Source organism: Alligator mississippiensis, chromosome 3 (assembly GCF_030867095.1).
Source record: "Alligator mississippiensis isolate rAllMis1 chromosome 3, rAllMis1, whole genome shotgun sequence".
Taxonomy (NCBI): Eukaryota; Metazoa; Chordata; order Crocodylia; family Alligatoridae; genus Alligator; species Alligator mississippiensis.
Genome location: NC_081826.1, coordinates 253,684,149 through 253,972,506, shown reverse-complemented (window position 1 = coordinate 253,972,506; position 288,358 = coordinate 253,684,149). Strand labels below are relative to the sequence as shown.

The 288,358-nt window shown below is 43.4% G+C and overlaps 5 protein-coding genes across 10 annotated transcripts; 3 read left to right on the top strand and 2 right to left on the bottom strand.

Annotated features, from left to right (window-relative positions):
- The first annotated feature begins 73,512 nt into the window (after nucleotides 1-73,512).
- FAM169A (family with sequence similarity 169 member A) lies at nucleotides 73,513-136,751 on the top strand. 3 transcript variants are annotated; one of them, XM_019482498.2, is made up of 13 exons: nucleotides 73,513-73,669; nucleotides 96,027-96,163; nucleotides 98,057-98,156; nucleotides 101,917-102,002; nucleotides 103,344-103,515; nucleotides 106,756-106,935; nucleotides 110,174-110,302; nucleotides 111,691-111,806; nucleotides 117,197-117,245; nucleotides 117,851-117,989; nucleotides 129,399-129,564; nucleotides 131,090-131,296; nucleotides 132,248-136,751. In XM_019482498.2, exons 2-13 carry the CDS (start codon nucleotides 96,029-96,031, stop codon nucleotides 132,800-132,802), a joined length of 2,034 nt encoding a protein of 677 aa, XP_019338043.1. In that variant the 5' UTR covers nucleotides 73,513-73,669; nucleotides 96,027-96,028; the 3' UTR covers nucleotides 132,803-136,751. The 3 variants fall into 3 exon arrangements, with proteins under 3 accessions (XP_019338043.1, XP_019338064.1, XP_019338071.1); XM_019482519.2 differs by having other exon boundaries at nucleotides 73,514-73,669; nucleotides 111,694-111,806; XM_019482526.2 differs by lacking the exons at nucleotides 73,513-73,669; nucleotides 96,027-96,163; nucleotides 101,917-102,002 and having other exon boundaries at nucleotides 98,069-98,156.
- A 2,537-nt stretch (nucleotides 136,752-139,288) lies between these two features.
- Nucleotides 139,289-145,598, bottom strand: NSA2 (NSA2 ribosome biogenesis factor). Its single transcript, XM_014594598.3, has 6 exons — nucleotides 145,478-145,598; nucleotides 145,168-145,355; nucleotides 143,615-143,765; nucleotides 142,896-143,075; nucleotides 141,370-141,562; nucleotides 139,289-139,581 (listed from the first exon to the last, which is right to left on the bottom strand). The coding sequence occupies exons 1-6, from the start codon at nucleotides 145,478-145,480 to the stop codon at nucleotides 139,514-139,516; spliced, it is 783 nt and encodes a 260-aa protein (XP_014450084.2). The 5' UTR covers nucleotides 145,481-145,598; the 3' UTR covers nucleotides 139,289-139,513.
- A 204-nt stretch (nucleotides 145,599-145,802) lies between these two features.
- On the top strand, nucleotides 145,803-173,945 carry GFM2 (GTP dependent ribosome recycling factor mitochondrial 2). Of its 4 annotated transcripts, none has more exons than XM_006275340.4 (21): nucleotides 145,804-145,905; nucleotides 148,249-148,340; nucleotides 149,107-149,194; nucleotides 149,480-149,525; nucleotides 150,194-150,291; nucleotides 154,258-154,383; nucleotides 155,441-155,529; nucleotides 157,706-157,794; nucleotides 158,097-158,157; nucleotides 158,275-158,460; nucleotides 161,610-161,690; nucleotides 164,508-164,656; nucleotides 165,411-165,551; nucleotides 165,631-165,730; nucleotides 166,501-166,690; nucleotides 167,412-167,488; nucleotides 168,127-168,265; nucleotides 168,429-168,611; nucleotides 170,210-170,325; nucleotides 172,903-173,085; nucleotides 173,498-173,945. In XM_006275340.4, the coding sequence occupies exons 2-21, from the start codon at nucleotides 148,278-148,280 to the stop codon at nucleotides 173,621-173,623; spliced, it is 2,331 nt and encodes a 776-aa protein (XP_006275402.1). In that variant the 5' UTR covers nucleotides 145,804-145,905; nucleotides 148,249-148,277; the 3' UTR covers nucleotides 173,624-173,945. The 4 variants fall into 4 exon arrangements, with proteins under 4 accessions (XP_014450075.1, XP_006275402.1, XP_059581079.1 ...); XM_059725096.1 differs by lacking the exon at nucleotides 145,804-145,905 and adding an exon at nucleotides 145,931-146,260; XM_014594580.3 differs by lacking the exon at nucleotides 145,804-145,905 and adding an exon at nucleotides 146,305-147,119.
- A 1,123-nt stretch (nucleotides 173,946-175,068) lies between these two features.
- HEXB (hexosaminidase subunit beta) lies at nucleotides 175,069-204,605 on the bottom strand. The gene is made up of 14 exons (XM_059725097.1): nucleotides 204,340-204,605; nucleotides 204,100-204,248; nucleotides 197,453-197,518; nucleotides 196,828-196,874; nucleotides 195,682-195,792; nucleotides 194,204-194,305; nucleotides 192,659-192,788; nucleotides 190,878-191,058; nucleotides 190,130-190,216; nucleotides 189,090-189,162; nucleotides 186,999-187,173; nucleotides 184,679-184,769; nucleotides 184,396-184,500; nucleotides 175,069-175,316 (listed from the first exon to the last, which is right to left on the bottom strand). Exons 1-14 carry the CDS (start codon nucleotides 204,588-204,590, stop codon nucleotides 175,253-175,255), a joined length of 1,632 nt encoding a protein of 543 aa, XP_059581080.1. The 5' UTR covers nucleotides 204,591-204,605; the 3' UTR covers nucleotides 175,069-175,252.
- Nucleotides 204,606-250,824: 46,219 nt separating this feature from the next.
- Nucleotides 250,825-264,126, top strand: ENC1 (ectodermal-neural cortex 1). Its single transcript, XM_006275341.4, has 3 exons — nucleotides 250,825-251,028; nucleotides 256,184-257,996; nucleotides 261,037-264,126. The coding sequence occupies exon 2, from the start codon at nucleotides 256,196-256,198 to the stop codon at nucleotides 257,963-257,965; it is 1,770 nt and encodes a 589-aa protein (XP_006275403.1). The 5' UTR covers nucleotides 250,825-251,028; nucleotides 256,184-256,195; the 3' UTR covers nucleotides 257,966-257,996; nucleotides 261,037-264,126.
- The last annotated feature ends 24,232 nt before the right edge of the window (nucleotides 264,127-288,358 follow it).

Below are 288,358 nucleotides of genomic sequence, written 5' to 3'. Positions count from 1 at the left end.
TGACCTGCTTAGAAATCCAGATAAGACAATGCAGCTCTAAATCTCAGGAAATCTGCTCATCACAGGTCTGAAGATTTACCTCAATATCTAGTCTGGGTTCTGCTACACCTGGCACAGGATCCCACTGCTTGAAAGTGAGGCAGAGAGATGTTGCAAAAGCAAAAAGCTGCAAGACAGAAGGAGTCAACAGGCTAACCCAAAAGCCTAAGCCAATTTAGATGCAATTCAGTACCAGCCCCTAGTCATTTCTGTTTAAGTTCTATGCTGTTTGAATGAAGGCTGCAGCATACATTTGATTCTCTGTCACTGACATCTGCCTCCTCCTTGCCCCCCCGGAGAGGTAGACAGGATCTCCTCCCTCTCTACCTTTGACATCTAAAGGCCATGCCTTTGGAGCACTCGCTGATCATTCTTAATCATGGTCCCAAAGGGATCCAGAAACTCTCTACTCTGTGATTCCAGGAAGAACTCTCTCTCCCGCAGGCTTCTGTCCTGGAACATGAGACGGCTGGGTCAGCATGACTGAGGCCATTGCTAATGAGAACTGATAAACAGGAAGTGGTTCTGTAACCAGCAGCTTTCGTTCTCTCCCTTGGAGACAAAATAGGTCCTCTCCACCATCTCTCTGAAAGCAGTTTCCCAGCCTAGGTTTTCCTCTGTCTCTTAGGGCTTTTCTCTGCTACAACTGAAAATATTGGCCAGGCTCCTGTTGACTTCAGTTCAAGGAGACTGGAGTGTTAAGGTACCTAAAAGCCACTAACAGAAGCAAATCCAGAGATTTTGGAGAGGGGTTTTGTGGGGAGGAGGGAGGAAGGGCAGAGTAGGTCCTCACATGCTGAACTGAGTGGTGTGCTTCTGCCCAGCACTCACTGGCAAGCAACTGTCAGGCTGAAGACCAACAAAGCCCACCGCCATCCCACTGTATCCCCTATTGGCTACCAAGACCTCTATCCAAGGTACAGGTCAGTCGCGTCATACGCGCATTTAACTTGCGCGAATTCAACTATACGCAGGGTGGGGGGGGCGGGGCTTGAGTCTGCACACAGCACTGCCGCTTATCTGGAGGCCCGGCCACCACCACGCTGCCAGTGGTGACTGCCTCTGCCTCCAAAACCTTCCACTGCTGCCATGGAGCCGTGCTCAGAGCTGTGTGGCTGGCCGCTAGGCAGCGGCGGCGTGATGGTAGCCAGGCGGCACGCAGCCATCCCCACCACCACCCCGCACTGCGCCGCTGCCTCCAGCCGCACAGCATTAAACACAGCTCCGCCGCCACCGTGGGAGGTTTTGGAGGCAGAGGCAGTCACTGCTAGTCAAATTGCTGGCACGGTAATACGCGATTTGACTATACGCGATTTTCGCCTTACGCACGGACTTCAGAACGTAACCCCCGCGTAAGATACGACTGACCTGTTTTTTAATACTAAAGGCCTGCATGGCTTTCTGTGAGATGTGCTCAGTGCTGAGATATGTTAATAATTTATGTGGCTGGCAAGCATAAGCACTGACAGCTTCATAAACACTACAGTTGCTTTCATATTAACCTGCAGTACATCTATAGTGGATACTTTTTGCTGAGCCTAATCCAATGCAAATGGCAGAAAGATTTGATGGCTAAAATATGCAGAACATTTGGAAACAAGGTTGGAAACCTGTATGTTTTAGTGCTTATGTGTTTCTTCTTTAGATGCTTACATTAGTATGGACCATATGGCACTAACAAGGCCTAAAGCTTCTCTGACTCCAGTTCTAAAAAGTAAAATAAATCCCGGAAGGTGAACAAGCAAGTCAGTTTTCAAGGTACTATATAATTGATAAGTAATTAGTATTGCAGAACTCCATTCACCTTAAACTCATGACACAGGAGATATAAACAAAATGAATCAAATTAAATTCAATAAATAATCTCACATAATTTCTCCCTTAAAGCTAATCATACTCTTCAATACAGCTGTGTAAAGTATAGGGCTATTTATTGTGATGATAGAAGTACAAAAACCTGACTAGACTGTGTACGATGCACATAATGCTCACAAAGTGCATGACAGAATCAAGTGACACAGCACTGAAATTCAGTTATATCTGGGGTAGAATACAGCAGCTAGTTAAAACCACACCTTAACATTGCATCAGTATTGGAACAGATGGAAGAGACTACCACAGAAAATATATAAATGTGTTGTTGCTGTTGTTATTTAGATTTAGTACTATAGATAGCAGGGGATATATGAGTAACTCATCCATACTGTGAAGTGTATACAATACTGTATAGCTTAACAGTCGATGACCTGCTCCATTGGGTTTGTTATATGTGAATTTCTTTGAATTTTCTGAATGCACAGTGAGCAGCATTTATGCTCTCAACTTTTTCTTGCTTTCAGTGGTGACTTTCTGAGAAACATATCCTGTGTGAATAAAGGAAACCAGTGTTTCATTAATGGGACTAACAATAGGTCCCAAATTAAAAATGTGGTTGAGAAAACTTCCAGTTGAGAAAGCACAGACGACTTCCACTTTGCCCAGTGCTGGACAAAAGCAAATGCTCAGGCTATAGTCTGTCCTACACATGCTTCTGATGGAGCACAAGACACAGTTCATGGGCCCCAACTACCCCATGAACTCTTCCCTTTACAAATGTGTAATTCTACTTCCTTAGTCAACTCCCCTCCAGTGGAGACTCCTCCATCCAGGCACAGGCCTCAGCTTCATGCTTACCCTCTTATCTCTCCACATATAAGGCAAAAACTGGAGTACTGTACTAATGAAACTAGATGGTGACTTGCCAGTTCCAGCTTTAAAAAAAGATGTGTAGCAGTCTTACCTTTCAGAGCTTGGGTTGAATCCCAGGCTTGAGATTTTGCTGTTTCGATTGGTGGAGCCCATCCACCAATCAGGGGGCAGCAAGAGAAATGAAGTCACGCCCTTTTCCTGAGGGGAGAAGAGCTTCCCCGGACCTGATTGAAGACTGCAACGCTGTCATGTCCGGAAGACTTCAGGGTCATAGACCTGGAGAGTATAAAAGGAGCTGCGTGCCCAGCATGAGGGAGATGCATTGGGGACAGAGAAGAGAGAAGAGCGGGGCTTAGAAGAGCTGAGGAGAGCTGCTCAGCAGGGCAAAGCAGTAGTCCAGGAAGAGCCCCTGAAGACTTCTATCTGCGGGGAGCTGCAGACAGCTCCAGCAACTAGGCTCTCAGTGTACAGCAGACCCTGGGAGCTGCGTGAGGTGGGTCAGGTCTGCAACCTTTGGCTTGCAGCCAGAGACACGGTGCACAGGCCCGTGCACAGAACAGGATCTTTGGAGCTGCTTGGGCTGCTCAGGTCTACAACCTCCACACGAGGCCGGGAGCTCAGTGGAGGAGGCGCTGCATGGAGGGTGAGAGACCCTGGGAGCTGCTTGAGGTGGCTCGGGTCTACAGCTGCTGGCGTGGGGCAGCACCTCAGTGCAGACAATGCTGCACAAAGGGTCTGGGAGCAGAACGAGCCCCGGTGCTGCATAAGGCTGTCCATTCCTCCAACCCCTAGCACAAGGCAAAGCACCCACTACACACAGTGGTGCATATTGCCCTAAGCTGGGCCAGCGGCAGCAGAGTCAGGTGGCAGGAAAGCCCAGTGGGGAACAGAGCTTGACCTGGAGAGTGGGGGGCAAACCTCCGGGACTGAGAAATAGTGAGTTACTCTGGAGAGAGGATCCCCACCGGAAAGGGATCCCCCAGGATTGTGAAGGGGCATCACGTGGGCCACTCCTGGGTGATAGTGGGGAGGGGGGCTTAGGAGTCTCTGGGGTCTCCCTCTCCTTTTCTTTTCCTGTAACAGTACCTTGGGAGTGGAACCCCCTACCTGGAGAGCACCCAGGTAGTCTAAGGATTGCTGGTTATATTTGTAGACTGTGCCTTATAGTTTATATGAATAAGTGCATTTCACAGGCCCCTACCTGTACTTGTACACTCCTAGGCTAGGTACAGAAATTACACATAAACCGGTATAAGTAATCAGAAACTGGTTCAAATCTGTAACACAACAGAAGCTCAGTGCACATAAACTGCTTTCAAAATGGTCAAAACTGGTTTAAGATAAACCTGGATGGATGCAGTATCAGACTTAACTGATTTAGGTTAAATCAGTGTTTTCACCTTTTGTCCCAGATCCCCTCCAGATTCAAGTGAATTCACAGTCCCCCAATATCCCAGGATGCTTTGCAGGGTAGGAGTGCTAGCCTTGGCCCAAACTCTTTGCTCCTGCCGAGCAGGAAGGCATGCTCTAGCACCCCTTGGCTTCTGACCTGGGCCACTCTATGTAGGTAGCTGCATTTCTGGAATCAAAAATGAATGTCTGTTGACTTGCTTATTGGTTCAATCTGTACAGTGAATAGACTAACCTGTGAAGATGGAATCAATTCAGGCTTTTTGGCTGTCTGTACTTAGCCCTAGAGGACAGGAGTGAAGTGTGGAACTTAGTTAATGCAGCAATAAGCACTTCTGGTGTAAGTGTGAGAAAAGGATTGGGCTCAAAGACAGGCACAGAAGCTGTATGCAGTTTGGTCCCAAATACGCACCATATTGCCAGACATTCTGAAACCCAAGTAACAACCAAAAAACACACAAAGCAAATAAAATATTCAAACTTAGCTTGTAAAGAAAAGCTGCCCTGTATGGCATATGCTTAATGCCCAGATGGAAATAAACATAAATAGAAATACAAATACTCTTTCTTTTTTATGACTTATTTCCAAATTGGTATCTCAGCTTTATTCTTGAAATCCAGAGGACCTCCCAGTGAACTAAGAATTAACATGAATAAACACTTTGAGCATTATTCAGTGAGAGTCTGTACTGTCCTTTTCAGGGGACACAGCTGCAAGCCACATGTGTGCCTCAGGCTCTGAGAGTCTGTGTGGTCTGTAATATATAGTAGAACAGTTCAAGGGTTGCTGTAATTTAAACTGTTTCAAGCAAAGAGGTTCTCTTTGTAGTAGGCTTGTACAGAACCTAGAGCAATGGGGCCCTGCTCTCTAGCAGCTACTGCTCAGATTGTAAATAATACTAGCGCAGCAATTGCTTCACAGTCCAGAACTGCTGAACCAGACAGCATAGACCCCAACCTGTTCCCCAGTAGTTCCTCCCTCTGAGGACTGTGAATGTTGTCTGTGTTCTGGAGGAAGGGCCCAGTGGCCATTTTCCTCTTACTTTTCTGACCTTTGTAGGCTGCTAAGGGCCCATTGTGGGGTGGAGGAAGGAGAGACTTTGGCCCATACCACAAAGAATTTTTCATCCAAGGATCTCAAGGTGCTCTGCAGATATTAAGGGCATTTATACACATACATTTTCATGCTCCAACATGCCAGATCTCTGAGGTTAATCAACTCGGAGATTAATTGAGTCTGCTACACATGAGCTGATGTACACTGTGCTGTGTCGCGTGCAGTTGTATAAGTGGCAAAATGCATGTCAGCATGCAGAAAATAGCAGTGATGAACTTTTGAACTAAAACACCTTCTATGTGTTTAGTTCAAAAGCACACTGCCTCCATTTTCTCAGTGCTGATGTACATTTTGTCGCTTATACAACTGCATGCGCCACAGTGCCAGGCACTTTTAAAACTGCCTGGAGCTGTGGCACAAGCATGTGTACAAATGCCTTAAAAGCTGCCCTATCAAACCAGTTTATCCAACTGGGCCTCTCTATAGTGGCATCAAATAGCAGATGCCTGTGATGCAGTTGTAAACAGGTTATATCCTTGGGCCTCATAATTTTCTGAGCTTCAGACTCATTCTCCTCCTCCTTGTGTCCTTGTTGCAACAAGGTATTTAACAGAATTCACAGATTCACTGGAATCTGACAGGACTGCACCGTAAGTGCTTCTGCTGTGGCCTTGAGCTGTCTTTGGAGATCTATGGGAAGGGGGATTCTGGAGACTGCAGCTTGCCTGGGCAAGAGTTTTACTAATGTATAGCTTGTCTCTTTGCAGCCCTGAGTGTTGGAATGCCCTCCCTTTAAATTAGAATTAGTCTCTGTTACCAATAGGATTCTTTTCACCAGAGTCCTCCAAAGATTGACACAGTCACTCGTCCAATTTGGTATCAAGTGAACTTTAAGTAACCCTAATCACTATTACAGGTTGCCTCCCTGTAATACGACCTGGCAAGTGGCTCCTTTAGACATTTTGGCAGCAACCTTTGAGGATACTAGGCATCAGGTCAACTGCTGGGTGTGTAGGATGTTTGTTTCTGGCTTTCCCACTGTTCAAGCAGAAAATCCACAGCTGTGTCTGTCTCCCCAGGTTCACATCACGGACACACCCCTTTCCTTTGTTCATTATTACTTTTGTAACTTTCTCATCCCAAATTGTCCAATCCTCAGGTACCATACCTTATCTTTGTAGATAAAACCTACTCAGTTTTTGGTTTTGTTTCCTTATAGGGAAACTGTTGTACCTGGACCACCTAGCGTACCAATCACAGCACTCATCTTTTCCTCATCCCCATGTAGTTTAGTTTGCAACATTGCTACTTGTATATTCTCCAGGTGCCTCTCTACTTTGCTACTTGTAATGTTGCCTTATAAGACACTTTGTACAGTTTTATTGCTCAGTTCCATGAAGGCCTACTCTATGTTTAAGAGCAAGGGTGGGCAATTATTTCATGTGGAGAGCCGCTTACTGTTTTGGCAAGCTGTCGAGGGCCGCATGGGTAGCCCCATCCCTTGATAGGTGCCCCAACCCATGGTCACCATCTTGGGACTGGAGTCTCACCCCCTAGCCCCGGACATTTGCCACCAGAAGTTCTTCCCCTGACCGCCAGAAATACGCCTTTCAGCAAGGGGTTTTGCCATCTCAGAACCAGAAAAATACCAAATTATAGTCTAAAAATTGAACATCTACAACATTCATTAATTTGATTTCAAACAATATTTTTATCCTGATGAACATATGTTTGTATAGTGTACTTAGAGGTGATTGCACAATAGTTTAAAATTAATAGCTGTTATAGTTGAGTTTGTTTACATCTTCAGGTAACTGAGCCCTTCAGGAGTCCCCGAGCATAGAAAAGTAAGTAATCTTGATGGATGATTGCTAAAGGATATTGCATTTGATTTGTATGTACATCTGTTTGTATGTATATGTAAACAGATATACTCTAATGCTGTAGGCTTATGAGAATGTTGAGATGATGGAATGGGGCTTTGTGCATCACTGCAGTAAAGCCTGATGTTGCCTATGTCAAAGTCAATTTTTTGTTCTATATTATGGACTAGGGTCCTTGCCTCTGAACAGCCTGATATCAGTTGGAAGAAGTTCAATGGATGGAGCAAAGGGAACAGGTGAGTATGAACACACTCGTTTTGTGTCACTATTCAAGAAGGAAGTGTCTTATCAGGAGCCATTCAAATAAGAGAGGCACGTGGAGAATATAGAACAATTTGTAGGAGGTTCTAAATTAATGTCTAAAATTACATTTCTTCAGTAGTATATTCTTAAAAAATCCTATCAGAGACAGTTGATTGGCTGGATTTTGCATAGTATTTTTGTCTGTATTAATTATATCGGTCATTATAATCCCTAATCTTTAGAATGAAAACAAAACCATAAAAACCTTATTTTTGCTTCATAACAATTGTTTGGCTGTACTGCCTTCCAAACAGAAACTGGACAGATTTCCCTGTTTATAGAATTTGGAGACAAGTCAAAGTACTCAAGATGCTAGAAAAGATTGGAGAGATCTTCTTACTGATGTTGCCTAAATTCTGAAGACTGGATATGTGGAGTGTCCAATTAAAACATAATCTGTTCCTATTCCTGTTTCTTATTTTCTGGTTATTTTTAGCATTTTAGTTAGATAGATTTCTAGGCAGAATAGTTCTTATTTATATTGTAATAGGCATTTGTGAGGGATAAATAAAGCTTTTTGTAGAACTAGAAAATCTGTGTGTGTCCCTAGACTTGTTCTTCCATTCTAATTGTGAGCAAAAAGTGGAGGCATTAGTATAACAACATATTTTTGCAAGAGTTTATTTCCAAATATAAAAGCTGTATCTAGGCCCATCAGAAGAGCTACTAGCGTAACAAATATGATAATGTCAAGTTTTATCTAAGGGGGAGATTTACAAAATCAAAGATTTAATCATAGAAATCATAGAGAAATAGGGCTGGAATCTAAATTCATGGTAAGGCCACTGTAAACTTTGAGATAACACAAAACATAACACCCTAACCTGTCACAGGTAAAGAAAGGGAACCATGGAAGCCAGTGTAAACCTCTATAAAAGGTTGTTAATGTATGCTTGGGAGATCCCAGGTAGAGGGCCATGTCATGCACTACAGAGCAAGGCAAACCCCACTTCAGTCTGTCCCAGTCTGACCATGGAGTAAAATTCCTTCCCATATATGGTGATCGGTCTGACCCTGAGCAGAAGCGCAAGATCCTCTAGCCAGGAACCTCCAGCTTTCGTCCCAGCAGGACCAGTGGCAAATCCCAGTCAAAACCCCCATCTTGGCTGCAGCCAACACCCAGTGCCATGGGCGACTGGTGCCTCCTGAGTCAGGGGGGCATTTACCCTCCCAGCAGACAGTCATCAACTGGGGGGGGGGGGGGGGGAGAGGGTCCCCATGCAGCCTATCCTGCAAACCAGGGAAGCAGGGGGGTCCCCCATAGCCGATCCTGCAGACCTGCAAGTGGTAGCAAGCCATGCCACTGTCACTTCTGGCCGCTGGCAGACCGCTTCTCCTGGCAGCCCCACTCCCCGGCCCGCACTCTCAGGGTGGACAGGAGAGCTCTTGCCAGCCTCCCTGCTTGGGAACGTTGGCTGATGGGGGGTGCACCAGCCCCCTACTCATTGCCACTGCCCAGTGCTTGAGGGAGATATAAAAGCACCCTGACACATGTAGCAGAAATGGGGGGCATTTTAAACCAGAAAAGTCCAGAAGCATTTGAAATAGCCATAGTAGAACATAGGCATAACTGTGCCTAGATCATCCCCAACCAATGGCTGTCTAGCCTCCTCCTGAACACCTCCAGTGATGGCAAGTCCACAACTTCTCTAGGCAGTCAATTGCCTCGCTAGTCCCATTTAAAAGAAGTGGGTGAACCTATATATGCATATTAAGGCAAAGCAATAAACTGGCACGTATTGAACTGGAGTTTATTGCTCCTGGGTGCTGTGTTTGCAAGTATGACTGGGACCGCAGCATGTTGAGCTGGATGGGTCAGAGCAGCCCCAGCTGCCAGTGGGGCCAGGTGTATCAACCTGCCAGCCTGGGGCTGCTCTGATCTGGCTCAATATGCTGTGGAGGGGCTGGCTGGGGCACAAGAGTGCTCCAGTATGGGGCTAGCCAGCAGGCAGCCCCAACACTGATGCACCCTCATGCCTCAACCAGCCAGGTCAGCTTCTACATGTGTGTTGCTGTGCACAAAAAAAATCTGCTGAGGCGTTTATTAGTTTACTGAGGCCTAATAGGGTTGTACATGTAGACACCGAGATATTTACTGAAGAGCTAATTAGGCAACTCTGTAGTATATACATATGTTTTCTGTAGACATGCCTGATGGGACTGAGTCCTGATCTACCCTAGAATAATGTATTATAGTATAACATTGATTAGTAATGTTCTTTTTCTTCCTTTTTTATTTTTTATATCAGACAAAGCACTTATGTAGATGCAGTTGTAGCAATAAAAACAGGCCCTTATAAGAAGTCATATGTATATTAGAAAGGCAAACATTTTAGATAAATCCTATAGCAATATCTTGAAAATTTCCCCCCTCCCCCACTTGTTTTCAGCTTGAGCTTTTGTTCCTCTGGAAGCATCAGTGATTAGTTGTTGTCACTGGGATTTAAATTACTTTTCTAAGATCAAATGCTTTGCTAAAAAGGCTGTTATGCTTTGTGTCATACACATAATGGTCATCCCTCTAATGCAATCCTTAAATGCTTTCCACAAAATCACTGGGGAAGCTGCTAGTAGAAATTGATATTCTCCACAGGATGAGTTAGACACTCCTGCTACAAGCTAAAAGGAAACTGGAGACTCCTCTCACTCAGGACTGTTAAAAAGTTAGAACAGCATGCATTTATTAGCAGGAGGCATCCCCATTACTTAACACACAACCTGAGGCAAAAGAACCTGCCAAATAACTAATAAGAGAAAGTAATTATTTAATATACAAATTATATTGCCACTTTAATTACCTATCAACATTGCTTCTACACAAAAAAAATCAGTAAGATTTTCTTTAAGTCTCATAGTGAGGCGAAATAGTACAGTTTTATTTAGACGTTAGTCATATTCTGTGTTTTTCTGAAAGCTAGCATCCTGGAGTTGTGTGGCATGTGAGAATTTATGCTGTCAACTTATAAACAAGCAAGTTTCTAGTCTTCATGTTAATGGAGTAAAACTTTAAAATATGAATACTAAAGTCTCAGCAATTGTAGGTCAAAGAATCAGAATATTTATTATTTCTGGTCTGATTTGGAAATCTTGAGTATAATCTCATGATTTAGGACACAGGGGGTTGATTATCATATTTTGAATGTGTGTGAATTAGTTTGTTCATTTCTTTTACCTGAAACATTTCAGTACTCTCACATGGATTTAAATCTCAAGGCCTTTCATGCTAGCCAGACACAAAGAAGTTATAATCACATGATATGAGAAAAAACTCCAAGATCATAATATTACTATGTGTTCATCTTGTACTACACCTCTTTCCTGGGGAGTAGATGAATGGTTAGCAAGTCTAATGGAAAACTGTAAATGCTATTGGGTTTCAAGCCAATATCTGATAACAACAGCAGCAATAGATTATTTATTGTCTGATGGTTTCAGACCATGCTCCTGCCCCTGTTTTGCTTTCAATTTGGCATTGATCTCAGCATACAGCTGCAAAACACATTAGCAAAAGGCCCTGTTGTTTAAACTTCCATTAAAGGGTAATGAAGCATTGCATCAATTAATGCAAACCTTACGCAAAGTAGGCCTTCAGAAATTCAAATGAAAACCTTTGGTACAAAAGTTGAAGCCAACTGACTCAAATGCTTACTTAGAGGAAGCATTGGAGAAGATTCAAGAGCAACAAACCCAAACTTCAGTTAATAATATCACAGCCAAGATAAAATTATGTATAATATACATGAGTTGCTCTTGTAGGTATGTGGTCTTTTTAGTTCCTTGTTCTGGCAAATAAAAATAATCAACCAAATTTGTTAAATGATCAGAAATTTCTACCAGAAAATTATTACCCCTAGGTCCTACCATTAACAGCAACATGGAATTCAATTGAAAATGTCCTGAAAATAGTTGTTTAGGATGATATTTTGTCTGCAGAAACCACCTAAAAATTACATTTGAAATTGCTTGCAAGTTTTAACAGCATGCTTTTAAATCTTTACTCTATTGGGTAAATTCAGCTCTGGTTGTAAATTCCATAATTATACCACAAATGTGTTTTCAAAAGTTCATGCCACACAAAGTAGGTTTTCTTTCCATGAATCAAATTAAACATTGGTTCACAGCTTTGCAAAGACCTTTACCATATCCCATTGTATTTTTCATTGCAATACTATAACTAATTCTTATTTATGCCATCTGATTAACTAAATCTGATGGGTAGCTCCCCAGTGTAAACTGAAAGGCCTCTTATTTTTTAGGTAGATATGACCATACATTTACTTTTGACATTTATTAGCTACATTATAGCTGATTATTATTTATTATACCTCATAATAGTAGGATACTTGCTGTCCCCTGGTGGATAGTTTATTTTGAAAGTTCAGTGTATCCATTATGGTTTCTATCACGCTAACATAAATTATAGACTGGCTTGCATTAAGATTTACATTGGGCAGCCAAAATGAAAATCCCAGATAAACTATTCTCCAGCACAATGAGTAGGAACATGATAAAAGACATACACTCAATAATTATTGTAACTCTATTGCTTTAACTAAGCAGGAGAATTTCAGAGATGGTATTATGGCTTTCAACAATAGTTTATAGTAAATGATATACACAATAAAACCAGTAATTAGGTAGAGGGAGTGAGGCTTTCACTTTATTTTATTTTTTAAAGCAAGAACAGTTGTTCTCAACCGTTTTGATTCAAGGAACCCCTTGTTAGACTCAAGGCATCCCTCAGAAAATGGCAGCTCTTATTTTTCATTCTTTTTTGACTATGGAAAAATAATACAGAAATTTTTCTGTTACAAACAAATCAGAAAGACCACAACAGATCAGAATATTTTTAATACTATGGATTCTTATTTGAAATCATTGGGTTCTTCTTGTGAATCATGTTTGCACACCTAATATTGCAAACACTGCATGGCATCCTGAAGTACCCCTAAAACAATCTGAAGACATCCCAGGGTGCCATTTCACCCTAGTTGAGCATCACTGCTTAGGACAGAATACTGAATTTGCTTAATTTGGTGTTACAGAGAGGACGTGAAACCGTGTCTGAAAGGGCAGAAATGGCATGTAGCAGCTTCTGTACGCCAGTGTTCTGATACCAAATGGCTTTGATCACCAGCTCCAACACCTGCACTCCTCATAGAAATACATGCAGTATGGCTGAACAAATGGCAGGATTGCTCAGCATTCTGCTAAAATACCATAATTTCATGAGTTGGGATTAAAACTATTTTTACATAAAATCTCTTAAACCATATATCACTGTTTCCACAACATAGGGGCTGCTCCTGTATCAAAACTCTTGCTGACTTCCAACAGAACTGAGATTCTGCCCACTGTTTGCTTAGTCTGTGTAGGGTTTTGGTGGAAATCTACAAGATCATTCCATCTGCCTTGGTGTGATGTCAGCAGGAGAGACTGTTGGAGTAAGACAGACTCCTTATTCATTTGCTGCCACTGACAGCAATGTATCATTTAAAATGGTATTTTCTACCTCCAAAACACATCTGGTTTTGCAATCATTATGCTTTTCACTCTCAACAATATCAAAGGTAGTTCCACATTTTCAAAGTAAATAACTTCCTGTGTTTGAAAAAAGACTTGAAGTGTAAGTAGTTTCAACAGCCCTATTTAATACAGCAATCAAATACAAATAAATCACTTGGTTTTGATCTACATTAACTTTTCAGGCTGGCAAATGTATGTAAGCAAAGTAAAAACTACTCATGTATTACAACTTGTTGGAGGCTGCCTGCATATAGAACGAACAACTTTATTTCTCTAAACAGTGTTAGAGTAAGTAGTTGCTTAGGGTTATACCTTCTTGTCTCAAAAAGTTTATTTCCTTAAATAAATTACAAGGATAGAATATATTCCACTGTATAAGCCTTGTTAATTTCTTCTCATCCTATGCAAGAATTCATGAGTCCTTGAAAACGTACCAGGAGTTCAAGGCTTTCAGAGTTTCTGTATCATTCTGTTTATACTATTCTGTTTATACCAGGAATAGTTTACATGGGTTAAAAATGTGTGTGCAGGCACTTCAGTGAATAGCAGAAGTGTTCAGTTTGGATGGCTTTCAAGAACAGGATGCTGAGCTGCAAAAGGGGCCCCTCCCCACCTCTTCTCTGAGGCCTTGTCTATGCTTATCTGCTTCTGCCAGCAGAAGCTGTGCTGGCAGACAGCATCCACTACTGCCCAGCTGACAGACTGTATGTACATCCACACATTTCTTGCATACACACACACACACACATACACATACACACACACACACATTCATACGTACATACATTCATATGTACGTACTAGGGGTGTGCGAAGCAGACAATTTGATTTGGATTTGGCCCGATTTGGGGGGACAGTGATTTGATTTGCTGATTCAGATTACTGTCCTGATTCAATTCAGCCAAATCTGAAGATTCAATTCTGATTTGGAGAATCAGTGATTCTGCCATGGACACAGCTTTATGTTTTTTCTACATACCTCGAGGTACCAGGCATGGATCGTGAATACTGAAATGGTGGGGCAAATGGAGAGTCCCACAAGACTTCTGGTCCACTTCCGAGTCTGCTGCTGAGTGTGCAGGGGACTCCCCACGCTCCTGTGGAACACTCTATCCGCCCCACCATCTCAGCATTCACAAGCCATGCCTAGTACCTAAAGGTACATAGAAAAAAACATAAAGCTGTGTCTATGGCTGAATCATCAAATCTCTCCAAATCAATTCAGAGGCTTCCGATTCTATTCGGGCAGATCAATGGGTCTCCTGATTTGATTCAGATTTGGAGATTCGGCTGCTGAATCGGGCCGAATCTTCTCCAAATCGAATCAGCGACCGAAGCTTTGCACATCCCTAGTATGTATACATTCATATGTACATACATTCTTGCATACATACTGCCCTCTGGCTGCTTTACTACTCCATCCAGGAAGAGCACAGACCAACTGCAGACACTTCCTCAGCCTGATAAAGGGTGCTTGTGCCTGAAAGCTTGCTAAGAACTATCTGAGTTGGTCTAATAAAAAATATTGGATTTACCCTAAGAACCTTGTCCGCACACTTCTGGTACTTCTATAAGGCTCCAATCTAGCAGCTGTGCCACCAGAGCATGAAATGCATTCTGGGAAGGGACCCACTACTAAAAACTTTCCACACAGCAGAAGACAAGGGAGGTTATATATACACCCCTTTTACCAGCTGCTCAGCAGCCTTATGCCAGCAGAAAGGTGGAGTTTACCTCAGAAGAGGGACTTTTGCATATGGATGCACTTTGTAGCATAGACGAGGATAGAGAGATGGATACAGCTGAGGAATGAGAGCATTTTATTGCTGTTCTCACAATATATGGTTATTTTTTTTAAATAAAGCCTCAGCTGCCAGCAGCTTGTTGTTAGTTTGTGAGAATCTCAGGGTTATTTGTTTTTTAATTAAATTTAGCCATTAGAGCTGCAGCTCAAAAATGTGACTCAATTGAATTTTAGATATTCAAAAGCAAAAGGCAAATAAAAACAGCCCCCAACATACTGGTATTATTATTTTTTAACTATCACAATTTTTTATCTGTTCTCATGAATTTGTGGGTACTGTCTTTTTTTTTAACATTTAGGGGTTGGCAATAGTGACACTTCTTCAGGCAGTTTTGATAAGGAGTGATGTATGATGGTTTTGCTTTTTTTTCCCCTCATTAGCCGCTTCAACCAGAGAAAGTTTGAATGCTTTCAGGTGTGGGTGGGGAAAAAGGAGGGAGGGAGTTTGTGATATATAACAACTGTGAAGGAATTTGATTGTCAGCTAGACATAGGGGCCAGTGAGGGAGAGGGTTTTTATATGGAAAATGAGGAGGGGGGAAGAAACATTAATTTTTGCCATGAGTTATCTGTTGTTCTTATCTGCTCACCTTGGCATTTGGACTGGCAGCAATTCAGGGCAGGACTTGTTTTCTAGTATAGGTACCTACCCTACACTGGGGAATTTCAGAGAGAACACAGTTGCTAATGCAAGACTAATTTAGACCAAGGCATCAGAAAGTTTAGACTGTTTTATTCTGGGAGGAGGGGGGCGGGGTGGAAGGGGGGGGGCAGAAGACACTTGCCTTCTGGGAATGATGATATAAGCAGTTATACCCAAAATGATGAAGTTGAATAAAGAGTTATTACTTAACGGCCACATCTACACGTGATATTAGCACAACACAATGTTCAGTGCTAGGGACTTCAGTGTTACAGTGGGCCTTTTTTTGCAGTGCTCATCCTGATGCAGTCAATACAAACTTAATGAAATTTTATGATCTTTTATCATGACCCCAGTGGCTCATATGTAGAGCTTAATGCAATTTTCTAATAGCTGAAAAATGTAATTGACAGAGTAGTCTCCTTAGTCTAAAATTACACTGATGCTCTAATTTGCTGTTTAAAGCTTCTTACAGAGGAGATAGTTTGTTCAGACATACAAAATAAGCCAGTTAAAAGACCAGGTTTAGGAACATTAGTCATCTCTAATCAGTAAAGTGTTTAATTCTAACTTTTATAGGACATAAGTATCATTCCTGAATACAGAGGGTTTTTGTCTTGAATCAGGGCCAGCAAAGACTGTCATAGGAGTTGTCTTCATGGGGATACTGTAGTACACAAGTCTCGAAAAGGTATGAAGTCCATGCAGTTGAAGTATGTCAAATTCACATGCTGATGCTCTCATTCAGTGGCTACATTCTCTGTATCATAAGCTTCCCTTATATCTGTGTCCCTATATAAACATAACCCAAGTCCTCTGTAACAGTTTTTACAATGTGTGATTACAGTAGCGGGAGTTAGGCACCTAACTCTTCTGTGCTGTTTTGAAACTCCCACCTCAAGAATGTAAGATAAGGGATCTTTTCTATCTGCAAAGTATTGCATGGATAACAGAAAAAAAATACAAAAACCCCACAGCAAACAAATATCTATATTCAGGCAATGTACCAGTTGCAAGGTTGAGTTGAGTTGTTACAAAAAAAATCAGACAGGTGGGAGTAAATGCTCATGAGTTCAGCAGGCCAAATACAAATTTCTGTTCTAAGGGCGAGAGTTTTTGAAATATGGCAAAATAATTTTCTACTAAATTGTAACAAAGAGCTGAAGGCTCCTGTTACTTTAAGGGTGAAGGAGCAGCAGAGAGAGCCTCAAGCAGGGAAAGCTATCTACCAAGGGTTGCCAGGGAACAGGTACTGGGGGGTGTTGGCCGATGTAGGCACTTAGCACTCCGTACTCGGGGAAGAGGGGTTTAATCCCCCTCCCTAGCCGCAGGCCCCAGACCCCAGCTGGGGGAGGTGGGGGATGCAGTCCCTGCCTCCCCATCCCTTAACCCTTCTCTGCTGGAGCAGACTGCCCAGCCCAGGGCTGGAAAGCATGCTGGGGGCTCTGATTTAACTTAAACCAGGAAGGGGTCTGGGACAGAAGTTTCATAAACCAGGTTAACTCAAATCAGTTAAATTTGATACTACATTCAACCAGGTTTATCTTAAACCAGTTTCAGACATTTTGAAACGTGTTTATGTACACTGAACTTCTGTTCTGCTACAGGCTTTAAACCAGTTTCTGATCACTTAAACTAGTTTATGTGTAACTTCTGTCCCTAGCCTACATACTAAAGCCTCAGGCAATCCATAATATTTCTTTTGACTTCACTCAGCCTCTCATAGGAGCTCAGTAGGATCAGGCTGTTTAGGCAAAGATAGTTCCCAAGCTTGATGGTTAGAAAAACAATCATTTTTACCATCCTAATTAAAATGTATAAAAAAATTGAAATGATAAGGTCTGTATGGAAAGGAAAGGCAGACAGAGCATTATTGCCATTCACAACTGACTTTCAAAAAGCTACAAAAGGTTTTAAAACAGCACCATCTAGAGGAATGACAGAATTATTTCTCTCTAATACAGCTTCTGTGTAAAAGCCATATCCCTACACATCATATATATTGGTCCTTTTCTTTCCTGGTCCTCCTCCCATAGATATTAATGGTAAAGGAGACAAATCTCTTAGAATTTTTTTTTCCTAATAATGCTGTCAGACATCCCTTGATAAACACCCTGCTACTTTAAAGTACATATTTAAAGCACATATTCAGCAAGAAGCTGAATCCTGACATTCACTACATGCATTCTTCCATGAAGTTAGTCCTGCATTACATTTTAACCTTTAAGCAAGTTTGTGCTTTTTATAGCAATATCCCCTTGCTAGGTAATCATTCTTTTTTAAAGCAATATCTTTATTTTCAAACTTCAAAACATTAATTCTAGCCACATCTAAAAATCTCACTTGCTACCATATGGTTCACATTCTGCTTCACCTCATTGCCTCAGTGGTGAAGGGCTCCAAACACACATGCTGTTTCCATCAGAGAAGTACTTTCTAATTGTACAAGGGCCAATCAACCGAAGCCCAGGGAAGGGGTGAACATCTTCTGTATGGGCTCTGTGCCCTCTGCTACTCAGGAAAGTCTTGCAAAGTGAGAGCAGCTCAGGGAAGGGGGGAGTGGATCTCTCTCAATACAGTTCTAATGGTCCTTACTGCTACCCCAGCAAAGAGGACCACAATAAGGGCAATAGATGCTCCATCCCAGAAACTGCACGATCAGCCAGAAAATATCTCTGCTTCACCTCTACAGCAAGGAGAATGTGCTAGAATCCCAATATCTTCACCTTCTGACCTCTACAGACTTTTCAAAATGCTTACTTGGGCTCTGTATAAATGACACAGTTTACTCATGTATAAAAAGAAACAACCACCATTTCCAGTGCTGTCAATCCAGAAGTGTATGTACTTAATTCTCTTAAAATACAGAAAAGGGTGGAAGCAGCAGTGTTTGTATTCCGCTTTCATTTGTAAAATACTTTCTTCTTCCCTCACTTGTCCCATCTAAATGGGATCACTGTTGTGGATCCTGACTCTCCACCAGCTTTGGTCATACGTATCTTCTTCCAACTCCTTCTCTCTCATGTCCCTCTCCACTGTATCTCTCCATCTCATCTTCAGTCTTTCTCTTCCTCTTCTCCCTAGTAGGGCCATTCTGGTAACTTCTTTTATCCCATATTCTTCTGGACTCCTTTGAACAAGCTCATACCATGCCAGTCTTCTCCCTTGTACCTTCTTGGATGCCTCCACTACCTTCACCGATCCTCTGATGTAAGTATCATTCACTTTATCCATCTTCATCACTCCACACATCCATTGGAGCATTCTCATCCTTGTCATATTCACTCTCCTTTCTTGAGCTTTTTTCAGGGGCCATGTCTCTGCTTCATACAGTAGCGCTGGATGCACACATCTTGTAGACTTCCCCCTTCAGCTTCATTGACACTCTCCAGTCACATAATATTCCTGTTGGCAATTTCCAGTTTGTCCACCCTGCTGTTATTTGATGGTTTATTTGTGAAATCCCTCTTTGTAAAAGTCTTCAAGCAGAAGATGGTAGTGGACTTGTACAATGAAGATGAGTATTCTCTTGAAGTTAGTTCGGATCTTAGGCTGGGCCTTAAGTTAGATCTACACTTGACTGCTGCTGCCAGAAGTTCTTGTGGCAGAGAACAGCCTCCACTGCCAAACTGACAAAGTACCAGCACATCTGCTCACTGCTGGCCACTATCCACAGCTCTGCAATACCAACTGTCCCTCCAGAGCAGAAAGTGGATGCCAGGAAGTAAATCTTTTCTGAATGGACTGTGACTAGTTAAAGATGGGAGAGTGTCTTATGCCTTCTGTTGACTGCTGGGTGCTGCCAGAAGCCTTATGCTGCTCAGCAAAGATAAATATTGCCAGCAGAGGAGAGGCTTCTGTCACCAGCAAAGGGCTTTGAGAGACTCTTATTAGACTTTCCAGTAGAACCAAAGTCCTGCCAGCAAACTTTGTAGTGTCTACTATGCCCTAGATTTTATTGAAAAACATGATCAGAAAACTGACTTATCTTACACAAAAAAAGCCCAGAACAATTAGCATTTAGTATCGCCCAGGGGTGTCAAACATATGGCCCGCAGGCTGGATCTGGCCTGTGGAGCCATCCAACCCCCAGTGCTGCTTTTACATCTAAGCAGACCCACATGTGGCATGGCTCAGGGCCAGTTCATGAGTCTGATTAGGTCCACAGACCCCCTCCCTTCCCCCCTTCCCACAGCATACCAGATCCAATAACTGGCTGCTTCAGCCAGTCTGGGGCCCATGCTGCACGCAATGTGGATCTGAGCGGCTGGAATGGATGCCACATGCAGTGCTGTTCAGCTAGGGGTATGTAGCATGGATCCTACAATATGGGTCCCAGACCGGCTGGAGCAGCTGCTGGATCTAATATGCTGGGGGAGGGACTAGGGGAAGGGGTTCATGGGCCCAGTTCAGCCCATGATCTGGCCCCATGTTGTGGGCCAGATGATTTTGGTCTTGGGTATAGCCCAAGACAGAGCTCTCAGGACTCCGTGCATAAGGAGAACTACATTGTACTTTTACCTATTAAAAGTGGGTCATCTTAAAATACATGCAGTTCTGTAGCTCAGCCTTGCAAAGACAAACCCATCAGCACTCAGATTGTGTACCACTTGATATTTCATTCAGCTACCATCATTCATTGTCATTTATAGAAACAGGTTTGATTTAAGAAAATTACATTATTGCAATAATCATTTTCTATGATTCTAAGATATGAAGATGACTTTAAAGGAATGCTTTTTCCCTCTGCAAACTGCACAGGCTTTGTGGATCTTGAAAGATTCTTTGCTGCCCATAAGGTGGAAGGTTTGAGATGTTACTCACCTAAGTCCTTAAGCATAAGACTTCTGTGGTAATACTTAGTCTCTGTCCATTTGTAGCCCCTGGTACAAGACAAAGCAGCTAACTAGAGACATAGGAGAAGATCATATCCAACATGTGGCTTGATTCAGTTTTTCTTCCCCTGGACAGGTTTCATGTACTAGTTCTCTCTCTCTGGGTTTTCTCCTTGACTTAGTAGTGACTGGTACCCTCTGCCCTACTTTCAAAGAATAGAGAGGACATTCTTAAACCTCAGGGTAATTCTACCTGTCACTAAAGTACTGAAAGCCAGCCCTCTGTTTCTGCCAAAGAGGAGATGAGAAGCACATTTAACTTTAAGCCTAAGGTTTCTTACTAAATAATTATTTGTGGCTGTTGAATCTGGATCTGTTACTTTTAGTCTCACGCACTTACATTCTATTCTCTTTCTTCTTCTCTAGCTCCTTTTACATGAGCTTCCTTCCTCTCTCTGCCTCAGCTCTCTGAGGTCACTTCTACTCTCCCCCAAAACATTACATTATTCACAACAGATAAGGGTCTTTTAACAAGACCCCTTTGTTTTCTTGCAGAACAGGGCAAATGGCCTTGTTTTACTAGAAGGTCATTCCAGTCAGTGTACTTCTTATCCCCCCCTCCCTCTCCTCCCCTCCTGAGACATGGTCATATTCTCTGTCTTTGTTAAATCTGGTTCAGACTAAACCCAGGGTTAAACCAATTTAGCTAGCATTTTTTCTACCAGTGCCAGGCTTGTGTGTTATACTTGCTTCTACTAGTGTGCAATGAAAAGTGGATTGTTAAATAACACAATATCCTTCACATCCCTACAGTGTCTGAAAATGATATATTGCATATAACAGTGTACCACACATTGCTGGATGTACACAAAGGCACCATGTGACAAAATCTGGAAGATCTGAGCTTAATGTAGCTACAAGTATGAATAGCAGAAACACTTTGAAGGGACTGTGCCATGTTGTTTAGAATGAGCGGAAGCATCTATATGTGCATATTAAGGTGAAACAATAACTCTGGTGCATATTGTGATGAAGGTTATTGCTCCTGGGTGCCACGTTTAAACATGTGCCTCAGACCTAGGGTGCCCCTTGGTTCTGTTTTATACCAGGCTATCCTGTTTTTAAGCATTTTGTTCCCTGTCCTTTCCCAATGAGGACCAGACTGCAAAAAGTCCTGTTTTTCAGTTCATTGGTGAATATACTTGTCAACCACTTGTCCTCATGATTCTATTGGCTGTGCCTGGACGTAGGGTGGTGCACAGGCAGGAGGAACATGGTTCCCAGCCAGCAAAGGAAAAGAGTGAGGAAGGGGGTCTTTTTGTGGTGGCCTCACCCCTCGCTGGTGATTGGCTGAGGGGGCCTGTCCCTCACCAAGGGGATGTCTTGTATTCTGAGGATGCATCAATCAACACCCTACTGGTACCACAGTGCACTGAGCCGAGTCGGAGCAGCCCTGGCCAGCAGGGAGCCCTGTGGGGTGCTCTGACCCAGCTCAGTGTGCTGCAGAGGGGTTGGCTGGGGCACGGGGGTGTTCCAGTGCGGGCCTAGCCAGCAGGCAGCCCCCACATTGAAGCACCCTGGTGCCGCAGTCAGCTGGGTCAGCATCTACATATGTGTTGCTGCACACAACAAAAACTGCAGGAGGACAGTACTTGTATTTACAAACACTAGCCTGCTGTGGAGTTTATTAGTTTCCTGTGGGCTAATAGGGCCACATGTATAGACAATGAGATGGTTATTGTGGAGGTAATTAGTGTACCCCACAGTAAACATCTCGTGTAGATGCACCCAGTAAGCCGGGAGTCAAAAGGGACCTTATGGATGTGTCTACACATCGCCATATGGTGACGTTGCTATGGCTTCATGCTTTAGTATCTCCTTTTGGAAGTACTAAAGTACGCTCCCCCAGTGTAGCACACCACTACAGCAATGAAGAGTTGTGGTGCTGTAGTGGTACGCTATACTGGGGGAGCGTGTTGCTATGGTACCATAGCTGGCAATCACATGTAGACCCACATGATCACTACGTTTCCACAGTGGACCTTATAGCAATGTAGCGCATCACTACGTCTCCATAGGGTGACATGTAGACATGCCTTATAAGGAGCAATTAGTTCAACCTCCTAAACAGATGAGGGATTCATTGTTTCTAAGATATTCCAGATAAATACTTATTGAGTCTCCTCTTGAAAATTTCTGCAGATTTCCTAAGCAGTTTGATCCATTGTGTTTAGTTCAGGAAGTTCTTCTTGAAACATGAACTACATTTGCTTTGTGGTGCTTTAAACCTACTGTCATATGCTGCCCTCTGGCAAGGGAGAACAGTTCTTGTCTATTTTCCATAGGCCTAAAGTTTGATCTATAAATTACTAGATTTTGCTGTAGAGTCTAAAGCTGTAATTTGGTAAACCCCGCTGCTCTGTTACTGATTTTTTAAAAATAATCCCATTCTTCTGCTGTTAGCTGTTACAAGCATCAAGCCTTTCTATTCCATTTATTCCATTTGATTACTGCATTTGCCAGATACTGCTATCTGAGCATCTTCCATGATTGCTTTGTTGATCACTGGGCCTAGGGAAGTCCTGAGGGTAACACTACTCAGTCACAACCCAGATTTCATTCAGGAAGCTAGAGTACTACAGGGTCTTGCCTTTGCTCAGATGCCTCACCCATAATCCATTTGATAGTTGAGACTTGTCTCTTCTTAATTAGGCAGTCTTTAGTATGAATGATGATGGGGAGGAAACATGCATCAAATTCAAGATTCTTTAAAGTGGAGAAATACCATAAGTAACACTGAGCACTGGGGAGTAAAGATCATACAGGGTAACAGATGCCTCTTCTGAAATCACCTTGCAGGAAGTGATCAGCATTTCAAAAGCTCCACTGTTCTTCATGAGAGGAAGAAGAATGGAGCTGCCTCTTCCAAAAGACCCTTTTACCTGCTTAGAAGTAATCCAACAGCATGGGCAGGATTTTGAACACCATGGGCAGATGGTAATCCAACACCATGGGTAGATGGTGTGGTGCATTATCACATATAACACAACGCACTTTTCTCCAGTTAAAAAGAATCTAGAACCTTTACTAACACACTAGGGGCCTAGGCTGCATTATTCAGTTGAGACTGAAAAAAACAAATACAACTTTATTGGAATGTGCATTAATTTGCTGTATCATATAGTATGCATAAAACACAACAAACTAGGCAAAAAATAGAATGTTTCTTTAGTCCTGCATTCATTAGGATTAAATGTATATTTCCTTTTCAGATTCATAGAACAAAATTTAGCCTTCTTGGTGGATTTCAGTTGGTGAGTGGTAGAGTGGTTACTTTTGACATCACTGAAAATAGAATTGAGCCCATAGTACTGGGCACCTTAGGCCACGTCCACACAAGTGCGGACATTTGTTTCCCCAGGGACAAAAAGCAGCGACACATCTTGGGCTGCTCATACTTGTCTCAGGGGAACACCCATGCCACACGCACTCTGGTGCACTGCAGGTTACCCCAGGTGGGGTAGGGGAGGCAGGGACCAGCAACTGTGCTGGCTCCAGCAGCCTTACCTGGGGTCCTGCAGGCCTCCTGGAGCTGCAGCTGTGATGCTTCTGCACCTGAGAGTCTGGCTGGCATCTGGAGCATGGCTCCAGCAGGCCAGGCTCCAGTTTTGGGAGGTGCACACTGCCTCCACGTGCACCACCCCGCTTTTTTAAGGCGTGGGGTTTTTTTCGACTCTGGGATCTCCCAGAGTCAGCCCCCCCTCCCCCCATGCTGCAAGGTATAAATGTGGGGAATGCCTGCATGACAGATGTGTGGCACCACAGACGGGTCTGCAACTCCACATATTGCACATCTGCACTCATCTGGATGCAGCCTTATTGAGCAAATCAGAGGCTGTATTTTGGGAGTCAAGACAGTCTAGAATTAAGAAAAACTCAGGTTGGTATTATGGTGAGGATGGCAGCATAAAAACCTGTATCGAATAGTCTTCAAACCAAATACTGAGGAGCAGCAAGATCACCAGTAGCTGTGTTTGAGATGTCTTTCTAAACAGAAGAGTGTCTCTGTTAGCTGCAGACCAACAGGCAAGAAGTGATCAGAAGAATCTATGAAGCAGTTTCCTCTTTTACAGGTTAGTTTTAATTTCTCTCTCCTTTGCTATTTTTATTATGTATAATGTAACTGATGTACTTTGTACAGAACATGTCATAAAAAATTAATCTATATGGTGTTGTAAAGGGCCATAAAGGGTCATTATCTTCTTTTCAACAGACTGATAATGCCTGCCATTTTGCACACAGGCAGGTAATACTTAGGGACAACTGAATCCTTGCCTCTCAGCTAACCTGAGGGCTTTTTCAGTGGATTCAGAGTAGAAGGAGGCAAGAGAAAGAGAGCAGGAAAGTGTAAAGAAGACCTGACTGAGGGTAGAAAATGAGATTGGAAGAGTCAAGGCTATGAGACTAGATGCCTGGCTTAAGTTGAAAAGAGAGAACCGTACAGTAAGTTCCCAGGAAAAGCCACCTGACTAGAAATCCATCTATGGGGAATCTACTCAGCTAGGAAATAGGCTAGGATTCAGGGTTTGTACCAGTTCAAGCTTCAGTCCAGGAACTGTAGCAGGCACTAGTCTGGAGTTTCAGTTTACAGCAGATGCATCCACTCCCTGCCAGCAGATTGGCACAGTATGAAAAATCCTTCCAAGCTGAGGTTGCCTTTACACTGGAGTTTTCTAACCTCTCTGCCTGCATCAAATGCCTTTCAAGAAACAGACCTGGTGTTGCTTTAAATTCCAGCATAATTCAAGGTTTATTTTAATCTGTGCTCCTTGTATTTGAAATTATGTTTCTGTTCAAATTCTTTACTTTGCATAAAGAATATTTACTCTGTCTTGATGTTCAGTTGCTGTTTGTGTTCAGGTATTGGAAATAACAGAATAATTCTGAATTATTCTGTCAATTTTTAAGGAGAACCATCTTATTTGGTTGTTACCTGCTATATGGACAGCAGTATTTTACTGGATGCAGATTATCATCCTTTATTTTCAATCATATGTTTTCTTTCAAGACAGATTTTGTAGGCTATGTTTTTCTTTAGGACACTTATTAAAGTAGCATGAAAAATGTTTTTGTCAGATTCATTTTGTATGGTGCCTGGACACTGCTGTAAACAAACAAGCAAACAAAAAACCCCTCAACCAAACCCATCTTATTTGGAGTTCCCTCTTGGGAGTAATGTAGATCCTGTGGCTTGAGCATCCCAGGAAAGACACCTTTTCTGAAATAAACAACTAAAAAGCAGCAGTGAAGAGGGTGTCAAGAAAAAAGAAACCTGAGGTTCCTTTTTTTTGACAAGAGCCTTCCTGAACTGTTTCCATTAAATGCCTACCGCATTTTATCATCTTCTGTTTTGCTTTTAGCCACCTGGCTCTAGAAAATAATGTGAAGGCAAATGTACGGTATTATGTTGAATACACAATTTGTATATCTGTTTTTAAGTACTTTATATGACTCCCATTAATAGTATCTCAGTTCTTCTTATAACTGTATTGTATATCCACAACACCTCTATGAAACAAAGAAGAGCCATTATCCTCATTTTACAGATGGAGAACCGAGATGGAAGAAAATGCGGCCATGTCTACAAAGTGAACTTACTGTATCTAGCAGTGGCACCAGCTTGTTGTCTGGTTCCTGTGGGCTGTTTCCTATACTGGAATCAGTGTAGCCTTTTCTGTGCAGTGTAGCATAAGGAACAGTTAGTTTTAAATGGGATAACTAGCCCTATCACTCATTAACTTGCCCAAGGTGCCATGCAAGTAGAGCTCTGGCTGGGAGGCAGGCATTATGGACCAATGTGCTGTGCTTGAAGCAGCAGCTGCCTGGCATGGTAAGTTTACTTTGTAGATGAGGCTTGAATGACCTGCCCAAAGTCATACATGATATTTATGGGGAGGAGAGGTAGCGTCATAATCATGGGGCCATTTTTTCTCTTAGTGCAAATGGTTATTTCCACAGACAAATGTGTATCAGTAGCCTGAAATACTGGGACAGCGAAGGAGACAGTGCAACTGGGACAGAGCTGCACAGCTGGGGAGAGGGGGATGGGAGCCTGTGTTGGGATGGGGGTGGGGGGGAAGTCAGGGCCAACAGTAGGTCAGGCTGGAGGATGGGCTGGGCTGGGGTGGGCTGGGCTGGCTGGGGGCAGTACAATGTGACGTGTAGTCAGGGGTATGGGGGTCAGTAGTGGACCCCTGGGGTGGGGGAAGCACAATGTAAAACCATTGCTGCAGTTCTTGATGCAACCCTGCTGTCGCAGGGCACCTTAGTGCCTGCTCCTAGAGAGGAGAAACTGCCAGGGAGAGAACCCTGGCAGAGCCAATGGAGCACAGCTGCGGGTTGCTGGAGCAACTAAGGGGAGCCAGCTGGCCAGGAGGGGGCAGGGCCTAGCCTTTATAAAGCCCAGGGCCGAAGCCAGGCTAGCAGTTCTCTGCCAGCAGCCTGGGAGGCAGGAGCTCTGGGAGTGAGGATGTGGAAAGGAGCAGGACGTGCAAGTACAGCTCATGATAGCCCTGAGAGGATGGGCACTAGAGTTTAGCCATGCGGCTTGTGGTTATGTTACAGCCTAGGGGCTTGTGGTTTTGCTTTGTGTTTGTGTTATTACACCCGGAAGCTTGGGTGAGGCTGTAGGGGTTGGAGGAGGCCTCAATTATAGGGACCCCAGAGAGTGTGGGGTGCCCTAGCGCCAAGAGGGCGCATTATTTTCATAGCGCCAGGGAAGGCGCAGCTTGCACGCCAGTGTGTGAACAACTGGCGGCGAGGAGCGCGGCCAGTGGGTCGCGGGCGCAACCCGTAGGTTGCGGACGGGGACCTAGACCCCGGATTGCGTGTGGGGGAACATAGACCCCGGCCCCAGGAAAGGGGCGGTATTATTGAGTAGCCCAGAGTGGGCACGGTGAGCCCCAAAGAGGGGGAACGCCATTGTATGTTATTGAGTAGCCCAGTGTGGGCATGGCGAGCCCCAGAGAGGGGGAGCACCATACTGAGCAGCCCTAGAGAGCGGGGCCATATCGAGGAGCCCAAGACGGGCATAGCGAGCCCGGCCACAGGCTAGTGCGGTAACACCCCTCAGACCGAGGCAGGTGCTGCGGTTGCCCCGAGAAGACAGGGAGTAGCAGCGCGGTGAGCCGGGGTCAGAGAGGGTATCCGTGCGGTTGGCCAGGGAAGGGCCGGGGCCCGCTAGGGAGTCCCTGAGCGGGACCGTACCATCAGGGGAGGCCCAGCGGGAGGCTGGGCACGAGAGAGACAGACCCAACAATGTCTATTACATCTGCGAGGCTTGGGGCGTGGTATCAGGGGAGGCAGGAGCCACGCATAGCCCACAAGGCTAGGGTGTCTGGGGAACACCCACCATATCGGGAGACCCCCAGGGGGTCCGGAAGAACCGCGGGGACAGAGGTCCCGAGTAGCCGTGCCCAGGGAAAACACAAGGCAGCCTCCCATCCTTATGTTTTCCATCAAAGACGTGGTGGGCGAGAATTAGAGGGTGTCTTGGGCCGGCCTGACACGGAGCGAGGGACCTCAAGGAGATCACGGCCCTCCGCGAGGACCCCGCCGTGACACCTGCTTATGTTAGAATCATAGAAGATTAGGGTTGGAAGGAACCTCAGGAGGTCATCTAGTTCAATCCCCTGCTCGAAGCAGGACCACCCTCTACAAAATCATTCCAGGCAGGGCTTTGTTGAGCTGGGCCTTAAAAACCTCCAAGGATGGAGATTCCACCACCTCTCTGACTTGTTACAGTGCTTCACCACCCCCTAATGAGAAAGTTCTTCCTAATATCCAACCTAAACTTCCCTTGCTGCAACTTGAGACCATTGCTCCTTGTTCTGTCATCTGCCACCACTGAGAACAGTCCAGCTCCGTCCTCTTTGGAACCACCCTTCAGGTAGTTAGGGACTGCTATCAAATCCCCATTCAGTCTTCTGTTCTGCAGTCTGAAGCAGCCCAGTTCGCTCAGCCTCTCCTCATAAGTCATGAGCCCAAGCCCCCTAACCATTTTCATTGCCCTCTGCTCGACTCTCTCCAATTTGTCCACATCCTTTCTGTAGTGGGGGGCCCAAAACTGGACACAATACTCCAGACATGGCCTCATCAGTGCCGAATAGTGGGGAAGAATCACTTCCTTCAATCTGCTGGCAATATTCCTAATAATGAAGCCCAGTATGCTGTTAACCTTCTTGGCAACAAGGGCAGCTCCCTGCCTAGGCAGCAGTGCTTCTTTGCTGCCTTCCTTGTTGTGGCTACCCTCTATTCAGCTGTTTGGGCTCTATCTGATTCCATTTCTCTCCTTAAAGTAATGGGAGCCCAAGGCTCCCTGTTACAACAATATCTTGGGAAACTAAATTGTCCTTAACAAAGCCAGCTAATTCTAAAAGCAGAGATGAGAACCTGTACTTGGACTTGTTAACAATGTTTTTAAAAGTTCTTTTCAGATCTTTTAAATAGATCTTTTATTTAGATCTTTAAAATATTTTTTAAATATTTGAAAACTCATGGTGCTCAGGTGAAGTACCTGAAGACTGGAAGAAGGCCAATGTAATACCCATCTTCAAGAAACGGTGGAAAGTAGATCCCAGGAATTACAGGCCAATCAGCTTGACCTCAGTCCCCGATAATTTTCTGGAGAAAATTTTCAAAGAGATCCTACTGGATAAGCTGGCTGAGGGCAAGATCCTGAGGGATAGCTAGCACGGGTTTGTCATGGGTAGGTCTTGCCTGACCAATCTCATCTTCTATGATCATGTGACATACCACCTGGACAAGGGAGAAGAGATTGACGTCATATATCTGGACTTCAAAAAAGCCTTCGATCTGGTGTGTCATGACCTCTTCATGGAAAAATTGGCCAATTGTGGCCTCGGCTAAACCACAGTCCGATGGCTGGGAAATTGGCTCTGAGGTCGGACCCAAAGAGTAGTGGTTGATGGTAGCAAATCATTATGGCGCTCCATGACCAGTGGCATCCCCCAAGGCTCTGTCCTTGGACCAGTTCTCTTTAACATCTTTATCAACGATGTGGACATTGGTGTCAGAAGCGCACTGGCCAAGTTCGCTGATGACACTAAACTTTGGGGCATAGCATCCACACCTGAGGACAGGTTAGTGATCCAGGCTGACTTGGGTAAACTTAGTAAGTGGGCAGATACAAACCTGATGATGTTCAATATCAATAAATGTAAGGTACTCCACCTTGGAGAAAAAAAACCCACAGAAAAAAACCCGCAGCATACTTATAGGGTTGGCAGTGCTACGCTTGTTAGCACCATTGCTGAAAGAGACTTGGGGGTCATGATTGACCACAAGATGAACATGAGCCACCAATGCAATGTCGCAGCTGGTAAAGCAAACAAAACTCTGGCTTGCATCCATAGACGCTTCTCGTGTAAATCTCAGGATGTCATCCTCCCACTGTACTCAGCCTTGGTGAGGCCGCAGCTGGAGTACTGCATCCAATTCTGGGCTCCACAATTGAAGAAGGATGTGGAGAAGCTTGAGAGAGTCCAGAGGAGAGCCACGTGCATGATCAGAGGGCAAAAGAATAGTCCTTATGAAGAGAGACTGAGAGCCATGGGACTTTTCAGCCTGGAAAAGCACAAGCTCATGGGGGACCTGGTGGCTGCTTATAAGTTCATAAGGGGTGTACATCAGGACCTGGGAGAATGTCTGTTGGCTGGACTTGATGATCTTCGAGGTCCCTTCCAGCCCTAATGTCTATGAAATCTATGATCTCATGATCTTTTCCAAAAAAGTATAATTGTTTTATCCTGGTAGCCTGATTTAATTTCAGTTTGTATAACTATAGTCTGCCTAGCTATATTCTCTCTGCAACTGTATTTGAATATGATATGGTTTACTTCCTGTCCCAAATTGGTGTGTGTGTTGAGGATAGCCTGTTCTGGCCAGTTCTGGGGTTTGAGTACCCTAGATTCCGTTGTGTTTCAATGCACATGCAATTCAATAGAAATATAGCATCACAACAAAAGGAACTACGCTCCAAATTTATTTTAGTTACACAGCGGGATTTTGTAGGAAGGGAAATTGCAGCTGAGACTAATGAGCAGAGTCTTAATTACACTGAAATTGGGACAGCATTTCAGCTGGAGTATAATTGGAGGGGGCAAAATGAGGATAGTCCTCCAGATCAACCTGGGAACTTTAGAATGTTCAGCTACTCGAATGATGAATACACCATAAGTGCACATATAGCCCTGAGTATACAGTTAGAGCTATGATTATGCCACTGCTCTTCTATGAACTAAGAAAAAAAGCACAAACGGTTGCAAAAGTTCTCTTGTTTTGTCTACCCTTCTCCACTTGTGTGAAGTGCTCAGAAGCAGAATGAATCAGAAAAAGGAATTTCCATTCCATATGTTTTGCCTTCCCCACCGCCCCCTTACCTAAATTGAAATAAAAAGCCAATTATTTCTCACAGAATGAAAATTTGTGGGGGAAGAAGAAGTTTTTGAAACATTGTTTCAAAGTGTTTTGTTTCTATAACATAAAAATATCTTGTTTCTATAAAGTAGAAACAATATAAAATACACCTTCAATAAATATGTATGTGGAAGGCTTGCTGACAGCAGCCCGGCTCACTGGCTTTAGAAGAGCTCAGAGTGATTGGTGAGGCATTTCCCACTCCCCATCAATCAGGTAAGGGAAGGGGAGCAGGAAGCAAAAAGGGGAAGCGGCGAGGCGAAAAGGTGGACCAGAGGGGGAATTAACCTCGCCTCTTTCTGATTGGGCCATTGTCAATTTGGGGGCAGACCCTTCAGAGAGGATAAAAAGTCGGCGTGCCCAGCACATGGGCAGCTTCGATGAGGGATGGTGAAGAGGGCTGTGAAGAGCTGGTTGAGCTGACTAGTAGGGTGGAGCAGTTCCCCCAGAAGCGCCCAGAAGATGCCTTGCCAGACGGAGTGGCAAATGGCTGTGTTCCCAGCCCTGCCATGAAGGGTTTGTGGCAACAGTGCACAGGTTGGTGCACAAAAGGTCTGGGAGCAGACGGGACCTCAGGTGCTGCACCGGGCATTTTCGGTCTCCAACCCCCTGCACAAGGCAGGAATGATGATGCACAAAGGGTCTGGGAGTGGACAGGACCTCAGGCACTGCACTGGGCAGCGCGGATCTCCAATCCTGCACAATACCAGAACAGGGCCATCAGTACACAGTATACAGGGCCATAGATCTGCAGGGACCCAGTGGTTGCACGAGCAGCATGGGTCTCCAATCTTGCACGAGGCAGGAACAGGGCCACTGGTACACAGGATAGTGCACAGGGTCATAGAGCTGCAGGGACCCAGTGGCTGCATAAGCAGTGCAGGTCTCCAATTCTGCACAAGGTAGGGACAGGGCTGTTGGTGCACAGGACAGTGCACAGGGCCAAGAGTGGGCTGACAGGCCAGGAGAGGCAGCTGAGGGCCCCCTGCAGAGGGAGGAGACACCTTGTCTCTGGAGACAAATGCAGCCTCTGTGAGTCCTAGGGAGCTGTGAGTTGCCCAGGAAGGGGATTCCCACAGAGGAGGAGGGCCCTCCCCTCTGTGGTGGGCAGTGGAGGGGAAGCCTCTGGTAGAAAGTGGGGTCCTGAGTTGAAACCCAGCCAGCTGTGTAATTTAAGCAGGGTTAAAGGGTGCCCTTTGGAGTATCAGGGTATTCTTTTTCTCCCTCTCCTGGGGGGTCATTTCTTCCTGTGATGCAGCAATTGCACCACTGCTGTAGGCTGTTCCTTTTCCTTCCTCTATGATTCCATATTTTAAACCCTGCACCTTATCGTTTGTAAACCCTGAATCTTATTATTTGTAAACCCTGTGCCATATTATTGAGTACATTGTGTTTGATGAAACTCCTGTTATGAATATTTAATCACCGTCTTACTACTTCCAGCCCGATTATTATCAGTCCCTAAACCAACTCCTGTGTTATACTTGAGGGCCCACAGAGTGGGAAGGCAGGGCCTGCAGTCCAGTCCAAGAGGGCCCCAGGGGGACCGGCCTAAGCATGGGGTCAGGGGCTAGTAGAATGTATTTGAATATACATACTGTAAATATTTTTATTGCATATGTATATATAAGTTAATTTTGTAAACTCCTGTATCATATTCAAGTGTATGGCTCACCGAGTCTCCTGGCTCTGCTCTGTAGGGAGAGGAGAGGAGCTGCACACAGCCAGGCAGCTACACCTCTGCCAGTGCACCTGTACCCGCTTACATCCCTTTATTTGAAGAGGGGACCTATCCGAGTCCCACCCGGGTTACACATATTACAAATAAACTAAGTCAAAGCAAAATGAATTGAAATAAAAAAGTCATTTAAATGGTTTAACATCATCGAAACTAAATGTTAGTTACATTTTGATATGATAGGGACATTTCAATGACATGTTGATGAGAAAATTCAAAATGAATTAATTGAAATGATTTATGTTGACTTTTATCATCAACATTTCATCAATATTAAAATGCTTATGCAAGTTGTTTCAGTTTTAACAAAACTGCATTTTTCAGTGGAAATCTTTTGTATTGGAGATTTTCCAATCAGTTTTACAAAGCAGTATTTTTTTTTTAACTTTGGATTTAATCTGGCCTATATATACAGAAGAAGTGAAGTATTTCTGAAGTAACTTTTACTGAGCATTTTTGGAATACCATATAAATTCTTTCCTTTATCCATTCTCTCATCCCTGGCTAGAAATGAAAAATAAATCATATTTTATTGTTCTTGTGAAAGATATAGACTGTGTCACCTAGATTCAAATTTAAAAGCAATGCACTGTTGCTACATGCAGAAATACTATTGGGCAGCCTTAGGGCTAAGCTAAAGGCTTGCCTAGAGCAACCTGATTCCTCACTGGGTCCAGCTATGTGTGTTTGTCTTTCTGGCTGCAGGCCACTGAGCTTCAAGATGTAAGCCCAGTACTTTCAGCAGAAAGTTATGTTGCTTAAAGCTCCACAAGGCTGTAGCTATGCTTGGGTTTTGTCTGCCTTTTTATCTTTCTCTTCTTGTTTAAGTTTTGGTTCTTGTCCTGGTTTTTGCTTCAAGTCCTTACTCGGTTTCTGCCTTGGTCGTCATGGCAGAACCTGCTGCAACCCTGTTCTACAGCTTCTGTCCTGGTGCTTGCTTTGACTTGGCTCCCACTTCTGCCCTAGGTTGTCTCTAGTTCTTCATTCCCTTAAATAAAGGGATGCTAACCTTTGGTAGCTCAGCCATCAGTGATAGAGAGGGTAAATTACCATAGTTAAGCTTCTACTTACTGTAAGCTAAGTGTGTGCGTATGTGTGGTTACTATGAAACAACTGATGTATAGTAGATCTGCTCCCTTTTCTCCTGTACCAAGTTGCTTGTATGTCTGTAACTCCAAAGAAAATGTAAGGGAACTAGCCAAATCAGTGTTTAGCAGTCACAGCTGAGTTCTTGTGGAGGGTGGTAGGATCCCTGAGGAAAGCACTTATCTTTGAAAAGAAGGACTCTGAGGAGTTGTGGACCAGTCCCTCTGACTTTTTGAGACGTAGGAATATACTGGAACATGCTGTTAAACAATGTGTTTATAAGCAACTGAAACATAAGGTGATTTTAAAAAAAAAGCAATCCTCCCTGATTTATCAAGGACAAATCACATCAACCCACTCTAATTTCATCTTTTGGTAAGGTGTTTGGCCTACTGGATATGGGGAAAGCAGCCAATGTGAATTATTGTGATGTTAGTAAGCCTTTTAACACTGTTCCAAATTATGTTCTTTCTAAACAACTTGGGAACACACGGCTTAGACAAAATCAACCTAAGATGGGGCCACCACCAGTTAAAAAAACTACTTAAATAGTCATTATGACCATGTGGGTACCTTGGCCTAACAAATATGCTGTTATTTCAGGGCTTCTCTATACCATTGCAGCAGCATGTCTGGTGCTGAGGGGCTTGAGCATACCCTGCCTTCACCCCATCCACCTAAAGCAGCAGCCATGGTAGAAACTGGGAAGTTTGCCCATAAGGCTTGTCCCCAGCCCTGAACACCAGGAAGACTGAGGACTTGAAAATGCACAGAGTGGGATGAGCCTGAAGCAGCATCAGGGGCAAGCATGGATGTGGCACAAGCAGGGTATGGTCTCAGCACCAGTGGTCTTAACTCTCTGATGCAATCGTGTAGACAGGTTTGCAGTGGCCAAGAATGGCTATGACCCTGGTGTCACCTGCATGCTCCCTTTGGCATGTCAGATTCAGGCCTACATAAAGATCCTCATTTGTTGTAGGGTGCTTGAGGGTGGTGGGGTAGGGGAGTTCTTTGTAGATTCTAGTGTCTGAGAGGGGCCAGAATGGATTTTGTTGGACTTGTTTTTTGGATTAAACTTATATCATATGGCTACCTGCAATTGTAGGGGACTGGACTGCTAAAGCAACCTGAGTGCTGCCAGATCTTTTGAAGGGTGGAGGTGTGAGGAGATAAGTGAGGTGTTAGAAGATAAATAAACTAGGTGGATAAGGGAGAAATCAGGCTTGAACAGGCCTAGATGATGCCCCATTCCCACTATCAGGTTCCTCTGCAAGGAGATAAGCACTGTAATTGCTTTTATAACAGCAGTTCTCAACTGGGGGTCTGTGGCCCCCTGGAGGTCATGAGCAGGTTTCAGGGGGTCCACCCAACCTGGCATGGGGAGGAGCCACCTCAGGGCTGAGGCGAGTCCCAAGGAAGGCGGCAGGGGTGGGCCTGCCTCACCCAGCCCCGCAGCCTCCATCTTGCAGGCGGTGCTTGGTGGGCAAAGCTCTGTACTGCAGCTGCTCAGGTGAATGGGGCCCCAGGACTCCCTACTGCTGAGCCCTGTCTTTTGCACCTAGGGCCATACAGGTGGGCTGGGGAGCCAGACCAGTCCTCTCCCATGCAAGGAGCATGCTGGGGGCAGGGGGAGGGAACCTCAGGAAGAAAAAGGTTGAGAACCCCCATTCTAAAATACTGTGGCTTGGGTCTTCTCCCAGCAACGTGGAAGGGGGACTTATCCCCAAAATACTGTTTTGGAGAGTGGACTCCAAACACACCATTGTGGGAATCCTCACCTTGCAAAAATAGCCTTAATAAATGTTCCCGTATTTGATCTCCACAATACTATTACTGGAGATTCCCCTGTTCCCAAAATGCTATTGTAGTGAGTCTTTTCTACTTCCCACAAATGCTGTTGCCCTTTCCCCATGCCCAATTCTATTTACCTTTGATGGATAGCAGTGAAAACTTCATTTCTTATTGCTTTACATCTCTAACACATTGGAACTGCTGCTTTCCATATGCAACCCCTTCCTGTGGAGTGAGTGGGAGAAAGTGTGTATGGTTTCCAAAGTGGTGAATCAACATTCACTGCTGTCACCATGCTGGTGCATGTCATCAGCAAGTCCCATGATGTGTCAACATAACTTCTTAATATGCATGGGAATTAACATATGAAAAAATAGCAGAACTGGAGTTACCCATCAGATTTACAAGCACATTTCACTCTGAGGTTTCTTAGTAACAAACTGGAGAGAGAATTTTATTTGTGAAGGTATGATTTTCAAATCAGTATCCTCCCTTTGATCAACCCTGCCCCTCCCAAACAAATAAAGTCATCAAACCTCTTCAGGATAATTCCTGAAAACCTGATTTATAATAATAAGTAAATACAAATTTTTGGAAGTAAATGTACCTCTTAAACTAGAGAAATGTTGGGCATTTAACAAAAATCCTACTGGGGACACTTTCTTTTTATGCCACATATGGAATTTATCTCCACAAAGCATACATCTGCTGGGATGAGCAACTTTCTGGTTGCCTGCAAAGTTAATGGTGTCCTCTTTTGAATGTGGATGAAGACAGGATGAATTTTTGGCCCTGTTGTTGTCAGTGGGAATGTTGTCACTAATTGCTGTGGAGTCAGGTTTCAATCCTGGTCTTCAGTTATATGATGAACATGGAAGCAAAGTGTCTAAGACATGTTACTAGAGCTGCAGAGACAAGCATTCAAGTCTTGCTTTGGATTTACTTGGAGAAGAGCAGAGAAATTTAAAAAAGGACCCAAAAGGCCAATACTTGCTCAGGATGGTGGCTGTGATGTGGTTTCATTCCATTTTTCAGGAATCTGGTTCATAACTGAAAAGATTTGCCAATAGTTTTTTGTTTATTTCTAGTATTTTAAAACTGACAGACTTTCAGTTGGCTGGAGGTTACTTGCTTATAGTTGTCAAATCTTAGAGGTTGTGTGTTGCACTCCTCCTGCCTCTTCCAGTATACCAGGGGAGTGGAGGAAATGCAAGCCTGAATATAAGACGCTCCCCCACCCCCCCAATAATTTAATTCTGTATATGGAAAAGTTATAACTTTGTTATAATTTTCCAGTTATAGAATCTAAGTATCAGAGGGTTGTTTTGCACCTCGCCGCTGCTACAGTAGGAAAAACAGTGGCTAGTAGGGGGTCAGGTGGCTTCCTTGCCCTCTGCCCCACCCACTTCTTTGCCTTGCAGCCTTCCTGCTCCTCTGCCACCTGCACTCCAACTCCAGCTTCTCCCAGTCTCTGCTTCTTTCTCCCTCAACTCCCCCAGTCTCTGCCTCTTCTTGTTCCCCTTCCCCACCTCCCTTACTGTCAGATGCTTCTTGGGATGCTCCATCCCAAAGCATGGCACATGGAAGCTCAGCCCTTATCCAACCATGCAGCAGTATTGGCATTGCTGATTGGCACACCAGGGGAAGGAGTTTCCATGTGCTCTGTACCTGGGAGAGGCCCCAGCCCAAGCCAGATTGACCTACACCTGACAGTAAGAGGGGGAGAAAGTATGGGCAGTTGAGGTGTGGCAGAAGCTGCAGAGGGGAAGTGGAAGGGGGGAAGGGGGCTGCTGTGAGTCTGGCTCTGGCCCCAGCCCGGGTGCCACAGCAGCCACCTGCTTCAGTCTCTACTTTGTATGCAAGTATAAGATGAGGGGCTTTTTCCCCATGCTGATTTTGGGGGACCTCATCTTGTATTTGAATAAATATGGTAATCAGGTGTAAAAATGACTGACAGTGACATATTAGAGGCACTGTCAAGATGCACAAGAAGGTTAGATTTAGTGTTATGAATCTGAATAAGAGACTTACATTTACCTATAATGACCACAGGACTAGTGACACAATATTTTTTTACTTTTTTGCCTAGTTTGTTGTGCTTTTTATAACTTTATATTTACTGTAGCAAATTAGTGCACATTCCAAAAGTTTTTTTTCTTTCACCTTAAACTGAATAATATAGTGCTAGCCCTCTACCATATTAGAAAAGATTCTAGTTTCTCTTTAACTAGAGAAAAATGTTATGTTATATGTGATGATGTGCCACACAATCTGCATCCCTCCCTTTTCAGAATCCTAGATTTGCCCATGAGCCTATGTACCTCATATTACCATTTATCCTATATCAGCTGAGCCCAAGCTTATATATAAATAGAGACTGAGGACAGTTATGAGAGGTACATCATGATGCAAAAGCTTATTGCAATATAAAATGCTTGTGTTAGTAAGAGCATCCCTAATCACTCAGCCATGAACTGCCTGTACAGGGGATTCCTGGTACTCAATGTTATGTTACCTGGCATGGCACTTCAGACGAGCAAACTTGCATGGAAGTGGCCTAATTAGCACTGTTAGACAAATTTAATTAGCTCACCCAACTCACTGCATGATTGTGGCTACACTCCTACCAGTCCAGGAAGTAGTTTGGGTGTAGAGCAACACATATGAAATCACTTGTGTCTGGCACAGTAAGGCTTTAGAGTCCTGCAGTGAGTTAGATTGCATCTCACTTACAGCAGGGATGCAGGAGAACATTACTCATTTGTCTCACAGGGTTTTTATGGAGGTTGCTAATGCTTATACTGTACTCTGAAGCCTCAAAGTGTTATGCAAAGTCTAGTTATTATTGCCTACTGTTTCTTTAGGCTTTCTATTTATTAAATCTGTATTAGGCATCTGTTTCTCACAATTACAGTTATTTGTCTATAAAATAATGCACAAGCTACTCTGTATGGAGTAGCAAGTGTTTATATACTGTGGGTGTGCTTTGTTAAAAGTAACTTTTAAACAAATTGCAGTGCCTGTCTAGGCATTTGCTGGTGTGGGGGTGTTTTCCATGGGTTTGAAAGTAAGCTAGATAGCAATATATTAAGACCTGGGCATTCTTCAAAAGCCCCTATCAGGGGAGGGTAGTGGTTGGCATTCAAACCATTTTAACCCTACTTGTGGCTTTATGGTCAACAGTACTTCCAGTCTGATATTAGACAACTGAAACATTATTTCAGGGTTACTTCACTTGGTAATAGGCTACAAAAATGTTAGCATCATTAGTAGTTATGAAGAGGGAAAGCAGTTATTTTGGTTACAAATTATTTAATAATCTCATGTTGCTCTTGATCTATGCCCAGAAAAAGGAGCTTTCTTCAACACTAGTTTGTCTGATCCTATGTTTACTCTCTTGTCTGCAGGCCTATGTAATTATACTCAGCTTTTCAACTCCATTTTTATAAATACAAAGGGGAAACAAATAGAGAGGTTTTAGGAATGACGTTGTGCATAAATTGGCCAGGTACAGAGGTTTCACTTATTGTGCAGAAAGTGCTTTACAGCCATAACCAAACATAGGGCAGACATAGATCATGGGACCAGACATAGGTCAGGGCACATAAGAGTGCTGTATAAATGGTGGATCCTGCTCTAAGATAACCCAGGATGGATGTGGTATCAGACTTCAGTGTTGTAGGTTAGTGTGTCGTAATGAACATCTGTACCAGATCCCATCGCGACTCATGTTAGGTCACATTCCACCGGCAACCCATTGGGCTTTGTGGCACCCTGCTAACCCTCCCCTCTCAGGGTGTCGCTCCAGCCCTGGCCAGAACTCATGTGGTCTGCCCAAGTGCCAGGCTGGCCCTGCCCCCAGGCTGTCACTGGTAAGAGTCAGAGAAGATACTGGTTCCAGGCCCGCCCACATCCTCCCTCCAGTTAGCATAGATCCATCCACATAAAGAAAGCTGCTTACTGCTAAATTTCTCTTATTGCATATTGTCATGAGTACAACTGAGCAAGTGCTGAATGTGGGTCTGCTGCTATGTTGCCTCTACTCATGGTTAACCTATCTTAAGAACTGATGTATCTGCACTGATTTCTGTCAATGGACAAGTTCCTTAATGGATGTAAGACTTTTGACATAAAATTGTGTTTCCGTCCTGGCTATTTAACATGGTTCAAAATGGCAACAAGATATATCTGATGATGAAAATGCCCTCTAAATCCAGCCTTTACGGAGGTACTTAGTTCTGTAACACTGTCAAATTGTATTGTTCTTTTCAAACGCTGATACCAAGTCCCTGGAGCTGAAAGAAACCCCAACTCCTATTACTATAAAAATATGCTTGAACATGTCCAAAATGTATGGCAGCACACTAATATTAATATGTAAAATAATACTATTTTCCAACTTGTCTGCAGAAACCAAATGTATATGTAAAAAGTAGGTGGTGAAAAGTAATTATACTGCCTGTGCTCAGTACAGGATGCAGGACCAGAAACCCATGAAGCCCCAGAAACCTTGGATGCATTCAATAGCGCATAAAGATGCAGAGAGTGTTTTTCTGTTCTCATGTCTTAAAGCCATTTTCTAATAATTCTGGTCAATTGAGTAAAAGTTTGGAACTATGTGCACTTGATAGAAAAGTGTTTCAGACAGTCTATTACAGAGTTTGAGGCACAGGCAGTGGAAGGGGGGTGCTAATGGGGCTTAGCCCTCCCAAATGCGAGGTAGCAGTAGGGCCACAAAGCATTCCAGCCAAGGCTTCTGGCAGCTGCAGTAGGGGTGGGGAGGGGCGCGCAGGCAGCGGTGAGGGAGGGAGTGGAACTGGGGTATCCTGGGCCTGGGGCAGGTGCTGCTCATCCGGGGCAGGGTACGAGACTGAGCCGCGAGTGGCTCATCTGGGAGGCACAGCTCCTGATACTATGTGCACCCTGGGAGGCATGGGGGGTGTGCCCCTGGATCTGCATGGGGCAAGGCAAGCTGCCACTGCGGGCTGGGGCCAGGGCTGCTCCAGGCTCTTTCAGGTGTGGGCTGGGCTGGGCTGTGCTCGCGGTGGGCAGCTGTGGTGCTAGGAGGAAGCTACGGGTGGAGGGAGGGGCTGCAGCTACCTCAAAATTTGCTGTAGACCCTAACCTCCCCTTCCTGCACCTCCGCCACCTGCACCAAGCACAGCGCGGCCCAGCCCCCGCCGGGAAGAGCCCAGAGCAGCCCCAGCTCCAGCCTGCAGCAGCAGCCTTCCCTGCCCCACACAGTTCCAGGGGCACATGCCCTCCCAGGGCATGTATAGCCATGGGAGCTGCCACCCCCTTCCCGTGCCCCCCAGATGACCCACAGCTCAGTCCTGTTCCTGCCCTGCCCTGGCTGTGCATGACCTGCCCCAACCCCGCTCCCCAACCTCAGCCTCCCGCTTCTCCCCTGCCCCCCATTTCTTTTTCTCCCTACACCTGTGGTTTCAGGTATGGTGCTGGGAGTCCCCCAGATTCATACATAGGGCAGCTAAGTCCAGGAATTCTGGTTTTGTCAAGCTCCCACATCATTTGTTTTATTACTTACCATTTTACAGCTGTTGCTTTTCCTGGCTATATAAACCATAATATCTAATAGTCTTGCTAGCCTTAATGTAGTGTTCCTTTCTTAGAAGTGTTCCACTCACCATTATAAAAAAAAAAGGCCCTCTGAGACACAGAGTCTATGGTGTTCCCTTTAGGAAACACCTCACATTTTTCAATGAGAAGAGAAGACACTGTTTCCCCTCCTTCCCAATCTGCTGCCTGCAAAAGAAGTAGTGATTTTATTTTCCCTTCTGAACCCAGTAGGTTTCTTAAAAACTGTACACAATTTAAGAGACAAGAGACAACTCGGGCCTCCTTCCTGAAGCCATAGTGAGTGCCAAGAGTCAGATTGCCCCATTTGCCAGCTCATGCCCCAAAAAGAATGACTGAGGATCACCAGGTTTTTTGGTACTGTGCCAATACTCCATCAGTTCTTTTTGTAATTGCTAAGTAGCTGGCACCCTAACATTAGCAGCTGGAAGGAGACATTGTGTATCTGAAGGACAGGCACTGGATACTGTGCCTGCTGTGCCAACACAATACGTTGTTTACCAAGAAATTGTTCAAAGGCTTTCAAACATTGCTTGTTTGTACTCAGGTTGGTAACACTCCCATTGTGTGTTTTCTGAAGTGGTCTAATAGTGAAGTGAACCTTGGCAGGCAGAGGTTGGTTCTTTAAAAAAAAAAGTTTCTCTCAGTCCTTCAGTCATATACAAGTTGTTGAACTGTAATTATATTTAAATCTGAAATTGAGTTTGTTGTTTTTCAAGGATTTATGGCCTGATCCTGCACTCACTGAAGTCGGGGTAATTTTCTCTTGATTTCCACTGGAGCAGGATTGGGTCTTTGTACTATACTGTTCAGTCTATAAAGTACATCTCTAGCCTGCCTTTGCTTTGTATCCTGGTAATGAATTAGAGAAATAGGCTGAGCTGGGAAAAATCCCACCCCCAGCTGACTAATCCTTAAGAGCAGTTACAGATATTTAAGAAGTCTACAGTTTGGGGGAAGGGGAGCAATGACACCAAATTCCAGGGTGAATAAAGCCAAATAAGACTTATTCGGTGAAGCTGCTGAGCTCTATACACCTATAAGGAAATAAGAAGAAAAGCCACTCTGTGTGTGTGTGTGTGTGTGTGTGTGTGTGTGTGAGTATTTCTTGTTTTGGGTATCTGTAACAGAGAGCCCTGAGCTCTCTGATAAAGGCAGCCCAGCCAGGGAGCACTGCAGAGCAGGCAGAGTGCAGCAGCTTCCAGTTGCCAGGGCAACAGGGCAAAAAGAAGCAGTTAGCGGATGCCTGGAGGTGGTCAGCTGCCCAGATGTAGGCAGGGCCCTGGGAGCATATAAGCCCAAGGTTGGGGCTGGCAGGGGAGTTTCTCCCAGGCTACCATAGGGGTAGGAGCTTGTGCCCAGCGGAGCCACCCAGGGATGCTGGGCTGTTCATTTTGCTGCCTACAGAAACAGGGAGTCTCAGGGAACTTGCAAGGCACCCTGGCAGGGAGGCACACTATATTGGGGTAAAGGTTTGCCCTCTTAAAGGGACAGAGGGCTGCTACTTCGTTAGTATTATGTTATAGCCCAGAGGCTTATGTTATGCTGTTTGGACCCGTGGTTTGGGATGAGGCTGGAAGGGGAGGTATGGAGGCTTCATTAGTGTCCAGGGGGCACTTGACTGCCTTAAGCCCTGCTAGGGGCAGGCTCAAGGCTCAAGCAGTTATTGAGCCCAGAGCAGGCAGAAAGAGAGGGCACAGCCACGCAGGGGCCTGGTGACGAAGGGACAAACAGGGCAAGAACCTTGTAGTAAAAAGACGTTAGCCCCCATAATTTTGCAGTAATGCTTGAGCAACAACCATATGATAGAAGTGTCTTCTGACCATCTTATGACCCTTTTGTGTAAAGATCAGGAGGTCTAATGTCCAAGCTGTGGTCTGTGGTACTTACTGCTTGCCTTGCATTTTGAAATCATCTCTGTCCAGTGCCTCAAGGTTACGTTAAGATAGGAAGTTACTAAAGTTTAACTAACTTTGTTGAAATTGCTCTTTTCTTCTGAGCATGCTGCAATTCTACCTTTGAGTGCACACGTACTAACCCTGATAAGTCACATTAACCAATAACTAGTTAAGTACAGCCTACAAGATAAGACGTCACAATTAGGAACTGGTACTGCAGCCAATAAACTTCTAGTACGTCAAGACTCTGTTGAATGTAAGCTGTAAAAATGTAATTCCAGGCTGGACTCATCGTCGGCCCTGATTTGAGCTCTCTGCTCCCCGGTCGAACTGTTTGCAAACAATAAACCTAAATGGACCCAGACTGTATGTGTGACTCTCTCCTTGAGGGTAATTGAACAAGCCTCCAGGGGAACGAAACTAGCCGTTTTGGCAACAATTTGGCGAGCCAGCCAGGAGCCCTCTGGACTACTTCAGGGCACGACAAGATCGGCAAAGGGGAGTCGTGAAGTGGCCACCGGACTGATCTTGGAGTCCGTCACGACCCCCGGGTCCGTGAGTCGGGCACCTGAAAGGTCAAAGGCACTCCTTTGAACGAGTCACCCAGGCTGAGTGGGTCCGAAGAGACGGCGCCAGGGGTCCAGCAGAGTGAGTATTCGCTTTCCTTGTGTCAACTGAATGGTCTCTAAGGGAATTTGGGGAGCCCTGAGGATTTAAGTGTTGGTTTTGGTATCCAGCATATTGGTCTGGATTTTGGATCCGGGGAATCCCTTTAGAAACATGAGCTGCTGACCAAGTCTGAGACTATAGCTGAGTCTAGCCGCACCGATTCTGCCCAACAAGGTAGTCAAACGCAAGGGGGCTCAGCTGGAACCTCGTGACTCAGTGGACAGGGACCTGAGTGCATTTGTATATTGGTCGACACAATGGGTTCGGGTAGCTCCCGAGAAGAAGATTCTGCTTCCCCATTAGGATGCATGCTGAGGAATTTTGGTAAATTTAAGGGAGACTATGGAATAGAAATGACAAAGGATGACTTGATTATATTTTGTCAGAAGGAATGGCCCACTTTCGGGGTTGGATGGCCGGAAGTTGGTTCTTACAATGTAAAATTTGCTAATGCAGTTTCGAATGTGATAACCCAGGACGGTCACTGGGATCAGTGGCCGTATATAGATTGTTGGATAAGTGCTATAATGAATCCTGTTCCCCCATGGGTTCAGAAGTGTAAAAAGAAAATGTGTAAGCTGTTATTGGCAAAAGGCACTGGGAGAACAGTCCAAGTCCTTCCTGATTCTGGTAGTGAGGGAGATCTGATTCAGGGACCAGGACACAGAGTTAGAACACAGTCACCTGTCAGCCCCAGTTCCAGGAGTCAGGAGTCACCATCATCATCTCAGACGGACTCTAGCCCCAGCTCCAGGAGCCAGGAATCATCACCATCATCCTCATCGTTCCGAGAGGATCCTGACTTGTTGGGCAGGGAGAGGTCAGAAAGTCCCTCAGTAGCACCCCTAACTGGCCCCGGGGTTTCAGGAGAAAAGAAGGGAAAAGACCCAGAGAATCTCCCACCAACAGCTCCCCCTTATGAGGAAATGGACAGCTTCCCAGAGGGGCTGGCTCAGCTCAAATCAGCGTTAAAGCTCGTGGAATCCTGGCATGATAAAGCCCCCCGAAGTACCCATAACAAGAACCCCAATTACACCAATTACAATTGTCCCATGAGACAAGTAGTGACTCCAGGAGAAGGGGGGAAACAACCTTCATTTACGTACCCTTTCACATGTCGGATTTGTTTAATTGGAAGAAACAAAATCCTTCTTTTAGAGAAGACCCCGATAAGATGCAAAATCTGTTTCGGTCAGTAGGGCAAACCCACCGTCCTACCTGGGCTGATGTTCAAATGATGCTGCATACCCTCCTGACCTCTGAAGAAAGGCAGATGGTACAGGGAGTAGCGGATAAGATAGCTGAGGAGCGGGTAATAGCCCCTGGAGGGGACCTGCGTGCTGTATGTCCTATTGAGAGTTCCAATTGGGATAACGACTCAGAGGAAGGGAGAGATCTGAATCATCAATATCTGGGGATTATAGTAGAAGCGCTGAGTAAGGCAGTACCATGGGTACCAAACCTCTCCAGGATATGCGAGGTCCGCCAAGGAAAGGATGAATCTCCCTCAGCCTTCCTCGAGCAGTTGTATGATGCCTTTAAGAAATTTAGTGAAATAAACCCTGAGGCTCCAGAAAATCACCGCATGGTGAATATGCTGTTTATTGGGCAGGCGGCCCCAGATATAAGGAAGAAGTTGCAAAAAGTTGAAGGAGGACCAGGGAAACCCCTTTCAGAGCTAGTGGAAATTGCGTATAAAGTCTATGGGAACCGGGATCAAATAGCAGAAAAGAAGGAGGAGAAGCGTGGACAGAAGCAAATGGCCATGCTAGCAGCCGCCTTAAGCAAGAGTACTAATGGCAATGGAGGATGGAAAGGGCAACCAGAGGGGGGGCAGAAGAAAGGAAGAGGTCGGTCGCAGCCGGATGAATGTGCATATTGCCGGGAAAAAGGACATTGGAAAAAAGATTGTCCTAAGCTACGGGATAAAAAGAGGGAAACCCAACGAGGGGATTGCCAGATGCTAGCGGAATCCTCGGGAGAAGATTCTAGCTGAAGGGTCCAGGGATTCAAGGCTACCGCCCTACGAGCAAACGCCCGGAAGGATCCCATGGTACAGATTAGGGTAGGTGGCAGAGATTATGAGGCCCTAGTGGATACTGGGGCCACCTTTTCAATGATTCCTGTGAAACCCCCTTTAGCTAAATAAAGCAGAAAGTATGTAACAGTAGAAGGGATAGAGGGAAGACGGATCAGATTGCCTGTATATAAGCCCCTCCTCACAAAGATTGGGAATAATAAGCTGGAGCATGCATTTGTAGTATCACCTGCCTGCCCAGTAGCACTATTGGGACGGGATTTGCTAACAAAACTGCAAGCGGAAATCTTCTTCCGTGAAGATCAAATCGTAGTGCAATTACCAGTAAAGCAAGGCTCAAACTACCAGATGGCTTTACGGACAGTTGAGACAAGATCAGAACCCAAAGGGATTGAGATTTAGAAAATGTGGATCCCTGTGTATGGGCAGACGGAACTCCTGCCCGAGCAAAATATATACACCCTGTAAAAATTCCCCTGAGGGAAGGAGAAGGTGCTGTGTGTGTCAAACAATATCCTCTGAAGAATGCCACTTGAATAGGTTTGAAGCCACTAATTGAAAAATTTAAGAGGTATGGGTGGTTAATAGAGGGATCATCCCCCTTTAACACCCCAATCTTGGGTGTACCCAAAGCAGATGGAATCTCTTTTAGGCTGGTACAAGACTTAAGGGCCATAAACAAAAAGATTTTAGTGGACCACCATACAGTCCCAAATCCCCACACCATCTTAACCCAGGTTCCAGCGGATGCTGAGGTATTCTCTGTGCTAGATTTAAAAGATGCTTTCTTCTCTATTCCACTACATGAAGATAGTCAGAAATTGTTTGCCTTTGAATGGGAAGATCCAGATACATACTATAAGACCCAATTGTTGTGGACGGTATTACCTCAGGGATTTGCTTCATCTCCTCATGTTTTTGGAACAGCTTTGCAAAAAGATTTGGAGCACTGGAAAGAGAGACACCACGAGGTGGCACTGTTGCAATATGTTGATGATTTATTAATAGCAAGTCTCGACTTACAGACGGGGAAAAAGGCGACAGAATCCTTACTGAGTACCCTGGGACAGAGAGGGTATAAGGTGTCTTGAGAAAAAGCTCAAATTTTCCAACCAAAGGTTACCTTTTTGGGATATGAGATTAAGAAGGGGATTCGGGCTCTGAGCAAGGATCGAATTCAAGCAATTCAGGATATGCCTGCTCCCAGGAACCCTAAAGAGCTGCGAGCTTTCTTGGGTTTAACCGGGTTTTGTAGACTGTGGATTCCTGATTATGGGGGGAAAAGCCAAACCCCTATATGAGTCCCTCACGAAGGAGGGTCTCACAAATTGGAAATGGACTAAGGAAAAACAACATGCATTTGAATTACTGAAAGCTGCCCTCTTGCGACCCCCAGCATTAATGATCCCAAATGGGCACAAGCCCTATAGACTATATGTGCATGAAAACAAAGGGGTAGCTTCAGGAGTTTTAACTCAGCCAGTTGGTCCAACTTGGAAACCAGTGGGATACTACTCCAAGGTCTTAGACCCGGTGGCAAAGGGGTGGCCTGCATGTTTGAGGGCTGTCGCCGCCACTGCTACCCTCGTGGAAGAGGCCCAAAAGATTGTTATGGGAGCTGATATGGAGATACACACTCCACATGGGGTTCCCCAGATTCTTGGAGGAGAAGGAGGGAAATTTTTGAACCCCTCCAGACAATTGAGATATGAAATCTTTCTTTTATCTAATCCAGGTCTTACCTTCAAGCACACCACTGCCTTAAATCCAGCGACTCTACTGCCAGAGCCGGGGCCTCCAGGTCATGACTGTTTAGAAGTATTGACACAGACAGTACTAATTCGCCCTGATTTGAACGATGACCCAATTGAGAACCCGGAGGAGGAATTCTTTGTAGATGGTTCGAGCAGTGTGATACAGGGTGTGCAATATACTGGATGTGCTGTGGTGACATTGACAGAAACGGTATGGAAAGAAAAGCTCCCTGCGACATGGTCAACACAGGCAGCGGAGCTCGTGGCCCTAACTCGTGCACTAGAATTGGGAAAAGATAAAAGGGTAAACATTTTTACAGACTCATGTTATGCCTTTGCCACTGTTCATGCCCATGGGTTGTTGTGGAAAGAGCGGGGATTCATCACGGCCTCTGGACAAAAGATTGCCAACGGCCCACAAATAATAATGTTATTGGAAGCCCTCCGGCTACCAAAGGAGGTGGCCGTGGTACATGTAAGAGCCCATGGCAAGGCTGCAGATGAACGCCAGAAAAGGGGAAATGCAAAGGCTGACATGGCAGCCAAAGAGGCAGCACAAACAGGAGGAGAGGCAGCGTTCCAGGGCACGGCCCATGAAGTGTCTTCCTATTTAGAAAATTGTGAAGTAAAATATGGTCCAGGGTCAGATAAGCTAGCCGCTGAACTCAAGGCTAGTAAAAATTCACAGGGATGGTGGATCGTACCGGGAGGGAAAGTGTTGATACCTCGAGTCCTGCTGGGAGAAATACTCCACCGATTGCATTCTTCCACTCACATGGGAAGCACAGCAATGGGAGATTTGTTGACTCGTCAAATGGTAGCCCCCGAACTTTATTTGGATGCCCAGAGAGTGGTCTCTCAGTGTCTGACTTGCCAGAAGGTGAATCCAAAATCTGCCAGACCACCAGCTCCCATGGGAGGAAGACCGTGGGCTCAATATCCTGGACAAGCTTGGCAGATTGATTTTGCTGAACTTCCTAGATCCGGCCGATACCATTACCTGTTGGTACTAGTTGACCAGTTAACTGGGTGGGTGGAAGCGTACCCCATGAGAACAGGTACCGCATCTACAGTAGCACGGGTGCTACTCCACGAGATAATACCCAGATTTCTGTTACCTGAGTCTATTGAGTCAGATCAAGGCAGTCATTTCGTGGGGAAAATAGTACAGGAAATGTCCAAAGCTTTAGATTTCACTTGGAAACTCCATGCTCCATGGAGACCCCAGAGTTCAGGCCAGGTGGAACGCATGAATAGGACATTGAAGGCTATGTTGACAAAAATTTGTATTGAGGCTCATTTGAAATGGCCACAGGCACTCCCACTGGCTTTAACTCATATTCGTAGTACACCACGTGGGGGAATTAAATTATCACCTTTTGAATTGATGTTTGGTATGCCTCCCAGGGTCTTGCCAGCAGGATGGAGGGAACTAGTTACTGTAGAACTTGGTAAATCTGAAATTTGGAAACACGTTATTGCCTTGCAGTCTGTTTTGTCTTCTCTACACAGGTTTGCTGCATCCTTCCAGAGCCTTCCGCTTGACGCACCAGCCCATAACTTCAAACCGGGTGAGCAGGTCCTGGTACAGAAGTGGAAAAAAGATCCTCTTGCAGAAAAGTGGGAAGGACCCTATCAGGTGTTGCTGACTACACACACGGCTGTCCGCTTATCAAACAGCAACAAGTGGACCCACTATTCAAGAGTGAAGCCTTTTCATCCAGAGGACACCAACTCCCAGGGTGTGGTCACTCCGGAAGCTGACAACACCCGGGAACAAGAAGCCGACAAGTGGACAAGTGAACCAGTAGGAGATCTGAAGTTACGTTTACACAAATGTGGAATCTAATCTATTTTTTTGGACTCATGTCCCTTTTGGGTATAGCAAACCCAAAAGGATATCACTCAGACTGTTGCAATGTCCCTTTGACATAAAGCTTAAGCCCCTAAATAAGACTAGCTATGAGGCTTCAAAGTCTACTATAATCAATGCCTCTATGCATACCCTCTCCAAATGCTGCTTGAGTCGAGAAATTATAATAACGTATGCAGTCCGTGCTGGTCCAACACCGGTATGTATAGAGCCAGAACCAGAACGCTGGTCGGCAGTCCTCAGAGACTGGCCTTCAAATCCTCCCTTCGAGGTTAAGCCCCAGGGAATCCGCATAGGAGATTACCATTATGCCATGAATAAAACTGTAAGACCTAAAGATCCACCTGCAAACCCATGGGTGGGAAATGTATAGGTGGCCTTTCTCAAGGAGTCAGCCCCTGCTCTAACTAACCACAGTTGTCTTTTGTGTGCACTTACTCCTGTTTCTAGTGATGAGGGAGTCCCTTTCCTGCCTATTCCCCTCAATAGGACAGGCATAATCTCTGACTGGGGCTTTAATCGTGATTTTAATCTCTCCTCACGATTCAGTGGTTCTGGGAGACTCCTGGTAGCGAAGATTAAAGGATCTATTTGTATTTCCCAACAGGGAGGGGGATTTAGGGTGGGACAGTCACGATGCCAAGAGACATGGATATCTAAGGAGGTTGCCCCTCGCCAAGGTGCTTGGACACATGCAAACGCCTCATATGATACGTTTGAAAGCCTCCCTTGTCTCCTGGGTGAGGAACAAATTTTAGTTTGGGGCCACAATTGCACTCATTATCAAAACGGTACGAAAAACTCTTTAAAAAGGGGTTCACTGACCTTGGCTTTAATGTTTTCCCGTTCTAGCATCATAAATGAAACCTGTGGGCTGTGGTGGATTTGCGGGCGATAGGCATATAGGCAGCTTCCCCCCAATTGGGCTGGGACCTGTTATCTAGGGGCTTTGATTCCTGGCGTTTGGCTAGTGCAGCCAACACCTCATGATACTCAAACCATCAACCCTGGGCTTTATCGTGCTAAGCGTGGTACTGATACCTCCCTTGAAAGGATAGCCGCAGGAGGGAGTCAACGGTGGGGCGATAATGAATGGCCAGCCGAAAGAATAATTCAATATTATGACCCGGCAACTTGGGAACCAGTTGTGGTTGGAAGGGAGCCCACCTATCTGACTAACCGCATTATCAGACTCCAGGCCGTAGTAGAGATAGTCACTAACAAGACTGCCGCAGCCCTCCGCCTAATTGGAAGTTAACTCACCCAGATACGCACCACGGTGCTGCAGAATCGCTTAGCTCTTGACTATTTACTTGCCAGCGAAGGAGGGGTGTGTAAAAAGTTAAACCTGTCCAATTGTTGTGTTGAAATTGATGATAATGGTGAATTGATAAAAGACCTAGCAAATGATATGGAGAAGGTAGCACATGTTCCAGTCCAGACATGGAACGGATGGAACCTTGACTGGTTCACATCCTGGCTTCCCCAGACTGGCTGGATAAAGGGAGTGTTGATGGCCTTATGCTTGTTAGTATCAACCCTTTGCTTGCTTCCCTGTATGCTACCGTGCATCATGACCCTTCTGAGACGGACTGTTCGATCAGTTGTTAACCGTGAAATGTTTGTACACTATCAGAAATTGGCTATCGCAGACACTTATTAAAAATTTAGAGTAAGAAAGCATCTGAGGGGGGAGTTGTAGTAAAAAGACGTTAGCCCCCATAATTTTGCAGTAATGCTTGAGCAACAACCATATGATAGAAGTGTCTTATGACCATCTTATGACCCTTTTGTGTAAAGATCAGGAGGTCTAATGTCCAAGCTGTGGTCTGTGGTTCTTACTGCTTGCCTTGCATTTTGAAATCATCTCTGTCCAGTGCCTTAAGGTTACGTTAAGATAGGAAGTTACTAAAGTTTAACTAACTTTGTTGAAATTGCTCTTTTCTTCTGAGCATGCTGCAATTCTACCTTTGAGTGTGCACGTACTAACCCTGATAAGTCACATTAACCAATAACTAGTTAAGTACAGCCTACAAGATAAGACATCACAATTAGGAACTGGTACTGCAGCCAATAAACTTCTAGTACGTCAAGACTCTGTTGAATGTAAGCTATAAAAATGTAATTCCAGGCCGGACTCATCGTCGGCCCTGATTTGAGCTCTCTGCTCCCCGGTCGAACTGTTTGCAAACAATAAACCTAAATGGACCCAGCCTGTATGTGTGACTCTCTCCTTGAGGGTAATTGAACAAGCCTCCAGGGGAACGAAACTAGCCATTTTGGCAACACCTCAAAGCCAGGTCTGATTTAGTAGGCCCAGCCTTGAAGGCCTAGTGAGATTAAAGGGGCAGAGGCTGAGGAGCCCAAAGCCCCACACAGGGCACAACATGGCAGTAACACCTGTGAGGCATGGGGCCATGTAAAGGGAAGGATTTGGAGCCACGCAATTAGCCCTTAAGGCTTTGGGTGCCTTGCTGGGCGCAGTAGATTAGAATGAACCCCAGTGATGGGCCTAAGGACCAGTGAAGCCCAGCAAGGGGCCTGGGTGCAGACAGAGATTGACAGGGTCCATTGGGACTGAGGCCTAGCAAAGGCTTGTGGGCAGCCTCCCTATATACTATAAATAACATCAATGCATGGCAGGAAAGACGGGAAGGCGCACTAGAGGCAGAGCATGGCACAATGATTTCAGATGCACCTGAAGCAGTAAATGGGTGCTTACTTCATCATTTCTCTATGAGGAGCACGTGTACCCTACCTTCTGCCTGTCTTCAGTCACACATGACTAAATATCTCTGTCAGAAGAATTTTGTAATGTCCCAATGCAAAGTGTGTCTTGTTCAAACCAAGTTGTGTTTGCCTGAGATTTAGGTTATATCTGAATGTTGAACCAAAATTTATCTGGTTTGCTTAGAGGAAATGCAAAACTATAGAACTCTTGGTTCAGAGAGGATAACTAAGTTGATCTAATAAAAGGTATCATCTTTGAACCAAGAGTTCTGGAGTTTTGCATTTCTTTTTATGTCAGACCAACATGGCTACCAAATACATCCCTGAAACTCTGGTTTGCCAAGTGCATTCAAAAATCACTTTCACTTAGAGAAGGGATAAAGCCTTAAATATGACATTTCAATATCGGTGAATAGGGGAGTGTTCGCATTAGAGTCTTGGATCTGAACTTGGCATATGGGTTTGGTTCCAACACTAGAATAATTCTGCTTATGTGATCTCTCCTTATCTTTGTCTCATACCTCCTTCATAATTTCCTTCTTTTTAAAATCTCATGTTTCTCCATACTATATCTGCCACTATGATTCATCCAAATTTTCTACCTTGCCCATACATATCTAGATGTGTTTGTTTATTTTTTAAATAGTAAAATGAATTTGTAATAATGCAAAACAGCCACTTCATAGTATGGTGCCTTGTGCCTTCTCACTTGCATCTATATTTATACTGAAATCTCCTCAAAACAGGGCCTATGTACATTGCCAGTTAAGGATAGGAAAAGAAAAGATGAAAGTTAAAAAATGGAATTTAATAAAATTTTGGGAAGTAGTATTTGGGTTTGAAATTCAGATAGGACATCAGGAAAAAAATCTTTACAGCGAGGGTTGCCAAAATATAGAATAAGGTTTGGTAGGCATCTCATCTGAATTTGCTCTCTTCCAGTTTGTGGCCATTATTTCTAGTTACACCGACAGGAGCCCCGGTAAACATTGTATTCCCTATTTCTTGCTGCCCCCTTCTCACCCCCCGCCCATGATTTTCTAGGCCATGAGATCACCTCTCAGTCTCCTCTTGTGGAGGCTGAAGAGGTTCAGGTCTCCCAATTGGTCCACATAGGGTATTTTCTGTAGGCCTTTAACCAGATGCGTGGCCCTCCTCTGAACCCTCTCCAGGCCATCCACATCCCTCCTGAAGTGCGGTGCCCAAAACTGGATGCAGTACTCCAGCTGTGGCTTGACAAATGCCGCATAGAGGGGAAGTATCACCTCCCTAGACCTTTTTGTGATGCACCTACTTATGCAAGAAAGGGTGCGGTTAGCTTTACTTATTACCTCATCACATTGGTGACTCATGTTCATTTTGGAGTTGACTACTACTCTGAGATCCCTTTCTGCAGCTGTGCTGCTTAGAGTAGTACCTCCCAGGCTATAGGAGTGTTGATGATTCTTCCTCCCCAGGTGCAACACATGACACTTATCTTTGTTAAACTGCATCCTGTTCTGTTCTGCCCATTTCCTTAGCCTGTCCAAATCAGCCTGGATTTGCTCCCTGCCATCTAGTTTGTGTACCTCCCCCCATAGTTTGGTGTTGTCAGCAAACTTGGACAGGGTGCTTTCTACTCCCTCGTCCAAGTCACTAATGAAGATATTGAATAGTACCGGTCCCAGGACAGAGCCTTGGGGGACTCTACTGCCTACATTTCTCCAGGTAGAAACCACTACTCTCTGGGTGCATCGTATAAGCCAATTTTCTACCCACTGGACTGTGTAATAATTTACATTGCAACTGTTTAGTTTATTTATAAGAATTGGGTGTGACACTGCGTCAAAGGCTTTTTTAAAATCTAAGTAAATAACATCTACTTCTATTCCTTCATCCAAGCATCTTGTGACCCGGTCGTAAAATGAAACCAGGTTAGTCGGGCAGGATCTGCCTGCTATGAACCTATGCTGATTGCCCCTTAGCATCATTTTACCCTCTGGTCCCCCACAAATGTGATCCTTAACAATTTTCTCAAAGGTTTTGCCAAGGACAGAGGTGAGACTAACTGGCCTATAGTTACCCAGTTCCTCCTTTCTCCCCTTCTTGAAAATAGGGACCACATTGACCCTTTTCCAATCCTCTGGGACCTGTCCCGAGTGCCACGAGTGCTCAAACAGTTGTGCCAGCAGCTCCGCTATGACTCCAGATAATTCCCTAAGTATCCTAGGATGAAGATCATCAGGACCTGTTGACTTAAATACATTCAACCCCTCCAGGTGCCCCTTTACTAGGTCAGCATGAACAGTTGGTGGGTTGGTATCTATACTGGGCTTACCTAAGGTCCCAATGGGATGCGTATTTGTATTCGTGTCAAGGAACATGGATACAAAGAAATTATTTAGAAGCTCCACTTTGGCCATCCTATCTGTTACCAGTTGCCCTAGTTCATCCTGAAGGGGCCGTAAGTTACCCTGCACCTTCTATTTGTTTCCTATGTACTTAAATAATTAATTTTTGTTATCTTCAACTTTTGCTGCCAGCCTAAGCTCCATTTCCACTTTGGCTCTCCTCACTGTTTCCCTGCAAGCTCGAGCCAAGCAGATATACCCCTCCTTGGTGGCAGCCCCCTGCTTCCACAGCCTGTAGGCCTCTTTTTTTCCTTCCAGGCTCTCCTGGATTTCCCTGCTCAACCAAGAGGGTTCCTTTGCTTTTTTTCCCCCTTTTATGTGTACTGGGATGGTCCTTTTCTCTGCCTGCAGGATTAGTCCCTTGAGAAATGCCCACTGTTCTTTGACTCCCATCTCTCCAAGGCTTTTACCAGTCAGTCCCTCCCTAACTAAACTCCTGAGCTTGTTGAATCTGGCCTTCCTGAGTCTAGCACTTCCGCCCTACTAGTTACCTTCATCACCTTTCTCCAGATAGTGAACCCTATCAATAGGTGATCACTATCCCCTAGGTTACCTTGCACCTGCAGATCCCGCACCAAGTCGTCCCCTGTGGCCAGTACCAAATCTAGTAAGGCATTTCCCCTAGTGGGAATGTGTAACTTCTGTGATAGGTGAAGGTCCTGTAAGGAGGTTAGGAACTTTCATGAATGGGCAGACCTGGCTGCCTGTTTCTTCCAGCAGATGTCTGGGAAGTTGAAGTCACCCATGATGACCAGGTCCTTTAAGCGTGCTGTCTCTGAGAGCTGTCTCAAGAACTCTAGGTCTAACTCATCCTCCTGGTGTGGGGGTCTGAAGTAGACCCCCATTACCAAGTCTCTTTCACCCCGACTCCTCTGTAACCTGACCCATAGTACCTCAATTTGCCCTTCTTCCTGGACCAAATTAACTACAGAAGATGTATATTGTTCCTTGACATAGGAAGCCTGTCTGTACAGCCTGTAGCTCTCAATGTCCACTGCCCAGTCGTGGGTAGGATCCCAGCAAGTTTCTGTTAGACCAACCAGGTCGAATTCTTTATTTGCAAGCAGGAGTGCAAATTTCTCCTGCTTGTTGCCCATGCTCCTAGCTTTAGTATAGAGGTATCTAAGCCCCCCAGTAGGTGCCCTTGCTACTTCCCCATTCTGATGCTTAGTGAGGCCGTTGGTACTTACATGGACTGTTCCAGTGCCTGGCTTGAGGTTTGTCATTCCTGGCCTCTCCCTGTCATCAGCATCCCTGTCCCCCCACAAACCTAGTTTAAAGCCCGGCGTAGGAGATCAGCCAGCCTGTAAGAGAACAGACTCTTATCTCTTGGAGAGAGATGTAGCCTGTCTTGTCCGAACAAGGCTTTATCCTAGAAGTGCAGGTCATGGTCAAGGTCATGGTGCAGACGGAATGAGAAAAATATGTTCCCTTGTCAACTCCGCTCCCCCCCCCCCCCCGGCCAATTTCCCTCCCTCCTAGTCCAGGAAAGAGATGCATGTGATGAAGGATTCCTGTGTGTCACTCCCAGTGTGGCTCCGGGGTTGTGCACCTGGACAGGGTGGCAAGCGATCTGTGAAAGGGGAAAGGAAAGCAGCCAGGGAAGAGAGAACCCAGGTGACAGCCCACCCCTGTTACTCACCTCAGTCAATGTGGGAGGACCACAGGCTCTGGCATGACACTTCTGGAGCAACCTCTCCCTCTGGACTGGAGCACAGCCAACCCAACCTGCAGGAGTACTTCCAGCTCTGAAGAGGGGCCACCAGGGAGAGTCCAAGATAGGTGAGAGAAGACATAAGAGGGATTCTCCATAGAGGATGAGCAGGCAGTTGGGGACATTGTAGCCGAACTGGCTGTGCTGTGCAGTGGTCAGCAGCCTGTACTGAATGCCATGATGAATGGCAGAGGTGCTGGAGAAGATATCTGTAAAGAGACCAGATTCAGGTCAGACATAGCCAGGGATTATGGTAGAGTGGGGAGAAGGCAGTCAACTGGGCCATGGGAACACCTGGGATGCAAATTTATATACTGGCCATGGGGACACCTGGATGCTTATCCTAACACAAGCATTTTATATTGTAATAAGCTTTGCATGATGATGCACCTCTCATAACTGTCCTCAGTCTGGTACCAGCATTGGCTCCTGTGGAGGGTACATAACCCCCCCAGGCAGGAATGGTGGGACAGGGTGCCACCCAGCCCTCCTCCCTGCCCCAGCTTAGTGAGCCCCTCTCTAGGGACTCTTTTCTGGAGGACTCCAGGATGGCAGCTGAGGGGGACCGCTCCCTACCGTGCCCTGACTGGGAGATGCTGGAGGGCTTGGGGAGTCAGGACAGGAGATGTGGCACATGGGAACCACTGACCTGTAGTCCAAGGAGACAGGAAGACATTCAGCAGGACCTGCTCCAGGGAACAGCAGTGGGTGAGTGGAGCAACTCTGGGTTGCCTGAGACCTGATGTCAGTGCCATCAGGGACACCACTCTCCTTCCAGGCCCAACTTGCTACCCTTGAGTGTTGGCAGTTGCCCAGCATGCCCTGTCTCCCCAAGTGGTTCCAGGCTAGACCTGAAGGGGCACAGGAGAACTCAGAAAGTGGGAGAGCATGGCCTCCCAGCCCAGTGGGCCAGGCAGTCACTGGGACAGCTCTTGGCAGCAGAGCCTGACAGCCCCAGTTTATTCATCTGCCAGCTGGGAGGCCCAGGGGGAGCTATTCCACATCCTGTGGCCCAACTCCTGGCTCAGGTCCCGCTGCAGAGGAGTGGGGCACCCTTGGTGAGAGCAGGCAGCCCCATGTCTTGGGTTGGCTGTCTGACATGACCCCTAGGCATTGGTGAGGCCTGCATGTCTGTGGTCCTTGAAGAGGGAGACATGAGAGGCCCGTGTGGGAGAGCCAGGAGACCTTGGCACCCACTGTGGCCGTGCTTCCTGAGATGCACCTCTCCCCTCGCAACCCTGGCCCAGCAGCCACCTCCCAGCCTGCAGTTCTCTCAGATAGACGTTGGGTCTGGGATCACACAGCTGTCCAGCTCCTACATGGAGAAATCCCTGGTCTTGACTTTAGACCCCTGAAAGCAGGGTACCAGATCAAAAGCCCTCTATCCTGTGCCTTCCCTCCAAGGTTGTATGTTTTTTGAATGCAGGGTCAGTGGCATTCTCTCTGACTCCAGACCCCATTCCAGGTTCTGTTGGCCCTTTCTCAACACCCCCTGCTCTACTTCCTCCAAAATTTTGCTGCTTTGTGTTAATTGGAAGAAGGGACCAAGCTGAGCCATGGGCAATGTTAACAGGTTTTCTTTATTAAACACCGTTAACGTTTGGCAACTGCAACCTTTTAAATCGAGGCACATCTCTTCCTTGCGTCACATGCCTCTGCACCCTGGTATGTGGCCCTAGAGGGAGAGGGGAAGAGGGATGGTGCTCTGCCACCCTGGGTTGTGGGCAGCGGTGCCCATGAGACAGGGCCAGAGGAGCCTGGAGCTCAAGACCCATGGCCCAGTGCCAGGGCAGGGACACTTAAAGCCTTCCAGGTGTACTGAGTCTGGGAGGGCTCCTGGTCCACTTGGCTAGGGCTTCATGGATCTGGACAGCCTGCCGCTTTGCAGTGCAGGGGCTACCAAACATTGGTGGGGAGGGAATACAGGCATCCAGCACACACGCAAACACATACAGAATACAGGCGTCTAAGGCACACACACAAAATACACACACACAGAATGTCTGTGACAGACCCACATATGCATGCGCACCCCTCCTCCCTCCCCCCGTGTCTGGCTTGCACGCACATGCATGCACATACAGACACACACAGAAACCAGGCATCTGGGACATGTGAACGCCACCCCCACAACATACACATACACAGAACCCAAGTGCTATGATGGCAGGGGGTTGGGAGCATGGTGGCTGGTGCCATTTGGCTCTGCTTGAGAGTCTGGCAGCTGAGAGATCCCACAAGGCATTCAGGGAGGCATGCAAGAAATCTCCGCCACCTCTTGGGCTCAACCTGTGCAGGCAGGCTCTGAGCCCCACCCACCACAAGGGCTTGCTCCCAACCTAGCCTTGGGCACTTAAAGCTCAAGAGCATTTCCACCTTGGCCCTCTTGAATGCCTGTGCTTAGCCACTGTCTCATACCTGCAAGTTGGTGTACATAGGTACATGTATTGGTAGATGAATAATGAGATGTCATGATTTTTATTTTTGTATTTTATGGAATAGTTATTATATATGTCTGCAAGTGGCTTTTTGTGTTTGTTTTTTTAATGTTGTGTTTTGATAGGTTTCTTTGCACTGGTTACATTTGCTGTTCATGTGAACCTTGTATATTTTTTGCAAACTTGGTAAAAGCTTCTCTATTAATAAACGTGTATATGCATTAACTTTTGAAAAGGATGTCTGTCAGTTTTCTCCTAGGATTGTGAGAAGTTAATTTTATCCCAGGCAGGGGCCCTATTTTCATAGACACTGTACAGACAAAGAACAAATAAATAGTCTATGTCCCAGACAGTTGTTGATCTAAAAATATGAGAGCAAGTAACAACAAACAATTAAACAATGCTACATGGTGGTCTGCGTACTATATCTACTGACACATCTTTTGGTAGGCATCTCATCAAAGAAGAGTTTGAAAGTTTTGAAGGAAGACAATGCAACATTGCAGAAGTTTATAAGAATATCCTCCCTCATATGCAAAGTTGCTTGTTTGAAATGTAATCATATGGAAGATGATGAAGGCTAAAACTGCTGACTTCTTGGAGACAGGACTGGAAGGGTCCTCTTGGGCCATTCTGTCCAGTCCCGTGCATTTATAGACAACTGTCTATAAAGGCCACAAGATCATCCACTCCAACCCCTCTTGTGCATCATAGCCACACAACACCCTATAAAAAATTGCCCATGATGTAACTCAGGTAAAAAGCAAGGGAGATGCATGTGCTGCCATATCATGTCACTGCAGTGGTAGGAAATTTGTTAGGTTAATCTATACTCAGGGAATCTTAAGAAGAGAACCATGCCCTAGACTACAAAGGAAGGGCAGGGGGTGGGCGGAACCAGAACACAGTCCTTGATTGAGTTTGAGAAAAAAAATCTTCCGGTGCCCATATTTGTAGAAACCCTTCTTGATTGAGTTTGATTCTGAGTTCCTGAGCAAGCTCCTCAGACAGATATCTGGGAGGTTTCTAAGTATCACCAGAAGTATCAGCATACCAGAGCCAAAATACCACTTCTGGCTGGAACTCGTGCCTAGTACTTCAAAGGAAGTCCATTTGCTCCAAAAGGTAACTTTCTAACTGTGAAGGTGGTCAGGCATTGGGATAGGCTATCCAGGAGGCTTGAAACTTTCACAGGTGGCTAAACAGACACTTGGCTAGGATGGTTTAGTGTGATCCTGCCTTGAGCATGGGGCTGGACTAGATGACCTTATGAAGTCCCTTAAGCCCTACTTTCCTATGAACCAAAACATTCATGGGGAAATAGGCAAGTGGCAGAAGCTCTAAAAAAAGTAGTAATTCTGGATGCCTAGTACATGGCAATAGTTTCCTTTCTGCTCCACCATGGCAATATCAGTGCTTGAATCTGTCTCTCACATTTGCTGATTAGTGCTCCATGAATGCCCCTATCCTGTCATACTAGCCCTTTCATAAACTTGTTCATCTCCATTTTGAAGTAATTCAGATTCTTTGCCCACAATTTGTTCAGAAGACCATTCTAAAACTTTATTCCCATGATCATTAGAAACCTTTTCTAATTTCTAGCCTGTAGTCATTTGATCTTCTGTTGATATTGTGCTTTTAGTTATGTAGCTCCATTCCTTTCCAGATCTTCACTCTATGAATGTATTTTAAAAAAATAATCATTAAACATTTTTTTTTTAAATAATCATCTCAATGTTCATTTTGCTAAGCTAAATAAGAAAGTTCTTTCAATCTCCTATTATAAGATAGGTTCTCCATTCTCCAAGTAGTCCTTCTTTGTATGTTTCAGTTTTTTAATTCATGCTTTTGATCAGAGGTAACCAGGACTGTACATAATATTCTAAATATACTGCATGACTCATGTTTCTTTATCTCTTTTGAAAATACCCCATCCTAGAATTATTCTTTTTCATGGCTTTATCACAGTACTAGTTCATGCCATCCATTGAGTGACCAGTACACTGAAGTCCTCCGCCTTTGCTGATAGACTGGAGGCAATTGGCAGGGTTCTTCACAGCAGGTCCTGGGTATAGAAATTTGCATTTCATACTGTTAAACTTTAGATCATTTCCATTGTTTTGCTACACAAAGTTATTTAATTCTTTCTCAGTAATAATCCAAACTTCCTCTGTATTGACAATTCCTTCTAGCTTTGTGTCTTCTGCAAATTTCATATTTAGCCCCTCTATTAAGGATGCCAATGAAAATGTTAAGCAGGATGATCCCAAGACCAGTCCCTGAAGAAACATCCCTAGTAACCACTTTTCAATTTGATAATTCCTCTTTTCAACATAACCTGTTGTATTCTTTCTTTTAGCCAGATGCTTTATCCAATTTACAAGTGTAGTATTAATTCCCATCGTCTCCATCATTTCCTGTGAAACACAGTAGGTGCATCTATATGTACACTTTAATGCACATTGGCCTATTTTAATGTGCATTAAAGCATCACAAAAAAACGCTTTTGCTAATGCACATTAAAACAGGCTAATGCACCTTCTAGTACTTCACAGTGGAGGTACTAAATGTAATGCCCATTACCAAAAGCACATTAATGAACATGTAGATGTGCTCAGTATCACCTTGCTTAAATTTGGATAGATTAGGTCCATTTAATTACCCTTATGTAAGAAATCAAAACATCACATTGGTCTGAACTGATCTTCCTTGGATAAAACCATGTTCTGTTTTGTCCTTTTTTCTGTTTACCTCCATGTCTGTGACTTCCTTCAATATCCGCTCTAAGACCTTGCATGATATTAAAATCAAGCTATTGGGCCAGAAATTACCTGGAATGCTCTTTTCCTTTTTTTTTTTAATAGAAACACTACTTTGCTATTCTCCAGCCACAAGGTACGGCTGCTGAATTGAAGGCATAGTGAAATGGATCTTTTTTGACTGTCCAAGCAGTTGCAGAATCATAGAATCATAAAAAATTAGGGTTGGAAGGGACCTCAGGAGCTCCTTTAGTCCAACCCCCTGCTCAAAGTAGGACCATCACCAACTAGGTCATCCCAGCCAAGGCTTTGTCTAGCTGGGTCTTAAAAATGTCCGAAGATGGAGATTCTACCACCTCTCTGGGTAACCTGTTCCAGTGTTTTACTACCCTCCTAGTGAGAAAATTCTTCCTAATATCTAACCTAAACTTCCCTTGCTGCAGCTTTGCTCCTTGTTCTGTCATCTGCCACCACTGAGAACAGTTTAGCTTCATCCTCCTTCGAACCTCCCTTCAGGTAGTTGAAGGCTGCTATTACATCCCTTCTCAGTCTCCTCTTCTTTCGACTAAATAAGCCCAGTTCTCTCAGCCTGTCCTTCTAAGTCATGTCCCCCAGCCCCCTAACCACTTTTGTTGCCCTCCGCTGGACTCTCTCCAATTTGTCCACATCCTTTCTGTAGTAGGGGGCCCAAAACTGAACATGGTACTCCAGATGTGGCCCACCAGTGCTGAATAGAGGGGAATAATCACTTTGCTTGACCTACTAGCAATACACCTACCAATGAAGCCCAGTATGCTGTTAGCTTTCTTGGCAACAAAGGCATACTGCTGGTTCATATTCAGCTTATTGTCCACTGTAACCCCCCAGGTCCTTTTCTGCAGATCTGCTGCCCAGCCAGTCAGCCCCCAGCTTGTACTGGTGCATGAAAATTTTCCATCCTAAATGCAGGACTTTGTACTTGTTCCTTGTTGAACCTCATGAGATTTCTTTTGGCCCAATCCTCCAATTTATCTAAGTCACTCTGAATCCTAACCCTACCCTCCAGCATATCCACTACTCCCCCGAGCTTGGTGCCATCTGCAAACTTGCTGAGGGTGCACTTTAAGCCATCTTCCAGGTCATTGATGAAGACATTGAACAAAACCAGGCCCCAGGACCAACCCCTGGAGCATTCCACTGGATACCAGCTGCCAACTAGAGATTGAGCTGCTGCCACTCCTTGAGCCCAATACTCCAGCCAGTTTTCTATCCACCTCACAGTCCATTTGTCCAGTCCATATTTCCTTAGCTTGCCTGCAAGAATGTTTTGGGAGACTGTATTGGGGCAACATGTAGGGGGTGCATGGGGGTGCACATGCACCCCCTGAGAGCTCCGGTGCACCCCCTACCAGGCTGCACTCCCTGTTTAGCTGGCGAGAAGGGGGCAGGCGGGAGCAGCAGTGCCCGCCCTGTGAGTGCTGGCCGGGGAGCAGGACCGCCAGCAAAAGCGGAAGTGGCCACAGGACTTTAGGAAGCGGTGCAGCTGCTTTCATGGTAAGTGAGATTGGCCTCAGGAAAGCCACCTCCCCCCCAGTTGCTGACTGGTGTCGGGGGGGCATATGCACCCCCTGACTCAAGAGGCACCAGACACCCATGGGCTGTATCAAAAGCCTTGCTAAAATCAAGGTACACCAAATCTACCAATCTTCCTGCATCTACAGAGCCAGACACCTCATCATAGAAGACAATTAGGTTGGTTAGACATGACTTGCCCTTGGTGAATCCATGCTGACTGTTCCTAATCATCTCTCTCCTCCAAGTGCTTAGAAATGGATTCCTTGATTTTTCTGGGGACTGAGGTGAGGCTGACTGGTCTGTAGTTCCCTGGATCCTCCTTTTTCCTTTTCTTAAATATGGGCAATAATGTTTGCCCTTTTTGAGTCATCTGGGACCTCTCCTGATCACCATGAGTTTTCAAAGATGATGCCAGTGGCTCAGCAATCACATCAGCCAACTCCCCCAGCGCCCCCGAGTGCATCCCATCCAGCCCCATAGATTTGTACATGTCCAGCTTTTCTAAATAGTCCTTACCCTGTTTTTTTTGCCACTGTTGGCTGCTCACCTCCTCCCCAAACTGCTGCCAAGTGAAGTAGTCCGGGAGCTATCCTTGCCTGTGAAGACTGAGGCAAAAAAGGCATTGAGCACTTCAGCCTTTTATGCATCCTCTGTCACAGTGCTGCCTCCCACATTCAGTAAAGGACCCACATTTTCTCTGATCATCCTCTTGCTACCAACATACTTGTAGAAACCCTTCTTGTTACCCTTCACATCCCTTGCCAGCTGCAACTCCAATTGCACTTTGGCCTTCCTGTATACCGAAGCAATGCCCTTATATTCTTTCCTAGTTATCTGTCCACGTTTCCACTCCTTATAAGCTTCCTTTTTGTGATTTAGTTTACTAAAGAGTTCCCTGCTAAGCCAAGCTGGTCTTCTGCCATATTTGCTAGTCTTCCTGCACGTTGGGATGCTTTGTTCCTGCACTCTCAGTAAGGCTTCTTTAAAGCACTGGACTCCTCTCCCCCTCAGACTGGCTTCCCAGGGGATCCTGCCCATGAATTCCCTTAGTGAGCTGAAGTCTGCTTTTCTGAAGTGTAGGGCCCTTACTTTGCTGCTCTCAATCCTTTCTTTCCTCAAGATCCTGAACTCTTATCAGCTTGTGGTCACTGCTGCCCAAGTTGCCATCCACTACTATATTCTCCACCAATTCTTCCCCGTTTGTGAGCAGCAGGTCTAGAAGAGCATAGCCCCTGGTTGGCTGCTCCAGCACTTGCACCTGGAAGTTGTCCCTGACACTCCGCAAAAACTTCCTGGATTTCCTGTGCACTGCTGTATTGCCCTCCCAGCAGAAGTCAGGGTGATTGAAGTCCCCTATGACAACCAGGGCCTGTGATTGGGAAAATTCTGCTAGCTGTTTGAAGAAAGCCTCTTCTACCACCTCCTCCTGGTCTGGTGGTCTATAGTAGACCCCCCCCCACCACCACCACCATGACATCACCCTTGTTGATCTCCCTTCTGACCTGTTGAGATTTTCAATAGGTCTATCTCCAGTTTCATACTAGAGCTCTGAGCAATCATATGGCTCTTTTACATAAAGTGCAACTCCTCCTTTTGTCCCCAGAATGATTGTAGAATGTGCCTTTGGGAGATTGAAGGGTAAATGATGGATGTTAAGTAGAAGATTTGATGCAGCCAAGAAATACTTTTCCTGAATTATATTTCTGTTATGTTCTACACTACAACCAGAGCAGGGTAGGTAGCTTCACTAAGGGTTGCCAGGCAGAGTTTCAGGACATTGTACAGCCTGTAGTACACCCCCTCCTAAATGACAGTTTCCAGGGGCATGTACTTATCAGGGGTGCTTTGGGCCTACTTTGAGGAAAGGGAGTGACTTTTTGAATATGTGTTGAGCAGTAGTGTAACTAAGGGAGAGGGCAGGTGAACAAGGTGTTAGTCATGGATGCTAACTAGGGAAGGCCCAAAAATAACACTACTGGCAGCAACCTGGTCACTGCTGCTGCCCAGGGTACAGAACTTTCCAGCTATGCTTTTGGTGCCGAGTCTTGCTGCACTGGACTATTGGGATATACCTTTATTTTGTCTTGGGAATCTTAAGGGCTGTACTGGTGCAAAAGCTACTACACATCTGGGCTGCAGGGGTCAAAACAACTTGACTCCCACAGGGAGCCATTTTTCCTGCCACACTGGAAGGAGATGCAGCAGGGTGTGCTACTGGCAGACTGCTGTTCTCATTTGGGCAAGCTAGGGTCTGTGGCTGGCTGCAGGTGAGTGTTGTTGCTGCTGAACATGCACTAGAGTGCCAGTGAGGAAGCAGGAAGGAGAGCAGCAGTGCTGATGGTTTGAACTCTCTGACAACATTTGACTGTTCACAATCTCCATCCTCTGCTTCTGCATCACTAGGTCCCTTTGAATAGTTTGTACTGTCACTGCCAGGCTCTGTTCCATCAACATGAGTCTCTTTTCTGCCACCTCTTTGTTTATTGTGATGCCTTTTCTTCCAAGAGGACTTGATTGGGCTTTGAATGAACAGGAATGGGATCCTGGGTGCTATGTCTACAGAACAACAGAGGCAGGAGCAGGGCAGGGTAGGGTGCATCAAGTCCCAGCCAGTAACACCCTGCTATTTGCTCAGCCTGCAAACTCTTGGCCATGCTCCCTAATATGATGGTTTATCTGTGCTTGAACATCAGGGCTTCTAATATCTGTGCCTCTCCCCAGATGACAAGAAGGTCCAAAACCTCAGCACAGGTCTTGCTGGAAGCACAGCCACCAGATGTTAATACAGTCTTGCAGACCTTGGATACACAGGATGATGGCAATCTTGTATCTTGATTTGTAGCTGTTATTACCAGCCCTTTGCCAGCATAAGATTTCTCCATGGGATTCAAATCTATCATAAAGTCCTCATATCTTGACAGAAGATCAATACAGCTATTGCTAAAATTCTTAGTTAAAAGTCCTTCTGGCAAAATGTTGTAACCAAGAGAACACTGGAGGATGTGGTAGGATCATCATTGTGATGTATGAATGATTTCAGTTGCATTTGAATAAAAATGGAACACTTTTTATCAGAAAACCTATTCAATCAATTGCTATTACCTGAAAAATACGAAAGGTAATTTTACAAGAATGAAATAAGAAGATGAAACATCTAGGAAAAGAATGAGTAATCAGTCTCATGAGAAATCAGCAGGGATCCTGGTTTTCTCTAATTTAAAAAAATCCCCAATTTTTAAATTAAAAAAGTAACCCAACATCCAAATTTTTCCATGATTAAAATGAAGCAACACACACACACACAATGGTGTTTCATTTTGATTATGGAAAAATGTGGATTTTGCTTACTTTTTAAATCTGAAAATTGGGGATTTTTTTAAACCAGAGAAAACCAGGATTCCTGGATATCAGTCTTGCTGGGCCACAGATTAGGAAAGACATCAAAGACACTCTAGTGATATCATGTTTATATGCGTAACAAAAGAAATCTCCCCAGCCTACCAGAGCTCCAGTAACCAACACAGTTACAACACATTTGGGGTTATATTGATAGATTTTGTATAACAGTGGTGCCCAACCTTTTGGCACTATAGGGTGGACAAGTGGTACAGGGTCAGTGCCTGGACCAGATCCTTTGTGGGGTTGGTCCAGGGGTGCAATCCAGTGTGTTGCATCCAAGTCTGTGCCAATGTGACCCACATGCCTGGATCCAGCCATGCAGCTGCATGATGTAGCCCTATTCAGCTTTCCATAGGGTCATGTCATCCAGCTAATGGGGCCCCCTCTGAGTCTGGAAATTTGGCAGCAGTGGGGTGGCAATTTAACACTGCTATCACTCCCCTGCTGCCAGATTTCCAGACCTGTGGACCAGATGATACAGCTCCATGGGCTGGATGACACAGCTCCATGGGCTTGATTTGAGCATTACTGATTCATAGCATTAGTTATAAATCACCAGGAAGTCAAGCAAGATTATGGTAGACAAGAGCTACTTTTTTCTAGAATATCCTTCTTTGAAAGGATGTATCGTGACTGAGGCGAAGACTTTGAAAATAGTTTATTCAGAAGGTTCCAGAACTGTTGCAAAACTGAGACTCTTGTATCACCCTTGGAGGCAGTGGGCAAGTCGGAAGGCTGAACTGAATTGTGGCTATATTGAAAATCTTGCCAGAAGAATGAAAGTAAAGCCAGAAAGACTCTTAAAATATGCCTAAAACTGTCTGCAAAATGACCCTGTTGGATTCTCACCTTCCCATTTATTATATGGAAGACTATCCCATATGCTTATTGAAAGCACTGATTTACTCATCAAGTCTGAATCTGTACCTGGGGACTAGAAAGAGTACACTGAGAAATGGATGCTATCAATTAAAGAAATTTGGGGTTATCAATAAAACGGGGTTCACTAAATTGAATTCCTACAAAGATCATAAAATATGTGCCTCTGCTCTCTTTGTAAGCAGCACAGGTTTCATCCAGAATCTTTCAGAGGCAACCACAACTCATCTCAGAAAAGTAAGGGAGTTCCAAATACACTGATTTATAGGCATTTAGGCCATGTCCGGATGAGCGAGCACGTGCCTGTTGCCATGTCTCAAAGCCATTTGGGATGCCGCAAGAGGCATGCTGGGAATGAAAAAATGTTCCCTGCACTGCATATTTGCAGTGCAGACTCTAATTTTGATACTGTGAAATCTTGGTATGAAAAGAAAAAACACCTTGGGAAAAAGCAGTGCAGGAGGCTGGATCCTCCAAAGCAACCAGAGGCTGGATCCTCCAAAGAGACACTCTAGAGCATTTCTATGGCTGCTGCATGTCCCTGATACTCCAGCACACTGCCTCAGCATGCTGGAGCAAATAGGAGCGGGGCAAGGCTGCAGCGTGGATTGGACCCAGGCTCTGTCCCAGGTAAGCAGGGATGTTGAGGTAGGGGGACTGTAGGGGTGGGGTGGATTTTGTGTGTGTGTGTGGGGGGGGGATTCTGGGTGGGGGGAACTGCTCAGGAGGGCTGGATCCCCCACCTGCCCGCCTCCCCACATGGCGTGCAGCCTCCCCACAGCAGCAGCAGCAGTGGGCCGTGTAGCCATGGGGCTCTGCCAGTAGCAGGCCATGAGCACCCCAATGGCTGCTGCTCCTGCTTCTGCTGCAGGGGGAGGGGGGGACCATGCCAGGGGCAGGAGGAGGACTCACCCATCCCGAGCATTCCCTACCACCCCCACACAGTCCCCCCACACCCCTAAACCCCACCCTCATACCCTTTCCCCCACACTCTGCTGCCCCCCCAAACCCTACATCCCCCCACACATCTCACATCCTCTGTGCTGAGCCACCAGACAGGATGGGACGAGACTTGCTGGCAGGAGCTGCGGCTGCAGGCACAACTGCCACATTGTAGCCCTGCCCCATGCTCACACCAGTGCTGGGACATGAGGCCCAAGCCTGGCAGGGCTTCTGGTTCCAGGAACCATTTGGCTGTGTGATGGACTGGGGGGAGGGGTGGAGGTGGCAGCAGGGGTGTGTGTGAAAGAGAGAGATGGGGGGTCAGGGTTGCGGGAGCACTTTGGGTACAAGAGGCTGCCAGAGCCAAGCTTAGAGCCCCCCTGCCCCACTAGAGCAGCCTATGCAGGGAGAGGCTGGCCTAGAAGGGACGGGGCTTGCCCAGCCCAGTCCCTGAGCCCCAGTTGAGGGCTTCCCAGGGACAGCATGGGGATTGCTGGGGCCTGGCCATAGGTGCAGGGAGCAGAACAGCAAGGGCTGGCACTCTTCAGAGACATAAACCAGTAGGTGGAACAGCTGCAGCTGGACTCCTCCTGGTGCTGGGACGGAGCTGCTGCCGGGAGGGAGCTAGTGCGGGTGGGCAGGGGCTACAGGTCAGGAGTGAGAGGCAGTGGTGGGGCTATGGGTTGGGGCATGGCACTGACATATCAGTGCTGCTCAGCACCCCACATCCTGGTGAGCAAAGGAGGCAGGGACAGCTCTGATTTTTCTATGATAAAAAAAACAAAAGCAAATGCCAAAGTGTATAGATATTTAGAATTTGTTATATTATGATGATAGAGATTCTGGTAGGCTTCCATTGTAATTATATCAATAAGCATTGCCCAACTGATGCTTCTATATATAGTGGTGTTTCTTTTCAATCTCAGAACATAGATTTGGGGCATTTTAATGAGAGAATTTAGGTTTTTTATCAGAGAATTTGCAGTTTTTAAACAGGGAATACCAGGATCTCTGGTGGTGAAGCAAATGGTGAGACTCAGGCAGAGAAGCCTGCCCAGGGCCAGCACTGGGGACTCAACTGGAGGGCAGACAAGGTGGGTGACCTGACCATTTGGGGCCAGGAGGACACTCTTTGACAGTTCAAAGTGGACCACTGCAATGAGCACATCTGGGCAATAGCTGCTTTGATGGCAGAGTGTGGGTGCCTGAAGGCATGACAGCAGTTTCACACGAAGGCCAACCGTGCAGACATGGCCCACTAGCAGCTGGCCCAGAAGTGCAGAAGGCTCTGCTGCAATGTCCATACCATAGCCCAGGTGACCGTGCTGTTTCTGTCTGCGTCTTGCAGGCACGCAGCCATGGGGCTGCAGGTCCAAAGGGGTGGATGCTGTCACAGGTGGCACCAGGTCAGAGCCAGGCAGCAGCCCCCACTGCCAGACTGCTGCAGTGGATAGAGGGTGCAGGGGCTACTCTAGATTAGGGCTGCTTCAGCAGTCCAGCTGGCACAAGGGGCTAGTGTCGCCAGATACCAACGGGCTGGGCCTCAGAAGCTCTTAAGGGCAAGTAGCCCTGAGTTGCTCGCCAGGGCAGCTTTTCGTACTGCTGGGCCCAGCACAGGTGCTGGCCCCAGCCTGTAGCTCCTCCTGGCTGAAGATCCGGGAGGAGCTGGGCAGGGTCAGTTTGCCCCAAGTGGCACAATATGCCCCACACCAAAGTGCATATTCAGGCACATGTGCTGAGGTACAAATCTTTGACACAAACTTGTGCCACTACTATTTGAGCTGCTGCAAGTGTACATGCCTGCATGTGTGGACGTATCCTTGGGGTTACTTAACTACCATTGTTTAAGTCCATCCTTTGGATGGCTAAATATACCAAGGGACTGTCAAATACTGTAGCCAGAACCTCTTTCTGCACCTTGCCGATTGGGTGATATTGATTTGTGATATGATATTGTGATATTACTCAACCATATAGTGGAGTTGCATGGGTGTGTTGTTGAACATTCAGGAACTATTATTTCAAAAGATATGGCTATGTTTTGGAATTTAAACTGTTCAGAACTAGACTGATGGATAATGAAGAAAGTCCCTTCTTAAAGTAAAATTAACCTGAATATAAATTTATAAGTTTTTATAACCTGTATCAGAATTTGTGAAAGAGGAGAAGAACAAAGACACCTTTGGGAATAACTGCTATGTGGAACTTACAAATTACTGCTAGTAAGTCCTGTGGATGGACTGAATGTTCTAGTTTGTTAACAGAAATCTTGGGATGGCGTCATAGCTATGACAGGGGAGTGTAATATTCAGGAAGGAATGCTAGGGTTTTATTTGCTGTGTCCCATTAAGGACTAAAGGTCTGTTGAAGAGCATTGTGTGCATAAGGCTTCAGCCCCCTGTGGGGAGGAGGGGAAGAACAAAACAACTGAAGATGGAAAAAAATCCGATATCTTTTATTAGGCTAACTCAAATAGTTGGAAAAATTCTTAGCAAGCTTTCAAGCATGGACATGGCTACAACCTACACCCCTGAAGATGAAAAGGCATGGAGACCTGTGGGGAGGCCAGTAGGGGGAGGTCCAGGGGTGCCTCACATACTTGGTGCAACCCCCTAGATACATGGGTGGGAAAGGAGGCCGGAGGGTAAACTGTGGTTGTGTCCTCTGAAAGAACTCAGCAGCCTGAGGGTGTGTGCAAGCTGCACGTGCTTGTTCTTTAGATACCAATATTTAAAAAGTCCAGTTTTAAGGTTATTCCTGGCCTGGACATGTAAAAGGAGTGAGCTATAATGGAAGTAGTGGATGGCTCTGACTTACATGTTGTTTGGATCCTACTGTCTCTGTTTGTGTGTTTTTATTTTTTTATCATGTATGTCGAGTAAAGAGAAAATGTTTCAACTCTGCTCCTCTTTCATGACAAACTAGTTACCATTTTCCTGTCACCATTTCCCAGATCTCAAGCACAGCTATCAAACCCTGAAACCTGCTCTTCGCTGCCATTTTCTGATGACCTGCCTATGTAGGTTCTGCTGATTTTTACAGTCACCAGAGCTTTGCCAGTGGTATATCTACCACCATCCCTCTAATTATCAGTGCCATGTAGCTCAGCTATAAACCTACTGCTGTTTCCTAACTACCAAATTTTCCATGAGTTTGTCCAGTGACAAAAAGCCAGGCTCAAAAATTATAGCATATGCTAATATGTGTGTGTCAGTGCATTAGCTATCAGTTGAACAGATTATAGGAATTCACAGAGTGGCATCGAGTGCTTGGTCTGATTACACATTAAATATACACATGTACATGTATTAGGGCTTTTAGCTCAGGGAGGGGCACTGTGGTTGAAGGGGAAGGGTTTGGCTGGCCTGATTTTCCTCAGGCAGGTGATCTGGATGACTAATAATTGTCTTTTCTTTCTTTTCATTAAAAAAAAATACTGCACAGAACACCCAGGCAGAGATAAGCACACATTAGCACAGGGATCTCACACCCACCTGAGTAAGGATCCTCCTTTTAAAGAGTTGATGCTCCAAGGGGTCTATTTAGTTAACACTTACTGTAGGGAGTCTGTAGGAAAATTAAATAGGTGAGTAATGTTTGTAGGAGGACTGAAGTGTGCTATGGGAGACCATAAATGGTATAAACAATTTACCAGCTCACTGTGTGAGTGTTTGTGATTAGTGCAAACAGCAGTCACAAACAACCGTCTAACTATTATCAAGAGTTCTGTTGATATCCCAACAGAGGTGATTTTAGGGAGAATCTGGAAGGCAGATAATCAGGCAGGTTGTGGATTTTCTTCTCAAGAAAGGAGGTCAGAATGTATTTTCCTGTCTTTAAAAGCACACCAAAATGTCAGTTTGTATATCTTTATCTTTTTTTAATCCTGAAAAACTTTATGCATGACTGTAGAACTAATAGGATCCTGACACTACATTGCACATCTGTTGGCACATGCTGAACAATTGGGAGGGAAAGGACTTTTCGTTATTCTAAAACATGTGTTTTGCTAATGTCAGTTTAACATTTACCTCCAATGGCTAATAAAGAGTTGTGATAGAGGAGGCATGGAAGATTCTCTCCTATACACCCTTCTAGCAAGGGCGTAGAAATGCTTTGCTCCAGACACCTGGTTTTCCAGAAGAATGATCCAACAAAAATGGGAAAGAAAATGCTTCCTAATTATTATAAGCACAACCAAATCTTCAAAAAGTGGGTGGGGTGGGGGAGAGGAAAGAAAATCTACCACCTTTCAGGTCATTTCCTTCATAAATCCTGTGGAAAAACAAAAAAAAGTTGGTATTTCCTGTCTCTTATGGGTATACATTCTAAAACTTATATTACACTAACTTAACTTGTCAGTGTTACTATATTTTGTGGCATGTTTTCAGCTTTTCACAGACAAATGTAACATAACATTTTATGCCATGATGCATGAGTGACAAGTGGAAGCAGTACTCTAATAAGGAATAAAAACAATAGGGAGATTGATCCCCCCCAACCTGACTCTGTAAGCAGATCTGTGTGGGTGGACCCTTACATGCACATAGGACCTTACTGGATGTGGGTTCAAGGCAATATTGATTTGCAAGATCCTGGCCGTAAGAGATTAGCAGATCACAGTAAAGCCTGGATGCAAATAGCTCTATAAGCCAGTCTCTGTAGTTAAGAAGAATTTTTCATTGGTTCTCTTGTCAGCTGATAGATTTCATTAGAGTCCTGGTACTTTGAAAATGCAAATTATATAAAACAGTAAATATTAATAAAGTGCAAGTTATTGCAAAAACCATGGGAGTGTATAAAATATTGTGATGAATGATCCCTGGGGTGGCCCCTGCCCCTTATTCTTGAGGGCTCCAGTTGAGTACCCAGGGTCTCACATCTCATGGGCATGAAGATAGGTGGTGCATCCTGCAGCTTTTCCCCACACTCATGCAAAGGTTTATACACTGAGAAAAATGTATCTGAGCCTCGCAAATAACAATACAAACATGCAACACAGCCCCCTTCAGCAGCAGCTTTTGTCCTGCTTTTTCTGTCTGAGCTGCTCTTTATTTTCCCTGCCACACAGGTGCTCACACTGATGGCCACTATCATGTTGCACTCTGGAGGACGTGCAGCCATGATTGCAGGCTAGTGCAGTGTGTGTGTGTGGATTTGAATAGGGGATGGGTCTGCTACTCCGAGGTTTTCATTCATATTCCCTCAGGAAGACAGGCTCTGCCCCCTGGCTCCTGTGTTAATTCTTGAAAGGTTTGATTCAGCCCAGGTCTCTCCCTCTCTCTTGCTCTGTAGCCATGATTGCAGGCTAGTGTGTGTGTGGATTTAAATAGGCGATGGGTCCGCTACTTCAAGGTTTTCATTCAATCCTATTCCATCAGCAAAACAGGCTCTCTTTCCCGGCTCCCGTGTTAATTCCTGAAAGGCTTAATTCAGTCCAGGTCTGTGTGTGTTGGGGAAGAGTTTTGCATGCGTGTGCCTGTGCGTGTTGGGGAGGGGAGGGGTGCGCGCGCGCGGGCGGGCGGAAGGGGGCGGTGTCGCAGGCGGAGAGAGGAGGGTGATGGTTGGGTACCACCGGCGGGGGGAGGCTGGAGGCGCAGCAGGCGGAGTGCGTCAGAGGGAGGAGGGCGAGATGCTATCAGGCGCCGGGCAGCAGCGCTGAGGAAGCAGAAGGTGAGCCGGGGGGAGCCGCGAGCCCGCCGCCCCGCGCCGCCCCGCACGGACCCGCCCGGCCGAGGTGAGCGAGCGCTGCGCGCGCGGGGGTTTGCAGCGGGGACCCTGCCGCCGCCGGGCCTGGCTCGAGGCAGCGCGGGCAGCCTGCGGAGGCGGGGGACCCGGCTGCGGTGCACGGAGCTGGGGGCAGGGATGTTGCGGGCCCGTGCGCAGCCGCCGAGGCCCGTGGGCAGGTGTGTGCCGGCATCCCCGCCCCGCCGCGCTGCGCCGCGTCCACGGGCCGCAGGGGTGTGCGGGGCCCCGGCGGTGCTGCAGGCCGGGCGACGGGCAAGGGCCGGGCCGGGCCGGGAGCCGCCCATCCCTTCCCCTAGGACCGAGGGCGCGCGGGGCGCCGGCATCTGCCCGGAACCCGGCTGCCCCTTACATTCATTGCGCGGCTGGCTGATGATCCGCGCCGTGCATGTACACAGGCCACACCTGCACAGTCATTCTTGCACGGTAAAAATGTCCGTCCAGCTCTAACGGGCCGGTCAGCTCCAGCATTGGCGCCCAAAGCCCTGTAGCTGGTTGCTTTCCAGCTTGCCCTCAAGCGCATGGTGTGGCCCTGATCCACCCGCAGCCCTTGGTGGGGCAGATGCTGGATAAAGCTTGTGGGAGTTTCCAGGGAAATGGCCGGGTTTCTAGCCCAGACTCATCTGTGTCTCGGTAAGGCCGTTGCTCCTGCAAGGCCTCTCTTCTGCCTTTGCCAGCCCTGCCTTTCAGGCTTTCCCTCCAGTGAAGGGTTTTACATTGGGATGAACTTTCCCAGTCAAAGCAGGGAGGCACGAATTCCTGTTGGCTTGGCCTTGCCCTTGGCAGGTGAAAGACCAGAGCAGGGGTGGGAAAAGTGGGGTTAGCCACAGGAGGTAGAGTTAGCAGTGGCTTTCTGAGCCTCAAGAGAGAAAGCAAGGCTAAAGATGCCAGTGGCTGCTCTGTAATCACTAGGCCTGTGTGTCTGGTCAAGCACTGATGACCTGAAGTACTGTGTCCAGTTTTGGGCCCCCCACGCTCTAAGAAGGATGTGGACAGATTGGAGAGAGTCTAGTGGAGAGCAACAAAAATGATTGGGAGCGTGGGAGGCAAGACTCATGAGGAAAGGGTAAAACAACCAGAGTTATGCAGTCTGGAGAAGAGAAGACTGAGGGGGCATTTGATAATCTTCTTCAATTACTTGAGGAAAAAGGATGGGCTCTTCTCTGTGGCGGTAGGGAACAGGACTAGGAGCAATGGCATCAAGCTGCAGCAGAGGAAATTTAAGTTGAAGATTAGGAGGAACTTTTTGATGATAAGGGTGGTCAGTCACTGGAACAGGCTACTTAGAGAAACGGTGGAATCTCTATCCCTGGAGGTTTTGAAGAGCAGGTTGTACAGAGATTTGACTGGGGGTGTTTATTCAAGAATGATCCTGCCTTGAGCAGAGGGCCAGACTAGATGACCTTGTGGGGTCCCTTCTAGGCCTATTTTCCTATGCTCCTATATTGAAAGAGTGACTTGCTGAAGAAATTAAATCAGTCTTTAGAAATAAGTGGGAAGTTGTCATTTTGACATCCTCGTGGGCTCTAGTGGTGCCCTCTCAGTCTTGAGGACTCTGGGGAAAATTGTACGTGGCAGGAAGAGCATTGCCTACGTCAGTGGTTCTCAACTTTTTTGTATCGGGATCCATTTGTAAACATCAGCGGTAGTCCCAACCCAGTACCCCTCGCTCCTGACCCACTGCCCCCAAGCCCCAGCATGTGGGGCAGAGGGTGGATGGGAGGGGGGGGCAAGTAGCCCCTTGCAGGCTGAAACTCTGCCACCCTTCCCAGTTTCCCACTTTTTTTCCTTTAAAGGAGAATTCATTTTTAAAGTGTGTTCATGACCCTTTCTTATATTTTTGCAATCCAGGTTGAGAAACGCTGGCCTAAGTGATTCTGCTTACTCTGCATTTTGTGTCTAAAATGCCCCTTCTATTTCTTACTGGTTTTCTGTTTAATAAGTAAAAGGGTTTATTTGCATCCATGTATTAGGGGACCACTTTTGACTCTCGGGTTCTGTGTCTTCACTAGATTTTAAGTGGTGATTGTTGTATGATAAAATAACATAAAATCAATGCTGTTGCACTGAAGGATTAGTAATGGGTTACTGGAGATCGGTGTAGTCAGTGTCTTCGTCCTCTCTTAGACTTCTTCCGGGAGCCTGAATCTATTTCTGGTTCCCAGTCTTGATTACTAGCACTTTACTCGTTGTTTTATCAACTACTTCAACTGTTGAGAATTTTTAGTATTAAAGGTCTTAAAGAATGTGATGAATGTGAATTTGTTTATAATCTTATTAAGTGCATGAATTAGATGAATACTATAGGGCTGAAAGAAGTGTGAACTATTCCTGTTAATTTCAGTTGCTGTAAACACTGGAACTTAATGATGATGTAGGTTTTGGTGTTTTGTTGTTGTTTATTTCAGTAGAAACTACTGTGTGGGACTTACAAACATAAGCAATGCTAGGACTTCACCTACCCACCCACATCCACCCCGACTGTTTAGGGAAAAATTTTTCTTTTAGTATATAATGTGGGGTATCTTTTAACCAGTTTACCAGCATGGGGAGAAGTTTTTATTATGTATCTTTTCCACTCAACCCTCTTAATCACTCCAGCAAATAGATAAGGTGCACAAAGGTTTCTTTTTTGAGCATGCATGACCCCTTTCTGTAGAAGTTCTGCTCCAAAGCACAATGATGTTGCTTGCAAGAATTGTATTTGCTTCCTTTAGTTAAAATGAAATATTTACTCCTCCTACTATCACTGTATTGATAAAGCTAATGTGGCATAGTTACACAGCTCTTCCCACTTGTCTATGAACAGAATTTCTTACTAAGATCCAGTTAGGCATGTGTGCTGTGCATTTAAAGTAACTGGTATTATGCAGGTGTTGCTGAATTTAGCCCACAGGGTGTTTAATTGCTGGTAATATGCAAGACAGAAGGAGCACTCCAGTGCACTGGGCTGTCACTTAAAAATATTTTTTAATATGAAAATAGATTATATTTGATCTGGAATCATGGAGAAACCAAGATGAAATTCCAGCATGGTATTCTTATAGTGTAGTTCTTTAGATTCAGCTGCTTTGTTTGCATCGTTTCTTAACAGGTTTGTGCAAAATTATGAAGACTAAAGTGTGGTCATTGCTTAAGGGTATTACTGATTACAATTACAAACTTTAAAATGTTGATAGTATAGACAATGAAAATTTGTTTTAGATCTAAAATTGTAGTGCATGCTTTACCGTATCTTGAGCTTCTTTGCACATAAATCACATACAAAAATATTTTGAGAATCTTAGTAATTTGACTGAGCTTGTGTGTGCTCGGTTTCTTCACCCTTGCATAGAGAACTGCTTCCTCATCCCTACAAAATTGTAACCCAGTCATAGAATTTTATCAGCTGGCGCATTCCAAAAGTATTAGTCATCCTATTGTGATTTGGAAAAATATAGAGTTTTTGAGCAGATAATAGTTTGCGTGCTGTCAGTATCTGGTATTTTTTGTTATCAGTGCATGATTTTTTGCTGCACTCGCATTGTAACACAAAGCTTGTGTTAGTAAACTGAAAAAAAGCCTAAACTCTTGCTTCCAAGAATTTCAATAGGAAAATAAATTACTCTTGGTTGAAAAGACCTAGATAACGTCTTCCTCTCTGTAAGTTTTAAGGGAAAAAAAATACTGAAAGGCAGGTGCAAAAAGGATAGCTGTGTCTTGATAGTTAACGTCTGGCATCCCTGGAGTTTTTTGTTTGCTTGTACTTCTGGGTTTTTTTGAATGACAAAATACAGTCAATACTTATTTTGTGACTATAAATGTGAATACATTTTATTTTAATCGGCGCTTTCAAACTGCGAATCTGAAAGTCTTGCGATTTCAGGTAGACGTTTAAATATCTCTCTAGAATGTATTTACAGAATTCTTCTCCCAAGTGACAGATTTTCAAAATCTTTCCAAAATCAGCAAGAATTAACAGGACATTTTCTTTCTGTTTTGAAAATAACTGGGAAATCTACCAATAATTCACAATATTGCTATTTTATTTTTCGAAGAACCTTCAAGCTGTGAGCAGAGCAAGTGGACTTTAGTTTGATTGTTTACAGAATTGTAATTTACTTTTTTTAATGCTAACAAATGTAGGTTTGTATCTCCTTTCTGGGTTCCGTATTTTTCAACTGAAAAATGAAACTTTAATAAGAATTAGTTCTATGGGACCAGGTCCTAAGGCTAGATCCTAAAGCTAAGCCCCTGTACTCAGACAGGTAGATTTTCCAGCTTGCAGTTCAGGTGAACAGGACTTAACCTTGCTGTTATTCTAGCTTTCATGAGGTCAGATAAAATGAAGATTGTGTTATGCTTCCTTAACACATTTTACCAAGTTTCTTTAATTCTTTCAAATCATTGGAAGGAGAGAAGGGGAGAAAAAATTACGTAGCCAGTAAAGGTGGAGCTTTCATCAGATCTTTAACTCCTGAGGCAGTTCTAAAATAATGTGCATTATTCAGAAACCCTCACATTAATATTGCTACTGCAGTAGCCTCTCTCTCTAAACTTCTACTGGTACGGAATGCTGTCCTGACCACGATTAAGCTTATACTTTACATACCAGGCTGTCAAATATGAAGTGTTTAGATTAGTAGGTATGTAACCAGAAGACAGATCTTTGTAAGGCTACACATAACACAACAAAGACCTCTAGATGCACCCTTTCTACTGTGAGTAGTGTCTCAACACTTCTGTAGATGGTTAACCAGCAAACTTCCATTTACTTGGGGACAAAAGTATTTTCTGAATTCTCTTTCTCTAATGTGTGTGTGTGTGTGTGTGTGTATGTACACACACGTGCGCGCACCCCACTTCCCTCATTTCTACTGGATATCTTCAAATACTACTTAAGTATGGGCATTGTTGTTCCTTATAGTAACATTACAACTGTTATGCTGTATCATCAGGTTTCAGAAATGTTGGGTTGTGAGTGTTTTTTTTTCCCCTTTGGGTACTGGAGCATTTAGATTTTAAGCTGTTGAGCTTTACTTTTGAAGCCATGAGGGCCAGAAACTTGCTAAAGATATTGGAAATTCTTAGTTAACAACCTGATTTCAGAAGCTGAAGATTTAAGAAAAAACACCAAGTATCACAAGACTTGTGATAAAATCCATGAGTTGACAGTACTGATACTGGAATAGATTAATAGTTTTGTGTAGTTTAATATCTTGCTTTAGAGAGTGGTCATTGCATTGTGCTTCAGAGGAAGAAATATTTGAACTTGCTGGTGAGATTGCTTTAAATCTATCCCTAAAATGTAAATAGACAACTGTAACCTTATGAAGAAAGGGCCTTGGCTTTGCTATAACTAAATTATTTGATGATTTTTGAATTTCTGAGGGTAACTTGGACTTGGGAGTCCAATCTCTAGTTGAAGTAGAACCAGGAGAGGCTAAGGCCCTGCTGCATGTTACAGTACATATATTATGCAAATAACTGATGGAATGCACAATAGATATAGACCAGCCACACTTGCAAAGTACTTATCATGATCAAAATGACTTTCCAGCTATAAAAAGAGCCAACTAACTATAAAAATTGAAAATGTTACAAAAAAATTGTTATTAAATTGAAAACAACTCTAGCTGGTTTCCATTCAGTTTTAATTTGAATGTGTAAGAGGTCCCTCTGATTCAGAAGGTTTGGGGACACTAGAAGTGGTACAAGACGCATGCTTTGAAGGCATTCACGACACCTACAGAGGACTGTGGGACTCTATTTAGATTCCAGGATGGATAATGACAAGGTAAGGGTGATATTAGAGAGGAATGTTGTAGCTGAATTCCTTTCAGCTACCAATTAAAAAAATATCACTAGCCTTTAGACTAGAGTTCTTGTCATGTTGTAACATGTTTATTTGCTTATCCATTAACATATGTTAACTAATACTTTTGTAAATACACATGCACTAGGTTTGCTAAATCTTGTCCAAACTGTTGGGTGTAGCCATTGCCTTTCATTTCAAATAGCTGTAAGTCATTAAACTCCTTTATAGAAGCAGATAGCTGAAACAATAGCAGTCTGCAAGCACAAACACTGACTTGTACCTTCCTCGAATGAAGGCAAATGCAACACTGCTTAGGAATTTGAAGATCTCAGCAGAGGGTGTTTTAGTGAGCATTGTCTTGGGTAGGGATGAGCAGGTTCAGGAAAAAGAGACAGTTCAGTTTGAGAAGCAAGGAGGGGAAAACCTGATATATCCTGAAACAGAGCAGTTGCATGGCATGGACAGAAACCTAGAAAAATGGGCTTTTGACTCCTCATGTGCTGGCTGAAAGAGCTTTTGTTGTGATTAGGGAAACTATCTTTGATTGGATTCCTCCTGTGTTTAGAAAACAGGATTTTGCCAGTCCTTCATAAAATAAATATCAATTGTGTTAAAGACATTTCCCACTCCACTAGTTTCTTCTCCTCATTGGAACAGCTTACATGAGAGCCATATCTTTGCTTGGGTACTTGAAGTAAGACTAGTAATGCTTGTGTCAAGACTGGAAATCGGATTCCTACTTCACAAGTATTTGTTCCAGGAAACGGTTCCCCCTATCTTTTTTTACTTTATTCTTCTTGAAGTGAAATGGTGTAAATAGAACAAAGGTTAGAATGCATCGTGGATGACCTACATCAGTGCTATAAAACTTTCTATAAGATTTGTCACCCTCTGTTTAAACTGAATTTTTATTTGCTTTTAGTTTGTTATTAAATATTTATTTCTTACATGATCCATTTTGACTAATTGAAACCACACTTGTCAGAATGATTTGCAGCGCTCTCTACTATTTTGGTAATGGCTTACCAGCCAACCTTACCTTCTGACTAAAGTGCAATTGTTTTGTATTCCAAGTTGTGCCATTCTCTTTGAACATTATGTTTAGTGTCTCTGGTTTCTGTCTGATCATTATTCCCTCCTATCTTCTAAATTATTTTCTCTGTCTTTAATGCACCTAGATGACTGGGCAAAGCTTTCTGTAACTCCTTGATCCTCTCTAGTTTTGATAAATCTACTTATTGTGTTGCTAACAACTTTTATCATGTTGCTCTCATTACTTTGGGCTCTGAACAGGGGCACAGGCAAACAGGAGAGGAAGGGATGATTGCCCTGAGGTGCTGTCTGCTTAGCAGATGGCTGAAGGCTTCTTCAGGGCATATCCCCATATGACTCAAGAATTTACCCCATTGCTGACAATCTCTTGACACCTTTGTATCTGCTTCATCATGATATGTATGTGTCAGGTAATTAATTTGGTGTTTTAGCATCCGTCATAGTCCATAGGGAATACCAATATTAAGCTTTATACTAGAATGTGTCAATGTAAATATTTTATTCTACAAAGAAAGCTGGATAAAAATTTAATTAAATTTTTTCCTTTCTAACATAGTAACTTACATACCTGTTGCTTTATAAAGGTGGCTACAATAATAATTTCATAGATGATTGCATAGTGATCTTTTGAAGAATGCTCAGTTACAACAAATTTCAAAACTGTATTATTTCTAATGTGTGGTGCTTATGCATGAGAGCTAAGTCTGAGAACTAAGTTACTGATGAGAACTAGCTTAGAGTTCATAGATTCATAGATGTTAGGGTTGGAAGGGACCTCAATAGATCATCGAGTCCGACCCCCTGCATAGGCAGGAAAGAGTGCTGGGTCTAGATGACCCCAGCTAGATGCCTATCTAACCTCCTCTTGAAGACCCCCAGGGTAGGAGAGAGCACCACCTCCCTTGGGAGCCCGTTCCAGACCTTGGCCACTCTAACTGTGAAGAAGTTCTTCCTAATGTCCAATCTAAATCTGGTCTCTGCTAGCTTGTGGCCATTATTTCTTGTAACCCCTGGGGGCGCCTTGGTGAATAAATCCTCACCAATTCCCTTCTGTGCCCTCGTGATGAACTTATAGGCAGCCACAAGGTTGCCTCTCAACCTTCTCTTGCGGAGGCTGAAAAGGTCCAGGTTCTCTAGTCAGGTGTGCTTACTCAATTTCATTTTTGTTTTTAAAGTAAAAATATTTAAATTCATTTATATGTTTATTCATCAGAACATACATTTTTGAAACTGAATAAAATAATCTACAGCCTTTTGCCATTTTTGCTATATTGGTTAGGAACTGAAAGGGAGATGTGTGGACATTTTTGCGCTAGTAAAAGCCCCATAAGAAAGAAATAGTACTTGTGGCAACTGTACCTCATTTGGTGTCACAGAGTGTAGGAAAAGTGCAGTTGTGCAGGTATTCACTACTTCCATGCTAGAAGTGTTTAGCTGGTATAAAATACTGATATAGTGATATCAGCAGAGCCTTCTAAGGCAGGGGCAGGCAATTATTTCAGCTGGAGGGCCACTTAACGAGTGACGAGCTGTTGAGGGCTGCAAGGATAGTCTTGCCCCCTGGTTGCCATCTTGGGAATGGAAGTCCTACCTCTAACCCCTAACCTTTGCCACCAGAAGCCCCTCCCCTTGCCCTGAAAGTAGTCCTTTTGGGAGGGTGAGTTCTGCCATCCTTAAACTGGAAAAAAAACCCAAATCGTGCAATTAAAATCAAATGTCTGTTATAACTTATTTTAATTTTATTTAAAAACATACTTTTGTCCTGATTTGTGTGTTTGCATAGTATATCTATAGTCAATTGCATAACAGCTCAAAATACAGTCCTACTCTTGTATATTGTGTGGGGGCAGGAAAGGGGGTGTATGTGGGGGTGTGGTTGGGGAGTGGGTGTATGTGTGTGTGTAGTGGGGTGGGTGTGGATGGGTGTGGGTGTCAGCTATGTGGTTAGGGTGGGAACAGTGGGAGGGTTATGATGGGTGGGGTGGGAGGATGTGTTTGGGGGAATAGTAGTAGTGTGTGTGTGGTGGGGGTGTTTGTGGGTATGGTGGGGTGGGCTATATGGGAAGGGGGTGTGTAGAACAGTGGTGGGGGAGTCCTTAGAGTATGTCAGTCCCTGGAGCTGCATGTGGTGGCAGCAAACAGGGCCAGCCCTGCCTAGCCCCATAGTGTGCAGATCCCTAGATGTGAAGCACGGTACTGAATAGTGTCAGGGTGTACACCGACTTTATGCTGAGGCTTGGCCCTTAATAGGAGATATGAAAAGGAAGCTCTTAAGAGTAGCTGTTTTCCAGGAAGTTTTGCACTTGGTTACTCTGCTCAGTTACAGATCTGCTACAGATTTAATTTGAAAACTGTTGGAACAATAATCAGCCAAAACAAACACCACCAAAGTAGGACTTTCAAAATTGTTATGTAGTGTTTCTGTCATATTTTTGGCAAAATGGTAAAACATCGATGTTGATGCTTCCTGTTAGCTGTAGTGCAGTCAAGGGGCTCAGGATAGTATTTAACTAAAAAAATCCCCTTCAGATAATCCATTTAATAAATGCATTAAAAGTGGTTAGGTCCAGAAAGGAGTTAAAAGGATGGACTCTAAAGTATTGGTATAGATTTGCATTTGTGGATGAGATTGTGCGGAGGTGTACAGAGAAGCTAATATCTGAGTGCTCTGGAATGCCCACAGACTGTTGGAGAGGGAAATGAAGAAGATCCTCTGAAGGGATGATTAGCAAGGTAGGAGGAAAAGTAAGGGAAGCCAGAATCACGGAAGCCAAGGGAAGGCAGTAAGAAGAGCATGTTTGTGTCAAAGACAGCTGGGTCAAGGAAGATGAGGATGGAGCTCTGGTTCTGAGCTTTGGCCAGAAAGAAGTCATTAGAGACTTTGAGGGTAGTTTCAGCGGTGGGGAAGTGAAATTGAGGAGGCCTAGGAAGGAATTGGAGGAGGGGAAACTGCAGACAGCAATTTTAAACAGTGCATTCATTGAGTTAAAAGGTGAAAGGGAGATGAGGCAGTAATTAGAAAGGCATCTAGAGATAAGTGTGAGATTTTTAATCTGGGAGAGATTAAGGATATTTCTAGTGTGACAATATGAGCCAAACAGGGTAGGATATTAATGAAAAAGGTAAAGGAGGGGTAAGAGTAAGCATAAAAAGAGATAAGAAAAACTGTTCAGCGAGAATATGGATTTTGGAGTAAACTTCCATTTGGTTTCATTTTCCTATCACTCACTTTGTCTTTGAAAATTAAGATCTAAGTAGTACAGGTTGTTTTTGTGAAATAATGTGTTTAACTGTCTATGACCCGTCTTTCAAATTAAATCATAGAAAAATAGGACTGGAAGGGCATCTGATCCAACCAGCCCTTGCCCAAGGCAGGATCATTCCTGTCAAAACCATCCCAAACATGCTTGTCTAAGGTGCACTTAAACTCATTCAATGACAGAGATTCCACATGGTCTCTCACTATGGTAATCTCTTCCTGTGCTAAACCACCCTTGTGGTTAGAAAGTGGCTGAAAGAATTCTAATTTAAATAGAACTCTTCAGGTTGATTTATTCATTATGCATATTTCAAAGTCTCTTTAGCACCATTTAAAAAAAAATTAATTTAGAAGATTTGGCTATATTTGAATAAAATAAATTGCCTAGGATGTTAATTGTTAAAGTTCTTAAACAGTCTGCTTTTTTTAAAAGCAAGTTATAGTCTCCATTAAAAGAAGGAATAGTTAGGAAAGAATATGTAAATGCAAGCTTTCAAATTAATTTAGTCTACCTGAATTATTACTGAGGAAACTTAAACTTTGATTAAGTAAGATTTTTAATTAAGTGCCTAACTATAACCACTTGAGTTACACATATGCTTAGAAGTAGGAACATCCTTAAGAATCTTGCTTAAGCAGAACATTAAAATTCAGTGGTAGACTATGATGTCTTAATTGTACACTTCCAAGTCAGTTTTGGAAGTATAGGTTGAAGTTCACAGTTGAGGTCCCAATCCTGCCCCAAATGTGGTAACTGATTTTTTGCCAACAGCTTCAGTAAGTAAAACTGAACCCTAATGATTTTATTCGGTATTGAGAAAACACTTAAAAATAGAGAGCTGTGGAGAAGTGATGCTATAAATTAAGTATAGTTCTTGTCTTCTGGTTTGTGTCTTTCTTTGGCTGCAATGTGAGGTAAGATAACTTTTTAATTAACAGAAAATGGTAGCATATACATTGTTACATTGTCAATATTATGTCAACAGTATCAATATTTGTTTTTAAAATTAACAAAAAATGTTTTTCAGTTGCAGTTGTATGTCACTTACTACTGTTTACTGGGTGTGTGTGTACACGTGCTCCAGGTGGGGCAGGCTTTAGTGCAGGAAGGCTTTCTGAGAGCCACTCTAATTAAAGCACCTGCAGCATCAAAGTATTCAGCGTCCCATGCTGAATACGTGGCAGTGCTCGTTGGATGAGCCCCTGCCACCATTTTGAAACATGGGTATACTGAACATGCATGACGTGGAGGCTGCTGGAGCGTGCTAGCATGCATTGGAGCAGAGGTCCATCATGTGTATAGGTGCCCATGGCATTGGTTGCCCTTGTCCATGAGAATTAAATGATGTATCCATCTTAATACTAAAAATAAACCTTTTAATCTTTTCTTGAAGCCGTCCCTCTCTACTTCAGAACACAGTAGTTTAACATAGCTATTGATAACTCCTTTGTGATTTAGAATGAAAACAAATCCTTGTTGTGTAGTAGTTTGAATGCTGAAGACTGTTTCTTACAGAGTTCACCATTTAGATTCTCATTAAAAAAGGCTAATTGAACCCAATCCTGTAGGCCTTAAAAAAATTCCACTGACCTCCACTGAAGTTCTGCGTATGCAAAGATTGGAGAATCAAATCCCGCGCATATAAAAAGATTCTGTAACTGTCATGGGAAAAATAGTAATGTTAATGAGGGCCTGTTAAATTGGTGTAGAACTAGCAGGGGTGAGAAGAAAAAGATTAAGCTTGCAATGTTCATTTTGGTTTTTTGGATGTATTCAGATTGGCAGTTCTGGTTTGTCTCGCCTGTACTAACCCAGTGCGGTGTAAACTGCTTCAAACAGATTACAAATAATATGGTTGGTGCATTAATCCCGGACACTTGATGAGTATTGACAGCATGCTCTTGGCAAGAGATTTTATTCTCTTTCATCAGGATAACTACTGGATGTACTAGGAAGTATGGGACTTGTCTTCATGTGGAATCTTGTCATAGAGTGATGAAATACATCTCTGTCTTAATTTCATGGTATTATCCTGACAGGATTATGAATCAACTTCTGTAATTAAGGAAGGCTTCTTTTTATATATAAAGATTAGGTACAGTGTGTGCATGTGTAATTTCGTGAATACAGTGAAACCTGCCTTGAAGAAACATTAAAGTTTAGTTAACTAATGGAGATTTTTCATTCTTAGTATTAATAAAATCAAAACCCTAGAAGCAAGGTTTTTGGCAGGGCCATCTCTGGTGGGGGTGGGGCTAGGGGGTGAATCGGGGTGACTGCCCTGGGCCCTGTGCTTTGGGGGGCCCTGCAGACAGTGCTGTACAGGTCCCGCTGTGGCTGCCATTTGCTGCTGGCTCCATGCTATGGCTGCTTGCCACTGTCCCCTCACCCTCTTTGCGCTCGCCACCCCCAGACCCCACATGGGCTGATATGCCCGGGCTCTGCACACCCATAAGGACGGGGCTGGTTTTTGGTGATATCTTTTATTGGAAAGTGGTCCAATAAAAGGTATCGCTAAAAACCTTGCTTCTCATGTATTTCCCAGACCATCACAGTTACAACAGCATTCCAATCCCCCTACAGATCCTTAGATATAATAAAAGCATGAGGGTGCTCCTTGATGAGGGTTTTGTGTGTTGGGTGTGTGTGTGTGTGCTCACTGTTTGTTTGACAAGTGCTCTAACACATGGGAGTATGTGGTGGTTTGTTTTACTTTATTTTGGGGCTTTTTTGTTTTCGAGGCTCCTAATCTGAGCGTATGCAATTTAGTCATGCCATTGTTTGAACTCTTTAGCAGTTGTGTTTGAGAGGACTGTACTCAGCCTAGCACAGATAATGTGCAAGAGAAGAAATAGGGAGATTTTTGTTTTGGGCATGACCACAGATCTCGTTTGTAACTTTGAGATATAAATTTCTAAATAAAACGTATAAATACATTTATCTTTGTCAATTTCCTGATATATAAAATGGATAAAGCCATGGAGTCTTTAGGGCAGTTTGCTTAATATTTGTTCTGCTTCTAGATTCTCAGCACTCATGGTAGGAATGAAAAGTAGTTGCTTCTCAGAAGACTTTGTTTTCATTTTAATTTTATTCAAAGGTAGATGATGGTCCTTTTTCATGGCTTTGTTGTTTTAACTTTTGGAACCTTTTAAAAATTATTTTGATTTCAAGTTAGCCATTTACTTTCTGCTGTTTTACATAGGAAGGAGAGCCGTGTAAAATTTCATGCTGAAAGAAATTAGTGATAAGAACAAAATAATTCACTAATAGAAAAGTAGACTGGATTGTGGATGCTTAAAAATGTAGTCTTTTATTATAAATTAAGATGCTTTGCTTTTCTGTTTAATAATTTGTGGCTTCTGCTTGCAGTCTTATGTTTTATATTTTAAAATATTTTTATTGTGTTTTAGTTTTGTGCCATAGCCTGAATGACTTCTTACCAAAGTACAGTAAAAAAAAAAATAGCCTAATGATTTTTGGTGGGGGGCGCTCAGAGGAGAAACTTATCCTGCTTGGATAGAAGTTGTGCAGCGATTCTTGAATCTTGGTATTGCAGGGAATTGAATAACCTTATTCGTTATTACCTGATGGGTAGAAAAAAACAAGAAACCCAAAATGAACTCCATTTTCTCCCCTCCTCCCCCCCCCCCCCCCAAGTCATTTTAAAACTATCTGATGCCTTAATGTACAGCCTTTCTTGTGTGACTGTGTAAAAGAATGGGAACCATTTTTCTTCAAAAAGAAATATTTGGTTTCTGTTTCTTTTGGCATGTGTATGAGTAACAACGTTGACTGATTTTAATTTACCAATTTTAATCATGATTTAATTCAGTGAGCAAGGAAACCTTGATTTAAACAACTGATTTTACTTCTGATTCATATTTATTAATTTTCCTTACAAAAATAAATCTTAATGACTAGTAATCACTAAATAATGTTTATTTACAGCTAATGTAACCTTTAACTAAATTGGGTACTTCTTTTTGCTAACAAGGAGATGCACCATGCATACATTTATTTAAGCAAGTCACTTCAAACTTACTGAGCTGCTTGATTTTTATACTTTTATTGTTAGAAAATAGTGAATTACCCATTTTTATTTACTAAATAATCATTTTAATCCTGACTTGTTTCAAGCTCCATTGGGATGGAGATTGGACTTTGATTAAAAACCAGCAATTTAACATTATTACTTAAACTACCTTCATTTGGCTGGATACATAAACTTCTTAGCAAAATATGTTACTTAAAACAAAACAAGTGACTTATTAAACAAAGGTAAGTCTTATTAATAGATGATGAATTAAACTGGTTGTTTCTGGTCCCCAAGTCTATCACGATTGTAAAACTAATGCAGCTCATGCTCTCATATTTTTATTCAATTTTTCATTCTTTTTCAGCAGCTAATCAAATTAAACTAAGAAAATTATTTTTTCTGCACCTGTAGAAAAGCCTGCACCAAAAGCTGGTTTAGCACATAAACTCTAGTTTAAGTTTGTTTAAGAGTGCTTAGCCAGTGACCATCAGTTTAGTGATTTGACTTTGGCAGCTAACATGAAGTGCTTGAAGATTATTTTTATTTCATTTATTTTATAGATTGTAGTAAATTTGGGTCTTACTATAGCAGAGTCATACTTTCATTTTTAATTTTAAAGGGTTTTATATCGTGAAAGAAATTTTATTTAAATAATTTTTAGATTTCTTTTTTCAGATTTTCTAACAAACCTGATGAGTAGCCTTTAGTAAGGGTGCACTGATATAGATTTTGGGGGCCGATACTGATCCGATTGATGATACGCAGCTCTTCAACTTGAAGAGCTTCATCCAGCTGGTAAGTTTGGTATGGTATAAAGGGTGTGTGGTGGGAGGGAGGCAGGGGGAGACTCATCAAAGCCCCTGTGGTGAGGGAGGGAATGGGGCAGGGACAGGGGCAGGTGCTGCCAAGCCAGGCTGGCACAGGACAGAACCTCAAGTGGCTCATTTGGCGGGGGCAGGGCATGTACCCCTCAGATATGCATGGGCAGGGGCGGGCATAGAACGGAGGCATGGTGTTTTGGAGGGGTGTGTGGGAAGGCTCAAGCCGCTGTGCGCAGTTCATCGGGTGCTCATCTGGCAGCTCCCACCACTGTTCCCACCTCTTGTCCGGGAGAGCATGGTGGGGTGTCCCCGGATCTGCCCAGCTGGGAAGAGCCCAGCCCACCCCATGCAGATCCGGGGGTACGGCCCCTCCCTCCCCCCACCCTCCTGGATGAGTGGCAGGAGCAGTGGTAGGAGCTGCCAGACGAGCACCAGACGAGCCATGCCTCTGTCCCACTCCCGCCCTGGCCCTGGCTGGGCAGCCCCAGCCCCATACCCTCCCTCATTGTGGGGGCCTTGATCTGTCACCCTGACGTCCCTCCCCTACCTTGTCCCCTCCCATCACACCAGACTTACCTGCTGCAGGCAGCTCTCTATGCTTCCGGCTCTGCCCCTTGCTGCCTATGTTCTGCACTGTGGCTGCACGCACACACAGGCGTTTATCAGACAAATTATTGGCGGCATCCGATACCGAAAATTTTCTTTATATCGGTGCCGATCCAATATCAGATTGATATATTGGTTCACCTCTAGTTTTTAATGTATTCATGTATTTTGAAACTATAGTTATTAGATGGTGGAGTCAAGCTCACAGTTGATATTACTAAAAGTTTTTTGGTCATTTCTGGTTTTATAATTTCAGAAGTTAATTATATATTTAAACTTTGTTATTTAAACCTCTGTCTCTGGTGCTTGGTATCGCTTCTATAATGTTTCAGTGGTTTATGATCATTAACCTATTTATTCTCTCAACATTTCTGTGGTATAGATCCATTTTAGAGATGGGGATCTGAGGCAAAGAGGCTACAAACAGAGGTCGTATTTGTCCTGGGAGAAGCCATTTTCTCCTTGGACAAAGTGTGATTATTCAGATGCCCATGTCCATTGTTCTGGGACATAGCTTAATAAAGGTTCATGGGATAAGAAGTCCTAGCAATTTGTCCCAAGACACCACAAAGTAGGTCTGTCCTGGGATTGCTTCCCTGAGTTTGTGGCAGAAAAGTGCATCAACTGCCCACTAAACTCCAGTAGGATAGGTGATGCATGTACATGCTAAGCCCAGGACTTTTCTGTTCTGGGACAAATACAGGCACAGTTTCTCAGGACAAATGCAACATCTGTTGCTACAGAGACAGAGATGGAGCAATTTATCCAAAATCCTAGAGGACGTTAACTTCCATCTGCCGAGGCCTGTGCTAGCCACCTAACCACTAGACAACATTCTCATATTTCTAACCAGGAGCCAAAAGATAATTTAAAGCCATAAATCCTGTGACACACAGCCTTAGAGTATGAAACAATATAGTTTATAGTGTAAGATTTAGTGTCCTTTATCTTTCTAAGCAAGGCACTCTGTACCTTGGGGCCTATGCTTCACTGGAACAAGTAGTGTTCTGAATTCATGGTAAGCACCAGATTTTAGGAAGAATATCCTTTATCGTTCTCTCTCTCTCACGTGTGCGCGCGTATATGTGTATGTATATATATTCGCCCTCCCCCAACCCTCTCCTTAGGCACATTATTCTCCTAGCTAGTGCATTCCCTTTTGAAAGGGCTTGAATTAGGTTTCGGCTCGGAAAAATGGGTGCTTGTACATGACCTGGGGGGCTGCTCTGGCATGTTGTAATTACAGCACATCAGAGCACACTCGATTAATCGAGTCTGCTGGAATGTGGTATTTACCATGCTCTAGCAGCCTCCGCGTCTTGTGTATCAGCATCCTCAGGCTTCAAAATGGAGGCAGGAGTGCTTTAACTAAAACTCCTTCAATGATCTTTAGGTAAAGCACCTCTGCCGCCATTCTGAAGTACAAGGATGCTGATACATAAGATGTTCTGGGTGCTTTAATTGGAGTGGCACTCAGAGCCACTCTAATTTGAAGCGCCCCCTTCCCCTTCCCACCACTGGAGCATGTGTGAAAACACCCCAATGTGTTTGCTGTGGCTTGAGAGATTCTCTTAGCAGGAAATTTAGAACTTCAGAGATCTAGGGACTATCTAATGTTTGGGGGGGGTGGGGAAATCCTTTCATATAGAAACTTAAACTTGTCTCTTGGCAGCTTATTTTTTTCTTTATCTGGGTTGTTTTGAAAATGATGGGGTGGAGGAATCTTTGTGAATGTGGTAAATAAGATTCTTCTCTTGGGACATACTTGGTGTCCCATTTACTTGGATAATATTGACCTGGAACTCTTATTCCCTGCAATGGCAGTTCCATACGAGTAGTGTTATGCTTAAAAGAGGGTTTTGTACAATCAGAATAGGGGACCTGATGCTGATAATTACTTTGTTTTCTTTATTTTGCATAGCATAAATTTTTTACAGGCTTCCCTCGCCAACCACAGTTTTGAGTATCCATGCTAAATATTCTGTATACCATTTTGTCTACTGTGGTATACAGTTTGGAGTAACCATGGTTTTCCGTGGCTGCACATCAGCCTGTCACCTGCCATTTTTCCTGTAAGCCTTTTGTCTTGCCAACCACGGGAACTGTCAGGAATTTAACCCCGGTGCCGGGCAAGGGAAACCTGTATTTTTTAGGATTAGGGACTATATTATTCAAAGGAAGGGAAATGGTTCTAAAAGAATATAGTCTTAATTCTTGGCAAAAAAGCAAATGTTTAATAATTCGGAATTTCACAATTAAGTTTTTTGAATATTATCAAAATCCAATGTAATCTCTTCATCCATTTAGTACAGGTTTCTGGTACTGTGCATCTTGGATTGTGTAGTGCATATTAGCTAATAAGCAGCCCACCCTTTGACAGTGTGACTTATAAATGCCATTATGGTCTATTTGTTTATACTAGGACATAGGACATCATACTCTCTATGGATGTATTTCCATAGCACTCCCAATTATAGCCTTTAAAAATTGTCCTATAGATATCTCCCTTTCTCATGAATTAAACTGAGACTACTAGACTTAACCTATCCTTTTCCCCCTATCATGCCTCATTTTCTACCCCTGTATAGGTGAAGAAGTGCACTACAACTTGTATACAGAAAGGGAAAACCAGCTGGTGTAGACAGTAAAAATTATCTTCTGATCATTTAGCAGTGGGAATCGTTATGGTGATTGTACATAAAATATTGGCTGGTGGATAGGGGTAGGAGATGGAGTAACACTTGTTTTGAATTGAGAATGCTGATTTCAGTTAGCATTCAAATTTATCATCTGAACTGATTTAGAAGCTTGCTGTTGCCTACTTTATTTGTTTTTTAAATAAATAAATCTGACCACTTGGTTAATGAAGGTTTTATGCCTGTAGATTAGATTATATGTGCAACGGAATACAGAACTGCTCACTTAAATGCCACCTCTAACTATTTTTATGGTTGTAGGACGTTAAAAACAACGAAGTCTGTAATTCAGCATTAAAGCAAGTGTAATTTACATGAGCTACAATTCAGCAAATCTTTTAAAGTGCAAGGTGATGCATTTACAATGAGAAAGGGAAAGTTGGCTTTTGTTTTAATGAAAACAAGAAATGACTTGTTTTCCTGATTTAAAAAAAATATTTGAACATTCTTTCTCTCTCTAATATCTGTGTTGCATGAATGGTTGTAATGAGTTAGGTTGCTTAAGGCTATATCTACTTTGCTCATTCAGCCAGAATATTGCCTAGCCAATCAGACGGCTGTCTCATGAACAGAGCACAATCCCACAATATGTGACAAGGATTTGACCTGACAGTTTTACAGTCATGCAACACACAGAGGCTTAGAGAGAGAGGGGAAAATGATAGGCTTCATGATGTTCCTAGAGCCCCTTAACCCCTGTACTCCTAAGACACTGAAAACCTGAAAGAATATGCAGTGCTTTCACCTGAAACTTGACCAGTGACTCTCATGCCAGAATTAAGCAGAACACTTTCTGGAGTCTAAAATCTTCAGGTTAATTGTTTTCCAGGGTCCTAAAGAAACTTTCAAATTTGAAATTACAGATTCCTCAGTAGTGGAATTGTAACTTGCTTATTGCTAGGCCAATCAGGTCGTTGTGCTTTCAACAGGTCATGCTATCTTTTATGAAATTTGATTACATCTTTGTCTCTGGGATTGCTTGCTGGTGACCTAGAGCAGCGTGGTCCAGCTGGTAGCCTGTGACTCCCAAAGGGTTAGCAGTTGGCTTGCAGACTGCCTGACTGCCGCTCCCCACATTGCTCCTGCCACTGCAAGGGCAGCTTGAGTCTTTGGGCCAGGACAGCCTAGCTGGAGGGGGCCTGGTAAACTTACTGCTCACATAGTGGAGGAAGGGGCCCATGTTGCTTGCATGGCTATGCCAGCAGAGGGACATAGCATGGGGACCATGCCTATGAGGGATGGGCTTATGGCAGGGGCAATGGTGGTAGGGGTGTGCTCACAGAACAGTAGTTTTGCATTGCTTGTACAGTAGTGGTGGGGGCAGGCTGGAGTCTTTCCTTTCTAAGGCATAAATGACTCTTTTAGATATGTGGAAACTGAAGAAACACAACCAGAAGAAACTTGAATTCAGCAAAACTGGTTATTGCTTTATTTTTCTGCTTTGTTGCTGCCTTATTTTTATATTCTAAAAATGCCAAGAATGATGGCCTAGGGGATATTAGCTGTGGCGTGTGGGTTGCATACCTCATTGTCGTGTAACTTGTAGTGAGCCTTCATTATCTGTTCTCATAGTTGTTCAGACACTTAGGTATTATTGAGCAGTTTTTATGCCAATCTGGGGGAAAGCAAAATCTGGGTTTCATCATTCCTTTTATGTCAGACTTTAATGGATCAGTATTCTCAACTTCACCTCTGTTCAGCAGCTGGAAGCAACCTTTGCCTGAAATAAAATACAGGGCTTTTATCCTAGGGCTTTATTTAGTCTGTAGCAGTTAATCTCATTCTAAAGCTTCATTCAGTCAGTATTTCCCAGTTACATGTAATCTCTCACTTTCTTCCTAATTTCTGCCTTTCAGAATCAACAGATTTTTTTTTTATATGGCATTTGCATGTTATGAATTTCAGCCCCTCTTTATTTCAGTGAAGACTAGCTTCTGTCCTTCTTTCTTTGTCTTGTATACAAAATAGCCCCTTTTACTTCACTCCCTAATTCTAGTAGGCAGGGAAGGGTGAAATGATACATGCAAAGAAGGGTCATTGTAGTGCTTGGCCTCAGTGTGGAAGGAATTTAGAAACTAGAAAAGGATTCAGCGTGGGAGTGGAAGATGAAATACTTGGAACAGTAAGGTGATCTTCACCAGTCTCTATGCTAGAATGAAAAGGTGAATTAAAAAAGAAGAAAGCATTGGATGACATGTTTTAAAACTAGGATAGACAGGACAACTTGTACTGTGACATAGCCCATCTCTCTTTTTGTTGTACTTACTGCCACTTTTACCCTTCCCTGCTGAGTGGTGGCAGAGAAGAGTAGACAGTGGCAGACAGCACTGAGATTTCACTTGCCTGTTGCCAGACACTCAGAAACAGCAGCATCCATAAGCATCAGGGATGAGGTGGTGACACAGGTCCAGAGTGAGGGATATAACTGAGTGGCAGGCAAATATGGAGGAATAGATGTGGGAAGATGGAGAGGGAAAGGAAAGAGAAATCTTGAAACTAAAAATAGATGAGGGGGGAAGAAAGGGACCAAGTCAGAAGACAAGTATACATTTATTTTCTCAAGTGTTCGTAGAAAATTGCACTAACAGCAGTTTAAATCTGATTAATGACTTTGCTCTGGAAAAGATAAGAAAACAACCCAATGCTTTTGGCTGAAGGTTTTTCTTCCATGTGAGCTTCTTTTTTTTTTTTAGAGTTGCAATTACTGCCTGATAGCACTGTTTGAGGGGGCTGGGATTCCAGGACCCCCTCCCTGTTGTGCAGGATTTGACACTGTTTGCTGTAAGGGCTGAACCAAAGATTCTCCCACTACTTCGAAGCTGCTATTTACAGTGCCCCAGCTGACTTGTTGCTTTCACCCTCATCATGCATTTACATCCACCTATTTTTACAGTGCTTTTAACCAGGTTTGTAACTAACTGATAACACCATTTCCTTTAAGCATCGCTTGGTCACAGCTAGGATTGAAGCACTCCTAGTGATGGTAGGCCATTGGCAAAGTACCAACTGATGCCTCAAATGGAGCTCTGACCTGCAGCAGAACTTCTGCCCCCTTTCTTCAGGGGTAGGTTTATTTCCTAAAACAAAACAGTCTAACATAGCCACATAAATCAAGTCCTCCTTCCTCCAGGTCTCTCTCTAGTAGGGATGTTTGTTTTTCCTTTATTGGAGGATCAAATGACTTGTAAGCTGTCACAAGATCCCTAGCTTTAAACTCATCACCTGGGAAGCAGATAATTAGGCTCAGGTGGGAGCTAAACCCCATTCTCTTAATCTGGCTGGCCCTTTGTGACAATAATTATGACCCAGAGCACTTGGTGGGGTATGTGTGTGGTTTTGGGGGTGTTTTTGTTTGTTTGTTTTTGTTTTTTGCTTTACATTGGCATGCATCTTGCAGGCAGGAGGTATTTGTGTGACCTGAGAAGGTGGAGGGGATTGCAGAGTTTATGGTGGGTATGGGTCAGGTGTAGGCTAAGGAAGTAGCAGTACAGGTCAAAGCACTGTATTATTCACGGATGTGTTCTTAAGTTGTGGTGGTACTTGTGTTTCAGTGGTTCTAACCTAAAAACATAAACCTTAACTATGAGGGATACCAATTGAAGGAGGCTGGATTTTACTTGTGTCTTTTGAGAAGGTTTGAGCATGAGGCCAGGAGGAATGAATCAAGTTTGAAGTCCTGTGATGTGTGGACACTGAGACAGGTGTTTCTTCTCTCATTCTTTGAGAGGCTGGAACTGCTAGGGTTGATTATCCTCCTCTTCTGATTGGGCTAGTGCTCCAAGCTTGAGACTTCAGTCTTAGTTGCACTCTGTTAGGCATAGCCTGAATACACAGGCAAAACACAATCCCTGCATTAAAGAAATGTATCAGGCTGAATACTACTCCACTACTTGTGGAGAAACCTGTATGTTAAGCCACTTGGTCTAAATCAGACTCTAAATGTGCCTCATATCAGTACTTCTAATTTAACTGAACAGCCTTCCTGAAGAGAAGAGGTGCTAGCTTATAAAGTCATTGTGGTATAATTGGTGCAAAACATGGTTTATCTGCAATAATATATACATTTCATTTTTCAAGGGATGGCATTCCCTGTGGATATGTTGGATAACTACAGTCATGAAGACTTAGAGAGTTCTGCAGAAGACTATATGTCTGACCTTCGATGTGGAGATCCAGATAATCCAGAGTTCTTGTCTGTTGTCAGTGACATCAAAGTAAGAACCAACAAATACATCGGTTCAAATTTTTCCTCTTCTTTTTTTATTTAATTTAATTGAACTTACTGTGGACTTTAAAATAAATGTCATTAGTACCTGTTGAGTTAAAAAAAATAGATTTTAGCAAAGCTTTGAATTTTATCCAGATGTCCCTATCTCTTGTTAAACTGTTTTAATTTTTAACATTAAGTAGTACATTGAGTTTTATATAAAATGAGATCTGCATATTGGCTATTTCTGTTCCTGGCTAATTGACTTATACATAACAATTTAAAAAAAACAAAACAAAAATTAAATCTCAGTCACTTGGTCAGACAAGTTTTTTCCAAAAAACTGAGTTCAGATTTTGCATTTTTGTCAGTAGTTCTAAGTGATCATAATTTGTGCTTGCATTCACTGCATCTAATGGATCTTTTATATCCTGGTTCTGCAAAATAGTATGCATTAGTGGACCTTGCTTCTCATGCCAGTCCTTTTGATTTTCCAAAGGGGTGTCTCTACACTCAAAGGAGTGTATTTTGCTGCCCTTGAAGTAGCTCTGTTAATGGAAACACTTCTAGAAACCAGTTTTTGGCATTTTGTGTTCTAGCTGCCATATTGTTTAGCCTACCCAACAGCAGTTTGTAATATGGTGGATCTATATGGTGGATCATTGTTGATCATACCTGTGGTAACAAGGATGCTTTTTTTTTTTTTTTTTTTTTTTTTTTTTTTTTTTTTTTTTTCCAAGTGGAATAGATGAAACCTATGAAATAAAAATGGAAGCAAGATGAAATCTTAGTTTAAACTGTTTTGTGGGGAAGTCAGTCTCATGTTTACCCCACAACTGATGCTTCTTTGTTGTCCAATATCACTATTAAATATTTCTAATATTTGAATTTCAAAAGGCTACTGATAATGCCATTAAATGTGTCCTGATCTCACTTTGTCACGTGTTATTACCTTAATGCCAAATGTGGATGTTCAAAACAACATTTGTATGCTGAAGTGCCTGTCGCAGCACCCAAAGTTGCGAGGTGCGGAATGCACCTGTTCTAAAGATGACGTGAGTTGCAAGGGGCGAGGGAAGAGTTGGAAATATTAGGTTTGCCTGTTATCCTTATCAAGTATTTTTTGTTTGTTTGTTTGTTTCTTGGAACTTTTCATTAGAAGATGCAACACAGTGAACTTGAAGCTTAATCAAACCATAATCAAAAGTGAGGTGTTAAATTTTTGAGATGGCAGCGCTTCCAGTTGTTTGTACAGCATTTGAGTTAACTAGGTACTAGCATAAAAATGTTCTCTTTATTAAGAGAGTGCCACTTCCCTGGACCAGGTCCTGGAGTTAGGCTGAACACAGCTCAATCTATGGTCTAGCTTGCAGGGAGGATTCTAGGGCACAGGTGCTATATTTTACATTTGTGCCTTATTGATCCCACACATTAGAGACCCCAGTGATTATCCTATCATGTCCCTGAATGTAGACTATGAAGAGCTTTACATAGTCAGAACCCCAGCTGATCACTTCAAGGCTGCTTTATTAGTGTGAAGTGTATGGCTCAATATGTATGTCATCCATCTATTAATTCTTTAGGCATTAATAAAAATCTTCCAGGAGAAAACATGGGTAGATAAAACCTAAACTTATAATGTTAAAATAAAGTAATACTAATTAAAAAAAACCCTTCTAAAATCCACCTTCCTTTTATTTGCAGAGTAGAGGTCATCTTCTGAAAGTCTGCATTTATAAAGAGTGAACAAGGGCCAGATTTTAATGTTTTTCTTTTGCAGATCATCAAAAAACACCAGGGTTTGTAAATCAGCTTGCTTGTCGTGTTGAGCATGCTTTGTATATTTTGTTAATGCTGTGTTAACCAGCATCTATTGAAGCATTGTGAACTCTTGTTTCAGATTCCTATTAGCTTGTCAACTGTAGGCTTCGTTCCTCTTTATGGTGGAGATCAGACGCACAAAGTTCTTGCTTTGTTTGCACCAGAGGATGCACTCACAGGTTTCATTTTAATTTAAATTCTAATATAAATGTTGTGTTCTGCCTCTCTGCCAAGTGCATGTAACCAGTCTTGTACTCATTCCATGCGTGTCCAGCTTTTTATTCTCAGTTTTGTCTATAGATTGTTATCCACAACTAAATTCTACCAACCAAGAAAGGACTAGTTAATTAAATTTATAGTGACAGACTGAATTAAGTGCAACACACACTTTCCTTGGATTTTCTACTCTCTGTATGCCTTGATATATGTATTACTCTCTCTAGTCTATCCACAGCGGGAGGGGTGGGGGGCAGGCCGACAATATGATTTCTGTGGAGTAACTCGCCCTGAATTTTACTCAGATAAATTAACTCTGTGATGAGAAGCACACCTAGCTGTCCCTGGCTGGCTGCCTGCAGCAGGCACTGTTACAGTGCCTGGCCATGCAGGGGAAATAGTTTTCACTGAATGAATAGCTGTGATGGGATGTGATGCAAGGGTGCTCAGTAAAGGGAGGGATGGGAATGCACCCTGCTGAATGGGGAAGTGTCAGCTATCATTGCCAAGAGCCAGTTAACCCTTTTCTGGCCCTGTGGCTGCTACTGAATTTAGGACTTTGGATCCTGACTTGCCATATAAAACTGTGGTGGTTGTGTGGGGCCAGGGAAGGGCAGCTTGGCTCTTGGTGGGGACCCGTCATCTTGTGGCAGCATCCCGTCTCAGTTTCCTCTGTGTGGCTGGAAGCTTGAGTCTCCTTGCTTCCATGCTGGTGCCCCAGGGCACAAAACTCTTATCAGGTATGCCTCAGGAGACTGGGGATAAGAGTGACACTTCCGGAGGAGGGGAAGAGTTTAGCTTGAGGCACACCTGCCAAAAAAGTTGGCCACCACTGAACTAAAGGAATAGAAATGCAAGTGGTCACCAGTTACACAGTTATTCCTCACTTTCTGAGGGGCAGCACTGGAGTGAAGTGACTTGTGTAAGATGGTGTTTGTCTGCTTCACTTGTACTATGGAGTAAAGTCAGTTAACTCCACAGTAAACAAGTTGTGTGTCTACATCCTAGGCTACTACACTCATATTCTCTTCTATCAAGCAAGACTAACTTAGGCCCACTCTGGTGTATCGTGTTAAGTTTAAACTTGTGGATGCTGTCTTGCCTACTCTGATTGAGTTATATAGATTTATTATCTCTTACTGCATTCATCCTCTGGCACTCCATTGTGGCAACAGTGCCAGCCTCTCTGCCTGTATGTCACCTTCCCCTACCTCATATGTGGTCTCTGAGGCCCTCTACACATTGGGTTTAAGGTAATTTAACCAGGTAATCACGCCTTAAGTCGTGATCCAGCTACACATTCAACCAATTAATGACATGACAAAACAAGCAATAAGTTACAAAGCTATTCCACAAAAAATGTGTCATAACTTTGTATCTTGTTCTAATCACACCATTAATTGAACATGTGGCCAAGTGTTCTCCTGTGGCTGGGAGCCCCGTCAACTGAGGGGCTTCTAGGCACAGGGGTGCATCACCTGCTGCCAGCTCCACAGCTGACAAGGCTTGCAGTGATGGCAGTGCTGTCAGCTGCCTGGCTTGCAGCAGAGAGAATGCTGCCCTGCCTGTAAGTCTCCTGAACTGCGGGGCTTGCAGTAGTGACACTGTCTTCAGCTACAGGGCTTGCATCTTTGGCTGCAAGGCTCAAAGTGAGGGCAGCAGGGAGAACGTTGACCCATCTGCAAGCCTCATGAGGTGTGGTGCTTCTTGCAGTGGCTGCAGTGTTCCCCTCATGCTGCTGCTGCGAACCCCACAGTGATGTGGGCTGCGGGGCTTGCAGTCATGGGAGCTGGTGCAGGGGGAGCCCAGGATTGTGATCCCAGGCTCCCCCTGCACTGGTGATTAGGTGTAATGGGATGTAATATGTAATCTGACAATTATGCCTTCTGCCCTGCACACATGGCATGGCAGAGCCTCAGAGACCACATACAAGGCAGGAAAAGGTGACATAGAGGTACTGAGGCTGGCATTGTTGGTACACTAGTACATATGGCATGGCAAGAGGTGCATTTGTGTGGATTGTGCATTGGATCCTGTTGCACCTTTACTTGCACGTGTAGAGAAGCCCTGAATTTGCCCCTGCCACTTCATGGGCAGAATGCTGTCTTCGTCTCTTAATTGTCCCGCTAACACTCTCCATACTTATCTCTGTTTGTTAAGATTTACCGAAAACAAAAACTTAAAATCCCAACTCTAAGTCACTTCTGTGGACTCTCATACATAAATTTATAGAGGTCTTTTTTAAAATAATTGCTTCAGAGTATGTAGTGGCTGAGTAACACCAAGCATATCGATTGTAATTAGAATTGTACTGTAATTAGCGGTAATAAACTTATTACAGCTTAGATGTCTACTTAACTTGGTAGCTATATAATTGTACAACTAATAACCACGGATCCTGGTTTTCTCTGTTTAAAAATGGCAAATTCTCTGATAAAATCACCAATTGATTTTTAAAACCCCCCAAATCCCTCACTCCCCACCCCCATGTCCACCACCACTGCATGTGCCTCTCACTTGCAACCCACAGCCCTACCAGCCATGCTGGTGCCCCTCATACCCCACTCAGTCTCCTGCTCTCCCCCCTCCCAGAGGGGCCCCCAACTGCTAGGGTTATGGGGCTAGTGACCTGGGTCCCCTGCCCCCTGCAACAATGCCTGAGCCCCAGCTGCCTTCCACAGGAGGCAGTAGCTGCTGCGGTGAAGCAGAGTGCAGAGACCAGCTCCCCCACCTCTGCAGGCAGCATGGCCAGACCAGAGCCCATCTGGCAGGGAGGGAGAGGTGGGTGTGGGCTGCCCACTGTGTGCTTGGGCTTCCCACCCTGTTGCCCCCTACCCCCACAGCCCCACTGGTGAGACCTTGAGTAGCAGGGCAGAGCAGGGTGGCTTCAAGCTCAGTGTCACCGCTGCGAGCCCCACGCTGCCATAGTGAGGTGCCCCTGCCCAGTGGCAGCAGGGGTGGCAACGCAGATGCTGCCTTTGCTGCTGCTGGGCGGGAAGGGGGTGCTTCGCCACGGTGGTGTGGGGCTTTCAGGAGTGGCATCGAGCTTCCCTGGCCCTGCTCTGACATGCTGTGCCAGGTCCTGCTTGCTGAGCCATGGAGGCCCCAGGGGGAGAGCAGTAGGGCAGGGAGGTCTGAGCCCACAGCAGGCAGCTTGTACCCACCCCCATCTCATGCACAGAACTGGGGGACATGCATCCCCCATGCCCCCCTCAGGAGTATGTGCAGTGGCAGGGAGGCAGCCTTCCTCCCTTGGATGAGCTGCCCATGACTGTTCCACGCCCCACGCATCATCCATCCCCAGCATGAGCTCTGCCCAGCTCCCTCCCTCCTCCCCCCCCCCCCAACTGTGGGGGCGTCAGTCCCCCACCGCAACTTGTGGGGAGCTGCTTTCCAAACTACTACCGGTGGCCATGTGCATGTGTATGTACGCATGTGCACATGGCGCCCACTGCCTAGCAACCTTCCTCCCACTCCCCCTAGCCCCTTGCAGGCTGCAACTCTGCCAGCTTGCAAGGGGAAATCCACTATTTCCTGCATTTTTCTCCTTTAAAGGAGAAAATCTGTGTTTTCCTCTTTAGAATGAGAAAATTCTGATTTTACCACTTTTTTCTATGGTGAGTGGAAACCCGGATCCCTGCTAATAACTTTGTAGTGGTAATTAACATATTTCCTTCAAATTACCCTGGTATACTAACCTCCTATACCTCTGTTCTCTCCAAGCTGTAGCTTTGTACCTTGCTGACCAGTGGTGGGCTATCAATGATATTGTGAAAACATCTGTTCCTTCTAGAGAAGGGCTTCAGCAGGTAAATAGTTCCAGCATTTCGCTCATAACAATTTTTATCCTGCAAGGACGATTGATAATTAACTCCATGCCATTACAAATGATCAGAGATATGTTTTGGATTTGAAAATTAATCTAATAGGTCATTTTATTTAGGGGGTGGAATCAGCTGGAGGGCAGGAGCACATGCCCCTTCCCAGTGTAAGCTGTCTCTCTATTTACCTGCTGTGAAGTTGCGTTGTTCATGTTAATACCTTTGCATGAAAAGTGTTTTGTTACTCTGACAGTTTTCAGGGCAAGTCTTCGGGCTGTGCTGTGTGGACTCCCAGCAATTAACCTCATTGTGATAGTAGTCTCTGCTGGAGAAAGTTGTTGGCCTGCCTGCCTTTAGTTTGCTATCTGTTTGGACAAGGAGTTTGGGCAGTAGCTAGAGTTGATGGCCTACGGTGTTGGGAAGAGGCATAAGGAAAAGCATGTGCTCTGACATCCATTTTGCTTGTCATCAAGCTTGCTTAACTATTGTTAAATTCCAGCTAACATTTATGTTCTTTGAGGCATCCTAGACCTAAATTTTACAGCAAGAGACCTACAGCATGGAGTCCAGAATTACTCAGTCCTGCCACCACAAGCCCTCTTCTGCTTGTCTCTACTTGAAGTAAAATAATAAATCACCACTGCTCATACTATATTTAGATATTTAAGTTAAACTTATTTGGGGCTACTCTCCACACCCAGGGGGTGCGTTAGGGAGGGGCCGCTGAATTCCTTTTTCTTGCCACAGTAAACCTTGGCGCTAACCAGCTGTCCCACTGCATCATGTCCTGATCCCTGCCACTGCATACAGCAGTGATGGAAGGGAGTATGCTGGGTGGTCCCTTCCCAGAAATGCTAATCACATGTTCTTTGTAGCAATGCAAACTCTTGTTAGTCTGGAAAGACTGAGATTTAGCTGTTATGTATTATTGTGTTTGGTAAATGTTACTTAGAGGAAAAATATATATTTTTTTAATTTTAAGTTTTAACCCCCCCTTGGAATTCTATAACCTTTAAATAATCAGGGCACGTGTAATACTGCAGATATGAGGAAAGCTCTGCCTAATCCAGAATTTTACATGGTGACTGTTACAGTGGTATCGGAGCACTTCTCCAAACCCCCCCCCCCAGAACAAACAAACAACCCCCCCTCAAAACTTGGGCCTGATTTTTAGAAGTGCTAAGTGCACATGTCTTTCCATGTCTTCAACTATACTTATTTTCAGAAGTGCCAACTACTCACAAGACCCCTAATGTCCAACCCTCAATTAAGTTGACTATGCATTGTTAAGTGATGCATGTTCTTAAATGTTCTTCTATGTTTCTATAGGTGAAGACTGTTGGAGAGAGGGTGGTTCTCTATGTTCTCAATCGAATTATTTATCGGAAACAAGAAATAGAAAAAAATGAGATCCCATTCCTTTGTCACAGCAGCAGTGACTATGCCAAGATTCTGTGGAAAAAAGGAGAAGCCATTGGGTTTTATTCTGTTAAACCTGCAGGTAAAACTTTTGTGTCTGATTTTTGGCATTAAAAAAAACCAAACTTTTATTGGGCCTTTTCAGACTGCTTTAATTTATGATTGATATATGAATCTTTTCTTGAATTCTATAGCAGGGAAGATTTTTAGATCAATCGAGAGTAAAGCCACTTTAATTATACTGATCTGAGAATAGAATTGGGTTTTTTACATGTTCTTTCCTTATACTTCCTTCTTCTGCCTTCCTAGACTTCCTGAGATGAGGATTTACAGTTACATATTCTTATTTATTTGTGAGAGAGGGAGCTGGGCCTTTTTTTTCAATGTATTGGGTATGATAGTAATGCTCCAGAACTCATCCAGGAGTGAACAACCTATGGAAATTATGATTAATATTAAGATTGTATTGCACCCATCTAGGGTCTGATCTTGCAAGGTCCCTGTGTGCAGAACTCCAGTGAATACCTCTGGGAAGCTGCAGGATCAGCTCTCATTACTACTTATGTGTACTTCAGTAGTGTTTGAAAGCCTCTGTTACAGACCCAGGATCCCATCAGCATATGTTTTCTATAAACACAAAACCAAAACACTGCTTAAATGTATCCTATATTGTTTAAATGTATCCCTATGCTTTTTATAAATTCTTGTGACACTTTTCAGTTTTGTCTGAATGAAATTGATTGATTTTATTTATAAATAATTGGAGAACTGACAGCCTTCCATAAATAACAGAACATCCAATTTTGGGCATATGGTTTGGTGTCCAAATTTTCTTACCTTCAGTAGAAGGTTTTCTGGTGACTTAATGGGGTGCAACTGTTGTGTATGCTACTTTAGTGCATTTTAGGAGATTGTTGCTTTCCCCTGGAACATCTGGCCTTGGCTACTGTTGGAAACATGATAGCATGCCAGATGGGCCATTGATCTGTTTTGGTATGGCAGTTTCTGTTGGAAGCTAATCAGCAGATGGCATGCCTTTTTGTTTCGCTCATCAGTACTGTGCCTTTGTGAATATAATCATGACACATTGCACATGTCCTCATAGAATAGTTTTCATGCTAAAAGTTAAGCTCATGCAGTGATCACAATGACTTTCTGGGTTGTATTGTTTTATGACTTTGTGCAAAGAAGGGATGTTTGTGCCAGATTATCAGACCACAGCATGGAAGGTTGGGTACTCTTGGGTTTGTAACAGGGTGGATAAACATCAATGATCTTTAAAAAATAAAAATAAAAAAAAGATTAAAAATTGATTTTTTTTAATATAAATCAGATTTTTTTATTTAATCATATTTTATATTTTTGTAAGATGCTTTTTTAAAATAAAGTTCCAATTTAAGATATGTTAAAGATCAAAGATCTCATCATGGAATAGGAATTATAATTTCAAATTATATACTATTTGAGACAATATATTCATGTAACCTTCTTAGAAAAATTTTATAAATAGGTCACAATAGGCCATGTACACACTATATTAGGGGTCCAATCTTATGGGGTTCCCAGAGGCTCCTCTATAGATTAGTAAAGATTAAAGAAAACTACTCTACCCAATGAGACTCAGTGCTAAGTCTAGAAGATCCTATTAAGCATCTCTGTGATGCTTAGTTTCAGTTCTCAAACTAGATTTGTCTCCAGAGATATCATCCTGGCTAATAGCAGTATATCGACATGAGAGATAACAGACCTTATTACCTACCCATCAGCTTTATTGTGTCTCTGCAAGTTTGTATACACAGAGTCAAGCCCTTACCTTCTCTAAAAAAGATTTTTAAGAAGTTAAATGAATAGAGGATTGTTGGTGTGGAGTAGATCTGGACAAAGAAGAGGAGTCTGGAGATAAATGCAAAGACGGAGGAGCAGTAGAAATAGAAGAGAAACATTTTGAGCAGAATTTTGTTGAAATTGCAAAATACTTCCTTCCATAAGTACCACTTTGCAACAGCTGCTTTGAAGAAAGCAGGAAGAACCAAACGAACTCTCCCACAAGATGTGCAATGAAACTCAGTAGTGGAATGTTTTGTGCGATATATTGAGAACTGGACTGATCTGATGACAATTTGTGAACAGAATTGTGACAAATAGATGGAATTGTCATAGCCAAAGTTCTCAACATTGGGCTAAAGAGAAATGTAGAACGTATGCTAACTATCCTGAAGCCTATTTCCATAGTTTTGAACAAAGGTTATATCAAATGACAAGAATGCACTTTTTGTAGAAAACAGTGGTTAAATTGATGCTTCCTGACCAGTAATTTAAATCCCGATTTAAAACATGATTTAAATCAAACCCACCCTGGTTTCTCACTTCAGCCCTGATGTGGATTCCTTGTGTGACATCAAAAAGATTTAATTTAACCTACCTGTGCTTTTCCTGCTTGGAAAAATGAGGCTAGTTATACCTTACTGTTATACCAAAACCTTTGTGAGGACTAATTGCTTAAGGTATATAAAGAATGCTTTGTAAATGCTATATAGTATGATAATCTGTATCTTACTGTTGTTTTTAGTTGGATTGCAAACTTTCTAAGGGAAAGGGACAGGTTTTCACTGTTGTATGCTGCCTAATACAATGGAGCCCAGTCTTTGATTGGAATAGCTAGGTACTACTGTAATTCAAATGAATCATGTTATTAATCTGATACCAGTGATTCCATGGTTATCATTCAGAAAATTCAGCAATTTTAAAAACTGTGTTGTCACGATGCGCTAGTTTTTTTTCATTATATATTATTGTGTTACACATGGAAAAATCCCTACTTATTAATGTCCACTTCCTGGTGGTGTCCTAAAAAATGTAAGGTGTAAGGGTTACTTGTTCACTCCTTAAATGATAGCTGACTTGCGTGCTTGTGGTTTAGTCTTATGTACATGAATAAGTATTTAAAAGAGAATGTTTGAGTTGATCATTTTTGCTTTAGCTTCATTCTCTTAATCCAATTTCCTGAAATTGTAACAGCAGGATTCCAAAGGGAGTTCCTTCCTCACAACCCTCTCAGTAGTTTGTAGCCACTACAATCTCGCAGCATCAGATCACAATACCAGACATGATTTCCCTACTATTTTGTTGCATGGTATATTTTTTGCAGTTTTACAAAGTTTGTCCAAAGAGCCAGAGTGGCTGAGACTAGTTACTGTACATAGGGTACAGCTGGATTGGGGTGAAATAAAATCCCAATCAGTTTAGACTGATCATCTAAAGCTTTACAACAAATCAATGACAAAATGTGTATCTGTGGTTCACTCTGCCCCTGTGATTTCAGGAAGCATATGTAGCTCCTATCTCACCCAAAGTTATCAGCTTCCTGTGCTGGACACAATGTTTGTGAGAAAGAAACATCGTGGGAAAGATTTTGGGCTAACGATGTTGGAGGATTTTGTGGATTCCTTTACTGAAGATGCACTTGGCCTTCGGTACCCGCTGTCATCATTCATGTATGCAGGTAAACTCTTCAATATGTCCTTCCAGCTTATCTGCATACACTTTCTTTCAATTTCCAAAGAAATATTCCCAGCTGAGTTCAACAGAGCTGAAATAATTTAATAGAAAAACCTTAAATTTAAGCTTAAAATGTGCTACTATTTGATGAAATTTAGTTATCTGAGGATCATAGAACAGTAAGGCTGAAAGGGACCTCACTAGTTGAGCTAATCCATCACCCTACTTGGGACAAGATCATCCCTGACTAAAACATCGCAGCAAAGTGTCTGTCTAACCCAGGGGTGGGCAATTATTTGGATCTGAGGGCCACATAGGGAGTTTTGGTGAGCTGTTGTGGTCTGGATTGGCACCCTTCCCATCCTAGACCTAAATTTTGCAACAAGAGACCTACAGCAGGGAGTCCAGAATTACTCAGCACTGCTACCACAAGCCTTTTCCTCCTTGTTACTACTTGCAGTGAAATAATAAATCAGCATTGCACATTTATTATTTAGATATTTAAGTTAAACTTATTTGGGGCTACCCCCCCCAGTGCAATAGCTTACCAAAACTCCCTAAATGACTGCTTTGCGCTCAGTGGGGCAGCAGAGATGGGGTGGGCCCAAGGCTGCAACAGTGTGGGGCTGGGGCTGAGGCCTGAGGCAAAGCTGTGATTCGCTGCCTGCAAGCCCCTGCCTGCAGAACTGGTGCCCATCACGGGCATGTGGGGAGCATGGATCTGCTGTCACCGCTGTGTGATCCCAGGGTCTCCATGGAGACCAGTCAAGACCCACGTAGGCAGGTTGCATGGCCAGGTGGATGGGATGGGGACATGGTTGGGGAAGCAGCTGCATCCAGGGCCAGGTATGGGATCTTGAGGCAGTGACAGCATGGGGCAAGGGCCAGGAGCAGATCCGTGATCTGTTGATCGCACACCCCTGCCCACTGAACCTGCACTCTTTGCAGGGTCACGTAGACTCTTGGCTCTGTTCCAGGCCCTTGCAGTGGGTTTGGGGCGGACAGGCTGTGGTGCCCAGGCAGCAGGGTTGTGTCCAGCTGTGGTAACTGGAAGGAGCTGCTGCCACTGAGGTTGCTTAGAAGTGAGTCTAGCTGCTTCATCGCCCCAGCCCCACTACATGCCCTGGGGGCGGCAGGACTGGCTGAATGTGCCATAACCCGGGCTACCCCCTACATCTGGGTTGAGCAGGACCAAGGGACCCGCTGCGGGCTGGACAAAATCCCTTGGCAGACCTGGATCTAACCCATGGGCCATATTTTGACCGCCCCTGGTTAACTTCCATGGATGGAGAATCTACAACTTTTCTATGCAGCCTGTTCTTATTTGGTAGGATTATGAAGTATTCATCAGTGGAATTTTTAATGGTTGGAGATGTGGCCAAGCCACTCCTGTTGGACACTCAAGACTGGCTTATAGTTCTGTAGTGGTGAGGGGCAGGGGGTATTGGGAACTCAGCACTGAGGGGTTTGAGCATGTCCTGCCAAGCTCTGCTCATCCTGAGTCCACAGGCACACTCCAGACTGGGGCTGTTCAGGGTTCATCCCCAGCATTAGTTTTCAAGCTCACTGGAGATTTGAGACTCAAGTAGGGACTGGATGAGTCCGAAGCAGCTTTATTGCCAAAGTTCTGGGTCTGGAGCATATCTGTGAGTTTGGATAGGGAGAGTGCTGTAGTGGTGTGTTTGTCGCCTCTTGTCCTGCCCCTTGCCCCTAGGTGGGACCTTCCATTGAAGTGCCATAGATTAGTTCTTAGTAACTAGTGTGAGAGGAACCAGCTGCTTGAACCCCACTGTGCTCCAGCTTTGTGCCCCTGGGCTCCATGCTCAGCTGTCAGCTTTACCCATCCCCTGCTGCATCTTAAACATACCCATTGCCACAACTCTAGTCATAGGAATGATGATGGCTACAGTAACTCTTTCAGGACCACATGAAGGGTTTGGACAGACATGCACAGAAGCAGCCTTGCACAACATTCTAAACACACCCTTGCTTTGTTTTCTCATCAGTATCACAAGAAATGCAGAACAATTTGATTGCATTAAGAATGTCTGTGTATCCATTTCCTGGAGGTCCCTCTGTGATCAGGCTGGCAAGGTCTCCCCTGACCTGTCAGGCTTCTGCAGGTAGCTCTTTACAGCTAGAGATGCTGAAAAAGGCTGAAGACTTAGGGCCAGATCCTGTTCCTCCTGTTAAATGCCTAAGTGTGATCTTATTCTACCTTGGTCAAATCCCTGAAAAACAGTTAAGGAGTGGATGGTTCTTCTGCTTGCAGCTTTTTGTAACTTACTTTCATAACTAAGATAATGGCATGTTGCTGAAGTAGGTACATTAACATGTTATCAGAGACTTGAGCAAGGTAGAATACGATGTGGCCCCCTGACTTTTGCCCTTAATTTCTTGCCCCTCTGAGACTTGTGCTTACTAACATGCCCTTCCCAACCCCAGTAAGGCACCTGTATTCTTTCTTCGGCCTTTGCAAAACTACCTCCTGTTCTAAACCCACCTCCCCGCAGACAGTCTGGCCAACTGTTGTCCCCAGTCTGGGAGGGATGTAACAGAAGTTTTGTCCGTGGAGTGGTATACACATCAACAGAAAGACATTTATGATGCAGCAGTTTCTGGCAGCTACAGAATAACTTTATGATCTCAACCAGGGTTCTTAAGTCATAAAAAGGTTCCCCAAACCATCATGTTGGGGTAACCAAGGGCATTCCAGGGGCTAGTGCTGGTTGTCTGATATAATGGTGCAGTAACTGACTCTGCAGTCCTGTGGAGTGTCACACAAGTGCCTTGGGTAACATTAATTGGTATGATCGGTGGGCTGGATACAGTATTTTTAGAGCATATCCCCAAACATTTAATTGTAGAAATCTTTAAATCTTGGTTAGATTTAAACTGCTCTTGAAACAAATAACCATATAATTAGCACACAATATCACAAGTAAGGCTGTAATACCTAAAAGTGAGGGAGGTATTTCACAAAAGACAAAAAAATAGAAATTACAGTCCCTCTTCCCTTAAATATGCAATCAACGTTTTTGAGATGCTGGAAGATGCTTAATAGTGGTTGGGGGTTGGAATCAAATGCAAAAAGATAGTTACTCAGGCTAGACAGGTTGGTTCAGCTCCATTTTAGGCATGACGTGAGAGAGTTGAGTGGCTAATTTAAAAAAATTAAATGAACACAAGTTATGGGTCAATGTACCATGTGGTAAGGCTTTTTTTTTTTAATATTTGTTCAGCTTGTAAGCAGTACTTTGAAAAGTACCCAGGTGATCATGATCTTCTATGGGAAGTCGAAGGAGCAGGACACTGGTTCCAGAGAACGCCTATTACCACTATATTGCAGAGAGAAATACTCAAGATGACAGGTAAGCATGCAGATGCATAGCATAGCAGCACAGCTCTGTGCTGGGGTGAGGCAGCACCAGCTCCTGCTGTGCAAAATGTGACAATGCAATCAGGTGCAGTAATGGCTGCTTTTGCTTTGCCTCTCCCCAAAAGGCAGTACCTGGGGCTGCTGCCCCAGTCACCTTTTTTGCCGCCTCCTCTCTGCCACCATTACACTACTGTTAGCATGCTTTGTGTAACAAGTGCTGGGCTCCAGGGGTGGCTATGATGTTCCACCCTAACTTTCTCTGGGTATACTCCCCTTCTTCCTGCCTGCCACGCCTTGATACAAATGTGTACTTTTTAAAGGGGAGGCTGCCCCTGGAACCCCAGAGTGAGCCCTCATGCAGTAAAAACTGGGCTCTTAACAGCTAGTCATCTCAAGGCCTAATTACTTGGCCTCCAACCTCCCCTGTAGCCATGTCCATGCCTTGTAGATGTTGCTGTCCAACAAATCTCCCTTGTTGGGGCCTTGGCCTTCTTGGCCTTTGCCCCTTTTTCTCTCACTGGGCTATCTAGACAAGGTCCACTGTACTGGACCTGGGTTCTAGCTCTTCCTCACTCTGCCCTGGGCTCTCCAGCCCTAGTTTCAACCCTCTTCAGCTTGAGCTACTACCCTGTCATCCTTGGGCATGCTGTTGCCTGCTTGAGTCCTGTGCACCACCCCTGGCAGGATTCCGGGCACTAAATTGCAGTGTGCCTCATGGGTGCCCCACCACAGCCTCCCCATCACCCCTTTGCTAGCTGTACCTGGTCCGCTGGTTTAAACTTAACCAGAAACTTAAACAGAAACATAGGCCCATCAGTTATAACCAAACTCTGAGCCCACTGGCTGTAATGCAACTCTAAACCTATCGGGTCTGTGAGAAAGCCCTCCTCATCCTGGGTCCCAGCCCCTTGAAAACCTTCAGCACCTTGCGTTCAACTCCCAGGTATAACAAGATCCCAGTCAGTTGTTCAGCTACAGTCCTCTCCCCTGTTGCCTGCAGGGTCAGACTGCCTGCCCTGACTCAGGCCTCGGGCTTATATGTTCCCTAAACCCAGCCTCCTTCCAGTCAGGAGACTTCTCCAGACTGGTTGCAGGTGTGCCCTTTACTGTGATGGGCCACTTGCTGCCTTTCCTCTTACGGCGAGCTCCTGTTTAGCTGCCGCGGTTCTAGCTGTTGCAGTTTCTCTCTTTATAGTAACAGAAGCTCTAATCTTTCTGTTATGTTTAGAAATGGTCAGATTTTCGTTGATGATCTATGTTAATGTGAGTGTAAAGACTCTACTTGGAGCAAGATTGGGCCCTACGTAAGCTTGTATTCAAAGCTAGTAACAGGTTAGGTAAACTGTATCTGCATTTGTGTTTTGTTTTTTCTTTTGAAAGCAGAATCCTCTCAAAAAGAAAACAACAGTTCCCAGACTGAGGAGTTGTTTCTGCAGTCCGCCATGGAACCTGAAATGAGAAATGAGCAGAACACAGAGACTGAAACACAGCTAAGTGTAGGTACACAGACGGTTTTCTATGTATCTAAAAGTTTGGGGCTTTTTATAGTGTTTGCTAAATTACATATTTTACATCTTTAGTTTTGGTAATCCGGGAGTGGGCAATTATTTGGTTGGAGGGCTGCTTAAGGAGTTTTGGTGAGCTGTTGAGGGCCGCCAGGGTAGCCCCACCCCTTGAGAGGTGCCCCGCCCCCTGGTCGCCATCTTGGGACCGGAAGTGCTGCCCCTGACCTTTCCCACTGGAAGTTCCTCCCCTTGCCCCTAGAAGTACTTCTTTTGGGAAGGGAGTTTGCCAACTTGAAACTGGAAAAAAAAAATTATATACTAAAAATCAGACATGTACAATAACATCTTTTTATTTTGTTTCAAAAAATATTTTTTTTCCTGATTTGTGTGTCATGTATATAGAGGTGATTGTATAATAGCTCAAAATTAAGCCTTACTCTTTTATATTGTGGGGGGGGGGTGTTGTGGAGGGGTGTGGGGTATGCATGTGGGTGTGTGTGTGGGGGGGGTGTCTGTGGGGGGCCTCCCTACAAACATACCCCCCATTGTGCACAGTCCATGCTGCAAGTGGCAGCAGCAGGTGAAACCCCCTGGCAGTGTGGGGTCCTGGTAAGCCCCAGGACTGCATGTGACCAGGCCACTGGCTCCATTGTGCAGGGCTCACATACCCAAGCCCTGTGCTACCAGGTCCCGACAGGGCCTGGCCCTGGGGCACCAGCACAGGACCTGCACTCCCACCCAGCTGCCACTTCACTCCCACCTGCCACCACGGCCACACCCCTCCCCAACCTGCCACTGCTGCCACTCCCACCCCCCACCACTGCCACCACCACTTCCCCTGCCCGCTACCACTGCCACCTTTCCCCTGCTGCTTCCAATACCTTCCTGCCCACTCCTGTCCAAACTGGCCCACCCATCCACCACTGCTGCCACTGCCACCACTTCCCCTGCCTGCCACTGCTTCCCTACCTGTGGGGCCAGGGTCAGAGCCATCCCACGGGCGAGGGTGGGAGCGCAACACATGCTGCCCCCTGGGAGTGAGTAGGGCTCGGCCCCATGTGAGCACAGCAGGGGCATCCGGGGGCCAGGCCAGATGCAGTGAATTGGTAGGCACCCGCCCGTGGGCCAGATGTAATTGCCTGGTAGGCCAAATCCGGCCCATGGGCCATATTTTGCCTGCCCCTGTGTTAATCCTTTGTTAGTTAAAATATTTATGGAACAGAAAGGTGAGCCTTTGTTTTGATATATTTCTAAATCTCTACCTAAGAGACTGGATAAACTCAGAAAAACCCAGAGATAAATCCTGGCAAATAAATTTATAACATTCATGGATTTGATAAAAATCTGTGACCTCTGTATTGATACTTCTGCTTTATCCCCTGCTTCCTTGGATTGTTTGCCCTCAGTGTGAGTCCTTTACAGAAATCCAGGGAGCTTAGACTTCTAGCAGCTCTAGGTGCCTTTGTGTGCACTGTAGAGTTACAGCTAGTCCACAGAACCTATGACTTATTATCAGGCTATGGATAAACAAGCACATTACAGTAAGATAAATGGGGATGGAGTCTTACCATGCAGGAGATGCCTTGTGGTAACTCTCCTGGTGTCTGCTGTTACCCTACAGCAGGGGTGGCCAACCTGCAACAAAGGTGCCACAAGTGGCATGGGCAGCCTTTGTGGCATGTGGCAGATCAAGGCCAAGACAGAAAGCAGAGTTACAGATTGGGTATGGAGCTGAAAACAGCAGCAGATAGAACAGGGAGTGTAGGGCAGGGAGAAGAAAGCAGAAGCAGAGAAGAAAGCCTTTGTTTCAGTCAGTTTTTGCTTTCCATGGGGTCGGAATGGGCTAACACCTGCCCAGGCAAGAAACAGGCACAGCAGAGCAGCTGAAGTCCCCGTTCCCTTTAACTCATTAACTTTTTTGTTTGTTCATATCTCAGACACCTCTGAAGATCATCAATTTGCCACTGACCCTGCAATACAGAAAAAGCTAGAGAGATGTGTATTCTGCTGCTTGTTGTAGCTGAATTGAACTGATTTGCATCTCAGGAACTATGAAAAAGGGATTTTTTTTTTAAGCAGTTGATATTAGTTAATAGCAACATATTGGTGCCCTGTGGTTTGTTGCTTCTAAGAGGCTCTTGTGGTAGGAAGTGTCATCTGAATATACGGTAATGGAAATGCTTCTGGTCAAGCAGGTTTTGCTCTTGTTTGCAAGTGGGTGTTGAATGTGCTAGGGTAACCATTATCTTTTTGTAAAAGGAGCACTAGCTGCTTGCTTATACATTGCAAATTCATCTAGGACTAGTAGAATACTAGCAAGCAAATGGTCCTTTCCTTTTATCTTCCCTGTAAGTTAAAGAGTATGAAATGGCTGAATGGTGTTTAACAACTTGTACTGATGGATTATTAGAGGGCTTAGGGAGCAAAGCATTGCTAACAGTGGTGTAACTATGGCCGGGCGACTGGGGCAGCTATCTTGGACTTCTACTTTGTGGAGGGGCAGAAAAAAAATGGCTGCTGTTATAGTGCACAGAAGCAGCCAGAAGTTGTCATTGCTCTTGTGTCACAGCTGCCTCAGGTGCCCAACTGTGTTGTTATACCTCTGATTGCAGCTGGCCTCCTTGCTACCTCCTGGGTGCATCTACATGAGACACTGACTGCCCAGTAGCCAAAAAACAATGCACAGTAATACGTAACAGCACGGACAGTGCTAATACTCTACTGCACAGTATTATTATGCTACTGTGCAGTAGCATCACCTAAAAGATGTTGGCTGGTGCCACTGCACAGTAACTGTGGTTTCTACACATTTAGTACTTGCTACTACTTTAGTACTTGCGCAGTAATATCTTGTGTAGACACCCCCTGTAGCCTTCTTAGGTGAATATTCAGAATATGACTCTAGAGCACAATACTCATCCAAAGAGTGCAGAAGTGCTCAAGCATCAGATATGTCAGTCACAACAGTCTCCAGTGCACAGTTGTCTCTATCACAGACAAATATAAAGTACAGTGTACAGACTACATTCAGTTCCCTCACAGGAGGATGTAGATCCCTTTTGTACATATTTGAATTCTTAGCTAAATTTGCCCACATATGGATATACAATGAAATACAGGCAGTCCTCGGACTTACTACACAATTGGTTCCTGAAAACCCTTAAGTCGAAACATTGTAACTCAGAACCACTTTTCTCATAAGAAAATGTTATGAATGGGGGATTGATTCCTGAACCAAAGCCCGATGCCCTATTTTCAGCAAAAATACCCCAGAATTTTGTACTCAATCAATTATAGATGAGTAATATAGCTACATTAATGTATTTATATCGTAAATAGAAATCATATTGATTTGGAAGGACTTCTTTGAGATGACTTTGCTGGACTTTTTGAAGGGCTCTTGGTTAGACTTTTTGAAGGGTTCTTGTTTGGAGTCGTCTTGGGAGTCTTGGCTCCAGGTTTTTCTGGAATCTTGTCTGCTTTCTTAAAGAAAGTGTCCAAGGAAGTTTGGAGAGAGGTTCTCCAGGGAGATGGGGGACACAGCGAACTTGTTCGCTGGCACGGTGTCGGATTGGATCAAGCATTGTAAGTTCAAACTGTTGTCAGAAAGTTGAAATGGTGTCAATTTATAAACGTTTAAAGTGTGAAACGTTGCAAGTCGAGGACTGCCTGTATTTTAATATTTTGTTAAAATATTATGCAGCTGTTTCTTGGGACAGAAATGCTATAGCGTAAAGCTAGGGTATTCAGCAAATACTATTGAATGTTAATGCATGTGAACTTGTGTTCTACTAAACAAGTAAAATGGACTTGGTAGTAAACAGGATGAAGCTCCTAAGCAGAGACTATTTTAGTAGCTGGAAGGCTGGCTACAAAATTAAAGCTTAACACTACTCTGAAGTGAAAGCCAAAGCTCCCATTGACTTCAGTGGTGGCAGATTCAGGGTTTTCAGCACAAAAATTAGTTACTGATGTCAGAAATTCATAGTCCAAGTGAAATGAGTTCAGCTAGTGCTCCTGCTTTAAATAAAAGTGCTTCCCAAAGGAGAACTGAATAGAAAATAATGGTGATTTTTTTTCTTTGAGTCTGTAAACATCCTAAAGCAATGACTCTGATTCTGCTTTAATTCATAACAATAAGTTTCCAACTCTGAAATGTAACAATGCCAATTGACTCCACTGCTTATCTAAGCAGAAATCTCTGACATCTCTGTTTAGCTGAAGTTGTTTGATGCAGTGATACAATTATGTCTGGGAAGAAAGCATTTAATTGCTGTTAAGGTTTCCAGGGTGAACTAGGAATTCAGGTTTTACAAAAATGTCACCACCTATTCCTATACACAGAAGGCAGAAGGAAACAGGAGATGCCTATAATGTGAAGGATTTGAAAGACTGTTGGAGAGCCAGAGTGTCAAAACAGCCCAACCCCTTCCAAACTGCTCAAACCACTGGTAGCTTTTTTCCAGAGAACTGCATTAACAATACAAAATTCCGTAGCCTACTGAGAACTTGGGAGCAGTGTAAGTTAGGATAAACTTTCCAAAAAGTGCTTGAATGTGTAATGCAAGGAATAATATACAACTAAACCAATCCTTCTATGTTAAAATTTGTATGAAGCCATCTCAAATAGTAATGTATTATAGAATTGTTGTAAACCACTGATGGTCTTGTAGAAGAATATATTATTTGAACAATATGACCGGAAGTTCAGCAGTGCAGGGGGAGATCGTTAGTGATGGCTACTTTAGGTAATCTAGTCTAGGACAATATAATTAATTGTAGCCTTTTTTAAGTGAAGTTTATACTGTTAAAAATGATTATAAAAATAGAATTGTGATTGGTGGTTCTAGATATGGCTAGAGTAACCTTTTTGTTCACAAATTTAACAGACTTCTAGCTGTTCATACTCTAGCTGGTATACATAAACAGGTTTTGTGTTTTGTTTTCCTGACTTATCACCTCATTACCTGTAACAGGAGTTAATAAATTTATTACCAGTTTTGATAATGTTAAGTATGAATAGGTGCTCTTGTATTGCATGACCATTTGAAGTAAATATCAGAACTGAAATGTAGAAAAAAATATATTTAGAAAATTTTAAATTTAAATATATTTAGAATATTTTTAGAGAAAAGCAGATTACTCATGGGAAAAGATGATGCCGCCTTTTTCCTTGTTTCTTCATTCCTCATTCCCTTTCCCCTCTTTAGAATGTAACTGTTCTTCTAAGGAATCGTTACTTTGAGTGAATGAATTCTTCAGAACGTAACTAGGGTTTGGGTGGTTCAGCAGTTTCAGTCAGAAAAAGGTAACTTCAGTAGGTTTTGTTTTTGTTTTTAAATAGCCTTGTGTATGTTTGGTTTTTGGGTTTTTCTCTGTAGACTGATTCTTCAAAGGATACCACAGACATGCAGGCAAGCAGTTCTGCAGGTAAAGTAAAATAAAATAAAATAAAAAAGTGCTGATTTAGCAACATTGTCCTTGCATTTTAGAGGATAGGGGTCCACTTAACTATTTTTAATTTCTGTGCATCTCTATTTATTCATATACAAAATTAGATATAATATTATTTATAATCTTTTTGGGGTGTTGTGAGGCCTAACTATTGTTTAAGTCAGGGGTCAGCAGCCTGTGGTCCTCAGACCAGTTCTGGCCAATAAAACCCTTGGATCCAATCCATGGACATGGAGTGCCTTCTGTGGGCACTTCCTGTGCCACCTTGGGGGTGGGGAGGGGACGGGACACAAGCAGTGGCATGGTCCTAGGACCCACCCACCCACTGACCTGCCTTTGACCTGGGGTGGGGCAGCTCACAGCCAGAAAAGGTTGCCTACCTCTGGTTCAAATATTTTGAAATCTGGAAGAAAGGCACCGTACACTTAGCATTTCACTGTAAGTGCTAATTTTTATTTCAGTTAGGCTCTATCCATGGCCACTTCAATGAAATAAAAAAAGTATTTGTTGTCTTGATCTAGGAAGATAGTGTTTGTGCATGTAGTTTTTTTCATTTCAATTAATTTTGCTGTTTCTTTAAGAGTTTGCTGTTACTCCTGTTTCTACTCGGACACGAAGCAGTCATTTAAAGCGTCCCAGGATAGGAAAAAATAGCAAGGAATCTGAACTTGAAGCTCCGCAAGGAGAGGGTGAGAACATTCATCAGGCATCAGAAAGCGGGTAAGGCTGTAGTTTTTCATTCTGTAGTTTCAATGGTGTTAGAAGTATATAATGCCTATAGGTACCTGCTGTATTCTATTGCAGTGTTTCTCAACCTTTTAAGTAGCAGGTACCCCCTAACTTCTGAAAATGTTAATAAGTACCCCAACTCTCAATTTTCCAGGGGTTTTGATATTTACAGACTAATGTGTGCCATATGTTGGAAGAAGGGCTGTGTATATAAGGCCGTGATATGACAGATGTCTGATCTGGAGTGGGCAGTTGCCACCTTTTACACCAGGGGAGCACAACTCAAGTATGTACATGGGCTAGAGGTGATGTTGGCCAAAGTGAGGAGGGCTGACACCAAATTATTGCTGGGGGAATTTAAATTTTTTGTCATAGTTTTGAAAGGAGGAAGGGGCAAGAGAGAGTGCTGGGGTACCTGCATACCCCCTGCCTGTGTCTTGCGTACCCCCAGGGGTATGCATACCACAGGTTGAGATACTATGTTCTGTTGGACAGCAAAAATGATTCTAACCCTGCTTTTGATCTAAATTTTCTGATTACCTGATCTGATGGGGAGGTAAGCAAGCTGTCAACTGCAAAGCGATTACACCAAAAATGATAGTTTGTGCTGCTTGTATAAACTTGGTGGATATTGGGAAACGCAGAATAAACACAGACTTTACAGATCTTACTTACATGTCTGGTTATACACCAGTCTGCATTGATGGAAAAAGATCTGTGTCCCCATGTCATCATTTCTTATGGTTTGTTTTTGTTGGAAACGGTAGTTATTTCACTTCAGAATAAATTTACATCATAGTAATGTTTATATAGTTGTTTCGGTGTTCTGCCCTTTCACACTGCTTTGTGCCCTGTCCTAATTGGAAGTGCTGTTTATGTGTGTGCCCTTTACTGCTTTGAGGGGAAGGGTCAGGTGACTAGATGTCATCTCCCTGTTTTAAAAGTTGATGTGCAGCCAGCTATTGTTCATCAATGTTGCAGCACTCCAGGAGCTGGCACACCTACCCTATTCTAGTCCTGTGCTGTGCTGCTTCAGTGTGCTTCCAGATAGAGCTGTGCTGAGTCTGTGGATCGCCTTGCCCCCTGGGGAAGAGGGAAGAGTTGTGAAAACCTTGGAGTCTAGACATGCATGAGGTAATTTCTGATGTGATTAGCCAATCAGGGTCATAACTGAGAAACTATGCAGTGCTGTTTTAAAATAAAGGATATGAATATCGCTTACAAAAAAGCAAAGGAAAGCATCGGATCTCTGGCAGTGCTCCAGCTACTTGCCCATATTATGAGGAGGTAAACAGGATTTGGTAGAAGATAACAGCTTTGACCATGCTTCATCTTGGACATGGCTGATACAAAAGAGGGGACAAAACTGTGAAATCAATCACTCCTCTGCACAGAGATGCACCTTGCAGCAGGAGCTCTTCAATTTTCAAGAAAACCCAGCCTTTTTTCACTGAAAGCACTCAGGCTGCCAGCAGCACTGCAAAAGAGACCAGTAAGCATTGTTACTTTTGCGTTGGTTGTTGTTGCATGCTGTGATGCATGCTGGTATCACTTTACCATCTTGGATAGATGTAAGCTAATATCCCTTCCATGGGCAGATCCAGGATTTTGCAAAGGGGGTATGAGAGCAGCAACAGTGCTGCAGGGATGGTTGCACCCTTTCTCACAAGGGAAGGCAGACCACACTGCAGAAGCAACAGACAGGGTCTTTTTTTAATTCCTTCAGCCAGGTAACAATCTTCCCTCCTTTCTCCCTTCTGTATACACAGTGGCATGTTCTTCTCCTTTCCCCTCCCTTCCCCTTCTTGCCACTGTTCCCACTGTTCCAGGATGATTGGGGGCAGGGGGAAAGCTGCATGTGGAGCCAGTTTCAGCCAGAGACCGTGTTGGCTACAAAGGACCAACTCACAGGATCATCATAAAATTCTAGTTTATTGGACAGATGCAAAAGACAGACGATAAACCTTGGTGCTGATCCCCTCAAACATGCACGCATTTATGCGCATGCACACACGCTCACAGTAGCTATCTCTGAACACTGGGCAGGAAGGAGGAACCTGTCTGCCACTGCTGCTGTAGACTCCAGCTGGAGTGGGCAGGAGCAGCTCTGGAGCCTCCCCCACCCCTGCCTCTGGGGCAGCTGGAGACAGTGGCAACAGTGGGTGGAGGATGTGAGAAGAGAAGGGGGATAACATGCTTCTGAGCATATGGGGGGAGGAAGGGGGAGGAATTTATACCTGATTCAGGGACTTAAAAATAAGGTGTTCAGAGTTCGCGAGAATGTAAGAGTTGACCAGAACCCCTTGCAGTGGTTAGTCTGCAAACCACAGCTACCCATTTTGTATGGTGGCTCCTTCTCCTGCCCTTCTGGCATAGCTGGTTCATGAACATACTGGTTTGGGGGAAAAAAAAAAAAAAAGTATAAAAGTGTTTAAGGTCTGAGCACCCCATACTTTTAATTCACGTATGTGGTGTTTTTAGATCAGAGATATCAAACATGCCTTCTGGGCCATATTTGGCCCATGGAGCTCTGTGATCTGGCCTGTAGGTCTCAGACCAGTTTTGTGTGCTATAAGCAGTGTGCAGAGCTGGTCTCTGGCATGTGGGCTGGACTCAGTGCTGCGGATGCTGCTTACAGCACAAGAAGTTGGTCCAGGGCATGTGCTGTATGCGGCACCCATGCCAGAACAGCTATATGCAGTAGCTCTGAAGCTGGGCTGACTCAAGTTGCATCAGAGCCAGCATTCAGGTACCCCATGCTGGCCTCTTATGCCATGTGCATCACACGTAGGTGGTCCAACCCTGTGTGCTGCATAAAGCACATGCTGGCCCTACTCCAGGGCTTGCTCTGCATGTGGTGCACAGGGTCAACAGGGGGTGCCCTGCCAGACTGGTCTTGTGAGCTGGTTCCAGCACACGCAGACAGCCTGGAACCCAATCTGGACCAACCCCAGAGCCAGTGCACAGGGCCAGCCCCATGTATCATATGCAGAGCAAACCCTGGAGTGGAGTCAGCACATGCTTGCTTCTGGGACTGGACAGGTCATGCACACTGCAGGTGGCACAGGCAGTTAGCATGGAGTGTGTGCTGCATGAAACACCCTGCTGTACTGGTCCTGTGTGCTGGCTCATGTGGCCTGATCTCACCTGAAGATTGGCCCAGTGTTCCCTATCTGACCTACAGGGCTGGATTAGATGAACATTCCTGGTTTAGATGAAGCAAGTGAATAAATTGGTTCATCAGTGTAAGTTAGTTATGAAAGCTGATCTTAGCAAGTCGTCACTACATGATCTGATAGCTGCCTTTTTAAAATCTTTTTATCAGTACAAATCGTAGACTTAGATTCTTGATTTTGATCAAGAAGTGAACTGCAGGACTAAGCAAACTCTAGGTAGGAAATGCCATGCATAGTGCTTCTAACAGGACACTGAAACTGGATTTCAGTGTGCCTCACACATACTAGAGTAGTGGTAACGGCAGAGCAACATATGGGCATGACCAGATGTGATATGAAGTGGAATTTTAGATCTTGAAACTATTCTGATATTGCAGAGCAAGGGTGCTTTCTCTTGAGTTGCAACTGAGATTACTAAGCACCTCCAGCCACATGTGCCATTAGGAGGTACTGTTCTGAATAATAGCATAGTGGACCATGCTCAGTTTTCTTTTGCCTTTTATAAACAGCTTCCTTTGCTGTTTAGTCCCATTGATCAGGGACAATTTTCTACTGTTAGGTAGTTCTGGTCTGTACTCTCAGGTTGGTTCCCGTGTTTTTATCCAATGACTTTTAATGTAAAATGCATATGCAGTCCTGGAAGCAAAGGCTGGAACACCAGATTCGTGGGTGCCCCAAATGATTGAGTTAGTCTTCCCCTTCTTGTCCACTCTTTGAGGTTCCTGGCAGATATTAATTTAATAATACAATGAGATCTAAGCAATTTTATCTCAGATCCTAACAATTGTCTCTCCTATGACAGATGTTCAAGGTCTGGCATGGTAGGATGTGCACTTGCTGGAATCTGGAATAAGATTCCCCAAATCCTATTATTTAGTTAAATCAGTATTTGCCAGAGTGTGTAGCTTGACTGCACATGCACTGGGGCATGTGGAGCTGGAGATCAATAAGTCATGGAGCTGCCATGGACCTGTGAGCCTGGCAGTGGCCTGCAGTGTGGCTTTTAAATGACCCTGCCACAGGAAGCCAATAGGCTCCCCACGCATGGGGACATTTAAAGCCTTGGCATGCAGCCCAATGGTGGGCTGTATGCCACATATTCAAATTTAAAGCACAATGCAGAACAGCCACAAAGATGTTCTATATTAAATGTGGAACATCACTGTGGCTAGTTTGCCATTTTATCCTGTGATAACTTGGCTGAACATGTGGCATATTACAATTTATTACATGATTAACACTTTAATTGTGTGATAAATATAATGCCTGTCAGGGCCCTGACTTAAGGAATCTTGAATTCTTAACTGCATAATTGCATATCTTCAGCACGAGGGTGGAGAATGGCCCTACACCTAAACCTGCGTATAGCCTGATGGTTAGCACACTGAGAGATAGGAACTCGACCTCAAGTTGTGTAGAGAGCATCAAACTCCAATCTCCTGAACCCTGGGTGAGTGATCTAACCATTGTACTGTTATATGAAAGGTGGGCATTGACGCATGTTTCTGAATGAAGGTGACCGTGAGTTGTTTTATCTGGGACTCAGTGCTGTCAGCATGTGCTAAGAGTACATCTACCAGATCACAACTTTCAGGGGGATTTAAGTGCAGGGATGATTAATTTCTGGATAGCAATTGGATTGCTGTGTTAGGTGGGTGGCAGGCTGATCAGCTCTGCCAAGATGGCAGCAACTATGGCATGAACAAAAGCAGAACTCTAGCAGTCTTGGGAACTTTACTGGCAGAAACGTAATCATCTATGGCCTTCCAGGTACCTAAGGGTTAAGTGGGGGTTATAAATATGGACTTCAGGCACCTGAAGTCTGTCAGAGTCTCAGTTTAAGCACCTTACCATCTTCAGACTCTCCCAAGCTGAGGAAGAGGTTTCAAGGATGGCATCAAAAATTGTAGTGTGAAGAAAAATGTATCTGTGCTGGTCTGGATGCTGTAACTGGTTGTTACTTTTTTGCATTAGAGTCTATACTTGAGGCACCTCGATAGGTATACCACCGTTAGCCACAGCTCAATGTCCAGCAAACCTGCAAATGAATTGTATTGGGAGAACCCCCCCCCCCTCAAAAAAAACCCAAAAAACTAAACAAACAAAAAAATAGCAAAAGGGGAGATATTTAGGGACTGTGCGGAAGTCTCTGAGGAAGAAGAGAGAGCGTCTCAGAATGGCTGGGGTTTCTTAAGGGTGGAAAGCCAAAGGACGGAGAGGGACCCCTCTGTTACCAGGGAACTGGCAGAAAAGGGGCGGCAGAGAGGAGCCTTCCGTTACTCAGGAAATGGCAGAAATGGATGGGACGATGCGGAGGCAGCTGATGGAGAAAATGTGCAGGCAAATAGAGCATGCTTTCTGATAATGATATTGAAACTGCTGCTCACCCACTGCTGTTGCACCAGCCTCAAGGTTCAACAGCTCCAGTTCTACAGAATTTTGAGGCTCTTCCTTTTTGGGGGCAGCAGGCCACCGCTAGAACCCCCTGCTGCAGATCCTTCCAGTCTGGCACCAAAAACATGATCCCTTCAAGTTGCATGTGGAGTTGCTGCCATGGCATTCTAACCCCCAGACTCCTGCACATGTGGAAAGGCCAGTCACAGTGCCTGTTTGGCTTTCTGCATCAAGCCAGAAGTTCAAAGCTTGTGAACTGAAACCTTGTCTTTTCATTCAAACCCCTTCTGCTGCACAGCATTCACACATTTGTACTTCAGGAAAATGGAGCGGGGATTTTGTTTTTAAAATGTATTTTTTTAGCTTTGTGTAGTGGCTAATGTGTTCCTGTACAGAGGAAGACTGTTGTACACTGCTTGTGACCTCTACAAAGGATCTACAAAGCATGTCTAACAAAATTGATCATGTTGACAGTCAGTCCCCTAAGATGGTGGGCCACAGGAGTGAAAATGACCAGCCACTGAGTGCTTAAGTTCCACAATATTAGAATTCATTGACCCACAAAAGAAACAAGCAAGACTTCACAAAGCAACATCCCACTGCTACTCAGGGAAGGAACCTTGGCTACTGCTACATTTCCTCCAGAAAAAATGTGTGCATACCATTCTAGGTAAAATAAAGGCATACAAAAGCACCTTACCCAATGCTGATGCATCCCCCACCCTGAATTCACATGAATCATTCTGTTTAAGAAATGGCTGTCTGGCACACTAGACAAATGTAGTATAGCAAAAGATACCCCATGTAGCCCAGCAGACTGTGGCAGGACAAGCAACTCAAAAGTGTAAAGGAAAGCATAGTTCCAAAATGATAAATACTTTGCATGAAGTTTTTGCACAAGGCATTCCTGAGAACGTGTCCCAATTTGTCATTTAGGAGAGAATGTCTTGTGGGTTGCTGAAAGCATCTTGAAATCTCCTGGATTTCTGCCCCCTTGTCCTTGGTGAGACTCAATCCTTTGTGCGCTCAGATGTTGTGAAGACCCAGCAGGCAGCTGCCCAGTTGGTGGCTGGCATTTACCTTCAGTTTCCAAAAGTTATGCTCCACTGTCATCCTGCTCCTGCTTTAAATGGTACTTAACAGATGCTTTTCTACAATCCATATGTTCAGTGAAAAGCTTCATCATCCTGATGGCAGAGGATGAGTGGGTTCTTACAGGCCTAACTGTCAATCTGTCCATATTAGTCTGGTAGCTACTGATCAGTAACAGTCAGGGTTGTGAGTTTTCAGATGGCGATGACAATATTCTTCTGAAAATAAAAGGAACTCTCATCTTGGTGTAATGCCTCTACAGTGCCAGTACAGGCTCTCCCTGGATGTGCAGAAAAGTGCCCTGTCATCTCAAAATTTGGCCTCTCATGTCTAATGAACAGTCCTCTCAACTACCTGATGGTTATTGTGTGAGCCCAGAGAGCCTGCTACACAAAGTAAATCCATTATGAGAAAGATCTGTCCTAAAGTGACTATTCCACCTCATTCTTCTTGTTCATCCTGCTCCCCCCTTCCACTCATTGCAGCTGTAGAGTGAAAGGGGTAGCTGTAGCTGCTGTTACAAAACCTGCAGCCAAACTTCTTGTAGTCAGTGTTTGGCCTGAAAAGTTGCAATCCTGTCAGTGGCAGGGACATACATCTTTGGGAAGCCATTGTGTATTCTCATCTAGCAGAATCTCAGTGCAAAGGGTTTTTGGTTGATGATGATGATGGTTGATGTAGAGTCTGAAAGTGGCTGACTACTCACACTTTCCCATATGATTCACTATTATAAGAGGAATTGTAGGACTTACAGAGATTGCCATCAGGTGTGGAACATAGTAGAAACTATCTGGAAGCTACCAGATATTTAACGATGTGCTGCCAGAACCTGGCAATGCTGCAAAGGAGTGTGGTACACCTGTCCTGCACAGTGATGAGTGGAAATCTCCCCATGTGGAAGCAGTGATTCATAGTGAAGTAAGTGCTACCTGTTTTTTGGATGAGGCTACTGAGTTCCAGTTAGCACAGAGTAAATCTCATCACATGGACGAGCCCAGATTTTTAGTTCAATTGTGCATTAACCTTTTTTGGTATTGGAGTCATAGAAGAAATAAGTCTGGAAGGGACGTCAAGAGGTCATCTACTCTAGCCCTGTACTCAAGGCAGAATCTTACTTGATTAAATCATTGGTCTCCTTAAGGATCGAAGTCTAAATATGCCTTGATCTAAAATTATGGTCAACCATTTGTGATGTATGTGGATGTGTATTTGTAAACTAGAAGCTAAGATGCAATAAATTGTCTGACTTCCATCTTGTTTGCTAAAACAATTCTTGCAAGGCTATGTATACACAAAAATACTGATTGATTTAGAAAAAATATCAGGGGTGTGTTAACAAACAAAAAAGAAATACCAAAGGGCACTGGCAGATGTGGAGAAAAAAAGGCTTTACTGGAAGAAGCGGTGTGTTAGGTCAGCTCGGCTCTGCAGTGTCCGTATAGGTTGGGCACTTGTCTCTAAAGCTGATTCAATCAGCTATTAGATAGAAGTGCCAAAAAAGCCATGCTGAAGCACTTGATCTATACAGACGTTGGGCCAGCTGGGTTCCACTAATGTGATGCCTCTTATGGGCATGTGCTGGGTTTGGTGCAGGAGTGTGTGGGGTTTAAAGTAAAGTGTTGAGGTTTCTTTGTTTTGTTTTTGTGTTTTACATCAGTAAGCAGCCAAAATGCCACAACTCCTCAGTTTTCACAACAGAGATAATCTTTCTTTTCACTCGGTATTTCTCAGACTCGATTGTTTGGGTCTGTAAAAAACAAAACAAAAAACAACAACAAAAAACCCAACACACAGGGTGATTCAGAGGAGTTGGGATGTATTCTATTACAACAGCACTTCAAATTAAAGCCAGGGAAACAAGATCAAGATCAAGCGACCTCTTCATAGTAATTGGAATGTGGCTTATGTAAAATACCTGCGTTCCTATAGCGTGTCCATCTGGCATCTGTTATCATGGCTTGATGAGCAGGGATGGATTTCCTTAGAGAAACCCAACCCAATTAAAATGAAGAAATTTTATTTCATCAGATTTCCAAGCTGAATGCCTTCATGTACTCTACAATTTTCCCAGTGAAGTGGTAAATGGAACCAAAGAGAGATTGTGCTGCTATTTATGCACTCTCAGACAACGTGCTCCTGTATGTTGGACAGTGTCTGAAATAGCTAAAATTAATTCAGTGTATCTAAAGTACCTGTTTCACAGATAAGCACATAATGCTTCATGGTTCTAGCTACAGAGAATTGACCTTTGGGGCATTTGAGAAGTTGGCTGCTATACCTCAAAATTAGGAGAGTGGAGATTTATGCACTACCACTACCAGAAGCAAGGTAATGAAATGTATGGTGGTATGAAGTAACCTGATACAATTCAGGTGTGCACACTATTGTTTCTTTGTTCATATGTGAAATTTAAAGGCACTTAAAGCTGTAAAGTACTGCAAGGTAAATGTTCTGAAAGAACAGTACTTTTTGGTTACATCATCTGTTCACTTCTAGCCATTTGTATCCTGTTCATTGTGGTTGGTATATCTGCTATCTTGAATACTTATTCATTTATACGTTTTATAGATCCTGTACCATTTTACTTCTACATAGTTTAACAAGCAACAAAGTTGTATGAGACTGTACTGGAATTGGGATAAATGGTTATTTTTCTTCACATCTTCCAAATTTCCTATAAGTAAGGGATTTCCAAACCAGAAAGCCCTTGTGAAGATGTTGGTTGGTTGGTTGGTTGTTTTTCTGTGTTAAATTCACACGTAGACAGAAACGTATGTTTTATATACCTCTGCAGTAATAATTTAGTTAAAAAAAAATGTGTAAACTGTTCAGGGGTTGGCCACTGTCAGTTTTTTGGGGGGTTTGATTTCCTACTTTCAGATGGTAAGTGCATAGTTGTTTTAATAAAAGTAACATCTTTATTCAAATTATAGTATTTTTCCCATTCAGCATGGGAGGAGGGGGTAGCCCCTTTCTTGAATTTGAGTACAAGGTGGGGAGCAGGCAAGTGGATGCTTTGGCTTCAGCTCTGACACTGACCCAGGCTTGGGGTCAGTCAGAGCTGCAGCCACTGCCCTCCCCCACCACCCTGCTGCCTGTCATCTCAAGTCGCAGCTCCAGCTTTGTTGGCAGCTCCAGCCCTGGTGCCGGGGCCTGGCTGAGGCTGGGGGCGGGGCAAGAGCTACTGCTGCTGCAGCCACTGCTACTTGGTCAAGCAAGGGCCAGTGACACTGGATGCTCTATGCCTAGGGCTAGAATGGGACTGGAGCCAGATCTACAACTGAGGGTAAGTGGTGCCAGAGGGCTCAGGCAGTGGGGAGAGCAAGTGCCAAGGGGGTGCAGGTGGCAGAGGGGCCAATTGTGGAGTAAACGGGGGGCAGGCTGCTTGACTCTACTGCCTGCCCTCTGCTGCTGCTTTTCCCACTACAGCAGTGAGGGGTACAAATTTAAGATGACTCTTCACTGGTTAGATACTATACATGGATAATAGAGGTCCATATTGTATTGGCACCAATAAAAGGAAAATTGACAGTATTGGTAATTGGCTTTTTTTGGCTGATGTGGCTGATTAATGTTGCCGATAAATGCCACGTGTGCGTATTCAGCCACAGCATGTGTGCAGCCAGCCCAGCAACTTGGAAAGCAGCATACGGCTGGTAAGTCGGGGGTGGGGGGGGACAAGGGGCATAGGGGTGCAGATTGAGACCCCTGTGGTGAGGGAGGGAATGGGGCTGGGGCAGGCACTGCCTAGCTGGGACGGGGCACGGGACCAAGCCTCAAGAGGCTTGTCCGGGGAGGTGAGGGCAGATCCCACTGCTACGCACACCCGAGAGGAGCCATTGGGGAGAGGGGGGGTATGTGCCCCCTGATCTGTGTGTGGAGCAAGGGTGGGCTGCTGCTGTGGGCTGGGGCCAGGGGCAACACCAGGCTCTTCCTAGTGGTGGGGCTGGACCAGGTCTGTGCTTGGGGCGGGCAGCAGCGGCACTGGGAGGGGGGCTATGGGGTAGCTACAGTGAATTCTGGGGTGGCTTCAGCCCACCCTATAGCCTCTACAATGCTGCCGCCCACCCTAAGTGCAGCCCTGACCCAACTCCCCTCCTTCTCCCCCTTACCCCCATCAGGAAGAGCCCAGTGCCAGTCCACAGTGGCAGTCTACCTTCACCCCATGCACAGATCCAGGGGGGCACACACCCCCATGGCTCCCCTGGGATGTATTTTCAGATGGTAAATGCATAGTTGTTTTATTAAAAGTAACATATTTATTCAAATTACTGTATTTTTCCTGTTCAGCATGAGCAGTGCCTGCTCCAGCCCCAGCTCCACTTGCACCCTCACTGCAGGGGCCACAATCTGCCCCCACCCCATGCCCCTTCCCTCCCACCCCCTCTACCCCTTCCCCCACAACATACTTACCAGCTGGACACAGCTCTCCAAGCTGCAGGGCTGCATATCAGCAATTGGCATTGGCCAATAATGGCTTGTTAATAATTAGCCATTGGTATCAGCCCAAAAAAATTTTTATCAGTGCACCCCTAATGGATAATTATAACAAATTTATAAATTTTCCATGTATAGAATCTATATATTTTGGGGTCCTCTTAAATTTGAAACTGTTGGATTTGAGTAAGTACAGTAAGTATTTATGTGGGAAAGTCTTTTTTCATTGTTAAATGGCACCTCTTCAGTGATTTGTTTAATCTAAAATAAATAAAAGACGGCATCTAATTTCCTGTTGCAGGCTTGAACCTGTTGCATGCACATCTGAAAGTTCAGAAGAGTTAGAAGAACGAGGAGACAATACAGTTGAAAATGAGGAAGAATCAGTACCTGAAGATGAGGACACATCATTAATGGAAACAGAAGAGTTACGTACGTCACCATCTGAGAAACAAGATGAGAAGGAGGTAAATTCTGAGTGTACCTGTAGATGTGCTGGGTGTCTGCACCGACATGCTGTAATGCTTGATTAATTGAGTCTACTGGAGCGTGATAATTACTGCGCTCCACCAGCCTCCTGCATCTTGTGTATCAGTGTCCCTGTGCTTCAAAATGGTGGCAGGGGTGCTTGAACTAGTGCTCCTTGAACAAGCTTTCATTCAAGTGGCCGCCCCTGCCACCATTTTGAATCACTAGGACACTGGTGCATGAGATGCTCTGGGCACTTTAATTAGAGCAGCTCTCAGAGCTGGTTTAATTTTAAAGTGCCTCCTCTCCTCCAACCCCCAGAGCACATGTGGAGCAAGTGTCCTGAAATTGGTTGGATGAGACCCAGATGGTGATGGTGACTGAGGAACCTTTTTTTTTCCATTTACATCTGAGCAAGAGCTAACCATTTTTTCTGTTAAATGTGCTCTTCACTGCCATGACCCATGCTTGTATCTCCTTTTATAAAGGATTATTGCAAGCAAAATTTAAAGCTGAAGCTGATACAGAATTAGAATTGGGGGAAATTTTCCTTGATTCTTACTGTGACCATTAGGGCCCATAAGATCTTCTGTAAGGTGAATCTCCCCTTCCCCCAGCTTACCTTCCCAATTGCTGTTTGAATGTCACAAAGAAGTTGGAGCAGAGATGAGAATCTGATCCTATATCCCTAAGGAAAATATGACCCTTTCCAGGAACTGGTGGTTTGTGGTGTAATTATGATTCCTGTCAATTTTAAGCATGTTTTGCCAAAATATTAAAAGCTTAACTATTATAATATACCTATTTCATTAATAAAAGTTTTAAAAATTAAACATAAAAGCTATGTCAGTGTATAAATAGAATCTTTTATGCTGTGTCTGTGTCAAAAGTTTTGCCCCTCGACCTTTGTTATGGGTGGGTATGTCCACATTGTAACTCAAAGGTCTGTTTGCAGCTTGTAGAGACATACCTGAACTAGGTTTAAACTTCCATCAGCAACTACATAGCCTTGGCATAGAAGGTCCAGCATGGACTATGAAACCTGGACCATAGATAAATATCAAGTTTATACTGAACTTCATGCCACTATAGATACAATACTACCAATATCCAAGCTAACTTGGGTATCTTTTTACAAGTTGCATTCACACTTTTTGGATTGCACTGTAGACATACCTGTTGATGTTCTAGTGCAGGGGTTTTCCACCTTTTTGGATCAGTGTATCCCTGGTGGCTGGACATGGAGCAGTGTACCCCCGGCGGCTGGATGCGGAGCAGGGAGGGGATGCGGGGGCTGGCACGCAGCCAAACATGGAGTGGCAGCAGCCACTGCACGCGAGCTTCTCCCATGCCTGGCTGGGTGGGTGGTGCCTGTGTGGTGGCACGGGATGGTGCATGGCAGGGCTCCATCCCCACCCACCTGTACTCCCTAGAGCCTTCTCAAGTACCCCTGGGAGTATGCGTACCCCTGGTTGACAACCCCTGTTGTAGTGCATTGGCTTGACTTCATGAATGTTATTTTAGGAAACACCATTAGAACCACTCAATGGTGAGCTAACGGAAGAATCCATCAAGACGTCCCTTATGGCCGAAGAAGAAAATGCTAATGAAGTTCTAGATGGTGAAGCAAAACTGCAGTCTGACAGTCCAGAAGAAGAATCTTTAACTCTGTTTGTTCCATTAATCCTGGATTCTTCTGCAAAATCTTCTGAAGACACTGCATCAGATAAGGTGAAGTAAATGCAACATAATATTTTTAAACGTCTTTATACAATGTACACACCTTGCTTATTTCTCTAACTAAATAGATACAGTATATGAAGATTGTGAATAACTTGCAAGAGCAGTTATCAGACCAGATGACAAAAGTCCATAAACAGAACAAAGTGAGACCGCTTTCAGTATTAAGACAGACAAGCCAGACAGAAATAAAAACAAAATTATTTATACATGTTTCTGATTATCCCTTATCCCTTTTTCAGAGGTACATCTTGGCATCCAACACATTTGATTCAAATTGCAACTTTATATATAAATTATTTTTTAAATTGTTACTAATTTTTTTACTAGCATTCAGTAGGAAGTAAGTCGGTATCCATTATAATTAAGGAAAAGAGGCTTTGGTTCAGTTTTTTTCTAGCAATGCTCAAATACTAGGAAAATGGTGTGATTAAAAACAAAACAAAACCCCCTCTATTATGGTTCATTAATTTCTGCTCAATCATTAGATTTTTATAAAATGAATGGGTAAGAATAAAATATATAAATAAAGACGGCAATTATTTACTGGTAAAATACACAAACTAATAAACTATGAAGACCTATGCCAAAAGAACTATGGGGTTAAGGGCACAGGTAATATTACAGCCAACAGAATGATAATTATTGGAATGTCAGATATTTGTATTTCTTGAGCATTCATTTCAAAATATTCCCCTTGTACCTCAGGAATCCTTTGAATTTATTATTATTCTAAGTAAGAAAAATTAGGGACAACATCTCTAATTCAGAACCCAGGCCCAAGTGAAGGAGAGGAGAGAATTAGATGAACATTGCCCACTCCTGTGAACTGCTGAGTGATTCAACTGCCTTTTGAAATGGCTCTAGGTTCAAAAGTAGGTACCTTACATCTTAAAAGCCTGAGTTGTTCCACTGATTTCAATATGTTTGACCTACCCCCAGGTTTTGAATGCAATAGATTCAGAAATACTGCCAGAAGAAAGCACATCTGTGGGAAAAGAGGGAAGTGAAGAAGAGCAACAAGAAGTTGAAAGGAAGAAATCATCTGTTGAAAGTGCAAACATTGTTACTTCAGCATCAAAGGAAGAACCATCAGACAATGGCCTTCCAAACTCTGTGATAACTGAACCACCAGAAGAATCAGTTTCTGAAAATGTGTCGCCCAAAACCACTTCTTCGTTGGAAGAGCAAAATGAGGAAGTAGGGCACGACTCCCAGGAGGCCCCTGTTGTCCTTAGTCAGAGTTCTTTGATAGTGGTTGAACTTGAGGATGTCTCATTCCAGCAACATTCAGAAGGGCAAAAAAACCAATCAGAAGAGCAGTCTGAAGAGTCTGCTGAGCAGATGGATCAGTATACACAGACAGCAGCAGAGAGAACTGCTGACAGCAGCTCAGAAGAAGCAGAAATTGAAGTACCAATAGTAGATCGAAGGAACTTGCGAAGAAAGGCCAAAGGATACAAAGGGCCACCCAAGAAGAAAGGAAAACCAGCTTAAAACGAAGTATTATTTAAGGAATATAATATTTCCACCTATTTGTAAGGAAGTTATTTTGTTTGAAACGATAGGGTATTATTTAACCATGTGGGAGACAGGATACACACGCATTTAAAAAATTGGGTTGGATTTCCCTTCGGGATTCACCACCTTTCCTTAACTTCTCTTGAATTTTTAACCACTACATGTTGAGCTTCATCAGGGTATGAAAGTAAATGGCCAGTCTCCTCCTTTTATAAAGGATAAATACTGAATAAACATAAAACTGTATTAATAAAGCAACAACTTGCCTTTAAAAGCTTTTTTTGTAAGAACTGTGAGCAGTGAGATTCTGGCCCCAGCAAAATTATTGGGAGTTTTTTCCATTGACTTCAGGAAGCCCAGAATTTTACCTTGATGTTTATAAAATTGCATTTGCTACCTGAAAAGATTAACAGGACAGGAGGGGAAATACCATATGTACTAACAGAGATATAGTAAACAAAAGTAACCTGGCACAATTATGGATCTCAAAATGAGTGCATATACAGAACCTACCCATGGAACTTGATAGCCCCAGAATAGCATGAACAGTACTAACCATTTTTAATAATTTTTTTTAGGTGAGCTCACCTTTTCCATCCCTAATTCCAAACCACTAATTTGATAATTATTTGAAAGATGGCAGCTAAGTCACTGATATGAAGCCCAACCAAAACAAAGTCTCGTATTGTGCGCTGTGGTAATGTAGCTCAATAACGAAGCTTTTCAGTTGAGTTTTAATGATGTTTATATGATAAACTACAAGTTTCCCAATGTATGTTTGCTAAAGATTAGTTTTGCAGCATCGTGTGTGTGTGTGTGTGTGTGGTTATACCCCCACAGCTACAGAACTATTTGACCTCCTTCCCAGCTACATACATGTGCTGAATAGATTCTTGATCACTTATTTGTGTGCCATGTTACAGAAAATAAGTTGTGAATTTTTGTTTAGAAGTGGGCTGAATGGGAGTGGCACTACACATTTTCCACATAGTGGACATGTTTGGCAGCTGTTAAAAGTTGTACCTTCAGATGTTGACTCCTGTGAGCCCACAATTTTGACACACTATTGTTTTAACCTCAAAGTTTAGTGAGGGCTGCAGCAAATATCTTTGAGGCCAAATCCTTTGTATTCATACAGCTACCAGGAAATTGTGAAAAAACAGTAGTGCCCTTAACTCCAATATAAGTCTAGGGATAAAGGTTTTCCAGTTTCATAGTTTCTTGAGAGGGAACCAAGCATGTAGTATTAAGACAGACAAGGCAGTCAGGAAAAAAAAACCAAGATAATTTATATACGTCTCTCACTATCCTTCATTAGTCCCTTTTTCAGAGGTACCTCTTGGCATCCAACAATTTGATTCAAATTGAAACTTTATATATCAGCTATTTTAAAAATTGCCATTTATTTTTTTCCAGTAATGAAGCTCCTTTGAATAATGGATAAAAACTCAGGAATAAATAAGAATAGTGGTGTGTGCATGGAAAGGAAAAAAATGGTACTTGGCTACACAAAGGTCCAAAAAGGTCTCAAACAAAGGTAACTATTTCTTTTAGGATTTATAAATAAAAGGTTCACTTGAATAACTTTAACAGTCTTTTAATTTTTATCCTCTGAAACAATTGTAAGAATCTGTCTTGATTTTATGGCTGTACAGTTTAACTTTTTAGATATTTTCTTATCTCTTACTTCAGCTGGTGAAACACCACTATCTTCTTTTTAATCTGTTTTGACTCACTTTAAAAGAGTGCAGGTTTTTAGCAGGGTGTATTGCTTGACTTCTGGGTGTGGGGTGCATGGAATCATTGAGTTTAATTTGGATTTTTTTGGAATGTTGCACTTTGTTGTAACTTTTCCTGTCAGTGTACAGTTGTTGTATATTAACTTTGTGGATGAGAAGTGTAAACAGAACTTTCCATGATTATTTGTAAATAAATACATTCAAGTGAACCTTCAGCATTTCTAAAACCAATTAAACATTTTCTATAAAGCACATAGCAAGAACCTTCAATTATGTATACTGTGGCTTCCCTTTTAGTGCTAAGATGTGTTGTAAAAATAGGCAAAGTGGTGGTTGGAAAATGTTACATTTTTGTTGCATCACCAAGGGTTGGACTACTTAAGGGCTGGTGGGGTCAGACTAAAGAGATGGTTTTCACAAATAGTAAACTTTTAACAAGCAGAAGATAGAGCTGCAAGGAATTAAATGTTGTTAAACAGTAATAGTCTTATGAGTACATCAGCTGATACAAAAGTATCTACTTTAATTAAAAGTCACTTTTATAAAAATAATTATAATTGGGTCCTAACTCTTTCAGTTATTTCTAGATTGTCTAGTGCTCAGCAGTTTTTCAGATTACATATGCTGCGTATACTGTTATTTTGTATAAGTAAAGTCAGTGCACTTAATTTGGTTCCTTCCTTTCTCCACTTTCTTATGGCTACTACATATCTGGCTTTTACGTTAGGATATCCTCTTTTAGACATCTCCCGATTTTTTTTTTTTTAATTAAAAAAAAAATGTAGTAATGCTATTGGGACCAATTGCAGCTTCCACTGAAGTCTACTGGAATTCTACTATTGATTTCAGTTGTGGCAAGAGACAAGATCTAGATGCTGAATCTGATCTCGCTTAAACTGGTATAAACTCTTGAGTACCTCACCCAAAATGCTACTACATTGGTATTTCAACCAGTATAACTGAGATGAGATGAATAATAGCCTGATTGTTTGAAAAAACAGAACATAGGCAACAAATGGATAAGTAGGAATTTGTACAGCCATTCTGCTACTACCCGATGACTCTTTTGTCTAATAAGATTGTACCAATAATTTTGAACCAATTAGTGCAGTTACTTCTGCAAAAGAATTATTTTGGTGTTGACCCCCCTGCAGCTAATATTGCCTGGGTACTGAAAAAAAAGATGAATGTGGTGCAGAAAATTGCATCACAATCTATACCTTCTGCTTGTTAAAGCAAGGAGAATGTCTCTGAGTTGACAACAAATTAGGCCAATGAAGAGTTTAAATTGGAGAAATTAGCCTTTTTTAGGCGTGGACAATATACTTCTTGTTGTCTAACTTGCTTATTAGCATTGTACTATTACACAATTTTTAAGGTCTTACTGCACCAGCAATCAATAATTAAAACATTGTATGACTTTATACAGTTTGTACCAAATGTTATTAAAACATCCTGTGGAACAATGCCTGTAGAATTAAAGCAAGCAGTATTATTCTAATTTTTGTTTAGTCTAGGAATAGAGCTTATAGAACATTAAATTGTGGTCTCAGCTCACACTTGGATGATAAATGGTTTCATATTTGAACCTGTTTGTTCAAATGTCTTTAATGTATTGTTTGTTAATCAGGAATTACTTTGCCTCTTGCATTCTTTCCTGTTTAATGACTTTTTCCCATTTTGCGCAGAATTCTTGTTTGCCGTTTTCATGCTTTTTTTTAATTCATCACATGAAAAGGTTTTTCATATCTTCAGAAATGCTTTTAACTCTTTCAAATGCTGCTCGCTTATCCCTTACCATTTGCTGTTTTCTGCACCATCACACTTCCTGTTACGCATATGCAAGCAATAAATAGTCCATGTATTGGCTTCTATGCTCCATTCTAAGTGATGGCATTTTCAAATTTTATTTCCAATAAGATGTGTTAAATTTATTTTCTGAAGTGTGCTGTTAGGTGTTTTATAAACTTACTTGTACTATGTTTATAAATCTTATGGAAAATGTGTTGCTATTCTAATTACTGTGTTAAGTCTTGTTATAGTATTTTTGTTTTTCCTTTTTAGTATTGTCTTGCTTTTTGAAATGTTTCAAAGTAGTAATTAAACTTATATTTTGTGAGTTTTTTTTCTTTACTTGTTTCAGTACTCAAGTGCCCTCTGCTAAACAATAAATATTTTCATGATTAGATTGGTCCACTGGGCATTATGCAGCTAACTGTAGTCGTGTTTATAGTACAGCAACTGGTTATATTTGCTTTAGAGGTGGTGGGTCTTACCTGTGGGAACTCCAATTACATAAAAAATATGCTTATCTAATTGTTGATGGCAACCTGTCTGTGAAGATTTAAAAACCCACTCATCTGAAATGCTAGTGATAAGGCATGGGACCAGGTATAAATCTTCATAAAATAGCTTTTTAAAAAGAAATTTGCTTATAGTCATCATTATGTTCAAACCAGTCATGTCACTTTGTTCTTTCATTGCATGAACAAAGTTTGCTTGAAATTTGTTTACAATTCAGAAACCTGGTGTTTGGTAATACCAGTCCAGTGTAAGATTTCCCCCCTCAAAAGACCAGAACAACTTTTTCAGAAAAATGAAGTTAAGCCTGTCAGTGCAAGAGAGAACTTTGCACAACAGCCTTTGTAATTTAAAACGTTTCAGTTTGCTTGTTGTTTCAGGGTTAAGCATTGGTATTTGTATTGGGCTGAGATTATCCCTTGCCTGCAAAAAATAACAATCTCAGGTTGGACATACCTCTTTGAGAGTGGGATTGTAAACTAATGGAATTGAAGTACGTGTGCATGTTTGCAGGGTTGTGGCATTTTTTTCACTTTGTACTCCAGAAGGTTTAGCTTCACCATTATCACAGTGCTGGAAATGGTAATTATTTAAGTTATATGCAGTGGTACATGGCAAGTATGCCTGATTAGTCCTTTTTTTCAGAAGTACCTCTGCTTTTATACTTTAAGTGATAGATAAGGCATATAACTGTGGAGAACATGAGGTACAGACTGAAAAGCCAAAGGTGTTATCATGTGTATCTGGTCATTTATCTTACTGCTTATGGTTGTTTCCTGCAGTGCTTTCTATTCAACACAGATTCTTTAAGCAGAAAGAAGGATCTGCATGTAACTTCAGTTTTTACCTCCTAGTCCAGTGGTTCTCAGCTGGAATGCTATACATTGTTTAGTGTGCAAACATGATTTGCAAGATAAACCCAGAGGTTTCATATAGAAATCCATGCATCACAAACACTGGCCTGTAGTGGTTTTTCTGAGTTCTTTATAAAAGAACTGTTAGTTTTCATTCATTTTTTGATGATGGAAAAAAACAAGAGCTGGTATTTTGTGAGGGGTACCAAGTCTAAACAAAGATGAGAATCATCATCCTAGCCCAAACCTGATTTGAAGCTCTATTAAATGATCTTCAGTCAAAGCATTTCAACTCTGACAAAAACACAAAGAAAGTTACTTAATGATTTATTCCAAAACTAGTTGTAGTCTAGACCAGTGGTTCCCAACCCCCAGGCCACGAAGGGTAGGCTGCCAATCTGCAGGAGCGTTGGCTGCCAGATTGGAAATCTGGAACTGACCGGCATATTGCAGCAGGCAGCCAACCCTTTTTTATACACAGTTGGCTGCCGGTTTGCAGTATGCCAGTCCATGGTCTAAAAAGGTTGGGAACCACTGGTTTAGATCATTACTTATGATCCTTTCTCCAGAGAACCAGCTCCTAGTAATAGAAAAACAACCTTTTGCAAATATCTTGAAGAGGGATAATACTCTAGCTATAATTCTGACCTGATCCATGTGAGAATAGATTGCACTCCTTTCCTTCTCCAGAATACCCACGGAATATGGCATGTACTACCCTGCTGATTTTGAGTTTCACCTTAACTGAGTTTATTGGAGAAGTGGTAACATGCTCCCTGTGCATGCTGTAGTTCTTCCACAAACCATTATCCACAGTTGCCTAGCTATCATTGGTACTTCATCTGGACTCTTCCTGAAAACTGTAGTCTGTTTTCTTCCCTTAAAGATCCTTTTAGCTTAGTACATGAACCTGTTGGATGTGGTATGTGGATAACTGTCTGCTAGGGCTGTGCAAAATTTCGGCAGCCATTTCATTTTGGAGGTGTTTCGGTGCCTGAAATACCAAATCTGAAACGAAAAGGAAGGCTCCGAAACTAAACGAAACCATCCAAAACATTTTGGGAATGTTTCGGAGGCACCCCCTGGGAAGAGTCCACTGCAGCCCTCCTTTTAAAGTACTGGGGGGGCTGGGGCCGAGCAGCCATGGGGGTTTCTCTTGCAGCTCCTCCTGCCCAGAGAGGCAGGCACAGCCAAAGGAGCCGTGGGAGAATCTGCAGCTGCCCAGCCGTGCCTGCTTCTCCCCAGCCGAGCTGAAATTTTGAATCGGTGCTGAAACAGCGCTGAGACTCTGAAACTGTATCGGCCGAATTGAAATGGAACAGCGATCCAAAACACTGAAACGAATCACTGGCTTCCAACACAGCCAAATCCAAAATGAAACAGGGCCGTTTTGCACAGCCCTACTGTCTGCCCCTTATTTCCCAGTGGCAAGATCACCACTCAGATTTCAATTATTTTCCAGATTACACTTGCAATTCTCAAGTCACCTATTGGAGAAAAAACAATTACCAGTTTCAGTTAATTACAGAAACCTGAAAAAATAAATTTAGAACAAACTGACAACCCAAAACAGAAAAACTGAGAATTTATTTTGGCATTGGTCAATGAACCCATCATCATCATCAAGCTTTCATAGTTGTTTCACAGTTTCAAAAACTTAGGTTGTTTAGCATCCTCTCTCTTCATGGGTTCAATGAATTCCTGTTCATTTAGAAGCTCTAAAGCTTTTTCAGATAGTCCTACCTACACCTTTACAAGAGTCCGGGTACAGTATTTATTGTCTGAAATGCCACTCAGACAAGCAGAAGTGCATTGATGCATCCGTCATTCTCTGGGTTGTTGGTTACTTGTGCATATTTCCCTAAAGAAGGGGACAAAAAGGGGATTGGGAGTGAAGTTAAATCACATTGTTTTCCAATAGCTTCTGTTTTCCAACAGAAAATTATACACCACGAAATGTGGTAAGTTAACTCAGCCTTGTTTTATAAGTTAGGAAAGTTAGGATTTTCATACGCACAGTGTATAAGCCAGGGCTGGGCTTGGCTGGTGCAGCCCATCCCCTGTGAGCAGTGATGCCTGAGCCGCACCAGCTGAGCCCCGAGCTCAGCCCTATCTGCTGTGAGTGGCATGGCTGAGCACCAAGCCCAGCCTCATCCCCTGCAAGTGTCACTGGGCTTAGTGCTTGGCAGTGCTGCTCGCAGCAGACAGGGCTGGGCTTGGCATTCAGGCCTGGTGATTGTTGCAGGGGATGGGGCTGCACCAACTGGCCCTAGCAGGCAGCATGTTCCCAGCTGAGCACTGAGCTTAGCCCCATTCTCTGTGAGTGGTACCAGGCTCGGCACTTAGCTGGGGATGTGCTGCTCACAGGGGCTGGGGCTGGGCTTGGCTGGCACAGCCCCATCCCCTAGGGCTGAGCAGCATTGCTCATATCTCCTGCGAGCAGTGCTGCCAAGCCTGATGCTGCTCAAAGTGAACAAGGCTGGGCTCAGGACTCAGCGGTGCCACTTCCAGGGGATGGGGCCAGGCTCAGTGCTTGGCTTGTGTGTTGCTCATAGGGGATGGGGCAATGCCTGGGCTGTGCTAGCTGAGCACAGAGCCTGGTGCCACTTGCAGGGGAAGGTGGTACAGTGTATAAGTTGAGGTTACATTCTCAGAGGCCAAAATTGGGCTGCAAACCCAATTTATACACCTATAAATACAGTATGTTTGAGCATCTTAATCTGTCAAAATCCTCTCTACAAACATTTCATTCTAGTCTAAGACTTTCCCAGCTGGTGTGCTGTCACAAATTAACAGGTGTACCACAGAATTTTGCCATGGCAATGAGCTACAATAAGCGCAGAAGTGTGGGGCTGGGGAATGCCTTAACAGGTGTGTTACAGAAAAAGTGTTAATGTAAGTGTGCCTTGGGCTGGAAAAGGTTGAGAAACACTGGGCTAAGAGACTCCTGCTGTAAGACACTATTTATGCTAAAACTGCTGTTTGATTGTGTTAGGCATTGATCTTCAAATTATATTTTTCTAGTTTACTTAGCTGCACCCATCCAAATTCTAGAACAGTAATTAGACCCTTGGAACACCTATTTTAATCTCACTGAAAAAACAGGATCTTCTCTTACCTACCAGTTCTGCCTCATTTATAACAACTTCATAAGCTACTGCAGTCATATAAAGACTTGTGCAAAGCCTCAGCTTTATCCGCTTTGAGTTAGTTGTACTGATTTCAGTGGAACTCGTGTCAAATTATTCACATGCTTAGCTGTAGAAATGAGACTGTCAATGTCACACAGCTAAGGAAGCAACCCAGAACTTAGGTCCAAGAAAGAAAGATTTTAAATATTTTACATAAAAAGTACAATTAAATATGCATTTACTGCATTGCTAACATTGAAGCCATAAGCTTTAAGTGCCAATTTATTTAAGACTAATGTGCTTATAAGACAAATTTCAGAATCGATACTTATTAGAAATGTACATCTATGATTGTTGTTCTTTTGCAGTTGCCAAAGGGTATTTGATGATAGCTGGGGAAGCGGCCTGCTTTTGGGCCTCTCAATCAAAGATGGCAAGCTTTTTCCTTGCCCTTTATTCTTCTTAAGATTCAAGACCATTTATACAATGTAGCTGATCACTACTGGCTGGATACTTACCCCAGATAACTTTGCCACCTTGTGTCACAAGACCAAGCTCACTCACATTCACCTCTATGACTGTACCTTTGGTAATTACACCCAAAGTTGTGTACAGAGGAGAAGAGGGATTTTTCTTTACACCAAGGATAGGCAGGCAAAAGGTAGCTTTAAGTTCAGGATGAGTTACGTGAGCCTTCTTGAAACGTAAACCCTGCAACAAACAAACATTACAGTGGTTTAGTGCCACACAAAATTCTTAAAGCCGTTGCTAAAAAGTTAAGATCCAGTCAAATCACATTTATTTCCCTAACCTTTTCTATTTCCAGGTATTACTGAAAAACAGTGAAATGAGCTGTAAACTAAAACTAAAAGTCACCTATTTTAAGATACCAGATTTGTTAAATTGTGATAAAATAATCCGATACAAATTCTTGGGGGTGATATAAATGCATCACTTCAGATGTCAGCTTATCTCCTTTTAAATTGGCATAGAGAGAAAGCAAAAAGTATTCTGCAGGCTGGAAAGAACCTCACCAGGTCATCTAGTCCAGCCCCCTACTCATGGCAGGATCATCCCTGGCTAAACCATCCCACTCAAGTACCTGTCCAGTCTGCTTTTGATAATTTCCAGGGATGGAGATTCCACTACTTCTCTAGGTAGCCTGTTCCAGTACTTAACCACCCTCCCAGTCAAAGAGTTCCTCCTAATCTCCAACCTAAATTTCCTCTGCTTGTAGCCCACCAGTTCCCTGACCTTGTTAAAGTCTGCTTTTCTGAAGTGCAGTGTCCTCATTCTGTTGATCATCTTATGATCTTGAACTCAGTCATTTTGTGGTCACTATCACCCAAGTTACCTTCCATCCTTACACACTCTCAACCAGTTACTTCTGGTTTTGTGAGCAGCAAGTTGAGACAAGCTTCTCCCTAATTATACAGCATGTCCGAAGATGTCAGAGCTCTTTAGAAGGTATTTAGCTCTTTAGGCAGGTATTTTTAACCCCATTTTATACCTAGTGGGAGGTGGGGAATGACCTGCCTTAAAAGTACCCAAGCAGGCCAGTGGCAGAACTAGGAAGAGAGACCAGGTGGACCATCTCTTAAAATCAGCCACATATATAGAGACAAATGGCCTCCTTTTAACATTCTCAAGCATCTCCTCACATAGCAGATTTCAAAGCTTCTTTCTTAACCTTCCTCTAGCTTCATACATTGCCAGGTAAGAGTTTAGAATACAGATTCTCAGACAGTGTCACAAAATCCACACAATGTTTTCACTGTGAGGTATGCACACATGATTCACAAGATAAACCTTGAGATTTCAAATAAGAATTCATTGCATTAAAAACATTAAAGATGAGAAAAAGCTTTTATGATCAGCATTTATCAGAGGAAGGGAGAATGTAGATTGCCACAAACAATAACAGAAATGAGCCTGATATAGGACAGTTTTAGCTGTAGCTCTGAATTATCACAGAAGAGAAAGGGAAGTCTTAATAGCAATAAATAACATAGTGATTCAACTTATACACCTATAAGTAACTTACCATTGGTCGAATAAATCGTTCATATTTAGGAGGTTTTCGAGTAAAGCCATCCCCAACAAAGCAGACTTTGGTAACCATCCTCTTCCAGGCCTTTTTTTTTCTCTTTCCTGTTCGGATCACTTTCAGAACTTCTGTTTCTCCCTGAGCACGAACTTTTGGCACAGGAACCTCCCATTTCCCCTACAAGAGATACCATGGTACCATTAGAGTTTTAGTGTTGGTAAGTGACAGAGGAGACACGAACACAATAAAATAAAGTTCTACTGAAAGGAAATTACAATCTCTCCCCTTTGTACATCTAAGTTGTACCAACTCCTAATACATAATACTTGTGTGTGTCATAGGAACAACTTTTGGAAATCCTTCTGACAAAACTACAGTTGGTATGGACAATATGTTCACAAGTCTAAATCAGCTGAATCTGATCAGTAAGCCAGTTTGATTTGCTGTTTCTTTTGTCTTTTGTTCTTTAAAAAAACCCAAACATATTGCCTTAATAAAATGTAGAAAAGTAAGTGCTATCTAACACACTACTTATGAAAGCTAGTTACTGCATATGCTCATTTGCTATTTTCCAGACTTAAACATCTCTTAGCAATTTAAAAGTTGATATTAGATTTGCATAAGTGTTTAGATGTTGCTCACAGAGCGGAAAGAAACTGAGAATTAATACTAGAAAAAGCAAGAGCTGTTATCTAAGTGTCAGTATAATTACTTACGGCTTTCTCTTTTCGTTTCTGTTTGATCATATTAGAAAGGACTTTAGCCCGGGATTGGCCCTCTCTGTCCAGGAGGTATGCTGGCATAGCTCCTTCAGGGGTCTTCTCATCATTCTTTTGTTTGGTGTTTCTCTTTTCATGCATCTTAATGCTAGAAGGAAAATCAAGCAACTTTCAGAAAACATTGTCAAGGGATGCAGAGATACTTTTAAGGAGAAGCACACTATAAAACCACTGTCCTTTATATGTTAAACTATGTACTCAGAAATTGATTTCAGGGATTTAAAATGTGATTTATGTGGATAAACTTGTTCTGCTAAAAAGCATGTATAATTAAGGATTAGTCTTAAACAATATTTGTATTTAAATTTGTTGATCTCATTTTGTTCAACCCCAGTTCTGAAGAATAACTTAATTCATAGCACAAAGCCAGCAAACGTTTACTTAAACGGACTGACTTCTTTATCAATAAATGTGCAGAAGACATGGAGACTCAGTTTCTAGGCATTATGAAGTAGTTCCTAGTGGTCTTAAAGGCAGTCTGTATTGCGTAATAGACTCCTGTTTGTTCCTCAAGGTTTCCCCTCGATCTTCACTTGTCTACTTTGCTCTTCATCCCCAATTCTACGTTTTGCAGGAACACTAACAGTCAACCTGCAGGTTGAACCCAACTTCTGTTCTTAGATGTGGAGATAGTGGTTAGGATTTGGTGCCAAATTGAAGCCAGAGCGAGCTTGTTTTGAAAAAGCAAATAAAAGACAGAGGAGTGTTCTTTACACAAAGAACAGGACAGTAACCAGTTACTCCAGCAGAAACAGCAAAACTGACTGTACTTGAGGTGTGCTATGAAATGGCCCCAGAAAATAAAACCCCTCAATCTTATTTCCTCAATTGTGTTTAAGAAGCTAACAAAAGTTGTTTTAAGACTAGCACCATACCTTCTTAAGAGCCAAATAATGTAACTGCATGAAAGGTTGGCTGTTTCTTACTCTATTCAAAGTACAGTGCTGTGCTTTTTCCTGTTACATATGAACTGCCATGTACTGGGTCATACCATAGGTCCAGCTTGTCTAGTAGCCTGCACCATGCAGTGATGTTAGACTTGAGGGCCTAGGCCCATATTCCCTGGCATATCAAATAGACCCGTATCGCACAGAGGAGAGGGCGGATGATGAAGAGTGTAATTTGGGTCTGACCAGGGTTCCCCCACATTCATCTCTCATTCGCGGCCTCCAGCACGCAAGGGTTGTTAACCTATTCTACAAGGCAGCATCTGAACAGCTAGGCAAGCTATGGGAAAGGCCCTTAGGCAGATTCCCCGCTGCCTCTGTACTATCATTACTACTGTCTCTTAGAAGCAGGCCCGGGGCTTGTTACACCAAGCACGTCCAGTGCCTGGCATCCTGCTGCAGGCTTGGGGCAGGTGGGATTCAGCCCTGCCTCCACCCCAAGACAAGCAGGTGTTTTACTCCTGGGTTTTCAGCCCCGGGGCAGGCAGGGGCAGGCAGCTCGCGGGGGTGTGTGTGTGTGGGGGGGGGGGGGGTGTTACACACGTCTTTTTCATCTGGATCTTCTCGGCGTGGCGCTGCTTGTGGTAGAGTTTGGCTTTCAGCCCGATCAGCTTCTTGGCCTTCCTGGAGCGCTCGTGGGCCTCGCGGCCCTCCCGCTTCCTGCGCCGCTCATGGTGGTCGAGGCGGTAGCCGTAGCGCTTGCGGTGCAGCTCGATGTGCTCGTTCTGCGGCTGCAGGACACAGGCGACAGGTCAGTGGCCGCGACCAGGGTCCGCTCCGCTCCCTGCCCCGCACCCACACCCTTCCCCGCTCCGCGAGCCGCCCCGGCCCTCGCGCTCGCGCTCGCGCTCACCATGGTGGCGGCGGCGGGGACAGCCCGCGCTCAGGTCTCGGCCGCGGGCAGTCCAGACCCGCACGCGGAAAGAAAAGGCCGCTCCAGCCACGAAACGGCTCCGGGTAGAGCTACTTCCGGCACGGCGGTTCTACCCTTCGGAAGCAGCCACCGTCGCCTCTGCTTCCGGCCTTTTTGTCCTCCTGGGGGTGGGAGCGGAAGGGGTGGCGGGGGAAGGATAACGGGAGGAAGCCGGGACCGGAGCTCGCGGCCGGCCCTGTTGCAGCAGCCGGAACCCAAGGGCTGCGGGGATGGGGCTGCCCGGAAGGGAGAGAAGGACGCGCGGAGGAAGCGGAAGTGGTGGGGCGGTAGAGGCAGGTCGTTTCCGTTTCCGCCTGTGGCTGCGCGGGCGCAGCTCCTTGCTGCACGAGGGGGCGCGCGGCTCCGCGGTGGGTTCCCCGGGCGGGGGGGCGCCCAGGTCTGGGCCTGGGGCTCCCCGCAGCCACCTCCCTCCCTCGCGGCCCGGGCTGGGCTCCCCTGCAGCTTATCCCCGGCGCCCGCTCCATTGGCAGAGCCCCCGCCGCTGCGCTGCGCTGGGCCCCGCTGGAGCCTGGGGCCGGGCTGGGCATCGCCCTCGCGGCGGGTGCAGGTCCCACTCGAAATGGGGAGGCGGGACACGGAGCGGAGCCGAGTGGGAGGACGTGGGTTCGGGGCTCCTCGCCCTGCTTCTGTCCGTCCGGCAGCAGCAGGTGGCACAGCTCCACCCCGCGGGGCAGGCGGCGGCGGCGGCGCAGGGCTCCCGAGGTGACACTTGGGTGGAGCCGGCATGGGGAGGGGGTGCAGGATGGCTGGGTAGCTTTAACAACTGTGGGAGCCTGAGGGAAACATATTGCTCTGATTGCTGGTTAATGGAGAGAAAGTGGGACTCGTGCCACATGGCTTCTTGTTTTCTGGCTGAAACTGCTAGTGACAGTCTCAGATTGGCAAATGCTTGTCTTTAAGTTGTTTCTTAACTGACTGCTGTCCAGTTAATCAGGAACAGATTAGGTTTCTTTACCAGTTGTTGAATTATTGAACATGCCACAGAGTCAGATGGCAGGGTCCTTGAAAACTTGATGGTGTTGTATTACTACTGTGAAATCGTGCTTTCTCCTCACAGCTAGAGGTGCTATAATATAGTTTTTTTTATCTTAGCTCTGAGTTCCAGGACTTTCAGATAATTGGCACCTAAACATGGCCTGTTTTGCTCAGCTTAGTCCTTTCCTCTTTGCAAAATGGGTATTGATATATTTTTTTTCTTTGATAAGTATGTGCTGGATGTTTGTGAGGTGTGGTAGTTATAACACCTTGTCTTGTTTTTGGTTTCTGATAAATTATGGTCAGATCCTGCTAATCTGGTGGGAAGCGGGATGGCGTTAGGCCTAGCTTGCATAGTGCAGTTCTGCCAGCAGAGCTTTGAGAGTGCGCACACACAAAGTCCTCTGCAGCAACACAACCATCTGAACAAGGAAAGCTTCTGCCATTGCTGAGCAGGCAGTGGAAGGCATGTGAAAATGCACCTGCACTTTCAGCTGGTCACTGTGGTCCCTTTTGCAGCTGGTGCATTCCCAGAGCGCACTTCCTCCTCCTCAGCTGCTGTGGAGGAGCTGTCCAAGGCATGCAGGTGTGCATGTTGTCTGGTGGCTTGTCAGTACAGGCTATAGCAGGAGCGGGCAGTTATTTTGGGTGAAGGGCTGCTTACCGAATTTTGGCAAGCTGTCGAGGGCTGCGTTTTCCTCTCTGGTGCTAGGCAGGGGCTTCTGGTTGGGGGTGTGGTGGGGCTGGGCAGGCCTTGCTGCTGGGTCCTGCCACTGGCTTTCCCTGGGTCTTACTGCCCCTGGCTCCTGTCATCTTTGACAGGCAGCCAGGAGCAAATAAATACTACTTTTCTAAATTTTTTAGGGGCCTTGCGGGCCAGATAGAATGGCCTGGCAGGCTGGATCTGCCCCCCGGGCCATATTTTGCCCACCCCTGGGCTATAGTATTCTGCCAGAACTGCTGCCAGAGATAGCTGAGGCTGCGTACACATGTTCAGATGATCTAAGAGAATTTTTCCTTGTTTGTTTTCCTGGTTAAAAACCCCCCAGAAACTTAATTGGAGATGCCTGAACAGACATTTGAATGCTGAGCCCTTGAAAAGCAGAGAGCTTGCAGTGATGACTGTGCAGCCAAAGGATCCCTGTGTGTGCATCTTGGCATGCTCTTCTGGCTCCCCTAGTTTGCCTGGGAACAGATGGCAGTAAGGCAGCCCTGATTGGCTGACCTGGACTGCTCAGGATCAGCCTTTGTGTCCCTGCAGCACAGAGTGGGGGTTGTGAAGGAGGGGTATGTTCTGCTCTGTGCTCTGCTGGAGCAGTGGAGTCCAGCCTGAGAACCATGCTGTCTCTGGGAGGAGGAAAGGAGCAAAGCACCCATGGATGCTGAAGGACTATTGTGGCTTTTCTCAGAGGGGAATGTATACAGACATTTGCTATCCCAGGGAAAACTATTCTGGGAGTGATTTAACTCAGATTGCTCTCAGGTTTTTCTTCTGGAGTGCCATTTTTGCACAGGGGGGAAAAATCTTGAACATCTGTACACCCATGGCTTCTACTGGGAGAGTAGCAACTCTCATAGTAAAAACTGAATATTTGTATATGCCTGTGTAGGTGTAGCCTTAGATTATTTAGTATTATGATTTACTTGAATAGAAGTAGTAAAGATGCTTAATTTGGATGGTCAGCCTTTTATATACAGTTTGTTTGTATTGGCAGGTTGTGGCTGTAGATGGTAGAACACAATAATGTTCAGTGTCATGAGGAAATTGCCAGTAAATGTTCTGACAGCTTCAAGTTGGTGCAATGGGGTAAGACTTTTCCCAAATTTTTATATAGATACTCCATATTTTTCTTTAGCGAAAAATAGTTGCGTTTCCTTGTGTATATCATCTCAATAAAATAATACAGTAAAATCTCCGTTATCCAACATGAGTGGGGAATGCTGGGTGCTGGTAATATAAAAATGCTGGTTATCTAAAAATACTGGAGCCAGAGTGGGGGGGTCTTGCTCATGGCAGCGCAGGGGTTGTGGATGGCAGTGGGGGAGAGGTGGGCATTAGCACATGGCTTACATGCAACGGTGGCACAGGGTGGTGGATGGCGGTGGCACGGCAGCAGCGTGGGGTCGTTGCACGTGGAGGTGATGCAGAGTGGTAGATGGCGACACAGTGCAAGTTAATACAGTATGCCAGCTAGTAGAATGCCAGAAAACAGGGATTTTACTGTAGTTTTCATTAACTTTTTTTGGTACCTGTAAATCCAGTGAGATCCTATGTCCTGTGTTGTCTTATTTTTATTAGACTACAAATCTTACTAGATTTGGATATTGTGGGGGTGGGCTTCTTGACACCAGGAATTTGTAATGGTGAAATGCCTGAAAACAGCAGACATCAGGTTTCAGAATTATCTCACACAGGTATAATTGTATTATTCACCTGTGTTTCCCCAGATACCAGTAATATTCATATTTGGGAGAAAAATGAAGGAAAAATCCTTAATTGGAGACAAAATATTTCTGCAAACTAATTACTTAGAGCTGTAATTGTTTCTCTCTTTCTGTCTTTCTCTTTCCAGTATGTACATTGCAGGAGAACAAGGGTGATGGTTATAAAAGGACTAAAAGCACAAGCATGCAGTCAAAAAAATTACTGTTCTCTGCCAGGTATTTGATTTTAAATTATTTTTGGGTTCTCTGTAACATCTTACAGAATGATACTGAGAATGCTGGGCAGTTATCCTCTATTCTTTTAGTTCGCTTTCCCCTTTTGCTCCTAAATTGCATCTTTTTCAAAGAGCGTCCATCTGCTACTTTTCTTAAACAGTCCATTAAAAGTGAGGAATGCTCCTTTCAGAGGTCTTCTTTTTAACAAATAAAATTTCACTCATACAGTGAAAATTTGTTTCAACAAACCTTGTTCTTTTTTTCTTGTTCTTATTTGTAAAACAGAAGATGTCAAATCTCTGCGTTCGATCATCACACCACATATATCTAAGTAAGTAACTCCTTTCTGTATTATAATTTCTGCGTGTTAGAAATAAAGGTTGTGACACTTAAGCAAAAGCCCCGTAGGCTATGATAGTGATGGCTGCTTAAATTCAGGTATGTTTTAAATTGTAGGTGATAGAATATATGTTCATTAAAGAATTGCTAAGGATAGATGTAAGGAGGTAGGAGACAACAGTTGATATTAAAGTAGTTTCAGGCTGATGGAATTGGAGTTCTTCCTTTGACTTCCTCCTCTGCCTGAGATTGAACCCTTAATGAGAAGGTTAATGTATGTATTTTGACATTCATTGTAGTTTTTGACATGGTAGTTGGTTTTTGTAAAAGGCAAATGACATTAATTCTATATCTTTATTTTGCTGCTGGTACCAGAGTGTGATATTCAAATGGTATGAGTAATATAAATGTATGTTTCTTGTTCTTTGATCCTTTTAGTACTTGGTATGCTTATTCGTCAAACCGTCACAGGACATGTTTGAAGAAAGCCCACGGCTTGAATTCTAAACCATTTTAACTTCAAAATTTCACAAGTGCACACGCTATATCACGTGTGCAACAATGCAATGGTATCTTCTGATGTGTTGAAATTACTTGCCTTATTAGAATGATAATATTGCTGTATAAGAATGTCTGGCTTGTTTGGGTTTTTTTGTGCAGAATCCGGAACATTGGCATCATGGCACATATTGATGCTGGGAAAACTACAACCACAGAGAGAATGCTGTATTATTCTGGATACACAAGAGCATTGGGAGGTTAGAATTACTTTTTAAATTTACAGGAAAACTTCATTAATTTGAAATGCAGGGGGCAAAAATACTGACTTGGAAATAAACAGGTTCAAAATAAACATACCAATGGTAATTTGCATGTATGTAAATTACTGTGGCTACATACAGACATAGTTCACCCATGTGTGGACCTTACTGACTGATAAGAACAAAGTGAGGAGTTATCCCAGTGACAAATGAAGGAGATTTCATGGTATGTAGCACAAGGAGTTCCTAATGCAGAACAGTAGCAATGATCTAATGGCCATAAGTGCAGAACTGTCCTACTAACTCCACCTGACACCACCCAACCCCAGTCCCACTATGCCCCCTATAGACCTGCCATTCCCAATCCCATGAACCCGCCCCTAATCCCACAAACTCCTGATCCTGGCCCTGATCCTGCATGTAGCTGGAGTTGACTGCCCTTATCTCCTACCCCTGCAGATTCCCCTGTGCTGTGGCACTTACTGTCCTGACCTCTGGCTCTTCACTTTGCTCCCACCTCCTTGGGCACTCCCAGCCTGCAGGGATTCCCTTGAGATAGAAAATTAGGGTTGGAAAGGATCTCAGAGGTCATCTAGTCCAACCCCTTGCTCAAAGCAGGACCATCCCCAACTAGATCATCCCAGCCAAGGTTTTGCCTAGCCAGGTCTTAAAAACCTCTAAGAGTGGTGATTCCACAACCTCTCTGGGTAACCTGTTCCAGTGTTTTACTACTTTCCTAGTGAGAGAGTTTTTCCTAATATCTAACCTAAACCCCCCCCTTGTTGCAACTTGAGACCATTGCTCCTTGTTCTGCCATCTGCCACCACTGAGAGCACTCTAGCTCCATCCTCTTTGGAACCGTCCTTCAGGTAGTTGAAGGCTGCTATTAAACCCGCCCTCAGTCTTCTCTTCTTCAGACTCCATAAGCCCAGTTCCCTTAGCCTAGTGGTTCCCAGTCTTGGGGTCACAACGATAAAAAATGTGGTCAGACAGTGTCAACTGATTATGATGAATACACTTCCTGTTTATAAATATATACATGGCAATTTTTCATCCACGCACAACAGTTGCAACTCCAACGCAAAGCACTTGTACCTTACAGGAAACTGACGTAAAATCAGTATGATTTTACTGTCTGAAATAAATTTTACATGATGGAGAACTCTAACATGGATGCTTTTCTCTGAAAAGTTTCTGCTTCAAGCTCTAGAAGTAAAACTAATGACAAGGATGAGAATGAGAAATGAAAGAATTGCAAGACATGAAAGAAATCTGATTAATCCTTCCTTGTTGATCTTGTCTGTATCGTTTTGGGGTCACAAAAAATTTCCAATGTTTAAATGGGCTCATGCTGAGGAAAAGCTTGGGAAGCCTTGCTTAGCCTCTCCGCAGAAGTCATGTGCACTAGCCCCTTAACCATTTTTGTTGTCCTCCACTGGACACTCTCCAGTTTGTCCACATCCTTTCTGTAGTGGGGACCCAAAACTGGACACAGTACTCCAGATGTGGCTTTATCAGTGCTGAATAGAGGGAAATAATCCCTTCCCTTGATCTGGCAACGCTCCTACTAATGCAGCCCACTATGTTGTTAGCTTTCTTCACAACAAGGGCACCATATGTTGGCTCATATTCATCTTAATTGTCCACTGTAATCCCGAGGCCCATTGTATACTCTCCGCAGAAGCAGGTCTTTGTGCATGGCTGGCCCAGCTGCTCCCACTCTCAAACTGCAAGGCAGTGGGGTTGCAGCCCCTGCCTTCCATCTGGCCATTGCCTGCCAGGCTTTTATTGCAATGTGTGCTCTGCAGGAACCACATCATGGTTCATAGCCTGGAAAAACTGCAGTTTGGTGTGATTGGGGGCACCCCAAGTTATGGGGTATTGTGAGATCCCTTCAAGGGTGCTCCTGTATGCCATGCAGTACTAAGAGATTAGGCATGCTAACCTTACAGATGATTCACAAGATAAATCCAGAGATTTCAAATCGAAATTTGTAGCATCAAAAATATTGTGGCCTGTTGTGATCTTTCTGAGTTCTTTGCAACCAAAGAATTGCTCTAATATTTTTCCATACTCAAAAAATGAGTGAAAGCTTAGAACTGGAAATTTCTGAGGGGTGTCTTGTCAAATGACTTTGAAAATCACTGATATAGGTAAAATTCTAAGGTAGTGAGAACTCTTACAGATTCTCAGGTTAATTCTTCAACAATTTTATAACCCAATTACCTTTTAATTCCTAATAAAGTGTGTGTATTGTTTATGGAATGTTCTAAGAAAATTCTATCAAGTTAGGTGAAATTCCCCACTCTTGTTCAGTCTCCTTTATGCCATGTGAAGCTATATTTTGTATAGTTTCCTGATTCTAGGCATAGCTGTTCCCCAGGGAAGCTGTGGTAACTTAGAGCAGCGTTTCCCAACCTTTTCCATCCACGGCACGTGCACATGGCCGTTTCAATCCCATGGCACACTGGCTGGACACAGCTCAAAATCATATGAGCTTCCCCTTCTGTAGTCTATTACAGGTACTTCACAGTCATCTTCTTCAATATTATAATAATGAAGTGCCCATAAATGTTTAAAAACAGGTATTTCTAGGATCTAAATACCAGTACACTATTGCTTGAAATAGTGGTGTTTCTATAGTGAGAGTAACAGTAATATTGTTAAAAACAGGCTTAATTCATATAAAAAAATGGAAAGGAATATGCAGCCTGCTTACTATAACAACTGTTCACACAGGTAGTCATTTTCTTAAAGTGTTCACTGTCCATAATTTGGTTTTGCCTTGAGTTTTGAGTTTTACAGATAACAGTGATACGTAAAGAACAGTGTTGTTGGAGGGTATCCAGGTTGTAGCCATACTGGTCTAGAGGCAAAAGCAGTCAGGGCTTGTGGTAGAGGTGATACTTTTATTAGACCAACAATATTTTTGCAAAAAAAAAAATCTTTAATTGCAAGCTTTCGGGCACAAGCACCCTTCATCAGGCATTGGAGAAAAGATTGTAAAAGTTTTCCTGAGTAGAAATGAAAGTTCATATTTCATAGGATTTCATATTTCATATTGTTCATTTCATAGTGTTGTTGGAAGCACTTGGCTGTGATTTACTTTCTTGACTTTACTCAAAATTAATCAAATATTTCACAAAAAATACCACAAGAATTTGAAAATTAGGATACTTCGTTCTTTGCCATATTTGTGTCGGCTTGTGTTCTGCATAGGGTCCACTGGCTAATTAAATATTTGCAGGTGTTTAGTGCGGAAAAACAAAGTAAAAAAATTATCTGGCAGCAAGAGAATACATAAGCTTTTTTAATGTTGAAATTATGGGCCCCACCTGGTGGGCAGTTTTTATTAGCACATTATAGAAACAAATCCAAATGGAAACAGGAAGGACTGAAGAAACACTGTGACAATAGATGCTAGCCCTAGCTGTGAAATAAATCTCTTTGGCTTGAAGCTGATGCAGATGGTTCTATGCTACCACCTTCCCAGCCTCGGTATAGGCAGTGCTTTGGAAGAAAGGGGTTTGACTGATATTCTGTTGTGCTTTGGTGATTTTTACAGTTGGCCAACTCAGCTTAAACAGTTCTTAGGATTGCTTTAAATTGCATAGCACATCAAATCAGCAACTAGCTGGCTACAGGACTGGGAAGTGAAGGTAACAGAATGGCACCTTTCCAACCAAAAAAAGTGGAGTGGAAGACAGTTCTGTCATACCTGGGGATTCAGCTCCTCCTCCAGAATATTTGTTTTCCAAGAAAGAAATTCAGTTCAGCTGGCATTTACCAGTAGCATTATCATTCCATTCCTTGGATAAGAAGGTTTCTTGGCTTTGAAGTATACTGACTAGATGGGGTATAGGAGAAAACATCATTGTATTTACCTCGTTTCAAGGCAGGTATTTTATAAAGCTAAAGTTATGTGACTGAACTGAAATGATGCATATATCCATGCTGTTTTAGATGTTGATGATGGGGACACAGTGACAGATTTCATGGCACAAGAGCGAGAACGTGGCATAACCATTCAATCTGCTGCAGTTACTTTTGAGTGGAAGGACTGCAGAATCAATCTGATTGACACACCAGGTACTATGTTTTGAATATGATCTATTAGGCTTTGATGGTGGGGAGGAACAGATGGATTAAGCGTGTTGCATAGGAACACCATGAGACTCCCACGTAGTATGGAAAGGGTCTGAGAGTTGACAGGTTGGGTTTATCATTCAAACCTTTTATAGGAGGAATAGCATCCTAGCCCCACTAAGTAGACAGGCAAGTTGGTGGCACCCTAAAGAGTAGCACAAGGTGTAGTTCCAACATCTGCTAACTAGGGCTAAAAGGATTTCAGGTCTTCAGTCTTCTCCTGGCCCTTGTAATAGTCAGAATTTTAGCTTTTTTCCCCCTACTGGGTCTTGCCTTGTATTGTTGAGACTGGCTCTTTCCCACATTGGTCTGTTTAACTTTGAGTCTCTGGGGACCCAGCTTAAACCTATTTACTAGTGGGCCTGCAGAGATACCAGTTAGACAATATGTATCCCGCTGTAGAAGTATAATTTTTGAAAGGGAGGATTTTCTTATCTTCTCCATTTGGCTTGTTGCTGACATGAAAATACAGTTTTCTAAACTCACTCCCTCATTCTACATGGTCTGTGGTCACTTTACCAAAGTTTAACAATTCATTTACACTTAGGTCTTTGTGTTTGCACTTGTCTTGGGGAGGAGTTAGTCTGAGGACTTAACAATACATAAACAAGATTGCTGATAGTAATTAGCATACTTGATCTGAAACTACAGGCGCACCTAGGCATCTCAGACAAAGTATATTAGCAGTCTGTTTGAGTGGTTAGGCTTCAGACTCTCTTGCAGACCTTGCTAATTTGTTCTTAACCTTTTTCAACAGCAGTGGCATGGAATATAAATCTTTGTGGGATCATGAGAGAGCCAAGCTGAGGCCAGTTGTTGCAGTGCCAAGCCAGTCCAGACTGAGCTCTTTGCCTTTGTCTGAGCTAGCTATTTTAAAGTTAACTCTGATACCTTTGTGCTAGACATACTTTGTATATGTACCCAGATGGATATATTTTATAAACTTGAAGTGTTGCCATTCTAACTTGCTACGTTTGCTGGTTTGTCTGCAATTCTGCAGGTCACGTGGACTTTACAGTGGAAGTTGAACGTTGCCTGAGAGTGCTGGATGGTGCTGTGGCTGTCTTTGATGCTTCAGCTGGTGTGGAGGTAAAAATGACTGACTTTCAGTGACAACTTTACTCCACATGATAACTTGACATTGTTGGTTTCAGGGAAATATAAGTTTAATTTCAACATCTGATTTCATTTAGAAATTGTTTTGTTTTCTTTGGTAATGAGAGTTTTCTTGGCCTTGATGATAGAGGCAAAAATAAGTGGTGTTCCCATTGGTGTTCTATAACAAATAGAGATTGAAAGACTTTCTGGCTAGCTCCACCTGTGGGAAGTGATAAGTAACTGTTAATTTCTCATTTTATCTAATTTTATTGTAGAGAATTACTGTGATACTCAGTGTTGTTTTCCTTGCTGGATTGTGCTGGCTGCAGAAAACATGGGGATGGGCCTGAATTTGATTTTTGTCTTGAGGTGGTGCTTAGGCATTGTGTAACCACAGTGCAGAAAAGATACTGTAAAACAGGATGCTCTGCGATACATGGTTCTATCCCTGGGAGAGAATGAGAGAACAAACAACTCCTGAAAGATTTTAGTCACAATCCTTAATGTGTTATTGGAAAGGAGTAAGATGTCATGATCATAAGCATGGTATTAAAAATCTACTTACTATGAAAAGGAAAACCTCTAGGGGTTAAAAAAAACTTCATCTATTTTTACATACACGATTCCTCTTCTGCCACACTTTGGTAAGAGATGGTATTTTATATATTTTATATAGATGTACTTAATGCTACTGTTATGTCAGTCCAGTTACAGTAAATATCTCTTGGCTATGTATAGTCATCATAATGCTTACTTTTTTGTGCTCTTTGAAGTACTATCAGAAGTCTGCGTACTGTGTGTCTGCATGAGCACACAGACACTTTTATTCCTTTTGGAGCCCATGTTGTTTAGGGCCTTGTTACACATTGCACACTGAGCTGCTCAAACGTTGATTGGTGTTAGTGTTATCTCGAGTTTGGAGCAATCACACCTTGAGGCTAAAAATCTTCTCTGACTCGCCCCTACCTGTACAGCTGTGTCTTGCCATTAGAGGTCTGGTGAGCAGGGGTCTGACTAGGAGCTGCTGCTCTGAGTTACCACTACTGGGCTGGTGAGCCAGGACAGGCTTCTATACCTGCTCCAGTTGGGGTTAAGTGAGAGCTGAGTTGGGAGGGCACATGAAGCTGGCAGACAAAGTTAATGGAATGGGGATGAATAATAAAATAGGAGGTAGAAAGGAAATGGGAGTAGGAAAAGGGTGGTGAAATGTAGTCCGCCAGCCACTGAAAGATAAAATAAAAAGGTAAGAAAAAATTAAAAAGAAATAGAGGAAGTAAATTAAAGGAGGTCTCATGTTTTAATAAATAGGGATTTAGGTATGAGGATTGCTGTTCTTGCTTCCTGGGATGACTGGGGGGTGAGAGTAGTGAGTGAAGGTGGTTTTGCAGGAATTACTACCCATGCAGTGGGAAGGAAGCCCCAGCTCATGGGGATCTGATCTGGCCCCCTATCTTGCACCCCCCCGCTCCCGGACCCATCCATGCCCTGCAACCTGGCTAGCTGGCATGTGCTCTGCAGCCTGTTTGCACAGGGTTGCACCCCTGGGGGTGGGAAGGGGAGTTGGCTTGGGGCTGGAACTGCCCCCTGGGCAGTAGAGCTCAGGGGTTAGAAAGTTTGTCCACAGAATAGGAGGGTGGGGAAGGATATGCTGCATCCTGAGATGCTAGAGGGCTGCAACTTGAATGGTTCATCCTTGGGGAGTGGCCACACATTAATGGAATGTGAGCTGCATAACACACATCAGAGATAAACCTGTTCTGGAGTGGCATAACTTTAAGCCACCTAAGGTATGCTTAAAACTAGTTTCAGGTGTTAATATGTGGACAGTCCAGAGGTTAAGGGCATCAAGACCTGCCTAAAATTAATGTGCAACAAGGTCCTAAATTTCCTCCATTTTTCCACTTACTTTAACTCTTTCCTAGGTTGAGGATTAGAGGATGAAGCAGTTAAGAGACTGGTTGGGACAAAGCTCCTTTGGGAGTCCATTTTTGCTTCCTTTAATAGATCAAGAGGATATAGCTGTCCCTTCCTTTGCTTGTTGTACTCTTGCTTGCTTGCTGCAAGGATAGAGAGTATTAGAAAAAGTAAGGCGTTTGATCTCCTACATTGGCGTATGCTATCTTTCAGATGTCTAGACAAGTGTGTTGATACACTTCTTTGCTTTTAGGCACAGACTTTGACTGTGTGGAGACAAGCAGACAAGCACTGTATACCACGGATTTGTTTTTTAAACAAGATGGACAAAAATGAAGCAGAGTATGTGGACAATCATTTCTATTTTTAGAAGCGACTAAAAGCATGTTGTGCGGGAGGCTGTGAAAGAATCACTCTAATTTATAATTGAAGCTGCACATTTCCTAATTAGAGCTAAAAATACCAAACTTGTGGTTAGGTAGTAAAATATCTAGTACTAGATGTGCATCCACCTTTTGCGTGCATGCCCAAAATGCATTTTCTTGCAACTGTGAGAGTAGTTTTGCAGCAAGTAAATGGCAGACTCATTTGTTATATACCATTACAATTGTATAACTTTTTCAACTTCTGTTGTTTTAATATAGTTTTGCCTATGCTATAGAGAGCATCAAACAAAAATTGAAGACAAAACCTCTGCTTTTGCAGGTAAAATAATTATTTTGTGATGACCAAATCTGAAACATGTTTGATACCTTAATGTGGGAGGTGGGTTTTATCTTCATACTTGCATTTCCTAATGGAGCAACATTGTTTTATCCACAGTTGCCAATTGGAGAAGCCAAAACTTTCAAGGGATTGATTGATCTAGTGACCAAGGAACAAATTATTTGGAAACCCACTTCTAGTTCTGATGATGGAAAAGTTTTTGAACAAAAACCTCTGACAGAAACTGATGATCCTGTACTTTTAAAGGAAGCAAAAGATGCAAGAAATGCCTTAATAGAACAAGTAAAGTTTTAAAGTAAATATGTAATGTAAATATTTTAACATTCTTCACTTTTATACTGTTTTCTTTCCATCGCGGGATGTTGAGGCATTTGTAGAGGCATTTAGTAAATTAAGGAAAACTTGCTTAATTGTAAGCAGAATTGGACTTATTAGTCTCACTGCACTTGAGACAAAGCACAGAGTGATTAAGTATTTTAGCCAGATGAATACAGAAAGTTCATAGCAGACATGAAAATACAGGTTCTGCTCTCTTAACCCATGGTTCTTTATTTTAGGTGCAAGTGTATGTTTCTCTTGCTCAGATTACAACTTTTGAGGAGGTGTTTTTGCAGTTATAAACATATTGATTGATTTCTGCATGATGGCTTAAAAGTAGATTTACTATAATTGGTTTGGTTTAGAGGACTGAAATACTAAACAGTGTTACATGTAAAAAGGACAGAGTATTTTTGAGTGGGCTTTTTAAAAGGGCTGTTCTGAATTCACATTATAATGTTGAACACTCCGGGATAGCTTGCATAAATTGTAATGTGGGGATTAGCTTTCCCTGTAGGGTTTTACTGCATTTTAGTGAGATTTGTTCTCTCAAAAAACAATAATTTATTTTTTGTTTACATTCAGTTATTTGTAAGAATAGTCGTAACAAGTACTGAATAGAGAAAGTGAGCATGGCTGTATAATTTTGTAACTTCCAGTATATGTTATTCAGGTTAAAATTATGGTGGTTGACTGTTTTGGGTATAAGTTGCCCTACTGGGTTTATCAAGGGAGATTCTTCCACCCAGCCATGAGTAGAATGTCACAGCTGGTTGGGTGGATTAAAGAGGACTTCCAGCTTTCTCTAAACCAGTGATTCTCAGATGGGGTGCCATGAGATCCCTCCTCAGGAGTGCCACAGCACCTGGCCCCTGCACAAGTAGGTGCTTCCCCCTGCCTGCCTCAGTCCCATGGACAAAGGCACCTGTGGATTCCATCCTTGAACAGCCCTTGTGCTGGCCACTCTGACTGGTAGCGCTGTGCCATGGACAGGTGGATGGAGAGCCATGTTTTTCAGCCTGACTTATCCCCCTGGTCTTCTCATCTTCCGAGGGCCAGTGATGGGGCTGTAGAGGCAGGTAATTCTGAGCCCTGGCATTTGAGTCCCTAGAGGAGCAGCTGCAGTGTCAGGGATTGTGCTTGCCCCCTGAGATACAGACTAGGAGTGGGGAGAGGGGCTACAGCCTGGTGTTCTGTTGCCCCCCGCCCCCCAGCAGCCCCCGCACAACCACCAGGGGCTTAAGCCACCATGACACTCTGGGAGCAAATGTGCACGGGGCCAGGCAGAGACAGAGCACCTGAAGGGGTGACGTATTGTATTACATTTTATATTATAGTCTAATATAGTGATACAATTAAAAACACATTCATTAATAACATAGAGTTTCTAATATACATATATTTGTTTTTAAAATATGGTGCTGCTAAATTTTGAAAACTTGTGGGGCAGAGTCTTGAGACTAAAAAGGTTGAGAACCACTGCTCTAAGATGTCAGATATGGGAGACAATGGAAGACTGTCATGGTTATGGTGTCACAGAGAACTGGGAGAGCAATTCCATATTTCTCCTAAAATTGCATGGGAAAATAATAGAATCTCTTCGTTCCTGAGATTTGCTTGCCTGCAGGATGGGGAATTATAATGCATAACTCAAGTTCACTTCTAGCAGAAGGCAACACATGGTGGGATCTTTGTGTGAGTCATTTTGATCTTGTCAGATAAAAGCATTGTATAAATGTAGAGCATGTAATTTTATTTAATCATCCTTCCTAGCAGCTGAATAGGACTTGATTGTTTGGGAAAACAAAGTTCTCTTCATGAAGTGCTGTATATTTTATTACTTTCAGTCCTCTAGTGCTTTCTTTGAGTCAAAGCGATCAGTCAGCACTGCTCTAACATTTATTAAATGGACAACATATCTTATAAAATGTAATGTTTTCCCTTTCGTTTAATTAAAAGAAATAAATGCATTGTTCTTAATATGTAGTCAATTAGATTTCTTTTTCCAAATATATAATACTTGGTTTAGCTGACCAGGTGCTTTTATAGCCGCTAGAGAGAGGGAACAGTATAATAGCATAGTGCTTTACAGCAGTGTTTCTCAATTTTTTCAAAGACATGACATCTTTCCACAATTTTTTTTTTTTCAATGTAGCAGTACCTTCAGCACCTCTGTTGGTGCTGCCTCAGTTTACCTCAGTTGTTTCTGACCAGATTGGTGCTGCCTTCAGGTAAAACTGCCTCTCATACTTGCTGCACAGTCAACTGGGAAAGGGCTATGGCATGTGCATGCCTTCCTCCTCGCATTCGCGTCCCCACCGGCCTTACACTTCTTCCAGAACTAGAGCCTTGTGGGTGGAACTGTCCTGCATGTTTCTGTTTCCAGGAGGAATTGGTGTGGAGAGGTGGACTGGGATGGACTATACCCATCTTGCTTTAGGGTTATTAGAGAGCCCTAATTTAGCAGGAGTGCATGTGCACCTCAGTCCTGCACAAGGGGCAGTTTTATCTGGCTGCTGCCTCAACATCCCAGCTGAGAACCCCTGTTTTACAGCAGTGTTGAGGATTTCCTCTCCAAGCAGTGTACCAAGAACCTAGGTAGCTGTGCTCAAGAATTGAAGAGGAATTGAAAATCTTGTTCTACTTAATGTGTTGCTGGGTAGAATGTACCTAATGGGCCACCTGAGCATTTTTGGATTCAGTGCATTTCTTTTGTTTTTCAGTTCAGAGGCTTTTTCCCCCAAGGAAAGCAAATTGCTTTGGTTTTTGCTTTAGAGAATGCTGAAATATTTATTCATTTATAAACTACTAGGTTTTGTAATACAAGAAGGAAACATTCATTTTAAAATGTTTAATGATCACCATTATTTAAGTTATTTTTTTCAGTAGTTAACAGTTGTGATATGTGCATTAATCTTGTTAAATTTGTGAATGTTATTGTGTAAATGATAAATATATTATTCAAGGGGATTCAAAATGTGACGAATTCTCTAAACTCTAATGTCCACAGAGGCTTTGTTTCTATCCCATGTAATTATCAGGTCCAGATAACAAGCATTGCCGGATTACTTTTGAAATAATGTTGCATATAATGCGAAAGTGTTCTCTTGCAGGTCGCAGATCTCGATGATGAATTTGCTGAGCTGGTGTTAGGAGAGTTTAGTGAAAATTTTGACTTGTTACCAGCTGATAAGGTACATTTTTACTGTTCTTTACTAAGATTGCATTTCTGTCAGCCCTCATGCTGAGTGGCTTTTATTTATTTTAATATTGCACAGGTGGAATGTGACTCAGCAAATGTGTGATTTGAATGCTAAAAAAAGAAAGCACTTTTAAATTGCAGAAGCAGGTTGCTAAAATCGGTTGTAGATTATGCGAAAAATGAGCTTCATAAGATTTGCTCTCCTGGTAGTTTCTTTCAGTATTAAAATATAAACCAACTTGGTGATGAAAGTCTTGTGAATTTACCAAGAAGTACGTTCAGCTACATATCAAGGTTCATTTGATATTGCAAATATATGTGATTATCAAACATGTTGGGCACTTTAAATAAAAATGTTCATAATAAAATTTCTATGGATAGGCAAGTAGCTACTGGAGTGGAAAATAAGGGAAGGGACAATTAGATCATCAGTATGTAATGCACCAGCTTTTGCTCTGTGCTGTTCTGGATTTACATAAGTGTAACAGCAAAATCTGGTGTGAAGTGAGTTGATGAATTTCTTACATGTTTCAGGATTGGTATCTGACAAAAATGATGCTCCTTTCTTCACAGGAGGGACCAGAACAGGGTCAGCCTGCGTTAACTGGTTTGGGTTAGAATCTGAGGTCTAGGATAGCATTGTAACAGCAGTTCCTTGTGTTGCATCTACATGTGCAGTTTTTTGGCTTGATCCAGAAAGTCTGTGGAAAGATCCAGATCGGCTTTAATAGGATTTCCCGTGGGTAGTGACCTACCAAATTCAAGGTGAAAGTGGGGTGCACTGTGGTTCCTTTAATTTGCTCGCTCCTGATCAGTGGGGAGGTGAAAACTGGTTTTAAATAAGGCATTGTTTTTGCCTCTCACCACTGATTGACTGAGCCCCGTACAGCCCTACTGTTTGCTGCTGACTAGCTGGGAGGCAAAAATAGCACCATGTTTAAAACAGTGGTTTTAGCTTCCCTGCTGATCAGGAGGGAGCAGTGGGGTCCTCCACTGAGCAGCAGGGATGGGGGGAGGGGGAGCACGTGGGGTGGAGACATGCAAGATTAAAGGAGCTGCCGCGCATTCTGCTTCCACCACGAATTCAGTAGGTCCTTACCCATAGGTTTGGAGTTAAGCGCATTGGCAGCCTCGAGGAATAAAATTGTATTTTTATTAAAAATTTCCTCTAGTGGTAGAAAATTGTTGTCACTTGGAAAAAAATGCTGTGGTGTGAACTCTGAAAAGTTGTTTAAACTTCAGTACATGATAAGTTATTTTTTCTGTGTGCATGCACCAACATTGTAAAATACTTGAGCCTAAATCTATATGCCAGAGTTTGGATCTAAGACCTGAAAAGCATAATTTTGGAACAACACCGATGGGATTTAGTTCCACAAGTATTGTTTACTCCCTGATGTTATAGCTTGGTTGAAGGTCTTTTAATTTTTCTTGATTTTTATGAGTCAGCATATCAAGTTAATTTTGTTTGCAAATACAATCCTGTGCTATTTGACTATCAATTTAATGTTTGAATTCATAATATTACCATATTTACTTGCATAACTCATCCACCCTTTCCCCAGAAAATAGCCATCCAAAATTGGGGTGTGTGCCTTAACCAGGGAAGATGCTTCACTGGAATAGAAGCATGGAAAGAAACACTGCTGCAAGATGGCTGCCATGGTTCTACCTTTGCCAGCATCAGGAAGTAGGGAGAGGAAAAGGGGGAGAGTTTACCCCTCAGGGTTAGCGCTAGTGTTAACTCTGAGAGCCACAGCTGCTGCAGTCAGCCTTTAGCCACAGTTAGAAAAAATGTTCTTTCTTCATTCTGCTTTCCCAAAAGAAGGTGTGTGTTGTATTTAGAGACTGGTATATGAGAAAATACAGTATAACAAGAAGGTTACTGATGAGGCTGTGACTTGTCTTTTCAGTGTACCACTAGCATTTTCAAGTATAAAACTTCAGAGCATCTCTTAACTTCTATGAAACTAAGGCAACAAGTAGAAAATAACCACTTAACAATAATATAATGGGAAGAAAATAAAAATAAATTTATATGTAAAATCTGTTTTTTTTTTATCTGTTGTGAAATGATTTGATCTGTAATCTCTAGTTACTAGTTGGCTTTTACATTCATCTTCAGACATTTGTTCAAATAATTTCCCAAATGACAAGTGAATAAATTGCATTTGCCTTGAAATAGTTCAGTATGTAACTTCAGTACTTCTAGTTTTCTGTACACATTGAAATATTAGTTGTCATGGGTTAATTTTCTGTGCACGAGTCCTGTCTAACTTTTGTTTACGAAGGTGAAAAACATAAACTGATCTGCCTTTATAGATGTAGTAAATAGTGGCTAGATTTTATTTTGTAGTTTAGAGAAGAAAAAATGGTTATTTTTGATGAGGGGAATTGAAGCCGGCATAGAAAGTAGTGACTGACTTGCATGTGGATTATTGTTTATGATAGTTATAGCAATGTAAGAACTTGCTCTAATTGTACCTGATTTGGAAAATTGTAGTAGTTGTGAAGATCATAAATTAATAACTTTTTAAATCTTAAATTGGTTAACATATTGGTTTTCTTTTATATTGTGGTTTTTGTCTTATTTGGGAGATTTCCACAAATTTCTGCACACCATCTGAGTACAATTTGCATCAGATCAGTGGAAGGGTCTCTGTTTGGCTTTCTGGAATTGTGCCATGGTTTTTCTTGCTTCTTCCCTACTTATGTTTTCATGTATTGAAACTGAGCAGAAATCAAGGTGAAATCATACATATGTATAAATACCAGAATTGAAAATATTCCCATTTCTTCTCTTCTGCAGTTACAATCTGCAATACGAAGAGTGACGCTGGCTCAGAAAGCAGTGCCTGTGCTATGTGGAAGTGCATTGAAGAATAAAGGCGTACAGCCGTTACTGGATGCTGTTGTTATGTACTTGCCTGCACCTGATGAATGTTCCTATGACTTCTTGTAAGTGCATTGAGAAGGTAAAGGAACAGGAAAATTATCTGGGAAAATGCTAAAGTTAAAATTAAACCTATTTTATTTCCAAAATAAGGAGACTATTTTTAAAGGTTTTGACTTGTTTCTTATTCATTTTGGAATACAGGGACACTGCATCTGGTTTGTATCTATCAGTTTGTCATGCTGTCTACCCTTTTCTCCATTACTCCTTAGATGGAGTGGCAGAGAATGGAGCATTGTGGGTTTCTGGAGGGTCTTTGGGTCCCCTGTCTCTATGCAAACATAACTTGAAGTGAAGTGTTTCTAAATAGCATCTCATTTCAAGATGTACTATTTTGGAGTGCTTTGACTACTTTTATAATACTTCAGACGGTATGCTTTTTTCAAATGCAAAGGCATTTGAAGCATTTTAAATGTTATGTTTGTTCACAGCTCAAAATGTGCTTTCATTGAAAATATAGTTTATAAGTACACAGCCAGTGCTATCTAAAATGGGGGGGCTTTTTTTTACACTGCATTGATTATATCTCATTTCAGCATGTACCTGATTTTGTTGCCATTGGAACTACATGGATTGATACCAATTGTATACATTTACTTTGGGGTATACATTTAATGTGGTGTTAATGAGAGCTAACGGTTGTCACTACAGAAGCTTAGTTTAAATGAGTGGAAATGTAATTAAATGCTGGGGTGCCTTTTTCTTTTTAAACCAGTAAAATCATGAAGCTTGTCCTAATTTGTTACCTTTATTTTTCAGGCAATGGTACAAAGATGACTTGTGTGCCCTGGCATTTAAAGTTCTTCATGATAAACAGCGTGGGCCTCTAGTTTTCATTCGCATTTACTCGGGCTCTGTGAAACCTCAATCAGTTGTATACAACATTAACAAAAACTGCACGTGAGTAAGAGTGAGTTGTGCCACTGGTTGTAGCTTTGGCACTATTGAGTAGCAAATAATGTGAAAATTTAACTTGTAGGGAGAGAATGAGTCGCCTTATCCTGCCATTTGCTGACCAGCAAGTTGAAATACCTTCACTGACAGCTGGCAATATTGCCATTACAGTTGGGCTAAAACAGGTAAAGGAAAAATGTTTGATTGTTTTATGGGCAGCTTACTTTGAAAAGGCGCATTTACCTCATACATGTGAAAAACTTTGTCACACTCTCTTAGTTTAAAACTTTTTGCCTTTGGCATAAAATATTTGAGTTTTCTCAATATTAACATCTCTAAATAGCTAGCTATATTTTTTTCCTTTTAAAATGAAAATTGACAGCATACCAACTTCAGAAAGTGATCTGAAGAAATGCCAGCTTAGTTGGGGAATAGACTGAAGCTGGTCTTGTAAGTGAAAAGTTTGCTTTTCTCATATACCATCAAATGTGATGTCAGAGACAGGGTTTAAATCAATAAATGTGAAATAAGAACTATGTTGCTGACTATTTTGTCCAGACAGTCACTGCAGCACCAAGCTAACTTACGAGCTACTTGCCAGTTTCATTGTTTAGGTTCTTTGTTAGTTCAGTTAAGAAGTCCTTTTTATCCTGGTGTTTATGTAGCACAGCTCAGTCGTACTACCTTTTCTAAAAAGGATTCCATCTTGTACATGGAGGAATTTATATACAGTTTGGCTTTGCAAATGCTTACACTGTGTTTAAAAGCAATATGGCAAAGAAAGTATTATAATAGCTGGTCTGCTGGTGAGCAAAGTTACATAATTAGTGTTTCTGCTCTCCTGGCTTTTTCCTTTAATCAAGAGAACCCATAATAACTGCTTGTTTGTAAAAGTCTTTTGTGATGAAAACTAGTATTTGCAAACAATACAGTGTCTTTGTTTGGCATGCTGTAGAGTGCCACTGGAGACACCATCGTTTCATCCAAGTCCTCCGCTGTGGCTGCTGCCCGTCAGGCTGGAAGAAATGTTGGGAGAAAGCAGAGTCATAACAGTGAAGTAGCAAGCCTTCTGTTGGCTGGTGTGGAGATTCCAGAGCCAGTCTTCTTTTGTACAATAGAGCCACCTTCACTGACCAAGCAGTCAGGTACACCACAGCTACTTGAACAATTTTAGAGCCATACTGTACCCTTAATGCGCACACACAAATATGGTGGGCATCAGTGATACAGTAAGACCTCGAGACTTTGCACAAATGCTGTGTTTTATGATTTGTATGTATTTTGTTAATGTGGTATGGCTTTGCTAATATGGTGCATGACCTTTGCATGATGTTTTTGGCTGGAAACTAAAGATTAGATTATTGGTTCTTTATTGTAGAAGAGGTGGCATTTTTTTTACTTCCCCCTCATTCCCATTTAAATGATGTTTTGAGGTTACTAACCTGTTTCTTCCATATCAGTAGATTTAGTATGGGTTGTCTTGCTCAGTAACCCATTATTTTTGAATGAGAAAAAACTTATTTTGTCTTTTTTTAAAAGCCACTTTTATTCAAGATAAAAATTGCCTTGACATTCTTTTATTTTTGTATGATGTAATAAACTCACGTGAGTAAAGAAAGAGTGCTTTTTTTTTTTTACCACAACACTTTGGGTTCACATAATCTGAGTTGAGAAAAGTCTGTAACTGGAAATGATTTAGTGTCTGAATTATAGGGCCAAAACTTGTGTTTTTATGGCTATATATGTAGTCTCACTGATTCCTGTTGAGAGCAGAACCTGACCCGTGGGTGAACTCATTACTGTTCTGGGCTAGTCACTAGTTAGTAGCATTTTTCATACATAACAATATTTTATATTTTTATACAGACTTGGATAATGCCTTGACGTGCCTTCAGCGGGAGGATCCAAGCTTAAAAGTGAAGATAGATCCTGATACTGGCCAAGTAAGAATGTTAATATATTATTCATTTGAGCCACAGATTTTGAGGATTTTTTTTTAGCGGTATTTCTTTTTAATATAAACATATAAAACTTAGTATTACCACAATATATTTTACTGGCAGAAGGGTCAAGCCCTCTCCCCAGTTTAGTTCACTTAAATATTTTCACAATTTGGGGTCAGAAGTGCTATGTAAATGCTCACATTATAAATAGAATTACTGTGTCAGATCATCAGACTGAAATAAAACCCTTCTTTGTGAAGAGAGATTGAGATTGCAAGATTATCTTTGTGCTATCTAAATAGCACATATTTTGTTTTTATATGAATTCTAAAAATAAGTTCAGACTTTCTAAACTGAAAAACTAATATGGGAAGAATGGTCATTTTTTGTAGTAATAGCAGAGCTGTAGTAGCCATCTTCATTTAAGTGTGAGACCCAAAGTAAGTCATAAAGCCTCCTTATTTCCACTTGTAATATCTGCGTTTCTTATAGGATCTTAAAAAAAAAAAAGTAAAAGCATTTAAACAGCACAGTATGTAAAAGCAGGTGTATTGAAAACCAACTAGGTGTTTCTGCCTACAAGCATAGGTTTTAAATACATATTACCTTTTCTCACTTTAGTTTGTGCTTTTAACCAGAATATCCTTTGTGGCATGGGAGAACTTCACATTGAAATTGTTCATGACCGGATCAAACGTGAATATGGAATTGAGACCTATCTGGGACCTCTTCAGGTAGCATACAGAGAAACCATCCTAAACTCAGTTCAAGCTACAGGTAAAGTGAACAAGTGCACAGAGTATTAGTGCTCTATCCTTTTGATGTATTTACTTTAGTCATTTACTGAAGTGGTTTTCTGATGTTATTCATTTACCTTAAACTTTTAGATAGCATTGAGCTAAAACCACGTGCTAAAATGTTCACTGTATTTTATCCACAGATACACTGGACAGAACAATAGGAGGTAAGCGGCACTTGGTGACCGTTCAGCTAGGAGTGAGTCCCTGGACAGGGGAGAGAACAATACTACCAGTCATTCAGTATGCTGAAAATTTCACTGAGCCACTTCATCCAGAGCTTCAGGAAGCTATAGAAAATGGAATTAGCAGTACGTCTCTTCAAGGTAATAGAGCTGTTACAAGAGTATTTTTGTGTGCGTGTTGTGTCCAGGTTTTATTAAAAAGTATAAATGGGCTTCTAGCAAAAAGGACTTCTGTTTGGACAGACTTGTCTCATGGGAGGAGGAGCCACCTGTTAATTCAAGGTCTAAAAGGAAGCTTTCAAAATTTCTTCAGCTTGAGCAGTCGTGCTGAAGGGTGCCTTTCCCACGTTGAGGGGCTGTTCTGTTTGTGCTAACCTTTCCTTATTTCAGGTCTCTCAGTATGGAGCCCCCCTTTGAACTGATTCTTTATCCAATGTGATGCCCCAGGCTGCATTTTCTTATGACATCATAAACCATGTTGTAGGGGAACTGACCCATAGGGTGAGAAAAGAAGAGGGAGTCATGTAAATACATGTTTGTGTTTTCTGATTCTTCTGTCCAGGATAAAATATTTGCAAACCTCAAAGTATAAAATAAAGTACTTTGCCATATTATACATTGTGGGCTCCAAAGCACTGTATTGTCTTTCATGTTATACTTGTGGTACTTTTCACCAGTTCTTCTGGCAGCATTGTGAAGGTAGTTAACAATGCTAGTTAAAAGCCAAACCTCTGAAATTTCATGAGCCCATGTATCAAAGCTAGGGGTCCTAGTCTCTCCCTTGTGTCCTAACATACTATCAATATGGGAGAACTCAAGAAGTACAAGAACAAGGGAAAATAGCAATGCAGCAGTCAATAATCCAATAGAGGAGAGTAGAAATTTGGAGAAGACTTGGTGAGATGGGATGGGACATGCTGTAACAATTCAAATTCCTTCCTCCCCCACGTTAGTAACTAACTAAAAAGCTGGGAACTAGGGCTATGCGAAGCTTTCATAGCCAGTTCATTTTGGAGGAGATTCAGCCCAATTCAGGGACCAAATCTCCAAATCCAAATGGAATCAGGAGACCAAGTAAAAGCTCTGAATTGATTTGAAGCATCCAAATCGATTTGGAAAAGGTTTGGGTGATTTCGGAGATTCGGCCATAGACTAAACAGGCAGCTGACAGCTGCCTCCAGCTGGTAAATCTGTTGGGGTTGGGAGAGGGAAGAGGCGTGAGGGTGGGAGGAATTGGGGCTGAGATGAGCTGCCCAGCTGGGGGGGGGGGAAGGGGGCGGTGGCGTGGGATGTGAGTGCAGCAGTGCTGGGAGCAGGGGCTGTGCCATGCTGCCACTTGCTAGCCAGGGTGGAATGTGGGCGCAGCTTGCTCCAGAAGGAAGGGGACAAGTGGCAGCAGGACATAAGCCCAGCTGCCGCTGGAGGAGTTGTGGGAGAAGCCCCCATGGCTGCCCTGTCCGGCCCCATCCTCTGCCAGGCCAGGCCTCTTGGCACTTTTTTTGTGTGTGTTTTGTTTAAAGCCCTCAACTGTGACTGGCTTGTGTCCAAATACCCTTTCTCAAAAGGATTCAGGAAAGGTGATGGTGGCAGTGATAAAACTAACATTAAGAGAAGGAATGAGAAAAGTAGCTATATTCCTCAGAGGGAGGAGGACTGTCAGTCTTCAAATAAATGCAAAAACATTTCCCCTGGTTAATATGAAAAACAGCATTGAATGCTAATGACTTGTTTTTTCTTAGGACCACTGCTAGGATTCCCAATTCAAGATGTAGCAGTGACTGTGTATTCAGTGACTTTGCACCCTGATACTTCTCTGCCAATAGTGTCTGCTTGTGTTTCTCGTTGCATGCAAAAGGTACAACAGAACTAAAAGAACTAACGTAAAATAGTTATGCTGCATTGTATTAGTTAAAAAAAACCAGTAGTTGGTAAATGATGAAAATACAGCCTTTCTGAAGTTGACATGTAGGTTATTACTTGTTTCTTTGTTCCATGTTATGGAATACTCAAAACATGAGGGATGTCTAGAATCTTCCATTTTTACCCTTGTTACTCTGCAGGATTTTCATGAACATCATCTCTAGCAAGGTAGTTTTCAGCAAAATACTTTAACTTAGCAAAGCATCCTTGGTCTCTAACTAAGAAAGCCTTTGATAGTGGTATAATTATCTTTATACCTGGAAAATGCTCTTTGCCTCAGGAGTATCTGGATTTTATTGGTTTGCATATTTTGTGATCTTAAAAGATTTTTTTTGTACAGATTTAAAATGTACACTCCATTCTTATGTAATGTCACTCCATATATGATGTGGAAATATACTATTATATGCATCTTCCATATCATATGTTTTTGAGTCTTTTCTGACTCTTCTTTCTCGTTAACTTTTATTTTGTAAGATTATAACAGTACATGCAATCTTTCTTGTTACAATTCTAATTTTTGTAAGTATTTGTTCTCTTAGTGACGCTTTCTACTTTTCAGCAGTCGTATATCGTAGTTAATATCAGCCAAAAAGTGGAATCCTTTGTTATAAGCTTTCTGGTGTATTCTCAGTGAAAGTCACCAGTGTTTGGTATCTAAGGCATGAAGACGTGGAATAAAATCAACTGTTTGAATCCATAGAATTGAGTAAAGTCTTGAAAAATCCATTTAGAAACCTCTAAAACAGTGGTTTCCAACCTTTTTATGGGGAAAATCACTTTTTGCAAGTAAAGGGCACCCCAGGATCTACTGCCCCTGCCCACCCCCCTCCTGGCAAGCTGCACAGAGTCTGACCCCACTCACCCAGCCCAGCCCAGGTGGCAGGGGGCATGGCTCATCCCAGCCACATGTCCTGCTGCTCCCAATTGTGGAGCCTCTGACAGACTGAGATTGACTATCAGAGGTTTCATGATAAACCAGTTGGTGACCACTGCTCTAAAATATTGTTTGATTGCACTGTGGGAATTACACAAAGGCTTTCTCTTCTTTTTTTGCCCCCTGATTCTTACTATTTTGTTTGTGGTTTATTTTTCCTATTATTATTTTGCTTGTGTGTCACTCTAGGTTGACTAAGTAGTATATGGCTTCCTGCACGCAGTTAAGTCAGACACATTTTGATTTTATAATTGAGCTGCTTTTCACAATTCTTCCCTGGCATAAACTGTTAAATCCTTTAGTGATAATCCTAATCTTCCAAAATGGTAGTCTAGACCTGTAACTTGTCACACCTGGCTTATTCCAGCTTTGTAATGCTTCCCCTTTTGGCTTTTCTTCCCCTATAGCCTTTCTTCTAATACACTGACCTGCAGTAGCCAGTTCCATATCACTATGTTATGACGGTCTTTGGGGCCTTATACAGACATTTTCTCCTGGGAGAGTCACTGCTCTCCAAGAGTAAAAATGGCCACTATGAGAGAAATTATTTGGGAACAGCCTGAGTTAAATAACTCCTTCAAGTTTCTCCTGGGGCAGCAGATGTCTGTAATGCCATGGCGTCTCTCAGATTAGAACGTCCCCTTCCCCCCAAGAGACAGCTTGCTAGACTCTGCTGCTCCAGAACATTACCTTTTAGTACAGTGGTTGTCAACCCGGGTGGGGGGGGGGGGGGGGGGGTACGTGTACCCCTAGGGATACTTAAAAATGTTGTAGGAGGTATGGGGGGGAGGGGCTCCTGCTGCTGTGTGCACCCCCAGGGAGGCCTGGAGGGCACGTTTCCCCCCCCCCCCCCCCCCCCCCCCCCCCCGATCTATGTGCAGGGCAGAGGCGGCTGCTGCTGTGCACTGGGCTTTGTGCCTTGCTGTAACTGCCCCAGGAGCAGTGCGATGCTATGTGCAGCAGCGGCAGCCCCTCCATATAATTTTAATATAAAGGGGTACATGAGCTGAAACTGAGCCAGAAGTGGTACACTTGTTAAAAAAAGGTTGAAAACACCTGCTTAGTACATCAGAGATGACAATAACTGATTGTGTAAGGTGAATATGAATGTGTATGATAAATTCATAGATTGTTAGGCGCTGGAAGGGACCTCGCAAGATCATCAGGTCCAGCCCCCCTGTACTAAGCAGAAAAGACAGTTGGGGTCAGGTGACCCCAGCGAAGTAACTGTCCAGTCACCTCTTGAAGATTTCCAGGATAGGTGATTGTACCACCTTTGGAGGGAGTTTATTCCACAGTCTGGACAACCTAAGTGTGAAAGTTTTTTCTAGTGTTAAGCCTGAAACAGTCTTCCAGTTCATGGCCATTACTTCTGGTTTTCCCTGGTTATACTCATTATTATGGCATGTTTCCTTTTCTTCTCATTTAATACACTTCATAGGGAAACGCACCCTGAAGTAGGGAGCATGAGACAAAAGTAGGTGTTATAACCTAGACATTTTACAATATTGCCTGTTATATGGAATAATTTGTTTTTATAAAGGAATAAGGTAACTTATTTCTTTTCCACTTCAGGCTCTGAAGAAAGCTAGTAAACAAATGCTGGAGCCCTTGATGAGCTTGGAAATTACAACTAGTGAAGATCATCTCAGCACAGTACTTGCTGACCTTGCACAGAGGAGAGGCAACATACAAGAAATCCACACTCGCCAAGATAACAAGGTTGTGGTTGCAGTTGTTCCATTAGCAGAAATAATGGTATGTGGTCAGATTAATTGTGAGAACAATTTCATTAAAAAAAAGTGCCCTTGTTTGATTTGGTTTTCATAAGAGTAAATCAGGAACTGGTATTTCTAATGGATGAAAGCTCTTAAGCAAGAGTTCTGGAGGCTACATGTCTGAAAGTGTTTCTTACAGCTGTGACAGGAGAATAATGTATTATTGTTTTACATGAATTGTGTACCAAACACTTTTTTTTTTGGCTAAACTACTGTTGGAAATAGGATAGCTTAATTTCAGATACCATGTTAAAATAGTTAATGTACTCGTACTTAGTGGTTGCAGCAGTTTCTTCACCAACTAAATTAGGCTAATAAATCAGTGATTACCTTCACTGTACTCTGGACTGACTGGCAGAGTAACATTTTAAACATATTTTGTGTTTGTCTAGGGCTACTCCACAGCTCTGCGCTCTTTAACATCAGGCTCTGCAACTTTTACTTTGGAACTGGCCAATTACCAAGCTATGAACATGCAAGAGCAAAATGCATTGCTTCAGAAGAGAGGGCTCGTGTGATCAGCAGAAGAACAAAGAGTTACTTTATTTTCACTAAAATGTTACTTGGGGACACGTTTGACAAGCCTCCTTGCTGCCAAGTGGCTATGGCAAAGAGTACGTGATGTTAGCTGCTTTAGTATTCCAAACTATCCAGTGGAAGGTGTAAGGGGAAAAGATAAGCCTGCTGTGGAATGCTGGAACAGCTTCATAGTTTAGATGATATAATTTAAATAAAATTCTTCCCCAAAAGCCATTTAAGAAGAGCTGCAGTCTTGAAGACAACATCCCAAGCCCCTACAAGAAATGTTTCATCTACAAAAATAAACTTAACTAATGGAAACTGTCACGCTTCACTCTTTCTTGGTTTGATCTTCAGGAGGCCTGTACACATGTGAGGATGCTGCTCTGACACGCTGTCATTAATCATTCAATGAGCTTTAATTTAAGTGCCCCTGCTGCCATTTTGAAGTGTGGAGATGCTGATATATGAGATGCTGGGGTCGCTAATTTGAGCGGCTCTCAGAGCTGCTCTAATTAAAGTGCCCCCCACCAAGTATCCACATAAAGTGTAAAGATGCCCCAGGTGATCATAATTATTATTTCTGGTGTGTGAAGCTGTGAGGACATAAGTATAAACTCTTTGATCCAGGGCATCCTGAACTTAACTGCTAAAGCAGCATAAAAGAGAGAGTAAACAGACTATGTACTTTATGGCAAGATGGATAGGGCAAAAAAAAATCCTTTGAAAGACAGGGGAAAATGCTGTTTAAGAGAAGTATAGAATTTTTTTTTGTAAAAGTGATTGTGCCTAATATTAATTGACTCATTTAAAATTGAATTCTTAGCACTGTTATACAAGCTCAAAGTCTAGCTTGAGGTATGAATCAACCCTTGAGCAACGAATGATGTGGGGGTTAGCCTGTCAGTAATTCACTGTTGTAGATTTACAGTATTTGTTGAAAGTTACCAGAGAAAGAAGCACAGAAGAGACCTACCTAGTTTCATTTTTCCCTTGCAAGAGTTACAAAGTAAATTTAAGGATTGATTAGACGTAAATTGAGATAAAACTTACCTTCTACACTTACCCCAAACTTGTAAGCATATATATTTGACAAGAGTATTTAATGTGTGTGTGTGTGTGTGTGTGTATTATAACAGCATTTGCCAGGTAATGGAGAACTATTGGCAATAAGTTCTACTTTACACAAAGCTATGAGCCAAAAGGATTTGTGTCCTTTTGTCATCTACTAATACCGGATTGATCTGGTTGCAGTAGTCATGTTGCAGGATGCTACTGTAAAGAATCCCTACATCAGTTGCAAGTTAAAGATGCATTTACATCTAGGTCAAGTAATGGTACGGGTGCCTGTTGAAATTATAGGTTTTTTTAGGTATGGAAAAAACCTGTCATTTAGAGTTTGACTGAGGAAGTTTTGGTTCATTGGTTAATCTCTTCACTCCTATTGGGTTTTTAAATATGGTTTTTATTCCACCTAAGGCTTGTATCAAATTCACATAATTTTTATTCTATAAGTGTAAAATTAACATCAAACATTCAAAACTGTCAGTGCAAATCTCATCCTGAATATGCAGATTCATCTCCTTTGGAGGCACTTTAGGTAATTTGGCAGATTCTTCATGTGGCAGTTATGGGCCTCTAGCTTCATGAGGACAGTATCCAGCATACACTGGTTCAGCTGCTATTCCACGACTGTTAAAATAAAATTAGTCTGATTATACCATATGTTTAATAAACTACTAAAGAAACTAAGACACTGTCACATTGTTTATAGAGTTGATTAGAGCAGAATTTTATCCTGTTTGTCCATCCAAGAAGTGAAATAATGTGGGGTCCTATTTAGGGAATGAAAAGATGGCCACATTTTGAGGGTGGGCATTCGTAATTTATACTGTTAGATATGCAACAGGGTATTGTCTAATCAATAATTCCAACCTTTTTAGGACTGTACAGGGTCAGGAGAGGACAACTTGGGGTGCTGGGGTCTGTGCAGGCTGAAAGACTGCTTAACCCTTTGGAGAGAGTAGGGTTTTCTTGTTGGGTGGCCTTTGTTCTAATAACTGTCTTAGGTGCTTCCCCTTTGAAGAGAAGTTCCCCATAGGAGATAAATTAGAAGAGAGGGTGAGGAAGACGGGGACAGTTAGGAATGGAAAGGCTGGGTTCTTGAGAGAGAGGCTGTCCCCTCTCCCTCAGCATGATTGAGAAACTGGCTTCAGGGCAAACTTGAGACCAGTTTCAAACTGGCACCCCCACTTTTTTGGCCAAACATTTAGAGAATATTAGTCTGGTGACTGTTCAAGTCCATCATTAATGTAGCAGTCACTCCATCCCTTGGGATCATGTTGTCTCTTAATACTACTTTGGGGGACAGGAGGCAGTTCTTGTTGGGTTTTTTAAGTTAGATTTGGTATCACAGTGGATCCTGAGCTTCCAAATAAGTCTGCATTTTCAGCCTCTGTTCTAGTCTGTCACATAGAAATAAGAAACTACAGTATGGACTGAAGATAGTTTGAAAGATGGGCAGTAGTATTCTTAATTGCCTGCAATCCCTAGAGCTAGATATTCTAGTAAGATAACCACTGCACCAGGTGGTTCAAACCTCAGTCTGTGGATCTGTGTGATCCAGCCTGTGGGGCTCTCCAAGGGTGCAGAAATTTGGCAGGGTTGGGGGGAGTAGTGGCAATTAATGCTGCCATTGTTCCCTTGTCACCAAATTTCCAAGTCCTGTAAGCCAGTTGACATGGTCCTGTGCACAAGATCCCACCAGAGCACAGGGGACTGGAGTTGAGGCAGCAGGGTCTGAGCCAATGTATGCAAGGCCAGGGTGGTGGGCCGGATTTGGCCTGAGGAGTCGCCCTGCACCTTTCTTCCACCCTCTGGGGCCAAAGGTTGAGCATCACTGCATTACAACAATGGCCAATGTTGGCATTTGAACTAAGTTTCAGAGATACAGTAGAAGGAAGGGGATAGTTAATACCCAACGACCACCTGCCACAGCTCTGCAAGGCTCTTAAAGGTTTTACCCTGACAAAGGTTCGTGTAGTATATACTTAATGCAATGTAAATGCTCAAGTGTTTGCCTTTTGAAGGAGAGAAACTAGTTTCTCTGGAGTCTGTTAGACATTTTAAGAAATCCTGAAGAAGAGAAAGTAGTTCTTGCAGAGAAGGCTTCATTGGTGTTTGGTTTTGATTAACATGCTGCTTTAAGGAAGTAGACTTTGGTTCTTGGTATGAGAAGGAATGCAGGGATCAAGCCAGAGACTACAGGGATGCATATAATTCTCCACCAGCATTAGTGTGGCCTACAGGAGGATTTAGGGTCTCCGAAGTCCAGAGAACATGAGAGCTACATCCAGGCTATATTGTCAGAGCCTAGAAAACTTAAGTATCTTTGTTCTTCAGCACCGGTGTTGTCATCTATGATAAGTTCTTCAGATAATTTAAAGGCAGTTCCTGGCTGAGGACTAGATGCAACAGATGTGATAATTTTTTAATCTGCAGTTGCCACTTTCCCCTGGATGGTTTATTCATGCCCTTATTACGTGGAATTGACAGACCACTGAAAATAATATAGTTCCAGTATAAAATTAAGTTCCTCCTCATCCCTCTTCCAGCAATACTTACAAAGCCTTCTTTAAAAACAGACAGGAGGCAAGTGGCATAGAAATACTCAAGGAAAGGCTTATGGTTTCGTCTGCATACAGAATTCATAGTTGGTAGGGTCAGAAGGGACCTAAGCAGATCATCTAGTCCGACCCCCTGCCATGGGCAGGAAAGGATGCTGGGGTCAAATGGCTGTCTAGCTTCCTTTTGAAGACCCCCAGGGTAGGGGCAAGCACCACTTCCCTTGGAAGTTGGTTCCAGCTCCTAGCTGCCCTGACTGTGAAGTAGTGCCTCCTGGTATCTAGCCTGAATCTACTCTCAGTCAAATTAATGGCCATTGTTCCTTGTTACCCTTGTTACTAAGTGTGAATTAATTTGATTCACACTTCCACACAGCTGCAAGTGTGAATGTAGCAACTTTATCTTGTCTGCTTGATAAATATAAGACTGAATCAACTTCAGTATCCCTGAAAAGGATATGCGATATAGCTATTCGTAGATTTGTGGCTACAAAGCCTGCCCTTATGCTCTTTGAGCAGGACTCTGTTGGCCTCTTAAGAGAGAGTATTTTTTCAAGAAGAAAAGTAGACATCTGCTCTAAGGAAGAACCCTCTTATCAGGATAACTTGACTTCCTCAGTGTGCATGACCTTGGCTGAGTGTTTGACAACATAAAGGAATGTGCAGAATTCAGTAGGTATGACTGTTCTTGATAGCTGCTGAAATACCACCAGGTTCTGCAAGTGTGAATGTGGAGATAAATACTGTATTTTCTCTATTTAAAGATGATGCTCTTCCCCATTTAACATGGGAGGAAAAGCCCCTTGTCTTAAAATATGGGGGGAGGGAGGGAAGACACAACAGGGAGCTGCTGTGGCTTGGGCTCCAGCCTCTACCTGAGGCCACAGCTGCTACTGCTCCCCCTCCCTGACTGCCTCTGCATGCTGCGATTTCCCCATCCCTCCCCACCACGCAGCCTCTGCTCCCCTGCCTGCCTCTCTTCCTTCTTCCCTTACCCTGGCTCCATCCATGCTGCAGCCTGGGGCACTGAGCACAACCCCAGTCTGGCCTTGTAGTAGCAGCAAGCAGCCTACATAGCTGCTACAGGGCTGGGACAGGACCATGTTTAGTGCCCCATTCTAGAACAGGGATGGAGCCTGTTGGCACAGAGCAGAGTCTGATGGAGAGGGACTGGGAGATGACAGGTAGGGGGCATAAGTGGCAGAAGGGCAGGCACAAGCAGGGAGTAAACTGTTTGACCAACCTCCCCCACCCACCAGTGCCTGCTTCTGTGCAATGGTGGGAAGAATGAATTAAATTAGATTCTATACATGGAAAATAAATTGTAAAAACCTGGAATTTTTTCCATATATAGAATGCAATTATAGGGGGAGATGTCTTAAATTCAGGTCATCTTAGATTTGAGTAAATACAGTACTTGCAGAGTAGTTTTTGGTTTAACAATTAGAACAATAAATCCTTTCTAAAGATGCAACTGCAGTTAGCAAGATAGGTTTTAAAACTCAGGACATATCCATAGCTTCTATAGGCCAAACCCACTGCACCCAGAAACAGCCTTAAGTATCTGAGGCTGCACACTAGGTGCATGGCTGTCATGGGCCTGACAAAGGGTTTTTGAACCCGAAAGCTTGCTTAATAACTATTCTCCAACCATTTGGGTTGGTCTAATAAAAGAGATCAAATTCACCCAAGGAACCTTGTCTGGTTGTCATGGGAGACTTTAACTACCCAGACATCTCATGGGAAGAGCACTCAGCCAAATCCGATTGGTCATAAACCTTCCTCATGTGTGTGGATGAGCTCTACTTGACCCAAGAAGTTTATGAGCTGATGAGAGGTAAAGTGTTGCTGGACCTGGTACTGGCCAAACGGGATGACCTAGTCAGTGACCTAAGAATTGATGGGAAGCTGGGTGATAGCAACCACGAGTTGATCACCTTTACCATTCATCATTAAGCTGGCAAGTCGGTCAGCAATACAGAAGTCCTCGACTTCAGGAAAGCTGACTTTGACAAGGCTCAGGAGCCTCGTTGAGGCCCTAAGGGACCATGACTGGACAGGAAGATGAGCCCAAGAGGAGTGGTTGCTCCTCATGGAAGCGATCCTGACAGCACAAGGGATGGCCATCCCATCTCAGAGAAAGGGTAGCAAAAGGGTGCAGCAACCCCCTTGGCTCAGCAGGGAACTTGAGGACCTCCTACGCCTCAAAAGAGACTTACAAAGGATGGAAGTACCACCAAAGAGTACTCAGCACTGGCCCATACCTGCAGGGAGCGGATCAGGAAAGCCAAGGCTGCAACTGAGCTCCATCTGGCTTCACATATTAAGGATAACAAAGTCCTTTTTCAGATATGTAGGAAGTCAGAAAAGAAGCAAGGGTAACGTTGGATCCCTGCTGAACCAAACGGGATATCTGATAACCGACACCCAGGAAAAGGCCAAATCTCCTTAATGGGTACTTTGCATCTGTCTTCTATCAGTCCGACGGGACCGCCCTGCCTAGCAAGATGCGGGACGGCCAGGGTGAGGGTGTATTTATACCCAGCACTGGTGTTGATCTAGTAAAGGATCACCTTGAAAGGCTGGACACTTTCAAGTCAGCTGGTCCTGACAGATTACACCCCAGAGTATTCAAGAAGCTGGCAGGTATCATAGTCCAACCATTGGCAAAAATATTTTAAAACTCGTGGTGCACGGGTGAAGTTCCAGAAAACTGGAAGGCCAATGTGGTACCCATCTTCAAGAAAGGGTGGAAAGTAGATCCTGGGAATTACAGGTCAATCAACCCGACCTCAATCCCCAGTAAGATTCTGGAGAAAATCATCAATGCCATACTGGATCTGGTATTGGCAATGGGGGATGACATGGTAGGGGACCTCCAGATCGGTAGCCATCTGGGGGACAGTGATCACCTAATAATAGAATTCACCATAAGACGTCGAGTGGGTAAGGTAACGTAGGGTGAAAGTGCTAGAGTTTAGGAAAGCTGATTTCAATTAACTCAGGCGATTAGTCAAGGATGCACTGCAGAGTAGGAGTTTTGAAGTGATGGGAGCCCAAGAAGGGTGGCTGTGCCTTAAGGAAACGATCCTTTGGGCACAAAGCGAGACGATCCCAATGCAAGGAAAAAGAGGGAAAGGGGCCAGGAGGCTTCCTTGGCTGACCAGAGAAATCCAGGGCAGCCTAAGGGCCAAAAGGGGAGCACATAAAAAGTGGAAACAGGGAGAGATCACCAAAGACAAATATACCTCCTCTGCTCGCGCTTGTAGGGAGGCAGTCAGACGGGCCAAAGCTACCATGGAGCTGAAGATGGCATCCCAAGTAAAGGACAACAAGAAATTGTGTTTTAGATATATAGGGAGTAAAAGGAAGGCCCAGGGAGGAATAGGACCCCTGCTAAATGGGCAGAAACAATTGGTGACAGACAGGGGAGACAAGGCTGAACTCCTCAATGAGTTCTTTGCCTCAGTGTTCCTAAGCGAGGGGCGCGACAAGTCTCTCACTGGGATTGTAGAGAGGCAACAGCAAGGCGCCAGACTACCATGCGTAGACCCTGAGATGGTGCAGAGTCACTTGGAAGAACTAGATGCCTTTAAGTCGGCAGGCCCGGATGAGCTCCATCCAAGGGTGCTGAAGGCACTGGCCGACATCACTGCAGAGCCACTGGCGGGAATATTTGAACGCTCGTGGCGCACGGGCCAAGTCCCGGAGGACTGGAAAAGGGCCAATGTGCTCCCCATTTTCAAGAAGGGGAGGAAGGAGGACCCGGGCAACTATAGGCCAGTCAGTCTCACCTCCATCCTTGGCAAGATCTTTGAAAAAATTATCAAGGCTCACATTTGCGAGAGCCCGGCAGGACAAATTATGCTGAGGGGAAACCAGCACGGGTTCGTAGCAGGCAGATCGTGCCTGACTAATCTAGTCTCTTTTTATGACCAGGTTACGAAACACCTGGACACAGGAGGAGGGGTGGATGTCGTATACTTGGATTTCAGGAAGGCCTTCAATACGGTATCCCACCCCATACTGGTGAACAAGTTAAGAGGCTGTGACTTGGATGACTACACAGTCCGGTGGGTGGCGAATTGGCTAAAGGGTCGCACCCAGAGAGTCATAGTGGATGGGTCGGTTTCGACCTGGAAGGGTGTGGGCAGTGGGGTCCCGCAGGGCTCAGTCCTTGGACCGATACTCTTTAATGTCTTCATCAGCGACTTGGACGAGGGAGCGAAATGTACTCTGTCCAAGTTTGCAGATGACACAAAGCTATGGGGAGAAGTGGACACGCCGGAGGGCAGGGAACAGCTGCAAGCAGACCTGGACAGGTTAGACAAGTGGGCAGAAAACAACAGAATGCAGTTCAACAAGGAGAAATGCAAAGTGCTGCACCTAGGGAGGAAAAATGTCCAGCACACCTACAGCCTAGGGAATGACCTGCTGGGTGGCACGGAAGTGGAAAGGGATCTCGGAGTCCTAGTGGACTCCAAGATGAACATGAGTCGGCAGTGTGACGAAGCCATCAGAAAAGCCAATGGCACTTTATCGTGCATCAGCAGATGCATGACGAATAGATCCAAGGAGGTGATACTTCCCCTCTATCGGGCACTGGTCAGACCGCAGTTGGAGTACTGCATGCAATTCTGGCCACCACACTTCAAGAGGGATGCGGATAACCTGGAGAGGGTCCAGAGAAGGGCCACTCATATGGTTAAGGGCCTGCAGACCAAGCCCTATGAGGAGAGACTAGAGAAACTGGACCTTTTCAGCCTCCGCAAGAGAAGGTTGAGAGGTGACCTTGTGGCTGCCTATAAGTTCATCACGGGGGCACAGAAGGGAATTGGTGAGGATTTATTCACCAAGGCGCCCCCGGGGGTTACAAGAAATAATGGCCACAAGCTAGCAGAGAGCAGATTTAGACTAGACATTAGGAGGAACTTCTTCACAGTTCGAGTGGCCAAGGTCTGGAACGGGCTCCCAAGGGAGGTGGTGCTCTCCCCTACCCTGGGGGTCTTCAAGAGGAGGTTAGATAAGCATCTAGCTGGGGTCATCTAGACCCAGCACTCTTTCCTGCCTATGCAGGGGGTCGGACTCGATCTATTGAGGTCTCTTCCAACCCTAACATCTATGAATCTATGAATCAAGGAGACCCTTCTGGATAAGATGGTAGAGGGCAACATCCTGAGGAACAGCCAACTCGGGTTTGTTGTGGGTAGGTCTTGCCTGACCAATCTCATCTCCTTCTATGACTAGGTGACATATCACCTGGACAAGGAAGAAGAGATTGATATCATATATCTGGACTTTAAAAAAGCCTTTGATCTGGCATCCCATGACCTCCTCAAGGAAAAATCTGCCAACTGTGGCCCAGCTTCACCACAGTCCAGTGGCTGGGAAATTGGCTCCGAGGACGGACCCAGAAAGTAGTGGTAGATGGTAGCAAATCATTATGGCACTCCGTGACCAGTGGTGTCCCCCAAGGCTGTATTCTTGGACTGGTTCTCTTTAACATCTTTATTAACAATGTGGACATTGGTGTCAGAAGTGCACTGTCTAAGTTCACCAATGACACTAAACTTTGGGGCATAGCGTCCACACCTGAGGACAGGCTAGTGGTCCAGGCTGACTTGTATAAACTTAGTAAGTGGGCAGATACAAACCTGATGACATTCAATGTTAATAAATGTAAGGTATTCCACCTGGGGGGGTGGGGAAAAACCTGCAGCATGCTTATAGGCTAGGCAGCGCTATGTTTGCTAGCACCACTGCTGAAAGAGACTTGGGGGTCATGACTGACCACAAGATGAACATGAGCCACCAATGCGATGTTGCAGCAGGCAAAGCAAACAAAACTCTGGCTTGCATCCATAGATGCTTCTCAAGTAAATCTCAGTATGTCATCCTCCCGCTGTACTCAGCCTTGGTGAGGCCGCAGCTGGAGTACTGCATCCAATTCTGGGCTCCACAATTGAAGAAGGATGTGGAGAAGCTTGAGAGAGTCCAGAGGAGAGCCACATGCATGATCAGAGGACAAGAGAATAGGCTTTATGAAGAGAGGCTGAGAGTCATGAGACTCTTCAGCCTAGAAAAGTCCAGACTTGGGGGACCCGGTGGCTGCCTATAAGTACATAAGGGGTGTGCATCAGGATCTGGGGGAACATCTGTTCACCAGAGCGCCCCAAGGGATAACAAGGACCAATGGTCATAAACCCCTCCAAGACCGTTTTAGGCTGGACATAAGGAAAAATTTCTTTACTAGCCGAGCCCCCAAGACCTGGAACAGACTCCCTCCAGAAGTGGTGCAGGCACCTACTCTGGACTCATTCAAGAAATGTTTGGATGCTTATCTTGCTGGGATCCTTTGACCCCAGATGACTTCCTGCCCCTGAGGCAGCAGGCTGGACTTGATGATCTTCAAGGTCCCTTCCAGCCCTAACTTCCATGAAATTAATGAAATCTCTCTGTTCCACCTAAGCCCCAGGACCTATTTCTCCATCCTCCCCTTTCAGACAATGCCTCTGTTCCCTCCTTCCTCATGCCACAGGCTGTATAAGTTCTCCCAATTCTCCATGACAAGCAGCTCTGCATACCCTTAAATCTCAATTCCTCTCTTCCCCAGCCTCCTCAGTTTCTTTGCCCACTACCATTATATAAATCATTCAGGGTGCCAATATGTCAAACTATTAAGAGGAGAGGTAGACAGTAAGAATATTATGCTATAAGGGATTAAGAGCTGAATGCCAGGTTGGTCCACACAATTGCAATCCTGCTTGAAGCTACAGCTGTACTATAAAACTAGTAGGGGTTCCATAGATTCCTTACCCCTCTTCTGGCTTTCTAATCTTCCTGCTAATTTTCTCCCTTGCTTCTGTCCCAAAAAACACCACACCAAGGTTCTACTCACTGCTGCCTAAAATAATCATTTAAACTTTGGAACTGATTAGACAAGGTGTTCAAGAACCATTTTATACAAACAGGTCAAAGACTTAATGCTGTGATGCCATTCATCTTATAAGCCTAGTCAATAAGATAAAAGATTGCTGTGTAAGTGGATTGTTTTCTTATGGTTAATTTAGGATCATGCTTGAGCGTATTTGAAATCCACCAGCTGACTGAATTAATCAGTCAAGTCTTACTATAACTATTAATCTTACCCGAGCATGCGACAACGATGCTTAGTCAGTCTGTTATATGCATCGCTTAAATTAGTCACGTTTTGGCTGCTCCAGAGCCTCTCTGCAATGGCACTTGCCCGAGGCCTGTACAAAGATATTAAACATTGCTATTAGCAACAAAATACAGGATGAAGTAATAAACTCTGGCTCATTGCTAGTATAGGTCAGTGGTCCCACTGACCCACAGCATATTGCAGGATTAGTTCAGGTCCATTTTGATGAATGTTTTCTGAAATCTAAAAGGGAACAAGAAGTTTTGTACCATAATCTTGGCGTGAGGTTAGTTGCATCCACAAACTCTCCCCAAAGGCAGGCTTCTCCACCTATCACCAGGCTTTTCTGCTTTTGACTCCCTGTATTCAAAACAGAAATAATTTGGAAGTTAGAAACTCCAGCATATGCATATAAACATAGTGCACTTATAAGTAGTCTATGATGAATAAAGCTGAGGGTAAATAGATGCTTCAGTTTCTAGACAGCTACTTAAACAGATCAACTAGGAGTCATTTTATGAATGTAGACAGTAGATGCATGGATAAAAGCTATAAGAAATAGAAAGGGCCAATGATTTGGGCATCATTACAGTTCTCAATATGACTTTGGTGACAGTAGGGTAGGTTGTGAGCAAATAACACTGCAAATAACTGAACAGTTTTTTAAGCAAGCCATAAAAAAGGCAGCTGGACACTTAGAATCATAAAGTTAGGGTTGGAAGGGACCTCAGGAGATCACCTGGTCCAACCCCCTGCTCAAAGCAGGACCATCCCCAACTAGATCATCCCAGCCAAAACTCTGTCTAGCTGGGTTTTGAAAACCTCCACAGATGGAGCTTCTACTACTTCTCTGTTATTTAGAACTTGTAGGAAATCTTTAAAATCTACCTTTTAAAGTTGTCTCAAAAGTTTCAAGTTTTAGTCAAGTACTGGAGGACATAGCATATTAGGACTGAAGGAAACTTTGCATCCTCCTTAGAACATGAGTAGGGGTCTACTCAAAATCAAAGCAGCCAGCTGATTTTGCAGGCAGATCATGCGGCCAGCCGCCATTTTCATGAGCTTATTGCGCACCGTTGATTGGTGGAGAGGGGTGGGGCTGCACAACAGGCAATCTTCTCAACCAAATCAGTGGGAGTGGCAACCATCCTGCCTGCTTGTCCCTTTTATGCCGGGCTGCATAGCCAGGAGGCTTGCTGGCTCTCACTGGGGAGCCAGCATTTTATTTTGAGAGGGTTCCCCCCCCCCCAGATTTCACAGAGATCACCCAATTTTGCAATTTCTATGAAATCCACGAAATCATAATTTGAGTAGGTCCCTAAAACACAGGTCATGCCCAGGACTATAAGAATGGATTTTTGATTCAGCAACCGAATCTAACTAAACTTTGGTTTGCTCAAATATATTTTTTGGTTTTGTCAAAAAACAAAACAAAACGAAACACACCAAAAAAAAAAAAAAAAAGCAACCTAGAAAGCTTTTTGTTTAAAAGTGTTTTACAAGCACTTGAGTATAATGCAAGGCTAAATACCCTAAACTTCCCGAGGGAGGGATTTCTGGTAGTCTCCTTTTAAACACGATTAGCTGCTTACAGCATTAGCCCAGCATCTGAGATACCCAATTTCAATTCCCTCTCTTACTGGATCTCTCTGCATCACTCACGGAAGTACCCTAACACCCTCCCTCCTAGCTTATACTATATTCTTGGGTGGTGTTGTCAGTCCCCCTCTGCTGAAATTGTTCCAATATGGATAACTAAGTAGATGCTGGAACCCAGGTAGTCTACATGCCAGGAAAGTGTCCAAAGCCTGTACTGTCACTCTTGTGCTCTCAGTTACCATTTTAAAGTATTTTATAGATGTTGGTTTTATTTTATTGTTATAATATGAACATCGATATTATAATTACCAAAAAAGTATTTTATAGAGAGTGAAATCAAAAGCTTCAACAGGAGGGACTGAGCACACCCACTGCAGAATACCTGACAGCCTGGTGGTTAGGGAACTTACCTGAGAAGCTAGAGATGCAGGTTCAAATTCCATTAAGTGAAGAAAGAAACTGAACCTGGGTTTGCTACATTCTGGGCAAGTATTCAAAACCTGGAGCTAGGGGTAAAAGGCCCATCAGCATTGCCTTCTGCCAGCAGTTTGACTCTAGCACCAAAAATAGTTCCAAAGAACTACTGAACAAGGGAGTTGACTGGTCATCACTTGGAAATAGCCAGAATTGTTTTTGGTATACTTACAATTCACCCAAAAAAAAGTTTTGACCAGGTCTAATCATAACAGATTAAACCCCAAGTCCATCCAAACCAATATCATGCGTCAAAGAATGGCCAGTACCAATACTTCAGAGGATGGTGCAAGAAATTTAGGCTGATTTGGGAAATTTTACTTCAGCACATACCCTAATAAAAGTTTAGATGAAATATCTCACTTCAGGTTGCAAGTCTCTTTCAAAGTTATGTTGGATTCTATAGCTCTGCCATTGCATGCATCTGTTTCTAAGCACAGAATAACAGCTGTATGGTTAACAACATTTCATGCCTTTTGAGAAGCCACATACAAGTTCAAAAGCAATTTAACAAACCAAGAAAGTTGAGTGGCTCAACGCTGTAGTATTTCTTCCAGTCTTGCCCGTAACTAATGTAGTCTAAGTACCAAGGAGCTGCCAGGATAGTGGTGAACCCAGCTCGTGTTACACGGCTCAGTTCTGCAGAATACTGGTTCCCAATCCACACTTCAACTACTGTGTCTGGTTTTAGCTAGAAAAATGAAAACATGGATTTTTTTTAAAGGGTTAAAAGTGATTTTGCCACTAGTCCCATCACTAAATACCAATACTAAGTCTCATACTTACGGGATTTTTTTTGTTGAAATGATCATTTAAAAAGTGATCATAGGCATCTATTTTGGTTTTCTTTTGAAGTATTGATTCTTTGTTATAGAAGTTCTTAGTCTTGCCATATCACTACTAAGCCTGTTTGTGTTAAAGGAATTCATAATACAGCGTAGCCCAGAACATGCATTAGCCTTGTAAGTATTCAACTGAATGTGATTTTCTTCCATAAGCTATTGTCAGACTGTCAATGATTAATGTTTGTTCCAAATGCAGCTTTAGGAGGGAACTCAGCCCAAAAAAGGGATCCATGGTTTCTCCCACCCTTCCAAGAGACTTGGAAATTCCTGTTCTACCCATTTTACTTGCCAGAGATGTACTGATTTGAGGTTGACCTCAATCCTGTATAGCTTTACCATATTTACTCAAATCAAAGACAAGATTTTTTTTCCCCACCCAATCAGCATGGGGATGGGTGGGAGCTTCATTTTGGATTCATGTACCAGCCTGGGGTAGGCAGCAGCTCAGTTCTGGTTTTTGCCTCAGGCTCACAACGGAAGCTGGAGTTGAGCCATCATCTACCCTGGGGTCAGAACAGTTTGGGGGAGTGTGAGGGTGACAAGGGTGGGAGAGTAGAACCTGCAGCCTTCTCTCCCACCCCATGCCCACACCCTTTCTCCCCTCTCCCAGCTGCCCACTCGCTACTTATTTTTTGCAAGGGGTGAGGGCAGGGACCCTGCCACTGCTTTCCCTACCATCATGAACGCCACATGCCCCTAGAGGCTGGAGGGGCATGGCGAACTATCGCAGGCAGTGGTGGCGGGACTGTGGCAGCGGTGAGCTACTGCAGGCAGCCACAGTGCTGGCAGTGGTGGGAGGGTGTGTGGGGAAAGCAAGCACCGACTGGTGGTCAGCGACCACCCGCAGACACTGCTGGTAGTGGCAACTGGTGACCACCTGCAGACACCACCAGCAGCGTTGGCGATGAGGGGGAGGGTGGCAAGCGGCAGCCGCCCACAGGCACCGCCAGCAGTGTCGGCGGTGCCTTTTTGCAGGGGATGCAGCGCCAAGCTCAGGAGGTGCACATGTACCCATGTGCAATCCCTATGCATCACCAATGCCCACCAGAGCAGTGGGGGCTATGAATTTAAGACTACCTTCCACTAATTAATTATTAATTCATAATTTTCCATGTATAGAATCTGGTTATTGGGGGGGAGGTCATCTTGATTCAGGTAAATACAGTAAGTACATATAGTTTCAGAAGTCAAACTATTTACATTTTTGCAGATTTTGGGTTTAGTCTACAAAGTTTGGGCAGCATAGTTTTTGGCTTTAGGAATAAAAAGATCAGAACACACTCATGCACACCAGCTCTCATTGGTAATACCTCTGGCATCAATGAAGCTATACTGACAGAATAACTTTTCAGCTTAGCTTGAGTATTTCAGGGATGCAGTGTAACTAAGCCAAAAGAATAACTCCTTCTATATCTACAGTAGGAGTCTCTTCTGACACACCTATGCCAGCATAACTATTTCATCAGAGAATTCATTGTGTTGATGTGCATATGTTCATACATATTGCATTTTTGAAGCCTATCACAATACTGTACTGCTAAGGTCCCTGCCACACATTCAAATTAAAACTCGACAGAAACCAGTTGCACATTTTCAAGCACTAACTTTGTAGCTGGTTGGCTCTTTTTATAGCTGGAGCAACATTTTTATGGGGTGATAATTATTTTGCAAGTTTATTATGTAATTAACCAGTTAATTGTGTAATATATGTAAGATGTGGTAGGGGCCAAAGCAATGCATCTGTCTACTTGTCAGATCTTACCTTTGCTCCATTATCAAATACTTCCTGCCAGACAACATAGCCTTTGTTAAAAGAGGAAACAATATCCAAGATTCTAGAATTAAAAACAGAATTACATGTAAGAACTACCACTATCACACTTCAGTCTTGAATTTACTGCAGAGATATTGACCCGTGTCATGTTCGTATCTTAACAAGCTTTGTAAACAAAAGCATATCAACCAAGGTGATGAGACTTAAGCATTTCTTAACTGTCATTGGTCTGCCCCATACAGGACACCTACCTATGAAAACAATGTGCAAACAATGTGCAAATATGGCTATACTGCATCTGGATGTTTGTGAGCATTAATGCAAACTAGTGTCTCCAGCCAGAGACTCACTACTACAAAGTCAATGGAGTTGAACAGCTGCTTAAAAGCACTGGAGATAAGTCAATATCAACAAAAAGGAATGAAGAAAAAATGGTTGTACAAAAGAAATAAAGGTCCTTCTAGTATACTAATTATAAAAGCTAATTGATCTCAGATTTACGAGTGATATTTAAAGTGATATGTGCATTTAGATTGCTCATAACTATAACATCCAAAAGCGGTGTACAACTAACATTGCAATGAAGTTGTAAATTTAATGCTAGAAGTTTGAAAGAGGGGGAGTGGTCTCCTAGGGCACTTTTACATGTGCTCTGGGGGTGAGGGTGGGGGATGCTTTAATCAGAGCAGCTTGTGTATCAGCATCCCTGAGCTTAAAAATGAGTTTTAGTTCAAGCTCCCCCACCACCATTTTTGAGCATGGGGATGCTGATACACAAGACACAGGAGGCTGCTGAAGCATGGTAATTGTCCCACTCTGGACTCAATTAATCAAGTCTGCTCCAACATGCTGCAATTACAGAACATAGGAGCAGCTTCTGCGCTCATTGCCAGGTTTTGTGTGTTACTCTAACAGCAACAGCACCTCAGCCACATACATGCTACAGTCTGATTTAAACCAATTTTAAGGGTAAGTTTTTGGAGGCTAGGAAAAAAGAGCTGGGAAGAATGTGAAACAAAATTACTTACTTCTGAACATAGTAAGATTCCAGTTTAGCATAGTCAGTGCCAAGTCCCTGCTGCTTCATGAACTTGTTCACATCAGGGTTAGATTTCCTTAGAAAATGGGGGGAAAAAGCAGTAGTATGATACCCAAACCCAAATTTTAGTAATGTTTTTTTATATGCAGCATAGGGAATGGGAGGGTGCCGGATAACAAAATATGCCAGTTATCTGAGAGGCCCGAACAGGTGTCCTTGCATGTTTGGGCCGCCACCTCTCCTGCTGCATCTGGGGTGCCGCTCCTCCTGTGGGCCCCGAGAGACAGGGAGGCAGGCCTTGCGCAGGCTGCTATGCCCTGGGCCGTGGGGGCTTGGCAGCGTAGACTGCTTTGTCCTGGGCCGTGGGGGCTTGGCGAAACTGGAAGTGCCACAGTAGGCACTTCCAGTTTTGCTTTTACCTTACAAGTTGGTGTGCCAGTTAATAGAGCATTCCGGCTTGTAAGGTGCCAGATAATGCAGCTTTTACTGTATTTATTTTGAGTGTTTTAAAGCATCAAAAAAAGGTTTTTAGCATGGCTGTCTAAAACCTACCTATCCCCAGGAAACTCATCAAGAGCTGGAAACGCTTCAACCTGTTGTATAGTCAAGTAATCTAACTAGAATTAGAAGAAGCCTTTTGGGTCAAAAGTTCAGCCCCTATATCAAGCAGGGAATGCCATAATTCAAAGCATAACTACATTAATACCTGCCTAAACCAAGCAACTCTCTCATCATACCAGCAAGTGAAGTCCACTTCGTCTCCTCCCAAATGGATGAAGACTTCAGGAAATGTGCTACTAATTTCTTTGAAGAATGCAGTCATAAATTTGTAAGTTGTATTCAAAATGGGGTTTACAGGTCCAAAAGAACCACTTGGTTGCTCTCCATTGTAACATGGTGTAAGGAGGTCTTTTTGACCTAATAAAAAAAATGATAGGAGATGCAACATTATGTAATCTTTAGTATAAAAAAGTGTTTCAAACTTCTATAGTCCCAAGACTAATTATGTATTATTGCCATTTGAAATGAGAAAACAGGAGTGTGGGGATAAAATGGCTTGTCCAAGATGACAGAAGGAATCCAAGTTAGAACTTGTGACTTTCCATCTGTCATGCCTGTGCCCAAACCACACATTATTTACAGAACATGTTACCGACTGGATTCATCCCTGGATGGGAAATTCCACAGTAAGCCTAAAAAAGAAACAAAGTCACCGCAAAATTTTCCAAGATGATCTCTCTAAAAATTTCAGACAGCAGCTTCCAGGCAAACTTTTCTGAGTGCTCTCTCTGTGTCCTACCCCTGCCCTGGCCCCTATATTAAAATGCTTCTCATAGCATTGAGTAGGATAGAGTTTATACTCCAAAAGTATTGAGACAAAATGTAGACCAAGCAACAAGGGGAAGACACAAAAGGTATGATAAAAGAAATTGTGCAGAAGTATTGCCTCCTGACTTATCAAGATGCATAGGGCTCAAATTGCATGAACAAAGTTAATGAGACCAGAACAAGAGTTCTAAAATGTTAGTGGTACAGGGAATGGTTGCTCCTCCATTTCTTTATCTGTATTCTCTGCTATCTGAATAACTTTACTACAGTATAGATGCTCCCTGCACTGTGCCCTCTGGCTGAATGCAGTCAGCAAATAAAAGCAGCACCTACTGGCCAAAGGCCTGAACTACAAAAATAGCACAGTGCCACCTGGTGGTGAAAGAAAGTAATTACAAGTCTGAGTCGCTTGGTGTTTGCACGCCACAAATCCATTGATAGGGTGATGGAAGTGGTGGCGATGCAAACTAAAACATGTCTGAGCAGCTTTAGTTTAATGCACCAAAAAGACTTTTAAAGTGGTGGGAAATCCCACCCGTGCAAACACAAACACAGTTGTGGCGGCATAAACGGGAAATCTCGCATGTACAAACAGCCATAGGCTCCTAAAGACAGGGTTCTTTAGCCACCTTGCCCACCACCTAGCTGCAAGGCTCCATTTTCCTTGCAGCAATTAATGCAAAGCAACATGAAAAGATCATTAAAGGAGCCAAGGGGAAAGAGGAAACATTTGCTTCATTCTATCCATTTTATATCTTTACCCATTTTTATGGCTGTGGAATTTCTCTACCAAGTTTCTTTTCATTGCCTGTAATCCAGTGTTTGGTCATTTGGCACTAAGTCTAGACTTCTGTCGCTCTTGGAAAACAGCAGTGTTGACTGCAACTGAGAAGCAGTGTGCAAGCAAGTTAGCTAGCCAACTACATCTCTGAAAGAATCCCCCAGAATGCTGGGCCAAGCAAAACACCAACAGAAATGGTCTTTTTTGAAGTTAAGAGATTCAGCTCGGTAGTCCACCTGGTAGATTTTCCTGACTACCAGTTGTTATATCTACATAAAAAACAAGAGACCATTCTACGTTAAGGACTTAAAAGTAGCTGATTAGAAGTATAGTGTACCCTGAGCATGGCCACTAGTTTTTATGGTAACATTATACTGTGTCACCTTGTGAGAGGCAGATGCAACTTACCTTTCCCCCAAGACTGGGTATGTCCTGGAGTATCAAATTCTGGGATAACCCTAATACCTCTTAACCGAGCATACTCGATCACCAGACTGATGTCAGAGGGGGTATAGACATAGTTATAGGAATAGGATCCCTGTGAAATGAAATGGTCAGATATAAAAGACAGATTTTTGTAATAAAAAGGTATGTCAGGAACTTAAACTCCAGTTCCATTTTTTTGCAACTACTTTAATTAAGACAGAAGCAATTAGGTAAATGGGCCAAATAACTGCACCAAAAGAATTAAGTGCAAGTCAGAGATGGTTATGGTCAGAGGACAGACTGGCCCAGAGATACTTTTTTTGCCGCAGCATGACATCTGTTTTCAAGAAGGGTCTGTGACAATGAAATTAAGTCAGTTACTTTTTTCAGTTGAAAACAATCCTGACAGTACAAGCAAACTGCTGTAAGTCATGGATCTGTCATATAGCTTCAGCAGACAGCTTTTCTGTACAAACATTTCCCCCCCTACACCCATCCTTTTGCAAGAGCAGTTGTGGTGCTGAAATATAGGCCCTCATTGGCCATGTAGGAAAACAGATTGATAGGAAATGTCAGCGAATTGAGGAATTGGTTGGTAGTTACCATGCCTCTAGTTGTCAAGTTCAGTCTATTGCCTCATTTGATATCAGTGTCCATTTTGTGATGCTAATTTGAACACCAGGCCCCCACCTTCCCTCTGTAGTCCCCAGCAGAAGTGAGAGTGACATGAGCTTTTTTTTTTTTTAACATTATACCAAACTGCTGCTTTCAAGAGGAAGCAACATGCCCCTTCATGACCAATATTGTCTCAAGCTTCAGTTTAACCTCTAACAGCTTCCGCATTGAGTCACAAGCTTTAAAAAAAAAAAAATCACATGTTACTGAGGCAAGATGCGTTCCTTCCCTTTACTTAAGTGTTGCCAAGAATCTTGGGAGACCTGCTGCTATAGGTAGGAGACCTAATAGCAGGAATCTTGGGAGACTTGGGGCTAATCACCATACTGGAATTCCAGTAACAGACTAATTTAAGTGTTTAAATTAACAATACTACTGTACTAAAGTATATAGAGCAGAGCTGCAACAGGCAAACGCTGCAAATTAGGAAGTGAGTAAACACCATGCACAATGCACAGTTTAACCAGTGTTGTCTTGTACTCTAGACAGTTCAGAGTGTACTGCCTTTTGTGAAGCTGAAATATAGGCATGAAATTTCACATCTAACTTTATCTGGTCTTGGAAAATTGCAACAGAAGCCACTGAAATATTCCAGGCATGCACATATAGCAAGTTTATAATTGTGAAGACAGTAGGTGAAAGCTGTAGGGTAGTGTATGGATGCTTACGTGGTAAGCAAAACCTATGAAGTGGCAGATGCTTGTTGACTGTAAGTTACACTGGACACTACCAGTGTAATTTTTCCAAGGCCAGACAACAAGCTAGATAAGTATTTACCTTGTTTGCCTGCATACATTTTATTTTGGAGAACTGTATAAGGAACTTAAGGGCTTCACTATTTGGTTTACTCACCTTGTTACTCAAATCTGGGAAAGTGATGCTCTGGTAAGGGAATGAATGGTCATCTACTATATGCCAGTGGAAAACATTGAATTTATTAAAAGCCATAGCGTCCTGCAATAAACAATGCAAGGTAACATTTTGATTAACTGCTTCATGCTTTTTGCAGAGCTGAAGGGGGCCACTAGTCCCTTTCAAGTCAGTCTGGTTAAAGCTGTGCCATCCTGTAGTGCCCAACAGGACCAACAAACAATGAAGGAAAAAAGTTCTTTGCGACCCCCAGGTCATCCTGAACCCTGGAAATATAAACCCAAAAGCTTCTAGCTGTTTCTCCTCTTTTCAACTATTCAGTGCTTCAGCCTTTTAGCGCATAGTCTGTCTGATCCTGCTTGGCTGGGTAGTCAAAATGCAACTGTCTGATTAAAACACATTTATATTTCACACTAAATCTGGCTAACTCTCCATCCACAGTGCTGCAGTTGGACAGTCATAAACTACCACCAGTTTCCACTTACAAAGTTTTTAGGTGTTTGAAATTCAATCTAGGGCTACTGAAACCAACCCACATGTGCAAAATATGCTAACTGTTTCCTTTTCATTTCCCCTTATTTACAGTCTATCTGGTATAGACACTTTTATTTTGTTAAAACACAATCAAAATTTCCTATGTTAATACTATGAATTCCGGGCATTGAAACTGGATAGGATGTATGAGCTTTCCTGCTTTTGGTTAACAATATGCATCTCTTTAGTCAAACTGATTCTCAAGCTAAGTGAGGACTACAGTTCTCCTCAGCCCCAGCACCTCCAACCTGTATCATCCACTTAGAACAAATATTAGTCAACTGGCAGTTACCACTTTTCAGAAATGAATGGTGGGTTATCCTTCAGATGCTCCCCCCACCCCCCAAGCAAATGATTTCTGGTTCCACTGTCCTTACTGAAGCACTACAGTACTTCCCATATCTGGTGCTTACTCCCTAGCCTGATAAATGTATATGTTAAAAGACTGCTGCTTTGGGCATCTAAAATGTCACTCCCAATTAGACAGTTATAACTGCTCTTACAAGATTAGTAATGAATTCAAATTAAATATTATCTTAAACATGGGAGAAGAGCATTCTTGTTTCTTTAAACAATGGAATTCAATCACTCAAGGTTCCTAGTGCTCGCTCCCTGACAAACATTTTAAAATTCTGGTCCTTTCCTCTGGTCAGTCAATTTCTTACACTGAAATATTAAAATTACAGCCAGGTGTGCATGCAGGCAGAGGCAGCTATACAAAGAGACTTGAGTTGCCTAGCACCTCTAAAATTAGGATCAAGGTCTTGGATTTCTAGTACTAATCGATGATCCTAATAAGTATTGAAAATAATGAATGGCTACTCACTATTTAACACTATTTTTGTGAAGTTTGTCAATAAACAGTACAATAAGTACTGGGCAGACATTTAGGGAACATATTTGTTAAATCAAAACTGCTAACTTACCAGGTTTGTAAAAATAGTTTTCAAAGGTAGGTAGTGTCTTGATGTATCAAGTAAGATTCCTCTGTGAGCAAATCTTGGGAAATCAGTGATTTCAGATTCATTGATAAAGAACTATTATTAGAACAGAATTTGAAGATTAGAAAGACACAATTGTTTTAATAGTATTTTTATGACCTTCTCATGTTAAGATGTATTATCTTGTACAGGACCACAGCTCAAACAGATTTCTTATTTTCTGCATTTTAAATTAATGAACTATCAAATGTAAGAGTTAACTAACTTGAAGTTAACTAACTTCAAAGGAGTATTTTACAAAGAAAGATGACACTCACAACACTGCACTTGGTTTGAGGGGCCATGATAGAGGAAGGACAGATGAGCGCATAGAGCTATGGAGGTCTAAAGTGCAGCAAGCGATAGATGGGTCCACTGACCACCAGATGATTAGGTGGATGGAGGTCACTGATGACTGGTTAAGTGGATCCAGGCTCTCATGCTAATGTTGAGTGGGTAGCAAGCAGGAAGTGGTGGCAAGTTGCCATTAGGGCAATAAATGAGGGTGGCCACCTGGGGCCTGTCACCTCTGGACTGTAGTTTTGTGATCAGGGCCAGAGGGGCTGGATTTGGGACCAAAACAGTGTATTGCAGAATGCCTGGAGGACTGATTAGGCTGCTTGTCCCATGATATTGCAGGACAACCATTCAGATGTCCTTCATCATAAGTATGGAACAAATCATTAGTACCTATTATTCTGCAGAACCTTTTGGCAGCTTTGTCCTGTGACAAGCAACAAGAACATCTGAATACTTGTGCACTGTTCTAGGCATGCTGAGAAAGGATAAAGCTTTAAGGTTTTACTGTGTATTCTGTAAATGTCTATGTCCATGTGATATGCCCGATAGAGTACAATAAAGAAGTCTTATTTATATAGTGCTGAAAGTGTATAGAATACTCTCTGATGGATAATCTGCATCAAAACAAAATGTATACCTTGCCCCCAAAAATGTCCCGTGTTCTCCTGGAGAATGTTGTTCATAGCCCAAGAGCGATCAAAGAAACCAAAAGAAGATTCCTCTTCTAGCAATAGCTATGTGGAGTGCTAGTGGTAACAAAACTGTGCATTTTTAGTTAACTGTTATACTTACACTTCCATAATCATCTTCATAGACCAATTGGCTAAAGGTTTCCAGACCTAAAAAGACCACATTAGGTGTTAGTAACAAGTGTTTCCTTGAGAAGCAGAATTCAATACAAGACCCAGACCAGTTACTGTATTGTACATAGCTAGGAAAGCCCAGCTATCCTTTGAGATGCACTTCTCTACATTATTTGGGGTCTTTGTGGAGACTGAGATGAAACACTAGAAAAGAATGATTAATCCTGAAGATGAAAACAACATTTCTATATACAATATTGTATGTATAAATGCATTGTAGCTCAATTGTAACAGATTTATCTCTTAACACAAAAATCCTACTAAGATGCTGTTATTTGGCAGGTAAGTACAATAATGACAATTCCAATTCTAGTTTCAATCTTTAGCAAAGGAATAGTTGTTACAGAACCATAAAAACTCCCAGTTCAATAGAAAAAGTCTAGTAGTTTAGATAACATTTCTGTTATCATTGTTCTCACAAATGTTCACTTTCTGGATTCAGTTCAGATTCAGTTAAGTGGGAATGCAGTTTTGTTTCTAACTGTCTTAAGTATGCAAATATGAATCATCTGCTTGAGAAAATGATAGAGGAGAAATGTCAAAAGCGATCTTACCTCTTAATGCACCCCAAACCTTTTCCGCCTTCAATATAGCTACAGGTTCCGTTACATGTAAATTATCTTTGAAAGAAGAATCACAAAATATAGGTTATTCATTCAAAATAGCAACTAACAGGCAGCGAGGATACGACTTAAACATATACTATCCTTTTTCGTGTATCAACTTTCAACTGTGACCTCTGCTGCTTTAATGGTGGAATCCTACCACTGTTTGGCATTTACCATATTTATCTGAATTTAAGATTATTTCAGATTTGAACACAACCCCCCAGTAATTAGATCCTACATAAGAAGAATGTATAAATTTGTTACAATTTTTCATGCATAGAATCTGATTATTGGGGGATTGTCATAAATTCGTTCCCTCCCCACTGCTGTGATGGGGAAAGCACTTACCCCCCACCCCCACAATGATGCTTTCCCCACAAAGCCTGTGCCCCCTTGCAGGACCTGTGTCCCCTACTGCCTGTATCCCCCAATGCCTGCCCTTCCTCAAAACCAGTGTACAATGAGTTCCAGCTGCAGCCTGGAACACAGAACATATGCTGGCTCTGGCCCCTGCCTGACCAGACAGCAGCAGCAGTGGCAGCTGTAACTGCTGTGTCAGAGCTGGAGTCAAGCCTGGAGCCATCACCATCACCGCTGCCTGGGCTGGAGCTGAAGCTGTGACTCAGAGTAAACTGGAGTGGCAGGGCAGGAAGAAGGAGAGAAATAGGTGGCAAGGGAGCAGAGGCAGTGCAGAGCAGAGGTGGCAGGGGATAGATAGGAATGCATAGCAGCTAGGAGTGTACCGATACAGATTTTTGGGGCCAATAATGATATCTGATTTTTAAGGAGGCATATCAGCCGATACCGATCCAATTTCCGATACAGCATGGAGAGCTGCATCCAGCTGGTAAGTCTGTTGTGGTGGAAGGAGAGGGGGAAGGGAAGGCCCCTACAGTGAGGGAGGAGTGGGGCAGGGGCTGAGACAGGCACTGCTCAGCCGGGGTTGGATGGAGCCGTGGCTTGTCCAGGGTGTGTGGTGGTGGGGGGTGGCTCCTGCTGCTGTGTGGACCCCAGGAGGGCACTGGGGTCATGTGCCCCCGGATCTGCATGGGGTAGGGCAGGGTGGACAGCAGCGGTGCTGAGAGGGAAACCTGTACAGAGCTTTGCATCCATGCAAGATGCTTACACAAGGCAAACCACTAAACCATATCAAACAATAGGTCCTATTCCTCCATTTCACAAAAAGGAAAGATATGCTAAGTAATGGTTAGTTTGTCAGGTCTAATCATACACTCTTACTAAAACAGGGACTAGCTTCCATTCCTATATGCTCTATGCCTGTCATTTTTAATAGTGATATATCAAGTTATATTATGTGATACAATATTAAAAGATATGTTATAAAAAAGGATGCGTCAAGATTTAAGCTATACTTTAAATTCAATCTAATCTAAGTGCACTCTGTAACAGTACCCTTCAATATAAGGAAGCTTCATTACCCAGGCAGCCTAATCAAAGGTCTGCAAATAGTTCAAGCCATGTTGTTTACTGTAATTTGAAGTGGGTAATTAAGCATTTTCAGCAAAGAGATGTATTTCTAAAGAATATTTCCTTTGTCTTAAACAAATACTATTGTATTGAAGTAGCAAATGCAAAATATAACTTTTTAAAGGTGAAGCAACTAAAATGTCATGAGACTGAGGCCTGATTCCATAAGACTTTAAAGAAAACTTTGGACAACTGCCAATCTTACTAACTGTATCAGTAAAATGTAGAGGTTAATCACATATTGGTACAGATGACTAACTGCTTAGAATTATTTCACCCACTTATTTCTTCTTGGGAGATGGGCCAAACAGATGAGTCCACTAACTGTGTCTTGCAGCACAATGAGCTACTAAACGGAGACAGAACCATGTAGAAGAATGAAAGGCTTTACAAAATACCTGTTAACTTCAAGACAGAAGATTCTGCAGGTAGCTACACATTCTGATGCAAAAAAATAAATGGAGTAGTGCAAAGCTGGCCATACAATTGTACCCCAAAGGAGTCCTCAGAAAGTAGCCAGAGAAACTAAGTTGTTCACCAGAGCTACACCAACAGGTATTTATTTTATGTTCTAATACAGTGGTGGCCAACCTTTTTGGCAAGAGTGACACTAATCAGCCACTGCCATTGCCCAGTGTGACCAAATCCCATCACCACTGGGCCATGGCAACACTGAATTTGGCTGTATCTATTTTTGCAGATCCTGCAGGTCCAAGCCCGTATGGACTTTTGATCGTTACCTCCTCACCGACTGCCACTCTGCTTCCTGCCCCAACCCTCTGATCTGTCACAGGCCAAACACAGTGGGTGCCTGTGCCACTTTTGCTGTGGGTTGGCCAACACTGCTCTAATGTCCTACAAACTTGTGGGGCACGAGAATTTGTACAGAGATACTGGAATTTGCTACACAAAACTGGAAGAAGCCATAAAAAGACATTTTCATTTTCATCACTAGAAAAGAAAGCCAATGCTCACAAAAGGTGCTACATGAAATCTGGGCCCGAAAATGACCTAGATCAGCTGACAAGAGGAGGAAGCAAGCCACACTACCCAGCAAGGCCCTGTGGTATTTAACACATTGATTCCCATATCAAAACATTTGAATGGGAGATACTATGCGCAAGACAGCCATCTGACCATTGTTTGTTAAACTGAAGTCACATCACAAATAATTACCTTGTCAACTCCATCTTTAAAAGACTTGTCTAATGAAACTATTGCAAGAATATAAACAGAATAAGATAAGCATGCTGATGCACTGAGGAACAGTGACTATTATCTCAAGATAAGGGTAATTACAATTGGAAATCTGAGCTGAATAATCAAACTTTGTGCCAATTCCAGTTGAAGCATACCAAGATAACTTGTGTATGTATATTTTTTTACTTAAAGTAACATCATTTATGTTAAATGTAAAGGTTTCTCAGCAAATACATATCTGTTTAAAGTCTTGTGAGTGACTAAAATAGTTTATTGAATACAGTTTAATTGTGATTCATTTAGTGTAACTTCTAGATATCTATGTAGGGGGAAAGTCAAGTGTTGAGGCTGGCAAGTCATTTACATTAAGCCTCATATTATTTGTAATGGAAAATATTTTTGTCTAAGTTCTATTCACTCTGAGTTCTGACTGTTTCTAAAAGTTCAGTCTTCAAGTCATATTGATTGTGATAAAAATAACTGACCAAAAAACCACAAAAACCCACCATCAGGAAGTAGTAGTTTTGAATCAGCTTGTAAACTGATGATCATAGGTTTGTCATCATAGAGAAAGGCAGGAAGGGACCTCAAGAGATCATCTAGTCCAACCGGGAAGGTTTGGGTTTTTTTTCACTTGTTGAAAGTAAAAAGTGAAACATTTAACATAAGTGATGTTACTGGTAAAATTCTAAGGCAGATCTTATATTGTGTTTAATGTGTGATAACCTTTCATAAGTTTTAGTACTTCAACATGACACCACCTGAGCAAGGCACGGTTAAAATGACAAGTTTCTACTGCACAAACCTGACTGAAGTTGAGAATGATGTCTCGTACAGAGTTCCTTAACCCCAGGGTTCTACCAAATCTCAATTGCTTAGACTGATAGAAAAGTTTTACCTTAAAACAGGCCTTAAGTTTATGCTCTATATGGTTGCTTACTATACTAAGCATGCAGAAATATACTACCCTACTCTGTGCATGCTACCTATCAAATGAAAAGCAGTGTAATCATCTTCATGTGATACTGATCCTGGGCTGCTTCCCAAGCACTGCCCAATGCTTATTAGCACTGCTTGCAGTGTAATGTGAAGTCAGTTATACTGCTTCCTAATTCAAGAGTGTTTCAGCAGTATTGCCTGGTACAGTAAGCAAGCAGCATATGCATGCCCTTTATAAAAATACTATCCATACTGGGTTCAGTTTGGTAGCATGACTGCTACCAGTTAGCCATCTTTCCTTTGTTTAATGTAAAGTCTCGTTTGCTTTAAAAATCTTTTGGATAAATAACTCAACACTTATAATTCTTCAACTTACGCTAACGGGATAGCAATCCATTGAATACTGAAAAGCCTAACAGAGGTCAGAGCCACAGCTGCTGCCTAGTGCCCCTTCCCACCCTTCCCCAGTTGCCTTTGCACCCCGCACTGCTCCTCCATTGCAGCATCATGTCCCTGTCTCCCACACAAGCCCCCTTTTCTCCATTCTCTGCCCCCACCCCCCCACTTACTTTTGCTCTGGTGTCAGTAGACTCCTATCTTCACTGCAGCCAGGAGAACTGAACATAGGCCCATCCCCACTGCATAGCAGAGGTTCCAGCTCCATGCTGCTGCTACGGGACCAGGCTTGAGCCATGCTCCATACCCCAGGCTGCAGTGGGGGAATGTAGCCTGCTGGTGCTGGAGCAAAGGTAAAGGGGATGTAGAAAGGCATAGACTTAAGGGCAGGTGGAGACGGGAGGGGAAGGGACCTGAGGCTGCAGGGGGCAGAAACAATGCAGAGCAGTGTACCAGGGGGACAGGGGAAGCAGGCCTGAGGCTGCAGGGGACAGGCACAAAGGAGAGGAGAAGTAAGTGTGGGAGGGCCAGGTGGCAGAGGCCAAGCTACCTACCTGCCTGCCCCACTGGCTTCACACTACCTGTCCCCCTACTGCCCGTCTCCCGCTGCTCCCTCTGCCTGTCCCCTGCTTCCCCTACCACAGGTCCCCCCACTACCTCCCCTATGTCTGCTGCCTCACCATCTGCCCCACCACTACTTCCCCCAGTCTGTCCCCTCCACTGCCTGCCCCCCCACCACCTCCTCCCCCATGTCCCTACCACCTGCCCCATTACTACCCCCCTTACTGCCTGTCCCATCACCACCTGCAGTGGGGGGTGGGTACAAATTTAAGACAATCTTCCAATAATTAGATTCTCTACGTGGAAAATTATAACAAATGTGTAAATTTTCCATGTACTGAATGTAATTATTAGGGGGTCATCTTATATTCAGCTAAATACAGTATTTCATCTTCATTAGTTGAAAAGATGGGTAGCTCTGTAATATAAGATGCAAAACTAGACTGTGGAAGGTGGAGGAAGGATAGTGTTTTGACTATTTCTAAAGGTCACAATGCAGAATCAAATCTGGGGATGTGTCATGGTTACTAGAGAGACTATAGTCAAGGGGCCATAACAAGCATCATAAAAAGTTACAAGTACTAGCCTGGTTACCTGGGCATTAAATTGATAAGTCACATACTATAGCTGGGACTAGCTTATCGTAAACAGTAGGAAGAAAAAAAAAAATCACTGGGGTAGGGTGGATAAATAAAGCAATTAGTTACAGGGTGTTGCCATTGCAAAACATTTCCAACACCTTTTTTAAGAGGTTGGGCAAACCACAAACCTTATTATATAGCTTCATGAAGAACAAGTCTTTCAAATAAGCTGCAGTTACATGCCAGTGATGTGTGAGGTGGGGAAAAAATACTACAGGAGTCTGGAAGGGTTGTTTAGAGCTGTCAAAAGAGACATGCGATCGCAGACAGCAGCAGGATTTTCAGTGGAATCCTTCTTGTCCTTGAAAGCTGGCTACACCTTTCAACTCGAGGGTGGCCAGTCTACAGCACCTGGGCCATAGGCAGCCCAGCCTGTGCGTGCGGCATAGAGCAGCTTAGATAGGGTAAGTATTATAAAGCCCCTTTTATAAATTCATACTGCATCCACACCTTGAATACTAAGCCCAGTTCTGGTTCCCCCACACCTCAAAAAAAAAGGAGACAGAAGAACTATAGAAGGTCCAGAGAAGGGCAACAAGGATGATCAGCAATATGGAGGGCCTTTCATATGAAGAGAGACTGAAGAGGTTTAGGCCTATTCAGTTCAGAAAAGAGATGCTTGAGGGGGAACATGATAAGCATTTACAAAAGACTAAATAGCAAAGAGAAAGTAAACAGGGATGGTATGATTTGCTCTCTCACAATACAAGAACTAGGGGTCACAAAATGAAACTAGCAGGTCGTAAGTTCAGAACGAACACAAGCAAGTTTTTCCACCCAGCACGTCATTCATGTGCAGCACTCGCTGCTACCGGATGCTGTCGAAGTGCACAGTTTAGCCAGATTCAAAAAGGGATTGGAAAATTCTTGGAGAAAAGGGGGCATCCGTTGCTACTGAGCACGGGAGTTAGGGACACTGCCTCAGTGAAAACTTCCTAGACCTTAAATGCTGGAGGCTGCAAATAAGAGGGGAACAGGGGGAAAACCCCTGGTCATGCCCTGCCCAGTTCACTCTCCCCTTTCAGGATCTGCTCTCCACCACTGGGTGACAGGGACCTATTGGGTGTGCCAAAATACTGTGGGCTTTGGCCCACCATGAAACACTAGAAGCCTCCCTGAACAAGGGAGGCCAGTGGGGACACACGGGTAGCTCTGGGTTCAAGGTAAAGGAAAGGCTGAAGTCTAGAACAGGTTGATAACGAGGGAGCTGGAAGCAGACACTGAGCAGAGCACACAGGCTGCCGCCCGAAACAGCGAGGAGCCCGCGGACTCCGACCCCTGGCCCTGCCGGGGCGGGGCGGGGCGGGGCAGGGCGGGCGGTGTGCCGGGCTGGGTGCTCTTGAGGAGAGGCTGCTGCCAGGTACTCACAGGCCTCGCTGGACGTGGCGCCGGGGTAGCTGTCGCACTCGTGCTGCGGCGAGGTGATGAGCACCTGCAGCTGCGCGAGCTCGGCCGCCGCCGCCCGCCCCCGGCCGCGCCGCCGCCGCCAGGAGGAGCCGAACACGTAGTCGAAGTACCTGGGGCAGAGGCAGCCGCCGTGAGCGCCGCGCCGCGCCGCGCCCCCGGCCCCGGCCCCGGCCCCGGCCCCGGCCCCTCCCCGGCCCGCACCTGCGGAAGGCGTCCAGCAGCAGCGCGCAGCCAGGCCCGGCCGCCGAGCCCGGCCCGAGCGCGAAGCGGAACCGCTCCGGAGCCAGCTGCAGCCGCGCCGGGGAGCTGCGCAGCGCGCGGGGCAGGGGCCACAGGGAGCCGGCGGGAGACTCGCCCGGCGCCGCCGCCTCTTGCGGGCGGCGGTACAGGCTGGAGGCGCCCAGCGCCGCGGACACGCACAGGAGCCCCCACGCCAGCGCCGCCAGCCCCATGGCTCTGCCCGGCTCCCGCGGCGCTGGGGCTGGGCAGGAGCCGCGCTCCGCCTCCCGCTGTCACGGGACCGGCTGCTCCGCCCTGGGTGACCTGGGGCACAGCCAGAGCCGCGGGCCCGCCTTGGAGCTGCGTGGGGGCGAGAGCAGGTCTCTCCCCGCGGCCCCTTGTCGGGAACCCCCGGGGAACCGGGGCTGGAAGGGGCGCGCAGGGATCGTCTATAGGGTGGCCAACATAGAGGACAGTCCGGTTGTCCTCTGGCCTCATACGAAACCCGACTCCTTTATGTCCTCGGCAAGTGAGGCTGAAAAGTGAGAGAGAAACGCGGGGGGGGGGGGACGGGAATTCTTTCTTCAAGAGAAAAATAGTGGACATAAAGGTGTCAGGTTTTGTATCCATAGAGGGCAGAATAGCAGAAAACCAGAATGGCCACTACAATGGCCACCCTAGTCATCTAGGCCCGCTCCTGCCTGAGGCACCATTGCCCCTACCCAAACCCACCCCTAGAAACCTGCAATCTGGCCTGTTTGCAGACCTGTGGTCAACCTGGACACCTCAGAGACATCTCTAGCAGCTTCAGGCCCCACTGTTGAAGGTCCTGAGGCTCCTAGACACGGGCTCGAGGCTGGGAGTGGTTTCTCCAAGGTATGGGGCTCAGGCCTAAGGCGAAGTGAGGCTGGCATGGGTTTGCTCTCTTGCACCTCTCCTGAGCGGTGAGAGGGGTTAGCCACATTGGCCTCAAGTCAGGCCGCAGGCAATGAAGAGATGCGCCTTCAGGTGCAAACATGTAACACTTTGAATGCTTTACATACCCTCTAAACCCCAAGCATCTAGGTGTGCAGGCCACGTTATCTGAACATCTTAATAGCACAACAGGAATATCAAATACTGTTTTGAGCTGGTCCTCCTTGAACCAATTCAATGCTACGAGTGGGCAAAGAGCATTCTGTGCCTAGCATCTGCCCTGTCCTCCCAGCATCCCGGCACCACTCCTCATGCCTCCAAACTCATGCAAGGCAAGGGGGCTGCTTTGGGGTGCACTGCAGCCAGGACTCTACTGCCCAAAGATCTAGTGCCTGCAGAGATGGGGAAGCAGAAAGCCTCTGTGTCATTTTCACTTCCCTGCTAGGGACCCTCATTTTGGGTAAGGGGTAGTCAGGTTCTGGGGAAGGTGGTCTTTGTAGCCTCCTAGTGATGGTGAGTGCATGGCTGTGCCCATAACAGTAAACACCTGTCAATCGCTGGGTGGTTGTGTGGGGAAACAGAGCCATTGCACAATGGACACTTAACAGAACAGACTGGCTGTCAATTCCCTGCTCCCACAGCACCAGGAAACCCTTAGTCTCCAACCCCTTTTCTTCTGTCCCCTCGTGAGGGCTCTTGGGGAAATTTTAAGCTCTGACCCCTGGAAGGCTTGATTGTTTGAGTACTCAAACAACCTCTAGTGCTGGTTTGGCAGCAATACAAGCCCTGAAAGGTAAGGGTTCTACTCAGAAACCTCAGCAGTGTATGTGTGGTCAGCTACCATCCAGGAGCAATTGTGAACCAATTCCCAATCAGTGATGTTCTTGGAACAGTTAAAATGTTTTGTCTGTCTGCACCCTGAAAGACAACCTAAATTAGAGGTGCATAAGCCCCTTAATGAGGGGGGGAAAGGAGTTGGGGGAAATGTCCCAACCACTGACTTGGCAGGGGTGAAAACATCAGCTGCTGCCAGAAACTGTGCTTTGTGTTTGTGTTTGTGATCATCACGGTGGCAACTGGAAGTCCTTGCTTCAGCTTTGCCCTGGGTGCCCAACTGTGCCTATACACTACTGTGCATAAGCATTCATGATTCCCAAGCTCGCTTTGCTTCAGCTGGTTAAGTGAGCTAAGGCTCATGAAAGCTTATGCATCTCTGATTTAGTTAAGTGCCTCTCTACCCTGCCTTCTTACAGGAAGGACAAGGAGCCTGCTACCACTTGCAGCCACAGGTAATTTCTCAGGTGATAGAGGCTTATATTTATGTAGGTGAAGGTATGGGCTTTTAATCTTACCCCCTCTTACATGTATTGATTTATCTGGTAATTGTATCTGGTTTATGCAGCACATGAATGCATTATAATCTCTTGCTTCATCAAAACCTGAGGAGAGGAGGGAGAAATTCTGCATTGCACTGGGTCAAGTAAACAGTGTCTATCCTGATGTGCAGTGGAATGACCACTGTTGTTAGTAGATTTCCACAGACATCAAAGGAAGAACTTGGCCTTTGTAGGTTTATATGCTATGTGTTCAAGCCCTTATTGCTTTTCTAAGTCAAAATAAAAATGTGCTCCCTTTTGAGGGCCACAACTACTTCAGTTTCGTCCTGTTTTGTCTTCTAGTTCCCTGTCCAAAATGTTTCAGTCCTATATCCTACCATCTACTACAATGCCGTGGATCAGTAGTTTTCTGATGGATCTTTTCTTGTGTCAGAAAAGACATTGCTCAAATTGAATTTGTCCATAGGAATGTGGTAACTTTAGCAAGTTTTCTTCTTAGAATTACCATTAGTTTTTAAAATGTGCTCTGATAAAAGATGAAATGTTCTGTTTCAGTTTTATCAGGATTATTTCCATTTTTCCTTTCAAAATGTTTTGTTTTCACATACATTTTTATTGCAAGAAAAATCTAAATTGGGATGAAGGATTCTGATTTTATTGAAATGTAATTTTTTAAGATTTTGATTGAGTAAAAATAATTATGTTCCAGTGGAACAGTGCAACAATCCTCCTACATGCAAGATACTGAAGGTTTGAGGATTTAATCATTTTAAGCATTGCACAAATAGCTGGATGGATACACAGCGACATATCTCAATGACAAGATAACAAGGCATTTTATAAGCAGCTTCTTAGGGAGGACACAATAAGCAAACAAAACATGAATGAAAATGTTGTAACATTGGGGAAGTTTTGTTGAGATACCAAATGGAATGTGAGGTTAGAAAGTGACAGCGATGTGAGCCCCTTGCCTTGGACTGCCATCCTGCCTTGGTTGAGGGAGAGGATACAGACCTAGAAAATGAAATGGTTGGCAAATCTGTGCTGGTGAGAGCTGCCTGATCTTTAAAATCAGGTACCAAAGACATTCAGAAACTCTACTGAGGGAGCATAAATATCTGGTTCTGTATAGTCTTATATGATCATTGATAAGTCAGTTAATAGTGGGTCAGCGCCCTTTATGTTAAATAATCCTGTATTATGCGGAAAGTCCGGCAAACCATATCTTCACTGAAATAGTTACAGAGGTCTGGGAGAAACAAACACACACACACACACACACACACACACACACACACACACACACACACACTTCAAAGCAAGGAAATTTAAACTTTGAGGAACATGCTTTTGCTGCTCCCACTCCTGGAGCTCACAGTTCCCCATGTAACTTCCTTATGCTTCATTCTCAAAGATTAAAAAAAAAAATTGTGGCATGTAATAGATCCCTCTAATGCACGATATCGTTCAGCTGTTTAACTGGTAGCCCATATGTTGCATGCAGCCCCTGGAGGGTTGACATGCAGCTCCCAGACTCTCAGCCAGCTGCCATTTCTCCTCCCCACTTGTTCTTGCTGTGGCAGCTGGGAGGGTGCTGGACTGCCCAAGCTGCACATATGGCAAAGAGAGCCTGCCTACACTGCAGATGGGTGGTGTGTGTGGTCAGGAGAGTGTATGGGTGTGCCAAAGGAAATGCAAACTGCTTGAGCAATGGGGAGGTGGCCCATGTGGCCGGGAAATGGGGGAGCCAGGTTGCCCACACTGGCTGGTTGGGAGAGTGATGGCAGCTCACCTCCCCTCTTCTCTCAGCCACACACACCACACGGGGAAAGCTGGACTGCCTGTGCTTGTAGGATGCACACAACTGGAGGAGAGTTGAACAGCCTGGCTCCGCCTCCCAAACCGCACATGCAGTAATACCTATCCTTCCCACTCTGGGGAGGGAGCTGGGCTGCCTTTGCTGGCAGGAGGGCTGTCCCCACAGCCCCTGCATGCAGCTGAAACAGGAGAGAGCTGGGCTGTATGGACAGTTGGAGGGGTAGGGGTGGCACTGGGCAGCCCACATGGTTGGGGAGATGCTGGGGGGGAATGCAGTCCCTGTGTCTGTGGCCCACATGGCATCCAATCCCTGGCTTCCTGGAAGTTGGACAACCCTGAAATAATGCGGTCACAAAGCTTCCTATCATGCGTGAATGACCTTTACCTGACTTAAGAAGTCTACGGGCTAACAAGAGGTAAAGTGCTGCTCGACCTAGTACTGTCTACTGGGGATGACCTAATCGGCGACCTAGTGATCGATGGGAACCTGGGTAACAGTGACCACAAGCTGATCAGGAAAGCCAACTTTGACAAGCTCAGGAGGCTTGTCAGTGAGGCCCTAAGGGACCACAACCCCATGGGGAGGGGAGTTCAGGAAGAGTGGTTGATCTTCAAGGGAGCGATCCTCAATGCGCAAGCTAATTCTATTCCATCTCGGAGGAAAGGCAGCAAGAGGGCACAGCAGCCCCCCTGGCTCTCCAGGGATCTAGCAGACCTCCTGAGGCTACAAAGAAAGACCTACAAAGGATGGAGGATGGGATTCACATCCAAGGAGGAATATTCTGCACTGGTCCAGTCCTGCAGGGAGCAAACCAGGAAAGCCAAGGCTGCAACTGAACTCCAACTAGCTTCGAGCATCAAGGACAATAAAAAGTCCTTTTTCAGATATGTGGGGAGCCGGAGGAAAAGCAAGGGCAACATTGGGCCCCTGCTGAACCAGATGGGACAACTGACAACCGATGCCCAGGAAAAAGCCAACCTATTAAATGGGCGCTTTGCGTCGGTCTTTCATCAGTCCCATGAGACGCCCATGCCCACTACGGGACAGGGAGGTCCGGGTGAGGGAGATCCTCTGCCCTTCCAATGCTGACCTCATGAAGGAACACCTTGAGAGGCTGGATACCTTCAAGTCAGCTGGCCCTGACAATCTATACCCCAAGGTACACAAGGAGCTGGCGAGCGTCATAGCCCAGCCCCTGGCACAGATCTTTGAGAACTCCTGGCGCTCTGGTGTAATGCCCGAAGACTGGAAGAAGGCCAATGTGGTGCCTATCTTCAAGAAAGGGAGGAAAGTGGATCCGGCAAACTATAGGCCCATCAGCCTGACCTCTATCCCAGGGAAGATCTTAGAAAAGTTTATTAAAGAGGCCATCCTTAATGGACTGGCCGATGCCAACATCCTGAGGGATAGCCAGCACGGGTTTGCTGTGGGTAGGTCTTGCTTGACCAATCTTATTTCCTTTTATGACCTATCACCCAGACAAGGGAGAAGAGATTGATGTCATATATCTTGACTTCAAAAAAGCCTTCGATCTGGTATCCCATGATCACTTCTTGGCAAAACTGGCCAATTGTGGCCTTGGGTCCACCAGGACCTGCCGGATGGGAAATTGGCTCCGTGGTCAGACTCAGAGGGTGGTAATTGACAGAAGTCAACCGTCATGGTGCCCTGTGACCAGTGGGGTCCACCAAGGCTCTGTCCTTGGACCCATATTGTTCAACATCTTCATTAATGATGTGGACACTGGAGTCAGAAGCGAACTGGCCAAGTTCACTTATGACACCAAACTTTGGGCAAAGCATCCACACCAGAAAACAGGAGGGTGATCCAGGCTGACCTGGACAGGCTCAGCAAATAGGCGGATGAGAACCTGATGGTGTTTAATTAACACTGAAAAATGCAAGGTTCTCCACCTTGGGAGGAAAAACCTGCAGCATCCTTATAGGCTCAGCAGTGCTACACTGGCTAGTACTACGGAAGAAAGATGAACATGAGCCTGCAATGCAATGCTGTGGCTAGTAAAGCAATCAAAATGCTGGCTTGCATCCGTAGATGCTTCTCAGGCAAATCCCGGGATGTCATTCGCCCCTTGTACTCAGCCTTGGTGAGGCTGCAGCTGGAGTACTGCGTCCAGTTTTGGGCCCCACAACTCAAAAAGGATGTGGAGAAGCTTGAGAGAGTCCAGGGAAGAGCCATGCGCATGATCAGAGGTCAGGAAAACAGACCTTACGACGACAGGCTGAGAGCCATGGGGCTCTTGAGTCTGGAAAAGTGCAGGCTCAGGCAGGGGTGATCTGATGGCCACCTATAAGTTTATCAGGGGTGACCACCAGTATCTGGGGGAATGTTTGTTCACCAGAGCACCCCAAGGGATGATGAGGTTGAACGGTTATAAACTACTGCAAGACCGTTTCAGGCTGGACATAAGGAAGAAATTCTTTACTACCCAAGCCCCCAAGGTCTGGAATAGCCTGCCATCGGAGGTGGTTCAAGCACCTACATTGAACACCTTCAAGAGTAAATTGGGTGCTTATCTTGCTGGGATCCTATGACCCCAGCTGACTTCCCTGCCCTTCGGGCGGGGGGCTGGACTCGATGATCTTCCAAGGTCCCTTCCAGCTCTAATGTCTATGAAATCTATGAAATACAAATTGTGACCTCTGATCTCAGGCACAACACAGTTGCATGTGTGCATTAGCAAAGCATGTGTTCTGAGGGAAGGCACGTGAGAATAAAGTTCAACTCCTCTGCTGAAGTGTGAGTTAGTGGAATGCATTACGTGCTCCACATTAGTATTACGTCTTATTCTGTGGGAGGCAGAAAGGATGTTTGAAGTTGAAAGCTCTGCTAATGGGAGTTATTAATGGGTGTGTGCCTGGCAAGACTTGTTATCAAAGATTCCTTGATCATGACCCCTGAATGTGAGGCTTAGGTGGACCCAACCTCCCACAGAAACCACAGACAACCCTCATATTGGTTCCCTTCTTCCATGGTCTCTTAGATTTATCTGGATGGTAGGGGAAGCCAATGGATCAAGCTCTCTGTATACATTCCCTACCATCTACCAGTTTTGCGATATCCCCACTGGGAACGTTCTTCCTTTATTTGCTGGCATTGCCAAGCTAACAGGCTTTCTCTGGCTCATCATAACAGCTAAGCTGGAGGTCACTGGCTATTCAGAAAACGTTTCTGAGGAGCGAGGATGCCTCAAGCTTAGATGGTTTAAGGGAAAGTGTGCCATGACTTCTCTGTGCAGCCTCTTCTAGTCTTCAACTTACTGACCTATTCCTTTGTAAACAAGAAGTAATCAGAAGAGCAAGTGGTGCTTCACAGCATAGCTTCTGGCAGTTCTAAGAAAAAAAGAGTTATGTATTTAAAAATAATACATTTTGAACTGTTACCCTTATAGCATTGGAGATTCTGCATCTGAAATAAAGAGGAAGTACATTTCAGAGATGTTTTTGAGGTTTATGTGGAACTCAGTATGAAGTAAGAAACTCAACACCACCAATAAAAAATGCTTCCCTTAAAAAAAACAAAAAAACAACTAACCTGACTTACAAAGGACTATAAATGGTAAATCAAGATGGACTCTTAACTATCGTGGCACATTTACACTTTCATATTGTTACTTTTACAACTAGCAAAGGCTGCTGCTGCTAATGTCATGTTCCCCTCTTGACATTCTGGATTTGTGTTACTAAGCCATAGACCAGCCTGGGAAGACTGCTGCAACTTGAACCCAAATCCTAGGACTGAGCACAAATCCTGAGGGGGGGGGAGGAATATGATGGTGGAGGGTAGTGACATACCGGTGCCCTGCCCCTGCCCATTCTGTTGCCCCTCACTGACAAGCCACACCCCCCCAACCCTGCCAGTGCCCCCCACCCCTTGCTGGTGCCCTTCACTACCAACCGGGAGCCCCCTGGCGCTGCCAGTGCCCTGCACACACAACCCACGGTCACCCGTCCTGTCCTCTGTGCTCCCCACTCTCAGCCCTGGCGGTGCCTCTCACTCCCAATCTGCAGCCCCTGCCCCGCCAGTACTGCTGGTACCCCTCACTCTGGACCCAAAGCCTCTGTCCCCCCGACCCAGCCGGTGCTCCCAGCCCTCTGCAGCCCAAACAGCTCCCGCACCACGAGGGCGCCTGCTCGCTCGCTCCTTTTACCTCGGTTGTCTGAGCCTGCACGGGGAGCACGTGACTCCCGACAGCCAGTCACCTTGCCTGAAGCTGCCAGCCCCAGAGAGCGGAAAACCCGGACATTTGCTGTTATTTTAAAAACCTGCCCAGACGCAGTACAGGGGTCAAAAAAGAATGAGGACATATCTGGGAAAACTCGGGCGCATGGTAACCCTATCTACATTGTCCAAACTTTTCACATGGAGACTTCAGCATGCACTAAGCGTACAAAGGGATACTCAGGAAAATCAGTCCAAATGAACTATAGGTGTAAATGTAAAGTGGACCAGTGAAAGCCCCTGCTTAGATCCTTTTATTGCTTCTGGAAAGGAAGGTGCAGTTACTCTTTCAGCTGCATTTGACCTATCATCACCCTGGGTTGCATGCAAACAAGCAGCTTTGATTAGGGTCTTTGCATCAGCTCCTGATCTAATTTCTCCTACCTTTTCTTAAGCTGCACAAAAGGGAGAACAAGAGAAGTGAAGAACAAGGAGAAGGTCAAGGATAATAGGATTGAGTACTTGTTTCAGGTAGGACTTTTCTTGGAACAGTTTCACTCTTCCGTGTTGATTCATGGCTTGTAAATAATCATTGCCTGAGTTAAGATCCAGGAAATCAAAAGTGGCTGCAGCTCTACAAGATGAGGGAGTGTTTTTCTGGAGATTTGTGCAGAGTTTGGCCCAGTGTTGCAGATGCAGGACACCAATAGAAGAATTGCTTATCCATTCAGAAGCATGTAGTCATTGCCATCTGGACACTCACAGCCCTGACTGCTGTTGATCTGTAGCCAATCAATTTGATGAAGGCAGCTTGACTTGTAATTAAAGTGTTTGATGCTATTAATATGGTACTGCCTCTCCCTGTTGTAAGGCTTACCAGCCCTCAGGAAGTTATTGACGGTACTGCATGTATGTGATTTTCCAAATGCAGGGGTGGGCAAAATACAGCCTGTGGGCCAGATCCAGCCTACCAACTGACTGGATCCAGCCCACAGATGCCCCCACAGCATTCTGCATGGGACTGAACTCCACTAGCTTCCTCCAGGGCAGCCCACACATTGCTTTCACCCGCACTTGCTGGCCCAGGCTCAGACCAGCACGTGCAGCTTCCAGTGGGGCTGTTTCTGGTGCTGCTCTGCTCACCTTGCCTCCAGTGGGAGCCACCCAACTGAAGCTTCCCCCCCACCCATCCGGACCTGTGCAGCAGGAGCAGGAGCCACCACTGGAGGAGGTGAGGGGAGCAGAGCAGCACCTGGATAGCTGTAGCCACAATGGGAACAGCCCTGCCAGAAGCTGTGTGCACTGGCCAGGGCCTGAACTGGTGGGGCTGTTTTGTTGTCCTTGCATCCAGCAGTGGCTCCTCCTCCTTCCCTTGCCCCTGCTTTGCCACTCTGAGCAGGGACAGCTTGAGCCAGGCAACTTCTGCTTCAGCACGTGGGGCTCCACTTCTTCCCTGCCTGCCCCCCGCCTCTGCTCTTTTCACCTCCAGTGGCAACTCCTCCTCCTGCCCCTGCTGCACCGCTTTGAGCAGGTGGGGGGAAGTTTCAGTCACGAATCTCCTTATGGAGGCAAGGGGAGCACAGCAGCATGCAGCTGGCTGCAGCCACATTGGGAACAGCCCTGCTAGAAGCTGTGTGCTGGCCCTGGTTGGCAGGCATGGGCTGCCCCAGGCAGAGCTCAGCCCTATGCAGAGCACCGCAGGGACAGCCACAGATTACACCACCCGGACAAGCTTTGCTGCACACTCTCCCCTCCTCCCACCCCCCACTCCTTCCACTTACTCCCAGGTAGCCTCCTTCCACACATGCCCCCCCGGGGGCAGGACATGCAGGGAGCAGATTGAAGCTGGGCCCCAGCCCTGAGCTGTCACCACCCCATGACCTAGACTCACCCTCCCCTTCTGCTCCAGAGGATTGCTTAACTGCCCAAAGTCCCATAGGGAGTTTTGGCGAGTTGTTGGGGGGAGGGTGCTGACCCGGCCCACGACAGCTCGTTAAAACCCCATATGTGGCCCTCTGGCCCAAATAATTGCCCACCCCTGTCCAACTGCATAGGGTCCATTGCTCCGAGTCTGTGGTCATGAATAGAAGAGGTTCTTCTCCATTGTGCTCCATGACCTCACTGATTGCTACAGTAAATCTACCAATGTGAACGTGCAGTGGCCTGGAAAAGTTGTGAATTTTCAGGAACTCTTGCTTGTTTTCTCTAATGAAAAAAGTGTTTTGCTAAAACTGGGATACTTTGCTTGCCCTCTGCTATGCTAGCTGATGAGGTCTTTCACTGGAGTTTTGGATCATAGCACAGAACTGTTTAACTACAACTAAAACAGCTGCAGCTTAGCAGTAGAGTGTACCTTTGGGAGATGGAAGAGCAGATGATTTAAGTTTGTAGGGGAAAGCTTGAAACAACTAAGTAATGCCTGCCCCTAAATCAAACAGCCTGATGTCAGCTGCAGAACGTGTGTGTAAAAGGGAGAGAGAGAGAGATATGCGAAGTGTAGGTTCAGAAACTTTCAGGACACATGGAAGAAGCCATGAGATGCCTTCTTCTAAATCAGTGATTCTCAACTAGGGTGCTGTGGCTCTCTAAGGTGCATTGAGATCCTTTCAATGGTGCTGTGGGGTGTCACGTAATGTTAGTACCATTAGGTGAGCAAACATGATTCACAAGATAAACCTAGAAGAGATTTCAAATATGAGTCCTTAGTGTTAAAAATATTCTGGCCTGTTGTGGTCTTCATGAGTTCTTTACAGAATTGCTTTATTTTTTTTTAGTAGTCAAAAATGATTGTAAACTAAGATTTAGTGTTTTCTAAAAGGTGCCTCAAATCTATCAAGGATTGCCTCGAGTCTGAAAAGGTTGAGAACTACTGTCCTAAACAGCAGTCACTAGAGGCATGTTGTCAGGGATACCTTAGCATCTATTGTGAGGAAAGGGCATATTGTTTTAGTTACATTCTTCCCCTAACATGCTTTGAATTACTTGTCTTGGTTCATGGGGCTGCAGTCTGTTGGGCTGTGTGAACAAGTCCAAAGTTCAGTGAGCTATTAGTGCTGTTTTGCAATGTGTTTGAAGCACATTGGGAGTTAACAATATTTGTGCCTTGATAATAGGACTGTGCAGAGTCTCCTACCTGGATTTTACTTACAGCTGCAATACGCTTTGTCACTTGTACATAAAAATGCCATTTGAGACTTTTACTGATAAACAGGGATCTTGGGTTTTCTGTTTCCCACAGAAGAACAGAGTAAAATGTGGATTTCTCCCATTACCAGAGTAAAACTCAGATTTGGCAGTTTTGCAATGAGCCCTCTGCAGGCTGGCAGAGTTCCAGCCTGTAAGGGGCTGGGAGGGGAGTGGAAGGAGGGCAGTTGGGGGAGGGGAGGGGGGCAGGATGTGCATGTACATGGCTGCCAGGGGGAGCCTGGAGAGCAGCTCCCCCAGGAAAGTGGCAGGGAGGATTGAGGCCCCCATAGGGAGGGAGTTGGGCAGGCCTGGGGCTAGGGCTGCTGTCCAGCCATGCAGTTTGTGAGGCTTGGGGCCACAATACATGGCTGCACAGCCCCAACAAGGAACAGGACGGGGCTGTGGGCAGCTCACCTGGGAGGGGAGGGAGGTCTGGTTCCCCACCACTGTGCACACTCCTGGGTAGTGGAGGGGACCCATGCCCTTCAGATCTGTGCACAGAGTGGGGGCAGGGATGGGTTGTGGGCTTGGGCTCCCACCCTGCTGCCCTCCCCTGGGGCCTCCACAGCTTAGCAGGTGTGCCCCGGCGCTGTGAGCTCCATGCTTCCCCAGTGATGCATCCCTTGTGTGCATGGCAGCAGTCGGAGTGGCAGCATGAGGTTGTGCCCCTTACTGCAGCCCTCCAAGGCATCACCAAGGCAGTGTGGAGTGCTGAGTCGCATCCACTGGGCTGCAGAGACCGGGGGGGGGGGGCAGAAAGGTGGGAGTCCAAGCCCCGCACACAGATCTGGGCAGCACAGGTTTCCCCTGGCCCCTGGGAGTGCACCCAGCAGTGGGGAGCTGCCCTACCCCCTGCCTGAGCCTGCAGAAGGGTGGGAGCAAGGCTCCACTCTGCTGCAGCAGCCGCTGCCTCCTGTCAGGGTCAGGGGGCTGCAGACCCAGGTTTCTGGTCCCATAGCCCTGGCAGCTGCCCCCCCCTCCCCCGCAAGGCTCAGGGAGCAGGTGATGTGGGTGGGGGGTAAGGGGCACAAGCAGTGCCAGGATGCTGCGGGGGTGGGGAGTGAGGGGGGACAATAAAGGGCCAGGGGGCTGTGAATGAGGAGCACCATTAAGGCCAGGGGGGCTGTGGAGGAGAGGGGAGTGAGGGGCACCTGCAGGGCTAGGGGGCTGTGTGGGCCTTTAATTTTAATCACAGATTTTGGGGGGGGGGTTTAATCAGAGAATTTTTTTTTTTTTAATTTTTTTTTAAAAGCAAGTCAGAGAGAACTAGGATCCCTGCTGATAAAAGTATCTTTCAAGAATTTGTACTGATTAAAACATGTCTTGCTAATAAAATTTGCACCAAAGAGCAGAATTAAATGCTTGCTGAATCAAAATGCACTGTGCACTTGATGATCTAACTATGGAATGCTAAAGTTAAAATACAGTCACCTGAAAAGGATATTCTTTTTTATTTGACACACCTGGCACTTGAATGTGCTCTGCACTGGGGCTGAAGGAATAGCTGGTAAATAAGCCAGATGTAGTAGGGTCACCTTTTTAAGTCCATGGCAGGGTGGTATAGCTTGCACAGGTGACTGGGTGTAGAAAGTGGGAAACAGGAGAGTTGTATCTGGTAAATTAGCCATTGCAAGTGTAGATGCAAATTTAAGCATGTGGAACAAGACTAACTTAAAAGGAAGGAGGAGCAGGTCTTAAAAAGTGAACTAGCTCATATCCACTTGCAAAAGCAGCATGTTGGGCCATGAGAAAAAGTATCAGCTGTATGACAGCATACAATACCAACAACTTCTATTAGAAGTTACTACACTTATTTGTAATGTGTACTTATCTCCCTTGCAGTACTGCTGGCAGTCTCCTTTGAGGGAGAAGGAAGACAGACTGAGTGTCCAGGTTGTGTTCTGACAATGAATGGTTGTCATCTCTGTCAGGTCTGTGTTTCTCTGGGGTCACAAGGAATGGTTGTCATCTCCCTGATTAAACAATCCTATACCATCAGTTTCCATCCACTGGCACTTCAGGAGTCAACATATCTAGCATACTATTGTAACCTTAAGCCATACCTCCTCATCCAATGTTTAAGTCAGTGATTCTCAACCAGGGTGCCAGGGCATCCTGAGTTGCCATGAGATCCTTTGAAGGGTACCAGGAAGTGTGAGGAGATAAAGAATGGGTGAAGAGATAAACAAATATGGGTAGGCTCAGGCTCTCTATACCTGGCCACTCCTAACCAGCCCTTCTGCAAGGAGGCAAGCACTACAATAAGCTAGTTTTTGCAGTAGGATGCTACTTAATTCACAAGTTAAAAGGGGGGGGCTGCCTTGAGCCTGACAAGGGGTGCTTTGAGTTTATAAAAGGTGAGAGCACTGTTCTAGATGAAGCTGTGCTGATGGCATGGATTGCTTCTGGAGAGGCAAAACAAACAAACAAACAAACAAACAACCCCCCCAAAAAAACAACCACCCAACCAAACACAGGATGTGTTAGAGGCTACACATCAAAAACATAAACTGCCTAATTGAGGCAGGGTGGAAAACAGGAAGAGGGCTATCAGAACATGTCGAACACAGGCATGACTGTATGAACATTATTGTGATTCAGCTTGTCAGAGATGAAATTATTACTGATTCTAGCATCAGCAAAAAAAATACCACAGTAACTTGCCCATTATATCATAGTAAGGAATTGCATTGTGTGAACAAACCTTCCTATATCAGTGCCTCCCAGTTTACAATGGAGTAAACCACCCATGTATACAGGCCTCAAGACAGAATTTCCATGGGAGCCCCTTGCTAGCATTGAATGTGAATGAGATTGGACCAGATTGGTACCTACATAGGTACCTGAGTACACCTAATTATTAAGGGTTTTTGTAAATTCCATTTTTAAGCTCTGGAGAAGGTACAAAAATGCTTTAATCAGTCACATCTCAGCCAGTAGGTGGTGCCATACCATCACTAAGACAACGTTCCTGTTAAGTCCTTGTGGTAAAGCCATCTAAAACAACATTATTCTGTAGCGAAATAAACTCAAGAAGTCTTGACTGCTTCATTAACTAATTTAAAAGAATTATTTCATTAAGGGTTGTAGTATGGTTTTCCATTGTTTCCTCGTGTTCTTGTATACGTCTTTGCACTACAAATTTATTTGACTGTGTAATAAACCAGAGCAAACAAGCTACTTATTCCATAGATTATCGGTGTTTTGAGTAGTAAAACAGTTTCCTACTTGCGTATTATGATAAGATGATATGTAATACAAATACGTAGTTGGCAGCAACTTACAAGGGGGAAGCAGACCAGTGGAAGTATTCCATGATCCCCAACTTGTATAACAGAGGAAACTATAATTAGTGTTTTCCTTCACTGAAATGATCACACAGTTAACATTGCAAAGGCAAGAAAAATAATCCTTAGGCTGTGAATGGATTTTACTTAATTTCTATCTCCCTCTTTTATATCCTTGGCAGATAATACAGTTCAGATTGTATTCAGTCACCAGATCTTTAGAGAACTTCTGATATTTTATTTCTACTAGTGAATTTATGGCCCTGGTATCCCAAGGAACACAAATGTTTGTTTAGTCTGGTACGTGTCAAGAACAGGTCTAGTCCTTTGTGCAGACATGGTCTGATCTGATGCAATTCTAGTGAAATAAGGGCAGGTAAGACCAGATGCAGACAGAGACAAGAACTGGGAGCAGACTGAAGAGGGTGGTCTGAGCACAAAGCTAGACCTGGGGAGAAGACTAACTGAAAGGAACAGTTGTTCAACTGTGCACGGCCCTCCTGCAGGACCCTGCGCCGTAGTCTCCCCAAGGCCTCCTTCCCATGCCAAGTTGGCCCAAAAGGGCACCCTCACTTCTTGGCCACCATGTCTTTGATGGAAAATATTATATATATGGGAGGCTGCCTTCCCATCCCCTCGGACACGGCTGGCTGTAACATCTGACCCCACGGACCCATTTGTGGGTCCCGTTCTATAATGGGTGTTGCTGGGTACCCTAGCCTTATGGGCTATGCGTGGCTCCAGCCACCCCTTTACCACACCCCAAGCCTCACAGGTGGAACTGATGTTGTTCAGTCTGGCCCTTGTTATAAATTTGGCCCTCTGGGGCTTTTCTCGCTGCCCCCTCTCTGGGGCTGGGGTCTCCATGCTGCCATGAATCCCCTATAAGGCCTCCTCCATCCCCTTATAGCCTCACCCAAGCCACCAGTCTTAAACAGCAAACAAAACACAAGCCCCTCAGCTATAACAACGTTGTTCAAGCCACCCCAGGGATGCTCCATCCTTTCCCAGTCTCAGGTCTGTACCTGGGGTCAGGCCTCTCCTCACTGCTTGCTCAGGAAGAACTCCTTCTCCCCTGGCTGCTGGCAGGGAACTGCTCTCCTGATCTCAGCCCCTAGGGGTTATAAGGGAGCCAGGCCCTTTCAGTCAGCTGACCACAGGCAGGTGTGGGTCGCTTGCTAACTCCAGTTGCCCTGGTGACTGACAGCTGGGCTCCTTAATCACTGCTAGGGCTCTTTCCCTAGTAGTTCCACTCTAAGGAGCAGGGTACCTAAGTGCTCTGCTACGAACTGCTATGCACACAAATGTCACTTGGGATGGTCCACAGCTTTTGCTTTGATGTAGGGGCCTACACTCTCAGGGCATGTCTATACTGCAGCATAATATAGAGAGATCTGAGGTAACTCGGTTAACTGTAGCTTGGGTACTGGAAGCAGTCTAGTCGCAGTAGTACTGAGTTCCCTGTGAACTTATTTACTTTTCTTTTCAGCAGGGTAAATTAGCCAGTGTGAATCTTGGCACATTTCAGCCAGATTGCTTCCAGTACCCAACCTATCTCTAAATGTAGCTTTATGTCAAGGTATCGCTATGCCTCAGGCATCTCTATGCTAGGTATATCAAAAATACAGAATGTGGGCCTGCACCCCCACTAACCTACCACTTAATTCAGGATTTTTGGTTGCTGCTGGTAGCTAAAATCAGCAGCAGTCAGCAACTAGAACATGGGGAATGAGCAGCAGCAGTGTTAGCCTCCTGGGTTCCAGAGGCATGTTGATGCAGCAGCTCCAGCAGGAGCTGATGCCACTGCTGCTCTCTCATGCCAGATTTGGGTTGTCTGACCTAAAAGAAACCCAGACCCAGCCTGTGAAAAGTCCAGATCCAGAGTTTGACACTGTATACTATACTGCAGGTACAGTATAAACTTCTTCTTAAATTTTGTAGGAAAATAGTACTAAAAGCTCAGATTCAGTAAACCACCAAGGATCATAAGAAAGGGAAGAGATCTCACAAGGAGGCAAGATCATCCCTGACTAAACCATTCCAGCCAAGTGTCTGTCTTAACGTGCTCTTGGGCTAGGGACAGACATTACACCCTTTAAGGCTAGGGACAGAAGCTACACATAAACCAGTTTAAGTGATCAGAAACTGGTTTAAACTTGTAACAGAATAAAAGTTCAGTGTATATAAACCAGTTCCAAAATGGTTGAAACTAGTTTAAGATAAACCTGGTTAAATGTAGAATCAGACTTTGGTGAATTAAGTCAAACTGGTTTATGGAACTTCTGTCCCAGATCCTGTCCTAGTTCAAGTTAAATCACAGCCCCCCAGCATCCCAGGATGCTCTTTAGCCCTGAGCTAGGCTGTGCAGTCTACTGGAGCAGAGCCAAGCTGCTCCCACCCCTCTGCTTTCTAACAGGAGCAGTGACAGCTGGCTGACAAGGGGGTGGGGGTGGGAAACCCTGCTGGGGATGCAGCCCAGCCTGCCTCTTGGGGGCGGAGCAGCCCCTGCTGGTCTTTTCCCCACTGGAGTGAAGGGGGTAGGGGCCTGGGACAGCAGGCTCAAGTGGAGTGGAGGGAAGGGGATGAAGCCCCACTTCCTTCCCTCTCCCACTGGCATGGGACCCCAGCTGGGGTCTGCCCAGCTTTCCCCCCTGTGCCGGTTCAAGGCTCAAGTGGTGGGGACAGACAGTAACTCAGGCAGCACCTCAGGTGGCGGGGGGGAGGAGGGGGTGCAGATTAAACCCACCCCCTGCCTTTCCTCTCCCACCAGCATGGGGCCCCAGCATGGGTGCCAGTGGGAGAGAGGAGGCAAGGGGGTTTAATCTGCGTCCCTCCTCCCCTTCGCTTGAGGTGCTGCTTGGGCCACAGGTTGGCCACACCCTCTGCCACTCGGGAACAAACCTAGCAAGGGCTGCTTCCCCCTTCCCCCTCCAAGCACACCCCAGCTGGGGTCCCTGCAGTCCGGGGTGGGGGTTTAAACCCCTCCTCAATCATATTCAGTGGCCTGACGGGGCCTAACCATGCCCCCTCCTCAGCTCCGCTTCCCTCCAACCTTCTGGCCACTGTCAAAGGGAAGGGAGGGCTCACTCAAGTGCCCCCCCAGCTTCTAGCTTGAGCCACTGCAGGCATGTGGCTGCATTTCTGGAATCAAAAGTGAACATGTATTCACTTGCTTCTTGGTTCAATCTATGCAGGTTAGACTAACCTGCAAAGATTGAATCAGTTCAGGCTCAGGCTTTTTGAATGTCTGTACTTAGCGAAAAACTATCACGATTTCCCTAGGTAGCCCGTTTCAGTGCTTGACCCCTCTCAGAATCAGCAAGTTTGCCTAATCTCCATCTTAAATTTCCACTGCTGCAGCCTGAGGCTATTGTTCCTAGTCCTGTGCCCTATGGCCAAAGAGAAAAGTCCATCCTCTACCCTTAGGTATTTGAAGACTATTATCAAATCACCACTCTGTCTTTTCTTCTCTGGACTACAAAACCCTAGTTCTTTCAGCCTTTCCTCGTAAGTCCTGCTTCCCAGGCCCCTAATAATTTTGTTGCTTTGTGTTGGACATGGTCCAAACTGTTCACATCCTTTGTGAAAGTGTGACGCCCAAAAGTGGACACATTGGGAATTTTTACATGTGCTGTGGGACGCAGCACCGGGCACTTTAATTAATGAGTAAGCATCATGTGTATCAGTGTTGCTGCGTGTCTCTGTACTGAAAAAATGGTGGCAGGGCATTTGGAACTAAAGCTCATCAAACGTGTTTTATTTCAAAGTGTCTCACCAACATTTTTTCAGCACAGAGATGCATGGTGGATACACATGATGTGGAAGGCTGCCGGAGCACGTCACTTTTCGTGCTCCAGCAGACTGGATCCATTGAGTGTGCTGGATTTCCAGTGTGTCAGAGTAGACTCTGTGCACGGGTATAGGAACCCAGTACTCCAGGTGAGGTCTCACTGATGCTGAATAGAGCAGAAGAATTATTTCCTTTGATTTGCACATGACACTCTGGTTAATTAATACAACCCAGTAGGCTCTTGACTTTTTTGTAACAAAAGCACACCATTGACTCATATTCAGCTTTTGGTCCCTTAGGTCCTTCTCTACAGTACTGCAGCCTAGCCAGTCGTTCTCCAGTCTGTATTTATGCATGCAATTATTCTATCCCAAGTGCAGGACTTTGCACTTGTTTTGTTGAATCTCATCTGATTGACTGTGGACCATTTTTCCAGTCTATGTAGATCCTAGCCCTTCCCTCCAGAATGTCTGCAACTCCACCCAGCTTGGTGTCATCTGCAAATTTGCTAAACACATGCTTAAAGTTAACCAACCACATAACATGCACTGAAGTCAATAAAACGTTCCTAATAGCTTTTACTTTTTCTACCAGGTATAGCAGTATGTCTTTTAGTAACTTCTCAAATGCATATTCTTCCTCTATGGTAGATGAAAGCTATATAGAGGTAGCTTACCCCTCTTTCACTGAAGGTCAGGCTGTCATTGGGCTAATTTTCATACACTGTGGGGTAACAGCATACATGCAGGCAGTTATCCCAAATAGCAGGACTGCTGTAAAACCGTGAAAACTTTACTTCACGGTAACTTGTTTATACACCCTTGCCTCTAAGCATATATTTAAATTAAGCAAGTGCACCACTACTTTCCTGACCAGGGGTCTGTGTGGTCTTTGGAACTGGTTAGTTCATATTATTTTCCTCTGTATTAGTGCAGGATTGTGGTTTAGATGAGCTGCAATGAATGTCTACAGCAAGGTCAGTAAAGAACAAACAAAAAATATCCCATGTTCTGGGATCTCAGATACAAAGCCAAATGTATCCATCCTTAACTCCAAATGTACTTGGTTTTGGGAGAAGAGGAGGATTTTGAAGAGGGCTGAATTAGCCTCTTAAGGCACATTCCTTTTTATCATAAACTTTGATTGATTACAAAAGAGAACTGCTTTGTGGAGCCATAAAGGCACCAATGGATACAAACTCCTCATAAAATGAAACAAGAACATGTGTCAGTATTACAGTCCATATGCAAACAGGACACTGAGAATGTGTGAAATAAACAGTTATAGTACAGCATAAAACAAAAGAGACTCAAATCCCATGACATGGACTGGAAAGAAAAGAAAAAAAGGAAGATGTTATCCAATTTAGGCAATGCAAACGCAGAACTTTATTTTACTCCTCTCCCCCAAAATGTGCAAACAGCTGCTGTATCATCCTATACGACAGAAAAAAAGCACTATTAAAAATGACCGATTCTTTTGTTGGAGGGTTGTTGGTGTTAACATATGCTCTGTCCATAAAAATCAATAGTGGAAGATAGCCAGGTACTGCTGGTAAGTAGCATTTGAGGCTTGAGGGCTGCCATATTCTTTTAGTTTGCATGTGGGTTCCATTTGCACAATGTGGCTATTACATTTTTGGCCAGTATTATGGCTGGAGAGCTCTTTGTACCCTTTTCAAAAGCACTTTGAGTTCTACAGATTGAAAATGACAGAAAGGTAATAAATGTAATTATTTATTATTTTGTCTTTGTAAAGTTCAATTTTGGCACAAAGAGAAAAAGGGAAAAATTGGAGATTAAACTTGAAAATAAAGTGCTATATTTGAATTATCTTATCTTTATATTGCAGTAGTTCTTGAGGCTTCAACCAAATTGTTCTAGATACTGTGTTGTTCTAGGCACTGTACAAACACATAATGAGTGAGTGCTGTGATCATTGGAGATAGCAGGACATTCAGTAATTTAGAAAAAAAGGGATTATTAATTGTATTTAGATTAGCAGGAGCCATACAGAGCATTCCAACTAGTCAGGCAGTGTTTCTTTGCGGTATTATTAAAAGGGGCAATTCATCATATGTTTTCAAGTAGAAAAACATTATTTGCCAGCCAAGCTGCATAGATAGTCTTTCTGCTGTTACTGAACATGGGCATTCTCACTTCTTTCTCTCGCTTTCTTCCCCCAGCCTCACTCCTTTAGTTTTATTTGTTTGATAGTTGTGTCTAGATGTTCCAAATAGGAATGAGGGGCCCACTTGGGCTAGGTATCATACAAAAAATGGGAGTAAGAGAGGGCCTGCCCAAATGTCTAATAAACAGAACAAATAGAAAGAGATATGGAACGACAATATGAAAGTTAGGTGGTTACATAGACTAGCAAGTGTTATGTCATTTATATCATTAGTATCTCAGATGCTTTTCTTTTTTTATATAAACTTTATAATGAATCCAAATTTAAGTAGTAAGTATAACATTTAAAAATTCTCAGTCCCCTTTGGCAGTGGTGTCAAACTAATCCACCTTTGGGACCAGTATGGAGAGGGCTCCAGGCTCTTTCTCTTTGTGTTGATGCTGGCACACTGGGCTGATTTGATAGGGCATCCAACGTAGCACATGCCCAGTGTCCCTTGTACCACATGCAGATTGAACCCTAGAGTGGGGCTGGCACATCGTGTGTGCCAGGCTGAATGATTCAAGTGCGCTGTCCACAGCACAGAGGGCCAGGCTGGGGTGTATGCTCCATGTGGCACTCCACCAAAGTGGCCCTATGTGCTGGCTGCAGCGTGGCTCAGTCCAGACCAACCCCAGACAGGGCACACAGAGCTGATCTGATGCAGATGTCTCATACAGTGTGTACCCTGTGCTGGCCTCTGGTGCAAGGTCCAATTTGTGCACCAAACCAGTTCTGCATGTTGCTTCCAACAAGTGGGGCCAATTCAAGACTCACAGGCAAGATCATAGGGCTCCATGGACTGAATCTGCCCTGCAGGCCATATATTTACATCACTGCCCTAATGGATGCATAAAAGCAGATTTTTATCTTCCAGCACCAGTGCTCCGTTAACCAAAGTCAGTTTCTGCAGAAGATAGTTTTGTCTTTTCTTCTCTTCCTTCCAGTCTTTGACAGCTTCTTTACATTTCATAGTCAGTTAAGCTTTTGTGTTTCTTTATCTCTATACTGCTTAATTCAGCCCCTCTTTTTCCTCAGAACTCTGCATAATATACAGGAATGTAACTAAGTAATGCTGACTTGGAGAGAGAGAGAAAAATAGCAGCTGCTAACTAGAGCTGCATGATTGTGCCAACAGCGTAGTAGCATTTGGAAGTCACCACTACCTCTGTGAATTATAGCTGTCCTGGGTGCCCAGCTGACTTGTCATAGGTCTGATAATACAAGGCTCAAAATCTTCTACCCCTGTCTGCTTTAAATTTTGAACTGATACTAAATTTGTTCTCAACGGTTAGCTCATAGAATTTGCACTTTCCATCAGTGTTTGAAAAAAGTTTCCCAAACTTTCTGATTTGGAGACAGGAGAAGATTATTTTTCAGCAAACTCCAAGAACTTTCACCTAGCTTCTAAGTAAGTGTCTTTATTCCTTCACCACTTTAGAGTATTGACTTGATAGGACAACTGTTCCATTACTAACACTTCCCAAACTTTTTAAAACCAATCAGTGATTTTAGGGGTGTAACTTCTCTTTCAAGCTTTTGCAGTTGCAGTTCTTGCAGCCAGTAGAAGATGAATAGTCAGTTCCCTCTGACTCATATATTAAAGAGTTTTCAGGAAGGCTCAGAAAGAACACTACCATGGGGTTATCTGGTAGATGGCATCATATTATTTCCATTATTTTGTCTCCAGTCTTTTTCTAAAACAGTTTTATTATTTTCACTATGAAAGTTTAACTAGATTGAGAAACTTCAGTGGATCATTGCAGGGAATGTTTTCCAGTATTCAGATCTTTCATGTAGCACAGGAGTAGGCAAGGTCTGGTCCATGGGCCAGATCAGGCCTACAGCAGACTCCATTTCCCAGCAGTCCCTGCCTGCACTACTTTGGCCAGTCTCCATGTAGACCCCAGGCACCTGGGGCTGTGACAGCCCTGCACTCTCAAGGTCTCCATGCACTGGCAGGGCATGTGGTTGGGCAGGGAGCTGCTCCAGGGCTGGGGATGAGATCTTGAGGAGGTGACAGCATGGGCCAGAGATGGGGCAGAGCCACGATCTACTGCCTGCACTCCCTTGTGATGAGCATGGGTTCTGTGGGCAGGGGTATGCAAGCAGCGGATTGCAGCTCTGCTCCAGCTCCGGCCGTGCACTGTCACCAGCCAATTACTCTACCAGTGCTGCTCTTGGCCACTCTGCAGAGACCTAGGGCCTGCTGCTCCTGGGGTCTATATGGAGCCTATGGGCAGGGGCTGCTGGGAGATGGAGTCCAGCTGCTTGCTGGATCCACCATTTTGCCCATGCCTAATATAGCACCTCTCCAATTTTTTTTTTTACATCTTTTTAAGGTGTGGATACAATCCTTGGATACAGTATTTCAGTAGTGCTCTCCCCAGTGTTGCACACAGCATTACTGTTTCCCTACATCCACTTAATATCTTTTTTACAGTCACATATCATTGTAGCCCTTCAGGCTAAACTTCCTACTGAGCAGGAGGCTATCCATCCTGATCTATGAGAGACAAGAGCAATGGGCCCATTGAGGAGGAGACTCCAAGGAGAGCAGATATGGGAGTGTGAGCACTCCTTTAAGACAGGCTGAGAACACAGGAAGAAGCCCTGGGTGGGAAAGCAGGTCAGTTTGACTTAAAGAGAAGTTTGTCTATTGGTTTTGGGGTCTCAGGTCTGGAAACCTACAGGACAGGGTAGGTGCAGGTTCTTTTTAAGCTGCCATTTTGTGAAGGGCTGGACATTTCTGCCAACAAGTAAAGAAGGGTCTTATCAGGGCCCCAAGAGGGTTGGAAACCAAGTAAAAAAATAAAAAAGAGGCAGAGGACAAAGCCTGAGAAAACGTGCTGTCCCTGGCATTAGTCTGAGGCAGGTGAGTTTTGTGTTTTCATTTTAACCCTACTCTGGAAGAGGTAGATTTTCAGCCAATATGTAAGTCACCTCAGTGAACAAAGAGCACTGAAAGCTGAAGATCAACCATCTTAGGGGGAAAAGGTCCAAAGCCAGATTGAGGTGGGGTCCTACGAACCATAGTCTTGTCACAACTTATCACTACATCTGTAAACAGCAATGAGTTCATAGTTTTGTTCAGATCATTGATAAAAATACTGAATAGCACTGCAGTGAGAACAGATCCCTGTGGAACTCCACTAGAAAATGGTTCAGAATTACCTGCTTACAATTATATCTTGAGATCTTCCAGTTTGTCAGCTTTTACATACAGTATTGATTTTCTGTGGTACTAGTATTTTAACCAGAATGTTTGAATAGCACTCTGAAAAAGTAGTGCATTATGTGAGAGTTAGGGATTATTAAATTCATTTGCCAGTGGGTGATGCATACGGGCATTAAACGATTGAATGCCTGCTGAGAAAGCAGACAGAACAGAAAGATCCAGGAGAATGATTGTCTCTTTGAATATGCAGTTTCAGTTTCCAGAATTGTCACGAGTTGTTGAATTGCACGTCCAAATTAGTGCATTGCTTGTGTATAGTACTTAGGCCCTGAAACTGCAATTGTTCACATGCTGCATTTCATACATACAAGTAATTTCATTGACTTGGAAGCATGTGTGTAGGTGTTTGCAGGGCCAGAGCTTTAATTAACAATATATTTACAAACACCCTCTTTCTGCAATGCTCCTTTTCCTATTTCAAATCTGCCTTAAAGAAAAGATATGATTTTAAAATGAAATAAGAATGCATGTAAAAGGTTCATATTATTGTTTGTATGGGAGCAGTGAGAGGACATTTTAAATTTGTCAGATAGATCCACCTTGTAAGCATCATTCTCTTTCTAATCTGTCACTGACACAATAACAGATTGTTAATCTATTTATTGCCAATGCAAACACTGTGTGGTGATAAATAAATAAATTAAATGGTAATCTCCACTTACCTCTAAGCAAACTTTAAGAACTGAAGAGACTGTGAGGTCTCATGAGACTGAAATTTCTTAATACATTGTAAACATAATCAAAATTTAAATCTTTTGCAATATGTGACCAGAATACATGCACTGATGCATTATTTTTGCTTATTCATTCACTTACTGGATAATTTCCAAAATTTACCACCTTTCAATGTGACTAGTGATTTTACTTAGTTTTTTAAATCTTACTCATTGGGCCAGGGTCTCTGGTACATACTGCTTGCTTTGTGCTGCCTTTTTTAGTGATAAAGCATGACTACAGATGTAGCTTAACCGACTTTAAACCAGAAGACTTACGGTTGTTTTGTACTGCCTAAATACAGTAAAATCCATGTTTTCTGGCATTGTACTAGCCAGCATACTCTATTAACCAGCACCATGCTGCCACTGCACTGCCACCATCCGCCACTCCACGCTGCAACCCCCCAGCACTGCCACCACCATCCACCACCTTGCACTGCTGCATGCAAGCCCCCACCTCCAGCTCCGGTGTTTTTAGATAACTAACATTTTTATATTCCTGTTATTCTCCACTCATGCTGGATAACAGAGATTTTACTGTATCAAAAACAGCTAGTGTACCAGTGAACTCTGCAGTGATCACCCTGTCCAGTAAAGACAGCCAAGCATGAATGAGAACTAAACAGCAACCTTTACTGTGGAGCAGTAGGCAAGCCTCTGAAGACCCCTTGTCTCTAACTGACTGCTACCTAACTGAGGAGCCATCTCCTACTTCCCAACTCTTCTAAAGTGTGTCCAAATTATAGCTTTTTATCACTACAAATCTAGACAATACCTGTGAGATGTTAGGAGGAAGTAATATGCCTTCTGGCCCCAAACTGCAACCTCTTAGCCTGCAGATTCTCATCCTGGAGACTTCCTGCATCCAGGAAGGGCCAAAATGTAGCTGCAAGTTTGGAGCCCATATTGCAATTCCAAGAAACAGATCAAAGTGATCCGCAAGCCAGGAAATCTTCAACACGAAGACAAAGTCTGGGCACCTGCTGTTTCTCAGACCATTGGTACAGAGTCTTGGTGAAGCCAGATGTTCAGGGCAAAGGCAGGTACATTGCGTACACAGATCCACTTGGGGTAGTTTCCTTGCGTGCCCTTCCCCCGCCCAACAATCATAGACCTTTTCCTATTTTAAATACCTCTGTCAAAGCATTAGTAAAACTTGGTTGCTTCTTACTCCTGATGTACTGTTTAGCCACTAGTGCATTGCTGAGTTATTGAAAGGAAAGAAGAACTATCAGAGTTAAAGCAGGTGGGTGACACTTTCCTCCATGACCTCTTGTCAGGGATCTGTCAGAGTCTAGCATTGAAATCTAGTCCAAACCCACAGGCATGGAACGCCCCTTGCCAAGAGATACTTCATCTTCAGAGCTGTGACTGAACAGAGGCTCAACCTTTATGGTTTCCTTCTGTGAAGGTGTAATGTCCAATAAATACACATAATTACCCATTTTTTGGCCTGGTCTCAACCGCTGCCTACTTAGATCTGTGCTGTGGTACTGCTTTATGTGAGGGGTGCAGCCATACTTCTAATGTGTAGGAGTAGAGGAGCAGTGCTTCAGTGAAGACCTTTGGCACCACCTATGCTAGCACATGAAATTATCTATAAATATATGTACATAGGGAAAGTTGTGCCTGAGACACAATAAGGACTGCGTATTGTATTTTTCCTCTTTCCCTTTGCCTGTGCATTATTTGCTTCTGTTAATAGGTTTTAAGGCTACAGTTTTATCTCCTGCATAGCACCAATCACAGGACTCCACCTAATTATTTCACCTAATATCATGAATGTACTGTGCATTCACTTGTATGGTATTACCAGTTCACACTATTGTATCATAAGTCTCAGTCTATCACGTAAAGCCTTAGGTTCTGAAGTCATACAGTTCTGTAAGAATCACCACTTCTTTAAAAAAAAAAGATTTTAAGCCCTTGTCCTTATGGGGAAAAGTTTGAAAAGTGAACCCTAGAAGATTCAAAGAAAAAAAAAAGACTCTAAAATGTATTATATCAAAAACTTTCATGAAGCTTAGCCAGTCCTATGATATTTTTTAAGGCCCAACTCCTGATTTTTTTAAAAGTTTGCGGTTGTCAATGCTGCTTGCAATATTTCCAATTCAAATCACATTTGTTGCTTCATCCACTCTTAGTAGATATTACCTCCAGTTTTCTGTGCCTGAATTCCCATGTGAAATAGAAACTAAGTGCATTTTAAAAGGCAGCCTTTGAAATGTTAGCCTATAGTGTTATTCATATACCTCTTTTCAGTGTAATAACACTGGAGCTGAATTAAAGACTGTCTCCATCAAACATCAGTGTCATTTGACACACCATCAACCAAAATGCAGAGATGCTTCCTGTACCTTAACTTGTCATCTTCACCCTCTTGAAATAAATGGACTTCAAGCAACAGATTTGACAACACTCTTGTCTACAAGTAATAAAACATCTGGAAAATTAGACTAAATGGGTAAAACAGTTCTATGTAATAATATGTATCTGGCATCCACACAACCTCTATACTGCACGTTCTTTTATGGACCAGATGTGGTATTTATGTGTTATGAAGAACAGAGGCATGTTCAGTCATGCTTTTTATTGCATTTAAATGCAAGGTATATTTTAATAACTCTCATAGGGAATTGTATCCTATTGATTAGAAACTGTCAATGTGTCAGCTATAAACTTGAAAAAAGTGAGTGAATCTGTCAGAAAACTTCAGGTATAATTTAAACAGACATTAAAATATACACTTATTGTGAGATGGCTTTAAAAAAAAAAAGAAGAAAACCCTACTTATAAATTTTCACTTACTATTCCAATGAATGGGATCCATGAAACCTTTGATCTTAGAGTTGTTTATGTCCTTACTAGGCCTGTGTTCTGTTACATTTACAGCTCTATGAAATAATTATTTCTTTATGTTTATTCTTAAGCCTTTCACATTTTCTCATTAAGATAATAACTTGTATGTAAGCCACCTGCACAATCTCTGTTTTTACAGTCCTGCATGGGGTTTCAATGAGATGAATTTAACATGTGTGATAGAAGACTGATCCCAGTAATTCTGCCCACCTTACTTTTATGATGCTGTTTCCTGAGCTGATTTTTAAAAGTAGATATCCCAGCTGTTTTAATTTTTAGCCCATTTAGTTCTTTTTACCTTTTGAGGCCTTTGCTATCTCCAGACATGACCATCAACCTGGCACCTACATCTACATTTCCTTGACTCTTTGATCTGTCTCCCATCTACCTATTTTTATCTGCTAAATTGTGACTATTGCTACATTCCTACTGCTATCTTCCTTCTTTCTTGAAATCTTTGTTCCATGTCCTTTATTCAATTATCTTTATCCTTAATTGAACTCTGCTGCAAATCTCTTTTAAACATTTTTATTAGGTAATTTTAAGTGCACAAAAACATCATGGTCTCACAAACAAATAACAAATAACACACAGGCTACATTTACAATTCCAAATAATGGTTTTATAGACTGTTCTCTGGAAGCTACATAAAGGGAGAGACATATAAGTTACAAAACAGAAAACACCACTCCAGGCCTCACAGTATATCTTTCCTATTATAATAAATTTTACTATGGAAAAAATGCTATAGGGATGCTGGCTTGGTTGCTGTGGAATCTTCTTTTGCAAACTTCATATGAGGAAGCCCAAGTAATACAATAATTTGCCTAAGTACTTTTTATGGGGATGAAAGCCAGAAATCTTGGAGCCATCTTTGACCCAGAGCTGACTGTTTTCTCTTACATATTCTTTGTTTATCACTTGTCCATCACAGTCTCCACAGCAGTGCCAGATTTCTTCTGCACTTCAGCTCTGGCTCTGCTGAAATCCTTATTCATACTTGAATCATTTCCTGTCTCAACCACTTACATTCCTTCTTTTATGATCTTCCTAAATACCTACACTCCTAATCTTCAGGAGCTGCACTAGACTGACTGCCTAGGTTCTTCTTTCGTTCCATAATGCCGTCCATTCTCCCTCTTCACCCATCCCTACCCATCCACCTTTGAATTAAGTTTAATACTACCCTTCTGATTTTCAAAACTTATAATGTTTTCTCTGCCTGTCTGCCCCAAGGAGGAGAGAGCTGTTCAATTTGGTGACTGTGCTGTCTGGTGAGGTGAAGTAAATCACCACTAGGGAAAATGGTGTAGAATACCCAACTCTGTGGGATTCAAGAAATGTGTATTTAAATACCCCTGGCAATAGTAGTCAAGTTAGAGGCCTGATTCAGGCTTCATCAGCATGGTTTGACTCCAGCTAACTGAGCAGGATTGAGGCCATAGTGCATCAGGCTCATATAGAATGCAGTTCAGGTCTGAGGAGCAACACCTAATGCTCCAGAAAACCTAAAACTGTAACAATTGCGGTAAATACGTCTCATTTTAAAAAACACACATTGATCATAAGTTACAGAAAGTTCCTTAGCAGCCAAAACTTGGGCTGCATCTTAGAGAAATAAACAATTTTTACCCTCTGCTTTCATGTTTGCCAGCAATGCATTATGCCGATCACTCCTCAGGCCTCTTTGATGTGTATCTCCTATTAAATCAATATAATTGAGGGCAGAATTCAGCTCAAGAAACCCAAATACTAGGTCCCAGCCATAGCAGTAACTCAGTGGTATTGCATGTACCAAGGTTAATTTATTTCTGGTTAGAGCACAATCTTGCCCTGTGGTTTCTGAATGGGTCGGAAGTTCTACACAACCTTTATTCTGCTTCCTTGGGCCCCTGCAGGGTAGCTGTGCAAGTCTAGCCATTCCTTGAGTTCTAGACTGGGAGAAGTGGCAAAAGCAAGAGTTTGGGGGGACCCTCCACATGCTCGGCAGTGAACCCAGAAATGGGCCGGAAGTACCTCCGGTCCACTTCCAGGTCCACCGGGGAGCATGCAGGGGGCCCCCCCTGTGCCTCCCAGGCTCGGTGATTGGCCACAGGGGGAACCCGGGTGCCCCCTGCCAGACCCAGGAGGCACCAGTCGCTGAGCTGGGAAGGGGTGGGGAGGCCCCCCCTGCGTGCTTCCTGGTGGACCCAGAAGTGGGCTGGAAGTGCTTCTGGTCCACTTCCAGGTCTGCTGCCGAGCATGCTGGGGAGCCCCCTGCACTTCTGTGGGACATGAGCTGCCTGCTACCTAGAAGTATGTAGAAAAAACATTTAAAGCTGTGTCTATGTCTGAGTCACTGCATCTTTCCGAATCTCTCTGAATTGATTCGAAGGATTCCAGTTCGATTCAGAGAGATTAAAGGGTCCTCTGAATCAATTCGTATTTGGAGATTTGGCCACCAAATCGGGCCAAATCTCTGCCAAATTGAATCAGGGACTGAAGCTTCACACAGCCCTGCGGCTCAGTACAGTCAGGAGCCCCCTTGTCCTGAATCCCAAATGATGTGCTGGGGGTCCCTAGAAGCCACTCTTCATTGTGTAGTGAAGGGAACTTCTGTTGTGGGTCTGGGACAGCCAGGCCCTATGTTTAATTTTGGGGAAAGTAACACTGATGACAGTGGAGGTTTGACTAAATAAAAAGTGAGAACGTCAGCATTTGACCCCATTTTTTTCTCCATTTAATTTATAAGTCTTCCTGGAGTATAAAGCAACACTATACTCTGTTACAGCAAAGATCCTTAGAAAATATGCGATTAAACACAGAATCACCATCCAAAGTGGTCCTAGAGCAAATGAGAAGCATGAGACAGGGTTCCTCTTGATATAGAGTGGTAGAAATTAATTCCAATTTAAATTATGATTTTTTGGGGGGTTGGGAGGGAGAATTATTTTTCTAAATGATAATATCCAACAACATTTTAGTATTTCAAAATAAACTGTTTTAAGAGCTATGGAATGATTTTGATTGCAGTTCATGGTAATATTTTCTTTGTTATAAACACTGTTAACAGATGTTCTTTTCTGTCTTGGCAGTTTGTAAATAATCTCTTTTGTTCTTTGAGCTCTAAAATGTACATATTGTATTTGCAGTTTATCATGTCAGCAAAGCAGATCGTGCCATATATTACTTAATACCTTATGCATTTTTTGTTCATCAGTGCAGCTGTTCATCACCCGGGATGTGTTTAGTACATTACCTGCATTACTGGAACTAGTTAAAGGTATCTAAAGTGGATTTGTTGGTCAGTGTAGTGAAAATACTAACTAAGAAATAAAAACAGATATCACTAAGCTGCTGGAACATTTTTTCCTTTTTTCTGTTTCCATCTTACTGATATTTTTTAATGCACACACAAATAGGGTGCTTTATCATTTCTCTGTGAAATGCATTATAAATCACATTACCCATCTCAAAGCCAGTGACAAAAGGTCAAAGCTTGTTAGGGGCTAAATTTGAATCCTGAAGGATCTTCAGCAACTGGGGGAAAATGCTGAGCACCCTTAACTCCTGTTGTGATCATAATCATCAATGCTGTGCTGGATCTTACAGAAGATATGCATACAAAAATGCAGGGGAGACGCATTGGGGGTGCACACGTACCCCCTAACATGGCAGTGCATCCCCTGGAAAAAGGTGCCACCGGTGGTGTTGCCAGTCCACAATCACTGTTGGCCGCAGCCAACACTGCTGGTGGCACCTGTGGGTGGTCTCCAACTTCTGGTTGGCGCTCATCACCCCCCCTCCTCCCCGCCACCGCCAGTGCCAGCAGTGTCTGCAGGAGCTCCCAGCTTACTGCTGCTAGGCTCCCACCGCTGCCACACTTCCATCGCCACCAGTGCAGCCATGCCCCCTCAGCCGCCAGGGGCAAGTGCCGTTCATGCAAAAATGTCTAATTGGTGTCTGCAGGAGTAGAAGGCATTCTGCACCCTAGAGTATTGGACCTGATTTATAGAATGGCTATTTCTACCCCTGCTAAGACTGTTTCTAGAGTTTTGGATATGTAGTATACAGGGGCAGCCACAGTGTAGGGGAATCCCCAAGGAGCATAGGCAGCTATATGACACATTCTCAGATGCCAGTGTAATGTGTATGGCTGCAGTGTTGTCATACTCCAGCTATCCCCAGCTGCTGAAAGGTATTCTGAGGTTCCTGAAATCAGGTTGCTTAAAGCAGCTCTCAGGTGCCTTTTTGCCTTGAGCTGAAGGCCAAACAAGCCCACAACTATAGCTGAAATCTAATGGGGTGGGAAGAAAGTCAGTGTAAAGCCATCTTTTGTCCACTACTTTCAGCTTTGCCAAATGCACTTCTGGCACAGCTGAGGGGCTGCTTAGTACGATTAGCTATAGCTTACTGTGTGTTGCATGTTTGAATAATCAACTTAAAAGAAGCCTCACTTAAAAAAGCCTATCCACCACACAAAGCTTTTATTTTGGACTCAGAGAATTAAGTAAAAATATTTGAATTGTTACAGAATTAAATTTGATTTTCCTGTGAAGAATGAGATTTGGACTTGTTTAAAATGGCAACTTGCAGTGCGTTTTCTTACCACCAAAGATCATTTGAATGTAATAATAATGTCAAGTCTAATTACCATAATTATTTCAGAGACTACCTAAGGCTCATTCTCAGCAGATTTTGTAATATCAAGAAATATTAAAGCATTTAACGTCTGAAACCAAGAAATAAATTATTTCAATAAACTCACAGACTGGAGCAGTACTACCATTGTAGTAACCCATTGGATAGCAGTGTCAAGACTAGAGCCTTGGTTTGAATTTTGTCTCTCAAAAAGTAGTTCATAAAGGAAGTGGCCTGATCCTATTATTAAGGACAGTAGATGATTTGTTGCTGACTTCTGTGTGAGCAGGTTTAGACTCCTCAAAAAATTGCTACACAACATAGCTTGATTGGCAGTCCCTGCTTAAAGAGACTCAGGAACAGAACAGCAAGACTAGGGACAGACATTACACACAGACTGGTGTAAGTTATCAGAAACTGGTTTAAACCTGTAACAGAACATAAGTTCAGTGTGTAGCAGAAAGCCCCCTTTTGCTCTTGCCTGCATTTGCTTTCCCCTCTTTGGATATGTTTCTCTTTTTCTACCTTTTCTTCCTTCCTCTCTCTTTCACTTTAAGATAAGGAATTGTGTTTTAAAATTTGTGTGTGTGCATTTTGTATCTCCCCTTGTATTTTGGTATTTTTATCTATTTGTGTGCCATGGCATTTGTAGCTTATATTTTATACTCCTCACCTTTCAACTTTCAACTAAATGTGTTTTAACAATGTTAACAAGGGCAGGAATCAAACTGTCCTTCTCTGTATCAGGCTGGCCCCTGAAAGAGCGAGTGAATCAGTGATTGAATGTGTAACAAGGTAGCACACAGCAATTAACATCTGGAAGCTGCAGATCAACCAAGGGAAGAACTCAGTAGAAGACAATATAACAACTGGGAAATCTCTACATGTCACTGATCAAGGGCTAGAAGCCCTGGCATGAGTTAATCAACTCAGGGGATCAACTTTTGGGCTGAATATCTCCAGATCGACCACTCCCAGAGCCCTATTCTAAATTCATCAACGGACTCCCAAACCTGCACGTACATGCGGACGACCCCTGGGGCTGACAGATGCCATCCAGTAGCCACCGAGGGGGGAGAAGTCCCAGGAGGGTCAATGACCCCTGGATTGGGCAAACCTGAAAACTGGGGAGTCACCAAAGTCTGCCAGGGACAGATAAAAAGCAGTGAAAAGTGACCCTCAGGGGCGCCCTCTTGATCTCCAACTCGACCAGACCTGTCCAGCCAGAAGGACCAGCCGGCGACCCCCTTCTGGAAGATAACACCACGCTGAAAGAAGCCTCAACGACAGACTCCAGTGCTTGTAGGATAGGTATACCTGACTCTGTAGCCTGCTACTGTGTGTGTGTATGTGTGTGCATGTGTGCATGTGTGTGTGTGTGTGTGTGTGTGTGTGTGTGGGGACCAGCCCCAAGGTTTATGATTACAGTGTTTCAGTCCGCCTAATAAACTAGAATTTTAAGGATCCCAAGTTGGACATTTGTAGCCAATAAGTGCACATAAACCATGTTTCAATATGGCTGAAACTGGTTTAAGATAAACCTGGTTGAATGTAATATCAGACTTAGCTGATTTGGGTCTAACTGGTTTATGCAGTGTCTGTCCCAGACCCCTTCCTGGTTTAAGTTAAACCAGAGTCCCTCAGGATCTCAGATGCTTTGCAGTCCTGGGCTGGGCTCTATGCTCCAGAGAACAGGCTTGCCACACCCCTCTTCTCCCTAGCCAGAGCTCTGGGGGAAACTGCAGGCACAGCAGGGTCTGCCTGGCTTCCCTCACTGCTCATGCAGGGATCCCCCCCTTCTTTCCATCTCCCACAGCATAGACCCCAGGTCCATGGACCCTAGGCATGTTGTATACTAGCTAATGCTGAGAGTTGTTTGTGCGCATGTCTCCAGTTTCACTGAGACAGGCAGACAGCACAATGTCCACTTAGGGCTTTTTGGAGCTAATTAACAGGTAGCTCAGAATGTCCCTCGGTTCCTTCCTTGGAAAAAGCTGTTCAGAAGAGCTTGAACTAATATGAGCCATGCTCCCCTCAGCTCAGCACTGAAGAAGGAAAGGGAGGGCTGCTCTAGCACCTCCTGGCTTTTAACCTGAGCCACTGCAGACATGTGCCTGCATTTCTTCAGTCCAGAGGGAATGTCTGTATGATTGCAAACTGGTTCAACCTAGGCACGTTAAACTAACCTGCAAAGATTGAATCAATTCAGGCTCAGGTTTTTTTGAACGCCTGTCCCTAGCCCAGAGGCACTGACCATCAGGGATCCTGGTTTTCCCTGATAAATTGCAAATTCTCTGATAAAACCTCCAAACTCTGTTATTAAAATTAAAGCCCCCCCCAGCCCCCCCCAACCTGCTGGTGCCTCTCTCTCCCCCCTACAGCTCCTCCCCCCCACTGCTCATGCCCCTCATTCTCCCCACAACAGCTCCCCAGCCCTGCTTGTGCCTCTCACTCCCCCCACAACAGCCCCCCATCCCTGCTCATGCCCCTTGCCCCCACCCACGGCCCCTGCCCCCAGCCCTGCCAGAGGGGGCCCCCAGCTGCCAGGGCTACGCGGCCAGGGACCCAGGTCCACAGCTCTCTGCCCCCAACAGAAGGCAGTGGCTGCTGCAGCAAAAGGAGCATGGAGTCAGCTTCCCCACTGCTGCCTGCCTGCTGTGGGTTCAGGCAGGGGTGGAGCCAGTTCCTGGCTGCAGTGCACACTTCAGGGGGGGGGGGGAAGGGGGACCCGCACTCCCCAGATCTGTGCAGGGGGTGGTTGCAGGGTGTGTGTGTGCTGCGATATCATGCTTCCTGCCCTGCTGCCCTCCTCCAGGGCCTCCACAGTACAGCGTGTGCGACCCAGCATGGCAGGGCACAGCGGTGATGTGCAGGAAAGCTGCTTGCCTCTGCAAACTCCACACTGCCCTGGCCACAGTTCCTCTGCAGGCAGGGGCAGCAGCAAGGGGCACAACCCTGCACTGCTGCCTGTGCTGCCCCTGTGCACACAGGGGAAGTGTGGCCAGGGTAGAGCGGAGCTTGCAGAGGCAAGCAGCTTCCCTACATGGCCCTACTGTGCCCTGCCATGCCGGGTCACACACACTGCACTGCAGAGACTCCAGAGGAGGGCAGAAGGGTGGGGATCACAAGCCCACAGCATGCCCCTGCCCTGCCTCTTCCCCCTGGACAGATCTGGGGAGTGCAAGTGCTCCCTGTCCCCCAGAAGAACGTGCTAGAGAGGGGAAATGCTTCCGCCCTTGGACAAGCCTGGCTTGGCGATAGCGCACCGCTCCCAGTCCATGCGTTGCTGGTTGGGCGGGCACTCCATGTGGGGCTTCCTCCAACACCTCCCTGCTCCCTCAGCAGCCCTTACCCACACACCTGTGTCCTGCCCCCCACGTGTCCCGCTGGCTCTTCTCTCAGCCCTGGCAGTCACCCCCACCCACACCTGCCAGGGCCCCCCTTAGCCCTACCACCCCCAGCCATGACCTGCAACCCTCCAACCCTGCCATCGGCAGTCTCCAGCCCCCTGCAAGACTCACTTACCTCACAGGCTCCAGGAGCGAAGAGTGAGTCTGAGCCAAGCCTTGGTTGAGTGAGCGACTCAGGCCCCGCCTGTCTCCCTCTCCCTCCCCCCTCCGAGCAGGGTAGGGGGTTTCCCACCCTTTTTGCAATCAGCTCTTGCAGGCTGGAACTCTGCCAGCTTGGAGAGCTCCTTGCAAAAGTGGGATACCCATGGGTATCTCTGCTAAAAGGGAAAATCCATTTTTTCTCTGATAAAATCGGTAAATCCATGGTTTTCTCTGTTTTTCCATGGGAAATGGAAAACCCAGATTCATGCAAATCATTCCATGGCAAAAGTACCATTTATTTCATAAGAGCTGGATGTTTCATCTTAATGATCAGAAAAAAAACATGTTTCAGGAAATATGGGTTAATAACTTGCCTCAAATTGGATTGGTGTAGGCAAACTATAACTTGCAAGTGTTGACTGATCAGTCTTGTTTCTCTATAGCTTCTTCCATGAGTGTGGTAACTACTAATGTAAGCCATGGCAGAAAGACTGGATCGTATGTAAGGTGTGGTGCTAAATTCTGCTTTCTGTCACACCTGTGAAACCCATTGCAGTCCCATTATTAGGGTGTGGCTTAGTGTATATGAGCTTTGGAATTGACAGGCCCAGCTCTCTGCAGTTCCTCTTACATTATTGGACAGAATAATTGCAAAACTAGGGGGAACTGTTTTAGAGAAATATGTTTTATTATTGGTTGCAATGTGCTCTATCTAGCTGTGCCAACCTGCAATGACCAGAGACAGGGAAACACTAGAAAGAGGAAAGGCAGGACCAGGGCAAGAAAGAAGTAGAGAGAAGCAGTGTTTTGGGTGCATTATGAATAAGGAACTTGTTATTTAAAAATGAGCAGGAGGGTCAGAGAGAAAGATATTGAAGAGAGAGGGTGAGGCACAAGTTATATAATATTGAACCTCAATAATGTAATTTTTTTTTTCTGATTCATTAAACATACCTCCTTGCATGCTGTTGTATTAATGCTGTGGGTGAGACCAGAGCTCTATTAAAGTCTATGGCAAAACTCCCATTAACTGCAATGGAGCCAGGATTCCACACTGTATCTTTAATATACTTAATGTTTGTTCATGATAAGTGACTGGAGAAACAATGATTTTGATAAAGTCTCATAATCTTGGGTGATGTTTTCTTTGATCATTTTTGAAAGCTTTATTTTTACTTCATGCAAAAAACTAGAACTCTTGGTTCCAAAATGATACCTTTTATTAGACCAACTGGAAAATGGCAAGAAAATTGTCCTTTTCTGCAAGCTTTCAGGATCAAAGTCCCTTTGTCAGGCTCTGGGAAAAGTGTAGATGGTACAAGATGGTAAAAAGTCCCCATAGGTAGGAAATAAACTTCATTTTTGCATAGAAGGAGCTGAAGATGGAAGGCTGTCCCTCTGGGTCCATGCGAGTATCTTTGTGAGCTGTGCTGAATAGCTCTTAGATGTGTTGATCAGGTAGAATTCCTTCCCTGGAATTTTTACTTTATTATTTGCTTTAGTCTTCAAACTGAAACCACGAGAGGGCACTCTTGTTTCACCCAAAAACATAAAAATACTGTTTTAGGTATTTTCTGCAGCAGTGCTACAAGAAAGATGGCTATGAGACTGTCACATAGGGTTTTCTGATTGCCACAATTGACTCTCTCCAGCACTTCTGTCTAGCAGGCAGAATATGTATTTTGTCTGTTCATTCATTCAACTTCCTAGGGCCTAGGTAATCTCTTTTTTCCCTCATTCAAATACTAGTTGGGAGGTATCTGTTGAGATACAAAAGGGAAAAAACCTGACTTCTGAAAAGGTGTTTAAACGTTAACCTTCCGTTAAATTTCCTTCAGAATGCTAGGGACAAAACTCCATGGGTTTTCTAGCTTCACATTTGGAATATTTTGTTTAATACATCTGCATGTTGTGTATTATTTGCATTTCCATAGTCTGCCTATTACCTTGAGGTGCATTAACATCAAAAAATTAAAATATATGTCAGGCATTATGCACATTCTTAGAACTGCACATAATGACTTCAGATGATGATTAGCAAAATATAACTCTGCTTAAAACAGTTAAGTAAATACAAGTCTCTCCTTCCCAATGTGGATCTTTAACAGTCAGGCCCAAAACAACAATAGAGCAACCCTTTTTCTTAGTTTCATTATATGTGCATGTGTGTGTGTATACATCTCAATATATAAGACACCCTATTATTAATAAAAGAGAGTTCTGAACCCCATTTCTGTCTAATTTTTCTTTTCTTGGTTTGTTTTTTATTTTGGTCTGATCTTCTTCCCAGTGAAGTCAGTGGGATCAGGATAAGCTTTATATGCATTTTCTTTGACATTTCATACTTTCATCAAACTTTACTGTACTTATTTTGCCCCATCTAGTAGGCTGGGCTAGATGATAACTGCAAAATGGAATTGTAGTTAGCATGTAAAAGTGGGAGCTAAGAGTCCTATGGTCTGTTTCAGCTCCTCTGAAGACTTCCTGTGACTTGAAGCAATATACTTGATCTTTTTGTGCCTTTGTTTGTTCATCTGTAAAATGAATTAGGTATGGACAGTGCTGTGCATTCCCTTCTCTGTAATAATACAGAATTGTTATAATTACTGCATGATAGATGTTTCTCAACATCATGCTGATAATGTTAATACTGGAACCTCACTGACTCCCAACAAAGAGTCAAAATGTAGCTGAACAAAAGAGAAACCAAAGTCTTATCCAGATTATTTGAACTTTTATGAAGAAGACACTCTCATACCAGGATTCTGTTTTGTAAATTTTCATTTGCATGAAAATCTGGTAGGTGTGCAATTATAATGTTTTTGTGTATAGATGAAATCAATTTTAATGTATCAGATGAAAAATATACCATGTTTCATTTAAATATTATATAGGACATTAGTGCAAATTGCAATAAATACTACAAATTCACATATGTCAAGTTCAGGATAATTCTGTGTGTACTTCTCTATTCAGAATGGTGCATCTTGTATTACAATATGCCCTTAAAGAGGCTAGTGTGGATACATTTGCAAGTTTTCATTATAAAACTGTTCAGTTAAGTGCCCCTTATATAGTACCTGTCAAGCATGTAAATAACATAATTTGGGATGAGAAAAGGAGTAAGTATATATATATTTTAAGGAAACCCAAGTAATCAATTCACTTGTGTTCTCTCTTCCTATTTCAGATGCTTTATAATTGAATGTAAGCATCACCATTCCCATATATCCAGAAGGACACAAATTATTGTGTGCATTTCCCAGCTACTCTGAGTCCTTTCATTAGCCAAGGTACATATACATTTACATGCCACAGTGGTTTCTTCTTCAAGTGTGGGCATGCTTGGGCATGTTCTGGAGGTTTGGAAAATTGCCAGAAAATATACAGGTCAAATAAGACATCGTTTTTACTGTTTCCCAAAATGACTGGATATTTAATTTCATTAAAATCCAGTAACCATAAAAAGACCAGAATTTGCAGATACAAATCAATAATCAGAATAAATATCCTGCAGATCTTATTGCCAAAACTATTTAAAATGCTGCCTGTACTATAGGTATTACCACATTTAAGCACTATGCTTAAACATGGGAAAACCTGTAACACAGCTGGAAGCTTAGACTTGACTAACTTATCTAAATTAGTATTTAAAGTAGATAGATAATGTGCTGTTTTGGAATCTAACTGACTGACCACCTTTGGGGTTTTTTTTCTCTTTTTCCCCCAATGCAGAAGAACCTTCCATGGTTTCAGAGCAGTTACCCAAAAATAAAGTGAACTTTCTTCAACTGTAAGTTGTTTTAAGAGTTAGTTATACATCCCAATAGCAACTGAAGCAGCATTACAGAAACCATGAATTCATCTTTCAACTAAGGCTTACTCTAAACAAAAACTGCAACTGGTATTAATGAAAGACTGAACCTCACAAAGTGCCCATAAATGTTTGTATACTGTGTAAGCTGTATGGCAGAATACAATTCAATAGTTTTTTTTATATACAAGAACAGTAAAGACTCACATAAATGCTTTGAGGAAGTACATAAATTCTTTTTTTATAATGAGTAAACATGTTCTTCTAAATTATCATTGTTAAACGGGCATGGCTTGATGAAATTATTGAAGCAATTTTACTTACACATGAGAATAACTGGGAAATGATTTCTGTATTTAAGTTCTGTTCTAACCAGTGAATTCAGAAGTTGGATCTGAATCTCAGAAATACTTTCTCCATATGACAGTTTGAATTCTTGTAAAATGCCACAGAATCAGGCTGATTTACCCAATCTAATTATCAAACTTCACAGAGTATAAAGTGATAACTGAGACTCCATTTTAACCCTTTCAGATTCTGGCAGGAGCTTTAAAAATGATCCATTTGTTGAAAAGTCACTTAAGGATACTCAGAATTCACCATGGCCTCAGAATTAACGCTTTTCCAGATATACCTGGTGAAGAGTTCAGCAGTAAAATGAAGCTACTTTTAGACAAATAAGCTATCTTAAAATAAGGCTATGGGTTAACCTTGTATCTATAAAATTCAGGAAATTCTGTGTCTGGAGTCTGCCTATCTCTCTGAGCTATCTCTGCACTACAGTTGAAATGTAAGCATAACTGCATTCAATTCAGTTTAGCCACCACAGGCCACAAGAGCATTTAAGATGTGGTGGCAAAGACATGCATGTGGGCATGTACATGCATTCTCCATAGTCTCATACTATTTGGAGAGCATCCCCCTTCCTCTGAAGGATTCAAATTTAGGAACAATAATAATGATCTCTCTTTCTGTTTCTTATCAGCCTGAATAAGCCTGACACTGTCCTGGACATGCATTTTGGTCAAAGTCTTTCAATTCCTTTGCCTCCTACCCTGTTCATGTAGTCTCTGCAGAAACTATGCAATGAAGTCAGCGGGTTCAGAATCAGACCCTTGCCTATTTGAGGGGACATGGCATAGAAAAGATAAAGTTTATTTTAAAATGTCAAAGAGCACAATGTCTCAAAATGAAAACAAACAAAAATGTTGAGGCATATTTTCAGATATTAGCACTGCAGGTGCCCACCCACAAAAAGTAGAAGTATTCCCATTTCATGTGCAAAAATGTACACCCTGTGAATAATTGTATGGGCTGGTTCTTATGTACAGTCTTTCTTTGTTTATTCAAATGTGAATTTTGTACTCACACTGAGCACAAGTGCATTCTGGGAACTCACATAGGTGCTAATATCAGAGAATGTGAGGATAAACAAATATCTCAGTACTCAATGACCCTTGCTGATTACTCATTCCATTCTTTCACTGAATTGCTAATTTTCAGGAAAAGACTAGATTAAACACTTAGATGATTAATATTGAGTAAATCCCACTCTACAAGGTGAGGGTATATCAGGGGATCCGAGACTATGGTCTGTAGGCCACTGAGAAAGCCCCAAATTAGTGGCTTGAGGTCTGTGAAGTGCTAGAAGATGGCATGGGGCTGACTGCTTATCTCAAGTTTCTGTTAGAACATGGAGGCTTTTCATTGCAAAGAAGAATTTGTGCTTTTATAAAAGTGACTTGAAACAAGAAGAAAATGCTGCTGCCTCTCCTGGGGTACCATTAGGACTCAAGCCTTCCCTTTCTTCTGCTTTCCTCTGCTTTCTGACCCCACCCTTGGGGCAAAGTGGGACATGGCAGCATGGCCCACAGCTTGGGAAGCTGAGGGCCTGAGTTCATGGCCCTATGCAGGGGGAGTATCATGTGTAGCAGGATTCCATGGAGCACAGTGATGCATGCACATGTAGCGCTGTGCAGCATTGCAGGAGGAGGGGGTGAACATCTGTATGTGGCGTGGTGCAGGGGGCAGTGTGCCAGTGCCCAGGTTCCAGAGGCACTTGGTTCATGCTGCTGCTGCTGCTGTCTCTCTCATTTGCAGCCCCTATTTGAAAGAAGCCAAACTTGCCTCTTTGCTATAATATTCAGTTTAGTATAGAAATTGTCATCTGCCCTTTGCACTAGCAACACACTTGTATGTCTCCATTGACAACAGTGGTGGTACTGACAATCTATACTTCTGCAAAGGACCAGAGACTCAGGCTTCACGTCTCTTGAGTAAATTGGTGCAACGCTCTGGGTTTAGGAGTTTTCTCAACATTGCAAGCAGCCAAATTTGTCCCACTGTACTCTCAGATTTTAATCTGAAGCAGATTCTTTTTTTCAGTCTGCATTTCAAAGCTATTCAAGAGGGATATCTAAGGGAAATTGTAACCGATTATAATCCTTTGAAGAAAAACTAAAATGTAGCTTTGAAATAAAGGGCCGGGGGGGGGGGGGGGGGGGGGGAGGAGGATTCCTTCCATCTTTTACCATTAAATGGACAATTGGTAACACTTGTTCTCTTCCAAACATCTCTGCAATTGAACAAAAAAGTACTGTAACAAATGAAACTACATTGAATCTGGTCCATGTGTCAGGGACAGATTGGAGAAATGGGTAAAAGTAAATTGGTAAGAAAAACAGGCATGGGTCACTGAGGGGTGTGCCTGGCCTTATATCCCTGTGGCACCAGTACTACCGTTGTAGAGTTTTAATTAGATCATTCTAATGAATTAATTCAAAGTGTAAATTAGGAAGGAATGAAGATAAATTACACTAATACATTTAACCCCATGCTGTTTATTTATCAGTCTAACAAAATAATGTTGTTAAAAGAGGCTGACAAGGCAAAAGCCCAAGACACAGCTGTTTAATAGTATTAAGAATGAGATTTCAGCCTGTGCTGCAGGCATATATGCCTTGTTTGCACTCAAAACATGTGCTAGGATATTTCTAAATTCTGCTAGTACAGATTCAGTTTATACCAGTAAAAATGTTTAGCTTATTCCACCTTCCAGACTGAAGTAACTTTTACCATCAGAAGGATTTTTTGCTGTCATAACTGCCAGGGATGGATATTTTGTCAACACTAGCAAAATTTTTGTGTGTAGGTGAAGGCCTAATGCAAAGGTTGCTACTTACTGTAGTGACCATAGGCTCAATACTGCATCTAAACATTAAGCATAGTACTGCTGTCACCAATTTAACCAAAACTGTGAAGGTAAACCAATTTAAAATGGTGTGACTTCTGTGTATAAACTAGCTTTGAACTGAGGATAAGCAAAGACAATACTGCCAGACCCAAATCCTGAGACTAAAATATAATTAATTTGGATTTTAAAATGTATCTTCTGATTTTTGAGCCTAATGTGCAATGGGTCTCATACTTCCATGCTTTCCTTACTATTTTTTCCAACAAAAGTTAAGTTTCACATTCACAGGATTCCAGAAGCTAAAGAAATATCTTCAGGTATGTGATAAAATTATGATATTTAGCAATGCTCCTTCAAAGTTCCCAGTTACCTAGAAACTAGTCCAGTAAACATGGTTAGGTCACCTTTCTAGTACTCTTATGATCAGAATACATCTAGATCCATTCACAAACTGGCCTCCCTGGAAACATGTTTAAGTGTGGTTCCTTAATTTGTTTGCTTAGCCAGAATAAACTGGGCAAAAGGCCACATTACTAACCGGTTCAGAAATATGTAAATTATTAAATGCTGCCTCAGTCATTAAATGCTGCCTCCATGCTGGTCAGGCTCATTACTTGTTACTTTATATCTGTTTTTAAACTTTGTTTAAAACAAGTTCTACTAATATGGTTTTAACCCCCATGTAGAGAAGCAGGAACTATCGTGTTTTGCTTGAGGCCTGAGTAGCAATTCCTATGAGCACAGTACCGGAGATGTTCAAATACTTCTGCCATGCATTGTTAGTAGCAAGATTTGTATGACACTATCTTTTATTTGACCAATAGCTGGGAGAGATGTTATACAAGCTTTTGGGCACAAAATGCCCTTCTTCTTGGTGCTGTAAGCACTCTCCTTGTTAGCTTAAAAACATCCCTCGTTTTATGGAGGCAAGAATTAACAGCACCTCACCTATTTTTCCATGTTATGAAATCGGACAGTAACACTTCTCTAGTCACACTGTGAAGTATTCAAGCTGATGTAATAGGTGAATAAAATACATATATTGCAAAGAACACACAAGGTCAGTTAAATAAATTGTATTAAGTATTATGTATATACAGACATGTCACATCTTATGCAGGGGCTAGGTTCTGAACTCAGCGCATAAGGTGAAAATCGCGTATAGTCAAATCACATATTACCTAATAGTGATTTGACTAGCGGTGACTGCCTCTGCCTCCAAAACCTCCCGCCGCCGCCGCACACTCAAGCCCCACCCCCCCCACCCCACGTATAGTTGAATTTGCGCACGTTAAATGCGAATATGATGCGACTGTACTGTACCAGTACAGACAACAACTGGTTTCATACAAGACCCAGATGTGGTATTTGAAAAGCAGTACTGTTTTACATGCATGGCATTACTCCTGGTGAGCAATAAGCATAGGTTTCCAGAAACAAATCCCTAGTTTGTTTTGTTCAGTTACATGAATCTGCTGGGATGGGACAAGAGGGTGGGGGACTACAGTAAATGATGGTTCATTTTCGCAGTTGTGTGAAATTATATGGAGCAACTTTTCTTGCAGGTAATTCTTGAGGAAAATTCATAAAGGGATTTGTTCCAGTGGTATTGAGATTATGGTTAAATCTGTGCAGATTTTGTTGGATTGCATGAAGGAGCAGGAGGAGGAAAAAATAATGGGAACAGTATTAAGACAGGGAAAATAATTCATACTCATCACTCACTTCCCTAAAATTTGTAAGTTACTTAGTTCCACGTGCCAGCAAGGTTACAAATCTAAGGTCCAATCCAAAACCCACTGAAGTTGATGGGAGACTTTCTTTTGACTTCAGTCGGCATTAGATCAGGCCCTTGGTTTCTGTGCTACAAAACTCTTTTCAAGAGGCTGCTAATCCCCCATGAGTTTCACACACCTGAACAAGGTTTAAACCTGTTTTATTAGGTACAGATGTGCAATATCTTAAAATCTCTCCATCTGGGGTGCTTAATTTCATAATCCAATGATCTTGTAAAAAAACCTAGGTAACAAATTACTCTTTCATCTGCTTACCATTGCACCATTTTCTAAGTGCTTATGCATGCCCGTAGGCTTCTTAGCATGCTGGATATGCTTCTACTGTGCGCTGACTGTGCACACATCTGCATTCTTTGAGGTATTTTGAATCCAGAAACATTCATAAAAATAAACCAAGTATTAGTGAATCAGCTATTGAACTGTTTATATCATAACAACTTCAGATGGCATTTTTTCCCATTGTGAGGAAAGAACGAATATCCCAAACTGCTGTGTAGAATTATGAGCTTCCTGTAAAGGACCTTAAAATCATATCCCCATATTTCACATCAGTTTGTCTGAACTTCTGTCTTACTTAGCCCAGTCTAAAGGCTTGGTTCATATGTAATAAAATAAATGCGCCTCACTCTTTTCCTCCTGCAACTATTTTAGATTTGTTTTAATCGCCATTATTTAGGTTTGGAAGATTGTACGGTGCTACTGAATGTCTCTAGTAAAGCTAACAAAAGGAAGTCCTTTTTCACACAGCCTGCAGGTAAGCTGTGGAGCTCATGGCCACATGTTGTGGAAGCTGACAGTTTAAATAGATTCAAAAAGGGACTGGACAAATTCTGGGAGAAAAGAGGCACAAGCACCAGTAGCTGCTGAGCACTGGAGTTAGGGATACAGCCTCTGAATGAGAACGTTGGAGATCAGAAATGCTGGAGGCTGCGCATGTTAGAGGAACAGAAGGAAAAACACCCTGGTCATCATCATTCTGCCCCTCAGCATCCACTCTCTGCCGCTGGGTGACACAGGAGACTGGGCAAGGTCAGATAGACTCAGAGAAAAGGAGGGCTGGAAGGGACCTCAGGAGGTCGTCTAGTCCAGTGCTTCTCAAAGTGGTGGTCTGTGGACCAGTGCCGGTCTGTGAGCCACCAGTTGCGGTTCGGCAGTGAGTTGCCAGGAAAGAAAGAAATATATTTTCAGAAGCATAACACTGGTATGTTACAGCGCCACAGCTCCTACCTTCCAACCCTCCACCCGATGTCATGTCGCACGAGGTGAGGAAAGAGCAAGAAACAGCCAGTGGCGCATTTGTGTAGCGCTGTTACACGCAGTTGCTGCCACCGGCTGAACCGGGCACCGGTCCCTGGCCCACTGGAAAAAAAATTGCCGGTCCGCCACATCAGCTTGTTTGAGAAGCACTGATCTAGTCCACCCTCAGTGCTTATGTTTTAAACGTAGTGAGCTGCTTAGTGTGGTTATACATATTATTGTGTGTCTGCATTTCTATAACGCGTCTCCCTAATAACTTCTTTTTTCCCTCATCGCTGGGGAAGAACTGGAGTCGGGCCGAGGTCCGCGGGGCTGCACCGCTGCCCGCGCGCCCCGGCTGCAGTCGGGCCTCGCCGAGGGAAGCGCCGTGGATGTCGGCGCAGGCGAGCCCGGCCCCGGCCGCTTTGAACCAGGCAGCGCCGGCTCGCGGCGGGGAGAGGCCTCGCTCCGGGAAGCCGCCCGCCTGCAGGGGCCCTGGGGCAGCAGCAGCGGCCCCGGGGGCTGCCCCGGCGCTCGGGCCCGCGAGGGAAGCTCCGTCCCACAGGCGCTGTCAGCCGGGCTCGCGCCGTCCGTGCCGGACACCCGGCGCAGCGCCGCCGCGGCCGGGACACAGGGCACAGGCGGGCGGAGCACGCGGGCTGGGAGCTGGGCAGGGGAGGGAGGGTGCCCCGCGGCCCCTCCCCCGGCCTCACTCCGCCTCGCTGCGTGCCCGCCCCCGCAGCCCATATTCCCCTTTTCCGCGCCGGCCCGGCCAGAGCAGGCGGCCGGAGCTGCGGAGCCGCCTCCTTCCCTCACTCCTTCCCTCCCTCCGCCTCCTGCAGCGGCGGCACCACCTCCGCTCCCCAGCGCAGCGCAGCGCAGCCCAGCCTAGCCTAGCCCGCTGCTATGAGCCGCGCCGCCCCGTGAGGCGCCCGGAGGGTGCGACCCGCGCCAGGCCGCCGAGAGGTGATCCGCGCCGACCTGTTGCGGGGCCGGGGCCGGGGCCGGGCGGGGACGTGCGGATGCCCGCAGGGGGCAGAGGTGCGAGCGGGCCGGCGGCGGCGGCGGCGGCGGCAGCAGCCTGGCTGCATCGGCCGCGTGTCTCTGGGCGCCCCCGGAGCGGAGCGGAGCGGAGCTGAGCCGCCGCCTGCTCCGCGCTCGCCCCAGCGATCCCCCGCGCGGAGCATCGCGCCCCTCGAGCAGGGGAAGCCGGGGCTGCTGGCGAGACCCGCACACCTGCGGGACTGGCTGGCCTCGGCGGCTTGTTTCCCTAGAGGTGCCCCCGAAACGTGGCTTCTTCCTACTTCTCTAGTGACTGGGGGAGGGAGGAGGGGATCACCTAAGTCATGTTAGTTGATTGATGATTTTTTTTTTTTTGTAAGCTCTTCCTTCTGCATGTTGGAAGGAGAGGGAGAGAGAGAGATCCCTCCTTGGGTCCAGTATTGGAGAGGAGACCGGATAATAACTGTGGCACCATGTCCGGCGGACCTCAGGGCACCGGTGTGTTGGTGTTGCACAGTCACTTTAGCCTTGACTTTCGATCTCTTGTTGGGGAACTGTAAAGGGCAGATTTAACAGAAACTATGTCCTAATTCTCACCTTGTGCAGCTCCTGTGCAATGAGGGCAAAACTAGGAGGGATGTAAGCATGAGCAGGATTTGGCTCTGAATAACCTCAGCATCACTGAAGAATTAGCAACAGAAAGAGAGCAGTTGCAGTACACCCGTGGGTAGTTCATCCACCTTGGAGAAATGATGTGAGATCACAGTGTTTAAAGAGGAAATTCTGTCTGGCCCATCATTAATGTGGAAATAGTTGAAAACATTTGTTTTTTTAATTGCCTGAGCTGAGACCAGCAGAATCCAAAGCTGTTAAGTAGGGCATGGGGTTTATTGTTTCATCTTAAGTTACCTAGGCTATCAGATCTGATATTGCCGTGACAGGTAGCTGGTATTTGTAGTAGTAGTATCATTAATAACGATAAGATCCCTTGGTTCAGCCTTTCTTACTGATCTGTGGAAAATGTGTATATTCTGTAGTTTACTGACTGCTTGTCTTGTACATACAGATGTTGTTATTTCTAAGGAAAACTTGCCTGAAGGGACTTGACTCTCTTTTTTTTTTTTTTCTTTTCAAGACGAACATTTGCTTAGTGACTATGTAAATTACCTCTTCTGAAATACATGAGGCTTGCATAATATCTATCAACAAATGAAGAAATCAAAGGAGTCGGCTGACCACTTTTAATACTCTTGTAATATTTGGGTCCAAACAGCATAAAAAATTGCAAACCAGACTTGCTTACAAAAACATTGCTTTTTAATGGTTAGGTGCACTACCTTTATGTAGAGTGTACGTAAAATCTTTGATGAAGCATGCAGGAGAAGTAGATATTTGTCTTTGTTCTGTTCTGCATGTGACTCAACGTACCTCAGATTCTTCTGTAAAGACAATTTTATCATAATTTTATTGCAATAAATGCAGTGGTCAGAATATTCCAGGAATGGCATTTGGTCATTGAAAGACCGGATCTATATTTTAGGATATCACTTCGAAAGCAGAAATGAGGTGAAATTCTAAATTCCTTATTTAGGGTTTTTCCCCCCACGGTGGATTGTATCATTCTTTCAACTGATAGCAGCATTTGTTACTAGAGCTGCGGGCAGGCTTTGGCAACCTGCAGTGATCTGCACTTCCCACCTCTATGTCACACCTATGCATATGATCTGCTGTCCGCTAGCTTCAGACAGAGGGTCGTGTATGCTGGCCTTATGCTAAATGATGCTGTGCAGCTACAACTTACAGAGGTGGACAGGATCAGACCTCTTTTATTTGCAGCCTTTTGAAATTTTCTTCACCTGTCATTGCAACTGCCATAAGCACTTAATTTTGAACCCTATAATTGTAGTTCCTTTAGTACACAGAGGGGTAGTCCAGCCACAAAGAACTTGCCACAGAGATCTAACCTTCAATTGCTGCAGAGTCCCATTAATTTGGTTTTAATGAGAAATGCACATGGGATCAGGGATCTATCCTTGTAGGACCTGGCCCTTCCCACCAGTTACACAAGATGCTCTGAGTGCTTGCGGGGTTCCTGTATACCTTCATTTTCTTCCATTGATTTTTTTTTTTTACACCCCTGCAGAAGCATTCTTCAAGGCTTGGGACTCAAACATGAACCAGAGCAGTCTAGACAGACGCACTGAATGCTGTATGTTGAATCATAGACAAGGTTCTTTGGGTAAATGTGATATCTTTTTATTAGACCAACTAAATAGTTGGAAAAATTGTTCTTTGCAAGCTTTCAGGCACAAACACAGAAAGTATATTGAATCAAAACTTTCATTACATTCCCAGTAAGGTTTTACCTCTAGGTGCTTGCCAAGTGAGAGTTGATCTTCCCACCTCTACATATAAACTGTTGGTGGACTAATATTTGGATCCATGACTCTGTGGTCCTTTAGCTACAAAGACCTGTAATTTGAGGCATACGGTCACTATAATTCCTTTTGGCAATTGACTAAATGGGTAAATTTAAGTCTAAACCTGGTGTTTTGGGTGCTTGAATGTCACCCGAACATTGAGTAGTCAAGTAATGCAATTATCTTTAAAAGGAAATTCAAGTACGCTGTGTGAGTTGTACATATTTTAAAAGCGTACTTGAGTTCTGCACTTGTCCAGAGCTATACTTAAAGGCACAGCAGTGAACACATCATTGTTTCAACATGCATTGTTCAAAACATGTTTTCCAAGCAATTGCACAGCACAGAGGATCTGATTTTAAGCCTTATTGAAGTAACAGGAAAGACTCCCATTAATTTCACTAGGCTTTGGATCGTATTTGATAAGTACAAACATTATGTACTTTCCATACTTCTCCCTTGATAACTTCCTAATAATAGTTATGTTCCCAGTTAAAGGAAGTAGGTCACAGCATTGTTTGGCATGTTTTACCATAACGATAAAGGAGGCTGTTGCTTATGAAAGCTTATGCGTTCTTGAGTGAGTTAGTTTCTAAGATGCTATTCTGCCCTGCCTTCAGCCTGACTTCATGACTAACTCTCTCTCATGACTGTGAAGTGAAAGGCACATGCTTGTTGTCGTCTGTGGCTGTGTAATACCACTGCTTCCCTGAAGTATGGTAGAGGATATATGCCATGTTGCAGTCTGTGAGTGGGTGTTTAAGCCTGTCATTTCCCACATGAATATAACATCATTAAATGCTGCTGTTCCCCTCAAAGTTTAAACACACAGCATTTCTTATTCTAATGTGGGTTTTATTATATGAATTCTGTGAAAACTACAGCTTTTGTGAAAAGGTACTGTTTATTCTTTGTTTTAATTAGGGTGACATACATCTCAAGTTATTCAGACCCCTAAAACCCCTACACAATCTACTTATTAAGATGCTGCTCTAAGGAAATCAGCTACAGCTTTTCCTCTGGAAAGAATGAAGTGTGGGAGCAGGACTGTATCTTTCTCTGAACATGAATTAGCAGCATAGAAATATAATGTTCCAGACTATAGGAGAGAGAGAAATATCTGTATAAAGACCTCCACAGGTGGTCAGAGTCCACGTATCTTGCAGCAGATATCAAAACCTACTTTATCTCCTGCCCCAAATCACAGTTGGGGCAGTTTTGTGCAGGGAATTTCAGTGCTATTAGGGGAGGCTGGCATCCTCCCTGCTTTCTCCTTTGACTGTATACAATTGCCATGTAATATATGCAATTGTAATGTAATAAATATACAAAATGGGACTGTAAAAAATAAAACCCCTCCTCTGAGGGGTATGTTACAATCCATGGATTGCAGTAGCCTCTGTGCTTCACATGTAGAAAGGGATGTTTTTGGTCACGAAAGGTACGAAACTGTAAATCCACATGACAGGTCCTCTCTAAGATAGTCCACATGCCTATCCCTGTATCTATCATCAGTTTGGCTGAATTTCTCTCTTAGCCCAAGCTAGAGTAACGATTCTCTACCAGGGGTACTGCAGGGTGCCATGCAACATTAGCACTGTTAGGTGTGCAAGCATGATTCACAAGATAGACCCCAAAATTTGAAATGGGAATCCATAGTGTTAAAAACATTCAGACATGGTTGTGGTCTTTCTGAATTGACTACAACAGAAGAATTGCTGTTATATGTCTGCACTCAAAAAAATGAAATGAGTGGAAGCTAAGAGTTGACACTTTCTAAGGGAGGCCTATAAAAGGGTTCCTTGAGTTTGAAATGGTTGGGAACAAGGGTACACCACCAAATATTTTAAACATGTTCTCCTGCCCCATCCTTCTTCCCTTTTCTCCTCCTTCCCAGCACCCTTGAAAAACCCTGTGCACTCTGGGAGTCTAACTTAGGGTATTGCAGAAAAGCAGTGCTCCATTGTTTTCAGCACAGAATTAAGTTACCCTGCTGAGACTGCAATGTAAAATTTTGAGATCAGCCAATAGCAGGCTGCTGCTGGAGATGTGGAAGACATGGATCTCTGTAAGTCTTGGCTATAACATTTTAATAAAGCTTTGGTCATATTAAAAAGTCTTTGTTGTGTTATCTGTTTCTATTTTACCTATCCTGTTCCCTGCTGTTGCCTACAGAACAATCCTTCTACCAAAGAAAGGCATCTTATTGGAATTAGTTGGGTCTTGTTTTCCATGCAGTTCTTTTACATTCCACAAGGTATCCTGTCTGGTAGCTCTTCCTGCTATGATTCAAAGCCGGAGAATGTTTCAAGCTTGCATGTGTGTGTTTGTATAAGTATAATGAATCAGCAGGTCTGCAATGAGGAGGGGTGAGAAAATGAGCTCTGGTTTCTTTTTTTCCCTCCTTGCTTTTGTACTGTACCATCACTAAGGTTGGAGATCAGGTTTCCCAAGATAAACCTGCTCCTTGGGCAATAATTTTGGAGAATGTCCTTTTAAGAAAGTCATCAGAAGAAAATAGATACACACTGAAATAAATGTAGTTCTTTGGCCACTCTGAAGATGAACTTCAGAATATTTTTTCCCTGCTTACTGTCACTGTCAGGGATGCCTTTAATTCAATTTTCAATTAAAAAAGCATTATAAAACAGTTGTCATGAGAGTCTTTTAATCTTCTTTAATTTTTCTTTTATTTGTAGGTGTGGAAGAAAATGTCAGTCAGCATGCATGAGAATCGTAAATCTAGGGCCAGCACTGGCTCCATAAACATATACTTATTCCACAAGTCGTCATATGCTGATAGTGTCCTTACTCACCTGAACCTTCTGCGCCAACAGCGTCTTTTTACTGATGTGCTTCTTCATGCTGGGAACAGGTCATTCCCATGCCACAGAGCTGTTCTAGCTGCTTGCAGCCGTTACTTTGAAGCAATGTTCAGTGGAGGACTTAAAGAGAGCCAGGCTAGTGAAGTCAATTTCCATAATTCTATTCACCCAGAAGTCTTAGAACTTCTGCTGGACTATGCGTACTCCTCTAGAGTTATCATCAACGAAGAGAATGCAGAGTCCCTGCTGGAGGCTGGAGACATGTTAGAATTCCAGGATATCCGAGATGCTTGTGCAGAGTTTTTGGAGAAGAACCTTCACCCTACCAATTGCCTTGGCATGCTGCTGCTGTCTGATGCTCATCAGTGCACCAAACTTTATGAACTCTCTTGGAGGATGTGCCTTAGTAACTTTCAAATCATCAGTAAAAGTGAAGATTTTCTCCAGCTGCCAAAAGACATGGTTGTGCAGCTCCTATCCAGTGAAGAACTAGAAACTGAAGATGAAAGACTAGTGTATGAGTCGGCCATGAACTGGGTTAACTATGACCTGAACAAACGCCACTGTTATCTACCTGAACTGTTGCAGACTGTGAGACTGGCTCTCTTGCCAGCCATATACCTCATGGAGAATGTAGCCATGGAAGAGCTTATCACAAAGCAAAGGAAAAGCAAAGAGTTAGTAGAAGAATCTATAAGATGCAAGCTAAAGATCTTGCAGAATGATGGTGTGGTTACCAGTCTGTGTGCCAGACCTCGTAAAACTGGCCATTCACTCTTTCTTCTGGGGGGCCAGACCTTTATGTGTGATAAGCTATATCTGGTGGACCAAAAGGCAAAGGAGATTATTCCAAAGGCTGACATTCCAAGTCCACGGAAGGAGTTCAGTGCTTGCGCTATTGGCTGCAAAGTGTATATCACTGGGGGCCGGGGATCAGAAAATGGAGTCTCTAAAGATGTGTGGGTATATGACACTCTTCATGAGGAGTGGTCCAAGGCTGCTCCCATGCTGGTAGCTAGATTTGGCCATGGTTCAGCTGAACTCAAACATTGTTTATATGTTGTTGGAGGACATACAGCAGCAACTGGTTGTCTTCCTGCTTCCCCCTCAGTATCCTTAAAGCAAGTAGAGCAGTATGACCCTGTGACCAACAAATGGACAATGGTTGCCCCTCTTCGAGAAGGAGTGAGCAATGCAGCTGTAGTCAGTGCAAAACTTAAGCTTTTTGCTTTTGGTGGTACCAGCGTTAGCCATGACAAGCTGCCCAAAGTTCAATGTTATGATCAGTGTGAAAACAGATGGACAGTGCCAGCCACCTGCCCTCAGCCCTGGCGCTATACAGCTGCAGCTGTTTTGGGCAACCAGATTTTTATTATGGGTGGAGATACTGAATTCTCTGCATGCTCAGCTTATAAATTCAACAGTGAAACATACCAGTGGACCAAGGTGGGAGATGTGACAGCTAAGAGAATGAGCTGCCATGCAGTAGCATCTGGAAACAAATTGTATGTTGTTGGAGGCTACTTTGGGATTCAAAGATGCAAAACTTTAGACTGCTATGATCCCACACTAGATGTGTGGAACAGCATAACCACTGTGCCCTACTCATTAATTCCCACAGCATTTGTCAGCACGTGGAAACATCTCCCCTCCTAATTATGTGTATGCTGCAAGTAAAGATGATCAGGTAAGAAACGATAGTATCTGAATACACCTATGATAAAACTTAGTGCATAGCTTGACCTGTAATGCTAAAAGGAGGGTAAGTGCTATTAATCCTGTTTTATAGTCGGGGCAACTATGGTATTCAAATATGGGATGACTGTTCCAAAGCCATATTCAGGTTTGTAATAAAGTCAAGAATGGAACCTGGGTCTTTGACTCTCAGTACCAAGCTCTCCACTGGATCACCTTGCCACACAGTTTAGATGTTGAACATGTTATTTCCATTAGGTCTGATGCTAATTGGAAAATGCAGTTTAATAATTCACATCTTAATTATTACTAGGGATAGGTCATATTTTCCTGATTTACACATGACTGGTCAGTCCACATAAGTATCCAAATATCCACTTTTAATCCTTTGATCATGACCTGGAGAAGCACAGGTGTTTATTAAAGGATGGTGATTTTTAAAAAGTTGCAACTGCTTTATTATCAATGTACATGTAAGGACTAAATTCACCTACCTGAAACACCTTTTGAAGTTAGTGACATAAACCTGCTTAAAGCAAGATAGAATCTGATCTGTTAGGTCTGGCTTGCATGTTTTCTTTTCAGATTAAAGTTAGTTATACATCTGACTAGAGAGAGTGCCAATAAGGTTAATGCTGCTGTCTGAAATAATTGCTTGGCTCAAGCTGTTCTAGTTATGCATATTGGTTTGAGCTCACACCGAATAGGACTTCAATACAAATCTTCTCATAACCAAGTGTAAATTTGGCCTACCTTGTTTGATGGTTTTATGGCTCTGTCTTTTTATCTTTAGAAAAACCACTAAAATACCTGAGTAGCTAGAAGTATTAATGTCTCTGTTTTGAGTAAGTTTTGTAGTGCTGGCCTCATAACTAGTATTGAAATTTGGCTTAAACTAAGGACGGCAAAATTTGGCACCTGCAGAAGAGCGGCTCTGAGCTGCAATCTAGTAGGAAATGTAGTGGTGTCATATTTTTAATTATATATCTTTAAAGAATAAGTTGAATAACCACCTGTGGCATTTCTAACTTTCTCTCTCCCCTGTGAATACAGGGTTCTGGATTCTACCTGAAATTAGCAAACACTCGTAACTAGCCATATCCTGGGTGTTAGAGATTAAGCGCGTATTCCCAATAACTCAAAAACAGAGCAAATAGAAGGTTAGGTTTTTAGAGACAACTTCCTTGCTAGATGGAAAACTGAACAAGTCATCAAATCCAGACCATTCAGCAAGTTTCTATTATTACTTATTTCAGCTGTTATCAGAACAGTTGTAACAAATGCCCGGGCTCAGATCTGTGCCAAGAAAAATATTGACTTATTCTTCTAAGATTGACTTAATTGTTCTAAAGCTTACAGCATACAAGACAAAGAGCAGTTTATTCCAAAAAATAGCATTCAGCATTATAATGGCACCAAACTCTTTCATTTGCTTTGCAATATTCTGTTAGAGGTCATTAATTTGGCTTTACTAACATGGAAGATAACTGGAGGAATGCAGCCATAAACTGAAATCCCTCTAGTGTTGCGTGAGCATCCAGCCAGTAGATTTTTACTGACTCCTGCTGTTCTGTCAGTGGGTGGGAGGGACAGAAAGGAAATTACTTCTGATTACCCTCTGTTTTCATGGTGCTGTGTGGCCCCAGCCTGACAGCTCTTAGGAAGACTTTAGTCTGCTTTTGTTTTTTTCTCAAGCTTGGGGCGCTTAGTTGTACTTTTTTAAAGAGTCTGCATTTTTTTTTTAGGCTTCATCTCATGACAGGAAACACTATTTTGGCTTCAATGTCTATATACATGGCAGGGGAAAAATGACACGCTAGTCTGAAGAAAGTCCACAAGATGCTAATCAGCAATAAAAAAACTACAAAAAAAAAAAAGTTGGAAATAATGATGCAGGTCTGTCTTACATTCACAAGAGCAAAGAGGTTTCAAGCCAAGGCTGAAGTGTTTCCTGTGAGAGTGCTCTACTGTTTTTTAAGGCATTGCAGCACTGATGATATATGGCCATGTGCTGCTCTTATATATGTGTGTGTATGTGTACATTCAGATTAACTTCACTGGAGTTTTTTTTGTTTTGCTTCTGACAACAGAACTTGTCCTCTAAATCACAGCAGTGCTAACAAAAGCCATTACTAATAATGAGTCTGAGTCTGACTGGCTCAGAATGAAATACAAAAGTGAAATCTCATCATCTAAGGTCTATCATTTACATGGAATTATCAATTGTTTAGAAATCCATTGTGAATTTGGTGAAGCACAATGTGTTGTCATGTGTAAAGAAAGCAGGCTGATGTATATTTAAAAAAAATTGCTATAATGAAAAGCACAAATTTTTTTTTTTTAAGTAGTAGATGGATATGTTCACTTTCTACACTATGAGTGAATTCAATTTAGAGTTCTCCATGGTGAACAAGAGAGAGCATTGGTGAGAGATTACCTTTACCTTTTCCTCTCACCTCAGGCTCACTTCTACTTGTCTCTGATCTGGTTTGATTTGGCCCATGATTAAAACAAACCGGTTGTGCTCACTATTCTATGAGGTTGTTCCATAAGAGAGAGAGAAATTTCATGCAGTGGTTGGGTTTTTTTTCTTTGTGTTTTGGGGTTTGGGTTTTTCGGTTTTTGAGCTCAAGCCTATTGTACTGTTGTTTTTTTTTTTTTGCTTAAAAACATTGTTTCAAAATCCAGCAAAAAGACTGATTTGGCCCAAACAGCTTAACTTTTTGAAAATTTAAAAGGACTATATGTACATAAAACTACTCTATGAATAGTTTCCATTGGAGTCACTGTATAAAAGTAGGGCCATGTGAATAAGGGAGGCAGAATCTGATCCTAAATAATTGTGTGGGTGGCTTATTTACTATCAGTAGCTGGTGATTATACAGACACACCAAATTCCATCAGCAGAGTCTGTATGTTGAGCCTGGCTCTTTGTTTTTCTTTTGACATCTAACAAAATCCTTATGGTGTAATTAATCTCAACAAAAGTCTTTAAGCCTTTCCTTCCCCACCCCACCCCTCTCTGTTTTCAGTTTACTCTGTTATTTGGAGAAGACAACTGGAACCTCAGCTGTGGAGAAATGGTTTTTATGAAGAAAAATTGTTCAGTGTCTCTTGAGTTTGAAGAAAATCATCTGCACCTTGTAAATTATCTGACCTATACATGAAGGAATAAGAGGAAAAAATGTCCACTGCATCAGCACATGGTATAAATATGAATGAATAAACCTGTAACCTGGTCCCTATGCTAGCAATTGTGGATAAATGCCAACGTTGATCAGTCATTTAAAGAGGAAAAAGAACTTTTCATAACTGTGCAACACATAATTCTCAATTTCCATGGACTCCACTGTTTGTGTGTGAAGTTTTGAAATGGTTGTCACCTCTCTTTGTGACAGTTTGAAGTGTCAGCACCAGCTGCAGGCCAGGTCTGAAACAGTGAGATGTCGCTGTGTATGAAGATAAATCTGTATTGCTGCAGAATTCTGCTATAGGAAATGAGCTTCTTTATAGGTGGTGCCTGAAGCATCCATTAGATTAGTTTATTGTATTGTCCTATCTGCAGTTAGTGACCTTTTATCTGATAAGGAACAGCACAATCTGTGTGTGTATGTTGGTGCGTGTGTGTGTGAACTTTTGTAACAGTGGGGAACAAGTGATGAAAACCCCAAATTATTTGTAATTTTCCCCCTTCCTTCCCTGTATTTATCAGTGACTTTACTGTTCCATTCCTGTTATGTTACTTGTTGTAGATGTAGCTATTTATTGTTCAGTGCTTGCATGCTGAAACAATGCCTGCAGTTTGTCTTCATGTTGTAAGGGCTTCTGTGAATAGTTGTACGTTTTGCACATTTTGTGATCTCTGACTTGCTCTGCTGCACAAAAAAAGAAACTGTTGAGTAACAGTTGGGGGTTAGGGGTAGGGCAGGGGGGAGGGGATGGCTTCCTCAGTCGGAAATGGAAGGATTACAAGGCAGGATCTTAAATTACACGCATAGTAAAGGAAGAAGCCATGGAGGTCACTTTCTCAGGCCACCAACTCCCCAGGTTATATGTGGTGTGTCTTGTAGATAGTGTCCCTGCTACATTTCATTTGCCTGGTCATGTCTTTGAATTTCTAATCTGGAATAGCCAAAATCTTTTACAGCTTTCTTTTTTGTGCAGCCTCCTGATTTAAATACAAAATACTGTGGATTAGTTTCTGCATATGGAGCCCCCAGTAAAGGCATTGTCCAAAGTTATTTATTTATTTATTGGTTGAAACTATGGAATGTTTACCATGGCCACATATACCTGAACGAGTGGAGTCTTACTGATTCAAGGACATAAAGAAATAACCAAGATAGATTAGTACTATTAAAAAAACCCATTGCACTGATTAGGTTGGTTCATCTCTGTGGATTGAAGTACATTGTATGCTGCATGCTTTCAGAGGTCTAAAGGGTGTAGTAAAATTGTTAATTTTGATATTTTCATCCTTTGAATATGTTCTGAAGTAACCCTCAAGCCGCTGCACCTTTCTTTTTTTTTTTTTTCTTTTTTCTTTTTTACATAGCTAGGTAAGTATTCAAATACTTGGATACTCAAGTGTCAAATATGAACTTGATAAACCAAAACTTAATCATACCAATTTTGATATACTCAGTCGAGTCTTGAATCAAGTACAAACCCACTCTTTTCTTGATAGCAGATGCTTATGTTTTATAGGTGCTTTCTTTCTCAGACTTCATTATGAAAAAAATGTTGGATTTCCACCCCCCCCCCCATGTTTGTAGAGCCCAACATAAAACTGTTAAAGTTGGCATCGTGGTTGTGGTATGCTTTGATACAAGTAAAAACAAAAACAAAACTTTTTTTTTTTAAAGCTGCATGGATGCATGCTAAAAGTAAACTAGTTACAATATTGATGTTTGCATTTCTTTGTGTGGAGATTGTATTCTTGAAAGCTTGCCATCTGAAAACATTTACAGTGATCATCACCCTTAAAATGCCTCTATTTTGCCTTAGAATTGCTTTACTTCATTATTCTCTTATTTCATAGAAGAGGGGTTTAGATAATTCCCCAAGTGCTAAGAAATAACACTACTTAATTGACCAAGGCACTGGAAAACGTTTTAAGGGTGAGCTCCAATAAGAGGCGATCAGGACTCCCAAGTTTCATTAAACAAGTTCCCTAGATTTGATTGCCCTGTTGAAAAAAAAATAAAAATCCCTGTCCTCTAGATTGTGTAAAACAATAGCAATACAACCCTGTATAGGCATGAGTTACCCTTTCACCTTGTAGTTATTCACACAGGTACAAATTGAATGAGTGCAACATACAGTAAAATTAGGATAGCTGTGTTTTACATCTAATTTGCATAAGGGTTAGCGATAACAAGTTACAAGGCAGTGAAGTACTGAGCCCAGTGTGACCACTTTAATATAGATTTATAGGACCAGGAGCTGTCTTCTTCATTGAACTGGATAGAGTTCTGTCTTGTGTCACAAGCTAAATATATGGTACAGCTTCAAATCTGTTTTGTAACACCATATAACTTCCGAAAGTGGGTTGAATTTTCTGCAGCTGTTTTCAAAGTTGTGGTCTCCTTTCAAGTCTTCGATTAATTCCTGTGTGTAGGCTGAAGGAAGTTGAAGTCAGGGTGGGCCTCAGGCTCTGCAGGGAATATTCTGGGCTCCTGCTCTTTGAATTGATGTGGGAATTCTGGCTTACTACTTGACCATTCTCGTCCTGCAAAACACCCCACACTTTGAAGCAAATGCAATTCACAGCAGAGTGCACACAAAAACCTTGGCATAAGACAAGAAGGTTCTTCTTATTTTGTGGGCTGGTTGCTGTAGAAACCTATAACAAAGGACAGCCTTCCACTTCGGGTATAATTGTGCAGACCCTTTTCTCTAGGCCTGACACCTGTCTGAATAAGAGTGATTAGAGCTGAATAACATGCCTTGCCTGGCTATTGAAGATGTGGTTCACATACTAAAAGAAAACTGTACAAGTGAAATAAAATGTCCATGTTCTGTCTCTTTGTGTACTACTACATCTTAAGGTTTTGTAAAATTTCATCTTTTTCACAATGTGAAACTGAAGGTCAATAAATTATTAGAGATTTTCTCTTCAATTAACAGTTCTTTTTGAAGTTCTCTTCCCTCTCCTGGCAACCCTACCCCCACAAAATTATTTTGGTCCTTTTATATAGTTCGTGTCTTTGTCTTTAAAAAAAACCCAACAAGTCAGCATTTAAACTTCTGCTTCAATTACCCTGAGTGTGTTTGCTTTTTTCCATTATGCCACTGTTACTATAAATTTTATTATTGAAATTTGAAATTTAAACAGAGTTTTGAAAAGAACAGGAAATGCTGCTTAAGAACAAAATATTCAAGTCTTCATGTTTTTATTTTGGCCCTGGTATATAGTATATTGCCTGATTAATACTTTGGAACACAGCTAGGCAAGTCAAATCCCTGCCCCCCCTCCCCCCCGAGGGGGGAAAAATTGCTGGCTATATATGTTCATATAGATCTGAACTGTCTCAACATTGTTTGGCATCTTATGGCATCCCTAAAAGGATTGCAATGCAGCCAAGAGTCCTGAAGCACTCTGGTTGAGAATCACTGGTATGTGTATACACTCCCCCCCCCCCCCCCAATGATTCTCAACCAGGGTGATTCAGGACCCTTGGCTGCATTGCGATCCTTTCAGGGGTGCCACGAGATGCCAAACGACGTTGGCACAGTTAGATGTGCAAACATGATTCACAAGATTTGGAGAGTTCAAATAATCTAGTATTAAACAATTCTGACCTGTTGTGGTCTTGCTCTGATCTTTGTAACAGAAAAATTTCTGTATCAGTTTTCACTCATTTTTTTGACTATGGAAATATAAGTGCTGCCATTTTCCAAGGGGTTCCTTGAGCCTAAAAAGTGACTAACCATTTTACATACATATAAAAGCAAACCGGTGGTGATTTTTAAATTTAGATTTGTCTCATTTTGTCAGAGATTTTAAAAATAATGTTAATACTGCTAATAATACTAATATTGATAATATTTTGTTTAGCGCCTCTGGTTGCAAAGGATTACAAAAGTCTGTGCAAACTGAAGTGCTAGTCTTTCAATGAAATTCGTACATGCAAGCCCTCCAGGAACTATATGCACAGATCTGCTAAAGGTTGGGGTCCCAAGAGCCTCATTGTCATACTGTGGAGAGGGATAATTCTTCAATTGTAATTCCTAAGAATTCTTGCTTTTGGGTGAAGAAGGAGGTTTCTTTCTCCAATGATTATTTCACTTCTCACCCTTTAAGTTTCTTTTAGGGTTGTATAAATCTGAAAGACATGAGATGAGAGGTGGTTTTAGCACATGTCTATACTCCGTTTTGCGGTACAATGTAGCCATAACCAAGCTAGTTCATTTGGAGCTAGTATATCTCTACTGCATGCAATACTGTGCAATAGGGCTGTGCGAAGCTTTGGTCCCTGATTCGAATCATGTCTAGTCCACTTCTGGGTCTGCTGGGGAGTGTGCTGCCCCCCCATCCCCGCACCTCCTGGCTTGGCGATTAGTGCCTCCTGGGTCTGGCAGGTGCATCCGGGCTTCCCCTATGCTTGATTGCTGATCTGGGGGAGGGGGTGCGGGGGTTTGCCACTGAGTACGTGGAGGGCCCCCCCACGCTCCTCTGGGATGCTGTATGTGCCCCAGCATTGCAGTGTTCACAAGCCGCACTGGTACCTCGAGGTCTGTAGAAAAAAAGTTTAAAGCTGTGTCTATGTCCAAATTGCTGATTCTGTGAATTGGCATTGAATCTTCAGATTCGGATTCAGCCAAACTGAATCGGGGACAGTGATCTGAATCAATTAATCGAATCACTGTCCGTGATTCGGACTGGATCCGAATCTGAATCGAACAGGGCCCGCTTCGCACACCCCTACTGTGCAATGTAGGTCTAGCCTGAGTTGACTGCCATGACCACTTTCTGCTAATAAGACTTTTATCTAGTCAGGAACACGAAATTTAATGAATTATGGGACTAAACACAACTAAGCAATATACCCATGTGCCCAGTTCTCAACTGTTTGGAGAAAATCGCAGTCTTCTCACAGGCATCTGAGCAGAAAAGATATCAATTAATTGAAAAAAATATTCTATGCATATTATTTACTTGATTCTAATCTAGGCTTTGGTTTTCTCTCTTACCTGGAAATGTGGCAGCAGCAGCAGCAGCTTGGTTCGCACAGCAGCCCTAAGGAAGCTGCCATGTATTGAATTACTGGTATCATTTCCAGGGACATTAAGCTGTTCCATGGAGGACTTCCATCCAAACACTTGACCTCAGTCTGCTCCTGAAAGCTGAGGGGATTCTAGTACTGAGGAACTCTTATGGATGGCATGAATTAAAAATAGATAAATGGCAGAAATCTAGATGTATTCATACTAACTGCATGGATAAGTGGTAGTTAGTTTACCATTGTGGAATCAATCATACACCTGGATAACTGGAGAAGGCCTTGAAGGGCTGTACTAGTGGCAGGCTTCGCTCTTACCTGACTGGTTGGAAGCCTGAGATAACAGCGGGATGGGATAAAATGCTATAAAACATCACTGAATAAATAATAAGGGAATGTCTTGTCCCATCCACTGGCAACATGAGGGTGGAATAGATGGGTTCAACAGCTGTGACATAGATCCAGGAAGGTATAAGGGGCATTAAACCAAGTGGACCTGATGTATACATGCCTGTGTCTAAGAGGAAGGATCCTCAGCTTTGTGCAAGCTGGTGAAGGTATATATTTCCTTTTTCAAGTGTTTTAAAAGTAAGATGTAATTAAGTTTTGTACCGTGTGTGTGTATACATATATAGAGAAAAAGAGAGACACATGCACCCACACATGAGTAAGAGTAAATATGGATTTTTGTGTATTCATTTACACATACCCTAGTCTAATTCAGCATAAGTGGAATTGTCATTAGACAGCAGTTATAGATGTTATAGCTTGGCCATTCCCAATTATGAGTCAGAGTTGAGGCAGCTCTAATTTAGACTACCGGCATACGTTTCTTTGGGATCTTGCACCAGTGGAGAATTGACATAATATAGCAGGAGAGTTGACATCATATAGCACAGCTTTACCATGCTCCATTTCCATCCTTCTCACCTCCTACTCACTGCCTGGTGGTGCAACAGGGCTAGAACAGAAATTAAAATCTGGACTAGTATGAATCTGTATAAGACTAAATACAGATACATGTATCTGCATAAGACATGCACAGGAACACAGGTATTTCAGCAGTTTTATTTACAGGCGTGCTCTTTTAAATGTCTAAGATGCGAGTTCCCTCAGTGTTTAATATATGCATGCACGCAAGGCCATCTGTCCTGTATGTGTCTTTAATAAGGCTATGAATTTTAAAGTATTATTTGTCGTAGACAGTACAGTTAAGTGTCAGAGTCAGGCCCAATGTATGTAAGGCATGATTATTAATTAAAATGAGTTTGGTTAAGTAAATTACAAATCTGTCAATCATATTTATGCTCTGGTTCTGGCCCCACAGTGATTTTAAAGTCTTAGCAAACCAAATTAGACAAAGTTTCCCTTTTTTTTTTTTTTTTTTGGTTTAGTTACCCTAGCAACCATAATCTCTATCTCAGAAAAGCTGAGGAGCTGTGAAGGAAGAAAAGCAACTGGAATTTCAGCAACCCCCCTTGCTAATCCTTTTCTTATGTTATCAGATTATTTTTATTAAGTTATTTAACATTTGCATACTAGATGGTGCTGAGGATAGGCAGTTGGTATTTTGTAAATGCTGTGTACTTTATATTGGTTATATGATGTTGCCTTGATTCAAAGAAAAAATCTGTGGCTCAATATCCTGGCAGGATACAGTAAGTGCCATCCCTGACCCTGTGTTTCTCAGCAGGCAAGGGACACCCCCCTGGGCTTCATGCACTGAGTCAAAAGCAGGAGGGGGGCATATCTCCCTTGTGCAGGGAAAAGGAGGGCCTCCCTCTGCCCACATCTACAGTGGGAACCTTGGTGTGTCATGACCGCCAATAAGCACTGGTGAGTATAAGTGAGAATAAGGAGGTTAAAAGAAGATCAAGCTCAACTCATATCTTGCTTTGTGGTTCCTTTGAGACAGCTACAATGGAACAAAGCTATAAGGTCCTTCCATATATGGTGGGCTGCTCTATTGACTCTGCACACCTACCTGCCCCTGATGTGAAAACTGGAACAAAAAGGTGTGGGCCGAGCACTTCCTTGCCCTATCTTGTCTCTTACAGTCCATAGGGGCCAGGGTGAAAATTAGGGCAACATAGGCAAGTCTCCTGGCATGCCTTGAATAGGGGAATAAAATGCCTCTGTAGCAACCTTTTGCCAAGTGCTGCATGGAGGCAGGTATGAATCAGGTCCTTTGAGTCTGAGACCTAACTTGCACACATTACCTCTGACTCTGGACATGGGTATGAGTACTAGTGTGTCAGCCTGCATGTTGTTCAAATTTGATGCATTCTACCTGAACAGAATGTCTTCATCACCCCTTTCAAAATGGTTTGCAACCAATAGCAATTTTAAATAGGGTCTTTGGCACATAACTTTTTCTGGTTAACTTTGCAGTACCCTAAAAATAACAGTCATTAGGTAATACCTGATGTGTTGTGTTAAGTAGCATTTAGTTAATTCTAAAAAATTACTTACCACTGCTGATGTAGGTCCTCTCTATTTGAGATGAAATGTCCCTTGTATTTGTGCTAATGTTCTGGACCAGTTTGATGCATATTTTTAGTAAAGGTCTCTATAGCAGCCTGGCTGTGTTTTCAGATCTTAAAAAACACTGCACATCATTCTTAAAAAGTAGTTATTGAATGTGCTACATATGAGTTTATTCTTTATTTACTATTTTTGAAAAATAACTTTACATAGACAGAAACACAAAGACCTTTTATTAACAGAGTAGATAAAATGTTATATCCCTGAAATTAAATGAAGCCAAATCATTGTTTCACCCAGTTTCTCATTACTCCCTTCTCCTCCAGCTCTTCATTATTATGCATCTTTCCTCAAATCACAGTTTTAGGGAGATTTTTCTGAAACAATTTTGCTGCCACTTAACATCCTTTGCCAGGGACGGTATGGGGGATCGGGAACAAGGAAGAACAAGCAGCTGATGTAATTGGACAGCAGTTGCAGACAGATGGTTCAAAGCAGTATTTGCTGTAGTGTCTCTCCCCAGTACCTGCTGGGAATTCCAATCTGCCTGTGTGTTCTGATAAAGCTGAAAGAAGTTCCCGGGACCACCTGCAGTCTCAGTGGAAGACAGTCAAAAGCCCCTGTGAGTAGTCCCAGAAAATAGTTCAGTTTGCTAGAGTCTAATCTCTTTTCTAACAAGGCTTTCATTCAGGCCTTCCCTACAGATTAGAGAAGGTCTGGTTTCTCAGAACCCTTTCTACTGAAAACAAGGCTCTCCTGCTTTCAGAGGTCAAGATCTGATTACAACCCTAGAGAATTTATAGGTGGCCTTGGATCCTGACTCTAGACCTATGGTCAACTTTAGACAACTCCAAATAAGGCTGCTAATAAGATGAAGCACATTTTCTTATTCCTCACAGCTTGTTCTGACTCCTGTAAGAGTGACTCATCCCATTCTTCTTCTCTAAACCATTACAAAGTCTCAAGAATGGAAAAGTAGTATTTGTGGTTAACAGATTATACTGTAGAAATTTTTTTACATATAAATTTTATAAAGCCTTTGGTAAGCTCTACAGGATTATTGAATACTTACATAATCAACCACTGCAGTAGGCACATTTAAATAAAAGATACAGGGTGGACCAACTTGCTAGCTCATTTGGCAAAGCTACAAATTTTTGTTTTGATCTCAGAAATTTTAAAAATATTCTTTTGACGTTTCTTGAGTGCTGTAAATGAATACCAGCTGAGGAAAAAATTCCATTTCCCCCTCATCCTATCTTAAATATGTCCCACATCCTACAAAGTTTTACACATGGGCTTAACTGTATGCAGCAGGGGTGATCCCACTGATTTCAATAGGATTACTCACAGCATGTAGAGCTGACAGTGTGTCTTCATAGGCCTGGAGCCTATATGGGTGTGAAAGCCAAAAAGGTCCATAATTTCCCAGTGCAGTATTTCAAGATGTTTTAACTCAGCTGAGTGACCTACAAACTATTTAGTTTTACTACAAAAGCATATGCCTTTCTGAACCTGTTAGTTTTTAAGGTGTCATCCTACTCTGCTTTTTGCCTGACTTTCTAACACAGCTAGCTACCGCTCTTTAACATCTGAAAAAAATCCTTCTGAGAAAAATAAAGTGTGCTTTATTCGATCATAGCAGGATTCAAATGGCTGCGGTTTGACACCATCACAAATTGCCTTTAACATCCCAATTTATATGAATGCATCACTTTTTTTTAGTGAATATTAAAACGTTTGATTTAGAGCATGGAGTTCTCTAACCACATGAAATACTGGATTTTACTAGTTACATAATATGTTCCCTAGAGAAAATGCTTAGACTGCTTAAAAGTCTTGCTTTGCTGCAGGAGGTATGGCATAGGGGGATGGGAGCCCCCTGGCAATTAATTTTGTGCTATTGCTCTAACCACTGGGCAGTTGGGAAAAGGAAAGGCTCTTATAGATGAATTTTGTAATGAACTGCATGGATGCTGCAATGTTATACAGACATGCTCTATGTACAGTACCTAGCACAGTGAGGCCTTGGTCCTGGTTGGGTTTCCTAGGCGCACATATTTATTATATGAATAAATATTAATAATAACATCAAAGAGGAACTTTAGCCTCCAGATATTTCAGCAGCTTTTTTAAACTATGAAAAGCAGCCTTAATTCTTTTACCATAGGGCATAAACAGATAAGAAACTAAAAGAAAAAAAATCAAAGTTAATTTCTCTCTCTGTTCTTTTGGTACTGGATAAACTAGATTCCCACATGATCAAGCTGGGAGTTGGCTAAGTTTAAGTTCCAAAACCTACCAGTTCTTTTCCATCTTTATTCTTAGTCATGCCTAGTTAGTTTTGAGCAAGTCATTCATTTGGCTAACCTACAGTTATCCCCCACTGCCAGCTCTAATTCTGTAATTTTCTTCTTTGTGACAGAAATGTGAGTTCCCTGTTGAATACATGCATTACATAGTAATACAGGGGTGGGCAAACTATGGCCCATGGGCCGGATGCGGGCCACCAGCCCATTTTATCCAGCCTGCGGGGCCTCTAAAAATTTTAGAAAATTAATTTTTATCTGCCCCTCACTGCCTGTCAAAGATGACAGGCAGACAGCGGCAGCAGGACCCAGCAGGAGCCTGTGGCGGAGCAGCAAGGCGAGCCTGGCTCCCATGACTCCTGATTTCCAAAGCTTTCAGCCATTGTTCAGAAATTTCTAAGCCTGTTTTGCAAGTGTGCATTTGGGGAATGTGCAGAGTGGAACATGCAAACTGACAACATACCTTAGTGAATTACAGTTATTTGTACTGTAAATAACTTGCCATTATTTTTAATAATTACTATAACAAATCAAAATATTCCTATTCTGTGTATGCAAACAGTAATCCTTATTTTAAATTTTTAACTGCCACTACAATGCAGAGTTCATCTGTAAAAGCTCAATTCAGAGTAAGTGGATGTTCACTATTTCTATATAAATCATATAAAAATAGTGCTGAAAGGGACCTTTATAATTCACTTAGTCTAGTGGAGGCCAACCTTTTGGCAGGTATGCCACAAATTAGTCCTGGATTCTCTCCAAGTGCCACTCTGATCCCCTTCTTCTGCCCAATGTGCTGCTTTGCTTTCTGCTTCCAACACTGTATTCCCTGCCTGATCTTCTACTCTGCTTTCTGCTTCTCTCCCTATGCTCCCTGCTGGATTTTCATATTAAAACAGCATTAATATACAGGTAATTTCAAACAATTTCAATAGCATGTTATCTTTTAAAATAACTCCCTCTTGTAGGACTGATAATTTTAATTTAGTTACAGAACTCTGTATTTTCCATAGTGATGGATGGGCTCTGACCATAACTCATATTAGCTGAGTGCGAGAGTCCTCTGTATTATCAATGTATAAGAGGTCCACAGATACAATTTGCTGCTCTGTCATTTAAAATCTGTTTTCAGAATGTAATAAAGTAAGTACTACTCCTTTTATGATTGGGCAGAAAACTAGAAGCCAGTGCTTTTTTATGGATGTGCCGCATCATTTACAGGCAAGATGGATAGTGTGGTATCTTTTTTATTGATCCAGCAAGGTGCATCAGCTTTTGCACAAAAACATTTCCACTCACTAGTTTTTTGTAGTTATTTTTGCTGGAAGTCACGGTCCTCATCTTGTATTTCTTAATTATCTTATCGGAGATTATAAAATTATGACATGAAAGGGCATTCACATTCTACTGTGAGAGCAGTACTTAGCTGTTAGTCTGAAGTCAGGCAGAAAGCAGGGCAGGATGACATCTCAGAGAGTAACTAGTGCAGAGAGGCATAAGCTTTCATAGTTATCACCCTACTTCATCAGATGCTATGAATGCACTATTTTACAAACATTCTATTGCAAGTAAAAGCAGGTGAATAAATAAGATGGCATGTCCTGCATAATGGGTAAAGGAGGTGGCTTGTTTACCAGAACCGCGAACTGAGATAAAATACAAATCACAATAAGCAAAGTTATCATAGGCTACTTTTTACAAATAATGCACTGGGACACAGGCTTTTTTATTGTGCTTCAGTCCTCCATAGCTTGTAAGCTGGATAAACATTCTTGTGGGAGGTTACTTTTGAAACCACATGTACAGTAGGTGGTAGGTACAATGATACAAAGCAAAATACCATCTCTTCTCAACAGCCTTTTGCCTGGCAAAGCTTCTATAATTATGCTAGTGCTGGAACTTTTCAGCTTTGCTATGTGAGATTTTTTAAATCGAATGTAGTTATTGCAATCATAGAAATCATGGAGAAGGAAGGCTGGAAGGGACCTTCATAGGTCATGTAGTCTAAACCCCCACCAGAGGCAGGATCATCCTTATACAAACCATCCTATACAAATCTGTAACCTAACCTTTTAGTAAAACTACTGTCAGCTCTGGTACAACACACGATATAACACCCTAATTTGCCACAAGTAAAGCATGGGGGACCACGGTAGACAACTTCCTGCTTCTGTAAAAGATTAAGATATGCTCAAGAGATCCCAGGTAGAGGGCCGTGCCCATACTACAAAAGAAAGCATAACTCCTTAGAGTCCATACCAGTCTGACAATGGGGTAAAATTCCTTCCGGACTCCAACTATGGAGATCGGTCTGACCATGAGCAGAGGGGCAAGACCCTCTAGCCAGGATATTACACCTTTAAATCCCAACAGGAACATTGGCACACCCCAGTCAAAATCCCCATCCTTGGCTGCAGCCAACATCCAATACCTCTGAGGAAGGTTTTAACCTCCCCTCCCCTCCCTTCCCCAATCAATTGGCATATATTTATATAAACTTACAACGCTTTGAATAGGCCAAGTGCTGTGTAACTGCTACATATTATTGTTTGTGCCTTGGCTAAATTGCTAAGTCTTTTATTACTAGAACTAATTTACCAGGGGGAGTGGGGAGGGGAAGGAGCAGAATATGGCCAAAACATTTCTGCAAATATTGGCTGGAGCAAGAACTGAATTGACATTTAGTATAATTATTTTTCATCAATGTTATATTAAATGATTTCAAGGGCAAGTTAGAAGCTATTCAAGGTAGGGAAAAAAATCCTTGCAGACTCTAGGTTCAGGTTTATTTTTGTTCATTTTATCCTGTAACTGTAACTATTTTCTCAGAACATTTTTTTCTTCTTGTGATTTTTTAAAAATTATTTTATTTGCAAACTTCAGTCACTTTCCTTCTAGAAGCTTTAGAACTGCCTTTCAGCAATTCATCAATCTTGAATATCATTTTTTTCTGGCCCTCAGTTGAAAAAACATCTTCTTGTGAAGTGATGCTTGTTTATGGAACATGGAGGAAAAAGCTAATCAGCTCCCAGATGGTTATTAGGTAACTCTGTATTTGATCATTGAACATCCAATGATAGCTTGTTCAGATGGTGTAATATAGTTACCTGGCCATTCTGATAAAATGTATTCTGTTGCGACTTCTTGTTGGGGAGCTCAAGAAGTAGTCTCTTACTTGTCATAGAGTTAGCTTCAACCTGCTGTTACAGTTGAAGGCAGTTTTTATCTTATTAATTTAACTTGGAACACAATGGCTGCATCTCCAAAAGCAACAATCGGAATATCATTTCTCCCAGAGCACAAATATACAGAAATAGCAATGCACTTCATATTAAAATCTAATGCAATGCACTTCATATTAAAATCTAATGTCATGCATATTGACACTCTGTATCCAGCAAATGAGATCTCTAACCGAGATCCAGCAAATGAGATTCAAGGTCTTCCTCGTAATATTAAGAGCCTTAAATATTTATTATTTTATTTATTTTACTTAATAGATTTATATGTCATCTTGCCTAAAAAAAGTCTCAGGCTAGTTTACAATAAGAGACAAAAACTTATAAAAATGAAATATCACTTTAATATTTTATCACAAACCACATTCCCCAGCCCCCCCCAACTGGTTAGTATTTGAAAGCCAAATATGCCATTCTCTCCCACTTTACTGCCTCTAACCCAGGGGAACATCCCACTTCCTGCCTAACCCCACCAAAGAAAATGGAAATGTAGATCTAATCTATGTAAGTGATAGTGTCCCATCATGGCAGTCAAGCTTAGGAGGCCTGGAACACCTCTAAATCCTTTTGTCTACTCTGAAAATGATTCAGGTAAGGGTCCTTTCTCTGTCAAGAGCCCATGACTATTTTATGTAATCTAATTGAATCTAATCTAATCTAATCTATGACATTTATAAGGCTATCATTGTTGTATGTAAAATCTAAACTATGAAAATTATGAAAACACCTGTTTTGCAAGAGCCATTATTTTCTTTCTTTATTCTCTGGGATTATGATATGTTTGAATTATATGTCCAGAGCGAATGAGGAATTCAGTTTAAGGGTCTCATCCAAGGTTATGCAGCTAGGCAGCGTCAGAGTTACAAGAGTAAAGGTTAACAAGGTTCCTTGGGTGAATTTGATATCTTTTATTAGACCAACCCAAATGGTTGGAGAATAGTTATTAAGCAAGCTTTTGGGTTCAAAAACCCTTCGTCAGGCTAAGGAAGCTGCAGCAGTTGGTGCGTGCTCTTCCTGGATGGAATGAAAAGGTCATGGTTTTAGAAAAATCCTTTTTACCCCCTGCCTTTTGACTTGTTCTTCAGTGTTTTGGAAGGTTGTAGCCAGTATAAATGTTCAGTTTTTCTCAAGGCCAATTGCTTTCCAACCAAGTGATCCTTTAGATGAACTGCTTACAAATGCTCATGGCATACCCTGGCATATGATACCTGAAATGATGCTGAACTCACTCTGGCCTTGGGTAAATCATGCTTAGCAGTTGTTAAATTAGCCTAGTTGTCAGCTCAGATAGGCAAGGCTGAGGAAGCTGTTGTATTGTGCTGCCCTTTGCATGCAGCCCCTCGGTACTGTTGTTTCCATGACTCTGAATCCATGGAAGTCAAGGTTTTCATAGATTCATAGATGTTAGGGTCGGAAGGGACCTCAATAGATCATCGAGTCCGACCCCCTGCATAAGCAGGAAAGAGTGCTGGGACTAGATGACCCCAGCTAGATGCTTATCTAACCTCCTCTTGAAGACCCCCAGGGTAGGAGAGAGCACCACCTCCCTTGGGAGCCCGTTCCAGACCTTGGCCACTCGAACTGTGAAGAAGTTCCTCCTAATGTCCAATCTAAATCTGCTTTCTGCTAGCTTGTGGCCATTATTTCTTGTAACCCCTGGGGGCGCCTTGGTGAATAAATACTCACCAATTCCCTTCTGTGCCCCCGTGATGAACTTATAGGCAGCCACAAGGTCGCCTCTCAACCTTCTCTTGCGGAGGCTGAAAAGGTCTAGTTTCTCTAGTCTCTCCTCATAGGGCTTGGTCTGCAGGCCCTTAACCATACGAGTGGCCCTTCTCTGGACCCTCTCCAGGTTATCCGCATCCCTCTTGAATTGCGGTGCCCAGAATTGCACGCAGTACTCCAACTGCGGTCTGACCAGCGCCCGATAGAGGGGAAGTATCACCTCCTTGGACCTATTCGTCATGCATCTGCTGATGCATGATAAAGTGCCATTGGCTTTTCTGATGGCTTCGTCACACTGCCGACCCATGTTCATCTTGGAGTCCACTAGGACTCCAAGATTCCTTTCCACTTCTGTGCCACCCAGCAGGTCATTCCCTAGGCTGTAGGTGTGCTGGACATTTTTCCTCCCTAGGTGCAGCACTTTGCATTTCTCCTTGTTGAACTGCATCCTGTTGTTTTCTGCCCACTTGTCTAACCTCTCCAGGTCTGCCTGCAGCTGTTCCCTGCCCTCCGGCGTGTCCACTTCTCCCCATAGCTTTGTGTCATCTGCAAACTTGGACAGAGTACATTTCACTCCCTCGTCCAAGTCGCTGATGAAGACATTAAAGAGTATCGGTCCAAGGACCAAGCCCTGCGGGACCCCACTGCCCACACCCTTCCAGGTCGACTCTCTGGGTGCGACCCTCCAGCCAATTCACCACCCACTGGACTGTGTAGTCATCCAAGTCACAGCCTCTTAACTTGTTCACCGGTATGGGGTGGGATACCGTATTGAAGGCCTTCCTGAAGTCTAAGTATATGACATCCACCCCTCCTCCTGTGTCCAGGCGTTTCGTAACCTGATCATAAAAAGAGACTAGATTGGTCAGGCAAGATCTGCCTGCCACGAACCCGTGCTGGTTTCCCCTCAGCATAATTTGTCTTGCCGGGCTCTCGCAAATGTGAGCCTTGATAATTTTTTCAAAGACTTTGCCAAGGATGGAGGTGAGACTGACTGGCCTATAGTTGCCCGGGTCCTCCTTCCTCCCCTTCTTGAAAATGGGGACCACATTGCCCCTTTTCCAGTCCTCCGGGACTTGGCCCGTGCGCCACGAACATTCAAATATTCCCGCCAGTGGCTCTGCAATGATGTTGGCCAGTGCCTTCAGCACCCTCGGATGGAGCTCATCCGGGCCTGACTTTGTTCAAAGTCAGTAGACACGTTGGTTAAAAAACCCACATTTCTTAAAGAAACTGAGATAAAAATGAAAGGCTGTTTGTTTCTGTCAAGCAAAAGTAACAGGATGATAAAAGTAGTAGAAAGGTACTAATTTTGGTTAAACTTGTGGTCAACTGAGCTGTGTGAACTAAACAAGCTGCTCTTTCCACAAGAAGCTTTAACCTTATGAGATAGAGTACAGACACAGAAACCAGATTATATTAAAACTGTGGTAAAGAAGGCAGAACTTCTTAACAAAGAACAGAAATATGAAGGCAAAATTGCTTTGTTGAGGAATACACTGGCCAATCAGAGTGACTGTGTGCTGCATTGAATATGGGCAGACTTTCTTGTAGTTGCCCTGATAGTTGTCAATCTATTGTGGTGTCCATCATGGCCAACACTTGCTTGAATTGAAAGGGTTTTTATTAAAGCGAAGTTCTTATGAAGGTTACAGGCAATTTTTGATCAATGAATTACATCTACGTCAGTTCTCTAGGCAAAGTTCTTCAGTGGACAATTGAGCAGATAAAATACATGGTTACAAGGACAGAGTGAGAACTCTGGGAATAAATAAATAATCTTTGTAAAGTTAATATTGAAGTGCTGTTGTTGCTGTGGTGGCACTGGAAATATGCAAGAGACATATTCAAGAAGCAAGAATTCTTGTGGGTAATATCTTTTATTGGGCCAACTGTATGGTTGGGATACACGTAGGCTTCTGGGTATCAGAGTACCCACAGTCAGAAGGTACCCTACCCACACTACCCACATAAATGACACCTTTATAAAGTTTTAACATAGATTTGATGTTATCTCCAGAGAAGATTTCAAATTAATTTCTACTGACTTCCACATTTTTTCCTCACCTACCCTTTGCTTGCCAAACCACACTATCTCCATGGCTTTGTGCATGAATGACAAGTGCCCCCGGAGGCTGGGGGGGCATGGTGACTGCCCGCAGGCCATCCTGCCCTGACTCCTGCCTGACTTTAGACTAACACAGCAACTAACTTTTCTCTACAAAATGTGACTCCTTTCTTGACAGAAGCACAAAAAAGAGTGAACAATTTACAGAACTTTGTGTGGATTCTCAGCAAGCTATAAAATGACAATTTCGTATAGAGATAGGATAAGTGACAAAAAAAGTTTTAAAATGAGCTAAGCTGAAAATGAACTGACTTACAAACTAGGTTAAAGGATATAAGAACTGAGAGAGAAAGTCATAAGAAAATGGAAATGTAGCACTTATTTAGTGTCTATTCTATTTGAAGAGAAGTCATGGCAAGATTTGAAGAGAAAGTGCTTTGGAGGAATGGAGATGGGACCTTCATAATCTGCATCTAAGGGTCACAATGAGACAGTTTTGAGACAGTCGCAGGTGCAACTCATCACTGTAGCTTCGGGTTCTGCCTGAATGCATTTGAGAGTCACTGCTAGCCATATGTATATTTGAAAAATTCCAAACAAAACACTTCATCTTGAAGTGAGGATGAGAGAACAAACTTGTGTCAACTTTTAGGCATGCTGCCTAATGTAGTTATGAAAAGGTGCTCAAATGCTATGTTGATGAGTGAGGTTTGGAAATCTATAAAGGCAAACATTAACTGAACAGATATGGTGTCCCATAACATTCTCTCAGGCAAGTTAAGGAAGTACAGGCTGGATGAATGGATTTCAGAGATGTGGGTTTTCTGGAAAATTTTCCAATGCCCTAAATATAGAGCATTATCTGATTTAGCATGTTTATTTGACTTATATTTAGTAAACAAAACTAAAAAAGTACCCCCATGTTAATTTTATGTTCCAATAGCCACAAGTATTTGAACTGAAATATTTGATTAGGAAAAAAATGAAATACAGCACACAATATGTTGTAAATGTTATAGTCAAACAAATCCAAAGCTTTATGTGGAAAGAAATTATTTTTATTGGAATATTTGTAAAATGTAAAGACAGTACACAATAGCATGTACTTCCCTTACACTGTTTGTTTAAATTTAAGAAAAAAACACAAAGTTACTGAAAACTGTTGACACTAATTTTAGCACACCCAAAGAAACGTGCATGTTATGATGTGGTTGTCCACTCATCTACTTCAACAGAGTTTAACTCTCTTCCACTGAGGTCATTGCAGCACCTCCAGTTTCACTGTCACTATCTGTAGAAACACTTGCACTAATTAGTTCCATTTCAGAATCAGATTGAGGCAAATCTGATTCAGAACTACTTGAACCACATTTTCTTTCGTTAAAGGATGGGTTTACCAAAGAGTCTATGGGCAAGGGCAACTTATCATCACGCTGCATCTTTTTCGCTAATTATGCTTTTGACTGATTCTCCAGAAGCAAGAGATTTTGAGAAATATAAAAAAGCTTAGCAGTGCATTAATTTGTTAGTGTATTCCTCTTTTTTGTCTTGATTGAGCTGAAAGTCTCCCAGCTCCGTTCACAAGAAGCTGCTGTTGGTGGAATGCTTAGTATCCTTAGAGCAATCCTGGACAATAGTTGGGTGTTATAGTATCCCTTCCACCATGTGAGAGGAGACATATTCTCTGCTGCCTGTCAAATGATGTCTTTGCTCCAAAGTTTTTCTTTTGCATGGTACTCGGCAATGTGTCAACTATTTCGTCAATGTTGGGGACTTCCATAATTGTATTGAGAGCAGTAGATAATTCATCTTCTGATAAATGTTGTCCTCTGTGTTGAGGATCCAAAAGGTTTGCTGCTCAGATCTCTTAGTAATAATTTGTTTTACTTCTTCTCTTGGATAGAGTTGAAGAAGGCAAAAGCTCAATTAGATTTTCATTCAGTTGTCTGAATATCTCTGGAATATTTGAAAGTCTTGGTGTATCTCCTTCAAGATTCTTGATGGCCACTGAAACTGGTAGTAGCAAATTGAATGCTCCTTGAACTGGAACCCAGAACACGTCGTTGTTGAGAATCTGCTTCCGAACGTTTACGGGAATAATCTGGGATACTGTCATCCATTGAAGCACACTGCAAACAGTTCTTTGTTTGCAGCAAACTGTGTAAATGCTTTATAGCCGAGCCCCTTCTAGTTTCTCCTGGAAATACAAGTTCACTTTCCTTCCCCTGCTTCTTTCTGTAATTTGTTCAAAGTCTGATTAGCAGCATGATGATTGTTGAATACCTTCACAGTCACCTTGCAGTTTGCCAATATTGTCTTCATTGTATTCACACTTACTATGTCCTTTGCTAGAAGATTCAACCCATGAGCAAGATAGCCAAATACTATTCAATGAGGATACTTTGCCTTTAATATTTACCATGTGGCTTTCATGTTACTCGCATTAACACTTACAAGGGCTTGTACCCTAGGGGGACCTGCACTTTCAATCTCTTCACTCCGTTATTTGGCTATGTATTCACCTGTAGGACAAGAAGATTGGGTAGCTATTGCTTTCAGGAATATTGGTTCAGGTGTTGCTAACATTATGTTCAATAAAGGATTCTTTGTATATCAGCCCATCCATCTGACATCAGAGTTTGTGATTCTGCTTGACCAATCCTTTGAATAACCACTGTTTGAACTCTGTCATACTCTCTATCTAAGAGAGAACATGATAAATGAAAGCATGACGGTAACTTATATGAATTAGTTTGTAATGTTTCTCCCAGTATTGATTTTCAGTTATGGAAAGAGGTGTACCACTTGCAAATATAGCTTGAGCTAATGTCTCATCTGCTTTTTCTTGATCTTCTTTTGACATTTTGTCCACAAAGCTTGATAAAAAGCTTGACTGTTTGGAACAGCCACTTATGGTGGGTCACATATCTGGTGACAGTGATTTTGAAAGTGAGGTTCCTGCTTCTTCTTCCAGACCTGGCAGCTCAACATTTTCATTTTCCATTTTTGCAAATTTGCTATTTCACTTGAGCTACCAAGTTCCTGCAACAAAAGGGGGAAAAGATTTTTATTTTAGCCTATTCTAGTCTGGCCTCATCCATCAGAAGGAGAAGCAGCAGCAGCATGGAGCTTGCTTCCCCTCTTCCTGCCAGAAAGAACACTCGGCTGCTCAACTTGCTGCTCAGTTGCCTTGGGACTGCAGAGCCAAAGGAAAGTATGGTCTGGCCTCTGCCATCTGCCAGAGGACTAAGCTTGCTTTGCTGGGTTGAAATAATTAACTATTTATCTATTATGTAGTTAAAAATATATATTGTTAAGCCTAGGCCACTGTGGGTGCTTAGTGCAAGCAGAAAAGAAGGATACAAATATTTTAAATAAATAAATAAATAATAGTCCAGAGTTGCATTAACAACTTTTAAGATCGTAATGTTTCAAAACAATATCAATGCTATTCTATACTGTGTGTTGTTTAACATATTAATTTGTTTACTTACATAGGATTTCTGAAGTAGACTTTTCTCAGATGATGTTGTTCCACCACTTGGTTGTATTAGCCTTCTGTATATGGCTTGTATTCTTTTAGGACAGTTTCTACATGTTATTAAATGTTTCTTCATTCTTGTCGTGTTGTTTGCATACTCCTGCCCACAATATTTGCATCTACCAACTTTCTTCCTTCAGTGGTTTGAACCTCACTGTACTGATGCCACACACTAGTTTTTTTCTGCTTACACATTATTATGACTACCAAACCCAAAGCACTAAAAAACTAACAGATCTTATGCAAACACTTCCCACTTCCCAAACTCAAGAAAAGAAATGAGATGCTGCTCTGCATGTTTGTTGAACTGAAAGCGAAACAGAAATTAACCACAGTTTTAGTTTTGGTTTCGCTTACACTTGCAGTCTGAGATGAAATAAGAATTTTAGTTTTGGTTTTGATTTGACCTACACAGCCAATTAGGTGAATTCATTACTTGATTTTTGGTTTGGATTATTATGTGAGTGTATTTACCCTCCTGTTTACAAATCAGTAAAACATATATGTACTTTCTCACACACTTCCTAGGGATAATCAACTGAAAAACATTAATTACAACTTTGAAACTGCCAAGCTTGCCTAATATTGAATTGGCATCCACTCATTGTTACTAATGAATTTTATGAAACAATGAAGTTTTAGAAATGGAAAATTTCTCATGAAAAATAAAGCAGTGGAAAATTTTCCAGAAAATTTTCTACCTCACATCTCTGAGGGGTTCTAAGGTGGGTAGAAAACTCTGTGGCTCAGAGGCTAATAGTCAAAGGCTTGAGGTTTAGTTGGCAGCTGGTATCAAGTGAAGTGCCCCAGGGGTTAGTCTTGGAGCCAGTTTTGTTCAATATTTTCACCAATGATCTGGAAGATGGCATAGAGTGCCCCCTCGGCAAGTTTTCAGATGACACCAAGCTGGAGGGAGTAGTAGGGCTAGGATTCAGAAAGAGGAGGATTGGACCAAAAGAAATCTCATGATGATCAACAAGGACACGTGCAAAGTCTTGCACTTAGGCTGGAACAATCCCAGGCACTGGTACAGGCTGGGGGCTGACTGGCTGGGCAGCAGCTCTGCAGAAAAGGAGTTACAGTGGGCAGTAAGTTGAATAGGAGCCAACAGTGTGCCCTTGTTGCCAAGAAGGCTAACAGCATACTGGGCTGCATTGGTAGGAGTGTTGCCAGCAGGTCAAGGGAAGTGATTATTCCCCTCTATTCAGCACTGGTGAGCCACAACTAGAGTACTGTGTTCAGTTTTGGGCCCCCCACTACCGAAAGGATGTGGACAAATTGTAGAGTCCAGTGGAGGGCAACAAAAATGGTTAGGGGGCTGGGGCACATGACTTCTGAGGAGAGGCTGAGGGAACTGGGCTTATTTAATCTAGAGAAGAGAAGACTGAAATGGGATTTAATAGCAGTCTTCAACTATCTGAAGGGTGGTTTGAAAGAGGAGCTAGACTGTTCTCAGTGGGTGGCAAATGACAGAACAAGGAGCAATAGTCTCAAATTGCAGCAAAGGAAGTTTAGCTTAGATATCAGGAAGAACTTTCTCACTAGGAGGTCATGTCTACACATGCATTTACTGTGCAGTAAATTACTGCAATGTAAATTACTGCACAGTAAGCGGCTTTTACGCCAATGTCTACATGTGCAAGCATTACAGCACCGTAACACTGTGTGTGGACTAAGTTTTGTCCCAAGTTAGTGTACGCAAACAGGGTTACTGGGTGTCGGGACCCAGGGCAGCCGGCCAGCAGCTCTCCCTGACTCCCACCCGGGCAGTTAAACTATCGCCTCAGCAGGCGAGTAGTGATGGATGGCGTGAAATTAACCAGGCACTGACGCGTGTTGGTTATAGGAGATTGTTTACTTACGTCGTCAAGGTGGTGAATGACGGAGGTCAGATACTTGGTTAGTTACAGCTTAGAATTCGTTAGGTCGGTCTGCAGAAGTGTTCGGACAGAAATGGTCGGGCTGGCAGTAGTTGATTTACGTCTAAATTTGGGTCGAAGATGGGGCGACTTTGGCAATTGATCAGATTGTCAAATTACTCTGATACGTGTGATCAGAGGTCTCCAAGGTGTGTGCGGAGGTCTCCGACTTTGTGGAAGTAAAAACGGGTTTTATTTGTGTAATAGCCAATTGTATTTCGCCACGTCATAAATTTAATTAGAATCGCCAATTATATAGCGGTTTTTGCTAGGGTGTTATTGCAGGGCTACTCCCTGTTTACTCTGAACAATTATAATGATTTATGTAAAGCACAGAAGGTAAAAGTTTCATTTCTGTTAGTGGTGCAGCTATAAATTTCTTTTTTGGCATGCACAGCAAAGAAGGCTGTTACTATCATTTTGTTAACCCTTAGTTAACTTAGTGCGAAATGAGACTGCTTTAACTGGTATCTCTTGCTTGTGGCATGGGCACTGCTTCATTGGGTTATGACACTGGGCAGTAAGGTGTCTACATGTGTTTTATATCAGTACTGTGCAGTAATTACTTGGGCATAAATTTGCTACCTGCATGATGCAGGAACAATGGAACAGGTTACCTAGAGAGGTTGTGGACTCTCCATCTTTGGAGGTTTTTAAGACCTGAATAGACAAACCCTTAGCTGGGATGATCTAGCTGGGGTTTGTCCTGCAAAGGGTTGGACTAGATGACCTCCTGAGGTCCCTCCCATCCCTAATTTTCTATGATTCTATGATTCTATGAAATGTTCCCAACTCTTATCAGAAAGGTATGTAAATGTTGTTCAAATATTGTTTTATAAATTAAAGCATAACAAATCCTCAAAGTACTACATTTCTGAAAATGACATTGGAGGTTTTTTTTAAAACCAGTATTGAATCAAGAAGCACACAGCTTTATACAACTAGGTAAATTAAGTTCAATGCCTTATCTGACAAAGATTGATTCTTGTACTTAATGTTGTGCTTAATGTTAGGCAATCCACCCCCCAAATCAAAGTTTTCAAGCATTTCATAAAGTATAATATATATACCCTCATGACACCCCTGTGATGTGCAAATATCCCTATGTTACAGATGGCAGACTGAGGCACAGAGAAGCTAAGAGCTTGTTTATATGAAGAAGGTTAATGTTATAAGGAGTTATAATGGCCTAGCTGTAGTAATTTTGATTCCATGTCTTTCCTTATACCAGTATAGCTTTCCTATGTAGAAAAGCCAATGCTGTCTTGCCCTGGGAACCCCCTGGTAGAGCCAAGAATGGAACCAGTATCTCTCAAATTCTGGGCTACCTTGTTCTTCCTCTCCTGAAAGCTGATGAAATTACTAAATGACTGAAATTAAACATATACATCTTTACAGGCTCAAGGCATTGTACTGCACTATTCCAGCTGTCTGGTTGTATTGCATGAGTACTTTCTCATTGACTAGTTTGACAGTTATGAAGTTGTGCTAATACTACTATTGCCATTATGGGTTAATCTATTCTCTCATTTTATACAGTATGTTCAAAACATTCCAGCTATGATAATGCTTATTCATAATGTCAATAAAGGAATGGCCTTTCTTCCCATGCCCAACAAATATATATATGAGCACCTGCATCTGTGCATAATAGAATGATCACATTTGTACTTTAGCTTGAAACCGACCAAACTGTGGCATGTGGATCACTTGCAAATTCAGTCTTGCTTTTGAGGTAGTTACAAAAAATGTAGAAATATGCTTCTAACTGTACGTAAGGAAAAAAGCATTTCCAAGCACATGTTTGCATGAGCCAGTTGTAATAAATCAAGACTTTTGTCTTTAATTAAAGAGGCAAACAAATAATTTTGGTCTTGTGTTGTCAGTTTTTGTGTGGCACTTTGTAATCTCCTCATTTCTTTCTAAAATTTCCTTTATGGAAGGCTTAGGAAACTGCCTTTAATTAACTACTAAACTGAGTGTCCTAACACTGAGGATGAGATTTAGAAAATCCCTTTAATTACTGGAACCAGATTTAAGGTTGATTGCAAATAGCAGTTAACTCCCCCTTTCAATTAGGCCTTAATTAAATGTGGTGAGGTTCTGTTTAAGTGTTGTAAAGAGCCTTAATTTGCATTATCTCCCATTCTAACTGAAAGTGGCTTTAAGTGAGGTGAAGGTTTGTTCTGAAAGCTGCCTATCTTTTTACTCCAGTGATTTGAGCTGAGAAGTCAGATGAAATGGAATTTATATAACGTTCATGCCATTTATTCCCTCCCCACTCCAATATTTCTTTGTTATGGAATTGCTATTCTGAAGTGTATTTTTGTGGTTTATCTTTAAAACCCAGCCATATGATCTGGAAGTTAATCAATACAATTGTCACATTAAACAGCCAATCCCACATGCAGTGTTTATAAACACTTCAAGAACAAGATTATAAATCTTTGTGATGGCAAAGTGAACAGCATTTTTCTCCCCCAAGTAAGCTCTACAATTTGTCATTGATTTGCCACTTTCCTCCTGCATTTTTGCCATTTCTCTTTGGTGTATAAAATAATCTACTTTTTTCCTTCTTTGTACCATCTGGTTTAAATTCTGATTACCTTCTTAGAGTCTTCTCTGCATGAGCACATAAGGAAGTCACAACTCATTAACAGTTTATGTTAAAATTCCTAGTGGGAATATGCAGTGTACCTAGATTGGTATGTTTTCCTTTGGTGGGTGCAAATTAGATAGAACTTTGTAAACTAAAGAAAATGGGATTTAGTTGAGGGGATAGCTCCAGGGCTTTTCCTCTTCTGTAGTCACTGAATAAATTATTCTTAGCTGTCTGCAAAAAACTAAAAAACAACCCCACCACCCCAAACCCCAGCAAAACAACCCCCCCAATCCTTCCCCCCTGTCAAAACCACTCATTTTGACGGAAGTAGATACTTCTAATCAGTGTCAGGTAGATTTGCTAAAGATGATCATTGGCCAAGTATGATGCTGAAGTTGTTAGGTCAGGATTTACCAGTTGTCCCAATTTAGACAGCTTTAACTTCATAGCATTTTATTACTATCTCACTGGTCATTTCCAGTCACTGACTGGTGTTAGGAGGAAATGTTTGCTAGTGGCAACTTGTTCTATATTCATCTTTAACATGGTTTATTTAACCTTCCTCTGAAGCAACTGGCTCTGGTCACTGTCAGAGAGAGTAGATAACCAGATAAACTATTGGTGGTGTGGCCTTTCCTCTCTCTAGTGGTTTAGTTGTCATACAAGGAGTTATTGACATGTAATTGTAAGCATTGAAAGAACAGTATACCTAATGTCCTTATTCTTTAGTGTGTGAGCTATATAAAGGGAACCCTCCTCATGCAGTTATATGTGTGTATATATACAGAGAAGAGAAGTTCATGCCTCTCTGAAACAGTTAGTATCTAAGATGCCATCCTGCCCTACATTCTGCATGGTTGGCATTGCAATAGATTCCCTGAGTCTGATTCTCCATTGCTTTGCCCTTTGAATAGTGCATTTACACTTGTAGACAGAGGATGTAAAAAGACACCAGGCCAATGTTCACATTTTGCATAGGTGTAAATGACTAAAGAAGGATGAAGAAAGGAAGGAGGAAAACATCAGGCATTGGTGATAGATTTTGGAGATTTTGCCTCCATGTGCTGCAACAAAATTAGGGTAATCAATACTCCACTGTCATTCAAATGCCCTATTATGCATCTCCATTTTCTCTTTAGGAAGGAGTAGGAGGATCTTTCTCTTCCTGCATCTCCGGAATCATTTAAGAATGGAGCTGGAGGGAGAAAATGTCAAAAAATATAAAGAAATGTCTGATTTGTTCATAACAACAAGATGACTCCAACCTTGTGAATAGCACTGAGGAGAACTTTTTAGTTTCAGTGATCTCAGGACACTTATTGACATTTTAATATTCCACTTCAGGCCTGATATCTCTGGGGAATGGTTGCAAAGTGGGTGAGATTTCTTGCTATATCAGCAAAAGTGTGATTTCAATTCCCTACACTGGACTTATGTCGAAGGCTGCCAAGTTGAACCATCTGTAAATGAATATGTGGTCGCATCCAAGCCAAAACTGCTTAGACAGAACACTAACCACATCACCGCATTGTGTGCTGTGGACAATGGAAGAGAGAGTGTCTTAACCTTTGGGCCACTAAGCTGGAGAGAATCTTTGACTTGGTCTCACAGATATTAATGTATTAATGTCAGCCTAGCCACTGACTTCAAAGGAATTAGGAAGAGGTTCTCACTGGAGGAAGATGGGATTAGTACTGTCCACAAATGTCATTGGTTTTACAGGCCAGCCTCGCCATTCATAGGGGATACGTGCCAGAGATGCCCGTGAATGGCAAAATCCGCGAATACGGCAGGAGTGTGGTGGCAGTGGCAGGAGCGTGGCAGTGGGAGCCCGGCTGTGGCAAGCACGGAGCTCCCGCAGATGCTGCCAGGGGCGGGTGGGGAGCATAGAGAGAGTGTGCAGGGAGGGAGTGTGTGGGGAGTGAGCATGCGTTTGTATATTCACACCGTGAATATTTGAAACTGTGAATTGCGAGTCCACAAATGGCGAGGGTTTCCTGTACAGGAATTTACGGTGCAAATATTCAAACCAATGCTCTCTCCCGGCACACCTTCTCTCCCCACGCGCTCTCTCCCCACACCGTCTTGCCATGCTCCCACCCCACATCCTCTGCCGCCGACAGCGTCTGTGGGAGCTCCACACTTGCCACCACCATACTGCTGACATATTCGTGGATTTCGCCATTCACAGGGATTTCTGGAACGTATCCCCCGTGAATGGTGAGGGTCTCCTATATTCTGT

Bases quoted from the DNA above. Each gene is read 5' to 3' on its own strand.
- NSA2 (XM_014594598.3), bottom strand. The intron at 143,076-143,614 runs GTAAGTAATTAT...TATCTCTTGTAG, and splicing joins AGAAACGAAAAGAGAAAGCC to GGGAAATGGGAGGTTCCTGT. The intron at 139,582-141,369 runs GTAAGTATCCAG...CCCCTTCTTTAG, and splicing joins AGGTGGCAAAGTTATCTGGG to GGAAATATGCACAAGTAACC.
- FAM169A (XM_019482498.2), top strand. From the start codon at position 96,029: ATGGCATTCCCTGTGGATATGTTGGATAACTACAGTCATGAAGACTTA. The intron at 102,003-103,343 runs GTAAATAGTTCC...ATGTTTCTATAG, and splicing joins CTAGAGAAGGGCTTCAGCAG to GTGAAGACTGTTGGAGAGAG. The intron at 117,246-117,850 runs GTAAAGTAAAAT...TGTTTCTTTAAG, and splicing joins GCAGGCAAGCAGTTCTGCAG to AGTTTGCTGTTACTCCTGTT.
- ENC1 (XM_006275341.4), top strand. From the start codon at position 256,196: ATGTCAGTCAGCATGCATGAGAATCGTAAATCTAGGGCCAGCACTGGC.
- GFM2 (XM_006275340.4), top strand. From the start codon at position 148,278: ATGTTCAGTGTCATGAGGAAATTGCCAGTAAATGTTCTGACAGCTTCA. The intron at 158,461-161,609 runs GTAAAGTTTTAA...GTTCTCTTGCAG, and splicing joins GAAATGCCTTAATAGAACAA to GTCGCAGATCTCGATGATGA. The intron at 173,086-173,497 runs GTATGTGGTCAG...GTGTTTGTCTAG, and splicing joins TTCCATTAGCAGAAATAATG to GGCTACTCCACAGCTCTGCG.
- HEXB (XM_059725097.1), bottom strand. From the start codon at position 204,590: ATGGGGCTGGCGGCGCTGGCGTGGGGGCTCCTGTGCGTGTCCGCGGCG. The intron at 197,519-204,099 runs GTGAGTACCTGG...CTTCTTTCAAAG, and splicing joins CGCCACGTCCAGCGAGGCCT to ATAATTTACATGTAACGGAA. The intron at 184,770-186,998 runs GTTTGTTAAATT...TTTTGAATACAG, and splicing joins TGAGCCACTCAACTTTCTTG to GGAGTCAAAAGCAGAAAAGC.